At 40.8% G+C, this 288358-nt stretch overlaps 3 protein-coding genes and 3 long non-coding RNA genes across 6 annotated transcripts; 5 read left to right on the top strand and 1 right to left on the bottom strand.

Annotated features, from left to right (window-relative positions):
- Positions 1–48657: 48657 nt before the first annotated feature.
- Positions 48658–76203, top strand: LOC311082185 (acyl-coenzyme A amino acid N-acyltransferase 1-like; the record flags this gene model as incomplete). The annotated part of the gene is made up of 13 exons (XM_084112924.1): positions 48658–48710; positions 49513–49733; positions 49875–49950; positions 58383–58585; positions 64487–64586; positions 64725–64915; positions 65553–65716; positions 72404–72523; positions 72818–72900; positions 73742–73835; positions 73954–74034; positions 74398–74539; positions 75818–76203. The coding sequence occupies 13 exons, from the start codon at positions 48658–48660 to the stop codon at positions 76201–76203; spliced, it is 1914 nt and encodes a 637-aa protein (XP_083969050.1).
- A 16019-nt stretch (positions 76204–92222) lies between these two features.
- On the top strand, positions 92223–255070 carry LOC311082184 (laminin subunit beta-1-like; the record flags this gene model as incomplete). The annotated part of the gene is made up of 12 exons (XM_084112923.1): positions 92223–92235; positions 94715–94858; positions 94960–95191; positions 97324–97478; positions 97570–97794; positions 98148–98362; positions 98448–98544; positions 100737–101106; positions 106817–107001; positions 107084–107325; positions 108064–108264; positions 254894–255070. 12 exons carry the CDS (start codon positions 92223–92225, stop codon positions 254960–254962), a joined length of 2148 nt encoding a protein of 715 aa, XP_083969049.1. The 3' UTR covers positions 254963–255070.
- On the top strand, positions 102679–106204 carry LOC311081230. The gene is made up of 3 exons (XR_014605837.1): positions 102679–104628; positions 105434–105454; positions 105861–106204. It is a non-coding gene; the product is annotated as an uncharacterized lncRNA (long non-coding RNA).
- On the bottom strand, positions 174536–175081 carry LOC311081228. Its single transcript, XR_014605835.1, has 3 exons — positions 174854–175081; positions 174681–174754; positions 174536–174581 (listed from the first exon to the last, which is right to left on the bottom strand). It is a non-coding gene; the product is annotated as an uncharacterized lncRNA (long non-coding RNA).
- On the top strand, positions 198405–199670 carry LOC311081229. Its single transcript, XR_014605836.1, has 4 exons — positions 198405–198547; positions 198650–198708; positions 198795–198893; positions 199084–199670. It is a non-coding gene; the product is annotated as an uncharacterized lncRNA (long non-coding RNA).
- Positions 255028–278563, top strand: LOC311082183 (peroxisomal succinyl-coenzyme A thioesterase-like). Its single transcript, XM_084112922.1, has 10 exons — positions 255028–255096; positions 258682–258781; positions 258905–259095; positions 260232–260395; positions 262443–262562; positions 262855–262937; positions 263577–263670; positions 263766–263846; positions 268535–268676; positions 278442–278563. Exons 2-10 carry the CDS (start codon positions 258729–258731, stop codon positions 278543–278545), a joined length of 1032 nt encoding a protein of 343 aa, XP_083969048.1. The 5' UTR covers positions 255028–255096; positions 258682–258728; the 3' UTR covers positions 278546–278563.
- Positions 278564–288358: the final 9795 nt, after the last annotated feature.

Here is a 288358-nt window from a genome sequence, read left to right as displayed (position 1 = left end):
ACTCTACACTCAAAAAAGAAAAAAAGTGAACAAAATTATTTTCTCGCGCAGCTTCAAGAAAAGACGACCGACGGCTTGTCCATTCAGTCTCGGAATGACTTCATTCATACCATGTTGAGCGTCGCAGAAGCCACGCCTCCTCACGAAACACACAGGATTTCATTGGATGCATTTGGTGACGCTGACGATGACATCACAGGGGATTCCCCTATGCTGCTGAGGTTGACAGGATAACGCGGTCTGTTTGAAAACCCTTCATCTCTAAAATTTACTAAACTTACTGTGGGATTGTGGCTCGGACTTCATCTCCTGTTTAAGTGCAGAGGAACGACGCTCATTAGCGAACGGAATATTGGATTAATCACAACACATTGCATCTTTGTGGAGTATCAAACACAGCGAGAGGAATATTTTATTTGGATTAACCCTGTTTCATTGGATCTTTTAAGGAAACTCACGTGAGGAATATTTACAGGATTAACCAATGTTTCACGGGATCTTTTTAAGGAGTATCAGACCATTATTCTTCGTGAGGAATATTTATTGGGTGAACACGTTTCGTTGCATCTTTGTGGAGTATCAAACACAGCGAGAGGAATATTTCACTGGGTGAATCAACCGTTTTTGGGGATTTGTCAGGATGTAAACGGTGAACTTCGTAACTATCTTTTAAACACAAGGGAGAATGGAGAAATGCGTCCTGGACAACAGTTAATAACGGTAACATTAACTCTCTTTAAATGAACGTCCGAATGTTATCCAGATTATTAATGGAAAGACATGAAGCATTCAAGAGAAGTTATGCTACATCTCATAATTACTGATTTCTTTTTATTCATTTGATTATTATTTTATATTCATTTGACTGTTATTTTAGCGTTTTCACTTGAAAGTTATGAATATGTGTTATAAATATGTGTAGTTTTTAATGTAGAATACACTATTTTTTATTTCTGTTACGTTTTGTTGTTGTTATTTGTATTACACCTATGGCTGTTGTTATCAGTGGTCATTAGCGAACCCCTTAAGTGTTACCGGCCCGCCGGCGGGCCCACATCTGTTACACATTTAAAACAGTAGCCTAATACCCTATACTCACCTAAACTAATCTCGAAAAATTTTATATAATTTGAAAGCTTACAATCTCTAGTTTTCATATTTGGTGACTGATTTCTTTTTTATTCATTTGATTGTTATAATTTTTTATTCATTTGACTGTTATTGTTATTTTTATTACTGTATCGGTTTGCTATCCGTAGTCATTAGCCAACGATAATATTGTTTATAAATGGTAGTGGTGTTGGAGTATTCGTTTATAGTTTACTAGTATCACATTTTTAAATAAAAAATAAAATAATAAAACCCCTAAAATGTCATCTAAAAGATGTTACACTGATATGCAGTCAGACTCAGATGAAGACGTAGAGCACGTAAGATCAAGGCGTCAGAGTACTAATGAACAATTGCGTCTTTTAATACGTGAACAACTTGGGATTCTAAACACAAGTGAACTATCCACATCCGAAAGATTACAATATATTATAGCCGAACAACGAGCGTGGTTAGAAACACCTGAAGATGATGATGATGATGAAAACGTACAGTCCGGTAATGGGTTTACAAATTATAATCACCAACTCCCTAATATGGGTCTTAGTCAGGACGAAATTCATACGTTGACGACTGAAGGAGGGCGTGTAGGCGAGTTTGTAATAACACCTCGACCACGTTTCAACGGACTAGAAATCCATAGGACACTGAATCTCCGTGAAATAGATACAAACGATTTGGCAGATTTTAATATTCATCTAAACAATATTTTAGATGAGATTGTGCATTTTTCTCAATTGACGGCAGGTGATACGGGCTATATAAATATAGCACTAACTGGTTCTAGCTTACCCACATCTATAAATACAGTATTAACGCCTGAGAGCAACCACGACGCATCATTATTCATTGATCAAATTGAACGTGCTGCACAAAGCAACAGAGATGTGTCAGCAGATAACTCTTTATCTCTAAGAGTTTCGGTAGCTATGGACCACCAGGGAGGGGGAAGACCACATAGGAAAATTACAGACATTGCCATCAGTGAATCTATAAAACGAAATAAAATGCATCTATTTTGTCCGGTGAATATATCCGATAATATGTGCCTTAGTTATTGTCTGGCATATTTTTTGAACCCGGCATTCACAGATCAAGAGCTGCAAAAACCAGCAAAAGAAATACACACAGCCTGTGGTTTTATGCCGTATGATAAAATAGGGTTTCATGATCTGAATATTTTCGAAAAAGAATTAGGAGTAAAAATTGTGGTTTTTTACAGGGATTGTTCAGGGAAACTGCAGGTCTACAAAAACACAGATGAAATTCATCCAAAGACTGTGCTTTTATATATTCATGAAGAGCATTATTATTTCATCAAAAATTTGAAAGGTTTCTTAGGCACAAGTTACGCGTGTGAATTTTGTCTCAAGGGTCATAATGACAAGAGACTCCATAAATGCAAATATGTGTGTAATATTTGTAACACATCCGAATGCCGCACACATACGACATCCTATAGACAATGTCCAGACTGTCTCAGGTACTGCAGAAACAACTTTTGCTACGAAACACATAAACAAGAGCGCACATCTACCGAGAAATCACAGTGTGATACAATTAAATACTGCACTAAATGTCACAATGTTTATAGGGTTGCAAGATCTGGTGATAAAATCAAACCGCACAAGTGCTCTCCAGAGTGCTGTGTACATTGCAACGAGATTTTGACAAGTGAAGGTACTCACGAATGTTACATCCAACCTCTAAAGTCTGTAACAAATGATGAAAAATACATTTATTATGACTTTGAGACAATGTATCAGAATGATAAACATGTGGCTAATTTTGTATGTGCAATGACACAGACAGGCGAGACGTTTGAAGCCGGAGGAACAGATTGTGTGGCGCGTCTGATTAAACACTTCAGACGCCCAAAATACAACGATTACACATTCATAGCTCATAATGCATCAGGATTTGATTCCTACATCCTGTTAGAGTATCTTACCAGCGAAGGAATAAGTCCAAAGATTATTATGCAGGGATGTAGAATATTACATATGTATGACGCGGCGTTTAGACAGCGATTTATAGACAGTTTTCAATTTATCCCTTTTTCACTAGGCAAGGTACCGGCAGCGTTAAACCTAAGCGTGAGCGAAAAGGGATTTTTCCCCCATCATTTCAACAGATTGGAGAATGCAAATTATGTGGGTCCCTATCCGGCAAAAGAGTTTTACGGTTATGAGACAATGAGTGAAACCGAGCGTATCAGATTCGATACATGGTACACGGGTGTGTCAGGCAGTGTCTTTGACTTTAAAAAGGAGCTAGCTTTTTACTGTCGGAATGACGTGGTTATCTTACGACAGGCGTGTATAAAATATCGTGAAGAATTCCTCGAATGTACGAACATTGATCCGTTTAAATCTGTGACATTGGCAGGAACATGCATGAAAGTATTCAAAACTAATTTTTTGAGTCGAGATACAGTGGCACTTACACATAGTCACGCGTATGTTAATCAACACAAGACGTTTTCAAACGCATCCATTCAATGGCTCGAATATATTAAAAATAGCCAAAACATTGATGTACAGCATGCCTTAAACCACGGAGAGCAAGCCTTCGGACCTTATCATGTTGATGGGTATTATGAGTCTGGTGATGGGACGAAGACAGCCTTGGAATTCTTGGGTTGTTTTTACCATGGACACAACTGCAGATATAAGGCAGAAGAAATTCGGCCTTTATCAAAAGTGTCTTTTGGTACTCTCAGAAGGCAGTCGGATGAAAAGATAGAAACACTTCGTAAAGTGTACTCCTTACGAGTGATTACTATCTGGGAATGTGAATGGGATCTAGCAAAACAAACAGATCCTGATGTCATGCGGTTCATGTCATCTTACGAGGCACCTGAGAGGCTGAGACCTCGGGATGCATTATTTGGTGGACGCACAAATGCGTATAAATTGTACCACAAAACAGGTGATGATGAACGAGTGGATTATTATGATTTCACATCGCTATACCCGTTCGTTCAGTCAAGTAAAACGTATCCTATCGGCCATCCTAAAATTATCTTCAAGGACTTTGAAGGGATAGAGAATTATTTTGGTCTCGTCAAAGTGACAGTGCTACCACCACGTAAGCTATTTCACCCTGTTCTACCTTACAGATGCTCAGGTAAATTAATGTTCCCTTTGTGCAGGACTTGTGCAGAGAATCAGATTCAGGACCCTCAATGCAGCCACACAGAGGTTGAGAGATGTATTACAGCTACATGGGTCAGCGTTGAATTACATCGAGCTATTCAGCACGGTTATCAGGTGGTTAAAATTCACGAGGTGTGGCATTTTCCACAAAGCTCTGACAGTCTGTTTACCGATTATGTCAAAACATTCCTAAAATCCAAACAGGAGGCATCCGGCTTTCCCTCGGATGTAGTGACAGAGGATGATAAACAAGTGTACGTTGACGATTATCTCGATAAGCAGGGCGTTCAGCTAGACATCACTAAAATAATGCATAATTCGGCAAAAAGATCCATAAGTAAACTAATTTTGAATACTTTATGGGGCCGTTTCTCTTTGCGTACCCATTTGCATACCACAGAGCTTTTGACAGAGCCTGAAGAATTCACACAATGTCTTTTTGGCAGTACTGGTCGGATTATAAAACACTTTTCGTTTGTATCTGATTCAGTGGCTTTGATTCAGTGGTCATATGCAGAACGTGACCCGTGCCCCACACGGGACGTTAACGTTTTTATTGGTGCTTTCACCACTGCTTACGCACGACTCGAGTTGTATAATCTTTTGGACAAATTAGGCGAACGTGTGATTTATGCCGATACAGACAGCGTGATCTTTGTATCAAAAAACGGCGAATGGATGCCTGAAACAGGTTCTTATCTCGGACAGCTCACGAGCGAATTAGTTCCAGATGATTTCATAACAGAGTATGCCTCGTCAGGACCAAAATCTTATGGGTATCAGACAGCAAAAGGCTATACGTGTCTCAAAGCGAAGGGTATTACACTCAATGCAGAGAATGCACAAATAGTCACATTGCATAGTCTGATAGGGCTAGTGCGTGCCTATGTGGAATCACGTGACACGATGCAGCTGTTCCCCCGCACAGAGACCATTACACGTAATAAGAGGGGATTCACATTGCACAATAGATCAATCGTGAAAAGTTTCAGACTTGTGTACAATAAGCGAGTACTCCAACCAGATTATACTACCTTACCTTACGGGTTTTAACAATATTTTGAAAATGTGTGAAACAGATGTTTTTGACTGCAGAATGCGGCACCCATTCTCGGCTGTCGTTGCTGGTCCAAGTAATAGTGGGAAGACTTTTTTTGTGAAGACTCTAATGTATAATTCAGACAAAATGTGTTCTGTCAAATTTGACAATTTTGTGTATGTGTATACATCCTGGCAGCCAATGTATGATCAAATGTTACATGCTTTTGATATTAAATTCATTGAAGGCATACCACAGAAATTGGATGATGACTCATTATTCCCTCCTGGTAAAAGATCGCTCCTTATCTTGGACGATGTTATGAGTCAAGCTGCTTCTAACGGAGAAGTCGAGAAGATTTTTACACAATACATACATCACAATAAGATTAGCTGTTTGCTATTAATACAGAATCTGTTTTTCCAGGGTAAATCTACCAGAACAATAGGTCTTAATACAAATTATTTAATAATATTTAAAAACCCTCGTGATAAGCAGCAGATTGGTATTTTGGGACGGCAGATGTACCCAGGGAATACAAAGTTTTTTATCGAAGCGTACCAGGATGCAACTGAACGTCCTTACAGCTACTTGTTAATAGATTATAAACCACAGACCCCTGAAAAATTTCGGCTCAGAACGGATTTACTGTCAGACTATCCGGTGGTGTACATCCAGAAGTAACAATGAGCACGAGGCTTTCCAGAAATCTCTACCTCTTAAAGTTATTATACAAGAGCTCACCCAAGCAGCGACGTGTTATTCTGCAATCTTCACCCGACGAGTTAATATTGGCTCTATGTGAAGTGGCTCTCAATATTATTCATGGGAAGATTCCTCTAACTGCGAAACAGCACGGGACTTTAAAAAGAAGGAAAAAAGAGATAAAATACGTTGCTAATAAAAAGATAAATATCGCAAGAAAAAGACGTATGATTAATCAAAAAGGGGGTTTTCTGCTTCCCCTTCTCAGTGTAGCGCTTCCTTTCCTATCTAGTCTAATAACTAGAAATTGAATCTAAAGAGAAAAATGCAGCATGCCGAGAAACTGTATCAACATCAGCTGGATAGACTAAGGACTGGACCGCTTCGTGAAAATATTCATACGGTTGTGGAGAATGACTTGGATTCATCTATTAGAGATATACTGCAGAGGCATGATTTGAACACTTACGAAAAATCCAAGCTCTACACTAATGTTTTACAACGATTCTTAAGTGTGGTAAAACACGGTGATATGGAAAGTAACACTCTAACTCTTACATTACCGGAACACGAGACACCACCCCCCTCCCACACCCCCGATCTTAGGAATGATGACGTCAGTGATGACCCAATCCTCTCAGAAGTTTTAACCAATATTCCTCAGAAAAGGTTAAAAAATGTAAAATATATTATGGATAAAATGTCGAAAGCCAAACACGTGTCTTCATGGACAGTTGATGGAGAATTTGTTTATAAAGGAAGAATCATTCCAGGGTCCCATATATTTGATCTGGTAAAAAGTCTAACTTCACCGCAGACGATACATGACAATCGTCGCCCTGTAGGGTGGTATGACTTTCTGGATGCATTTGTGGCATTAAAGATTCCTCATTCGACTGTAACCAATCATAATGTAAGACGGATGATTGAATCGTTTAAAAGAAAAACACACGCGGATGACTTTGGTACTGTACCTACTAAGTCTTTGAAAAAACGACACACACACACACACACACACGATTCTGATGAAAATGTATTTAACCCAGCCAGTGTAGATGAAAAAGAATGGATGGATTTTTAACAATTATATGTAATGGGATACCTATGTTTTTTTTGTTGTTGTTGGTTGTTGTTTTTTTTTTTACAAAATATTATCATGTGTGAGAATTTGTATGTTATTGTACAGCATGTTGTTTATAACATTTATGTGTTATTGTTTTTGATGTCAAATAAAAGAAAACAAATTTATTCATCTGTTTACGAGTCGTTTATTAGTTACACAGGAATTAATAAGACTGGAACATTTTACCAGACTGTACACACTGGATACATTTAAATCTTTTACTACCACAGACCAGGGGTTTCAATTTTTTCACGAAAAGAGACACCATAGTATCATTTCTTAATAGATTATCGTTATGGTAAAAATTCATTATATCTTCATACTCAACACCCCGTGAAATATGATACAGAAAAAATACACAATGTTGTCCACAGGTGACTGATGTAAAATCTTGGACTTGTCTGGTAGAATGATGAACTCGTGTAGAATTGTTTTTTAGAAAGTCGAGAATGGATGGAGGAAATAAATCTGAATCCGGAGGATTCCCAAAGCTGTCAAAAAAGCATCCGACCCCGTTTCGATCCATATACATAGCTAACCAGTGGCGTCCCGGTTCGTCCGATCGATCCGTATTACAAATTAATAGAGCCGGGAGATCTGTCAGCGGTTCTTTTGGAAAATGATCGCTAGCGAGTACTCCTAAAAAATTTATATTACACGCGATGTTATCCATAATTTCCGTTAACTCCACAGTGTTCATTTCAAACTCTTCAGTAGTGTTCTGCCAACACCTGTCTTCGATTTGATATTTCAAGTAGAGAATCGTAGATGGCATAAATTAAAATGTTTACTGTGTTTTGTAGAGGCTCTCTAAAACGGGCTTCTAACCTAATATTTCCTGACCTAATTAGCGAAACATGCTGCGAACACTCTTCATCCGGAGTAAGGTTATAGGCAAACAGTGTGTAGCCGTTGAGAAAATCTTCCCTGTCTATGGCCAAGGACTGGTTCTTCAGATGTCTCCCCGTGGCGGTAACCAGTTGATAATATTCTCGTACTGCATTTCCTAAATTAAATTGTGGCTGAAAAGGACGATTTGGGACATGTCCACCGTCTGAGGTGAGATTTAAATATTCAAGATTAAAATGTTTAAACGCGAATGGGTTTTTATCGTATGCGCCAGTAAAAGCATCATTATCCGTCATTGCTATAATGATGGATTTTGGTAAAGTCCCCAGGAACAGATTTTCATGGTTTGAGACGCGTGCTCCTGCTGGTATAGAAAAGTTTTTCACACATACCCTGTCAAAAGGATACTTGGCTGTGGCCGACAGTAAAGCTTGAGCGTGCCCCAAGCGGAGGGAGGGTGAAACTGACACCCTCTTGATAAAGAGAGAAGCGGAGATTATTTTTACTTTGTAATCGATCGCGTCCCCGCGCATAAGACAGAATTCGTCTTTTGCTCTAGTTAAACGAATACGAATATCTACGCCGTTCAATAGTAATTTCGGCTGAAAGAATATGTCGCTGTGTATTGGAGCCAATAGCTCCACAACGTTACTCCCGTCTGTAAACGCAGCTCTTTTTGTTAAACCTGCATTAGCACCAGCTGGGTCTGTAGAATCCATATGACCAGCTGTATCTTTGTAAAACAACCCGGCTGAAAAGTTATTCTCTAGGGTATCTTTTCCATAATTAATAAGCATTTCCAGAATGCACCTGTATGGATACGTGCTGGATGACTGTGACACTAGTCGATCTCCTAGGGACACGTCCACCTGCGAGAAAATGCAGGCTCCAGGATAGTTAATCAAAGACACCGGAGCTCCTTGTGGTACGTCATCTCCGTTTGGCAGAGTTATTTTCACACGGGTATATAACAATGTGTTATTCAGATCTGTGTAATCTTCACCAGTCCCTGCGATGAAAAATTCAATCGGGGAAGCATCATTAATCGCTGACACGGGTGGGATTTCCACATAAGTGTTTTTCTCAATAGCTGTTTGCGTTAAAGGAAGTGTAAAAATATCCAGTTCGGATTTGATACATTCGTCTGACATTGCATGAATCAGCGACATGATTTAGAAGATAGTGTTGCTTCGTCTTTTCAAACTTGTAGATCTTTTGAGACGTTTCGTCCGGCTTCTTCGTCTGCTTTTTGCAACTGGGTGTTTCTTAGTGACGCGTCTAGTCTTCTTTATACCGTGACCACGCCCCCTCCTCATACGGGTCCCAGGTGGCTTTAACCCTCTGCGCATGACCATAAGACCGTGACCGCTCTGTCCCTCAGTGTTATCATTATTATTAAATGACTTTGACAAGGCACTGGTGACTACATCACTTACTATATTTTTTGCCGCAGCTTTTATGTGTGGCTTTGCTATACTGAAACCCCTTCTAAGAAACGGGATTGCCATACGATATAACCCCCGAAAGAGACCCCCGATCCCTGATGCAAAACCGGCACCATACATAACACCGCTTCCGGCATAGCCCGGCATCCCATGTCCTGTTTGGGCCTGGTAATATGATATGTAGCGGTGGGGGTCTTCTTGGTAGGGATTGAGATAAGCCATTTTTAAAACAAATGTTTTCTCACTGGTCTAAAGTGCAGCTTTGTCACAACTTTTCCGTAGGTGAATCGCACGTCTTTATTCTGGTCGTCTTTAATTTCGATCCCAATGTCTGAGATGTTGTTTTTATTTAGACGAACGTAATGAGACTTGTCGTACCTGACACTGACTGCTTTGTTAGTGGTCGGTTCAATATGTATCGTCTCTAATAATGGAACATACGCGTCACCGACTGCTTGATATTCTATTATATCTATGTATACAAATAGAGTGTAAAATCCTCCACTTATATCGGCCTGGTATGGTGCGTATGTGCTCACGTCCTCGTGTTCATCCGTACTGCCTACATTTTCAATAGGAACACCGGGTTTTAATCCTAGAATGATGGCGAGCTTTCCGTAAAACGTTAGCGATGCTCTCTGAGCTGCTTTCAGAAATATCTTATTTCTTATATGATCGTAGCCTAGCTGCACCCGTGGTGGAAGGGTTGCGTTTATTTCCTTGAGTAATACTGAAATATCCTCAAAATAGCCATGTTTTATATTATTATGATTCGTAGATATTTTTAGGGCTTTCCGGAAAGTTTGAATATTAAGATCCCCACGCACTTTGCTACGTTCATCGATGTTCAAACATTGATCGCATTCAATAATAAAAGCAGCGTCTTCCTCGTTGAAAGTGTGCCAAGTTTTTGGGTAGTGAAACTCAACCAACGCCACTTCCCATAATCCTTTTAAATGTATAGCTCTTGCCAATCTAGTTCTGTAATTAGATATGCGATTCTCGGGGTAAACATTTGCAGATGCATTGCACGGGAGCGTGACGTAGAACCCCTCCTCCTCAGACATGTTAGATGTTTTTGGATAAATTACATCGTCTGTGGCTTTCGCTACGGTTTTAAGGGAGATTGTAGATCAATCACCTGTTTTTCAGGAATCCAACTATTGAATTTTGATGGCCATCCAAACCATTTCACCAAAACGTACATGGCTTTTCCGCGTCGTTGTTTATCCAAAATTTTTTCGACCTTAAACGATTTATCATCACTCACAATAATTTTTTGGAGTTCTTGCTCATAAAAACAACCATCTACTAATTCACCATCATAGTCCTGTATCCTGTATACGACTGGATTTCGGGGTATACACGCACTTATAGTAAAGTATTCTTCAGTATAATTCTGTTCATAGCCTTTGGCAAATATATTCCGGACTTTAGATACCCTGACGATATCTCCAACGGCAAATTTAAAGACTGGTGTCTCTTTACGCATTTTTCCGTATAAATTATTAAACACCACAGTTTCATTTTCTTTATTCACGTCCAACGGTCGCATTTTTATGGACTTGTGATAACTAGAATTATACGCCTCTGTCAGATCTTGCAATATATCACAGTAGCGTTTGGAATTCACCGCTGTTAGATACCTCCACATTCGTCCTTTTAAAGTTCTATTAAATCTTTCGACTACACTCGCTTTTAAATCACTTGCTGTTGCAAAATGGTGTATGTTATATTTTTTTGTCAACTGTTGAAAATGCTTATTGAAAAACTCTGTACCCTTATCTGTCTGCAACTTTACAGGCACACGTCCTTCTCTCAAAATAGACAAAAAAGCTTTAACTACTTCCGGCCCCGTTTTATTTTTCAGTACCCTTGTCCACGCGTACTTGCTAAACACGTCTATAACGGTAATTATAAACTTGATATTGTCGTTCTCTTTCGAGTATACAGACATATCAACTAAATCTGCTTGGAACTGCTGGTCTTTCCCATACACCACTACGCGGTTCCGCTTATAATTTATTGGTGCAGTTCGATGGAGAGTGTATGTGTCCTGGCTAGCGAGCCATTTGGACACTTCATTATCAGATAATCTTACACCGTATTCCTGTAACACAGCCTGTTTTAATCTGTCTTTACCCCCAAAAGCACCAGAATTCGCTGGGTCGTAATAGATTTTTTTCATTAGTTCTGCCATGTCAACGCTATGAGATTTCGGTCATAATGAATCGAGTTGCAAATTTGTTCAGTATTTATTTATTTTTTCACAATATAAAAGTCACAAACATTTTTTTATTTCACAATATAAAAGTCACAAACATTTTTATTTTACAATATAAACGTTACAAAAACATTTCCAAACAACAAAAATGATTTTTTTTTTCTTTTATTAGAATGTAAGAAGTAGAAAGTTACAAACATGTATAATGTAAATTATATCACACAAACAAAAAAATAAAATTTCACAGACATTTCATAATTCTTCTCCATAATGTATTCGACTAAAAAATCAATAATATTACATACATCCGGGTTTTCGTTACTTAACAAACTGCAGACATCAGTTACATACGTACAAATACACAATATATTTCCTATTCTAAGAGAGTTCTGGTCGTCAGACATTAGATTGAGAATGTTTTTGATAACCACAGAGGGTGTGCTCTCACAGGTTACAGACATGTTTATCATATGATTCCATTCATCCGATAATCCCCGCACGCCATTCATTAATTCCATTAGTCGTTTTTCATCCGGAGTTATGTTGGTATTTGTAGTCCAATTATTCTGGATAATCTTGTGGAGCAGGTTAGATATTCCACATTTAACACGTGATTTAAAGAAATATTTTGTAATCCAAGAGGTAGAGCAGAAGTTTCCCATTTTCACACTAGGGTAATCTCAGGGTTTTCAGATGTGGCGAGTTTCCATTGGTCCACGGCCGAGTAAATTATCTCCTCGCAAGATTCGTCAATGAGCTTGTCCCTGATTGAGGTCAGTTGTTCCACTATGTACATCTCATCTCTGAGCTCGTATAAAATTGCCTCAACAACCCCCAGAATCCTCTGTAGATTTGGTCTGCCTCCGTACTGACTCAAGGCCTGAGCTAATATGTTTTTTAACTCAGGTGTGAGGAGTTTCAGTCTGATCTCTTCAAAACATCCATAAAAATAATATGCAGTAGGTTCGAACAAGCAGCTGTGTCTTGTTTGAGAAGGATGGTCAACGGCACAGCCGTCGCAATTCTTTTTCATCCGTTTATCGATCAAAAATTCCAAAATGACAGCCAAAATAGCCTTGATAATCCGGTGACCTGTGTCCCCGAGACATCCGTCCACCTCATCCTTGGTTGTGCCATGGGCCTCGGCGACTGCAACAGGTGTTGCAACTCCATAGCTTGTGAGGAACGCCAGATTGTGATATCCGAGATCTGTACAAAATTTATTTAGCCATTCGATGCTTTTCTGCGGATATCCATTTGCTGCATCCGGTAATCCATTTGCTGCAGCCAGTAATCCAGTTGGTACGTATCCGTCAGTAGTTCCCAGGGGTTGGAATGATGATGATGAAGAAGAGTCAGTTCCTTGAGACATGATGCGTGAATGAGGTAAGCTTTTCAAGAGGAGTGTGTTTTAATGTTTGTAGATCGTAGGCGGGGCTATATGAACACCCCTCCTCCTGTCCTGTGCGAAGCGTGTGAACTGTTTGTCGTCTTTTCCCACGGCTCTTCACCACCTGACGTGGGAGTGTCTTGGTGTGGGAGGAGTCTAGGGGCGGAGCCTGCGTCTGGGTCCTGTGCATTGGTAGCTATTGTCAGTCTTGACTCTTTTCTCCCGTGTTCGGACGTGTTTTATTGAGCTCCCAGGAGATTACTTTACACAAGGGAATATTTTTACACATCTTTAAACTTTGGAGATCACTGAGTTGGATAACCTTTGTTCTTCTTTCAACAAACGGAATTGTAAAAACGTAAGTCAGTTTTTAAAATGTACGCATGTGTTTATGCGTTTGATGTGTTTTAATATTTGTTTAATGTCTTAATACTAATACATTTTGATAGCTTTAAGAAAATGCAATTTAAACTTTTTCATTAATGTTTAACATTTTACAAATGTATTTTAACGTTATATGTTTTATACACCATTAAACACTGTAATTGTGAAAGTACAACTTTTCTTCAAATGTATTAGAAAATAGAACTATTTGCATGATATAATTTTAATACATGTTGTTTTAACGTTTTAATGTGGATCGTGGGAAAAATTCCATGGTCACATGACCTGTCCAGAAGTGGGTGGGGTGGGGGTGTTTGTAGGGAAGGGTACCGTGGGAAAAATCCCACGGTCACGTGACTTGTCCGGAGGTGGGAGGGATGGGGGTAGAAGGGGGTGGGGCAAGCGTGGGAATATTCCCACGGTCAAAAAGGGGGCGGGGCTTAAGGGCCATAAATCACTCAAAGTGACATATGTAGCCCTTTAACCTCTCTTATGATCCTTAAACACATGAGTCCATGCAATCTATAGTCTAACTCATGCATTTTAAGATAATAAGATAATACAACTGATTATGAATACTAATAAAGAATAATACAGATACATAATATTAAATAATGAAATGATTTTAAAATATTAAATTTTAGTCTTCACCAACAGTGGTTGTACACCATTTTTATCGATATGTTTTAAGGGGAAATAGATCTGAGTATAATCCGCATATAGATGAAAGGATACTCCATATTTATTAAAATGGAAGCTAAAGGTAGCATACAGGGAAAACTCAGGAGGATTGATCTCTGTGGGACTCCAAAATGAAGAGGTATACTAGAGGAGGACTGATGACCAATTAGAACACTGAACCATCTGATGGTGAGATATGAAATTGAACCACTGTAAGACTGTGCTGTAATGGCTGGACGGAGAAAAAGAAAACAGAGAACCCAAGAGCAGATCAGTTCAATCTGTATTTATTGGACAAAAAAATCGAAGTAAAAGGAAACAATATTTAATTAGGCAGCCGAGCCACTGAGCAAGAGGGGAAGATATGATGACGTAGTCCAAGGACAGCAATGGGTAGACAGTCCAACGAGGAAACAATGCAAGAGGGCAAGACAGGAGAGTGGTCAAGAGGCAGGCAGGGTCAGAACCAGCAAATTACACAGTCTAAGGAGCAGAGCAGAGCAGAGAATAATCCAAATACAGGCAAATGTCCTATAACAGAGGCAAATCCAAAAAGGGGATGGGGAAAACTGAGCTGCAGGGCTGGACAGGACTAGGAGAAACAAAACAGGATCAAAAATGTAGCGACAATGACTGACATGCGGTCACATGCTGTTCAAATTAGTAAATCCTGGTCTCCAAACACATCCTTCGTTGTCTCCTTAGACAACAGTCTGTTCATGGTGCCTCTAAGTCTACCATGAACAGTCAAAATTGCATCTTTGTGGCTCCCCAGAGGGACATTTGAGTCACAAAAGGAGCCCTGTTTTTGAAGAATCCCCTCTAAAACCCCCATGCCTTTGAATCACGTGACAAGACTCGAGACATTTCAGATACTCCACACACACACACACACACACACACACACACACACACACACACACACACACACACACACACACACACACACACACACACACACAACATCCTTTGGGTGCAACTTCATATAGAAATATGGCTCTTGAATGTATACCTTCCGATATGTATGTGTGATTAGTTTTGCTTTATAATAGAGGTGTGGTTTGCTAGAGTATAGTTTTGAATTCTGAAGGTTCATTGACAGAAAATCCCTCAATAGTGTCTTGTAACTCGACCTGGTCATAAACTTTTATGACTCCAAAGCTGCAGCTCGTCCAGTTCCTCTGCACGCCAACATTCCAGACATTTCCACACATGTGATCCAATAACAATGTTTTTGATATGTATTTTTATGTGTGTATAATTGGCCAGATAATGTCTGAGGTATCTATGCAACGTTATTATGTTAATCAAATTCACTATGCTAGTGATTATGAGGAAATTATGTAACCCTGTATTTCTTTCATGCAAAAACGTCATTCGAGGTGTCAATGTAATGGGAAAAACTTGTCGGATTCGAATCTTGACTGCAAAGTACAATAATATGCATTTATTCCAGGAAATACCATATTTCTAAATATGAATGTTATTTTTCGATCTCTCACATGAAAGTCAAAGTAGGCGTTTTCTTCACAAACAAAGAAACTTTTCCCGCTTCAGAAAAGAAGATCTGATTTGCTGTTGTCACAAAACAGGGCGTAAACAGATGTCTTTAAAAAGCAAGAGACCCTGTTTCCTCTCGCTCTCCTCCTCTCGCTCTGACCTTTCTCTTCTCCCCGGCGCAGCGCTTCTCCAAGGAACATCTGAAGAAGGCCCTAGCCTTCTCTATCGAACGAACACATGTTCGAGTCGTAGCTGCGTCCTTTGCAACCAAGCTTTGCAACCTCTCCCGTCCCGGGAGACGAATCTGAACTTTCTCGGTAACGTTACATTCAGTGAGCTTTTTAAACTTCCCGCGACACCGGAAGACGCAGCAGAAACAGGACACCGTCCGCGCTTTCCTGCCTCTCAGCATCACCCGAACAGAAGACAAACTTGCAAGTATATTAATTTATAAAAAGCTGTTCCAGGTGTCTCGTGAACTTAGGTTTCTGTATGTAATAATTACTAGCTTTTCCTTTCACTCTATTTCTTTCTTTCTTTTATTTCATTTCATTTTATTCTGATCACGTATTTTCTTGTTTGGTTAAATGTTTATGTGTTTATTGTTTGCATTTTTACGTACGTTTATATTTGTAGCTCATATAATCTTTAGTTTACATTTATTAAAATCCATTTATACTTTTAACTGTCTCTGTGTTTGAAAACCCACCTTATAAGTCAATGAAACCAAAGATCTAAGCTACAAAGCTCGTTATTATAGACTACATGGAGTAGTTTTAATTAATAAACTCAGAAAGTTTGATGTTCGTGGCCAGAAGATAAAACTTTCTTGGAGTTTGTAAAGGGATACCCCCCCTTCTTAACTGTAATAATCTTACATTTATTCGCTGGACGAATAAATGATGATCAGACCAGTTACAGAACAAGGTAATCTCGATAATTGATAAAATAAATGTACATGCGACTTATGAATTATGACCATGAGTTATAATTATTAATATTTCCAAAATTCCCTATATTCTTGAGCTAATTCACATTTACCCCGAGTCGTATTTGCTGCAAAAACTTAACAAGTCAAAATAGAACAATACTTGTGGAGAGTGACAGAAAAACACTCTGGCAGAGAAGGCAGATAAAGAAGGAATCTAATAGTGTGAGAAATCAAACGAGAGGAGAACCAGGTGAGAGAGGTGTGCAAGCGTGCTCATTACAATGTGGCGCAGCGGTGGTTGCCATGGAAACAAAGTGCGGGAAAATTAACAAACGGAGAAACGGGTGAGAGATTGGTGCGCAGTAGCGCTGATTAGAAATGCAGCACAGCTGTGGTGTTGTGGAAATATACAGGGAAACATAACCAAGAGACAAAGCAGGAAGAGCAATGATCAAACCTGAGTCCTGACATGCACCACCAAGGCCCACAGAAATCTCCAAGCATCTCAACAGGACCTCATGGTCGACCAGATAAAATGTAGCACTCAGATCTAATAAAACTAAAGCCACTGATTTCCCGCAGTACTGTGTAAAGCTTTACAACCAGACTGAAATGTTTCATGAAGAGAATTTACAGCCAAATAAGATTGTAAATGAGTCAGTATAACTCTCTCAAGAATCTACTAGTAGTTAATTCATCATTTATAAAGCATTAATAAGCAGTTTATAACTACAGCTATAAATGCTTTTTTCTTGATTTATAAGCATATCTATAATGTTTAATAATTGTATTTTCATACTTTATTAATGATCAACTCAACTTATATTTTCTTACTTGTATACTACTTTTAAATACACCTACTGTGAAAAAATTAAATAAAAAATAATATATGTATATATATATATATATATATATATATATATATATATATATATATATATATATATATATATATATATATATATATATCTGAGCCTCTCAGGTTGTTTATGCCCTTATCGAATCCTGATTGGACATTGGAGCATTACATTGATCTATCGTTACAGCTGAGCAGCTCTCCATTAATTGTGGGAAACGCTGAGGATGAAGGCAGCCCTCCCGCAGTATCCACGCTCAGCTCACCAGCACATCTGAGTCCAGTGTTCCCAGCATCTGCCCTGATACGACCACAAAGGTCGTACTTTCTGTCTGCTCTGACACAGCCACAGAGGTCGTCCAAGGACTCTCTATCTTCTCTGACATGACCATGGAGGTCGTCCCTTGAACTCTCTGTCTGTTCGGTCACGGTCACAGAGACAGTCTATGAATCTTAAAGTCCAATGGGGATCATCAGTCCTTTCTACCCTGCTGTGGTGGTCTTCTGCTCCACCGTGGGGGTCTTCAGTCCGATCTACTCAGCTGTGATGGTCATCTGCTTCGCCATTGTGGTCTCCAGCTCTGTTGAGATGGTCTTCAGTCCCATCAGCTCCCCGATCCGCCTCAGTCTCCAGTCCTCCTTCCACTCCACCGGTCTGGCCCTACATCCCTCCCCCTCCCCATTAATAAAAAAAAATCCTAACAAAATGCAAACAAAAACTACCCCGAGGGGGAAAACAAGACAGACTTGACTTTACTTGACTTCACTAGACTTGACTTGGAAACACACAGGAGAAACATACAAGGGTAGAAATAGGCTATGATGGCGAACCAGCACAGGACTGCAAACACAAGGATAATAAAAAGGGAGCAAACAAGGCAGGTAATGAGGGAGGACAGGTGGGGCAAATGTAGCAATAATCAGGTAACAAGATGGGGGGGTTTGGACAATCGACAGGAGAACACATGGCACAAGGAAACACACAAGCCATGTGCTCACAACAAACATGACTAAAACAAGCACATGGCCAGTAAAACAAATCACAAGCCATGTGCTCACACAAAACGAGACATGAACACGTAGCTAATGAGAACACTCATAAGCCACTTGTTCACACAAAACATGACAACAAGAAAGCACACAGCCAGTGTAAGACACAAGCTGCGTGCTGTACATTACAAGACAAAACCCGACATGAAAGCACGCGGCCGATGTAAACATGAACCGCGTGCTACACAGAACACAACAACACACGCGGACAGAAGAGCTTACGGCCTGAGCAAATTCGAAACCGCATGCTCACATGACAAGACAGAGCAACAGAATACAGAATACAAACACGCGGAGAATGAATGTCTGAATCCCGACACAGAACCAAAGCCAAACTACACTCTAAAAGTGTTCTTTAAAGGTTCTTTACACGTAGTAACAGTTCTATTTAGAACTGTATCTTCCTGAAGAACCATTCATATGCTGAAATGGTTCTTTGTGTTAGAGTTTAGGGTTCTTTATTCCTGCTTTTTTGTTTTTCAAATCTGTAACTGTCAAAGCCTCCCCTGATTTTCTGGAGCTCAGCTATTCGACTACAGTTACTACACAGACTGTCAACATACTCTCAACAGTTATTAAAATGTCTATGAATTAAAACTTAAAAAATTGTAACAATCATTTCCTTAACAATCATGTATTTTTCTCATTTTAGTTTAACAGAACATGTAGTGTGAGCAGCTCTGTTCAGTTTAGGATACTCATCTTCTCTTCTCCACAAAGTAAGTAACAGAGATATGGAATTTATGATCCATATTGTTTGATTTTTTTTAATTGTGACTTTATTAGAAAAGTGAAATCATAATCAACCACCCCTTTAATGTAATCCGCATGAAACCAATGAAGGGTAAATTTTTCCCATCTGAGCTTGTTATTTTTAGTGTGGGGACACCCACGTGCTGCACAAGCTATTCATACGGTATCGTGAAGCACGTGAATCTGTAAACACCCCATTACCTCAATAAACAAAGTAATAACCCTTGTGCATCATTTTAAAGAAGTTTTAAAAAAAGTCCACATTGGACAAAAATGTCAGTGTTTAAAAATTTAATTTTCAGTCTTAAAAATTTTAAGCTTAGAAGTACAGACTTACATTTGGTCTCATTTTAAAGAAGACCCTTAGCAGATTATTGTAAAAGTAAAACCAAAAAAAAGTTATATAAGCTTAAGTTTATGAAAATGATTTATGAACATTATTTTATTTACAATTTATATTCAAAGCCATAAATCTAAACAAGTTGTGTTCCAAATTTGAGGTTGATATCTGTAAGAAAAAATGAAGTGGACGTCGAAGATCTCAAAAATGAAGTTTATTACAGCATAGCAGTGGCAAGGTACACAAAGCACCTTGGATTCAGCGGAGTCAAACAGAATGAATCTCATCCTCTCAGCTCAAACATTTATCCTCTATTTCGTTTGTCTTCCCCCTCTACATGTAAATGAAGCTCTGTTTTTAAGTGTAATTTAAGAATAACAGATTCGTCTTCCCTCTCAACATGAGGCTGAAACTCTGTCTTAAATGTAAATTGAGGATCTTTCCTCTGTGCCCACATCTTTGATGTTCTGTGAAGTCAGAACAGCAAAAGGTTAAGGTGATAAAATTTATCTGAAGTGGATCTTCTGTTAAAACAAAACGGTCAAATGTTTAAGGTGACGAGCTATTTGAAGTCCTTGTAATCAAGATGGTTGTTGGTTGCCCTCTGTGATACTATTTACATATTACTGAGATTAGATGTAATTGTCTCTATATGATAATTAAGCTCTTTCAAGTGAAGGAACATTTTGATATATATATAGGAGTGGAAGTTATTGGGAACAGAACATAATTTCTTATAGATCTCAAAAAATGAGCTTTCAGTAAGATTTAGTTTGGGCGCAGTACCGCATTTTTCCCATTGGATGCCAGCAAAACTCCACTGATGCACACAGTGGTTGAATTTGTTATTTGCAGTATATAGAGTTTTTCTATAAAGCCACTGAGTTTTTCTCTCTTAATTTCTCAAATATTACAAACACACACACATAGGTTTTTTTTTATTACACACATACAAACCACACTCAGACATCCATAGCAACACACCCGCACAATTATTGCTGCATAATTTATCCAATTGGCTCTATAATATGCCATAGCAGAAAACAGGAATAAAGCAAGTATTTGCTTTATAGTCCAAAACTGAAAAAATGCCACCATCTGGTAAAATATAGTAAAAATTCATTGAAAAAAAAATTAGATTTTTTTTTATTACAACAATTTTGAATTCAATTGCCAACAGAATTAAAGCCTCTTAACAAAGATTGCATCATTTTATAGTTAAATGGCCCTGGGATTAAAAATTGCAGTTTTAATGGCTTTCAATGCGGACATTTTTGTCCAAAAGGCGCTGAGAGGAAATATTTTGTGTACATAGTGCAAAATAGATTTTTTAAAGGAAATGGGGGTGAAATAGTAAAATTCCAATAAAAATACACACCTGTGCCGAATTGTATGCAGTTAGCATAAACACAGGCAAAGTGATCAAAAAAACTAAACTGAAAAAGACAAAAATGTCCATAAGGATGCACAAGGGTTAAGCTTCTTCAGGTTCCTCTACTTTTCAACAGGGGACTGACGTGAGGGAGTTTGCCCTGAGGTTCAACACGGCAGCAGAAGGATTAGGGATGAATGATGCGGCTCTCAAGGACTTATTTAACTATGCCCTTGATGAACCCATACATTTTTGGAGGATGAGGAGGCTGGAACATCTGACGTTTGGGGAATTCTTAAATTCCCTGGAGTGTCCAGGGAATCCTCCAGCCAGAGAGGTTTCAATCTCCCCAGAGGTGGCCGTGGGAGCTGTAGTTTCCCCGGAGGTAGCGGGGATTGCTGCAGTTTTCCCAGAGATGGTTACTCCCACACTGCCTCGCAAGCGCAGGAGGAGGAGGAGTCCGGGGCCTTCAAGTCAGGTGGTCCAGGAGGATCCGACTTTAGGTGTTTCGAGCCCGGGGGTCCAGGAGGACCCGACTTCGGGGGTCTCAAGTCTGGTGGTCCAGGAGGACCCGACTTTGGCGGTCCCAAGCCCGATTGTCCTAGAGCTGTCCACTCTCCCTGTCGCGGCCCCAGTGGTGGCCGAAGAGGCTGCAGTATCGCCATGCTCTCGTAAATGGAGGAGGAGGAAGGCTTCCTCCGTCCCACAAGGCCTGGAGGCCATGCCCAAGCTCCTTGCCCTGCCGGCACCGCCCAAGTTCCTAGCCCTAGTGGCACCACCCAAGCTCCTTTCTCTGCCGACGCCGCCCAAGCTCCTAGTCCTGCCGGCTCCGCCCAAGCTCATGGCACTGCCGGCACCACCCAAGCTCCTTGCTCTGTTGGCTGCCCAAGCTCCTTGCCCTGCTGGCCCTGCCCATGTTACCTGTCAAGCCTGAATCTCTTCACGTCAGGCCTGCCGAGCCTGAGCTTGTTCATGTCAGGCCTGCAGAGCCAGGGACTGTTATCGTCATGCCTGCCAAGCCAGAGACTGTTCACACCAGGTCTTCGGACAAGATGGCCGTCCCCACGCCAGTGTCTTCGGACAAGATGAACGCCTCTGCCTCTGAGGTGTCGGATCCACCCTGGCCCCCTGAACCGTCAGATTCGCCCTGGCCGCCTGCACAGCCTGCTCCGCCCTAGCCGCCTGCACAGCCTGCTCCGCCTGCTCCGCCTGCTCTGCCCTGGCCGTCTGCTCCGCCCGGGACGCCTGCCAAGCCTGCTCTGCCCTTGACACCTGCTCAGCCTGCTCCACCCTGGACTCATGCTCCGCCCTGGACGCCTACCCGGCCTGCTCCGCCCTGGACGCCTGCTCAACCTACACCACCCTGGCCCGCAGCCAGGAATCCTGACCCGCCTGAGTCTCCCTGGCTCAACCCTCCTGTCCCTCCCTGGTCACTCAAGACTTTCTGGTCTGCTATGCGGGCACTGACTTGGCTGGCTTCCCTCCCTCCCTTCTTTGTCTTTGTGTTTTGATCTGCCTGTCTTGTCTGTTGTTGTGCTTCGGTCTTGTATTGTCATGTTCCTGTATTGTTTTGGTGTCCATCGTTAGGGATGTGGGGTAGTGTCAGGATTCTGACACTTCTGTCTGGTTTATATCTTGGTTTGGTGACAGAGCTCTGACACTCCCGGTTTGTCATGTGTTTGTGTATAGTCTGGTTTGTTGTGAGCACATGGCTTGTCATGTATTTCCTTGTGCCATGTGCTCTCCTGTTAATTGTCTAGCCCCTCCCATCTTGTTACCTGATTATTGATTAATTTGCCCCACCTGTTTTCCTCGTTACCCTTTGCTTCCCTATTTATGCTGAGTCCCAATTCGCCTACTTATACTACGACCTAAAAGTATGTACTTTTTTTGTGAGGAAAAAGTACATACTTTTGAGTGTGTAGCAAAAGAGTATGCACGTTCTGGGACATACTTCGATGACGTCATGCAACGTGAACTTGAACGTGGTTGCCTAGTTACGCACACCTTGACTGTTAACAAAACATTTTACATTTCATTCATTCTTAGCCTATATGTCCAATATAATTTTATTTACTATTCCCATCTTTTTTTCCACAATACATTTACATTGTGTTTTACCAAATTGAGGAGTGAAGCAGGGCGCCGTCGTAGATCAACCAAACGCAGGTCGTTTGTGAAGCGGCTGGTTCTGACCTGGTTCTGACGTTCATGTGCAAATGTGTGTAACGAAAGCTACTTATTTTCGGAGTTAAAATATTTAAAGTTTATAGTGTAACTATTGTTTAACGTATTTTATACTTAATCTTATACTTATGTATAATACTTAAAAATACCCCGATGAAAATTAACCATGCTTTTACTATAGTAAAAGTGTAGTAACCATGTTTATTTGGTTGGACTGATAAAGTTAACATTTGTACAGCCACAGTATTACTACAAATAAGTCAGACAGAAACATCAAAATACCGGTAAATACATAAAAAAGACACTTGCATGACACTGTATTAGAGCCTTTTTATTTATTGTTTTGTAGCCTGCAATGAGGCGCTGAGTATTTTCATCGGACCCTACAAGATAAACACGGTACTTTTTTGGCACAACATAAACCCATTAATATTACGAGACAATAAAATATAACTTTATTTAGGGTTAAACATTTGAATTCTTACACTTAAAAACTGAGGGCGCATCTCCGCTGCTGCACCCGACTGCCAGGTTTACATCACCACCATCACCGCAAAGCTCCTCCCTCCCGCACGCAATGGGTTGTGGGCAATATTAGCCGTTAGAGTGTGCATTGATCTGCACTTCGAATTCTAACCGGAAATAGTAGACCATCCGGGTATCTTTGGAACACTCATTTCAACATACTACGATTTGGGACGTACTAATTCTAGTTTCGCATACTATTTAGGACGGATAGTATGCGAATTGGGACTCAGCATTAGTCTCCCTGCGTTTGCAGTCCTGTGCTGGTTCGTTATCTATGTTCCCTCATGTTTCCTGTTCCTGCCAGATGCCTGTCTTGTTTTCCCCCAGGGGGAGTTTTTGTTTGTATTTTTTTTATTACTTAATAAATGTCCTTATTCCTGCACTTGAATCCTCGCTTCACTGCCATTCCGTGACAATATTTACACACTTATTTTTGTTATCTATACTGAGTTACTGAAACCTCTCATGAGATGTGTGTACAGAGGAGAGCATCTCTCAAACTTTATTATGTGACAGACATCTAGTTGTCCTCTGCAATTCTATTCATACAGGATAACAAAAATGCTAGTGGACAGAACTTGAGTTTTATTACACATCTTTAAACATATTTTTAAAGAAATATCTTGATAATTGGTTGGTATGGATTTTGTTGGCATGACAAACATTTAATAGAGCCTATTAAGTGCAAGAATTTATATTAAAATCTATATTATTTGATGGAAATAATGTGAGTTAATCTTCAAAAATAAAAGGGGAATTTGACAATAATAAGAGGATTAAGCCAACAAAGTAGCTCCTCACCAATTGCAGATTTAACTAAAATATAGTTAGGGAGTTGATAATCTGTATTGTCAAATATTAGAAATAAAAGTATATATATATAAGGGATGCACCGTTACCACTTTTTTCAGAGACGAGTCCAACATACATAGCCTACACACACATTGTGGCCCCCTCATTTTAACATGGGACCCCCCCAAAAAAATTATTCTGGCTATGCCACTGGCTTGCAGAAGAGCAGAGCGCAGATGGAAAAAGGATAAGCTACAATTAGTGTCCTATGCGACAGTCTTTAATTTCTTAGATAATAGTCCTAGGACCCTGTTTATTATCTTAAATTCTGTTTTTAATCCTATAGGCAATGTCTACAGTATTTTACTGAATCTGTCAATGGGTGTGAACATTTCTTGAGATTCTTCATGGATAAAATAGCAGCAATTAGTTAGACTATTTCACCTTCAATTGTTGATCCTGCTGATCCTCTGATGCCACCAAGTTCTTAAATTATTTTGAGCCAACTACTATGCCTTATTTAATGGATATAGTTGCCAAGCTGAAGCCTACCACTTCTTCTCTTGGCATTTTTCCTACCCATTTTTTTAAAACAGATATTCGATAGTGTTGGGACATGGGTCCTATCAACTGTAAACAAAAGCCTTCTCTCTGGTTCTGTTACAGCTCATTGTAAACATGCCATGGTGAGTAAATGCCAAATTTGTACACTGCTGTTTTATTTCATTTTAGACCTATTTTAAATGTACCTTTTATAGCTAAGATCCTAGAGAAAGCTGTATTATTACATATACAGTTTCATGGGGATGCGAACAGCATCCATATTTCATATTCTCACATCCTCATATTTCTAAGAAGTACATAAAAAAAGTAGACTGAAAGTACACTTTCCTTTTTTTTTGTTTAAAATAAGTATACTAATAGCACAATCTGCAATCTAGCACAATTCTCAATCTGTCACACTCTGATTGCTGCTTGTTTGCTGAGCACCCATTTCTTCTTTCCTTTGATTGGTCTGCTATTTAGTCTCATCTGTTTCATTGCAAGATTATTTTCTCATGTCTGCTCATGCTTCCTATTCACTCTAGTCCAGAGGTTTTTAATCCTGTTCTTTTGGACCCACTTGGGGACCTGAGCCAGGAGAGGAGTGGTGAGTAAAAAGGTCCGTGCTAGTTTCTCATTCTAGTAATTGGAGCGACAGGATAAAAGCCACTGAGTAACTGGGGAAGGTGAGAGAAAACTTGGTGAACTCATGTCTGTGTGTGTCTCTGTGGAGAACAAAGCCAAAGGAACTGGGTCAGTATTTGTTTTGTTGAGAGAACTGTTGGAAAAAAAGGACACATCTGTCTTTTCCTTGCCCTGAAGAACTGTCACAACAAGTTTCACTGCAGTAACGAGTTTCACTGCAGCATTTTTTAATTCTAAACTTCTGTATATGGCACGTGTTACAGCATTAAAACAAATAAACGGTGTGAGCAACCTGATATCCTTAAGGTAAGTCATTTGATTTGTATAAATGTACTGTTGAACACATTTCATCTTAGAGTTAAACCCACTAAATACTATCATACAACTTTAACTCATAGATTTGTTTTAATGTTTTTTACCTACGGTAAAGGCCATGGCTACCTTTTACCATCTAATTTTTGCACATGTAATTGTATATGACAGTTTCTAAATGGACACTGTAACACAATGATCAGAGTCTGATATCTAAAACACCTGATCAGAGTTGTATATGGCACCATTTACATTCAATTGATCCGAATGGCATCCACATTGTTTTGTGATAATATTACCCTCATACCAGATTTGGAGGTGGCATGTCACCACATTGCCGTTAATAGATTAAACTATAATCATACGGAAGATAAATTACATAAAGTAGAGATGTGGGAAGCATTTTCTCCTTTATTTAATGGTTAATAGTTATTTAAAGGTTATTTTCTGACGCAAGTCCTGACATTGAAATTTGTTTACATTTTTCATATTTTTGCATAATTATCTCTTGAACTTCAGCAAACAAGTAATACTGCTTAACCCAGTTGTAAACTAAATAAGGTTGGATTTATTAGATATTGTCAGCCTGACACTTAAATCTGAGAAAAATAATTCAAATGCTTTTGGAATAGTATTCTCTCATCCATATTCCTTATAAACTAAATTAAGGTAAACCAGAAGTAACTTTCAGATTGGTGGTATTTTCAAATGTTTCTTTGGGTGGAAGTGAAAAAAAGGCAAGTTTATAGTAACCATGACTGTTTCAATCTCTCCTGTAATCTCTGTATAGGACTGTGAGCACTCAGAAGAGGACATGTCCACTATTCTCTGTCCATCCCAGTCGAGGGCTGGTGGATGAGAAGTTTCGGATTGTTGTAACAAATTTACCACCAAGTCAAAAGGAGACACTACACTCTCTACTTCAAACAGAGGATAAGGACTTCTGGGAGGCGTTTGGACACTACATCAGTGATGAACACGGAACAGTTACAGGTGCATGGTAGTCTAAATGCATGACTTACAAAAGTTACAATGGTAACCAAAGTTTCACTGGAATACTATGTGTAGTGGGACCTTAAGAGGAGAAAACTATCTACATATGCAAGACTACGCCACCCTGTTAACCAGGGAAATATTAATACTAGTGAATTTAACCACCTATGAGGGACACACAGGAGCGTGGTTTTCGAAAGGAGGGCCGGAGATGTGGATACAAAAAAATACAAAAGTTTTATTTAAGTAGTCAACAACAATCTTAAAAGACAACATTAAAAGACTGGGTCAACATTCATCATTCACGACTCTAACGAAACCAAAAAGGAGGCCAAGGCTTAACAATGGCAGGTACATTATTTTAGTGAGCACAAGGCTCCTATAATCACTCTTACCACCCTGTGCACAGGTATCAACACACGCACTCCAATAAGGTCAAGCATGAACGCACAGCACTCCGTGACAAAACCTCCACCACCGCACGTGAGGGCCTACTAGCGGCCTGCCTTGAAGCCTCGGCTCCTGTAACGAAAGCAAAATTACCACACTGGTCTTAACATAGGACAAATTATAACATTTAAATTAATAAACCAGAAAATCATGAAACAATACTACAATGATGAGGTTCAGGATTGGCACCAAAGCTGGGTGTATGTTCACCTCACTATCCTTCTAACCGCACCCATAAAGCAAAAAAAAAAAAAGCACTGCAAGACAACTTCACAAAACAAGCACAATAAAGAATACAAGTAAGCAAAACAACATTCATAAAGGAATGCACTAAAAAAATAAGTAAAATAAATATACCAAAAACAAATAAAGCAAATTACAAACAAATTGAAGGACTAGTTGAAGAAAAACAAAACAAAAAAAAACAGCGATCACAAGAACAAATGCTGGAGAGCAGGTGTCACACAAAACACATAGATCAAGCGCGCACGTGTTGACAAGAAAGTTTGTCACAGGAGAAAATCCGGATACAAAGCAGCAGCGTCAAACAGCGTTGCCCCGCAGGCCTCGCCGAACAGTCTATTCCTCCTTCATTTCATAACCAGTCGCACATCCACATCACACACACACAGAAGGATAGTAGTTCTTATGCTATACCATGTGTCAAAATGATTGATGGCTTCCGGTTGACCTTGACCTTCCGGTCGCCCTTCCGGCCTATATTGTTATGGATTGACATATTGACCCTACCTATCCCTTCGATCATGTGATTTTGACAGGTTGCCCTTCCGGTGTCTTTCCGGCATATGTTGTTATGGTTTGCCCTATTGACCTTGCTAGTCTTTGATCATGTGGTTTTGACAGAAAGTTTTGCCCTATTTGAACCTTTTTATCCCTAGATCATGTGATTTTGATGGGTGTTTGTATGACAGAAAGTTTGAAGTTGGTGTCAGGTTTAGTTATATGGGTTTCTGTCTGGGTATATGTTGTCACAGGCGCTCCCTCCCACCCTTTGCATGTGAGCTCTGACATCTGAAATGTGCTGTTTGGTCACTGTGATGTTGCTGATGGTTTTGAAGGCGCTGTTATATATATATATATATATATATATATATATATATATATATATAGGATATGTGTCAGCATATCCTCCGCATTCCAGAGCATTGTGGACCCCTTTGGAAAAGTGAGAAGAAAAAGACTGTTTTTCCTGAATGCCTCATCAGCCAGAGTAGTGTGTGTGTGTGTGTGTGTGTGTGTTTGTCATGGGATTCCCTCTCCCAGCCTTCGCATTTGAGCTCTGACATTTGAAACGTGCTCTTCAGACAGTGTGATTAAACAATGGCATACAAAAAACATTCTATCCTTTAAAATAATTATCGTGCTAATTAAACTAAAGTTGAAAACATACTGTTTTTTAAAAGTATACATGATATGGTTATAAAACAATATCTTGCTAATTTAACTAAAGTTGAAAAACATTCTATTCTTGAAAGTATATAAATTAATTGCTTATAATATATTATAAAATCACAGAGTGGTTCTCTCTTAAAGCACCACCTGACGGTCTCTGACTCCTAGGGTTTATTCAGCGATCAGAATGAGACATTGTGTCAGTGCTAAATTTATTTCAAAGTTTAAATGATATCTTTATAAAATGTTTTCTTTTATTATTTTTTTATTTTTATTAAATTTAATACATTATTAAAAGTCGTAATAATGTTTTTAAATTCAATACATTATTAAAAGTCTTAATAAAAAAGTCTCTCAAACAGAGGCCCCCGTGACACCCCCCCTCCTTCTGCTCCTTCGCATTCCAAAGGTAACAATGAAACTGTGAAGTGTATCTCACACTAACTAAAGTTAAAAAAAACATTCTGTTCTTTATAAGTATATAAATGAAATGGTTATAAAAAATATCTACTGAAACCAATTGTTTTAGATAAACAAAAATAATAAAATCCATCTTACATAAATCATTCTATTCTTTAAAAGTATATAAATTATATAATATAATATAAAATCACAGATTGGTTCTCTCTCTCTCTCTCTCTCTCTCTCTCTCTCTCTCTCTCTCTCTCTCTCTCTCTCTCATTTAAAAGCATAGCCTTAAAAGTTTAAATTAGATCTTTTAAAATTAAAAGACTGTTTAAATTAAATCTTTAAAGTTTGAATACATTTGTATCTTCTATTTATCTTTTAGAAGACTTATGTATGATATAAATGATTTTGCTTAAATTTAACCCATTGTATTATTTTTACTAAACAATGTCTGTTCAAAAAACTTTAGATGGTTAAAAAACGCCTCGGTTACGACTGTAACCTCGGTTCCCTGAAGAGGGAACGAGCGTTGCGTCGAGATTGACGCTATGGGGAACGCTTTGCGTGATGACGTCTTGAAGCACATGTAAAATCAGTCCAATGGTATGGCGGAACGTCAGAGGCGGGTGACGTCACGTACCAGGAAGCTATAAAAGCCGGCCCGAAACAGAAAACGAAAGCTTCGTAAGAGTCTGAAGTCGAGCTGACAGGCATGAAGGAGATATGGCAAGGCGACGCAACGCTCGTTCCCTCTTCAGGGAACCGAGGTTACAGTCGTAACCGAGGCGTTCCCTTTCAAGGGAACTCGCGTTGCGTCGAGATTGACGCTATGGGGAACGTCTATACCAACGCCTCCATAGCTACGAATGTCTGTCCTGTGTGAAATCTGGTGAGCAGCACTAGGAAGACAAAACATGAGACCCTGGAGCAGAGTCTAGATCCAAAGAGTAGAACCTGACGAAAGTGTGCGGTGAGGACCAGCCTGCCGCATCACAGACGTCCTGTAACGATACTCCTGATATTAGGGCCTTAGAGGCCGCCATACTCCTTGTAGAATGGGACCGGACAGCCATAGGAGAAGGCTGCCCAGCCGCCTCATAAGCAAGTGAGATAGCCTCGACCACCCACTTGCTCATCCTTTGCTTAGACACTGGACCTCCCTTGTTAGGAGACCCAAAGCACACAAATAATTCATCACTTTTACGCCACAGGGCAGCTCTGTGGACATAAGCGTCTAATGCCCGAACAGGGCAAAGCAAATTATTAGCCTCCTGGTCAGCATTTTGAAAAGGAGGAGGACAAAAGGCCTGCAGAACAATAGGTCTGACCACATTAGTGGGGACCTTGGGGATATAACCCGGTCTCGGATGAAGAAAAGCTTTAACCATACCCGGAGCAAACTCTAAGCATGACGGAGCAACCGACAATGCTTGCAGATCCCCTATTCTCTTGAGAGAAGAAATAGCAAGAAGGAAAAGAGCTTTCAGAGTTAAAAACTTCTCAGGAACCTCCTCAATGGGCTCAAAGGGGGCCAGGGACAAGCCTTGTCCAAACTCCCTCCATATCAGCTCCACCACCTCGGGGTGGAGCCTCCATTCCCCGGGCCTCGGCCCCTGTCTCGACAGAGTGTCTGCTCCTATATTCTGGACCCCGGGGATGTAAGCTGCCCTGAGTGACAGTAACTTCCCCTGGGACCACAAGAGGATATGGCGTGCCAAGTTGGATAACGGGCGCGAGCGCAAACCCCCTTGGTGGTTGATATAGGCGACTACCGACGTGTTGTCCGTATGTACTAGCACATGGTGTCCCCTGAGATCTGTGATAAAGCTCCTCAGAGCCCGGAAGACAGCTAACATCTCTAGGCGATTGATATGCCAGGAACGATGATGGTCTTCCCACAGACCTTGAGATGAGCGACCCTCCAGGATCGCTCCCCAACCCGTGAGGGAAGCATCCGTCGTTAGCAGTTTGCGACGACAAGGAGCTCCCAACACTGGGCCCTGGGACAGGAACCAAGGTTTCTTCCACATAACCAGGGCACGTAAGCATCGCCGCGTGACCTTGATTGTGCGAAATGGGTTGCCCCTCGGGGAAAACCCCCTGGTCCTGAGCCACCACTGCAGGGGCCTCATGTGCAGTAGTCCAAAAGGTATCACGTTGGAAGCTGCTGCCATGAGACCCAACAGTCTCTGGAACTGTTTGACAGTGAGTAGCTGGCCTAGCTTTACACTTTTCACAGCCGCAAGGATGGACTCTATACGTGGCGGTGACAGGCGCGCCTGCATCGACACTGAATCCCAAACCACGCCTAAGAAAGTGGTCCTCTGGAGTGGAGAAAGCACACTCTTCTTGGCGTTCAGCCGTAACCCCAACTCTCTCATGTGGGCGAGAACAACATCTCGATGTTGAACCGCCAACTGATGCGAATGAGCTAAAATCAACCAATCGTCGATGTAGTTCATGATGCGAATACCCTGGAGGCGCAGGGGCGCCAGAGCTGCATCCATGCATTTGGTGAAAGTGCGAGGTGATAAAGCTAGGCCGAATGGAAGTACTCGATATTGGTATGCTTTGCCCCCGAAAGCAAACCTCAGGAACTTCCAATGACACGGACGGATGGAAATATGGAAATATGCGTCCTTGAGGTCTATCGTGACAAACCAGTCCTCGGACCTGATCTGTGGCACGATCTGTCTCAATGTTAACATTTTGAACTTGAGCTGCATGACTGACTCGTTCAGAACTCGAAGATCTAAAATGGGACGCAATCCCCCGTCCTTTTTCGGAACTATAAAGTACCGGCTGTAAAACCCGGTTTCCCTGTTGGAGGGAGGTACATATTCTATGGCCCCTTTCTCTAACAGAGTGTTTACTTCCTGTTCCATAACCAGAACCTGCTCGGGGCCCACCACTGTGGGCAGGACCCCCATAAACCGAGGTGGGCGTTTCTTGAACTGTATCTGATACCCTTTTTCCACGGTCTGCAGGACCCAACGAGAAACATTTAACAGTAGCTTCCACGCTGTCAAAGATTCTACTAGAGGTACCAGCCTCTCGAGACTGGTTTCTGGATTTTGTTGTTGTTGAGTAGTCAATTCGTCGCCCTGTAACGGCGCACCGGCAGGGAACGACCGAACAGACTGCTCTAACACCCTCCTCGGAGGGGGCGGGCATCCCGAGGCCACTACGTTTCCGGGTGGTCCTTGAGATATGTGCTCGCCGGAGACCGCTGCGCCCTGTAACACCGGAGGCGGCAGGGTTGGCAGAACGGTCCCCTGAGGGTACCGAAGGGAGACGGGCACCGTAGAAAGAGGTGTTGACCGCTGCACTTCGGGGGGGGCTACCCTCATTTGTCCTGAGCCCTCGGACATCAGGACTTTTTCCCAGCAGCCTTCTTGGCGGTAATGACGGTCCGCAGATCCGTTTTACCCCTCGAGGGCTGCTGGGTTTGAGAGCGCCCTCCGTGTCCCCGAGATTTTTGTGGGGGAGCACGGGAGGACACACTCTGCTTTTGAGTGGCACGATGTTCAGCGCTCTTTTTAGAGGAGTGAGGCTGCTCCCGCTCAGCAGCCTCAAAGAATGAACGGCGGGGGAGAAGTTTTTGAAGTGCAACTGCCTGTTTAGAAGCTTCTAGTGATTTAGCAACCGCACTGTTAACAGCATCACCAAACAGACCAACAGTGGAGACCGGAGCATCTAAGAGAACATGCTTTTCTTTATCTTTTATGTCGCTCAGATTGAGCCACAGATGCCTCTCAGTGGCCACCAGGGCTGCCATAGACCGCCCGATTGATTTAGCGGTCTCCTTGGTGGCCCTGAGAGACAGATCTGTGGCTCTGCGTAGTTCAGCCACCGTGTCAGGACCAATTCCCCCGCCCTCCTCTAAATCCCCCAATAATTCAGCTTGATAAGCCTGCATGATGGACATCGTATGCAGACACGCTGCAGCTTGACCAGCGGCTGCATATGATTTATGAACCAGCGATGATGTAAATTTTACTGGTTTAGAGGGAAGTGAGGGAGCCTTCAAGGAAGATGCCGTTGCTGGAGAGAGATAGCTCGCAAGCGTCTCTTCCACCTTCGGCATCTCCCCATAACCATACTCTTTATAATTGTGAATGGAAGAGTAGTGTGATGTCTGTGGTGTGTAAACTCTGTAAGACATAGGTTTCCCCCACGATCTCGACACCTCGGTGTGGAGATCGGGGAAAAACGGAAGGCTTCTGCGCTGAGGCTGTGCACGAGATGGCAGGAAGCGTTCGTCGAGCTTACTTTTCGAACGAACGTCCTGCCTATCCTCTGGCCACTCAATAGATAATCTTTCCACAGCTCTAGTAACAACATCGAGAAGCTCTTCAAACGCATGAGACTGAGGTGGCGAATCCTCAGACTCAGCACCAATACTAACAACGTCCAACTCCTCGGAGCTGGACAATTGCAGTACTGGTGCCTCTATCGGGGGGGAAGAAACCGCAGCGCGTGCTTCCACACCCTGATGAGAGGCACTGGATCTATCAGAAGGTTGCTGAGATAAGGCAGAGCCCGTCTCAACATCCACTGATAGATCCATTTGTGAACCCCAGGTCTGAGATCGACGCCGTGCCTCGGCAGCGGCGGGACCAAAGCCCTGGGGAACATGATCGGGATTGAACCGAGCCAAACGAGATCGGAGCGTACGCAATGGAAGCGCGTCGCAATGCACACAGTCACCACCCTCGAGTGCTGACTGGGCATGCTCCTCTCCCAAACAAACAACACAAAGAGTGTGTGTGTCACCTCCCGTTAAATAACGCGGGCAGGGATGAACACACACTCTAAACTGCTGCTTGCTCGCCATACTGAATATATATATATATATAGACAGACAACACCAAATAACAAGGACAGATTTCAACACAGAGCGCGACTGAAGACTCAGAAAGCTTTCGTTTTCTGTTTCGGGACGGCTTTTATAGCTTCCTGGTACGTGACGTCACCCGCCTCTGACGTTCCGCCACACCATTGGACTGATTTTACATGTGCTTCAAGACGTCATCACGTAAAGCGTTCCCCATAGCGTCAATCTCGACGCAACGCGAGTTCCCTTGAAAGGGAACTGTACTTAGTCGTCTTAAATCTCATTTAATCTAATTTTTTTTCATTTTTGTCCATGCAGGGTTTAAATTTTTATGGTGGGGGCTTTCCATAGCTATAATGAATTTTGTACCATACACCTAAACTAGGTGTACCTAAACCTAAATAAATAATTGAATATCATTTTGTGCACACACACGGTTCTAAAAAATGAACTAATCTCTATTTTAAATTAAATTATTATTATTAATAACATATGTTACTAAAATGTAAACAAAGTTTTAGCTAAATAAATATATAAATAAAAACACCTTACAGCCCCAGATCCTTCAGAGATAAACCACAGTGTGAACTGAAGCTTCAGGAAACAGGGTATCAGACCAGATGAGTCTCGGGGGACAATGTCACAGTAAATCTAGTCTGCTAACGCCTTTTCAGAGTACATCCAGAGTTTATACTAAATTCATTTAAAAGCATAACCTTAAAAGTTTAAATCAAATCTTTAAAGTTTTATGAAAATCATATCTTCTATTTATCTTCTAAGAAGACTTATGTATTACTTTTACTAAACAGCGTCTGTTCAAAAACTTTAGATTTAAAAAAAATTAAATAAAAATAAAGCAAAAAGTATGCTTGGACGTCTTAGATCTTATTTATACAAAAAATTTCAAACAGTATTTTTGTCCATACAACATGTTGTCAAAGTTTGTCACAGTGTTTTGTTGTTGTGTTGTTTTTAAGAAATCCGAGGACTCCACATTGCTCTTATTTAGACTAAGTTGTATCATTTGAAAAATCACCACACAATTTCAGAGACGCGATGTGTGATAAGTAAAGTTGGTCTTGAGCGAATATTTAATTTTACTCGTCTTAATTCAAAGCATGATCTTACTGGTAGCTATGATCTATTACACGTATAAGATCATTTTTACTTGTATCTCCCGAACTATCCTTAATCAGTGCGGAAACATTTCTGAGAATATACTATCGGTTATCTACTCAAAATATATGTAGAGGTTTAAATCTGGTGTTTAAAATCTGTCTGGTGGCCGCATGAACAGTCTTTGGGTAGAGCTATAGCAGGAAGCATGCCCTTTGACCTCCTCAATTTTGTAGGCTTTTTTTCTTTTTTCTTTTGTTAAAGAACCTAAAAGTTAGTCCTCCCAAAAGAATTTCTCCCATCTAGCGGTGAAATTCTATTTTGCATTTAAACGAATAGTGCTCTCTAGCGCCTCGCTTTTTCAAATGCGGTAGCACATCTTCGAGTTTAACTATACATGTTCTACCGTTATGCTGCCTATATAATGATTTACACAGCCAAGCAATACAAAAAAGCTTGTCATTTAGACCGTAACTTTGACTTACCTGTCGAGAAGAAATCAGGCACCCTTTCATTAGCTCTTTCCACCTGGGAAAAGCTATCCCGATATTTATTTACATCCCGATAAATTAAATTTTTGCTTTTTGGCGACGAGGATTCCTTCTCCTGCATAACTATGATCCATCATTATATTGTACCGTGCAGTGCAGCCTTTCAAATGTGCCGGGGGCAGTATCAACACCTCCCATATGGTCTAGCGGTTAGGATTCCTGGTTTTCACCCAGGCGGCCCGGGTTCGACTCCCGGTATGGGAAGACAATTTTTTTTATATTGCCAATAAAATTCAAGTTATTCAAGTTCATCAATAATCATTTTTAGTTATTCATAGTCTTAGAGGCCTACACGAACTGCAGAAACAAGCAGAAGATATGTAAAAACTCATAAATGCTGTTTCAGTACTGAATCATTTTCACAAATACAATTATATTGAATTCAGAAAATTTCACTATGGAATATTTACTTTATCTATCATAATTTCATACAATTTTCCATCACATAATTATGACACATAGTCATAATTTTAATTTCAAATTTTTAAGTCATAATTTCAACTGTTCAAGTCATAATTATTACTTAATTCAGAATTACAATCTTTGTCAATTACGCCTTTTTTAATGTAATACTTCATTAAGTCATAATTTGGTAGTACTATTTTGATGGTCCTTTTGAACGTGCTGTTGACTATAGTAGTGTCGCACCTGCATGTCCACTAACTCGCTTGTGAGAGTCAGAGTGTGTAAAGTAAACTCATTAGTGTTAGTAGAGTATTAGTGGACTGGTAGGGTTAGAATAAGTTGAGATATAGCTGAGTTACTTATAGTCAGTACTAGAATATCTGTTGGGGAGCATCACAATAAAGAGTTAGCAGATATTAAGCACAGTCTATTTTTTCAGATATTTAAATGACAAAATACCATTTTCAACCGATTGAATCTACACATGAGAGGCCTTCAGAAGTCATAACTTCAGGGGTCAACGGTTTAGGCCAGTTGGCGAAAACACTGCGTGTGTAAAAATCAAATACTGTATTACACTTTTCAAAGGATAATCTAGCTTTAGAGTTAGAATAAAAAGTTAAGTCTGACACAAGGCCAATAACTGTTTCTTTTTGTTTTATAAATGTATTTTGCTTATTTCTACAAACATCAACCTGATAAATATGGACTTAATACACGATTAAACAAGATAATCATGCTACCCAATATGTCTGACACAACATTTTTTAGATTTTTTTTAAAAATACAATCAAAAATACAAAATTAAAATATTTGTACAATTTTGACAGTCCTACATAAATGCATGTTGATGACTAAGTTTCAGTCATAGTGCAACCACGCAATGTTAGATTTCTCTAACATTGCGAGGTCTCACTCACAACGCAAAACGTTGTGGTGGCTGATCCAGGCATACCTTTACTAAAATATTATAGAAGTCATTGTACTGTAATTGTAATTTAACCATATTTTATTTACTAATATTATGACTTCATGTTGATTTAAAGTTTTTGGTTGTGATTAACTAATACCTACTAACATCCAGCACAATCTGACCCCAACATCTGACCCCAAATAAACGAGATAATGCAATGCTCACAATCTACACAATACAGTTAGATATTCTCCTACTTAGTATCTTTGGGTGTATCTTTGGGTGTATTTTTACACACCATAGTGATGCAAAGTTCCACACCCTATGGACTAACTTTAAAACTTAATCTTTATACAGGAATCACACATGGCCATGTAAGATTCAAAAGACCAAATCACTAAGAATTTGTGATACATAAATAAATACACAAAAGTTTCCAAATGATGATGCTGGTTTTACTCCACTAGATTTAGTCATCTTGTTGGACTGTATGTGTTTTAGGTGAAGACATTTCTTTGAGAGCCGTTTATAGAAATAAATGACGATTAAGAATTTAAGCGATAGTTTGAGAACTACATTGATTTAGTGCAACTTTCCCTCTTTCTACGAATCACACAAAGTGCATGCTGTTTTACACTGTCACCCCCCTTTTTTGAGTAGACATGAAAATGCACGTCAAACTTAAATGGTTGTAATTAAATAATGCTTTGGATCATAGACGTACAATTGACCCTTCGCTAAGCCACGCCCGAAAACCGCCACTGGCCAATCGTGGCTTAGCAACCGTAACTAGGCGCGGGAGGTCTGGCAAGCTTTCGAGCGAGGGAAACATGCCGAAGCGTTGTGCGTATGGATTGTGCAAATCTGATACCCGGTATCCTAAAAGTTTGGACGGGGTGGTGGATTTTGTTCCCTTCCCGAAACCTAAAACCCAAGGGGAGAAATGCCGGGCGTCGTCTTCATTTATATAGTGCTTTTAACAATGTAGATTGTTCCAAATCAGCTTTACATTGATAATAGGAAATTAAAAGTAAAGTGTTTTGGCTTTATAGCAGCTCTAGAATAAAGTTATTGTTCAGCTCGTGGATCAAGTGTGATTAAAGGCAAGACGGAGGCTCACTGACATAATTTAACGGTACTTAAAAATATATTTCAGCATTTTGTTAATCAACGGCCGCCCTACCCCAATCCGATCGCGACTCTCCTTGTGTTAGTTCTAGTAACGTAAAAGTAAAAGGTAGTTAGTAAAAGGAGGGAACATCAGGGGGCTTGCCGGAGATCTCCAAGGAAAAGGTTGGTATGCAAACTTAATCAGTTCATAACAGTAACGTTAGTCACTTATGTGACTCACGGCGTGTGAGCACTGAGCAGTAGCCTGGCGCACTAAAAATATAAGCGGGAGAATGTTGTCATTGCAAAGTGGTCAGGCTAATGTCTTGTGTTTATTCCATAATACTTATGGATAAGCTGTTTAATTTATAAGTATTAGATTTTCAAATTTCACTCACCCTGCTGTGCACGAACATAGCTGTTCCCATTTGAATGGTCAGCGTATGAGGCGGCTGCTGCTTGCGCTGGGCTGGGACCTATAACTGTTAGGCTTTATAGCTTCAATTTTGATGAAATTATTCTCTAATCGGTTGCATATTATGTCGTGGATATGTCGTCCCTTTTGTCTTGCTCTCTCAGATATTTCACCTGTTCGCCAAAAATGACTAATTATCTCCTTGGGAATGTCTGAAACCGCTGCATACATACTGTAATAGACGTGCCAGGCGCAAAAGTTTGACAGGCGTAGCAACAGTAACTAAGGAGGGCGGGGCTTAGCGAAGGGTCAATTGGTCTTGTTTTAAAGTAGACATTTGGTAGAATTTTGTAGCAGTGAAATAAATTAAGAAAGTGAAACAAAAAAAAGTTATAGAAGTTTGAGTTTATGGAAATATACAATGTAAAAAATGTAATTATTCATATTTTATATAAAATATATATTTTTAAAACCTGGGCGACTCTAAAACTGCACAAAAAAAAAATCAAAAAATCAAAGTAAAAAATCTGAACAATTTGTGTTTCAAAAATTAGGTTGATATCTCAATAAATGAGCTTTCAGTACCAAACTTTTTCACTAGGTGACAACCAGACTCCATTACTGCCCATATAAGGGTGCCTCTATTTCCATATGTGGTTTGAGTGATCTGAACCATTATTTTCATACAATTTATGAAGTAGACATTCTATTCAGAAGTAATATGGGAAGTTTGGCAGATTCTGATATGAATTCAACCTCTAAGAAACACATAAAAAGAACACGTATGCGCGCTATAGCTCGCTGCCACATCACAAATGGTGAATCTATTATTTTTTTCTTTATATTTAAAACATTTTCAGACTCTTTTTCTAAAATAATTGAATGGATGCTATCTTTTGAACTCTTGGCATGAAAACAAACTGAGGTTTCTACCATTCTTTCATGATTTTTTCATCTTAATTGCTATTTCAAAATAAAGGTCTGAACACGCCTTAGGAATATGAAAATATTCTTGTTGCAAATTGATAAATTACGGATCCTCTGTAATTTTATTTTGAAAATCAGTCACCAAATATGAAAACTAGATATTGTAAGCTTTCAAATGATATATAGTTTGTCAAGATTAGTTTAGGGTTAGTATAGGATATTACCGTTTTAAATATGTAAGGATTTGGGCCCCACCGGTGGGTCCCGTGACACTTAACAGGTTAAACTAACCGAATCCCATCTGACTATTGCACCGAGAGGCATATTCATCTAAGCTTGAGGCCTTAAAGGTCCCATTCTTCGTGATCCCATGTTTCAAACTTTAGTTAGTGTGTAATGTTGCTGTTAGAGCATAAATAATATCTGTAAAATTATAAAGCTCAAAGTTCAATGCCAAGCGAGATATTTTATTTAACAGAAGTCGCCTACATCGAACGGCCCGTTTGGACTACATCCCTCTACTTCCTTCTTTAATGACGTCACTAGAACCGTTTTTTGACTAACCTCCGCCCACAGGAATGCTCCCTCAACTCTACCGAAATTCGTTTATGTACTTGCGCACTTCTTATAACTTACTGTGTTTACTCAGCTCTTACGGTGATTTTCTGAAGTAAAACTGACGCTTCATCTTTTGTGTGATGTACAATAAACTTTATTAAACTCATCAGTATATGTTTGATCATCATTCAGACAGCAGACTTGTAGGCTATTAATAAATAATGGATACATACAAGCAGATGACAAATACGTTATAATAACCGTAATTAAACTACTAAACTATACCTGTTTCATCTCTATACAGCACTCTGTAGGCATTATTGTCCGACTCGAAATGAACACCATTACTGAGAGTTTCTGATATTAATATATCAATATATCAATATATCTAACGCTAAACGGTTCTGTATCACTGAATCTCTTAACTGTCTCATTTCATCATTTATCAATGTCAAAGCATTTTCTGTGCTATTAGCAATTGCTAGTACAGTCCAAGCTAACCGATTAATCTTGTTAATTGTTACCGCTGTACCCACCCCTAAGAAAAGTGACCACCCCACATTTGCTTCTGGTGTTGTCCACGGATCAGATAACGTGTACCCTGCATAGTGACTTGGCAATGCCCCATTATATTATAAATATTAACACCTCTTTTCTGTCTACCCACCCCAGTCAATTTATTTGGAAAATACACAGAAGTTCCCACATTCATCAAAGCTGGATAACAACACCTCAGCCACCCCTTCTTAGGCAGTCGATGAAATGCCCTGTCGCCACACACCCATACTGCAGCTGGTGAAGTCTCTCGGCATGTGAAGCTGACTTCTTTGCCGTTGATGGTCGCCGTGCAATTGTCCACTGTTCCGTCCTTTACGTCGATTCTGACCCTGCAGTCAGAACGCCCCACTTTAAACAGTCTTGGTTTATTCAGGCAGACGCACACGTCACCTTGCACGTGTCACTCTCAGAGGTGGAATCGCTATGTTGGTGTGGTTGTACTGCTGAACGTGGTCACAGTTTTCTGCAGTCTGCTTTGTTGGTGTCTTTCCTTTCTCTAAATCAGCAACAGCTCTCAGTACATCAGTCATTTGTTGTGGAATCAGACACTTTGTATCTTTGGCTGTCGCTACGGTCAGTGGGACAGCTTTAAAGGCATGAGACATTTGCAGACAAAGCCAGCAGTTTGTTGATATCCCCAGTTCCTCCTTTTGCAGCACTGCCAGCGCACATGCTTTGTTCTCTTGACACTTTGACATGGCTTTTTTCACCTCAGGATTCGTTTGGTCTTTTCTCGTGTCCTCGTTTCCCAACCAAGCCATATCCTCACCTGTTGCTGGTTCAGGTTCAGGTATCACTTAATTTGACTTAACAGGCGTTCATAAATAGTTCCATAAATTCTATCAGAAATTTTATTTTCATAACATACATTTTTTCTACTACATTTCTTCTCATCTTTCCCTACATGCTAGTTCCTTCTGCATCCTTTTCCTTTCTTTTCGCTCTGCCTCATCTAACCAGTACACGATTGTTTGCTTACAATCCACACACACGTCTCTCACACAACAACCTTTTTGTTTTGTTTTTCACTTCCCTCTTCCATCGAGTCTCTCACTGCTGTCAGCCTAGTGACACTTAACATTCCCTCCCTGGGAAAATCATGGTTCTTGATCAACTTCTTGCATGCATTTTGCCCATAATGTTTCTTCATTTGACAGAAAACCGGTGTACAAAACCGGTCAATTTTACTGTGAGCTGACCCCATAGCGGCTGTCTTTTTCCTCTTACTATCTCTGTGGATTTTCCCAACTGCACGCGCCTAATCTGTCAGACATCTCTTAACAGATCCGATTTCTTAACCCAAAATCGGACGGGGTTAGCACTCTCTAGTGCTTAATTAATTACGGTTTATTCAATATCTTTCTCTGGAATGTGTTCCAGTGATCAATTGTTTTAGTTCCCTTAATTAATTTGAACCGATTCACAAGTACTCAGTCTCAAACTGGAAATATCTTGACCTGCCCTGAGGTCTCAATTTCCCCCCTTGAGAACTTCTTGCACTCGCACCACAGTTATAGTTTTAATCCCAAATACAGCCGTTATGGTTCACCCATTTTTAATCCCCAAAAAGAAAAGAAATTTTAGCTGTCTCTTACCAGAGATGTTCTGTTGCCACTCGGGTTCGTTTTCACTTAATTCCAGTGGTTGCTTCCTCCGGACACCGGCGGAACGGCCCCTCATCCCTCAAAACTGTTCGGGGTAGGGCTGTGACTCTGAGTCCAGGAGGCCAATTCACCGTCCGCTCTCGGGTCCAAAGGGCACATCCAAGGAATCCCACTCTTCTGACACCAAATTGTTGTGGCAAAAATTCTCATTAAACAATCATCACTGCGTAAAAGACACTCTGAATCAAATGATCATTTAAAAAGTATTTTATTCTTGCAAGAATAAGGCCCAGTTGTCCACACAGAAGTCACAAAGTACAATCTGTGAAGCAAGTGCGACAGGGAAGGTTGACAGAGCAGTCTTTTATATCTCTTTCTCAAGGTTTCTGCTTACAAGCTTTCTTATCCATAGATGGGAAGGTTTCTTAGCTAGTAATCTGATTTTATGCTGAGTTTATGCTGAGCTTACAGTTACAAGCTCCCTGGTCCTAAATTGGACCACCTCTGACCTTAGGGGTCAGAGGTCCTCTGTCAAGCTGTCTCCCCGATGTCTCACTTGTCCATTCAGTGTAGGAACACACATTCGTCAGCAATAGTATCATTTCAGTGTCTTACTGCAAATAAATGAAAATCAATACTGTAAATCAATGAAAATCAAAATTTTCCATTACATGCCTTAGCACAGTTTTTGCTTTAATTTTTTTTTTAAATCTAAAGTTTTTGAACAGACGCTGTTTAGTAAAAATAATACCTTAGGTTAAATTTAAGCAAAATCATTTGGAAGTCTTCTAAGAAAATACGATTTTAATAAAACTTTAAAGATTTGATTTAAACAGCCTTTTAATTTTAAAAGATCTAATTTAAACTTTTAAGGTTATGCTTTTAAATGAATTTAGTATGAATAAAACTCTGGATTTAGTACGCTCTGGAGCGCAGAGTAGCTTTACTGTGACATTGTCCCCCGAGGCTCATCTGGTCTGTAACTCCTCCATCTCTGTGAGGGTCTGTGCCCGGATGCATAAAGCACCTTAAGTTCTCTTACGAGAGGTCTCTCGTACTGCGTTTGTAAAAACGCAATGGGGAAAAACTCTTTTCCACAAAATACTGAAGCCAAAAAATTATCCTATAATTTTGCATTGTTGTAAGGCGCGTTGCAGCAGCACACAGCCAAAGGCGAGACGGCTCGCTCACTCATTGGCTGCTCTGCAGCAACTGCATTAGCCTATCGAGCGAGGTCTGAGTTGACGTCAGACCAATGAGGGCCTCCGTGCCACTTCCCGCCGAAACGGGTGTGGCCTAGCCTTATAAAAGGAGCTCGAAAAGGCTGATTCACTGATTTTTCAACTCTTCACGGAATCACGGAAGAAGCCGCGCCGTCTGAGAAAGCACTTCAGCGGGACGAGCCACTCAGAAGCTGCTGGCCCACGCCGCCTTCGACTGCCGTTCCAGCTGCGCTATCCGGCGCATATATCCTTCTTAAAGCCTTCTTTACTGTTCTTTGTGTGTGTGTTCGCCCTGCGACACGCACTACTAAAAGAGCTAGCGTCTTTCTAAAGATGCCTTCCTGCGGCTCGTGCCGAGCCCCACTCAGCGAGGGAGACCGCCATGTCATCTGCGTCTCCTGCCTGGGTGAAGATCATGCAGCGCTCGCCCGAATAACTTCCCGATGCACAGCGGCCACGGTCTGCCGCCGCTTCATTCAAGGAAGATGATTATAAAGCCGCGTCGGGGGAGGATGACACGTGTTCTCTGCTAGCCTCGGGCAGCGAGGATTGGGCGAGCTCTGAGGATCTCGCGCCTCCTGCTCGTAAACCTGGCAAGAGAGCTAACATCGAGAGGGAACTGATGCGCGTACTCACGTTGGCCGCGGCGAGCCTCGGCCTCGAGTGGTCTGCTCCGGAACTCCCTTCTCATACCCGGCTGGATGGTTGCTTCCTTCCTGGTCAGCGCTCTTCGCCTGAGTCCAAGCCCGCTCCATTTCTTCCTGAGCTTCATGAAGATGTTGCGAAAGCTTGGGGCGCTCCCCTCTCAGTACGAACCCGTTCGTCTGTGTCACCAGCATTCGCCACTCTGGACGATGCTAAAAACAGAGGCTACCACTCACTTCCGCCGGTGGAACAGGCGATAGCAACCCATCTTTGCCCGCCCTCTGATACTTCCAGATACTGGATACAGCCGCGCTGTCCGCTCTACGCTTTTCCCCCTGTCTCTCTCCTGTCTCAGGTGATAGAACGGATCAGGGAAACAAAATGTTCAGTACTGCTTGTAGCACCGTTCTGGAGGAACCAACCATGGTACCCAGTTCTGATGCAGTTAGCAGACACTGCCCCTTGGCCAGTGCCATTGAGGAGGGACCTCCTCTCTCAGGCCAGGGGTTCGATTTGGCATCCTCACCCGGAGTTGTGGTCCCTCCACGTGTGGGCGCTCAACGGGTACCCGCTGACCTCTCAGTGGGAGTGCTAAATACTATCACTCAGGCTAGGGCTCCGTCTACCAGACGGCTCTATGCCTCGAAGTGGTCGGTGTTCTCCAGCTGGTGCACAGCTCGGGGTTTTTCACCCTTCGACTGTGGGGTGACGGAGGTTCTCTCCTTCCTACAGGAGCTGTTGGATAAGGGCAGAGCCCCTTCCACGCTCAAAGTCTATGTGGCGGCTATCGCGGCGTTCTCTAAGACAACGCTCGGTCAGTCGTTGGGAAGAAACGATTTAGTCATCCGCTTCCTCAGGGGAGCTAGGAGGCTTAATCCTCCCAGACCTCCCTCGGTCCCTATGTGGGACCTCTCTACTGTTTTGGAAGCCATGAAAGGTGATCCTTTCGAGCCTATCCAAACGATTAGCCTCAAACATCTGTCTTTCAAGACAGTGTTTTTGCTGGCTCTCGCTTCAGTGAAGCGCGTGGGTGACCTGCACGCGCTCTCGGTGAGCGCGGCGTGCTTAGAGTTCGGGCCAAGTGACTCCAGAGTCATACTCAAACCTAGGCACGGTTACGTTCCAAAATCCCTCAACACGCCGTTTCGGGCTCAGGTCATTTCCCTGTCTGCCCTGCCGGTGTCGGGCGAGGAAGGGGACGCAAGCTCTCTTTGCCCAGTTAGAGCTCTAAGAGCTTATGTGTCTCGCTCGTCTGTTTTCAGACAGACTGAGCAGCTATTGAAACAGACTATATCCAGGTGGATAGTTGATGCCATAGCGCTGACGTACACCGCCAAGGGCTCACAGTGCCCATTGGGTGTTAGAGCACACTCCACGAGAGGCGTCGCCTCTTCGTGGGCTTGGTCTAGTGGGATTTCCTTACAGGACATATGTATGGCGGCAGGTTGGGCCTCGCCGTCTACATTTATAAGGTTTTATAACCTTGAGGTTCCCGCCTTGCAGGCTAAGCTATTGTTGGTTTGAGCGAATCAGTTCTCTCTGATCCAGACGCTGAGATCGAAAGCACTGCGCGCTGCCGACTGTTATACTGAATGGGCAGTATTGCGTAAGACCCACATTTCCGCATTAGTTCAGGCTCTCCGCCTTGTCTATGTGATGTCATATATTGCGTCTGTGACGCTGCTATATATGGATAGAGGGATTCCCCATCCTCTCTCCCGGGCTCTCTGTGAGTCCCTATGGTGATTGTGCACTCTGTATCCTGGACTTCGCTTCCAGTTTTAGTGGTGTTGATCCCTGCATGCACGAAGAGGAGAGATCCCCTGATATGATTGTAAAGCGCTTTGGGTGTACAGTAGTACATATGAAAGCGCTATATAAATGCCTCATTCTATTCTATTCTATTCTATTCATGCACGGCGTCTTACAATGGGTCCCCATTGCGTTTTTACAAACGCAGTACGAGAGACCTCTTGTAAGAGAACCGAGGTCACGTTAGTAACCGAGTACGTTTTTCCCTTAAGTATGATACTTAAGGGGCGATTTCCCCTTACCTAAGAGAATAACTTAAGGGTGTTGCATATAATCTCTTAAACGGTTCTCTTAGGTAAGTGAAACATTTAAGTGTTTCACGACAGCGATCCTGGATTCACGTTATAAAAGTCTGTTGTTGGCATAGATAGGCAAAACACTAACACTAGCAATTTCGCAGTTTCATCAAATAAAGTAGGCTAGGATATCGGAATGGATAAAGAAAACAACAAAAAAGAAAGCCTAATTGGACAGAGGAGGAGAAATGCATTCTTCTTGACAAATATGGTAAAAAAAATTTTTTTTTGAAAAGCAAACTAAATCTCAATGTAACTGCGGGAACTTGACCGTTGCGTTTAAATGACGGGAAAGAGCCCCCACAACCCGGTGAACCACTCTGCTGACAGACGATTTATGCACGTGGAAAACATTTCCCACTACCGTCTGAAAACTCCCAGTTGCAAAAAAAACGCAGTGCTATAAGCAGTTGTAACACCGCAGATGAAGAGTGGTTGCGATGTGTGACATGGTCAAGGTTGCCGTTACTAGAAACAAGGTTCTAGCTTGTTAGTGATGTCAAATATTGCACGTCGATCAAATCGGTATTCTTGCAACAATTTTTCATCGCTAAGCTGGTCCAAAGGGTTCTCCCTATCCCTAAAAATTCTTCTTGGCACATAATGATCTTCAGCTGGTTCCATAAATTCAGCCATGTTGTCTTATTTTTGTCCGCGTTACTCTTAAGGTTACGATTTCCAAACCTTAAGTTATACTTAGGGAAATGACCGTTAAGGGGTTTTATGCAACACTTAACGCTTTTTAAGGGATTACTTAAGTGACAAAAAAAGCATTTAAGGGAAATTCTAAGTGTTTATGACGTTTCACTTAAAGAAACCCTTAAGTAACACTTACGTTTTTTTTTCTGCAACACCCTTAGGTTTAAGGGAAACATAAGGGCGAACTTAAGGGAAAATTACACTTAAGGTGCTTTATGCAACCGGGCACTGGAACATTCATTGCACAGTGTGGTTTATCACTGGGAGGGTCTGGGATTGTTTTGTTCATGACAACTTAAACTATTTGCTTTTTGGATCGTTTTTTATCTTTGCATAAACAACTACTTCTTCAGTGCTCTGAAAATGTAAGGTGTTTATATATATATATATATATATATATATATATATATATATAATTTATTTATATATTCATTCATAGCTAAAACTATGTTTACTTTAATATATTTTAGTAACATTTGTTATTATTCATTGATTATATATTTTATTTATAATAATTTCATTTAAAAATAGAGATTAGTTAATTTTATAGAACCGACTGTGTGTGTGTGCGTGTGTGTGCGCGCAAAACAGCTTAGAAATTATATTAAATTATGAATTTTTTTATTTTATTTTTTTGAAAATGTAAAAATGTAGTTTTCTGCGATGGTCGTGTTTAGACGTAGGGGGTAGAATATGCAGTTACAATACAAAAAATCATTATGGCCATGGAAAGGAACTTCTTTCTCTGAAGATGCTGCGCTGATCAGAAGGACCTTATAAGCAGCCTATCAATGGGGACAGCCTGAGGCTTCACAGTTTCTAAATGTTTTCATTGTTGCTCTCTCTCTCTCTCTCTGAAGATATGTGGTGATTTTTCTTACAGATACAACTCAACGATATATTGAACATTTCACATGTGTGAGATGACTTGTGACACTTTAAATTTCGAATTATTTTACAGACCCCTGATAAATAAAAAATACACTTTAAGTTCAAGTCAGGTTTTTCCACAGACCATCGATGTAGAATATTTGTTTTTATTAAGACTTTAAATAATTAATTTAATTTAAAACATCTTTTATTTTTAAAATATATAATTTAAACGTTTAACTATAAATAACTTTTAAGATTATACTTTGAAATAAATTTAGCAATAACAAAACATTCACAATGTCTCATCCTGATCATTGAACACACCCCTCTGACTCAGAGACTGACAGACGGTGCTGTGAGAGGCGCTTCAGGAAAAAACGCAGGATCTTTTGTATTACAACTTTAAACTCGTTGCATTTTTGTAAACCCATTCATACATTGTATGGACATCTATGTGTTAGGAGCTACTTCTTCAACTCTCTAAAAATGTAAGATGATTTTATTTTTATTTGTGTTTATCTAAAACTAAAATAATTGGATCAGTAAATTTAGAAAGATTTTTATTTTTAAATTGAACGATATAATCATTTAATTTATATTATTTTAAAGAACAGAATGTTTTTCAACTTTAGTTAGTGTGAAATATACGTCATTATTAGAAAACCTATTTTTCTCACTTCCACTGTCCCCAGCAATCCCTTCTGCTCTGGAATGCGAAGGGTGGGAGGGAGCTCCATGCTTCTGCCTGCATGTGCCAACCTGATATCAAAAATAACCCTCATGACTTCCATTATATCGTATCAAAGTTCAAATATAAATCAATGGATGCCTTATACTCACGAGGTCATAGACATATTATGCAATTATCCTATTATCCAATTATTCCTATTATCCAATTATTCCTATTACACACAAGGTCAAAGGCGAAACCGGTATGGAGAGGTCAAGGTCATCTCTAGGTCAAGGTCATGTCAAGGTCATCACAAGGTCAGGGGGCGTGGCAAGGTCAAGAGGTCAACCCATCAATCATCATTAAGTATAGGGCCATCAATCATTTTGACAGTTGCAGGGGCATAACATTACTGAGCTGCAAGGCGAAGCTCTCGATTTACTGGTTGATCTACGTTCCTACTCTCACCTATGGTCATGAGCTGGTCTCACCTATGGTCATGACCGAAAGGACAAGATCCCGGATACAGGCGGCCGAAATGAGCTTTCTCCGCAGGGTGGCTGGGCGCTCCCTTAGAGATAGGGTGAGGAGCTCGGTCAGTCGGGAGGATCTCAGAGTAAAGCCGCTGCTCCTCCACATCGAGAGGAGCCAGCTAAGGTAGCTCGGGCATCTGTTCCAGATGCCTCCTGAACGCCTTCCCAGGGAGGTGTTCCGGGCTCGTCCCACTGGGAGGAGACCCAGGGAAGACCTAGGACACGCTGGGGGGATTATGTCTCCCGGCTGGCCTGGGAATGCCTCGGTATTCCCCCAGAAGAGCTGGAGGAAGTGTCTAGGGAGAGGGAAGTCTGGGCATCTCTGCTTAGACTGCTGCCCCCACGACCCGACCCCGGATAAGCGGAAGAATTTGGCCTTGGCAGACTCCCTTTGCACGTTGGCTCCACCTGGGTCAAACATCGCGTCGCCTCTGCTGCGGGCCATCCACTGCTCTCTGGTCCTCCACCACCCCTTCGGCTGCAACTTTCTCCTCCCTACCTCAGGCTCCACCTCCGCCCTCGGTCGCTCCAACTCAGCCTCAGACCTCTAGACCCCCACCTCGCTCTCGGGTGGTTGTCGCTGCAGCTCTGTCATCTTTGTCATCTCTCCACCACCTCGGCTCATCGGCTGCACGGTGGGCTCCAACCTTGCCGTCATTGTCTCCAGTCATCCTCTTGGAGGCCCTCACCAGCATTCCTCCATTGCTACTCGCTTCATCACTGCTGTGGCCTGGATGAAGAACTATCATCCCCTGCTCAAGGTCATCCCTTGGCTCACTCCACCATCATCACCACCCTGGAGGTCACGTTAGTTTAGACTCGCTATGTTTCGTCATCGTCTGCCTTCGTCACTCATTTGTTTTCACAGAGACTTATTATGTTCAGCTGTGCACTCATCAATCACCCTCATTATAACCTGTAAATATGTTCAGTTTTGTTTCAATTCAGTGTCCGGTGTCGTCAGTGTGGCGAACAGGACGAGGCTGAGGGCCGTGGGTGGCGTGAATGCTAATGAGCGACACCTGTGAGACGCACCGCTCTTGTATCTCTCACGGAGGAGCGGAAGCATAAAAGGAGGAGCGACGACAGTGGAGATCGAGAGAGGCCAGGCCTGGATTTTATTTTGTGTTTTTTATGTTTTATTATGTGACAGCAGTCGTCCATGAGGGGCTGCTGTCTTTTACTTTTACTTGATTTATGTTATGTCATTAAAGTCTTTGAATGTTCGCTGGTTCCCGCCTCCTTCTTCCCACAACATTGAACCTCGTTACAGTCAGTTTTGGATGTGTTGTGTTTGATCTGTTTTGTAGAATACTGTTTGATTGATTAAACGTTAACTGATTGCCTTCATCATCGTCTTTGTGCTCGTTACTATAACCACCACCGTGACAATAATAGCCTATATAAATTACCTATCATTTTATTTTATTTCCCTTAAATTCTCAAAGTTACAATTAACTGCAAATCAATGTTTGTAATGAAATATATACTGCTTTTTCAAACAAAACATTTATTCAAACAAACATAATAAAAGTAAATCCAGGCAAAACTGATCAATCTAGACACAGGCAAGGAAGGCAAACAAAACTGACAATAAGCGCACACACGTAACATCCATAGAAGGACAACACCAGACAAGGACCATGAGAAACACTGGGGTATACATACACAAAGGGAGATTGGCAAACAACACACACCCTGGAAGAATCAATTAACTAATTAACAAGAAAAACTACAAAGGACTACAAAACATGCCGCAAAACAGTAAATAACATAAAAGTTCACACAAGACAATGACAATATACTAAATCCATAAAAAACTAAATATTTCATTTCAGGGATGTGCAAATTAAATAAGTTTAAACATGTCACATCTGCACTGTCCTGTCTAAGGCCTCTTGACCAGTTAGATAACTAAGTAACTAAGTAACTAAATTACTTTTTACAAGAACCAGCTATAAATTAATAAGTATATAAATATATAAATCAATAAACTGTAATATTGCTTTATTGTTCTAGTGACTATCTTTAATCAAATTGTCATGTTAGTCATATCATGTCTGCTGAGGTAACTTCCTTTATTTTAAAAATTCATTGTCCACAAAAGTTGTATGTGCATTTCTTGTTGTTTATTATAGGTTTGATTACTGAGAAAATAAACTGTTAGAAAAGGTAATGCACACTTAATGAAACAACTTTGGCTGACAAACAAACAGAAGGCAATGTCTAAATACCATGTACTCCCAAGCAAGCCACACTGAGGCCTTTAAAAGTCTGTCCTGCAGAGGGTGCATATCTCAAGAAAACAAAGATTAACATAAATTATCTTTCAAATAAGGCAAATAAATGACTCCTACAATTCTGTACAGCTGGTGCTGATATATGACAGCTATGTTTCACATTTCGTTTTACAGCGACCAGTTACCCCACATTTACAGGATGGTTCATTGGATCTCTTACCATTATAATTTGAAGAAGTAACCACTTTTGTATAAGCGGCCCAAGCTCGAACCTGATTTCTGTCAGCCTCCACTTTTCTCCCTAGCATTTTCTGCCATTTCTGTATACTATCCTGTGTTTGTGAAGTGTGTTAGTGTGTTTCATGCCCTTTAAGATATATGCCAGTCCCACACCGAGTATCTCCCCTACAGACGATTCATGCCAATCCCCCATTGGAAAGGTGGCAGCTGATATTACTGAACATCCTGTGACACCATCAGGAAATAAATATGTCCTCGTTCTCCAAAACTATTTCACTAAGTACAGTGAGGAAAATAAGTATTTGAACACCCTGCTATTTTGCAAGTTCTCCCACTTGGAAATCATGGAGGGGTCTGAAATTGTCATCGTAGGTGCATGTCCACTGTGAGAGACATAATCTAAAAAAAAAAATCCAGAAATCACAATATATGATTTTTTAACTATTTATTTGTATGATACAGCTGCAAATAAGTATTTGAACACCTGTCTATCAGCTAGAATTCTGACCCTCAAAGACCTGTTAGTCTGCCTTTAAAATGTCCACCTCCACTCCATTTATTACCCTAAATTAGATGCACCTGTTTGAGGTCGTTAGCTGCATAAAGACACCTGTCCACCCCATACAATCAGTAAGAATCCAACTACTAACATGGCCAAGACCAAAGAGCTGTCCAAAGACACTAGAGACAAAATTGTACACCTCCACAAGGCTGGAAAGGGCTACGGGGAAATTGCCAAGCAGCCTTGGTGAAAAAAGGTCCACTGTTGGAGCAATCATTAGAAAATGGAAGAAGCTAAACATGACTGTCAATCTCCCTCAGACTGGGGCTCCATGCAAGATCTCACCTTGTGGGGTTTCAATGATCCTAAGAAAGGTGAGAAATCAGCCCAGAACTACACGGGAGGAGCTGGTCAATGACTTGAAAAGAGCTGGGACCACCGTTTCCAAGGTTACTGTTGGTAATACACTAAGATGTCATGGTTTGAAATCATGCATGGCACGGAAGTTTCCCCTGCTTAAACCAGCACATGTCAAGGCCCGTCTTAAGTTTGCCAATGACCATTTGGATGATCCAGAGGAGTCATGGGAGAAAGTCATGTGGTCAGATGAGACCAAAATAGAACTTTTTGGTCATAATTCCACTAAACGTGTTTGGAGAAAGAAGAATGATGAGTACCATCCCAAGAACACCATCCCTACTGTGAAGCATGGGGGTGGTAGCATCATGCTTTGGGGGTGTTTTTCTGCACATGGGACAGGGCGACTGCACTGTATTAAGGAGAGGATGACCATGTATTGAAAGATTTTGGGGAACAACCTCCTTCCCTCAGTTAGAGCATTGAAGATGGGTCGAGGCTGGGTCTTCCAACATGACAATGACCCGAAGCACACAGCCAGGATAACCAAGGAGTGGCTCTGTAAGAAGCATATCAAGGTTCTGGCGTGGCCTAGCCAGTCTCCAGACCTAAACCCAATAGAGAATCTTGGGAGGGAGCTCAAACTCCGTGTTTCTCAGCGACAGCCCAGAAACCTGACTGATCTAGAGAAGATCTGTGTGGAGGAGTGGGCCAAAATCCCTCCTGCAGTGTGTGCAAACCTGGTGAAAAACTACAGGAAACGTTTGACCTCTGTAATTGCAAACAAAGGCTACTGTACCAAATATTAACATTGATTTTCTCAGGTGTTCAAATACTTATTTGCAGCTGTATCATACAAATAAATAGTTAAAAAATCATACATTGTGATTTCTGGATTTTTTTTTTGATTATGTCTCTCACAGTGGACATGCACCTACGATGACAATTTCAGACCCCTCCATGATTTCTAAGTGGGAGAACTTGCAAAATAGCAGGGTGTTCAAATATTTATTTTCCTCACTGTATGTAAAACGGTACCCTATGAAAGATCAGAGAGCTGTAATGGAACAGTATGTCACAGAGCATGATGTTCCCTGGATGCCATCAAACAGATCAAGGCTGCCAGTTTTAGGCAGGTCTAATAAAGGAGTTGTGTTCCAAGTTGGGTGCCACCAGAATTAGGGCTCCTTGTCATCCTGAGGGAAATGGTTTCATTGAAAGATTCAATTGCAAAATTTACTTTTACATTGTGTTTGAAACTGTGTGAAAAATTTAACGTGTGTTGTGGGCGTGTGTACACAACAATCCGATAATGGTAAAAATCCACCCACTCCTTTTTTTATATTCCCCATGACTCATAAACTGTCTCAAAATGAGTAATTTGCTATTTATATACACTGTGACGTAACAGTGTAACAGTCATGTTAGCTTAGATCAGCAAAAAGCTCAATATGACAAAAAGACCAAATAGCACCTCATACAGAATGGGAAACTTGGTTTGGTTGAATGATCCTACTCATTCCCGATGTAAACTGGCCCCACGCTGGAAATAACCCTACATTGTAACACGAACTGTTCAGCCTACTGATGGTTAGCATTGGGTTCAAATCCACCTTATTCGAGTCTGAGTCGAGTCCGAGTTTTTAACCAATAATCTGAGTCAAGTCAGAGTCCAAAAAGGGCAGAGTCCAACTAAAAATGTACATTAAGTCAATGGGCCCTATCTTGCACCCAGCGCAATTGACTTTGTATACTGACGCATATATCATTCCTATTTCTCACCCGCACACAGCAGACTTTTCCCTCCACAGACGCACGCCAGTAAACTTGTGAATGAACTTGCGCTCCCGGGGGCGGTGCAGCGCAAAGAGGAGGAGTGTTTCGGCGCAAACGTTCCCTGATGCTATTTTGCAGGTTTAGAAAATAATTCCGCCACTGACCAGGAAAAACCTAGTCTAAAGTCAGTGGCGCGTTGCGCATGTTATTCATATGCTATTTTAAGGGTGCATGCTTGGCCATAATCAGTGTAGCGTGTGCACAACGCACATGCACTTTGATTCTCTAATTTACACAGAAACAGCAGTTTTCATTTTTGCAAATCATACATTATTACAAGGGAAAATATTAACACACGAGGGAAATCATTGTTGTGTCCATGAAGATGTGAAAAATAGGCATAAATCTAGCTTACACATTTCCCCAAATTATTATACGCCTGTTTAACCGAAGCTAATTTGGGTGGGTTTCTCCCATCCACAATGTCACTTCTCTGTGTTGTCTCCTCTGCCAAGTCTCCTCGGCTGTGAAGCGCTCCTGGCGTGCACCTGGCAAATCCACCGTTATAATAGCAAACCGCCATGGAACAAGCATGCCTGCTCTTAAAGGGATACTCCACCGTTTTTTCATATTAAACTATGTTATTCCCTTAACTAAGTTGATTCCAGTTCACTCCAGTTCAGGAGTGACTTTTTACTGCGCAGAGTCGAAGTGCTCCCAACTTCAAGTGCTATTCCGCCATACATTATAGTTATCCTTTTTACCTGCTTAGAAAAGTGCCACGTTTTATTTTGTGTCACCATACTTGGTCGTGTAACTACTCGTGTAACTGTATTTAAATAGGGAAAACGTGGAGGTGTTTGGTCGCTTCTAACTTCATCTCTGTTTGGTTCCTAATGAATGAACTAGGCTAAGATAAGTGCTATCAAAGTGTCGCCGCGCGCATGAGCGATTGAGTGCACGCACTGAGACGAGAGAGGTATGTATCAACTCGTCTTAGTTAAGGGAATAACATAGTTTAATATGAAAAAACGGTGGAGTATCCCTTTAAAGGGAATGTGAGATGTCGCTCTGATTGGTTTATTTCACGTTACGCCCAAACCACACCTATGAATAATGAAGCTACCTCAGACCAACCCATTTTAGATTTGCGTCGGGCGCAAGAGTCATTTATCCCGTCGGTATAATAGCAACAGCGCCCAAGACCCGCCCACAAAGTTACTTGCGTTTCGCGCTTGATACTTGCATTTCAGATCGTTAAAATAGGGCCCATTATCTTGGGCTTGTTTTAAACATTTTTTTTGTTTGTTTTTTTGTTTCGTTTCACGTCATCTCATTAATCCTTTCTGAGCAAATTAAAAGTCACCATGTAATGGAAGTTATGGCCTACTTGACTTCTGTATTGGGACATATTTCTGAGTGAAACCACTTTTCTAATGTGAAAAACTATAGAGCGGGACTTGATTCAGGAGGATTTCGCTGCGTTTGCGGAGTGGGTGCTGGTGAACTGCAGATCTTTGTTTGAGGAGCTGTACAGTGTAAGACTGGAAAAACTGGAAGAACTGGAAGAGAGAGCTACTCTCTGAGAGAACAAAGGAAATTAACATTTGAACTCTATGGTTTAATGTGAATAATTATCATTGAGTATTATACATGTTTGGTATCACTTAAAATGTCTCAGTGCGACTGGTACAAGGTCTCATTCTCAAATAAGTAAAACAAAAGATAATAAGGTTTTTAAGAGTTTAGAGATAACTGGCACACAAAGGAAGGTGGGTCAAATGGTCTCCTACCCTCAAAAGGTGTCAACTCTGAATGTAAATTCCCATTGTTAGCCGATGTTTCCATGTGAAAGAAGTTTCTGTCTATATAATGAAATGCAACAAGAGGATCAGCGCGATTCTGTACCTCAAATCAGCCCGTGAATGCTGAGAGCCGCCGGGACTCTCAGCATCATGTATTTCCTATCTCTTCTCTTTATTCCAGAGCATTTGATGTTTTGTATTGATTATCTTTGAATTGATGATGTCATTGGCATGATACATTTATATAATTGTAATAATACATAATAAATTGTAAACATTTGATTTTATTATAACGGACTCATTATTTACAGTAAAGAGTTAAAAGGAATAGTCAAACATTCGCTCACATTTAATGATGCACAGATATCATTAAAACCTTTTCATTTATGGAGTCAGATGAAATAACGAGAAAATACATATGAGAAAATGTATTTCATTTAATCAAAATACTTTGCCACGAGAAAAGACAGTAACGCGCAGAGACCTTCCCTGCTGACCGGATGCCTCCACTGGGCCTATTGAGCGTGGGCTTACAACAGTATACTGTACAGTAACAGCTGTACAGTATTTTCACAATTTAATATTTTCAAATGCATTCAGTCTAATTAGAACATAGAAAAAGATGGTGCCGTTGTCCATCTGTTTCCGTTGATTAGTCTGCTATTTAGTCTCCTCTGAACTAATTAACAAGAAAAACTACAAAGGACTAAAAAACATGCTGCAAAACAGGAAATAACATAAAAGTTTGCACAAGACAGGTGTCACGACAATATACTACATCCATACAAAACAAAGAAAACTGAAACAGAATGTCTACGTTATAATTAGGATGCATTTCAAAATATTTAATTTCAGGGATGTGCAAATAAAAGAAGTTTAATCATGTCACGTCAGCACTGTCCTGTCTAAGGCCTCTTGACCAGTTAGATAGTAACTAAGTAACTATATTACATTTTACAAAAAACAACTATAAATGAATATGTATATAAATATATAAATCAATACATTTTAACATTGATTCACTGTATACTTTTGTATAAGCAGCCCAAGCTCGAACCTGACTTCTGTCAGCCTCCACTTTTCTCCCTAGCATTTTCTGTCATTTCTGTATAATATTCTGTGTTTGTGAAGTGTGTTAGTGTGTTTCATGCCAGTTAAGATATATGCCAGTCCCACACTGAGTATCTCCCCTACAGACTATTCATGCCAATCACCCATTGGAAATGTGGCAGCTGATATTACAGAACATCCTGTGACACCATCAGGAAATAAATATGTCCTCGTTCTCCAAAACTATTTCACTAAGTATGTAAAATTGTACCCTATGAAAGATCAGAGAGCTGTAACGGAACAGTATGTCACAGAGCATGTGACATGTCAACTAATGCTAGCTAGTCCAGTGGTTTTCAATCTTGTTCTTTTGGACCCACTTGGGGACCTGAGCCAAGAGAGGAGTGGTGAGTAAGAAGGTCAGTGCAGCATGATTATTGCCAGTTTCTCATTCCAGTAATTGGCTTGGAGCGACAGGATAAAAGCAACCGGGCAAGGTGCGAGAGAACTTGGTGAACTCGTGTCTGTGTGCATCTCTGTGGAGAACAAAGCCAAAGGAACTGTTAGATTGAAGGGTCAGTGTTTGTTTTGTTGAGAGAACTGTTGGAAAAAAGTACACCTGTCTTCTCCTTGCCCTGAAGAACTGTCACAACAATTATGAGGAGTTTCACTGCAGCATTTTTTAATTCTAAACTTCTGTATATGGCACGTGTGACAGCATTAAAACAAATAAACTGTGTGAGCAACCTGATATCCTTAAGGTAAGTCATTTGATTTGTATAAATTCACTGTTGAACACATTTCATCTTAGAGTTAAACCCACTAAATACTATCATACAACTTTAACTCATAGAATTTTTTTAAGGGTTTTAACCTATGGTAAAGGCCATGGCTACCATTTAACATCTAATTTTTGCACATATAATTGTATATGACAGTTTCTAAATGGACACTCTAACACAGTGATCATAGTCTGATATCTAAAACACCTATGATCAGAGTATATGGCACCATTTATATCCAATTGATCCGAATGGCATCCACATTGTTTTGTGATCAGATTACTCCCAAAACACATTTGGAGGTGGCATGTGACCAAATTGCCGTTAATAGATCCATACCATAATCATGCAGAAGATAAATTACATAAAGTAGAGATGTGGGAAGCATGTTCTTATCATTTTTCATATTTTTGCATAATTATCTCTTGAACTTCAGCAAACAAGTAATACTGCTTAATGCAGTTAAGGTTGGATTTATTAGGTGTTGTTAGCCTGACACCTAAACCTGAGATAAAGAATTCAAATCCTTTTGGAATAGTATTCTCCGGCTATCATCCATATTCCTTATAAACACAAGCTAAATTAAGGTGAACCAGAAGGAACTTTCAGATTGGTGGTATTTTCAGATGTTTCTTTGGGTGGAAGTGAAAAAAAAGTTTATAGTAACCATGACTGTTTCAATCTCTCCTGTAATCTCTGTATAGGACTGTGAGCACTCAGAAGAGGACATGTCCACTACTCTCTGTCCATCCCAGTCGAGGGCTGGTGGATGAGAAGTTTCAGATTGCTGTAACAAATTTACCACCAAGTCAAAAGGTGACACTACACTCTCTACTTCAAACAGAAGATAAGGACTTCTGGGAGGCATTTGGACACTACATCAGTGATGAACACGGAACAGTTACAGGTGCATGGTAGTCTAATGTCTAATGCATGACTTACAAAAGTTACAATGGTAACCACAGTTTCACTGGAATACTATGATTACGACAGTTATTGTTACTGTTAGAATGAAAAGGTGTAGATGACACATAGCTCAAATCTCTATTACTTTGAGTTACTGAAACCTCTCATGACACGTGTACAGAGCAGAGCATCTCTCACACTGGCTGTTTCTCAATTCCAAGAACACAGATAACAAACTTGCATTCTCGTGGAGACCAGTCCTGCCAGGCAACCTTGAAATAACAAACTCGGAAGGATGCTGGGACACAAAATGCATCCTTGTGAGAATTGAGATGTGATGCTATCTTGTTGCTCAACTGACCTTCCCAGCATATTATAAGTAGAGAATAATGCACAATTAATACAACATAACACAAACAAATGTCAAAACCTAAAATTAACTGTGTTTGCATCCTGAGCTGCCCACGCTCTTCTTTTTTTTCACCTTCTCCCCTTTTCCACAGCGGCCATCCATAGATTTCTCTCCCAGTTTTTTTGCGGTATGTCGCTTTCCAAATCTGCCGCTTCTTTGGGAGACAGCCTATCACGGGCCTGCCTGGCCGTGCATGGTGCACTGATCGCCATGAAAGACCTTCACCCGTTCTGCGTGGTCTGCTTGGGCTTCAAGGATGCAGAAGAGGTTTTGGAGAACCCGGAGAATTGCAGCCATTGCCTTATGCTGCTGAAGAAACTCCTGTTGCCACGACACAATGCGTCGAGTGCGGCCTTTCTGACTCGGATGGGGGACACGGTGACGAGGATGTGATTCCGGGGGCTTCCCGGGGCGCAACGTCCCTCAACCGGACTGACCAGCCCAATCCTGCATTCCTCGAAGATGACATCTTCGCGGGAAACCTCCCGTTTGTCGATGAACCAGCCGTTCCCGCGTGGGCTTTCTCGGGGTCTCAGAAGGCGAGAAGGCCATCCCGCCCTCTGGTGTTCCCCAGGCTAACGCTCCCGCTGCCCTACCCCAGTCCATCCTCCTGGACTTGTGTGAGCGAGCGGCTGCTCCCCTCAACATTAAGTGGCCGGCTCCACAGGGCGCCACCGACCAGGAAAGGGACATTTACGATGGGAAGCTGCTGCGACCCTCTCCTGGCCCAAGGAAACAACTCTTCCACGTCCTCCCAGCATGCGCAAAGCACATGAGGAACAACTGGACCGACCCGCTCGATTTAAAACACGGTCTCGCGGGCCTCGAGGTAAAGGACATGGTGGCTCTCGGCATGGGTGATCCCCCGCCGTCAAGCCTTCTATCGCCAGGCACCATAACCACTCCCAGGGCGGGCTGCTCTAGTTTTGCACAACAAGATTGACCACTTTTCTGCTTTAGTGCACCAGGCCGCTTACAAGTCCTCGGCCAAGCTCAAGTGGCCAAGGAGCTTGGTCCACCACAATCACCAGCATGCCCAGTTCTGATGGTTGCTAGCCCCAAGCTTTATGTACCTTCCCGTCCTGTAATTCCTGCACCAGAGACATTTTACAACATGTCCGCCACAACATAAACCTCAGACAAGATGCCCGCTATGCCTGTGTCTTCAGACAAGATGGCCACTACGCCTGTGTCTTCAAACAAGATGGCCACCATGTCAGAGCCTCTTCCCATCATGGCTGCCACTCAAGAGCCTCTTCACAACATGGCCGGCATACCAGAGCCTCAACTTTCACAGATGTTTTGCCAGAATCTCCAGCCATCATGAACGGCTCGTTAGAGTCTTCAGCCATCATGGACATCACATCTGTGTTCCCGGTTGTCATGAGCACCGCACATGAAGACATTAAGGCTTTCCCTAGGCAGTTTAGACTGGCTTCAAGTCTGGAGGACACACTACAGACGTCAGCAGTAATGTCAAACCTGGGGATCTCTAAGGAGATCCCACTGTCTACTAGGGGTGTGAACCTAGAAAAGGAAAATCTGTCAAATAAATGTTGGTTTAAAGAAATGTTCATTTAAAAGCAGCGCTCATTAATCAGTGTATTATGTTACCATTAAAGATGCGCGCATCAACCATCGCCGAGTCCGCTGCTGAAGGTGATGATCATCCATTTATAATTACGCGTAAACAACACAGAATACTTCAGAATAAATCAGAGAAAATGATTGGGGTGGGTGGATGATTTGTTTTTGGCTGCGGATTCGGGTGACGTTTGAGCTTACTCTAAAGCAGTCAGACTCTGCCAGGCATTAACAGCTCGGGGAAAACGTCTAACGTGGTTTATCAAGTTAGTGGTATTACCTCCTGCATATTCTATTTGTGTGTGACATGAGTGCACACAGCAACACCTGTCTTCTGCAGGTCGTGCTTACCAGGTTGTTTATAAAAGCCGAAATGTGCCCAGATGTAGGTTTTTAAAGTAGTTGGAGCATTTTTTATTTTCTCGCACTTGTGTCTCACCTCCCTCTGCCATTGTATGCTACCGCGACAAAGCACGTACGCGACAAATGACATCAGAAAAGCATCAGTACATTATAATCGGTTATGGTCTATTACTGAACCGATACCGAATCGTCCTCATCTGCATCGCGATGCATCGTAGAAACGATTAATTTCGACACCCCTACTGTCTACTATACTCCCTGTTACAACGATAGCTATTTGGTGTATTTGGGCCATGCACTGCGCTTCAGTTGAAGAGTCTACTCCAGAGCCTGATCCAGCCCATGAGTTCGCTTCAAAGTCCACCTCAGTCCATGAGTCCAGTCCCAGAACCCAGCCTTGTAACCTATGAATGTAACGACCATGGAGGTCACCCCTGAGTTCCCTGTCTGCCCTGATATGACCACAGAGGTCGTCCCTGAGTTCCCTGTTGAGACCACAGAGGTTGTACCAGATCTTCCTGTCTGCCTCGACACAACCGCAGAGGTTGTACATGAATTGCCCGGCCTGCTCCACCCTGGCTGCCTGCTCCGCCCTGGCTGCCTGCTTTGCCTCTGTCCGCAGGCCCTCTTCCGCTTCATGGACCTGGCCCTCCATCCCGCCCCCTGTTCCACCTCCACTTTGCCTCCCTCCTGGACTTTTCTAGCCATGATAAGAGTGTCCGGAAGCCGCTCCTTAGGAGGGGGGCTATGTAACGATCACCAGTGAGAGTGCCCGTGATTACCACCAGAAGGCACTCCATCCCAGACTATTACCACACTATCAAAGACTCCATTTTCCATAGTTCTTTGCCCTGGTTCAACAGCCATGATTGTTTTTAGGTGTTCGTAATTACACTTATTAGCCCTGTCTATATAAGCCTATTTCATTCTTTCCCTCACTGCAAAGTTTTGTATGTTATTGCTCTGCATTTCTGAGCGTTTTCTCTGGTTTCATGTGTCTCAGTTTTTGGACTCTCTGCCTGCCTTTGGATTACATGTTTGCCTTTGTTCCCAGCTTTGTGTGTGTGTTTGTATGTTTGGACTGCCTGCCTGTGTTTTGACCTGCTGCCAGTACAATGGACTATGTGTATGGATTATCCCTTTAATAAAAGCTGCGTTTGGATCTCCAACCTTTTGAGTCTCGGAGCAGTTCATAACAGTCACAGTACATTGGATCCATGCAGCTCTTAAAGTAACAGCAGCCTAATAAACCTGCTGCTGTCTTTGTTTTAAAGGTGCCTTGTAATGTCCGCCAAAAAATCAATTCATACTACACATTCCATACCAGATGGGGGCAGTATACCTCCAGAAAGTGAGTTGGTCTACTCTAGAGTAACAACCGAGAAACGCCAGTCTCTATGCTCCGCCCCTACCTTCACAGTGATTTTGAAATATTCAATTCAATTCAATTCAAATTTATTTGTATAGCGCTTTTCACAATACATATTGTTTCAAAGCAGCTTTACAGAAAGTGCATTTCAGAAATGTACATAGAAAAATACAGTTAGTTAATCATGTATTAATTTAGGGCATAAACATATCGCCAGCGTCGAGTCGTCTCTTCACAGGCTTCGAGTCGTCTCTGCACGGGTGTTGGGGCATCTGTAGTTTCAATGGGAGGCTGGATACAAACTGGAGCTGACGATCTGTATTTACCTTGGGACTAGCGTCCCGAGATAACAACAGAAATGCAGATGGGAAATAATTAGCGTAGCTGCTGTTCATAATATTAATGCATTCAATCTGATTCAACTGTAGTAGGCTATAAAAGGTAAAATATGACATCTTCAAGCTACTCCCCTTCACCTTTACCAGTGAATATGTTCATATTCGTTTTGTTCATATTACATTTTTATTGTTAGTTTGAATTACATTAATTTGACAGACAGCATTCGCTGATGTTGACCAAGCTAGCGCCAACATAACCAGAGCTGCCAACTTTCACGCATTCACCGTGAGACACGCACAATTTACACTTTTCACACGCTCTCATGTTACACGACAGATCCCTAGCGCACGTGAACCGATCATCTCTACTAATAGTAAAAAAACACGAACACTGTTGAAAGATACAGTAGACTAGGCTACGACTTACCAAAATGTATTCCTCATACATAATATCGACCAATCAGTGTTTTTTATCAGCGTGAAGAGGTCAATAACATAGCTGGAGAACAATTATGTCAGATTTACCTCAGGAAAGCCATTTAATAAACATAATATAGGTCACGTAGTTGGCAAGAAAAAAAAAGCTATAGAGATTGTGCTATATCTGTGTACTATATTACAATACTATATTTATGTACGTTATATATACGTTTATCGAACAGCCTTCGATACATTTCTATGTTATAACTTCCCGAAAAAACTACACAAACATATGAAACAAACTTCTAACGAAATACTAACAGCATCTTACTTACCAATCCAAAAGAAATGTTGCAAGTTCGGAGTCGAACCTCATTTCTTTCATGTCCATTAGTTGTCTGGTTCTGTTCCTTTTTTTATCAGATTTTATTTGAATGTAGTAGTGGGCTGTACTTTCCACACGATTGACATCAGGTTCAAGTACGCCCACAAGCCGTGCGAGTTATTCGTGTATTGCATGTTTGGCTGGTGGTTATGTTGCCCGCATACCGCCTCCCATGGCCGAAACTGGTATTACGACACCTGTCGGGCCGTGGCTAGTAATGCTAATGCTAATTCAGGTTGATATCTCTGCAGCACTATAACTTGTCATTTTTTTAATTACATCATTGCCCTTATTTCTTCTCATTCTTTTGATGCGTGTAGCTGATTTTTTTGGATATTTTTAACTCAATTCTGACACATGGCACCTTTAATGTGAATCAAACAACAAGGGACAACGAAAAAAATACCATGGTAACACTTTACAATAAGGTTCATTAGTTAACATTAGTTAATTTATTAACTAACATGAACTAACTCTGAGCAATACATTTGTTACAGTATTTATTAATCTTTGTTAATGTTAGTTAATAAAAATACAACTGTTCATTGTTATTTCATGTTAGTTCACAATGCATTAACTTATATGTTAACAAATACAACCTTTGATTTTAATAATGTATTAATAAATGTTGAAATTAATATTAACTAAGATTAACAAATGCTGTTGAATTATTGTTCATTCTTAGTTCATGTTTTCAAAGGTAGTTAACTTATGAACCTTATTGTAAAGTGTTACCAAAATCACTTACTGCTCTTGACTGAATAACTTATGTAATTTTAATAAGGATGAATCAATATTTAATTTATATGGTGTTTGGGCATGGCCAGTGGCCTACCAAACCATCCACAATGTTTGCGTCTGCATTAAAGCATAATACCCTGATCTAGTGAAACAAAAAACCCATTGATATTCACTTAGCATAACTGCTCACCCAACTAATGTGTATTTTTTTTTTCATCATCAGTATATTTTCTACAATGATCAAGACAATAATTACATGATGTGGATATGCCCTATTATATATACCTTAGGGACGGAAGATGAAAGTTTGGGAGGCACTTATGAAGGAACAGAGCCAATGGGGTTGCTGTGGAGCATGAGACCCGTACCAGGAAGTCAACAAGGACTCAGGTAGATTAGACTATAACAATATTGTGTGCTTTTTATTACTTATTACTTAGAATTTATTAAGTTTAAATTCAGGTTTCCTTTTTATTTGAGGGGTTTGACACTCTCTTTTGTTACCTAACTACATACCCTTTACTCCAGAATACGCAAGAGGGATGTTCTTACTCCGATGGTAGTTCACATTTCAGTATACAGTGGGCATCTATCTCAAGGCTTCAGCCAGAAACCACCCCTGGCAACGAGTGTCATAGAGCGCTGGCATGTAGCACCAGGTGTGAAAAGGATAAACATCAGGGAGGAAGAAGTACACGGAACACTATTCCTTCCTCCAGGTACACACACACACACACACACACACACACACACACACACACAAACTCACACACACATTAAATAACAGATTTCTAATCACTCATAACTATTTAAGTTCAGTTTGGCATTGGTTCATATTCTCTGGTATTTCCAGGTGTCAATAGCCGCGTTTCCATTACCCTTCAAATTGCGCAAATTAATATTGCGGATTGAAAATACGCCCAGGAATAATGTAATCTAAAAGGGAGGGAGAAACACCCAGAAACACCTCATATGTGCCGCTCACAAGTATAATAAGGGTCGTTCCTTACCATTAATGCTTGGAAAACACACATACTTTTCATCTCCTTCAATTAATAATAATGGCCAGTGCAGTGGCTGGGATATAGTACATAAACCTACCAACGTCCGTTGCCATGGTTTTTGGAATGATTTTTCTTATTGCGAGAGGAAAAAATTAAGTTTTAGTCGCATAACATTGGTTACTGGAAACGGCGTCATTTCGCAATAGTTTTTTGTCGACATTTAGAAGAAGAAAAAATCGCAAAAGTTTTGCGCAAACCTGTAATGGAAACGTGCCTAATATCTATTAGATCTTTTGTTAAAGAAGTCATGATAATTACTTGTGTGTAAAAATTTCTTGCTGTGTGTTTCTAGGCCCTGGGCCATACCCAGGAGTGCTGGACTTGTGGGGAGCAGGTGGTGGTTTGGTCGAATATCGCTCTGCCCTGCTTGCATCTCATGGCTTTGCATCCATGGCACTTGATTACTTCGCTCCAAAAGAGCTGAGATTGCAAGATGTTGATATGTCTTACTTTGAGGTAATTTAGAACTTTTAACAGTCTCCTAATGTGGATCAACCTTGGCATTACATGTGATGTGATCTGGCATTATAAGTTGCCTGTGTTTCCAGAGGAAGAAGCTCAAAAGAAATTCTTGGTCATCAAAGCAAATGTGATAATATTTGGTACTCACTGATTAGCCACAAAATTGTACACAAAAGGTTAAGTCAGTGACATTGATTGATTATATCATTACTGTAACAATGAGGCAGGAACGAAGCAGAGAGAGAATCCACATGCAAGCACTACTTTAGTAAAACAAACAGGTAATCCAGGACAAACAACAGAATATGGAACTCAGGACAGGAACAAGGAAAAGTTAACAGCAAACAGCTACAACGACCGACAAACAACAACTGAAGCACAGAGGTTTAAATACACAGGAAAACAAGCTAAACGAGCTAACAAGGGAGTGGGGCTAATTAGAAACACCTGGAGAGGCTAATAAACAAGAAAAACTACAAAGGACTACAAAACATGGCACAGAACAGGAAATAACAAAAGTCCACACAAGGAGAACACAAGACAGGAATCATGACATAGCCCCCCACTTAAGGAGCGGATTCCAGACGCTCCTCAGGAAAACAGTCCAGGAGGGTGGTGGAGCGGAGGCGGACCCGGGGGCGGGATGGAGGGCCAGGCCCGTGGAGCGGAAGAGGGCCTGGAGACTGCGGTAGGATGGGAGGCCAGGGCGGAGCAGGCAGTGCGGGCGGCCAGGGCCAACCAGACAGTTCGGGTGGTCAGGGCCGACCAGACATTTCCGGAGGCCATGGCGGTGCGGCCTCCATGGTCCTATCAATTTTTTTTCTTGAGGACAGCTATGGGATTCTGCTCAGGATCAGGCACCGACCCGGGAACAGGAAGCGTGGCGGCAGCCATCTTTGCTGAGGGCTCAGGTTCAGGCGTGGCGGCGGCCATCTTGTCCGGAGACACTGGCTCGGCGGCGGCCATCTTGTCCGGAGACACTGGCTCGGCGGCGGCCATCTTGTCCGGAGACACTGGATCGCCAGACATGACGTGAACAGACTCTGGATCGGCAGACGTGACGTGAACAGTCTCTGGATCGGCAGACGTGACGTGAACAGTCTCTGGATCGGCAGACGTGACGTGAACAGACTCTGGATCGGCAGACGTGACGTGAACAGTCTCTGGATCGGCAGACATGACGAGAAACAGTCTCTGGATCGGCAGACGTGACATGAACAGACTCTGGATCGGCAGACGTGACGTGAAGCGTCTCTGGATCGTTAGACGTGACGTGAACAGTCTCTGGATCGGCAGACGTGACGTGAAGCGTCTCTGGCTCGGCAGACGTGACGTGAAGCGTCTCTGGCTCGGCAGACGTGACATGAAGCGTGTCTGGCTCGGCAGACGTGACGTGAGGCATCTCTGGCTCGGCAGACGTGACGTGAAGCATCTCTGGCTCGGCAGACGTGACGTGAAGCATCTCTGGCTCTGCAGACGTGACGTGAAGCATCTCTGGCTCGGCAGACGTGACGTGAAGCGTCTCTGGCTCGGCAGAACTGAGTGCGCTTGAGCAGGCTGTCACTGGACATCCGGTGATAGACAGGGATGAGCTTCTGACCCACCTCCCGTGATAAAAAGGTCCCTGTGTGAAGACTATGGCTCTCTGGATTTTTTCCATTCTCCTCTGCTCTCCTGTACCAACACCAGGATGGATTACACCTAGTGTGTGTAGGACTTTCATCACTAGACATGGTGTGGAGGAGACCTGCCCATATTTCTGCCTTTATTTGATCCAGTGACCCTTAATTATTTAGAATAGCCCCCCTGTAATAATTCTGCAAGGCTTTACATTTCTTGGCAGTGAGCTTACCCTGACCTTTGCCCCCTAACTTACGTTCAGCACTCAGTTTCCTAAGTGCTGTGTCCATACGCTTGTGAGCGTGATTTATGCACTCAAGCTTAACAATTTCATGTCCAGGGTATGGGTTGAGTGCAACCACCTCCTTGAATGCTGCACTGTCCCCATCTGACAGCATTTCTGTGTAGCGCAGCTGATGCTGAGACACAGACCTGGCCCACAGCCTCCTGCTCCATGGCCTTACTTGACCCTGAGGAATTTTTTGCACAGTCTACATGAGGCTAGATGTAAGACAAGAGATGGAACGTTTCCCATTACTGCAAAAATAAGTTTTTCCATTCTGGGAAAAAGTATCTTCACTAAGAGATTTACATCTTGGAAAAATAGCCAAAAGAATAAAACTTCCCAAAGTTAACTGGAAGTTCTCCTAGGAGAGGGGACAGCAGCTCCACTGAGAGCTAAATATCTGTCTGCCTGAGGGACTCACAACCACTTTAGGATCCCACAATTACATATTTGTACAGATAGTAATTATATTATATAAAAACTGAAAAGTGTTGTCTAATGTAATTGTTTTGTATATATAGTGTGTAAAGTATAGTATATATGTTACACCTATATATTTAATATATGACATGTAGCTATGAATTTCTGTAAACTGCTTTGACACACACAGAGAGAGAGAGAGAGAGAGAGAGAGAGAGAGAGAGAGAGAGAGAGAGAGAGAGAGAGAGAGATTTTCTATACCTGTTACTGTCATTTGGTGTCTCTGATACGTTTTAACATGAAGACCAGAAATCCCCAACACTTTGCTGATTTTTTTTAGAGCTGCATATCCCAAGCATAACTCATGAGCTAACAGCACCATTTGCACATTCACATCAAACGCCACATCGTTCCTGGATGCGTCTTGAAGACACGTAGATGTATAGACACTTTGCCTGTACCTATCTTCTTTGCAGAGACTGCACTCTAGTACTAAACTACTAAAAAACCCATGATTCTTCGGATCAATGTTAACTTTCCCTGCACAATTAGGACAAATTAAACCACCGATCAGTTCATTCAAACGCGCTACATGGACTATCAGCCACTGCTGTGTGGCGCTTTGATTACCTCCGCTGTCTGAACACTCCTGTTTTCCAAACGACAGTTTACGCATCGACGCACTATGTGATGGCATTTCATCATCTTCTGTCTTCGTTGGTAATCCCTTGTGTCTTCTAGCTAATGACAACTGTTTTCGTTTTTTCGGAGAGAATTTTACACGCATATCTTTCGACATTTTGAACTACCGGCGCGGAAATGTCAGAAAGCGTCACGTGACGATTCTGAATGAATCACGTTGTCAGAAATTGGCATCAGCCAATGAGATTGCGCATTTCAAGTTAAATCACCCATTTTACTTTCATGATTGGTTGCTGATCAACAGGAAATTACCAAATTTGGATCCTACAGCATTGCAAAGGAAAGAGAGAGCTTTCCAGCGGTATATGTGATGACAGAGAGCAGAGAGCGATCGCGGAGCAGCGTGATGATGAACGCCAACTTTTGTTGAATTTAGACGAAATTAACAGACGCAAACAGACAAAGTGTAGTAAAAAAAAAGAAAGTTTACTTTTTTCAGTCTGAAAGAAGACATGTTATTGAAGACATATAGCCCAAAATCTCAAAATTGACCAGTGCAAAAAAAACAATGTTTTTGCCTGCCGTGTCTCGCCTTAAGGACATCAGGCGAGGTGAGAACCAAACAATGCCTTCGTGATCTCTATTGGTGGCCAGAGATGGATGCTCAAGTTAATGTTGGTGTTCGTTCCTGCCACATGTGTCAGCTCAATGACAAAACTGTCAAGTCACACCCTGCTCCTCTCCAACCAGTGCTGCTGGCTGTAGATATATTTGGGCCATTTGACACTGCTGCATCCGACTGCAGGTTTGCAATGACTTTAACTGATTATTACAGCAAATGGCCTGAGATCTCCTTTACTCACACTGTCATAATGGATTCTGTGGTTTCATTTCTGTCATCAGTCTTCAGCCGCCATAGAAAACCATTGAGTATTGTTACTGATAACGGTGTTCAGTTTACATCTGCTGCTTTTGTTGCTTTTCTGGAAGGAAGGAATATTCATCATCATTGTTCCTCTCTTTACTTCCCGGCAGCTAATGGTGCTGTAGAGACGTTAAATCGTGTGCTCAAACACAACTAGCCATCCAGTAGTGATGTATGTCTCGAGACCGGTCTCGCTGTCTCAGACCAACATAGTGGTCGGGGGATTTAGCAATACAATACTACAATATCCACGACGACACAACGTTCGATAATGCAACATTATTATCCGCAACGGAACGGATTGAAGCGCGCGTCCGAGTGCTGACAGTGCGGCGTGTGCTCGAGCCACACGAGAAAACACTGTATCCGCGGCCACTGATCGCAGCGGCAACGAGCACTTTGATCACTTGGTTTAAAAAACACATATCAGTAACATGATGGGTTTTAACTTCATTCAGGAGTCATTCATTTTGGGTAACTGCACAACTGACAGATGACTTTGAGCGCACCGCCAACGGTGTGTGTGTGTGTGTGTGTGTGTGTGTGTAACCATAGCGACAAAATGACCAACTTTCGGATCCCGCACTTAAGCCTATAATTTCGTTTTTAAAAATGTAATTAAGTATTTAAAAGTTGCAGAATGGGTTCATTTGGAGTCTGAGACTCCGAAATCGGCAGAGATAGGCAGGCTTTTGCTTAGATGAATTTGTGTCTTTGATATCTGTGTGTGTGTGTGTGTGTGTGTGTGTGTATGTTGTGTTGTTGGTGTTAGACTAAATAAATGGTCTTTTAAATATCATCTGCATATCTCCGTTGTGTTGACTAAACATTAGGCCTAATCCAAGTTTATAATTGTGTATCTTTAATTTGATGTTATACGTTTTCATCTACACATTAATTATAATTTCAATTGGTTACATATTTCTCATTCTTTAGACAGTTGTTGGAGGAGCAAGATGGTGTTGGAGGTGTTTGATGTTTTTTCAGATGAACCAGTCAGTACCAGTCATGTCAGTCCTCAACAGTACACAAAAGTTAAGGGAGTCTCAATCCTCTAATAGTGCAGTAACAGCCGTCATGCAATTGCTACACATAGTTGAACTCACCCAATCTGCAAAAACATTTACAGTGAGCTCACAGTCACACACATGACATGGTCTGTCTCTGTATTGTTCTGCCTGTGTAGTTGAAGTAATACCATCTAATATGCATTGAATGTAAACTGCGGCTGAACCCTATGCTGCTGTTCTTGAATTCATACAAGTTATTGCTTAGCTTCAACACTAGTCTGTTTTTTTCCCCTCCGGTCTCGACTTGGTCTCGGTCTTGGTCTCGACTTGGTCTTGGTCTTGACTTGGTCTGTCTTGGTCTTGGTCTTGGTCTTGTCTTGGTCTCGATACCCTCTGGTCTTGGTAGTGTCTTGGTCTTGGTTTAGGCGGTCTTGACTACAAGTCTACCATCCAGCTACATCAGCCATGGAAACCTGTGGTAACTGACTTCTTGTAGGTGTCAACCATGCTGCAACTAGTACTTCACCCTTTCAGCTTCTCTATGGCTGGCAAATGTGCACAAATCTGTCTATTTAGTCATCTGCTCCTGTGCACACACCAACTAACATGAATGTTAGCCAAAGGGTTACACGACTGCAAAACAAAATGAAAAAGTACATTGATGCTAAGCAGAGTGCTTACACTCCTTGTTTCCAGGAGGGGGAACACTATACACAATTGTCTCCACAGATGCTTATGACTATGGTGTGGGAGCCATGCATTCTTAGGTCAGCAAAGAACTGTGGCCTTTATGGCACTGAACAAATAGCCATAAAGTGAGGGTACGGAACCCCTTGCATGTTCCTAAGGGACACAAAGTTTACTGATCCTCTCACGGTTGCCAAAAAAATGGGACTGGGTACGTTTTTAGTGATGGAAAGACACAGAATGCTTCCCATCTCACTGCATTTCCAGGCACACCAACAACTCTCGCTGAGAACACTCACTAGTCACTACACACACACTTATACCACTAGACCCAAACGTTATGTTCAGAAGCCTAGGTGGTTAAATGACTATGTTACTAAAATCTGATGTTCTTAAAAAAGGGTGAATTATATTGTTGACTACTATTTTGTAAAGGAAGCCAGAACTGTCGAAGTGTTGTTCTGACGTAATGTGTGTAAGAAAAGAAGTGAAAGAGTAAACAAGATGGATGCCGTTTGTTTCTCCTGTCTCGTCCGCTTTATTGGTTAATAACTCATGACAGATATAACAGAGTTGTTTTCCCATAAAGGAGTTGTTATACTGCCAAATTTCACTCTATGCCAACTCCACTCTATGCCAACTCCAAATTCTGTGTAAAGTTTGTCATGACTGGCTTTTAATCCATGAAAGGATGGAGATCCCACATTGGACAAATGCTGGAAAACGATTTAAATTAAAAAAATGTCAGGAAAAAAAGCCTTGTGTGCAGCACTCTGACATATGCCCACAAGGCTATTGCTCTGACCTGGGGTGACCCGAGTTAAAGTCCTGGCTTATGGTCCCATTCCCTTCTCTCCTCTCCAATTGTTTCCTGTCTCTCACTGAACTATCCTATCAAAGGCAGAAAGTTAAAATATATTCATATATAAAAAATTTCTCTAAGTGGTGGAACAAACCTCCAACCTTCACCCAAAAATCAGAATCCATTGGGTTTGAGTATATATGCAAACCTAAGTTGGGTTGTGTGGTGAAAGGTTGATTAATCTTTACAGATGTGTGTGTTTATATTTGTGTGTACATATTTCCTGTAGAAAGCATACCAGATCCTGAAGAATCATCCAGTGGTACAGATGGATCACCTGGCTGTGCTTGGGCTGTCTTTTGGAAGTATAATCACACTCAGTATTGTGGCCTACTCTGATGTCATCAAGGTTTGCTTGGCCTACACCAGTGGTCTCCAACCTTGTTCCTGGAGAACAACTGTCCTGCAGACATCAGTTTCAACCCTGCTCCGACACATCTGACTGTAATTTTCAAGTAACCCTGAACACTGTGATTAGCTGGTTCAGGTGTGTTTGATTGGGGATAAATCTGAACACTGCAGGACAGTAGCTCTGCAGGAGAACGGTTGGAGACCCACACACATGAATCTACATTTTTAATGCAGATATATTTTTCTTGAATTACATTGGTATGTTGATCAGTCTCTATTTATTGTCTTTTAGCCCCAGTGCTCTGTGTGTATTAACGGAAGTCACCTGATTCCTTTTGACAAAAACCTCCTTGAACTCATTGAGGAGATGAAAAAGTGAGACACAGAAAACAGAAAATATGTTATGGTGTCATAAAGTGTTTTGTAATTTTTGTTATTCAATGTGGGCCAAAAAATTGAGCACTTAATTCACACTTAAAAGTGTAAGAACTTGACAAGTACTGCATCTCTGTCATTGGCTTTCATAGAACCACAATTACATTCATAACTGGCATTTTATTTTATGCCTCCTGACTGTCAGTGAGGCTTTTGGATGACCACATACCAGCATAGGAAAGAGTGAAAGATACACGTCCATCAGGAAAGAAAACTATACTTGGGAGAACTGCAGGAACAAAAACTGTATATGACGCTTAAGAAATTCTGTAGAAACTAGTTAAAGTGGATGGGGATGACCAGGTAGCCTGGGTGGGACCCACACTTTGTGTGTGTGTGTGTGTGTGTGTGTGTGTGCACGTACAGAGTGGTTGGTAAAATTCCGGTCGAGAGTCTCCATTCACAGTTTTCGTTGCTCCCTGCTCTTTGAGCACAAGATAATATGCGTAAATAAATGTAATATGGTTATATAAGATGTGTATTTTAACCTTTGGCAACCTTTGGAAAGTTTGTGTAAGTACATTTTGAGCATAGTACCGATGTCCATTTATAAAACTTATTTTTGTAAAACACTTTTTCTTTCAAATAAATGCCAATTTGGTCAATTTAAATTTTTTAGGTTTGACTTAAGTGTTCAAATTTATTTTGGGGCCACAGTATGATAATACAATGTGAACTGAAATAATTGTAATAATTTGCTAAATTTTTAAACAACAGTAATATTGAGTAAATTTGTTCAATGTAAATATTCTACTAATAATAAGCACTAAAATGATTCCAGGAATGTAGATAAACTACGTGTGAATGAGGAAAACCAGGTAATTCACAGAGATGTTATCTTAACGACTCCCCCAGACCCACCAGTCAAAGTAGATGTGAGTATATGTTGATATTATGGATATGTTGATATATATATATATATATATATATTTTTTTTTTTTTTTTTTTTTTTTGTGTGATGTCAATTGTCTGTTTTTATTTAAATGCACACAGGTTGGGAGAATAAAGTGTCCACTTCTGTTGGTGACTGCTGGTGATGATCAGGCTTTTCCTGCAGTTGAATCTGCTGAAGATGTGAGTTACATTTCTTATGTATTATATTGTCTGCTGTTAAGATAATAACTGTCTGAAACTGTTGTAGTAACTTTTTGAAACTGTTTTCAAATGGCCTAAATTTGGATAACATGCGAAAAAGTTTTTTGAAGGTTAAAACAACGGAAATGTTGTTTTTGAAAATTATCAAAAATGGCTGGCTGGCAACTTTAAAAAAAAAATGCTGGCAGGGAAAGAGTAAAAAATAAAAGGCATTTCAAACCCCTTTTGTACCCTTTATGTAATGGTAAATGAAACAATTTAATAACTATTAATTTATTAAAAAGCTTTAATTCAAATTGTCTGACATGATTTGGATCCCTGATATTTACCTTTTAAACCCAGATGGAGATGATGATGGGGAAAGCAGGAAATCGGCACTTGTTGGAAGTCCTGACGTATCCCGGGTCTGGTCATCTAATTGAACCACCGTGCTCACCTCACTTTCGTGCAACTTACTTCAACCTACAGTTGACAAAACAGAAAGGTATACTGTATGCATGCATAATCAATTGTCTAATTTCATATTAATGCCAGTTCTAGATTTTATTTGTGATTGTGTGTGTGTGTGTTTTACATCTGTTTTACATGTTGTTGTTGCTGCAGTTGTCATTCTTTGGGGTGGACAAACCCAATCACATGCGTATGCACAAGAGGATGCATGGAATAAGATATTGGCATTTCTGCAGGAGCACCTCTACTTCAATTAAACACTGCATTATAGAAAAACATCTAGCTGTGTCATATCGGCTGAGTAAATTAATTTTGAGTTAACCCCTTTACATCTAACAGTTTTAAATCTCTAGTTTTTTTTTATTTTATTGATGACATGATGATATATGTTCTTATGATGGCCAGCTTAAGGAGAAATGGTTTTGAATTTTATTTAATTTTCAAATGAGTTTGTGGAGAGATGCTTTTCTTTAAAGATTTTATGCTTTTGTTTATGTACACTTTCTTCCATGTACTGACCAAGATGAACAATAAGTTCAAGCTACTGTGTTACCAAGCTACCAAGTGTTTAAGCTACTGTGTCCATTTAACAAAAGATTGAATGTATTTAGGGCTTCAAAACTAATCGATAAACATTATTAATAATAAAATGTATTAATTGTTTAATAATAAAAATAATAAATACAATAGATTATTAAAATAATAAACAACATTTAGCCAGCCACATCGCTTTACAGTCGTGTAGCGAGTTCAGGGCCGTCGCTAGCGGAGTGAAAGGTATTGAAGATTCTAAGGGCCCCCGCAATTTAGATATATATATATATTATCATATATAGGCTACACAAAAATATATAGGCTTTCAAAAATACAATTAGTTTGCATAGCATTGCATTTGCTGTGTATTGACCAAGTTCATAAAACAATGTTTATGTTGGTAACAATATGTATACGTAGATGCCACATTCTACTGCTCCAGACACGTCAATGCATCTGCCATCTTGGAACGGTCTCAACATCGGTAAGGAAAAATGTGGCTCATGTCCTCCGCTCCGAAGTGATGAATTAACTGAATTAAGTGTCTGTAGAAGCTGTTCTTCCAGCTCACAGCGAGTCAGGAGTAAATCTGATGCATGCCATTTCAGAAACGTTGTGCATCCAGCCGCTACTTCCTCGTGCCAAAGAAGGATGGCGGCCTCAGGCCCATCCTCGATCTCAGACATCTGAACCGCGCCCTTATGAAGCGGCCGTTCAAGATGTTAACATTGAAACAAATCCTCTTGCAAGTGTGCACGGGGGATTGTTTTTTTCTCAGTGGATCTGAAATATGCCTACTTTCATATCCAGATAGCCTCCCATCTTAGACCGTTCTTGAGATTCGCGTTCGTAGGGGTGACTTACCAGTATACAGTCCTTCCATTCGGACTGGCTCTGCGCACTTTTACAAAGTACATGGATATGGCCCTCTTCCTCCTGAGACAGAAGGGAGTGAGCATTCTGAATTACCTCGACAACTGGCTCGTATTAGCCCAGTCTGAGGCCAAGCTAGACACTCACAGATCCTTACTTCTCAGCCATTTGGAATGCCTGGGACTCAGGATCAACGATGCCAAGAGCTCACTGTCTTCCAGCCAACGGATCTCGTTCCTGGGAGCAGTTCTCGATTCAGCCCAAATGCAGGCCACGCTCACGCCAGAGTGAGCTCTGGGGATCCAACAGCTTGTGGTGTCTTTCAAGGTCTTTTTTACCCCCCCTACAGTACTGGCTGAAACCCTGTGTTCCATCCCACACTTGGGGCCCTATCTTGCACCCAGCGCAATTGACTTTGTACAGCGACGCATGTATCATTCCTATTTTGCACCCGCGCAAAGCGCGTTTTTCCCTCCACAGAAGCACGTCGCTAAACTAGGGAATGAACTTGCGCTCATTGGGCGGTTCAGCGCAAAAAAGTAGGTGTGTTCCGGCGCAAACGTTCCTTCATGCTATTTTGCAGGTTTAGAAAACAATTGCGCCACTAACCAGGAAAAAATTGTTTAAAGTCAGTGGCGCGTTGCGCATGTTATTCATATGCTATTTTAAGGGCGCATGCTTGGCCATAATCAATGAAGCGTGTGCACAACGCGCATACACTTTGATTCTCTCATCTACACAGAAGCAGCAGTTTTCATTTTTGCAAATCATACATTATTACGATAGATAGATAGATAGATAGATAGATAGATAGATAGACAGACAATTTATTATAAAAGCATACATCTAGCTTACACATTTACCCAAATTATCATACGCCTTTTTAACCGAAGTTAATTTGGGTGGGTTTCTCCATCCCCAACCTCCCTGACGAGAGCGTTGCTCTCCTCGGCTGTGAACCGCTCCTGGCGCGCGCCTGGCAAATCCGCCGTTTTGATAGGAATCCGCTTTAGAACAAACGCGCCTGCTCTTAAAGGGAATGTGAGATGACGCTCTGATTGGTTTATTTCACGTTACGCCCAAACCACACCTATGAATAATGAAGCTGCTTCAGACCAACCCATTTTAGATTTGCGCCTGGCGCAAGAGTCATTTATCCCGCCGGGAAACTAGCAACAGCGCCAAGACCCGCCCACAAAGTCACTTGCGCTTTGCGCTTTGACACTTGCGTTTCAGATCGTTAAAATAGGGCCCTTGGTGTCACGGATGCCTGAGGAAGGACCTTCTTTCCTAAGCGAAATGAATTATCTGGAACCCCAACCAGAGTCTCGACAGAAGCCTATGGACCTCTCTGCGAGGGTCCTAAACACTATTTCTGAGGCTAGAGCCCCATCCACTAGATGCCTCTACGCCCTTAAGTGGTCTGTTTTCAACGGCTGGAGCGCAGCCTGGAGGGAAGACCCGATGTCCTGTGACATTTCACTGGTACTGTCTTTCTTTCAATAGCTGCTGGACAAGGGTTGCACCCCTTCCACGCTCAAGGTCTATGTGGCAGCCATAGCAGCATGCACCTGTGACCGGCCAGTCCGTAGGCAGGAACAACCTGGTTTTTCACTTTCTGAAGGGGTCCAGAAGGCTAAACCCGTCTCACCCCCTCACGGTTCCTACATGGGACCTGTTTGCGCTTCTTTCTGAACTGCAGCCCCTTTCGCTTAAGACCGCCCTCCTACTAGCCCTACCATTAGTCAAGCGAGTGGGTGACTTGCAAGCGCTCTTTGTGAGTGCTTCTTGACTTAAGTTTGGGCCTAACAACTGGAAAGTTGTCCTCAATCCAAGACATGGCTACGTACCTAAGGTGCTCTCTACTCTGTTCAGAGTACAGGTCATTACTCTCTCTGCTCTTCCCCCCTCTGAGGGTGAGCAGGAGTTGCAATTATTCTGCCCTTTTCTGCCCTGGACTTAAGATTATATTGAGCACTCTGCCAAGTTTGGGCAGTCTGAGCAGCTCTTTGTGTGCTTCGGAGGCCACACCAAAGGGCATCTGGTCATGAAGACTTTCTCACTGATTTTCTTCTGCAGAGGTGGTCATTCACCATAGATAGGCACATTCCACAACGAGTAGTACGCTGGGCTTGGTTACAATAAAAACTGTGTTTGGACTAACAAGGAAGTTTTTAGTTCTGAAACTTAGAGGATTTCTTATATTATGAGGACCTCTTATATGATCTCTCAGTTCATGACCCCATTCCTTAACCTGCCTTCATCTTTTGTATTATGTTAATGATGAACTAAATCCTATGAAAATCATCTGCTGAAGTCTATTGCAGATTTAGATATTCATACATGCTTATAACTACAGTTGTAAATGCACAATCAACTTGCTCTTGAGTGTTGACAGACCAGCTTTGACCGTTCCAGTATGGTGGATGGCTTGCATATAGCAGCCCATGGAAACAGTCGCTAATGAAGCATCTATGTATATATATTTATATATATAAATAAATATATATATATATATAGGTAACAATGTCAGTCTCTAAACCAATTACTATTTTGGTGTATTTGCATATGAATAGCCTATAGCCAAGTCATAATACTTTACCTTATCAGATATGAATCGCAATCGTTATGACTACTGTCAGCATTGTCAAAGTTTTGAAATGTTATTTTAAAACAATTGTTTTCAAAAAGTTAAAACAACAGCCCCATTTAAAGGGGTCATATAATGCCATTTTTGTACAAGCTAATATGATTCTTAAGGGTCTAAATTAAACGTTTGTAATACTTTGTAATACTTTAATTAAAAATTCTCATGTATTGTAAGAATACGCTCATTTTACCTGGTCAAAAACAGCTCTGTTTTCAGCACGCTGTTTAAGTGCATGTGTCTTTAAATGATAATGAGCTTTGCTCACCCCGCCCCTCTGTTCTGTGCGTACTGCGTACACAGTTTTAATAACACAATAACCATAACGCGTTGTTCATTATAAACGTGGGATTATGAATTATATTGAGAACGTCGTGCATAGAAAACATGCCGTAATGTACCCTGAGTGTAAACAGCCGCATTCATCATGAAGCGTGCAGCAAGCAATTTGCAAAGTTTAATATAAATATTAATATAAAGGTTAATAAAACGTTACACTCACTTCAGTTATTCTGGAGGTGCAGCAGGATAGTTGGTACCGATCCTTTTTTCAGGAGCAGCTTCTTAGCAAAACCAGCTTTATAACGTTACTGAGCCTCCTTTGTAAAGCAGTCTGGTGTGTGAAATGATTCGCGCAAACATGAAAGCATTGACGTTGATCGTGGGGAATATTCCCTTCGAAAACAAACTCAGCCACTGTGTCTTCAGCGGTTCGGATTTAGGAACATCAAAATGACTGCTGTGTTCCTTATTGCACCCAAGAACAGAACACCACAATCGCTTAGACACGCCATTCTGCTCATAGACAGTGCTCCAGCATATCAACAATGACCGCGCCGGTCCGCGCGGACTATGATTGACAGCTCGCTCACGAGCGAGGGCGGGTCTGTGTTGAAACGCTGCTGTCAATCAACAATCGTGGGAGGGGCGTCCGACCGTGTGACGTCACAAGATCGAACGGCTTGATTTGAGATGGGGGAAAACATATAAGAATTGAATTACAAAGTATTACAAACGTTTAATTTAGACCCTTAAGAATATTTTTTACAGTCTATGGGGAAAACATATAAGAAGATTTAAAAAACCACTGGATGGATTTTTATCATTTTATGATGGTTGTGTACAGGCACTGCCAACACACATTTCAGTACAATCAACTTGTAAAAGTGCATGTACCATTATATGACCCCTTTAAACTACTTACCTGCCCTTAAAGAGATTCACCCAAAAAGGAAAATTCTCTCATCATTTACCCTCATACCAATCCCTGATGTATATGATTTTCTTTCTTCAGATAATCTTTATGAGTCCAAATAATGCAAATAAGTGAATGGGTGCTGCTTAGGTGACGCTTTAAATGGTTGGTTTTTCATGTGGATTTTCCAGCAACAAATGAGCGGCATTATTTGGGATTATATGGACTAAAATTATGTTCCTAAAATCTTCTTTTGTGTTTATCTGAAGAGAGTAAGTCATATACATTGTGGATGCCATGAAGGTGATTAAATTATGAGAGAATTTTCATTTTTGGATGAACAATCCCTAAAGTTGTTCATCTACAAAATGTGCCTTTAAATATGCAAATTCAGTATTTTCAAAAGTAAAATGAGTTGTGTGTTACACTAATGATGATTTTAAAGGGTTAGTTCACCCAAAAATGAAAATTCTGTGAGTAATTACTCACCCTCATGTTGTTCCAACCCCGTAAGACTTTCGTTCATCTTAGGAACACAAATTAAGATATTTTTATTGAAATCTGAGAGCTGTCTCACTCCTCCATAGGCTTCTATGTTATTTAAAACATCCCCGAAAGTCTTACGGGGTTGGAACAACATGAGGGTGAGTAATTACTGACAGAATTTTCATTTTTGAACTAACCCTTTAATGATTTATGTGACACAAAGGATGTAATGTGCAGGTGGTCTTGTGATACACTTGCTATACCCATAAAATAATTGTATTTTTTGAGAGCAGTACCTGTAAATGCACTATAGTATGAGGTGTCAATGTAATAACATTTTGAAAATGTAATAAAATGAACAAATGATGAATGAATTTGTGTGTTCCTTCTACCTCATACCAGTTAATGGTGTCTGTGCTTTTGTTTGTTTGTTTGGAAGCCAGTGATTATAGTTTATAAAGTTATAAATATGGATATTTTTCCTACAAAAATGCATCACTTCACTTCAGAAGGCCTTTTTAACCCCTTGGAGTCGTATGGATTACTTTTATGATGGATGGATGGGATGGATGTGCTTTTTTGGGCTTCAAAATCTAAGGTACCATTCACTCCGATTATAGAGCTTGGAAGAGCCAGGATATTTTTTAATATAGCCTAACTCCGATTGTGTTTGGCTGAAAGAAAAGTCATATACACCTAGGATGGCTTGAGGGTGAGAAATTATGGGATAATTTTCATTTCTGGGTGAACTAACCTGTAATGAGTTGCCACTGATAATAAGAATAAGCAAGTTTAGATCACATACAAACAGAGTCCATGCAGACGGATGTACATGCAAACAAATGTCTTTATTACTTGTGCTTCATTAAACATGGTCTCAAAACTTCTTGTGGCCTTTCCTTGTTCACACATACACACAAAACCATACCTTGTAAACACTGCATAAGATTAAAACCCACTTTGTATGCTACTCTGCAGTGCGGTCAAAAACTGTGTGCTTCCCAATTACCTACTCACACACTTGTTGCTCAGGTGCTCTAATTATACTCACAGTGCCACTCAGTGGACAACAACAATTCCAAGACTAATAATGTCATGTTACGTGACAACTGTGTTGCTAAGCAATGATTAAATGGCCTGAAAAGGAAACTGGAAAGAAACAAAGGGTTTCATGAGAAGTACTCTCATTTTCTTGTTTATGTTGTACTTAAAGGTTATGCAGAGAAGGTACCATCTCACCAACTAGATAGTGTGGATTGCAAAGTTTGGTACATTCCTCAACACGGGGTGTTTCATCCTAAGGGATCATGTCCTGTTCTGTCCTGTTCGACTGTGGAGCAGCATATAAAGGAACATCACTAAATAGTCAATTGTTGTAAGGCCCTAACCTTACCAATTCTTTGGTGTACTGATGAGATTCAGGCAAGAACCAGTAGCCTTCATGGCTGACATTGAAGCAATGTTCCATCAAGTTAAAGTGGCTGAGGAAGAGGTAGATTTTCTTTGTTTCTTATGGTGGCCAGATGGAGAATTGACTAGAGAGCCCATTACATTTAGGACAGTTCATCTTTTCGGAGTCGTGTCTTCTCCAAGCTGTGCTTGTTACGCCTTGAAACAGACCGCAAAGGACAATCAAGTAGACTTTCCAGAAAGGCAGAGGTAACTGAAACCATCAACAATAACTTTTTTGTAGATGCCTGTCTGAAGAGTGTCACTGAGGAAGTGGCCATCTCTATGGTTAAAAATCTCACTGTTCTCTGTCAAAAGGACAGAGCAATAGTGAGATCTAACAAAATGGATCAGCAACAGTCGTAAAATGTTGCAGTCAGTTTCTGAGGAACACTGAGTTTAGAATATACAGTAGCTAGATCTGGATCGAGACAAATTGCCTGTTGAAAGAGCTTTAGGTCTTTAGTGGAGTGTAGAAGCCGACACCTTTAAATTCAAGATTTCCTGTCACAGTGTCTGGTTTGAGTTCCCTGGGTCACCACTAGATGTCCTCCTTCCCCATGGTGTCCGTCACATTCTGAACTACATTCCCCCAGATCCTTGTTTCTTCATTGCACTCAGCTGTCCCTTGTCACTAATCATTGCACTCAGCCAATTCCCCATTAGCATTGTCATTTCCCTGTGTATATAACCCTGTCTGTTTTAGTATGTGTCACGGAGTCCTTGTATTTATCACGCCACTTCTGTGTTCTGTTTCCTGCCTGTTCTTGTTTGTGACTTGTTTTGGATTGCCTTATCGGATTTTAACCCATGCCTGGACTTGACCACTGATACGGATTTCCCTAATAAATACTTACTGCAATTGGATCTTATCCCTTGTTTCCTGTGTGTGGATCATGACATTTCCTTGAAAAATCAACCAAGTAATAGGAGAGGCATTTTATCGGTGGTAAGCTCTGTTTATGTTCCCTTGGGTTTTTTAGCAGTGCTTATTCTGCCAGCTAAAGTACTTTTACAGGAGTTGTGCAGACAGAACTTCCATTACTTCTCAGAATGGAAACGTTTGAAAGTTGCGGTTGCCTGGTATTTGAAACTGCAGAAACTTCTGATGGAGCCGAGTTGTAAACGAAAGGAGCTATCTTAGGAGCAGATTGATAGTGTTGCTGTAGATGTAAAATTACAGAAGTTTTAAAGCATCTCTGGGAGGAAAGAGGAAGTTCCAAGAGGAAATTGCTGAGCGCAAGGATAGAAATGTTGGCGTTAAAAGAAAAAGCTCTGTCTATAGTTTGGAAACTGTGTTGTGTGATGGAATGTTGCTCGTGGGATGAAGACTTGGTAAGTCAGCTATAAACGACTGAAATAAAACTGACCCTCGTTATCTAAAGATCAGCATGTTTCACATCTTGTGCTTTGAGACATTCATGAACAGTTGGGTCATTGTGGCAGAAATCAGATGCTTTCTGATTGCAAACGGCAACCCTGTTGCAAGAAAAATAATCAGTGTGATTATACAGAAATGTGTCATCTGTAGACGTTATAAGGGGACGTTGGGTGAACAGAAGATGGCAGACCTTCCACTGGAAAGGATCACCCCTGACCTGCCACCTTTTACTAACATTGGCGTTGACTTTTTAGGGCCCATTGAAGTGAAAAAAGGATAGAGTAAAGTGAATCGCTATTAGGGGTGTAAAGCCCGGGACACACCAAGCCGATGGTCGGCCGTCGGGCAGTTTTTGTGCGTTGGCCAACTAAGTTTTCACAGTGTGTTCTGCACGGTTCCGCACAGTCGGCTGAAATTGGTCCTCGTCTGCTTTTTTCCCGCTGATTCGACATGTTGAATCGGTGTCGGGCCCTCGGTGAGAGAGAGAACTCTGATTGGCTGTTCAGCTTAGTAACCGAGTCAGTGCACAAGAATAATAACAAAACAAAACAGTGAGCAAAGAAGTCAAAACGGTACAGATAGAAGGCTGTTCTAATGTTACGTCATCTTACCTGATTGTTCCTTGGCGAATATTTCAATATTAACATGAGCGGAGTGGAATAAAGAAAGTGTTTAGATTGATATTCAAAACGGTAAGCACGCACTGCTTTGTTTATGGTTTGTGTATCTGCAGCCTGCAGCGTCATTTTCCCTTTTTGAATGACGAATATAGATGAATATATCTGCAGAAATAGACAGTTGTCTCATTTACACGCAGGCGCAGAACGCACATTCTAGCTGACAGTCGGCTGTAGTTCTCTCCGTGTGTTCAAGTGCAGCTTTTTTCCCCCGATGCTGGCGACGCGAGGCGCCAACACTGTCGGCTTTCATCCAACTTTTTTATCAGTCGGCTCTCCACCCATTTTCATCCGCTAGTTCTTTGCTGTTGGTTTGGTGTGTCCCGGGCTTAACGATACCCTCGTCACGATTCGATACATATCACAATACGATATTATTGCGATACTCCAAGACATTTGGTAAAAGGTTAACAAAAAATGTACTGTTGATTAAAATGCTAAATTTGGTGTTACATTGAAAATAAATAGGCTTGGACTTGGTGCTGGAAACCCAATGCACAGGACAATGGTGACACCAGAATAAAAATATTCATGATTCTGCTGAAAATACAGAATTATATCAGACAAATATACTTGCACACTGTCACTGATTAGATATATTTAAAATAATGTAGGCCACTTTTTACTGGTGAGATAAGATAAGATTAGACTGTGAGTATAATTAGAGCACCCGAGCAACAAGTGTGTGCATTGGTAATAAGGAAGCACAGAGTTTTTGACTTTTGTAATGACTTTCCAAAGCCGTTGATAATAAGCAAGTTTAGAACGTGTACAAATAGAGTCCATGCAGACGGATGTAGATGCAAACAAATGTCTTTCTTTATTACTTGTGCTCCATTAAATATGGTCTCAAAACTTCTTGTTGCCTTTCCTTGTTCACACGTACACACAAAACCATACCTTGTAAACACTGCATTGCACCTTGCATGCTACTCTGAAGTGCAGTCAAAAACTGTGTGCTTCCCAATTACCAACTCACACACTTGTTGCTCAGGTGCTCTAATTATACTATGTCACAGCGCCTCTCAGTGGACAACAAAAACTTTGCAATAGAACAAATGTCTCCTACATAAATTACCCTTTATCACAGATTTTTGCTGCTTCTTTTTTTTAAAAATAAAATAAAGACAACTTAAGCTGACCTAGTAGCTAGCTATTAAACATGAAATATTCCTTTAAGCAATTAATTTTTATACATTACATTTTTTTTAAAGTCACCCAAGTATTTTGTCCACCTGCACTGCACAATACCTTTCCCAAGCAAGCACTACTCAAACAAAAAATAGCGCAATTGAGCGGGTATTATGGAGGCAGATTAGTCTCAAATATAAATCACGCAAAAAACATGATTCACAAATGCGTAGACAATTTCACATGCATGAAACCTAATTCACGTACACACAAAAAAAAATCCACGTGCGTGAAAAAAAAAATATATATTCACAAAAAGCAATTCACATGCGCAAAATAAAATTATATACTAATAAAATACATTTCACAAATGCAAAACACAATTCGTAGATATACAACTGTGCACAAAAACCTTTGAATGTTTAAAATGTACGAGTGTATCCTTGCATTTGAATGTGCAAATCGTCATTCACGTACGAATCGCCTTAGATATGCGTGTGTGTGTTTTTGAGACTTTCCTGGCAGCATAACACTCGTAACACAGAGCAGTCGTACTCTTTAGCCAATCAGATTTAAGCTTATCAATCGACCAATAAGTATCACGTGAGGGCGGGCCTACCTGCATGTTACGTCATCAGCTTTCGACCAGTTCATGGCTGAGCAGAGGTAAGTGCAGTTAATCGTTCATTTCTGTGTTAACTGAAGTTAAAGAAGTTTGAGATCAGTTGAAGCAATAGTTTATGAACTATTAACTGATGTAAGCAAGTGTTGTTGTAATCAGATGTCCCATATCGTGTCAAAAATGAAGAAGAATGATGCTTGTTTTGTTGTATTTTAGCTGAAGGTACAGACAGCTCTCACAGCTACAATCACGCTAATGATTGCAAAACAATCATCTGTGGTCAATACCCATCGAGATTGTTCTTTAAATAGTGAATAGACCTATTTTAATGAGCAGCCAGTGTTTTTTTTTTTTTGCCATTTGTGTATGATGTTAAATTATTATTAACACTTGTTTCCCTGCATTTTTCAGGATTACTCACCTTTGGTGTGACATCTGGATAGCAGTCACAAACATCTTAATTCATGTTGTTTCTTTATTCTCTTTTATACTTTTTTTTTTTTTGTATTTATGTCTTAATTGGTAACACTTTATTAAAACGTTTCATTAGTTAACATGAACTAATAATGAACTGCACGTGAACAGCCTTTATTATTTTTTGTTAATGTTAACATTTACTAATACTTCATTAAAATCTTGTTAACATTAGTTAATGCACTGTAAACTAACAATGAACAGCTGTATTTTTAACTAACGTTAACAAAGATTAACAAACACAGCAACAAATGTATTGCTCATGGTTATTTAATACATGAACTAATGTTAACTTAGTTATTGTACCTTATTGTAGAGTGTTACCAATAAATTCAACATGCATTTCCTTATGCTGTATTGTAATCTCAAGGTTTTTAAATAAGGTTTTTTATTGTCATCTTAAGGTCTCACAGGACAATATTGTGAAGCATTAATTTTACTTTGCCTAGTAAAATAGGCAAATCTGATTTTATGCTGATAAGACAAATGTACTTATCATAGAGAGGCAATTAAGATTATGCGACTAAGATTACTCAGTAAACTCTATTCAAATACCATCACTTAATTTCCCACATCCTCTGTCTGCACCTCTTGTACTATAGGGTTTTAGTACTTTAAATATCAGGACAAAATCTTATATGTCCTAACAGAGAGGTCTACTGATGACCGGACTGAACACAATTCATTTTTTAACTTTTCACTTGATGTATTGCACTTATATTTATATACTTATAAAGCAAAGTAGACTCTGACTGGATCTCACAACTCTGGAAGAGACATATATTTCTCTGTACTGAATATTGTGCTTCACACTTAAGACTGTCAGTTCATGATCTTCATATGTAACAGGAACATTAATCATGATCAAGTCATTTTATATATTTTATTCCCAAAGGATTCGGAAACTTTCAAATTAATAAAACATGTACATCAAATTGAACTATGTCTGAATCTCTTAATTCTGACAAGAACATTTAATAATGCATGCATAGCAAGGCTTTATTCCAAAAGCGTGTTCATATAGTCCGCAGGAGACAAATTAATACAGTAACAATGCATCACTTTCAACCACTTGTTGAAACAACTGTTCGTCACATAAAGCTATCATATGAATAAATAACGATATTAATATAACGGACGAGTCGTATTAGATCACTTTTATGATACTTTTGTGATTTTTTTTTTGTCTTTTATTATTATTATTTTTTGCGTGACAGCCCCCAGTAGGCTAATGTTACTCATTCACTTTCATTACATCGACAAGAAGAGTCTCCATTAGGCTACATATTCAAAAATGTCCCTTTGTCTTCCACGGAAAGTAAACTTAAGGATTTGCACATGAAGGTGAGTAAATGATGGCAGAATTATCATTTTTGGAAAAACTAGTCCTTTAAAATGCATTTCAAGGCTGAGATTAGCCTACCGGTATGCATCGTCTGCAGAGCTAACGTTAACGTTACTTACACAAAATAAATCTAAAGCGCATGTGACGAAGACAATATCTTTATGAACTTCAGAAAACTATTTATTAGATTTAGGTAGGTATTAACTAACAGACAGACAGACAGTTATATTCAAAACAACCCCAAATCTTACTAACTTACCATGATAAAGTGCATTTAAACAGATCCAACAATAAAATGAAGACAACATTATCTGTCGATATCTGTCTGTATAATGTTGGCCACTGAGAGTATAATGGAAATATAATTAACCACAAACCAACATGAGACTTCAAGTCTTTTAAATAAATGATTCTCTTCGCTCTTCTTTTGGTATAGAATAAAATACCAGTTCAGGGTTCCCCTTTCGGCTGTTGTTGCAGCCAACTGCACAACATATTGCAGGCATTAGTACTGAGACCGTCGGTCGCAAAGATGGCGGCGCAAAGCTACAGTGACGTCATGTGAATCGAATGAATAGTCACAAACCTGTATTCTGAATCTGAAGCTGCAGACAAGTAGACACAAATGTGTAAAATGCCATTCACAGAAATACAACGACAGACACAAACTTGTAATATATATTTTGCGTTTAATCTTACATTCACATTCGCGGTACTACCTCAATTAGGCACTTGCAACTTCTCAAATCTGTCACTGCAATTTCAAATTTCGCGCCTAACTTGTGCACTTGAAACTCAGAGGCGGTGAGAGACAGTGTTGCCAGATTGGAAATGTCAAAGTATCGTACCAGAAGCTCAAAATTATCGTATTTGGAAGAAAATTATCGTACACGAGTCAAACCTGTACACAATACAGCATAGAAATGACAGACAGTCAAGAAATCTACAACGAACCCCCCCCCCCCCCCCTCCCTCCCTCCCTCCCTCCCTTCTCTCTCACCGCCTCTGAGTTTCAAGTGCACAAGTTAGTTTTGCACCTGATATATCGCGAAAAGAGTAGCAAAAGTCAAGGCGCGAAATTTGAAATTGCAGTGACAGATTTGAGAAGTTGCAAGTGCCTAATTGAGGTAGTACCGCGAATGTGAATGTAAGATTAAACGCAAAATATATATTGTATTTCTGTGAATGGCATTTTACACATTTGTGTCTACTTGTCTGCAGCTTCAGATTCAGAATACAGGTTTGTGACTATTGTATGCGAGTGCAAATTTCAACATTCAACTTCAGATTTTTATTTTACAGGTTTTCACATTGGAGCTGTGAGTGTAAATGTTCATGTACAAGTACCAATATTTATTGTACAAGTTCTCAAATTCACATCTTGCTCTCGAGTTTTGCTACTGATTTATCTTATAGTTAACGACAGAGCAGAACGTGCAGCGCAAACACATTGAACATTGAACCGAACATTGAGCAGAGAGCGCAGCGCGCAGACACACACACACACACACACACACACATGGAACGGAGAGTGACAGATTTATGACAGTGACAGATTTGAGAAGTTGCAAGTGCCTAATTGAGGTAGTACCGCGAATGTGAATGTAAGATTAAACGCAAAATATATATTACAAGTTTGTGTCTGTCGTTGTATTTCTGTGAATGGCATTTTACACATTTGTGTAAAACATTCAACTTCAGATTTTTATTTTACAGGTTTTCACATTGGAGCTGTGAGTGTAAATGTTCATGTACAAGTACCAATATTTATTGTACAAGTTCTCAAATTCACATCTACGTGCTCTCGAGTTTTGCTACTGATTTACCTTCATAGTCCTTAGACATAACAACTTTCATCTTGCGGCAACACAAAGATCTATCTGCGAGGGATCCAAAACTAAGTCTACCTTTGTTTTGCAATAGTCTAAGTGAGAAATCGGTGTTTATACAAGTGCGGTTGATGCAAAAGTTATAAAGCTGTGCCTTTGGTGCGGCCATTTCACACTCGACAAGATGATAAAAATAAAAGTTCATGTTCATGGTGATCTTGTAGTTTTGCTTTCTTTCTAGAGATTTTGATGTGTAGGGAGACAGACACAGGTTATAGTCACCTAGTAGAAATCAGGAGAATGTTTGCAATACTGCATGATGTTTGTGATATGTCAGATGTATGAAAATTGGTACCAACTGGTTGAATACAGTAAAAAGTAAATATTTTACCCCAAGGCTTGGTGATGACAGGGTATTTGAATAAAAATTATGATTTTAGAATATTATGACAGTGGGTTCAAAAATGGATATTTTAATGGGTTTCAATGGGGACAATTTTGTCCTTAATGCACTGAATGGGTTTTTTATTTTAATCTGATGTAGCACAAAAAATAAAAATGCACCAACAATTTTTTTGCTGCTAATCTTTTACATATTCAAGACTGTGATAATCCAAAGCCAAGATTTTCAATTTGCATTTACTATATGGAAAATAATTAGATTTTTGTGTTTTTTCCTCTTATAAAATTGAGGGTACCGTCACCAAAACTGGAATTTAAAGGGTTAAAATCCTGAAATTAAATAAATATGTGGTATGTATGATGAGGACTGATGCTGGTTAAAATATTGAACTCAGTCAAAGTGGAAAAAAATAATAATATATAATAGTTTTATGGCAATGTTTAGAGTGGACATTTTTGTCCCTTAATGCACTGAATGGGTTTTTTTTATTTTAATCTGATGTAGCACAAAAAATAAAAATGCACCAAAATTTTTTTTGCTGCTAATCTTTTACATATTCAAGACTGTGATAATCCAAAGCCAAGGTTTTCAATTTGCATTTACTATATGGAAAATAATTACATTTTTGTGTTTTTTCCTCTTATAAAAATTGAGGGTACCGTCACCAAAACTGGAATTTAAAGGGTTAAAATCCTGAAATTAAATGAATATGTGGTATGTATGATGAGGACTGATGCTGGTTAAAATATTGAACTCAGTCAAAGTGGAAAAAAATAATAATATATAATAGTTTTATGGCAGTGTTTAGAGTGGACATTTTTGTCCCTTAACGCACTCAACGGTGTCAAATATATAATGCAGCCCAAGGGTTAAGGCATGAAGATTTTCAAGGAAAAACATATAAATATGTATATCAAATATGAGTTTTAAAGGATAAAATGATTGACTGCAGGGGGACTTTAAAACTAAGCATGAAATAGTCTAATTAGCCTGAGAAGGCATTGCTTGATTAGGCAGCAAAGCTTTTGGTCGCAGTCATTATATTGCTATTTAGTTCGATGATACTGGTGGTGCAGAAATTGCACACTATAATTTTAAAAGTACATTCTTTATCATCAAAAGCAAGTGCATACTTTTTGTCCTTAGCACAAGGTTGCCAATCAAGCATATTTTAGCTGCCTGTCTGATTAAAACCCAATTGTCTCTCAATTATTTATCACTGGCAGCAGGGCCGGCGCTAGCCATTTGGGTGCCCTAAGCACAAATGCTTGGCGGTGCCCCGCTAAATAAAATAAATGCAAATAAATAATTTTACATTAACAATGGCACCAAACATGAAAAGAAATAAATTATATAAAGGTTAAAATATAAATACCAAATACCACCACAATTACTAAAAACACAGATTTGGAACTGAACAATGTAAACACAGAAAGTTAAAAGTGCAAAGGTCTGATGAGGCACAATATAATAATTCTGTACATAATTTGACAACTCTGTGAATATGAAAATATACAAACACTGAGATTGTGTTTTTTTTTTCTTATTGCAGTTTCAAAGTTTTTAAAATAAAAGACTCAACATGCAGGGCTAAAAGCCCCGGATCTTTTGCACTACTAGCGACGCCCCTGGACATGCCCCCACCACTATTTTCTAAGGTCGATATTGTCCCCACCACTTTTGAAACATCTCGCGGCACGAATGTACCAATACAAACAAACAAAACATCTCCAGTTAACCAGCAGAGCATTCATTTCATTCGTTTTTTAAATAAGAGGCGATCTAGCGCTGAAATGTGTTGTTTTTTTAAATCAACTGATCAAAGTGCTCGTTGCCGCTGCGATCAGTGGCGCGGATACTATGTTTGTTTCTGGCTCGCGCACAGCCTTCACTCAGACGCGCGTTTCAATCCGTTGTGGAGACTCTCTATTCGTTCCGGTGAAATTAGAAAACAAAAAGCACAAAAAAGTGTCCCTGCCTGATATACAACCACTGAAAAACATAATCGGTTTTGATGAGAAAAAAAAAAGAAAAAAAACTATATGAGTGCGGATTAGAACTCAGAACCTCTGACACGCTTGGCAAAAATTCTACCCCTGGACCACTTAAATAGAGCTCGGGCGTAGACGTTATAGAATGATGCATTGTGGGTAACGGCGGCCATTTTAGAGGCAACGCAGAAGCGTTCGGAATAAAGTAATAGCAGAGAATGTCTAATATGGCGAGAAGTTTCACTCTCAGTACACTTCCGGCTTTTGAACTGGTTGCAGTTCCACTCTGATTCCATATGAGGGCGCTCACAGGACGAGTGCAGAATGAATGGAGGTCTATGGCGCTATACCAATAAAAATCCACTTTTCTCAGGATATAATTTTTTTTCTAGTAATTTGAATGTTGTATTCGAAAGGAGATGCAAATAAATTACACATTGCTGGGTGTTAGATTTTTTTGAGTCACTTATTTGCTTTAAAAACTCTTTTAAAGTGTCAATGACGTCATACACATCGTACGACCAGATACTGCTTCACGGCAATCCTTCACTCACTCTGGTGCGTTCGCGCTCTGCACTTTCTTTTCACTCGAGGCATCGACAACACAGCTGACACAGGTAAACACACGTGCTAGAAGAGTTTTTGTTTTGTTTGTTTCTGGTCCCGCTGCGGATGGCACTATGCCATCAAGCGGTATCTCTGGTCGTAATCAGTCCTTCACTGACCAATCAGCGTTCATTAGCAGAATGCTAGCGTGTTATGGGCAACAACAACTCAACCTGTAAGAAATCAAAAGGACATAAGTACTCGTTTATTCAACTTTCGACCTAAAACCCATGTTGAACTTGCAAAATCTACAATCAGATCTGAGATTTCTCAACGGCAATCGGGTGAGAGAGACAAATTTAGCCGTCTAGCCCCATTGACTCCCATTCATTTTGCACTCATGGCGATCGCCCCCAGTGGAACTCTGGTGGTACTACAACCAAAATTCGGTACAATAGAGCTTAATAGGGAGTGGGCAGGCTCTCCGTAGACGGGCTCTGGTAATAGAGTAGCCCAGGGGTTCCCAAACTTTTCCATGCCAAGGCCCCCCAAATACCACTAGGTTCTGGCCAAGGCCCCCCGTATTGAACCCATCGACAATACTATGGCACGGCACATGTAGAAATAAATAAATAAAACATCTAGGTGAACATCAGATTATGTGATGGTGTTTGATACCAGCCAATCAGAAAGATGAGATGCACCGATTACAATTTTCAAGGCAGATTCCGATTTTTCATTGAGTTTGACCTGCCGATACAGATTTTAGCCGATTCTGATTTCATTTTTTCTAACCACTTTACAGCACACACAAATATTTATTTTATATATATATATATATATATATATATATATATATATATAATAAAACACCACTTTTACCCAAACTGGTTAATAAAAACAAGTTTAAATGGATACATTCTCTATAAATATTTTTGTCTTCATTTTATTTTCTGACATAGCCTACTCCTTGTTAAAACACACTATACATGCAAATTATGTGCATTTTTTTGAGTGAAATCATATTTATTTTGTCCATCAAAAGTGTGCTTTCACTTTAACTGAGCGTGAGCAGCGCTACAAAAATAGACTTGGCGTCGAAACTGCTGCTCATGCGACGCTCCTGCTTGACGCTCACGCGCTGCTCCAGCTCGCGGTGTGAATGCACTCACTGAACATGCACGCCGAAAAAAATTCGCGCTGCTCACGCGCCGCTCGCGGTCTGAAACGGCCGTAATTCACAAGGTTGCCTACATGTGCGTTCTGTGTGCATGTGTGATGTTGATGTTGCGCGATGTTATTCATGCGGCGCCCGAGTGCATTTGAATCGGCATATGTCAGACTGAAAATCACTGAAAATCGGCCAATTCTTGTCACTAGCCGATCAATCAGATATCAGATAGGCTATGCAACAAATTATTATAATGTTTTTTCATAACAATACTCATATTAGCAAATATTTATTTTTAACGTTTTTTAACTTTTTTTTTTCCAACTTGCTGCGGCCCCCCTGGCGCCCCCTGCGGCCCCCACTTTGAAAACCCCTGGCGTAGCCGACCGGTCTCCAACAATCGTTCGCACCGTGAACCAAGCATCAGTGGTGACACACACACACACTTGTCAGATTCTGTGAGCTACGAAGCTTGTCTATGTGGGTTTGTTACACTTCAGGAGTTATTTATTATACGTGCAATAATCCACTGTTTTCGTCCGGTTGGCGACCAGCGGCGACCCAAGCCATATAGGGAAAACTAATATGATTTATGAGGCGTTTGCCCTGTCGATCATGAGACCGATTACAGCAGTTCACAATACAGCAATACTGAACCATTTTCCAAAAAATAACCTAAATTAATGACCAAATGATCAACGTTACCTACTGCCTACTATACGCTACTATACAGTACATCTACTTCCGTACCGTGATTCCCACAATGCATTGCGGCGTGACGCAACGATCCCGAGCTCTATACACGCTTAATTTCGTCGGATCAACATATAATAGGCCTCATTGAACGACCACTTAAACCCAATCAATGTACTAGCCTATTTAAATCGATTGCTGGACATCGTAGTGTTATATCTGTTTTATGATTAAGCATTGTGTTCCCCCCCGCACCCGCAGTGTCCCACCCACTTTTTAAAACAAAGTTACGCCACTGCATACACGCAAGGGCTACAAAACTAACATTTTTATTTAAAACATTGTCTTACATGCAAGCGACGCGCGACTCGGCGCGAGCATCATCCCGCTGTCTCTTCTTTTTTCTTTTTCCCGCCCCCGACTCTTGGTGCTTTTCGACGCGATGTCTGAGGTCGGTGTCTGCCAAATTTGACATTGATTGAGGCATAATCGAACAGACCACTGGGAGGTGGGGAGGGGGGGCACCAGAGGGAGACTGGCACAGGAGATTCACCTTTTTCTCGACTAATTTGGTCTAGGCCTATATTACTTTTGTATTGCTTTTGTATATTAACATGCTTTAGACATATTTTATTTGTTAAATACTAGTAGCCTATTGTGATGATTTTTCACGACCCAGATTTTTTGGTGCCCCCACAAGCACTTGGTGCCCTACGCGCAGTGCGTGATGTGCGTGTGCGGAGCGCCGGCCCTGACTGGCAGAGTGTAAGTGTGACCCACGAGGTTCTCTGAGCACAGTGTGTGACGTTAACGGTGGGCAGTGTCAGTGTCGGCCCAATGTTTCAGGGAGGAACTGCGACGCCTGTGCCCCGGCCACCTACCAGTTTGGACCTTCGGGATGTAGACGTTAGTGAACACTACACATATGCACAACAACACAACACCAACATATCCATTTAGCATAGAATAACATTAACGCCGTATCTCTCCGTTCACTTTCTCATCAGCGTGTGACTGCAACCCGCTGGGCTCTCAGAATCTTTTCTGCCACCCCACCACGGGCCAGTGTTTATGTGTGCCAGGGGCATATGGGCGCCAGTGTGGCAACTGTAAGCCCAACCACTGGGGCTTCCCTCACTGCAACCCCTGCTCCTGTAACGGGAACAGCGAACAGTGCCACCCGCTTACAGGCGAATGTCTGAACTGCAGGGATCACACCACAGGCCACAAATGTGAGAGGTAAGAGAGGATAACAGGTTTGATACATATTATTTTGCATAGGACTTCACCATGGGCTAATGTGCTCTAATTCTTGAGTAATTAAAAAATAAAAACACTTGTGTTTGTCACGGTTTGGGTTTTGTTTTTGTCCCTGGTTCTTGTCATGTGATTCTGTTTGTCATGTGATCCTGCCATGTATCTTGTCATTGGTTAATCGTCTGATTATTATTCACAGGTGTCCCTTGTCTTGTCGTTAGTCTTGTGTATTTAAGCCCTCATGTTTGCCCTGTGTCTTTGTCTAGTATTGAATGTTTCTAGCTGTGATTATGCCATGTCCAGGTTCTTGTTTTGAGTTACCAGTTTACAGCCTTTGTTTGATTTTGTTTATTATAATTAAAGTTGCATTTGGGTCCGCTCCATCTTGCCTTCAGAGGATTCATTCGTTACAGAATACTAGACCAAAATATGGACCCAGTAACTAAACTCTGCTCTATCTTCCAGGATGGCCACCCCATAGAGGACTATGTGGGTGAGTTTGTGGCTTGTTGCCACCTGGCCCCGCTGGACGACAGGGAACTTAAAGATTGTTTTTGGATGGGACTGGATCAGGATGTGAGTCTTTATTTGCCTGAGGTTGACCCGAGATGGACTCTAGCTCAATATATAGATTTTGTTTTGCTATTTTGTTGGTCTCCCTTCACAGTGGGCGAAGCTGAGCCCACTCAGCCCGTCAGCTCTGTCGAGCCCAGTAAACTAGAGCTCCGTAACCACCCTGGATCAGACGCTGGGATCATCTGGCCCAGAGCCCGCAAGCTGGTGTCGAATAGCGCCGATCTGTCGTCAAAAATGTTCGACCCAGCCCTTATGTCTGTCAGGGGGGGCCTTCAAGTATGCTACTCCAGCTGAACCAGAGTCAGTCACCAGCACTAGCGACCCTGCACTTCACGTCAGTCCTGCCGAGCCAGAGCTTCACGTCAGTCCTGCTGAGCCGTCCAGTCCAGAGCTTCCTTCACCGCTGGTCCCGTCCAGCACAGAGCCTTCACCGCTGGTCCCGTCCAGCACAGAGCTTTCACCGCTGGTCCCGTCCAGCACAGAGCCTTCGCCGCTGGTCCCGTCCAGCTCAGAGCCCTCTTCGCCGCTGGTTCCGCCCAGTTCAGAGCCCTCTTTGCCGCTGGTCCTGTCCAGCTCAACGCCCTCTTCACAGCTGGTCCTGTCCAGCTCAGAGCCCTCTTCACAGCTGGTCCTGTCCAGCTCAGAGCCCTCTTCGCCGCTGGTCCTGCCCAGCACAGAACCCTCTTCGCCGCTGGTCCTGCCCAGCTCAAAGTCCTCTTCGCCACTGGTCCTGCCCAGCTCAAAGCCCTCTTCATCGCTGGCTCAGGACTCCATACTACGGAGCCTCCCCAAGAAAATTTTGGGGGAGGGCAATACGCCTCTGGACCAGTCCGTTTCGCCAGGGCCATCCGAAGGGTCGTCTCCGCCATGGCCACCCGATGGTTCGTCTCCGCCGTGGCCGCCCGAGGGGTCTTCTCCGCCGTGGCCGCCCGAGGGGTCTTCTCCGCCATGGCCACCTGAAGGGTTGTCTCCACCCGGGTCGCCTGCACAGCCTGCCCCGCCCTGGTCGCCTGCACAGCCTGATCCGCCCTGGCCTCCAGTCCTGCTACAGTCTCCAGGCCCTCTGCTGCTCCACGGGCCTGGCCCTCCATCCCGCCCCCGAGACCGCCTCCGCTTCACCGCCCTCCTGAACTTTTTTGTTGTTGTTTTTATGGGCGTCAGGAGCCGCCCATAGGGGGGGGGCTATGTCACGGTTTGGGTTTTGTTTTTGTTCCTGGTTCTTGTCATGTGATTCTGTTTGTCATGTGATCCTGCCATGTATCTTGTCATTGGTTAATCGTCTGATTATTATTCACAGGTGTCCCTTGTCTTGTCGTTAGTCTTGTGTATTTAAGCCCTCATGTTTGCCCTGTGTCTTTGTCTAGTATTGAATGTTTCTAGCTGTGATTATGCCATGTCCAGGTTCTTGTTTTGAGTTACCAGTTTACAGCCTTTGTTTGATTTTGTTTATTATAATTAAAGTTGCATTTGGGTCCGCTCCATCTTGCCTTCAGAGGATTCATTCGTTACAGTGTTTTTCTTGAAACCCTCTGTTCCAGGTGTGAAAGTGGTTATCACCGTAATGCATTGTTGGAGCCGTGTCGCCCTTGTATGTGCCCTAGCGGACCTGGAAGCGGAATGCAGTTCGCTGAGAGCTGTTACCAAAACCCCAACTCTTTCCAAATGGTCTGTGTCTGCAGCTCAGGCTACAAAGGTAAATGCATCAGTTGGAGAAATGAACAAAATAGAAACAATTTCTTAAATGTCTCACATAAAACACTTCTCACTCCAACTCCACGTTCTAGGACCTAAGTGTGAGGAATGTGCCTCTGGTTATCATGGTAACCCTCAGGTACCAGGAGGACGGTGCAACCCATGTCAGTGTAACGGAAATATTAACATGCAGGACCCCGAATCATGCGACACCCGCACTGGTGCCTGTCTCAAATGCCTGTTTCACACCGATGGCAATGCGTGCCAGCACTGTAGACGTGGTTACTATGGAGACGCCCGTACACAGAAGTGCAGGAGTGAGTATGCAGTGTAAACAAGCGCATTACTGCACTCCATCTGATTGGCTGCATGTATGCGCATGCAGTGTGTATTTGTCCTTTCCTCCATTACGTCCTTTCTTCTGTGAAATACAAAAGAAGGTCTTTTTGAAGAACGTTTTTGTCCATACAATGAAAGTCAATGGGGTCCAAACAACATTGGACTCCACTGACTTGAGATATTCTTCATAATATTTTTGCTTGTGTTCCACTGAAGAAATTTAAATTTTCAACCTAATTGAAAGTTTAGCAATATAGTTATACACTTCATGTATGCATGTTTTTTTTCTTCAAATATCCGCAAGGCCTTTTTTGTATCGTTTTGTACTCAGGATGTATGTGCCATCTTGTGGGAAGTTCCAGGCACAGCTGTGTTGATGGCCTGTGTGAGTGTGACAGGGTTAGCGGGCAGTGCCCATGCCTGCCTGGTGTGGAGGGTCAGACCTGTGACTGTTGTGCCCCCAACACATGGAACATCAACAGTGGCAAAGGATGCCAACCTTGCCAGTGCCACCCAGACCACTCCTACAGTTCCTCCTGCGACTTGGTATAAACACAAACACCTACATTTATCACACCAAGTTCATGACAAAATCAGTCATAAATCAAGTTTAATTATCCACTTGTCTCAGCTGTCAGGTCAGTGTTCCTGTAAGGCTGGTTTTGGAGGCAGGACATGTGAGGAGTGCAGGGAACTGTTCTGGGGAAATCCTGAGGTCCAGTGCCACGGTGAGTTTGCACTGCGTCATCGAAACTGTCCCACGCCGTGGGTCATGTGAGTGGAGTCCGAATACTGCTGCACTAATATTTGTGCAACACTCCCCAGACAGCAACATAGTGTCAGCCCACATCTGGCCCACATCTGGTACTTTTGGATTCCACGTGTACCAGATGTGGGCCGGATCTGGGCCGACACCATATTGCTGTCACATTTTTATCCTCAATTTCGTGGCGCACGTGTACGTCCTAAATAGCAGAGTTTTCTTCAGAACAATGCTGAAAAGTGAATGGATGGAAAAACCTAGATGAAAATAAATATCCCAAAATACGGAAAAATAAAATCCCTAAGAGCTACAACTTTCCTTTTCATTTCTATTTTGATTCTGTTTCTCAGGAAATGTTTTCTTGAACACATTAAATGGAAACGATGCTTTATTCGCAAATAGATTTTTTGTGATATTGCGATAAATTAAATCTGCAACTTAAATTTCTCATGCATTTGTTAACATGACCTGAATGCCAAGTGGAGATTTCTGACCAGACTTGACCAATTTGTCATGTAGCAATGATGAAAAGTTGTGCATTATAGATTTTTTGAAAGATAGTTTCTTTTGAAAATTAAGATTTTGTTCTCTTGAACAAACTAAATGGAAATGCTGATTTATTCACAAATTGTTTGAAGTGAAGATGTCAGACCAGATTTAACCAGTTAATAAATTTAACAAAAAATGGCACATGAAGAGCAGAATCAATACCCAATCTATACCTGATATCTGTATAAAAAAAGAAAAAAAAAAAAATGAGAGCAGTGTAAATACGGCCTAGAACACATTAACCACACACAAATAAACTAACACAGGGAAATAACACTCTACCAATGCTGATTTGCACCTCTACTCAGCTAACGTGTTTACCTTATTTTCGAGAATTCCAGAAAGTCTTCATGCTCTGATATTATTTCAGAGAAATCCCTGATATCTTGGCCCGCAGTTGATTTTCTTGTGATTTAGTTCTATTTAATGTATTCCTTATTCTTCCATCTGCTTTACTCATATACATGATAGCATCCAAAGACTCGGATGAAATCCTCCAATACAAGGTTAAAATGTTACCAGACAATGTTTCTGTGGTATGCTGACAAAGTTTCCCTTTTGAGATTCGGCTGCTACAAACAAACACTCGCACACAGCGCAAATAAACTCCCGGAATGTTTGGAAACTGGTTGGAAAGTATATACAAAAGTGTATATTTCTGCCAGTGTGATTTATGCAATTCTCTCTGAAATTCTTCAGAGACCCAGAGTTTATTTGAATAAGGGTCTGCTGTTACTTTAAACATAAGTGTGTGAGATTGTTCTTGTTGAACTAGAAACCAAAACAAACTCTATCTCTCTTTATCTCTTTCCCTGCTTTTAATCTTTCTGGTGCTTACGCACTTATGTGAAACATCATACGCTTCAAGTGAATTTGAATGGTTTGGGAATAAAAACTGCGTCTACATGCACAATCTTCGCTTCGGTCAAATAAACACCTTAATCTGTGTTCTTTTGGCAGAGGGACAGATTAGACGAAACCTGAAATACACCTAAAATTGAATGTTTATGTTTCGAGGTCAAGAGCCAAGAAGATTCCAGTATAGAGATAAACAAGCTCTAATCATCCCAAAAAGAAAAAAAATCCAACTTTTAAACTTGCCATGATGTTCCAAAGGAATCCTCTGAACACAACTCTTATGAATTAAACACAAGGTCACATTTCATCCAAATGACAAGCAGGAAGAGAATATAAAATTATGTTCTGCATAAAGAAAATAAAAGTCATTTTAGATCCATTAAGATTCTTTTTGCATTGTGACATTATTGTCTTAAACACATTTACTAATGAGTTTATTCTCAGTGACAACTCTTATCAGATTTGCATTACTGTACACAATTTCAAAATATAATTATAAGTAAAAAAACAAAATCAGTTTCCAATTTAATTATTAAAATATATATTTCTTGAATATATAAGCTGTTTTTTTCCACCTAGTATATCATGCGTGGGAATAAACAGATGTTTTCTCACACATTCCAGCACACACACACACGCATACAAGAATTCACTGTCCCTTCCAGCACCCACATCCAAGATATTAAATCATATGAAGAATTTTGGCACCATTTCATTTTTTAAAATCAATTGTGCATGTTTGTGTTCCAGCATGTGACTGTGACCCACAAGGCATTGCCACTCAGCAGTGTAATAAGATGTCTGGCGAGTGTGTGTGCGTAGAGGGCGTGGCCGGGCGAAGGTGTGACTCGTGTGGGCGTGGCTACGTTGGGACCTTTCCTGATTGCGAGGCGTGTCATCAGTGTTTTCACGAATGGGATGTAAATGTGGGAGAGCTGACCAATCACACGCAGAGGCTGGTGAACACAGTAGAGGATATGAAAGAGACGGGCGTGGCCACGCCCTATAAAGACATCATATCGAGTCTGGAGGATGAAACCAGACAGCTCAGAGAGATACTGGAAGACGACAAGGTTCAACAAGCTCTCACAAACACACAGAGGATGCTGCAGCAAGCTAAGTATGTATAACATATCCACATGCATATCACTCCATTGTTTTCCTTTTTATATACTCTCTTTTAAAGTGAATTTATTCATCCTCATGTCATTCCAAACGCATATGATTTTCTTTCTTCTCTGAAGTAGAGTGCAACAGTCTGGTTGCAGAAGTTAAAATCCCATTCTTTTTCTCCATAAGGAAATTGATTTTTACAGATTTTACAACATTAAAGACAGTTTTAAAATCTTTATGGGAAAAAAACTTCTGATATTAACTTCACTGGAAAAAGTGGGCCACTGTTGCGCTCTATATGCATCTCTGTAAAGGAGTTGTTTTGTTGAATGTTCACGCTGCTCTTTTCCATACAGTGAAAGTATTTATGGTGACAGCATCATAAAAGCCATCATCATAGGTCACATATACAACATTATAAAAAAATATTGTCAGATACAAATATTTTTAGCCAAAAATGAAGGCTTGAGGGTTTAACCTGGACCACCTTGTAGTGCTGTGACAGTGTGAAGAAATTACAACAAAAAATATTATTAAAGAATATTATTCTAATATTAATTGTATTATTAGTAACAGTTATATATATAATTTATTTAATCAATATTTTATTTATTTAAATAATATTTTAATTAATTATTATTTATTGCTATTTTAATTATTTAATCTACATTTTTCATAATTAGCCTGCATGTCTGACATTTAAAAAAAATAGTCTTGAAATCTGCTTTTTTTACACTTCTTCTAGCAAGAATGCAATAATGTATCTTATGTAAACAACTACCAAGATTGGGGTTAGGTAAACCCAAAACCAATCAGACATCCCACCAACTAGTTGGTTTTAAAAATACATATAAAGCTGCATATACTTAAAGGGACACTTCACCCATTTGCATTAAGCTTTGCATTGTTAGAAACCCAGTCATACTATTGAATGGTCGTGCAACACTCTCTCATTTTCCCCTGAGACGGGAGAAATCCGTTATTTACCTCTTACACTTCCTCCTACAATGACGCAAAAATCGTCATTTTGCGTCATTGTAGGAGGAAGTGTAAGAGGGGGGGATTTCTGTTGAGACTACAAGCACTAGTTCCTCATCTTTCCCAGGGGGCAGGAACCGCTCACGCAACAGACCTATTACAGATCAGTGGGTGGGACTTTACTCTCTGAAACTGAAAGCAATATCCTCCATCTTGTTTGAAGCTAAGCTAACAGATGCTGTGGAGACAGATGTAAAGTTATGACAATAGCGGAGGAGAGTGCTCAATATGATATAGAGGAAGAGGATTTCGGAAGTCTGATGCTTGAATCAGGTGTTTGTGGCTACCTTTACAAGCCGGATTATAGCGAAGAGCAGCCGAGGCAGAAGACCTGCCTGCCACGGACGAGGAGCCCGGACTGGCTCGAGTTAGGGCGGACTGGTGGCGCCGGTGATCTCACTATGCAACTCATAGACTGTCAGATGCAACTACGAACACAGAGATAGAGTCCGTCTGCGGCAAAGAATTTCAACGATGACAATTTCTCCTGGACGAAATCTCTGAATCAGACGAGGACACGGACGTTTGTGTTGTGAAATGAAGCTAGCGCAAGTTCTGCCAGGAAGACTCAATCGTTCGCGTCATTAATTACCTCCTCATCTATCCAATTATATCACTTACTGTAGCTTAAAAGGGCAGCGCTTACACATGTCTGAGTTCGCAGATGCTGTCACTCCAGTAACTCAACTGCTAGCGACAGTAGCCGACCAAACATGTCTCAGGATAACCAATCCATTTGTGACTACTCAGATTCAGACGATTTCGTTCAGCCATCCCCTTCTGCTACACGCCGGAGTACCCGAATTCAATGCCGCACCTCTTCGTGGGCGAGCTGCTCTTCTGAACTCATATTAAACGCTCTCGAGGACGCCGGCATCCCTGCTAGCGAAGGAATTTCTAGAGAAGATCTTCTGCTCTTGGCCCAGAACACACTGGGCAATCCTCCTGCATCTACTTCTCCACATCCAGACGCCGCCACAACCTCTGCTCAACCGAAAAAAGCCAGCAGAAAAAGATCTGCAAAATCTACACCTCGTTCAGCTAAAAGGACATCATTACCGGATCAAGAGATATCTCCTTCTCAAATCGCCGACCCACCCGATACTAATCTGCTGCTCCTTTCCGCAGTTCAAAACCTATCCCAAACGGTCAAAGGATTACAGTCCAAGATGACAGATTTTGAAAACTCTCTCTTCAACCCTGACAGCAGCCCAGATCCCGCTACAACTCGGCCCTCTTTCTCCGGTAATATTTCAGCAAGCTTACCTTCTACATCGACCTCTCTGCCCGCTCCTCTTCTCAGGATCCAGCCGTCATTCCAAAACGTCTCAGCTTCACCGGCTTCTCCCAGTTTTAATCTCTCCTCATCTACACCAGCTCAAGCTTTCGGTAGGCGTTTCGTTCCTCCCGCCGCCGCTACAGTCTCTCCACATCTCAGGTCAAATATTATCCAAGACCTTCAGACGGCTCTGCCCCGCAGCCAACAAGGATCCAACACCCTGCCCTCCCCTGTCAGCCACAACGTTATACTAGAAGATTTGCTTTGCTCAGCCAGACTTTACATGTCTAAAGGCGTTGCTCCATCGACTCTCAAAGCTTATACTTCTGCCTGGTATTCGTTTTCAATGTTTTGTTTAGCCTTTCAACTTCCTTTATTCCCTATTTTGATTTCGACAGTTTGCTCCTTTCTCGCGTTTAATTTCGACAAACGAAATTTAAAAATCTCTTCCATTCGTAGATTACTCGCAGGTGTTCAATTCTACGCCAAATATTATAACCCCGATTCTCCTAGCCTATTCACCGCTACTCCTATTCGCCTCATGCTCAAAGGTATGGCTAAAACTTCTATCGTGTCCCCTGACAAAAGGCTGCCTTTGACGTTACCTTTAATTCATAGGTTAATCATTGCAGTTCGCAACGGCCTCTTTTCCAAATATATCAACACTCTGCTAGAAGCTGTATTTCTTACAGCTTTCTACGGCTTTATGCGTCCAGGAGAATTTACTTCACCAACCAATACATTCGATCCAGCACGCGGTCTTTCCTTTTCAGACTTACAATTCTTTCCTAATTTTTTCACACTCTTTCTTAAACATTCCAAGAATGACTCTAAAGGCTCTGGCATTACTTTAACTATCTCTAAAATCAGTAGCGATTTCTGCCCCTTCTCCTCAATGACTAAATTCCTAAAAATCCGTCTCAGACATTCTGCTAGTTCTCCCCTCTTCATTCTACCCAACGGAGCACCTCTCTCTCAAAACCGGTTCAAGTTCCATCTCAACTCCGTTCTCAAAAGCTGCAGCTTATCTCCTTCTCAATTCACCGGACATTCCTTCAGAATTGGAGCTGCCACTACAGCAGCCGAGCGCGGCATCTCTACAGCAGCTATCAAAATCTTGGGCAGGTGGTCCTCCTCGGCTTTCGAGTCCTACATAAGACCAGATTTAAAATCCATCCTCGAAGCCCAGCAAGCTCTCCAGTCTTGATCTAGGTAAATTCCTATTTATCTACTGGTGGTGGTGTTTTTGCCAAAGCAGATTGGCATTCTATGATCGTATGGCTAGCTACTAAACCAAGATGGCCGTGGGTTTCACGTCTGTTTAAACAGTTGTTACATGTTATGGTTTCAAGTGGCTGCGGCCCAAGTGTACTACCAAGTGGCTGTGGCCCACGTGTTCTATCAAAGGACGGCCTGCGGCCTATGTGTCCTCTCAAAAGATGGCCTGCGGCCTACGTGCTCTATCAAAGGACGGCCTGCGGCCTATGTGTCCTCTCAAAAGATGGCCTGCGGCCTATGTGTTCCATCAAGGACGGGCTGCGGCCATGTGTTCTATTAAAGGACGGCTGTGGCCATGTGTCCTATCAAAAGATGGCCTGTGGCCCATGTGTTTTATCAAAAGATGGCCTGTGGCCCATGCGTTTTATCAAAAGACGGCCTGTGGCCCATGTGTCCTATCAAAAGATGGCCTGTGGCCCATGTGTCCTATCAAAAGATGGCCTGTGGCCCATGTGTTCTTTCAAAAGATGGCCTGTGGCCCATGTGTTCTATCAAAAGACGGCTCGTGCTCATAGGTCCATCTAAAGGCGGTTCTGTTTTATGCGTGCAACCAAGGATACCAGCAGCATATGTCCATGTATCTCGAAAGTTGATATATATTTTCTTATTATAAATAAAATAATATGTTAGAACCACGACGGCAGTGGCTTATTCGATATAATCAAGGATGGTACTCGTCTAAATCTAATGTTTTTTTGTTTTTTTTTCTCTCTCTCTCTTCCTTTCTTATCTATGTTAGGAACTTCAGGATTCACGGCCGGTGAGTTAATTAAAAAATATATGTATATATAAAAAAAAAAAAAAAAAAAAAAAAAACTTTTTTTGGGGGGGTGGGCCCCGTTCCGGCGGATCCTTAATTCCACCTATCTTTGGGGGTGAGCGGCGCCCCCGCCTTCGTCTTCAGGCGGGACTCGCAGATTCAGTACCCTCTGAATGCGAGTTATGAACGGGGCCTACGCCAAAGAACCTGATTGCTTGCTGAGCTCCTAAATAAATGTTATTGTTACAGTATTAATTCTCCCGAGTCTTTCTGGTAGAAATGAAGCTAGCGCAAGTTCTGCCAGGAAGACTCAATCGTTCGCGTCATTAATTACCTCCTCATCTATCCAATTATATCACTTACTGTAGCTTAAAAGGGCAGCGCTTACACATGTCTGAGTTCGCAGATGCTGTCACTCCAGTACCTCCATCCTCCCCGCCTCCACCAAGATGGGATCTTTCCTCCAACTCCTCTACTCAACCAAGCTGGGTCCTCCCTCTATCAACCCCAACACCATCAGTCAGGCTATCCCTTCCATCCTGAAGACTTCAGATGTCTTTTCCTCCATCCACCCCACCACCACCAGATGGCCCCTTTCCTTACTCCGCCGGGGGGTGAGCGGCGCCCCCGCCTTCGTCTTCAGGCGGGACTCGCAGATTCAGTACCCTCTGAATGCGAGTTATGAACGGGGCCTACGCCAAAGAACCTGATTGCTTGCTGAGCTCCTAAATAAATGTTATTGTTACAGTATTAATTCTCCCGAGTCTTTCTGGTAGAACTATCCTAGTTTCGCACCGCATATGTTCTGACTGAACATCCAGGTACCATGCAATAATTCACCTTTTCGAAAGAAATACAAACGAGGAGTAATGCACTAATGAGTTCGCCAACTAACTAGACATTTCGTGTGAATGTGAAATTAATTTCAAGCTCTGGTGGTAGCTAGCCTTGTAGACGGAAGAGTGATTTCTCTTATAGGCAGATATGCGCTTTCTGGATTAGTGGGAGTGGCTTGCGGAGCTGTGCAATGTGGTGCATTGTGGGAGTTGTTGTCTTTCATACAAATGCGTCCTGAAGTTATTTTTTGTCTTTCCTCGGTCACAAAGGCACCAAATTCAAAATTTATTTTACATATCGACTACATATATGACCCACTTTAAATAAAAAACAATGTTCAAATGGGTGAAATGCCCCTTTAAAATTAACACACCATTCATATTCATTCCAACAACAACAACAACAAAACAACAACAGTGTGAATGGAAAATGGAGTCCCAGTCACAAACTTCTTTCAAGACCAGGGACAGTTCTTTTTCACACTGTTTACTTTAATACACTTGGATTTCTTTCTCCTGATCTTAGTGAGACAGCATCAGTTCTGAGAAAGTCTATGGACCGATTTGAAACAGATCTGGAGAAAGTATCTGCTGACCATCAGGAGGCCTTGGAGAACCTGGAAATTCTGACCAAAGAGGCCCAAAACCTACAAGAGATCTCCTCTGACAAACAGCGGCGGGTTCTGAACATAAAAAATTCAGACGCCAGAGGTGAGTCAGGCACACAAACATACTGGTTTAAATTCAACACATGCATGGTGTGTCAGAAGTGTGTGTTGATCATCTCCCGTAGGTGCGGCTGACAGCATCAGAGAGTATTACAGGGAATCTGGCGGGGCGGAGCTTCGTGTCAATCAAGCCGTCTCTGACTCGAGAAGTACGGTCAATGAGTCTGCCTGGCTGAGGAAAGCTGCAGAAGCCAAGCTAGACGCCACAGAGAGAGAGTTTAACCTCAAACATCAGCTGCATATACAGAGGCTGGACAAAATCGGATCTGAACTGGACTCCACAGAACTTTCACGATTAAACCGTCAGGTAAATAAATGACGTTTTTAAAAAATGAGTAGTCAGTTGGTTATTTGAATGGCTAATCAGTTGGTTAAAGGGATATTTCACCGCTGGAAAGATGAACGTGTATTTAAATTGGGTCATTTATGTAGTAGAAATGTGAAATTATTTTAGAAGTTGGTGCCTTCTAGACTGAGAAAAGACAGAAAATGTATTTTTGGCTCATGTGGATGAAAGACAACAACTCCCAGAATGCACTTGCTTCGCTGCCCTACGAGGACACTCCCAAGCCACACCTACCGGTTACAGAGGGCAGTATCGGAAGAAATGATGCAACTAGGCTACTAGTTGACTCAAAACTGAAAAGACGCCGTTTTATCGTGAGATCCCCCTATGGGCGGGTTGAAAACATGCGGAACGAGCTCCTACGACTGGCTGTAGTCTCTCGCCTCTGGACAAAAAAGCCTCCGATGACACTAAATTACGATTTTTGCGTCATCAGAGTTTTTTTTCAGACACACAATACAGAAATCTCTCATCTCAGGGGGACATGAGGGAGGGAAGCACGGTCATTCGAAAATACTACCCGGTTTCTACTGATACAAAGCTTAATGCTAATCGGTGAAGTATCCCTTTTAGCCAGTGGTTCTCTTAAACACAGCCTGAGAAATATTAGAAAAAATCCAAACAATGTGCTCATTATTTTAATGTATTAAAGCTATATTCTCCTGGGTTATAATATCAGATGTGTAAATGTGTGTGTAGGTGTGCGGAGGGGTGTCAGTTCTTGATGGTTGCGGTGACTGTGGTGGTCTAGGCTGTGTGAGCGAGGATGGCGTGACCCAGTGTGGTGGAGAAGGATGCGAGACTATTGTGACCCAATCTCAAGAGGCCTTGAAGAAAGCCAAAAACTTAGACCAAGAGGTCCTGCACGCTTTAAGAGAGGTGGACAAGCTAAACAAGATGGTAGGTATTCACAACAATATTAATTATCCTAACTTACTCATTTATTTAAATTCATGTAGCCTACACATTATCATTCAAAAGTTTGGGGTCAGTAAGAATTTTTATTTTTATTTGCAAGAAATTTGTATTTTTATTCAGCAAAGACACATTAAATTGATCAAAAGTGACAATAAAGGCTTTTACATCATTGCAAAAAAATCTGTTTCAAATAAATGCTGTTCTTTAGAAACTTATATTCATCAAATAATCCTGAAATAAATGTATCTTGGTTTTCACAAAAATATTAAGTAGCACAGCTGTTTTCAACATTGATTATAGTAAGAAATGTTTCTTGAGCAGCAAATAATCATATCAGAATGATTTCTGAAGGATCATGTGACACTGAAGACTGGAGTAATGATGCTGAAAATTCAGCTTTGCGTCACAGGAGTAAAATGGTTAAATATATTCAAATAGAAAACAGTTATATTAAAATGTAATCATATTTATTTTGCAATATTAGTGTTTTTACTGTATTTTTAATTAATTTAATGCAGCATTGGTGAGTTTTTTTAAAACATAAAAAAATATTTAAAAATATATATATATTTGCATGTTGGACTCCAGCAGGGCTGCCCTTTGTCGCCGGTTCTGTTCATAATTTTTATGGACAGAATTTCTAGGCGCAGCCAGGGGCCGGAGGGGGTCAGGTTTGGGGACCACACGTTTTCATCTCTGCTCTTTGCGGATGATGTTGTCGTGTTGGCCTCATCAAACCAGGACCTCCAGCATGCGCTGGGACGGTTTGCAGCCGAGTGTGAAGCGGCTGGGATGAAAATCAGCACCTCCAAATCCGAGGCCATGGTTCTCAGTCGGAAAAGGGTGGTTTGCCCGCTTCAGGTTGGTGGAGAGCTCCTGCCTCAAGTGGAGGAGTTCAAGTATCTTGGGGTCTTGTTCACGAGTGAGGGAAGGATGGAACGGGAGATTGACAGGCGGATCGGTGCAGCTTCTGCAGTAATGCGGTCCCTGTACCGGTCTGTCGTGGTGAAGAAGGAGCTGAGCCGCAAGGCGAAGCTCTCGATTTACCGGTCAATCTACGTTCCTACTCTCACCTATGGTCATGAGCTGTGGGTCATGACCAAAAGGACAAGATCCCGGATACAAGCGGCCGAAATGAGCTTTCTCCGTAGGGTGGCTGGGCGATCCCTTAGAGATAGGGTGAGAAGCTCGGTCACTCGGGAGGAGCTCAGAGTAGAGCCGCTGCTCCTCCACATCGAGAGGGGTCAGTTGAGGTGGCTCGGGCATCTTTTCCGGATGCCTCCTGGACGCCTTCCCGGGAAGGTGTTCCGGGCATGTCCCACCGGGAGGAGACCCCGGGGAAGACCTAGGACACGCTGGAGAGACTATGTCTCCCGGCTGGCCTGGGAACGCCTCGGTGTCCCCCCGGAAGAGCTGGAGGAAGTGTCTAGGGAGAGGGAAGTCTGGGCATCCCTGCTTAGACTGCTGCCCCCGCGACCCGGTCCCGGATAAGCGGTAGAAGATGGATGGATGGATGGATGGATGACAAACATTTAATAGAGCCTATTAAGTGCAAGAATTTATATTAAAATCTATATTATTTGATGGAAATAATGTGAGTGAATCTTCAAAAATAAAAGGGGAATTTGACAATAATAAGAGGATTAAGCCAACAAAGTAGCTCCTCACCAATTGCAGATTTAACTAAAATATAGTTAGGGAGTTGATAATCTGTATTGTCAAATACTAGAAATAAAAGTATATATATATAAGGGATGCACCGGTACCACTTTTTTCAGAGACGAGTCCAACATACATAGCCTACACACACATTGTGGCCCCCTATTTTAACATGGGACCCCCCCAACAAAAATTATTCTGGCTATGCCACTGGCTTGCAGAAGAGCAGAGCGCAGATGGAAAAAGGATAAGCTACAATTAGTGTCCTATGCGACAGTCTTTAATTTCTTAGATAATAGTCCTAGGACCCTGTTTATTATCTTAAATTCTGTTTTTAATCCTATAGGCAATGTCTACAGAATTTTACTGAATCTGTCAATGGGTGTGAACATTTCTTGAGATTCTTCATGGATAAAATAGCAGCAATTAGTTAGACTATTTCACCTTCAATTGTTGATCCTGCTGATCCTCTGATGCCACCAAGTTCTTAAATTATTTTGAGCCAACTACTATGCCTTATTTAATGGATATAGTTGCCAAGCTGAAGCCTACCACTTCTTCTCTTGGCATTTTTCCTACCCATTTTTTTAAAACAGATATTCGATAGTGTTGGGACATGGGTCCTATCAACTGTAAACAAAAGCCTTCTCTCTGGTTCTGTTACAGCTCATTGTAAACATGCCATGGTGAGTAAATGCCAAATTTGTACACTGCTGTTTTATTTCATTTTAGACCTATTTTAAATGTACCTTTTATAGCTAAGATCCTAGAGAAAGCTGTATTATTACATATACAGTTTCATGGGGATGCGAACAGCATCCATATTTCATATTCTCACATCCTCATATTTCTAAGAAGTACATAAAAAAGTAGACTGAAAGTACACTTTCCTTTTTTTAGTTTAAAATAAGTATACTAATAGCACAATCTGCAATCTAGCACAATTCTCAATCTGTCACACTCTGATTGCTGCTTGTTTGCTGAGCACCCATTTCTTCTTTCCTTTGATTGGTCTGCTATTTAGTCTCATCTGTTTCATTGCAAGATTATTTTCTCATGTCTGCTCATGCTTCCTATTCACTCTAGTCCAGAGGTTTTTAATCCTGTTCTTTTGGACCCACTTGGGGACCTGAGCCAGGAGACTTACATTAAAGGGGTGGTTGATTATGATTTCACTTTTCTAATAAAGTCACAATTAAAAAAAAATCAAACAATATGGATCATAAATTCCATATCTCTGTTACTTACTTTGTGGAGAAGAGAAGATGAGTATCCTAAACTGAACAGAGCTGCTCACACTACATGTTCTGTTAAACTAAAATGAGAAAAATACATGATTGTTAGGAAATGATTGTGATTGATTTATAGACATTTTAATAACTGTTGAGGGTATGTTGACAGTCTGTGTAGTAACTGTAGTCGAATAGCTGAGCTCCAGAAAATCAGAGGAGGCTTTGACAGTTACAGATTTGAAAAAACAAAAAAGCAGGAATAAAGAACCCTAAACTCTAACACAAAGAGCCATTTCAGCATATGAATGGTTCTTCAGGAAGATACAGTTCTAAATAGAACTGTTACTACGTGTAAAGAACCTTTAAAGAACACTTTTAGAGTGTAGTTTGGCTTTGGTTCTGTGTCGGGATTCAGACATTCATTCTCCGCGTGTTTGTATTCTGTATTCTGTTGCTCTGTCTTGTCATGTGAGCATGCGGTTTCGAATTTGCTCAGGCCGTAAGCTCTTCTGTCCGCGTGTGTTGTTGTGTTCTGTGTAGCACGCGGTTCATGTTTACATCGGCCGCGTGCTTTCATGTCGGGTTTTGTCTTGTAATGTACAGCACGCAGCTTGTGTCTTACACTGGCTATGTGCTTTCTTGTTGTCATGTTTTGTGTGAACAAGTGGCTTATGAGTGTTCTCATTAGCTACGTGTTCATGTCTCCTTTTGTGTGAGCACATGGCTTGTGATTTGTTTTACTGGCCATGTGCTTGTTTTAGTCATGTTTGTTGTGAGCACATGGCTTGTGTGTTTCATTGTGCCATGTGTTCTCCTGTTGATTGTCCAAACCCCCCCATCTTGTTACCTGATTATTGCTACATTTGCCCCACCTGTCCTCCCTCATTACCTGCCTTGTTTGCTCCCTTTTTATTATCCTTGTGTTTGCAGTCCTGTGCTGGTTCGCCATCGTAGCCTATTTCTACCCTTGTATGTTTCTCCTGTGTGTTTCCAAGTCAAGTCTAGTGAAGTCAAGTAAAGTCAAGTCTGTCTTGTTTTCCCCCTCGGGGTAGTTTTTGTTTGCATTTTGTTAGGATTTTTTTTTTATTAATGGGGAGGGGGAGGGATGTAGGGCCAGACCGGTGGAGTGGAAGGAGGACTGGAGACTGAGGCGGATCGGGGAGCTGATGGGACTGAAGACCATCTCAACAGAGCTGGAGACCACAATGGCGAAGCAGATGACGATCACAGCTGAGTAGATCGGACTGAAGACCCCCACGGTGGAGCAGAAGACCACCACAGCAGGGTAGAAAGGACTGATGATCCCCATTGGACTTTAAGATTCATAGACTGTCTCTGTGACCGTGACCGAACAGACAGAGAGTTCAAGGGACGACCTCCATGGTCGTGTCAGAGAAGATAGAGAGTCCTTGGACGACCTCTGTGGCTGTGTCAGAGCAGACAGAAAGTACGACCTTTGTGGTCGTATCAGGGCAGATGCTGGGAACACTGGACTCAGATGTGCTGGTGAGCTGAGCGTGGATACTGCGGGAGGGCTGCCTTCATCCTCAGCGTTTCCCACAATTAATGGAGAGCTGCTCAGCTGTAACGCTAGATCAATGTAATGCTCCAATGTCCAATCAGGATTCGATAAGGGCATAAACAAGCTGAGAGACTCATATATATATATATATATATATATATATATATATATATATATATATATATATATATATATACAGTGAGGAAAATAAGTATTTGAACACCCTGCTATTTTGCAAGTTCTCCCACTTGGAAATCATGGAGGGGTCTGAAATTGTCATCGTAGGTGCATGTCCACTGTGAGAGACATAATCTATTAAAAAAAATCCAGAAATCACAATATATGATTTTTTAACTATTTATTTGTATGATACAGCTGCAAATAAGTATTTGAACACCTGTCTATCAGCTAGAATTCTGACCCTCAAAGACCTGTTAGTCTGCCTTCAAAATGTCCACCTCCACTCCATTTATTATCCTAAATTAGATGCACCTGTTTGAGGTCGTTAGCTGCATAAAGACACCTGTCCACCCCATACAATCAGTAAGAATCCAACTACTAACATGGCCAAGACCAAAGAGCTGTCCAAAGACACTAGAGACAAAATTGTACACCTCCACAAGGCTGGAAAGGGCTACGGGGAAATTGCCAAGCAGCTTGGTGAAAAAAGGTCCACTGTTGGAGCAATCATTAGAAAATGGAAGAAGCTAAACATGACTGTCAATCTCCCTCGGACTGGGGCTCCATGCAAGATCTCACCTCGTGGGGTCTCAATGATCCTAAGAAAGGTGAGAAATCAGCCCAGAACTACACGGGAGGAGCTGGTCAATGACCTGAAAAGAGCTGGGACCACCGTTTCCAAGGTTACTGTTGGTAATACACTAAGACGTCATGGTTTGAAATCATGCATGGCACGGAAGGTTCCCCTGCTTAAACCAGCACATGTCAAGGCCCGTCTTAAGTTTGCCAATGACCATTTGGATGATCCAGAGGAGTCATGGGAGAAAGTCATGTGGTCAGATGAGACCAAAATAGAACTTTTTGGTCATAATTCCACTAAACGTGTTTGGAGGAAGAAGAATGATGAGTACCATCCCAAGAACACCATCCCTACTGTGAAGCATGGGGGTGGTAGCATCATGCTTTGGGGGTGTTTTTCTGCACATGGGACAGGGCGACTGCACTGTATTAAGGAGAGGATGACCGGGGCCATGTATTGCGAGATTTTGGGGAACAATGTCCTTCCCTCAGTTAGAGCATTGAAGATGGGTCGAGGCTGGGTCTTCCAACATGACAATGACCCGAAGCACACAACCAGGATAACCAAGGAGTGGCTCTGTAAGAAGCATATCAAGGTTCTGGCATGGCCTAGCCAGTCTCCAGACCTAAACCCAATAGAGAATCTTTGGAGGGAGCTCAAACTCCGTGTTTCACAGCGACAGCCCAGAAACCTGACTGATCTAGAGAAGATCTGTGTGGAGGAGTGGGCCAAAATCCCTCCTGCAGTGTGTGCAAACCTGGTGAAAAACTACAGGAAACATTTGACCTCTGTAATTGCAAACAAAGGCTACTGTACCAAATATTAACATTGATTTTCTCAGGTGTTCAAATACTTATTTGCAGCTGTATCATACAAATAAATAGTTAAAAAATCATACATTGTGATTTCTGGATTTTTTTTTTTTTTAGATTATGTCTCTCAGAGTGGACATGCACCTACGATGACAATGTCAGACTCCTCCATGATTTCTAAGTGGGAGAACTTGCAAAATAGCAGGGTGTTCAAATACTTATTTTCCTCACTGTATATATATATATATATATATATACATATATTATTTTTTATTTTATTTTTTTCACAGTAGATGTATTTAAAAGTAGTATACAAGTAAGAAAATATAAGTTGAGTTGATCATTAATAAAGTATGAAAATACAATTATTAAACATTATAGATATGCTTATAAATCAAGAAAAAAGCATTTATAGCTGTAGTTATAAACTGCTTATTAATGCTTTATAAATGATGAATTAACTACTAGTAGATTCTTGAGAGAGTTATACTGACTCATTTACAATCTTATTTGGCTATAAATTCTCTTCATGAAACATTTCAGTCTGGTTGTAAAGCTTTACACAGTACTGCGGGAAATCAGTGGCTTTAGTTTTATTAGATCTGAGTGCTACATTTTATCTAGTCGACCATGAGGTCCTGTTGAGATGCCTGGAGATATCTGTGGGCCTTGGTGGTGCATGTCAGGACTCAGGTTTGATCATTGCTCTTCCTGCTTTGTCTCTTGGTTATGTTTCCCTGTATATTTCCACAACACCACAGCTGTGCTGCATTTCTAATCAGTGCTACTGCGCACCAATCTCTCACCCGTTTCTCCGTTTGTTAATTTTCCCGCACTTTGTTTCCATGGCAACCACCGCTGCGCCACATTGTAATTAGCACGCTTGCACACCTCTCTCACCTGGTTCTCCTCTCGTTTGATTTCTCACACTATTAGATTCCTTCTTTATCTGCCTTCTCTGCCAGAGTGTTTTTCTGTCACTCTCCAGCTTCACAAGTATTGTTCTATTTTGACTTGTTAAGTTTTTGATCCTGTTTTGTTTCTCCTAGTCCTGTCCAGCCCTGCAGCTCAGTTTTCCCCATCCCCTTTTTGGATTTGCCTCTGTTATAGGACATTTGCCTGTATTTGGATTATTCTCTGCTCTGCTCTGCTCCTTGGACTGTGTCATTTGCTGGTTCTGACCCTGCCTGCCTCTTGACCATTCTCCTGTCTTGCCCTCTTGCATTGTTTCCTCGTTGGACTGTCTACCCATTGCTGTCCTTGGACTACGTCATCATATCTTCCCCTCTTGCTCAGTGGCTTGGCTGCCTAATTAAATATTGTTTCCTTTTACTTCGATTTTTTTGTCCAATAAATACAGATTGAACTGATCTGCTCTTGGGTTCTCTGTTTTCTTTTTCTCCGTCCAGCCATTACAGCACAGTCTTACAGCGGTTCAATTTCATATCTGACCATCAGATGGTTCAGTGTTCTAATTGGTCATCAGTCCTCCTCTAGTATACCTCTTCATTTTGGAGTCCCACAGAGATCAATCCTCCTGAGTTTTCCCTGTACATGCTACCTTTAGCTTCCATTTTAATAAATATGGAGTATCCTTTCATCTATATTGCGGATTATACTCAGATCTATTTCCCCTTAAAACATATCGATAAAAATGGTGTACAACCACTGTTGGTGAAGTCTAAAATTGAATATTTTAAAATCATTTCATTATTTAATATTATGTATCTGTATTATTATTCTTTATTAGTATTCATAATCAGTTGTATTATCTTATTATCTTAAAATGCATGAGTTAGACTATAGATTGCATGGACTCATGTGTTTAAGGATCATATTTTAGACACAAGGAAGGGAGCTGGGAGAGTTATATATTTTGCTTAGAGGTATGTGTGCAATGCAACGTTCACTGAGCAGAGATGTTCCAATGATGATGATACATTAAATGTGTACAATTGCCATGCTCTTTACAAGGAAAGGAATGTTTCAACTGATGCAGATGTACCACTAATGTATACACAGATGGATAGTGGATTGTACCAAATTTCATCTTTTAATATAATTTCATTATTTAATATTATGTATCTGTATTATTATTATTTATTAGTATTCATAATCAGTTGTATTATCTCATGAAGTTTAAAATGCATGAGTTAGACTATAGATTGGATCATATTTTAGACACAAGGAAGGGAGCTGGGAGAGTTCTATATTTTGCTTAGAGGTATGTGTGCAATGCAACGTTCACTGAGGAGAGATGTTCCAATGATGATGATACATTAAATGTGTACAATTGGCATGCTCTTTACAAGGAATGTTTCAACTGATGCAAATGTACCACTAATGTATATACAGAGGGATAGTGGATTGTACCATGTGTAAGCATGAGGTATACGTTCCATTTTTGAACATAAGCAACATGTTTTTCTACCTTACAAGGAAGTTGAAAGTCGCTCAGTGGTGCATATAAGCTCAATCTTACTGTACTACGGCAGAGAAACATCGGGAACACATAGACCTGGCACGAATACATCTTCTCAAGTTTCTCTCCTATGCTGACGAATTAAGATTTTTCTTGGCAAGATAACTGGTGTCCGGTTCCGTGAATCAAATAATAACGGGGAAAAAGGCTTAATTCCAAGTCTGCAGTTGGCCTGTTTAAAAGAACTCAAGCTAAAAGTAATTTTCTAAATTTAAATAAAAATAAAACTGAAATAATTCTATTTGGGCCTAAGGAAAACTGTGTTTTTGATGTTGACCGTGGCTCTCTTGCCCCATATGAAACTCAATGTGCTAGAAATCTGGGGATTCTGTTTGATCACAACCTAAAATTTGATAAATAGATCAGTTTCTGTTAAAGAAACGCCAACTCTGTCTAAAGTCTTTTATCCCAGAGTAACTTTCAAACAATGATTCATGCTTTTGTTAACAACTTGTCTGGATTATTATAATTCACTTTATTATGGTGTCTCCCAATCTTTCCTCTCCCGTCTACAGCTAGTGCAAAACGCAGCTGCTAGACTCCTCACCAGCTAGTATGAGCCAGTAATTCCTATTTTATCTGCACTGCACGAGCTACCTATTAAATTTAGAATTTATTTAAAATACATGTTTATAAAGCCCTCAACAATTTGCCCCCTTAGTACCTGACTAATCTGCTCTGTCCATACACTCCTTCTAGAAATCTGAGATCCAGTGATCACTGTCTACTCATCGTGCCTAGGTCTAGACTTAAACAATGAGGCGATTGTGCTTTTGAGATTGCAGGTCCAAAACTTTAGAACAGTCTACCTCTTCACATCAGTTTAGCTCCCTCTATTTCCGCCTTCAAATCTGCTCTAAAGACTTACTTATTCTCTCAGGCTGTCATGCTATAAAATTGTGTGTTCCTTAATTTTTGTAGTTTTATCTTTCTATTGCTTAGTCTTAGTCTTGTGTGACAAGGCTGACAAGGTCACACTTTCTCTGGTCTGCTGTCAATCCCTCAATTCACTGGGTGAGCGTGAAGCTCAACTACCAGCTCCGCACCAGTGGACACACCGTTAGGCGCCACAGCTGCTGTGAATCTGCTTACCTGAAACCCTCCGTAACTGACACAGATTTTAAGAAAATTACAGTCGTTTGGCAAATAAATAAATGACGGACAGTTGTATACGTCTTACCAACATTTTCTTATGTAAGCTTTAGTTTACACCTCCAATTAGGGTGACCACCATCAAACAAACCAAATGTGGAACGATTATAAGTTTGTGTGGGACAATCTGGGACATGTTACCAACATTAAAACATAACCTGAACCTGTTATATAATGTTTCTAACTTAATAGCCTTTCAGCTGATAAAAGTTATTTGTTCTTTAGTCCCTTCCAGAAAACACCATTACATCACAATGTAACATAACATGTCTTTATTTTACATGTCATTTAAATTCAACATCACTGAGCCCAAAGGCAGCAGGCATCATGCAGATAACATTTTTTGAAACAGTTCTAACCAAGTCCAACTAAAATCCAACAAAATAAACAGTGAACAAATAAAATATAAAACAACATGAAATTTGTTGCTTTCTTAAAAAGGCAAAAGAACGCATGCATGTTTTCTATGATAATTAAAAACTAATAGACTGATGAAAATGCAGGACATTTTCTCAAAATGCGACGTGCGAGACAAGGGGTGAAAATGCTGTGCGGTACAATGCAAAGCGGGACTGGTGGTCACCCTACCTCCAATGACAAGGGAATTTTTTGTAATTTATAGTGTTTATTAATTAGCCATTTGTGTCCACAAACTCATTATCTCAAATGGACTGGGTTAATTTATTCATTCATAGTCTTAAAAGTTAGTCATCTAAATTTTTTTCTTCAAGACTGGACTTTACTTTTTAAATTCAGTTACATAAAAAGGTAGATAATTCTAATTTGAATGGGAAAAGAAGGTTGAAGCTAAACTCTGCGGGGCTGTAGCCCTCCAAGAACTGAATCTGACACCCCTGATCTAAGGTCAGTGTCAGTCCACATGGAAGAAACAAACAAAACCATAAAATCTTTAAAGAAAAGCATCTCTCCACTAGGGCTGCACGATTAATCGAAAGTAAACCGGACGCGATTTGGCAAAGTCTGTGATTATTTTATGCGCCGCTTGTCAATGCAGCACGGCTCTGTTATCAGCAGTAAATACTCAGTGGCAAAAGCCAGAGGGCGCTCTCACGCAGACACGCCAAATATGCCCCGCAGAAGTAGACAATGCAGATCAATCCATCAAATCCCACTGGTCCCGCATACTACCTATGTAGCTGAATAATCAGAAGATTGAAACGCTTTGATTGATTAAACATAACTAATAAAAACATAACTGCTTTATTCTGTGTAAGAATCCACATCTTTTAACAGAAGGATGCTCAACTGTCGTTATGAAGTGAGTTTGGAGTAAAAACATGTTATTAAATGATTTATGATTTTATTAAATCGGTTTAAGTGCGATTTCATGTTAATTGCGATTAATCGTGCAGGCCTCAAAAAGAAAAGAAAAGAAAAGAAAAGAAAAGAAAAGAAAAGAAAAGAAAAGAAAAGAAAAAACAGAACCTTTTCTTCATTCTCAAGCTGGCCACCAGTAGAACATCTATCATCATGTCATCAATTAAAAACACCATACATATTTAAAACTGTTAAATGTAAAGAGGTCAAACTTCAGCTGAAATGACACAGCTAAAGCTTTTTCTTTAATGCAGTATTGAATTGAAGTAGAGGTGCTTAGACAGAAATGCTAATGTCTTGTTCCATGCGTCCTCTTGTGCGTATGCGTGTGGTTTGGTTTGTCCACCCCATAGCATGACAACTGCAGAAACAACATCAAAGTACATTTAGATGTAAAACACACACACACACAATCACAAATAATATCTATAATTGGCATCAAGCCTATATAAAATAAAATAAAAACTGATGAAATGAGACAGTAAAGCATACCTTTCTGATTTATCAACTGTAGGTTGAATTTAGTTGCACAGAAGTGAGGTGAGTATGGCGGTTCAATGAGATGACCAGCCCCGGGATATGTCAGGACTTCCAACAAGTGCCGATTTCCTGCTTTCTCCATCATCATCTCAATCTGGGTTTAAAAGGTAAATATCAGTGATCTAAATCATGTCAGACAATTTGAATCCTGGGTGAAATGCATTTTTATATCAGATTGTAGAGGCTTAGTTTCATTTTACTGCACAGTTATGTTTTCTGGAGGTGTACAGGAATTTGTATTTTCTATGACATTGAAGAGGTTTATTTTTAAGTAATAAAGTATTTTTAAGTATACAGTTGTACAGTTTAATTTTTTGCATCTTGAAATACACATTTCTATGTTCTGTATCACTCTGTGTTGTGTTTGTTTCCTTTCTGTTTAGAAGATAACTGAGTCTTTTAATCTCCTTCGTAAAAGCTTTACGAGGCATAAATAGTCTTTAGATGAGCACACAAAAATAGTTAAATGACAACTATAAAATGCTTTATAACTACCTGAATTATTCATGATGTTACGTAATGCTCTGAGACAAGAAGGTTGAGATCCAAATGCAGCTTTTAATAATGGGGTAATCCAGACACGTAATCCAATGTACAGGCAAAAGGTCAAAACACAGGTAGGCAGTCCAAACAAACAAAACACACAAGGTTGGTAACTGTAACGGTCACCAACTGGAGTGCCCTTGAAAGCCACCAGAGGGTACTCCACACCAGACTATCTTGTTCACTCACAGACTACATCTCCCATCATTCTCTGCCTGGACTCATCAGCACTCATTATCACATTCACCTGTAACTCATTATCTTGTTTAGTTCACCCCATCACTCACTGTGAAGTTTTGTATGTTGTTGCACTGCACTTCTGAGCATTTTCCCTGGTTTTCTTGTCTCTTGGTTTTTTGGATTTCTTGCCTGTCCCGTGGATTACTCTTGTGCCTCTGACCCCTGCCTGTTTTGTTTTGTTTTGTTTTGTTTTGTTTGGACTGTCTTCCTGTGCTTGACCCTCTGCTTGTTGGATTACGATTCTGGATAACTCCTTTAATAAAAGCTGCTTTTGGATCCTCTACCCTCGTGTCTCGGAGCAGTTCGTAATAGAAAACTTCGCCAAACATGGATCCAGCAGTGAGACTCATGCGTCTCAGCCAAGATGACCGCCCTATTGAGAGGTATGTGGAGGAGTTTTGTGAGCTCTGCCAGGAGGTGGACCTTAATGAGGGTGTCTTAAAGGACATGTTCCATTATGGGCTTACGGACATTATAGATTACCTCATCCCTGATAACACCCCTCAATGGACCTTAAGTCAATATATTGACATCGCCCTTCGTATAAGTGCCAGGTGCTTTACTTTGGGCGTTGTGGATGAGGGGTCCCACAATCTCACAGCATCCTCTCAGCCTGAGCTTCTCCACGTCAGCCCTGCCGAGCCTGGGTTCCACGTCAGTCCTGCCTAGCCTGCGCTCCACGTCAGTCCTGCCGAGCCAGAGCTTCACGTCAGTCCTGCCGAGCCAGAGCTTCACGACGTCACGTCTGTCGATCCAGAGACTGTTCACGTCACGTCTGCCGATCCAGAGACTGTTTACGTCACGCCCGCCGAGCCAGTGTCTCCGGACAAGATGGTCTCCGCCGAGCCAGTGTCTCCAGACAAGATGGCCGCCGCTGAGCCAGTGTCTCCGGACAAGATGGCCGCTGACACGCCTGAACCTGAGCCCTCAGCAGAGATGGCCACTGCCGCTGTGTCTGTTCCTGTCCCTGAGCCGGTGTCTGTTCTTGTCCCTGAGCCGGTGTCTGTCCCTGTCCCTGAGCCGGTGTCTGTCCCTGTCCCTGAGCCGGTGTCTGTTCCTGAGCCGGTGTCCGCTCCTGTTCCTGAGGCATGGCCGCCTGAGCCGGTTCCTGTGCCATGGTCGCCTGAAGGGTCGTCTCCTCCCTGGTCGCCTGCACAGCCTGCTCCGCCCTGGTCGCCTGCACTGACAGCTCCGCCCTGGTCGTCTGCACTGCCAGCTCTGCCCTGGTCGCCTGCACTGCCTGCTCCGCCCTGGTCGCCTGCACTGCCTACTCCGCCCTGGCCTCCCGTCTTGCCGCAGTCTCCAGGTCCTCTTCCGCTCCATGGGCCTGGTCCTCCATCCCGCCCCCGGGTTTTTTTTGGGTTTTTTTGAGCGTCTGGAAGCCGCTCCTTTGAGGGGGGGCTATGTAATGGTCACCAGCTGGAGTGCCCTTGAAAGCCACCAGAGGGCACTCCACACCAGACTATCTTGTTCACTCACAGACTACATCTCCCATCATTCTCTGCCTGGACTCATCAGCACTCATTATCACATTCACCTGTAACTCATTATCTTGTTTAGTTCACCCCATATAGCCTGGTTCACCCCATCACTCACTGCAAAGTTTTGTATGTTGTTGCACTGCACTTCTGAGCGTTTTCCCTGGTTTTCTTGTCTCTTGGTTTTTTGGATTTCTTGCCTGTCCCGTGGATTACTCTTGTGCCTCTGACCCCTGCCTGTTTTGTTTGTTTGTTTGTTTGTTTGGACTGTCTTCCTGTGCTTGACCCTCTGCTTGTTGGATTACGATTCTGGATAACCCCTTTAATAAAAGCTGCTTTTGGATCCTCTACCCTCGTGTCTCGGAGCAGTTCATAACAGTAACAAGGCAAACGGGTAATCCAAAGGCAGACAGAGAGTCTAAAAAACAAAATACATGAAACTAGAGAAATGCTCAGAAATGCTCAGCGCAACAACATACAGGTGAATGTAATCATGGCTGATTTGTCTGTGCAAAGGATTATGGGAAATGTAGTTTGTGGATGTGTGGGGATTGTCCGGGTTGGAGTGCCCTGTGATGGTTATCTCAGGGCACTCCAACCCGGACAATCCCCACACATGTTGCACTTTCTAAATGATCTTATGGACCACTGAAAACTCCTAAACAACTGGTTTGTAAATAATGTAATACTTCATTTAGAAATGATAAATTGTTTATTAATAAAGTATGAAAATACAATATGATATGCTTATACATGAAGCATAAAGCATTGGGAGTTATTTATAAACTGCTTACTAATGTCTAATAATGAAGGGACAATGCTTTATAAATGACAAATTAACTATTTACTAATGCTTATAGCTAATGATTCATAGCATGCAGTTATGTAAAGTGTTACGAAGTTCGGTAGTTTAACCTTTATTCTGTTTTATGGACTTTTAGGTTTTGTTTTTTTTTTTTTTTTTGTGGTTTTTCAGCATGTTTTTGTTTGTTTTCAAAGATACCGTCTTGATTACTAACATAACCTCGGTTCCCTAGTATTGCGTAAGTTAGCTTATGCTATGGGAAAACTCCTTTTCTCGAGAATATTGAAGCCAAATCTTTAAAACGCAGTGCAGCTGCACAGCATACACAGATGAACGGCGAGAGCGGTCATTGGCTGTGCTCCGGCAACTGCACGAACCTATGGCGAGGTGGTTCAGACGCGCAAACCAATCAAGGCACTTTGCGCCCTGGCACGTCAGAGCCTGCCAGAAATTCTCCGCCTAGGACCTTAGGTTTAATCGACTGAAGCGATCCCCTGATCAAAGCACAAAGCACGGCGGGTTACGCAATACTTGTTCCCTCATCTCAGGGAACCGAGGTTACGTTAGTAACCGAGACGTTTCCTTTCGAGAGGTCTCTCGTATTGCGTAACTTAGCTTACGTTATGGGAACCCCCTTCAAAACGCTGTGCGTGCTTAACTTCGCTCCATACGGTAGGCTGAGGCAAGATGCCTGAGGCTGTGAAAGAGTAAAGTATGAACCCAATAAGCCAGTCAGTGACGGGCTTCATAAGGGAAAAAAACAAGGTAGGGTTGGGCGATGTCCCCTAAATTGGCAGTTGACGATGTTTACAGTAAAACATCGCGATGGATGATGATATCGTGGGGTGGGGTTAATTTATAATATTATTATTAAAAACATGCTTTTTTTTCAATAAAATGTCAACAGTAGTAATTATATAAGGTCCATAGACAACTAAAAACAAACATATATTCAGCAAACAATAAATAAGTTGCAATATGGAATTAATTGTGCAGGGCTTTCACCGTGAGGTTGAGTTACCAACTGATGAGCATAAATCCTCTTCGTGTGCAGGTGAGAGAGAGAGAGAGAGAGAATGCGCAACAGTAGCCTACTGACATCTACTGTGTTTACGGGAATATTCGACTTGGCAGTTTTATATATTTCTGTGTTTATTTGGCCGTTTAGGCGTACAACCGAAGACAAAGGCTACTATGCTTGTCCGTGTTGCGCTCGGAGCGCGTGCACAGCATCCTGTCAGTGTAATTCAGTTCTCTTTTGCGACTTATCACGCTTTTAATATTTCTTTTCAATATAAAGCACATCCTGCTCTTTTCTTTCTCATTCATTTATGTTTTGTTATTAATAAATTTAAACAGAATCGTCAATTGAAATCTGCGCGGATTATCAAAAATACGACACATTTAGGACATATGGGTCTCTGTGGCAAAAGTGAAAGTAGCCTACCAGCAGCCAGCGGGTGAAATGTTTCGAAATGTCTCTTTGCACAGCAAAGCACCCGTTTCAATAAAAGGATATATTAAAGTTTATATAGCCTAGGCTACTTTTACATTTTCACTGCTGTTCTTGAATCCCAGTGCAGGAGCTGGAGGTTACCACAGAAACGTAAGTGGTTAGTTGATTGTTGTGGTGACTCGTGACACTCGCGAACAGCACTGAACACGCACTTTTGCCGGTACAACTCTAAATTTTATTATTATCATAAACTTTTCATTAACTTCGGTAGGCTGTACAACAAGGGGATTGTAATTGGCTGGTTTTTCTGCAGAGAGCCGATCTCTGTTGATGTGTCTTATTTTTTTATCGATCGTTTGTTGGTAAAAGGTGAGAGACCTTGCGAGCCACATCATTTTTGCCAAAGAGCCAGGTGTGGCTCGTGAGCCACTGGTTCCCAACCACTGGTGTACACGAATCAATAGATTAAATTAGCCTACGTGACCATTTCATGAACTGCCATGAGACTGGGCTGGTCTGACAGGGTGGCGGGCATGGCATCACAATGGTGGCTCTCCATCGTGATGTCGGTCAGCCATCACGATGGACGATGATATCGTCCATCGGCACAACCCTAAAACAAGGAATGGGCCTAATGAGGGCCAAAGTCTTATAATGTATATAATATATATATGAGAACCGTAGTTCGGGTTAAAACAGGACCGGATATGTATCGGGCCCAAGTTTTAGGGGGTTTGTGCTTACACATTTTATATTGAAAGTACCCTTGACTGCAAAGCGGGAACTTGTAGGTTATAAAACCTGATAAATGTGGACGGCGAGGCCTAGCCGGCTGCCGTACAGATATCTTCAATGGGTATTCCACTTGACCAAGCCCAAGACGAGGCCATGCCTCTCGTGGAATGAACTCTGACGCCTAAGGGGTAACAAAGGCCCTTAGACTCATAAGCCAGCGCTATAGCATCAACTGTCCAGCGTGATAATCTCTGCTTTGAGACAGCGAGCCCCTTGGTGCGGCCGCCAAAGCACACAAAAAGCTGTTCTGTCTGAATGAGGCGGAACGCTCTAGATAAACACTGAGAGCCCTGACGGGACAGAGTATATTTGGGTCTCTTTCGTCTTCTGGTGAGGAAAGAGCTGCTAGGGAAATAACCTGTGCTCTGAATGGAGTCGAGAGCACTTTAGGAATATAACCATGCCTTGGCTTAAGGATGGCTCTGGAGTCATTAGGCCCAAACTCAAGGCAGGACGCGCTCGCTGACAGCGCATGTAAATCGCCCACTCTCTTTACGGAGTGCTAGTAAAAGAGCGGTCTTGAGCGAGAGGTGCTTCAGGTCTGCAGACTGAAGCGGCTAAAATGGGGCACCCTTCAATGCTTCCAGGACCATGGAGAGGTCCCAGATAGGCACAGAGGGGGGGTCGCAGAGGGTTCAGTCTCCTTGCCCCTTTAAGGAAGCAGATGACGCGGTTGTTTCTTCCTAGTGATTGTCCGGCCACAAGAGCGCGGGATGCTGTTATGGCCGCCACATATACTTTGAGCATGGAGGGGGTGCGACCCGCGTTCATGAGCTCTTGTAAAAAGGCGAGCATACTTGGTACTTCGCAAGAGTAGGGGTCCAGGCTCCGTGCTGCGCGCCAGCCAGAGAGCACCCCCCATTTCTGGTTTTCAGCACCCTATCCAGGAGACACCCGGGTAGCCGTTGAGGGGCCATACATAAAGGGCCCACAAGTCGGGACGGGGATGCCAGATTTTCCCGTTCGCCTGCGTGAGGAGATCTCTCCTCAGCGGAATTGGCCATGGGGCTGTTTTCAGCAGTTGTGTCAACTCGGAGAACCATAACTGGGTCTTCCAGAGAGGGGCTATTAGTAGCACTGCACACTTGCTTTCCCTGATCCGTTCGATGACCTGTGGTAGCATCGTGACAGGAGGAAATGCATATAGCGGATGGCTCGGCCATTCGTGGGCAAGCGCGTCCCTGTTCTTTGAGAAAAACGTTGGCCAACAAGCGTTGTCTTCTGAGGCGAAGAGGTCGACCTCTGCCTCGCCAAAGATGCTCCATATTAGCTGAATTGTTTGAGGGTGGAGAGACCATTCCCCTGGGGGAACTTTGTCTCTGGACAGCATATTCGCACCCTGGTTCAGAATGCCTGGCACATGCGCTGCCCTCAGCGAGCGCAGGTTGTGCTGAGCCCATAGAATGAGACTCCTTGAGAGGCCATGGCGTGCAGGTTGTTCGACCTGAGACCGCCCTGTCGATTTTTGTAAGACACCACTGCCATGTTGTCCGTTCGAACCAGGACGTGGTAACCTTTTAGATACGTGAGAAAAGCTTTCAGTGATAGAGCGACCGCTCTCATCTCTAGACAGTTTAAATGTAGGCGCTTCTCCGGGCTTGACCATAGGACAGACGGGCCTGCCCTCATAGAGGGCCCCCCAACCTAGGTTGGAGGCATCTGTCGAGATCTTCTGTCAAGATTTTCTCCTCGAAACCACACTCAAACTCACGCCAGACTGGTACCAGTCGGTCGCTTTCCAGGGAGCTAGGGCTTTGATGCAGCTGTTACTCGCTCTAATTAGTAAGTGGCCAGATCGCCATGCGTGAGCTTGTATACGGGGTTTTAGCCAGTGCTGGAGAGGACGCATGTGCAGTAGTCCTAGCTGGAGTACCGGTGATGCTGAGGCCATGAGACCCAACATCCTCTGAAATCTTTTGAGAGGAGTGCGAGCGCCCGCTCTGAATGATGACGCTAAGTGTTGAATGGAGAGTGAGCGCTCTGGTGTAAGGCGCGCTTTCATTCGTATAGAGTCTTTCACTATACCCAGGAAAGAAATATTCTGTCTGGGAGACAGTGTACTATTGGAAATGTTGATCCTGAGACCCAGACATTCTAGATGGCTAAGGAGCCAGGATCTGTAAGTTTTCAACTGTGCCTCTGATTGAGCTATAACCAGCCAATCGTCCAGGTAGTTTAACACTCGCACTTCCCGCTGTCTCAGGGGGGTAAGTGCTGCATCCATACACTTCGTAAATGTACGAGGTGCTAGCGATAGGCCGAACGTTAGTACTGTGTACTGGTAAGCCTGCCTCTCGAAGTCGAATCTCAGAAATGGCCTGTGATGAGGCGATATTTGGATGTGAAAATAAGCATCTCTCAGATCCACTGAGAAAAACAAATCCCACAGGCGAATTTGCGCGGGGATTTGCTTGGTTGTCAGCATTCTGAACGGACACGTCATCAGCGCCTTGTTCAGGTGTCTGAGATCTAGGATGGGCCGGAGGCCGCCATCCTTCTACGGAATGAGGAAGTAGCGACTGTAAAAGCCTGACTCGCTTTGTGAGGGGGAAACTGGTTCGACAGCTCCCTTTTTTCAACAGTTTGAGCACCTCGGTGTGAAGAACGTGTGCAACGTCCTTTCTCACTTTCGTTTCGCCCACGGCTGAAAAGCGCGGAGGTCTGCGGGCAAACTGTAGCGAGTAGCCTCGTTTTATTATGTTCAACACCCATTCTGATATACCGGGGATAGCCTCCCAGGCCTTGGCCCGCATAGCTAGGGGTTGAATGAAGACTGGAGACGGGCCGCTGTGAGATAGGGACCCGGCCGTCCAGCCGTCTTGAGCTTTTAATGCTGTGTGAACAGCGCTCATGTGCGGGGGTGCGCGCTTTACAGTGGGCACACCAATTATCACGTCTCCAACGTGAGCTAGAGGGAAAACTTATGTGGGAACAGTTTTTATGTGTAGAGGTGCGTACTTTACAGTGGGCACACAATCTACATTTATTGTCTCTTCCGTACTGGCTGGGGAGAGAGTTCATACAGTGTTGGCAGTGTTTGTGTGTAGGGGTGCATACTTCACAGTAGGCACACATGCTACATCTATTAAACTTCCAGCGTGAGCTGGGGGAAAGTTTGAAACTGTGGGAACAGTGCTTGTGTGTAGGGGAGCATACATCACAGTAGGCACATGCACTACGTTTATTAAACTTCCAGCATAAGCAGGGGTAAAGTTTGAAACTGTGGGAACAGTGCTTGTGTGTAGGGGTGCGTACTTTGTCGTGGGCATGTGACCTACATATGACACAGACAGAAAAGAGCTCTTTTTGTGCTTTATTTGCTTCGCCATAAAAATGGAGTTTGTTTGCAGGTGAGCGTGTTTTGTAACAGGCCCATTGACTGCAATATAGGCATTTCCAGCCACCTGAGAAGAGGGGACTAGGGAATGTCGATTTCGTGGCTTGCAGGGCCAGGTCTGTGGCGCTGCGCAGGTCCCTGAAAGCCTCCGGTTCAGGCCCAGACTCATCCATCGAATGGAGAAGTTTAGCCTGAAACACCTGGAGGACAGCCATGGTGTGAAGCGCCGAAGCAGCTCGGCTGAAGTGGTGCGGCAGTAGACCCCGAAGCCGCCGCCAGGCGCCGCCATTTGCGCCATTTAGAATTTCAGCCGCCGCCAGCCAATAATTTCGTAAGCCAAATTGAGCCGCCATCTGATAAAGTTTGGCTGAGCTGGCTAGAATTATTTGCATCAAATAATAATTCTATCACATAGAGACATACACACACGAAATATATAAACAATACACGAGATCTATTTTCCCACTGGATTCATAACAGCACAGTCTTGTGCTCGTTGCTACGATACACAGACTCACAGTGAATTGACGACCAATTAAAATTGCTCGTTTTCCGTACAGAAGAAGCGATGCATTTATTTCTCGCACTGAGGTGAAATGGCGGAAAGAAGCAAGCAAGGTAATTTTGATCTCACTTCTCACATACTTTCCTAATTCCTACTTACTTTTTTTTTTTTAACTTAGGCCTACCCAGACTTTTGTTAAATCTTCAGAGCACGGTTGCACAAACACCTGAATCAAAGATTGATGTTATGAACCAAATATTCTGGAACAGAGAGATTTATAGCACTGAACGTGATATTACTGCAGTAACAAACCACTGTTTCTAATTCACGACGCATGCTTCAGTGTACATTGAAGTGAAATGTGCAAAACTTTGTCTAAAATAATACTGATAACAGTGTGTGTTTATATTAAGGCGAGACACGGCAGGCAAAAACATCGTTTTTTTTTTTACTGGTCAATTTTGAGATTTTTGGATATTTGTCTCCAATAACATGTCTTCTTTCAGACTTGAAAAAAAAGACTTTCAGAGTGAAAAAAAGTCCGAAATACACATTTAGGTCTTTATTTTACTACACTTCGTCTGTTTGCGTCTGTAGATTTCTCATAAATTCAACAAAAGTTTGCGTTCTTAATCAACATACTTCTCCGCGATCTCTGCCGTCACCCTCTCATCACATGCACCTTTAGGAAGCTCTTTCTCTCTTCTGTAGAATCCTGTTGGATCCAAATATGGTCATTTCCTTTTTATCAGCAACCAATCGTGAAAGTAAAAATCATCTGTAGACATGAAGTGGCAGCTTCAGCCATTTGCAGCTATGAAAAGTTTGGCGGCTGCAGCAGCCATTTAGGTTTTGGCTGAGCCGGCTAGCCAGCCAATAACTTCATCAGCCAGCTATTATTCTCAAAACAAATGGCTTCGGGCTCTATGCGGCAGGGCTTTGACGGATGTGACACTTTGGCCTTCCATCCAGCAGCGGTGGGCGGGCAGAGGTGAGCGGCCACCACTTCCTCCAGGGGAGGAATCGCCTCGTAGCCTTTCTCTGTCGCGCCGTCCACGGAGGAGAGCGTCGAGGAAAAGGAAGGCTTTAAGTGCACTGAGTGCGGTGCTTTCCACAACTTAGTCAGTTCGTCATGTACTTCTGGGAATAAGGGGGCGGGTCTCTGCTGAAGGGCCTGCCGGCGCCCCTGCAGGAACCACTCATCCAGCCTGCTGTGTGTGTCTTCGACGGCCCTGGTCAGCACACGGAGAATCTTTGCATCAAAGCCCGTTCTCGCACTGGCTTGTGTTGACGGTGCGGGGCCGGAAGCGGAGCCCGCCCACTCGGCACAGTCGGATGAGTGATCGCCCGTCTCCGTCCGCTCTGGCATCCTTTGTGAATGGCGCTTTTTTTTGCGCGGCTCAAGCAAAGGGAGAGAGAGAGCGGGAAAGGCGGGGTCGTCTTCGGCGAAAACGGCAAGTCGAGCCCTCAGAGTGGGGAGATCCATCGTGTCGCACTCAGGGCAGCCGCCCTTGGCGAGTGCAGCTTCTGGTCACGGCCCAGGCAGGAAGCGCAGAGGATGTGACGGTCTCCACCAACGAGAGGGCCTCTGCACAAGGCGCAGTTGGTGCGAGGCATTTGAAACAACGCCCACGAAATTTCTCTTTTAGAAAAGTGTGACGCGACGGCGAACACACAACGTAAAAGGATATGGCGCTCCGGATGGCACCGCAGAACAGCGGGCTGAAGGCGGCGAAGGAAGCCGGCGTCCTCATGTCTGCGAAGCAGCTGCTATTCTGCTGAACGCTCTTTGACGGCGGCGAGAAGGCTTCTATTCCAGAGATCAGCGAAGTGGTGATTCGCTGAAGGAGATAAAATCTGAGGTCCTAGGCAGAGCATGGACGCTTTTATAGCTGTAGACCATGCCCATTCTGGCGGGCTCTGACGTCATTTGTCTCTTCTCAATTATTTTTAGTTAGATGTTATTCTCCTGTGTTACTGTATTTTGTTATCATGTGCTCCTGCATGTTTACTATTTAGTTTTTTTGTTCAATAATGTGACTGGTGTGTATAGATCCTGCCTCAACTACTTTTTCTTGCTGTAACCAACTGTGACAGAAGAACAGACCTAAAAAAAATGGATAAAGCAGCACCCTTCATAGCCATTGCCTGTGAAAATCTCCCTTTATAGGCATACTCTGCCCAGTTCTGTGTGTTGGCCCAGTGTTCCGGTCTGGATGATGGACAATGGACAACAAACCAGAGCCCACCGCAGACCCTAAACCTGCTCAGTCTCACCAGGTATGTGAGCTGGAATCTCTGTTCATCTCTGAGGAAGTGTTGGTAGAGTTTGAAGGCATTGAGTGGAGTCCCGCCTATCCTACCTCCACTGTGGTTGTGCTGTACTACTTCCACAAGGAATTGTACGATGATCTGGATGAAATCATTCCCTAAAATCTCCAATCCCTGCTTTTCCCGTCCAGCCTCAATTCTCATTTGCCACCCCTGGTTCCACCCAGCTGTAAGTCTCCTTCGTCACGGATGTTCCCACCCAGCCTCCCACTTCCTCCTCCTCTGTTAATGTCATTCTGTTTCTCGGCCCCACCTCCACTGCATCCCTTCAGTCCCTCAGCTCCTTCAGTGGCTCCATCCAACTGCTCAGCTCCACCTTGGTCCGTCATCCCTCAAGATACCTTGTCCTGCTTGCTCTTTGTTTCCCGTGCTTCCTTTTTTATTTCTATAAGTCAGGATAATATATAAGAAATGTAACTCACTTCTTCAGCAGATTCAACTGCAGGAACAGCCTGATCATCACCAGCATTCACCAACAGAAGTGGACACTTTATCCTCCCAACCTGCATGCATTTCAAAAACAGAAAACTGATATTACAAGAAAAGAAAATGAATAAAAACAAGCAAAACAGTCTATATGTATCAACATATTTATATCAACATATACTCACATCTACTTTGACTGGTGGGTTTGGGGGAGTTGAAAATATATCTCTGTGAATTACTTGGTTTTCCTTATTCACATATAGTTTATCTATATTCCTGGAATAAAAAATTGTGTGCTTATCATTAGTAAAATATTAACAATGACCATATTTACTAAATATTATTGTTATTTAGTAGTGCGAACTAAAATGGCAAATAACTAGAATTATTTAAGTTCATATTATTTCATCATACAGGTGCCCCATAATGTATCTGAACACTTAAGTCAAACTTAAAAAAATAATATTGTATTTGATAACATTGTCATTCATTTTAAAGAAAAAATGTTTTGCAATAATACACTTTATTTTATTTTTTTAAACAGACATTGGCCCTGTGCTCAAAATATTTACACACACAAACTTTCTGGTTGTCAAAGGTTAAAATATACATCTTTAAAACACTGATTATGCTGATAGCATCCCTGTAGTGTCCATCCAAGATAAAGTGTCTCATTCCCCTTCTCAGGTAACCATGGTTACTGTCGTAACCTGAAACATTTTCAAATAACCCTGAAGGACTTGATTAGTCTGATCAGATGCTTTTAGCTCGGGTTGAAGCTAAACTCTGCAGAGCTGCGGCCCTCCAAGAATAGAGTTTTACACTGCTGTTCTAGTAGCCCCACAGTTGCCAGCTAGGCCTTGGTTTGCCTTACTTTACTTATTTCTGAGGGGGACCGCTTGTCCTCTTTCTGATAGAACAGATGTTCTTTTTATCAGTTGGGTTGAAAAGTGTGACACCTTCATCCAGAAATACATCTCTGTCCATGCAGTCTCACCTGAAGCTAGATTTTTTTTCTGGTCTCATTTGTGGCCCACATTTCATCTAAAATTCTGTCTTCAGTTTAGAGAGCTTTGATGGTAAAATCAAATAAAATTAATATTTGTTTGGTTTTTTAAACAAAAAACAGCTGTTTTAACAGGGATGTGTAAACATTTTATATCCATTGTAGTTCTATGAGAGAATCTGTTCACTATACATATCAACTATGACACATGGTTGGTGCACCACATTCAAAGTGCGTGGCAACTCTCATTTGGGGAAGAGGGCAAATTTACATAACTTTAAGGTAGTGGATAGTTACATATATCATTAAGGGGAATTACATAACATCACATTTAGTTTTTGGGACTGCAGTTCTCCCAAGTACGTTTCTTTCCTGATGGACGGGCATCTTTCCTCTAAACTATGCTGGTATGTGGTAATTCAAAAGCCTTACTGTCACTGACCACACCAAACACCAAAACATATTTTCTGCGATTTCTCGGTCTCACTTTTTCATATCCTCGAAGAGTTCAAAGAGGGATTTATCAAAAGGAATCAGGTGACTTCCATTGACACACACACAGCACTGGGGCTAAAAGACAATAAAAAGAGACCAAAATAACCATGTAAAATGTAAATAAATAAATAAACTGCATTCAAAGTGTACAATTATGTGTGTGGGTCACCAACCCTTCACCTGCAGAGCTACTGTCCTACAGTCTTCAGATTTAACCCCAATCAAACACACCTGAACAAGCCAATCAAGGTGTTCAGGGTTACTCAAAATTTACATGCAGATGTGTTGGAGTAGGGTTGTAACTGAAGTCTGCAGGATGATTGTTCTCCAGGAGGAGGGTAAGAGACCCCTGGTGTAGACCATGAAGCAAACCTTGATGACCTTGGAATAGGCCACAATACTGAGTGTGATTATACTTCCAAAAGACAGCCCAAGCACAGCCAGGCGATCCTTCTGTATCATTTGATGATTCTCCAGGATCTGGTATGCTTTCTACAGGAAACATACAAACATAAAAGCACACATCTGTAAAGACTATTATACGGTTCACCGCACAACCCAATGTTGGGTGAGGATTTGCATGCACTCAAACCCACATTGCTTTTTGGGTGAAGGTTGGGGATTTGTACTACCACTGAGAGGCAGTGTTTATATATAAATATTTTGAACTTCCTGCCTTTACAGTGGAGAAAATAATTATTTGATCCCCTGCTGATTTCGTAAGATTGCCCACTTACAAAGAAATGAAGGGTCAATCATTATTATGGTAGGTTTATTTTAATGGATAGAGACAGAAAATCCAGAAAAAAAAACACACATTATATATACTGTAGGTTATAAATTGATTTGCATTTCAGTGAGTGAAATAAATATTTGATCCCCAAGCAAAACATAATTTAGTACTTGGTGGAGAAACCCTTGTTGGCAACAGTGTTGTGCAAGTTACTTCCAAACTGTAATACATTATACATTACTTGTTACTGTTATTTAAAAGTAATTCTTTACCTTACAATATTACTGTCTCAGAATTGTAATGCGTTACATTACTCCTGTATTACTTTTTAGTTACTTTCACCAAAATAACTACAGAAGTAGAATTTAACATTCTAAAATGACTAGGGCTGTAAAGATATGTGATATGAAACCACGACACTCAGATCCACAAACCTGTGTCACGGTGCGCGGTGTGAGAAGGCAGCTTCCCCTTCCAATTCCCAGAGTTATCCTTCCCGTCCAGATCCAAAGCTACCACATCTTTAAATTACTATTAGTATTATTTGATATTAACATTATAAAATACGGACCTACACCACAAAACTAGTTGAGAATAAATTCTTTAAAATTGAGCAATTCCAGCGTGGACCTGACATTTGCTGTAAAAACGTGAAATATAAATTCTCCGAAAATGCATTTAATACCAATTTATTGAAACGACTGTTTATATATCCATAGGCTACTCCCTTAATAAAGGAGACCAGATATTAGAAAAAGATTAATCTACACACATGCATTTTATATTTAATATGAGGGAAATAGACATGCGTGCATGCGTGACACAAAAAAATCTTTAACTTTTAGGTAGCAAAATATTTTTTAGCAATTCTGTGAATTACGCTAAGCAAACCAAAATTAATACTAGCCTACCCACCGGATGAAGAAGGGTTGGCTCTCTACAGAACATAATATATTGATTTTATTTTATTTTATTTTTCGTGTGCGCATTTTTGAGGAAAAAACAATGGTCGTGTCAGTTCTCAGTTACGGACGTGAGCGCTCTGAAAGCGGCACTAAAAGACTGCTTTAAAACTTTCACAGAGACCTCAAACAGAAAGCACAAAGCCTTTCTTTAAAGTGAATTTCGTTTTGTATTAATTGTATCTTAATTTTAATTAATGTTTCATTGATTCATCAAATATAGTAGACGAGATAATCAGGGCACGGAGGCGCCCGCGCGTGAATTGAAGCGCGTCTCATAAATGAACCGAAACTCAGAGTCTACTTGCCTCACAGTCAGACATGTCTACTTTTAAACAGAACAATTCAAAACGAAAGAAAACATACTGCTCTCTGGTTAGAAAGAAAACACAGAACAAACAGAGTAATGCGCATACGTCCATCCCGCGAATGTACAGTCTTCTTCTACCATATTCTCATTATTAGCCGCTTTTCCACTGGCCAGCGCGATCACAGAGACCGAAATCATGCCTCGCGGCACTCCTGCTAAACCTGTCCTACACACGCTTTTACTGGACTATGTCACACAATACAAAGGTACACCAGCAAGAGGGAGATGAATGAAATAAATCGCCATACAAATATATCAGAAGCTGTCATTTAGTCGTTATTTACAAACTTGGACACCACACGTGGCTATTGACTGACCACGAACATGTATTAACTTAGGCATTTTTCATTCATTAATGTCTCGCGGTCTGGCTGTTTTCTCCCCCGTTTTTTTTTTTTTTTTTGAACAATTAAATTTTGGGCTAAAAGTGTGTTGTAACGCAAACGTTACTGAACATGTACCGAGTAAAATATTACTTAAAATTGATTAGTAATGCCTTACACTACTGCGTTACAACAAAAAGTAATAAGTTACTGTAATACATTACTTTTGTAACGCGTTACTCCCAACACTGGTTGGCAAGCACAGAGGTAAGACATTTCTTGTAGTTGGTCACCAGGTTTGCACACATCTCAGGAGGGATTTTGGTCCATTCCTCTTTACAGATCCTCTCTAAATCCTTAAGGTTTCTTGACTGTTGCTTTGCAACTCAAAGTTTCAGCTCCCTCCACAGATTTTCTATAGGATTAAGGTCTGGAGACTGGCTAGGCCACTCCAAGACCTTAATGTGTTTCTTCTTGAGCCACTCCTTTGTTGCCTTGGCGGTATGTATGTTTCTCGGGGTCATAGTCCGCATTTCTCTTCGTCCAAACACGACAAGTTGAGTTGATGCCAAAGAGCTCAATTTTGGTCTCATCTGACCACAGCACTTTCTCCTAAGCCTTCTCTGAATCATTAGATGTTCATTGGCAAACTTTAGACGGGCTTGTACATGTGCCTTCTTGAGCAGGGGGACCTTGCGGGCGCTGCAGGATTTCAATCCATTGCGGTGTAGTGTGTTACCAATGGTTTGCTTGGTGAAGGTCCCAACTGCCTTGAGATCATTAACAAGCTCCTCCTGTGTAGTTCTGGGCTGATCCCTCACCTTTCTTATGATCAGCCTTACCCCATGAGGTGAGATCTTGCATGGAGCTCCAGACCGAGGGCGACTGATGGTTATTTTGTATTTCTTCCATTTCCGAATAATGGCACCAACAGTTGTTTCCTTCACACCAAGCTTCTTGCTGATGGTCTTTTCATCCATCAAATGCTAATCAATTTATAACCTTTATATAATGTGTTTTTTTTCTGTATTTTTTTGGTTAATATTCTGTCTCTATCCGTTAAAATAAACCTACCATAAAAATTATAGACCCTTCATTTCTTTGTAAGTGGGCAAAATTACAAATCAGGGGGATCAAATAATTATTTTTTCCACTGTATTTGATAAGAAAGTTCAGTGAGAGACAGGAAGATGAGGGAGAAGGGAATGGGACCAGAAACTTGGCTGTATAAAAACTCCTTTATAGGAAAACAACTCCATTTACACTGATCAGCCACAAAATCATTAAAGCCACCCTAGGTCCCCCTCATGCTATCAAAACAGCTCTGATGCATTGAGGCATGAACTCCACAAGACTTCTGAATGTGTCCTGTGGTATCTGGCACTAAGATATTAGCAGCAGATCCTTTAAAGTCATGTAAGTTACGAGGTGAGGCCTTAATGGATTGGATCTGTTGGTCCAGCACATCCCATAGATTCTCCGTCTATTGAGATATAGGTAATTTGGAGTCTATGACAACACCTTGAACTCTTTGTCATGTTCCTCAAACCATTGCTGAACAATTTTTTTTTCAGTGTGGCAGGTTCAACCAGTTACTGTATATGTAGGTGGTACCAGTGATGTAGTGGTGCCTGGAGAAGTGGGTATACTCTTAATTTATGCCCCCAATATTTTTTTAAGCATCCCAGCAAAGGATGAATGCTGTGTGTTATAAACAGTGACATGTAATACTTGCATATTAGTTCACCCCAAAATGGGCCAGTAGTATTTACACATTATCACTTAACTTTTGCTGCTTGACTTCACAGATAAAGGATCATTATGAAATTAATATTAGCCACAGAAAAGGGGCAGTTTTTGCTATTAATACTGGCTTTTAATTATTTATTAATACAAAATAATTATGAATTTTGAGTGACTATTCCTTAGTCCATCCACATATGAAAATTGGATAACTATTCAAGGGATCACTGCATCACTGTCTTTACTGGGTGCAGGGGCATACGCAGGGTTTTATAAATGCCGAGGTCCCAAAAATTATCTTGCTAGGGATTTTTTGAATATAGATTTTCCTGATCTCGACATGTGCATTTTAAGGTGTTTTGAAGGCCAAAAAAAAAAAAAGGACAACAGTAGCTTTAAAAGCATGTCAGTGGGCAGTAGCATGAAGTATTTTATCAGATATTTTTAAACATGAGAATCAGTTTAAATGTCGCAATGAATGATCCACACTACAAAATGGAAATTCAGAATGTTTATGCTTATTGTTGACAGTACACAATCACATATTCTAAACGGGAATGGTCTTAAATAAGAAATGATTCATGGATTATTTTGCATAGATGTTACATTTCAAACAAATGCCAATGCAATCCTGCTGTGTCTAGAGGCATACGAGCAATTAGTATGAGCATCAAAGATCAGTTTCAGCTACTTTCTTTCCTAAATTAATCAATGTTTTTGGACTAATCCGTTCATTTAATCAATGGTTCAACTGCTCATTCATAAAGACAGTCACTTGTCACCACCTTCTGGCTTAATGATGCAAGTTGTGCAAACACAGACAAGCGGAGTGATACAAACAGTGATACACAGTCTCAGTGCTGATACTGGGGAAATATTCTAACACATTCGAGGTAACGTTATACAAATACATTTATACATTATATAATAATGGCAAAATATATTTAATAGGGTGCTTGTGTTGTTAAATTGAGCTTATAGTTTCCAGTGTCTTTGAAACTGATTATTTCTGTCGGTCATTTAAAACTTCTATCGAAAAACAGCTGTTTGACCCCTCGCTGTCAATATGATACAAATATTGTAGGTTTAGAGTATAGGTTTAGTGTAAGAGGAGAGAACAATCATTTTTTTCCAGAATAAAAATCAGTTTAGCTACTTGTATGATCGTTAACTGAAGCGTGAAGCGTCGCTTTGGGATTCGCGCTCGGCTCGCACTTCTGTGAACATAAATCCCGCTTGCTTTGATTGGTCTCAAACATTTTGACATTGACGAGCGGGTGTTTGAGTGCTGAAGCAGCTCAAATGAGAAGGTCGGTTATCGTCGCGATGGGCGAATCATTGCAGCACCAAATTAATGTTAATATTAGGCAATTATTTCACAACTTTCATTATAGGCTATAGGCTACACTCAAAAACATTACCGAGGTCCGGACCTCGGGGACCTCAATGGTGTGTACGGCCCAGTCTGGGTGTTTTCACACCCACATCAGAGGGGGTTTAGGAGTGGGTATACGCAATGCCAACTGAACAAGAAGTGGGTATACGCCATATACCTGCGTATACCCTGCACTACACCACTGGGTGGTACATGTCAAAGTAACATCCACATGAATGCCAGGACCCAAGGTTTCCAAACAGAACACTGCCCAGAGCATAACACTGCCTTCTTCCCATTGTGCATCTTGCTACCATCTCTTTCCAGTTCACAAGTTGTCCTTCATTGCACTACTTTTGTCACTGGTATCTGGGTGAAGAAGGCTGCAATGAAGCAGATAGGTGGATACAGCAAATTTCTTTAATGAGCAGAACAAAAACAAAGAAAATCTGGTAAATGTGAAATATCCACATGGTATTGGCACACAACAGCTTAACATAAGTCAAGAAAATTGCTAAAATTGCTAAATTGCTAACCAAGGAAACAAACAAGGACATCATGAAGAAAGCAATTAATTACCAGGTTTTCAGGAAAACCAGAACAAAATATGAGACACATGAACAACATGGCAAAATAGGGTGAAGTGAATTTCAAAACAAATGTCCCAGAACACAAACTAGTCATGACAATTTTTGATAGGTACTGACCCCTGCATCCCGGAAATACCATACAAAACGTGCTTGTCATATGTTCCCTTAGTCTTGGTTGGACTTTTATGTTACTTGCTGTCCTGAGTGCCATCATGGCCACCATGCCAGAGTCCCCACCCATCATGGCCGCCATGCCAAGAGTCCCCAGCCATCATGGCTGCCACGCCAAGAGTCTCCAGCCATCATGGCCACCACACCTGAGTCCTCAGCCATCATGCCTGCCACCAGATCCGTCGGGGTGGATGAGACTAGTATCCTGCATGGCAGATCCAACGCTGATGTCGGCATGAGCAGCCAGCATCCCACGTCCAGCGCTCTCAAACCCGCTGGCCTGTATTACCCTCAAGCCCTCCAACCCCTGCACTGTCTGTCCCAGAGGTTGATTTATTGACCACAGTGCTCTCTGTGACATTGACAGCCATTTTCTGTGTTTGGGCTACACAGATCTTTCCTGGTTCCCCCAAGCGGCAACATCCGCTATGGCAACGGAAGCCATCTCTGAACTCTCTGTGTCCCCTGACGGCTTTGCTATGGCCACAGAGGCCGACCCTGAACTTCCTGTCTGCTCTTTAACAACCACAGAGATCATCCCTAAACTCCCTGCCTGCCCCGTTATGGCCATGGAGGTCATTTCTGAACTCATTGTGTCCCCTGACAGCTCCGTTATGGCCAAGGAGGCCAGCCCTAAACTTCCTGTTTGTCCTGAAACAACCACAGAGGTATTCTCTGCCTGCCCTGTTACAACCACGGAGGCTAGTACTGAACTCCCAGACTGTTTCGTCTCAGCCAGAGAGGCCATTCTAAGTTCTCCAGTCTCTCGGCTCCCCAGAAGTGGTCTTCAGCGCCGCCTGCTCCGTCATGGTGGCCTTCTGCTACGCCCTTGGTGGATTTCTGCTCTGCCGTGGTGGCCACCAGCTCCGCCTGCTCCATCATGGTGGTCACCAGCTCTGTCTGCTCTGCAGTGGTGGTCATCAGTCCTAGCTGCACTGCTGTGGTGGTCATCTGCTCCGCCGTGGGAATCTTCAGTTTCATCTGATTCGCTGTGGTGGTCTCCACCACTGCCGCCATGGCTACCTACTCTGCCTTAGCCACCTTCTCTACCCTGGCAAATTGCTCTGCCTGCTCGACCTTGGCCATCCGCTCTGCATCTGTCCCCTGGCCCTCTTCCTCTCCACAGAACTGGCCCGCCATCCCTCCCCCTGGTTTGACTCTGCTCCACCACCCACCTGGATTTTTGTTTTGGGGTGGAGTGACATTACCTAGTCCTCTAGTCATCACTATTTGGCCCATGTAAAAAGCACTTTTCGTTTGGACATTTTTCCTGCTTCCAAGACATGAAATTCAAGAACTCCCTGCTGGGGGGAAAAAGCAGCTGATCAACTGGTTTTAGCTGGTTGATTAGCTGGTCTCCTTGACCATCTAAACAGCCTGACCATCTAAAGAAGTGACTCAAATCCCTCTGGCTGGTTTTAGCTGGGGGTTTTTTTTTTCAAAAGGGCTGACCATTCAATTGCTACCTAATATATCCCAAATATTTAATACCATTGTAATGATATAATCAATGTTCAATTGACATCATCGGTCAGGTAATGTTGTGGCTAATCAGTGTGTATTAGGCAAATAACAATGCCAGATCACATTAAATCTAATGTCAAGGTTGGCCCACATTGGGAGACTATCAAAAGTTCTAAATTACCTCAAAGTAAGAAAAATCAACATCCTGCCATCTCCGCTCTTTTGGACCAAAGTAATCAAGTGCCATGGATGCAAAGCCATGAGATGCAAGCAGGGCAGAGCGGTATTCGATCAAACCACCACCTGCTCCCCACAAGTCCAGCACTCCTGGGTATGGCCCAGGGCCTAAAAAACACATAGCAATTTTTACACACAAGCAATTTTCATGACTTCTTTGACAAAATATCTAATAGATATTAACTCCTAAAGAGACCAGAAAATGTAGTACTTTATTATAATGCTTGGTCATAAGTCATTTTTAAGTTATCAGTTAATGCTGATCATAATCATTTACAAAACATTACTATATGTTCATAAATGATTAATAAGTGATATGCTAAAATTTTCTGAATGTTTGGTTAATTCAGTTATAAGTAATTTATGATTTTAGTTAATGATGAACTAATCCTTTACAAAACATGATTATACATTCATAAATGATTAATACGTGTTATGCTAATGATTTACAAATGAGCTGTAAGTTATCTTTAAAATTAAATCATGAAATAATCAAACAGATCATTAGTAGATGGTTAATAAGTTATTAGTTGATGTATTATTAATCATGTGTCACAGAAGACCCTTCCAGTCAGCACTTAAATTGCAGTACAAACTACTAATTGTACAACACCTGTTATGTGTAAATCATTTACAAATCTAATCTAAACCTAATCTAAAGTGTAAACTATTATACTTGGTGGAATATACTACAAGATATACTACAAATGATGTGTATATGTATACAAGTCATTTACAACACTTTCTGCATTCCCTATCTAAATTGTAAAGTATTCATCACATCTAAATGTGTTTCATATCCTTTATAGAACTTCATGTTACAAGTTATGTGTAACTTTAGAAATGAAGAAATGTTTTTTTTTTAAAAATCCATTTTTGAATGTATAGTCATGTTTGTATTAAATCATTAACCAATAGCTTATAAATTACTTATAACTGAACATTTTTATTCCCCATGAGAGAAATTATGTGTTTTGAAAATGTAAAAATGCAGAAAGTTTCATGTGATGGTTAAGTTTAGGGGATGGAATATACAGTTTGTACAATATAAATACTATAATGTCTATGGAAAGTCCTCATAAAACATGGAAACCCAATGTGTGTGTGTGTGTGTGTGTGTGTGTGTACCTGGAGGTAGGAATAGTGTTCCTTGTACTTCTTCCTCCCTGATGTTCACCCTTTTCACACCTGGAGCTACATGCCAGCGCTCTATGACATTCGTTGCCAGGGGTGTTTTCTGGCTGAAGCCTTGAGATAGATGCCCACTGTATACAGAAATCTGAACTAACGTCACTGATAGGACATCCCTCTTACGTATCCTGGAGTAAAGAGTATGAAGTTAGGTAACAAAAGAGAGTGCCAAACTCCTCAAATAAAAAAGAAACCTGAATTTAATTTTATCAATAAAAAGCACACATTATCATATTGTTCTAGTCTAATCTACCTGAGTCCTTGTTGACCTCCTTGTACATGTCTCATGCTCCACAGCAACCCCATTGGCTCTTTTCCTTCATAAGTGCCTCCCAAACTTTCAGAATTGGTCCCTAAAGTAAATATAATAATAATAATAATAATTCATTACATTTATATAGTTTACATTTATATATATACATTGTAAAACAAAACACTATTAATTCACCAATCAGGCCAGAGATTAGCAAATGATTCAGTCATAATTCCCAATCATTTCTCTCTCTCCCCCCTGTCACTCACGTGACGTGTAACAAGGAGGCAGACCTAAACAGATTAGTCAGTTTAACATTACTTGGTGGATTTGGAGAGGCAATTTTCACACAAGAGAAAAAAAAATTAACACCAGTATGGAAAATCCTGGTGGCAACGGTGAGAGTGACGATGGAACAATATTGGTACTGAAAAAAGGAGCACATTGCACCGTTTGGAATCTTTTCAGATTTAAACCTGACGATGATGCACAAGGAGTCGCAGCACAGCAAGGTAACTCCACCAACCACTACAACCGCCTCAAAAGCCACCACAAAATACAGTAAGAGTTAGCCATGAAGGACAAGGGGGCCATACCTAAAAATACCAGCCTCCAGACCACACAGCGGCACAAAGATATAACAAACTTATCACTTAACTAAAGACATTGCTCCAATCAACACCATTGAAAACGAGGGATTTATGGCAATGATAAAGACTATAGACAAGCGTTACTCTCTGCCCTCTCGCAACTTTTTCATCCGTTGCATTGCCAGGTCTATTATACACCCAGTGTCGAATGACAGTCGAGAAAGAACTGCAAAATGTGCAAAACTTCGCAGCAACAGCAAACCTATGGTCAACCTAAACTATGGAGTCGTATTTAAGCCTGACAGTGCATTTCATAACAAGTGACTTCAAGATGAAAAGCCGCTGTCTACAGAGAGCGTTCTTCCCCGCTGATCACACTGGCGAGGAGCTAGCACAGGGAGAAAAGGAGAGTCTCAACTCATGGGGTGATTCTCAATATCCCTCCTCCTCTCCTCTGTCCTCCATCCTATGACCCGGAAACCGATCGAGCTCAGCCATCTTGAAGGACATCTCAATTCTCTAATTGCATCACAAGGAGGCGAGGATCGAGGAGTGAGGAGTGAGGAGGCTTCCAGAGGAGTTATGAGCGAGAAGTGCGGAAGTGTTTTATCGACTAAACGTGACGCACGTTGTGACGGGGTGGAAGAATCACGCGACAAGGAGAGCTCAAATGAATACCCCGGAGGGTGGATTTATTAACAAGTGGTTGGTGAAGAGTGAAGAGTGGCTTGCTGAGGTGGTGCGGTGCTCTCTGTGAGAGATTTCCTCTGTGAGAGAGTCGGTGCTGTGCTTGTGTCAGGTCTAGCTCGGTCACACACTGGTTTCTGGAAAGAACAAGAGACGACACGTTAGTTCTCAGCATTCAAGACGCCAGTCTTGCCATTATCCAGCCTCATGCTGCTTATATGGCCGTGGGGAAATTGGTGACAGGTGTGGCCGATCAAGCCATGACGAGCGAGTGCAGGTGTTTTGCGTCTTTCTCCAGGGCAACGCTGATGAGTGCTCGGGACGCTCGTCACACCCCCGCTGGAGGCTCCGGCTCGGTGGCGGATGATGAAGCAGAAGTCCTGGAGCGCGAGGAACCACCATGTCACCCTGGCGTTGGTGTCCTTGGCCCTGGCCATCCATTGAAGGGGCGCGTGGTCCGTGAGGAGGGTGAACTTACGGCCGAGCAGGTAATAACGCAGCTCCAGGACTGCCCACTTTATGGCCAGAGCCTCTTTCTCGACCGTGGCGTAGTTCCTCTCGGCTTTCGTCAGCTTCCTGCTAATAAACAAAACAGGATGTTCCTCACCCTCCGTGACTTGGGACAGGACGGCTCCCAACCCTGTCTTGGACGCATCCGTCTGCAGCAGAAAGGGGCAGCCGAAATTGGGGGCGTGCAGGACCGGTTCCTCCGTCAGGGCACACTTGATTCGCTGGAATGCCTCTTCTGTCTCTGGACTCCAGGCGATGCGCTCAGGCTGCCCCTTTCTGGTTAGGTCTGTCAGGGGGGCGGCTAAAGAGGAGAAGTTGAAAGCCCGTACCCGAGTCTTCGTTCCGGGTCTTGGGGCGGCGCGGACGGCCTCCACCTTTTTCTCCTGCGGCTTAATGAGGCCCCGTCCAACCTGGAAGCCCAGGTACTTTGCCTCAAAGAGGGCCAGGTGACATTTGCGAGGGTTGGCGGTGAGTCCAGCCCTTCGAAGATCCGTAAGCACCCTCCGCAGACGGTCTAGGTGGTCCTCCCAATGCTCCGAATGGATGACTACATCATCAATGTACGCTGCTGCGTACTGCTGGTGCAGCCGAAGGACGATGTCCATAAGCCTCTGGAACGTGGCCGGTGCCCCGTGAAGGCCGAAGGGAAGGGTCCGCTATTGCCAGTGGCCAGTTGGGGTCGAAAAAGCCGGTTTTCGGTTTGGCAATTTCGGAGAGTGGTACCTGCCAATAGCCCTTTGTCAGGTCCAAAGTGGAAATATACCGGGCCCTTCCCAGGCAGTCTAGGAGTTCATCCACCCGGGGCATTGGGTATCCGTCGAACTCCGAGACTTCGTTGAGGCGGCGAAAGTCATTGCAGAAGCGGAGGGTGCCATCTGGCTTCGGGACCAGGACGATCGGGCTGGACCATGGGCTGCGTGATGGTTCGATCACCCCCAACTTCAGCATCTGCTGAATTTCCTCCTCGATAGCCTGCCGACGAGCCTCTGGAATACGGTAGGGCCGTTGCTTTACGATGACCCGCGGCAGTGTTATAATGTCGTGTTGAACCAGACTGGTTTGCCCGGGGGCTGTAGAGAACACATCCGAGAACTGACCAATCAGGTGTTGCAGCTCAGTCTTTTGTGCCGCCGACAGACCGGGGTTGGTATCAACCAGAACGGGCTCGACAGTGGCAAGGGCTACGGTCTGTTCTCTGGTCCCCACCCACCTCTTCAGCAGGTTTACGTGGTATAGCTGCTCAGGGCTCCGTCTCCCAGGTTGTCGTACTCGGTACGTTAAAGGTCCCACTTTCTCTACCACTGTATACGGCCCCTGCCAAGTGGCCAGGAACTTACAGGCTGCGGTGGGGACTAACACCATAACCCGGTCGCCCGTTTGGAATTCTCGAGGCTGAGCTGTACGGTTATAGTGGCGCTGTTGAGCCTGCTGGGCTTTTGCCAAATGTTCCCGGACTAATGGCATGATGCGGTCGACCCGTTGTCTCATCTCGACGACATGCTTGATTAGGGACCGGTGTGGGGTGGGCTGCTGGTGTTCCCACGCCTCTTTCACAACATCGAGCAGCCCTCGAGGTTGTCGTCCGAAGAGGAGCTCGAAGGGCGTAAAGCCTGTGGACGCTTGGGGGACCTCCCGTATACCAAATAGGACGTAGGGCAACATCTGGTCCCAGTCCCGTTTATCTTCGGCTGCCACCCGTCGCAGCATTTGCTTGAGGGTCTGGTTGAAACGTTTGACGAGTCCGTCCGTTTGAGGGTGGTATACTGTCGTCCGCAGTCGCTTTACCCGGAGTAGGCGGCAGAGATCAGCCATTAGCCGGGACATGAACGGTGTTCCCTGATCAGTCAAGATCTGAACAGCAGAAAGAGCTTGTGGGCGATATTCTTCGCGGTGGCTTTCCGGAGAGGGATTGCTTCGGGGGTAGCGAGTGGCGTAGTCGACCACGACGAGGATGTGTTCGTGTCCCCGGGCCGACTTTGGCAACGGCCCTACCAGATCCATCCCGATGCGCTCGAAGGGCACCTCTATGATGGGCAGCGGTATGAGTGGTGTGGGGGGAGATGACTTGGGTGATGTCTTCTGGCAGACTGGACAGGCTTGACAGAAGCGCTTCACTTCGGCCTCCAGGCCGGGCCAGTGGAACCGGTCTCGAATGCGTTGGGTGGTATTTGCTGTGCCGAGGTGTCCTGCCAATGGATGAGAGTGCGCCAACTACAGGATCGTCTCCGTCTTCGAGCGCGGAAATACTAGCAGCTTTTTTTCCTCCCCCTTCCGCTGGGCGACACAATAGAGCAGGCCATTCTCCACAACGATGTGGGGGTAGGATGGGGCTTTGGCCGTGTGTCTTTTCCGTTCATCACACAGACCTGTGTCCAGCAGTGTTTCAACCGCTCATCCTCCCGCTGAGCGCAGCCAAAGGAGCCCCCTCCCGAAACCTGTTGGTAGATATCATAGAAGAGATTAGTGGAATGGGAAGGGGACTCACCATCTCTCCCACTGTCGGAGGCCAAGAGAACGGGGCGGCGGCGGGACCTCTTCGCTGGGCGCCGACCACGGCTACCCCCACTGGGTTTGACATGTTGTGTGGCGTCGTTGAGCAGGGCTTCGAAGCCCAGCCAGTCTCGGCCCAGCAAGACAGTTACGGGCAAATCTTTAATGAGCCCGACTTCCATGGTCCAGGATCCCGGAGCTGCGGAGATAGTGACGCGCCGAGCGGGCACCTGTCGTGTGTCCCCATGCACGCAGGTGATTGGCAACACTGTCTTGGTCTCGCTGCGTGGGGGCAGAATTTCCGCCCTGACGAGGCTGACGGCGCTGCCCGAATCGAGGACCACTTTGAATGGCCGGCCGTTGATCTTGATCTCGGCCTCTGGGGCTCCTCTGGGGATCTCGTGGTGCACCGCACATCCTGCCAACCAAGCCCGAGCTTTGGGAGAAGAGGGCGCTGTTGGCATGGACTCATCTTGTGGCTCGGGGGGCGCCGCTCACATACTCAAAGTTGACAGGAAACTGATGTGCGACAAAATAAAATACACTGTGCACATCAGAATTGAGAATGTGATCCCTGTTGTCATGATTGTGTATGGATGCACTGCAAATGAGCATGATTGTAATTTGCAGGCTGTTTTAATGACAGCCTTAACCCTCTGAGGTCGGCAATCACGCCGGCGTGATCTGCTCGCTTTTTTCCTTATCAGTTGAATTGAGACCCGAAATACTCTTTTGACTTTGATTTTACAAACAAGTTTCATACATCAATCGATTCTGTTAAATGTGTATTATTTTTGTGTATACTCACAATAAAAATAAAGTGTTGTGCTTTTTGCCAAATAAAGAAAAATAAACACAAAGCGAGTTCTGCCTTCTCTCTGTCAGTGTAGTCCATTCTGAAACGCGTCCGAAAATGAACAATAACTCAGCGAATACTCAGTCAGTCAGGCATACAGACACACAGGCATGAAGCTTGAATTCTCTTCTTTTAAATGAAGTAATTTATATAAAAAACAAATATTCTCAGTTCATGTAATCTGTAAGAAAAGAGCGAGATGTCAGTCGTTCTCATCTCATCTAATTACTTGTAATGTGACTCCGCCCTCGGAGAGCGCGCGCTATTCAAACGCAAATGGCTGAGGCAATCCACGCAAACCTGTGAACGCCCCCATATCAGCTCGGGAAAACACAAGTTTATTAAGATCATTACTTGTTTACACCGTCTCGCAGCGCTGTGAGGAATAATAATAATGTAAAATACCTCAGAAGTGCGGGTATTTCGAGGAGCAAGGATCCGACTGAGCTAAGGAATACTGTAGTAAGTTTTTTTCCCTTTGTCAAGTGATTCGCGTTTCTGTGTGAATGAATGAATGGCAGAGATGCGCGCTGTTTACCACAGCTCGCACACTCACGTTTCTGTGTGAATGAATGATGATGTTTTAGCAAACTGTATTGCTATACTGAGATGAGTAAAAATCGACTGAAATATGTTGAAATAAAATGTAGGCTATTTGTATAAGCAACGTATTAAACTGCAAATTAACATTTATATGCCCTAATATTTCATAAAAACGTTACAGTCAGGCGAAATATGAAAGACAACATTTTGTTGACTAGATTTGGGTACAGTTTTTACTGTAGAATATACTGCCACATCAAATAAGCTTTTGTTTAGCAATTTCTGCTCATATGTTATATATATATACTGTGTATGTATGTATGTATGTATGTATATATATGTATATATGAGAGCGTATGTATGTATATATATATATATCGTCGCTGTCGGGCGGAATCCTCGTATCTCCAAAACCATTATTTTTCAGGAAATTAAAAAAACTGCATATTTTTTGAGTTATTAAACATTGTGTCGTTAAAGTTGGTATTATAACTTATATTTCTATCATATACTGTTGTATACCAACATTAACACAACATTTCCGCAAAATCATGTTTAATCGGAGATACGAGCTTTATGACTTGGGAGCAGGGAGATACGAGGTTACGCTGTCATTGATTAGAACGGTACAGACACAGACGTCGCTGCTGCCGGCAGTGTTCATCAAAGTCTGCGGTCGCGTTGAGCCTTTTGACAAGAGATAAGGCTTTAAGAACTATTCATATCTAATGATTGTGGTTGCATACATCTTCCTAAACTCCATTTTAAACGTTTAAGAGATATGAGTGCGCAATACCAAAATAGGCTGTCTAAAATAGGCGGAAATTAATCTGCACGCGAACAAAGTCGGCGGTCGCGCTGAGCCTTTTGACAAGAGAAAAGGCTTCAATAGTTAACCAAAGCTAACGACTGTGGTTACATATATCTTCCTAAACTCCATTTTAAAGGTTTAAGAGCTATAAGTGAAGCAGAACAAAAAATGATGAGCTGACTAACGTTAGCTGTCTAATAATAGGTGGAAATTTGCCTAATCTGCACGCAAACTTACCTTCGTGGCTCACGGGCTTCCTTCTGCACCGAAGCATTACAGCTATCGATTTTTAACAAAACAAGCCTACTCAAATGTATCTAACCTAACTATTTTCACTCGTTATTGTCTAAAAAACAGACAGAGCTATGCAATGATAGGCTTACTGGCGCCAGTAGACAGACCCTTTTTCTCCCATAAATAAAAACCTTGCTACTAGGGGTATTTTACATGCACAGTGCCAACTTCAAGTCAGTAAAATAATAATAAAAACAATAATTTAATGCTGGTATCCAAAACATTTATTTCAATTCAAGTATTATATTAGATACATTTTAAAACAATGCACACGTATAATAAGCCTAGTAATAATAAGCCTATAATACGTAGACATTTAAAATACATCAATAACTGATATCATAGTTTAACACAGATAAAATCAGAGTTAAGGCTTGCTTTACGTGTTGCTCGACGAGGATTTCTTATCGTTGCAACGTTCAATCCTGAGGAGACAAAATGCCGGATTATGCCACGTAAACTCCTGCCGCGGAGTGAAGAAGAGGTGGAGTTACGAGGATTCTCAGATAGTTGAAGTGTCCAATGGAGTTACGAGATTTGCTCTCAAGCTATTTTCAACACTTTAGATTGGTTAAAAATTTGTAAAAATAACAGAACCACGTGGGGACTGACCAATAGCATCGATTTGTGAAAAAATATGAAATTGACCAAATTTGGACATACGAGGTTTCCGCCCGACAGCGACGATATATATATATATATACTATTTTTGTCAAAAATAAAGTCATCAACTAAGATGTTAGCTGTTCCAGGGTTGGCTATATTCAAACTAATGAATACATAATAAAATGTAGGCCTATAATAATTTTTTTTACAAAGAAAGAGTACACTTGAAATATTGTTGAAATTGTAATTATTGTTGTAATTGTAACCTTTTTAATAAAATAGTAAAAGATATTTACAAGATAGATATAAGCAAAATCTTAAATGGTCAATATAAGTCTTCTTCTAAATATATCTTTTGTCCTTGCATTGTGGCTCAGTCAGTGTCACACCTGAATGAATGGCTCATTATGCAGAGTGGGTGGGACATTGTATTCTAAGGTGTAAACCACTCCTCGTTCACGCCCCCCTCGCATATTGGCTTTCCAAGCAAAACCTGTCTTACCCAATTTAAATCAATATATTGTTTTATGTGAACGATAAAGCAAGACTATTTTCACATAATTTTGAAGCCAGAACTCGTAGCAACAACATCCATTAGTCAAAAGTCTTATTGACACATATTTATTATGAGTTTTGTGGTCTTATTTCAGCAACTTTCATTTTTATTTTTTTCAATAACCACGCATAAACATTATTCTCTTAAAAATACAAACATCTACATACACAATGCTTACATATTATGGTAGCCCTGTTTGTGCTATATAGAGTGAATTTACACCTTTACCATTAACATGTTTATAAATAACTGAAAAAAGCACAAATGTCAGGGCATGTCAAAACATCCCAAGGGCCCCAAAAACACCCTAGACCCCAGAGGGTTAAGTTGAATTGAGCGAAATGCAAGTTTGGTTGCAATAGCCTTCAATATTTGGGACACACTATTTCTGATTGCTACTTGCCAAAAACAGTACCATTCTGGCTATTCTAAAAGCACCCACCCCCACAGAACCTTCAAAATTGCACAAATTTTTAGGACTGATGTCCTGGTACTTGCGTTTCATGTCAAACTATTCTTAGGAGGTCGAGCCAGTGAGTGCATGCTGAAAAACAGTTGGCATTTTCAGCTGGACTGATGCCTCGGACAATGGAATAGGGGCTGTGCTAACATAGATTTATGCTTATGGTTCTAAGCGTACTGTCGCATTTGCTTCGGCATTGTGGAGAAAGAGTCCCTAGCCTGCATTTGGGCTGTGGAGCAGTAGCGAACATGTTTGTGGGTCTTGTGGTTCATGCTTAAAATGGACCATGATGCTCTAACTGCCCTGTCAGTAAAACTGTCAAATATTTGTGAATTCCAGTTTAACTATGAATAACTTCATGTCTTTAAAAAAATAATTATTTGGGCCTGTCTGACATTAGATCTTGATATGTGTCCAACCTTACATCATCCAAGTTTCTCAGAATGCTGATTTTATTTTTATTTTTTTCATTTACAACAAAATTCGGCTCTGAACAGATTTCTGATTTCAGTTTCCAACCAAATTCAAGATCAACAGCATTTTCATTGTGCTTTATGAATAGGACTGCACAGGACAACTCTATGTGTGTAACATCATGTGTGAGTGATGCTTTGCTCTGTACACGCAAGTCTCAGGAGATTTGAGCTGTGTGTCATCTACACCTTTTAGTAACAATAACTGTCATAACAATAGATAACAAAAAATGTCCCGGGTTACGTATGTAACCCTAGTTCCCCGAAGGGACGGACGCTGCGTGTAATCGCAGTGGGAACGCCTCCAGCGTAGTGCGTCTGAAGCATGAATGAAATCAGTCAATGGAGAGAATGAGCGTCACAGCGAGTGACGTCATCGACCAGGAAACTATAAAGCACCCCAGAATCATAAGCACGCCAGCTTCTGATGTTACTGAAGTAAGCGAACCAAGGGGGTGCCGGGAGTATGGCAGGACACGCAGCGTCCGTCCCTTCAGGGAACTAGGGTTACATATGTAACCCGGGACGTTCCCCTTCAGGGACTATCACTGTGTGTAATCGCAGTGGGAACGCAATACCCACGTCCCCATACGAACAAGTCCCCGCCGTGTGTGATTTAGGAGACACAAGCCGATGAGAGAACCTGAGCCCCAGGAGTGGAGCTAAAATCAAGAGAATAAAATCTGACAAAAGTGTGCGGTGAGGACCAGCCTGCCGCATCACAAATGTCTTGAAGAGAAGCCCCTGAAAGAAGAGCTTTAGAGGCAGCCATGCTCCTGGTAGAATGGGCCCGTACAGCCAACGGTGAAGGCTGACTGGCCGAAACGTAAGCAAGTGAGATGGCCTCGACCACCCACTTGCTCATCCTTTGCTTAGATGCAGGACACCCCTTGTTAGGTGACCCGAAACAGACAAACAATTGTTCCGATTTCCTCCACAGGGCAGCTCTGTAGACATAAGCATCTAAAGCCCTAACAGGGCACAGCAAATTAAGTTTCTCCTGGTCTGACATCAAAAAAGGCGGAGGACAGAAAGCCTGCAGTACAATAGGTCTAACAGAAGTAGTTGGTACCTTAGGAACATAACATGGTCTCGGATGGAGAAAGGCCTTAGCCATACCAGGAGCAAATTCCATGCACGAGGGAGCCACCGAAAGTGCTTGAATATCTCCTATTCTTTTTAGAGATGAGATAGCGAGAAGAAGGATAGTCTTGAGTGTAAGAAACTTTCCCGAAACTTCCTCAATGGGCTCGAAAGGAGCTAGGGAGAGACCTTCTAAAACAATGGCCAGGTCCCAAGTTGGTATCAGCCTCAAGGTGCCACGAAGGAAGCGAGATATAAGTGGGTGTCTCCCGAGGGAACCTCCACTCGAAGGAGCATGGTAAGCAGCAAAGGCTGCCACGTACACCTTCAGTGTGGAGTGGGATAACCCCGTGGAGAGACGGTCCTGCAGGAATTCCAGCACTGTACCAACCGGGCAGTTAACTGGGTCCTGCTGGCGCTCTCCACACCAAGAGGTGAAAAGTTTCCACCTCACGGCATATAACTTCCTCGTGGCGGGAGCTCTGGATTGGAGGATGGTCTCAACGACAGTGAATATGACGCATCACAACACTACGGAGTGCGAGGCGTGTCATGAGAGTCACCTACAACCTTAAAGTAGGATATATATATATTTGCATTTGAATACAGTTATGAACGTTTATTTTTTATTATTGTTTGTTAAAACTGCATCTTCTTTCAGCTGAAAAAAAATATATATTTTTTTTTTGTGAAAACCAAATCTTTTGTTTGTGAAAGAGCCATGCATTAAAAGTCAGGCACTTAAGCTACATTATGATTTGCTGTATGTCTGCTATTTATTTTAAAATAAATAAAAGTTAACTATCTATAATTGCATAGCATCATATTACATTGAATCGCATCGTGCTAAATCGCATCGAAATCGTAATAGTAGTGAATCATATCGCATCACATCGGTAGCTGCTTATATGTATCTTTAATGTATCGTATCGTTGGCTATGCATCGAGATGCGTATCGTATCGAGGAGGTGAGATGCCCATCCCTAGTTCTGAGCCACCACTGTAGCGGTCTCATGTGTAAGAGGCCAAAAGGTATCACGTTGGACACAGCTGCCATGAGACCTAACAGTTTCTGGAACTGTTTCACAGTGAATGACTGGCCTAGCTTGACCTGATCTACTGCGGCGAGAATCAAAGCAATACGAGCAGATGACAATTGTGCCTGCATCGTCATTGAATCCCACACTACACCGAGAAAAGTGGTTCTCTGTAATGGAGAAAGCAAACTCTTCTTGGCGTTGAGCCTCAACCCCAATCTCTTGATGTGAGCAAGAACGACATCTCGATGCCGAAACGCCTGTTTCCGATTGAGCTAGAATTAACCAATCGTCGATATAATTCAGAATGCGGATGCCCTGCAGCCTTAGAGGGGCTATAGCTGCATCCATACACTTCGTGAACGTTCGGGGAGACAATGCTAGGCCGAATGGAAGAACCCGATATTGGTACGCTTCGCCCCCGAAAGCGAACCTCAGGAACTTCCTGTGTTGAGGGAGGATATTTACATGGAAGTAAGCGTCTTTTAGATCTATCGTGACAAACCAGTCCTCGGATCTGATTTGTGACACGATCTGTTTGAGAGTGAGCATCTTGAATTTGAGCTTCCCTACAGTGCGATTTAAGAGACGCAGATCTAAAATGGGATGCAACCCCCCGTCTTTCTTTGGAACGATGAAGTACCGGCTGTAATATCCTAACTCCCTGCTGGGGGGAGGAACCCGCTCTATAGCTCCTTTTAGCAGCAGAGTTTTTACCTCCTGTTCCAATACCAGAGCCTGCTCGGAGCCCACCACTGTGGGTAGAACCCCTCTGAACCGAGGTGGACGCGTTCTGAACTGAATAGCGTACCCGTTTTCTATTGTGTGCAGGACCCACTGAGATACATTGGGAAGAATTTTCCATTCCGCCAGAAACTCTACTAAGAGAACAAGCCTCTCGAGGCTGGCCTCTGGTTGAATATCCCGAGTGACAGAAAAATCGTGGGATTTCATGTGTTGCGTGATATGTCTGCGCCCAAGTAGCAGTGCTTCGCCTAAGTAGCCGTGCTTCGCCTGTGCTTCCCCATAATATAGTCCCAAGTCAATATCTGCCTAAGAAATCACATAGTGTTAATCTGCATCGCTATTTGTACTCGTTGTGAATACGCAGGCCACAAGAAGTAATTACGTGGGGTTTTTTTTTATTTTTTTTATCACTTTTACTCAGGACATGCTAGCTGGCAACAAAGGATTCCATTCATTGTGCTAAGCTAAGCTAGCGCCGACCCTGTCAAACTAAAACAATGCATGCACTGAGACAAAAATGCATTTACCCACCTATCTAAATGTATGAAAGAATGTGAATAAGCCCTATTTCAAAAAACGGTGGAGTGTTCCTTTAAAAGAACTACTCGGCGGCTGAGGCTGCCCTCGCCCAGCAGCCCCAGGAATTTTTACTTTGAGGGGAATACATTTCTGAAACGCTGCTGATTGTCTTTTTTCTTCCTGGAACCTCTCAGTAACAGAATGTAAAGCATCACCAAATAAACCCACAGGAGATACAGGGGCGTCTCACAGAACAGATTTCTCTTTTTCTTGCATTTTGCTTTGATTTAACCATAAATGCCTCTCTGTGGCTGCCATAGAGCGACCAATTGATCTGGCCGTCTGCCTGGTGGCTCGAAGAGCGAAATCAGCTGTCTGTCTGAGCTCATTGATCGTCTCAGCAGAAATTTCCCCCTGCTTGCTAGCTTCCTTAAGCAGGTCAGCCTGATAAGCTTGCATAATAGCCATCGTATGCAAGCACGCAGCTGCCTGCCCCGCCGCCGAATAAGCCTTCCCCACCAGCGCTGATGTATTTTTTAAAAGTCTGGTGGGGAGAGCCGGTGCTTTCAGCGATGATGCCGATTCGGGAGAGAGATAGCTCGCGAGCGTCTCCTCCGCCCTCGGCATCGTCACATAACCACTATATTTAGCTCCCATAATTTTTGAATAAACATTGGAAGTGTGTGTGTAAATTCTTGCTGACATTGGTTTAACCCAGGTCTTCGTCACCTCGGTGTGAAGATCAGGGAAAAAAGGCAAACACCGGCGAGAGGGCTGAGTGCATGAGGGCAAAAATCTATCATCAAGTTTGCTTTAATATGAGACTCCTGCCTATCAGATGGCCACTCAATGCTGAGCTTCTCAACAGCACGGGAAAGCACATTCACAAGCTCATCATCGGGCGGAGACTGGAATGACGAGTCTCCAGCCTCCTCTGATCCGAAGCTTTCAACATCCAGCTCCTCAGAACTGGATAGCTGAAGCTCCGGAACAATATGTGCCTCAACCCGAGGAGAAGTAGCAGCGAACCGCGCTTCCACAGCCGGGATAGAGGCACTGGATCTCTCCGGTGAAGGCTGAGATAGGGCGGGGCCCGTCTCACACCCCTCGGTGAGATCCATTTGCGATCCCCACGACATGCGCCTCCGCTCTGCCTCAACAGAAGCGGGACCAGAGCCGCGGGGAGCGCGCAGCGAACCGCCCTCCTCGAAGAGCGATCTGCGAGAGCGCAAGGTCCTCATAGGAAGACGCTCGCAATGCTCACAATCAGCCCCCTCGAGAGCTGACTGGGCATGCTGCACTCCCAAACAAGCCACACATAGTTGATGCGAATCCCCGCCTGTGATGTATCTAGTACAGGGGGGAACGCATCTCCTATAATGAGACTCGCTCGTCATTTTCTTTTGGCTCATTTTTTGGTTTTTTAATATATATAGAGATATATATAGTGAAAACTCCTGCCAGGGACAGACAAACACTAAATAGACAGTTCAAACACACACAGATCGCTGCTGAAGTAACAGAAGCTGGCGTGCTTATGATTCTGGGGTGCTTTATAGTTTCCTGGTCGATGACGTGACGCTCATTCTCTCCATTGACTGATTTCATTCATGCTTCAGACGCACTACGCTGGAGGCGTTCCCACTGCGATTACACGCAGCGGTAGTCCCTGAAGGGGAACAGATTTTGTCGTGACCAAGAAATTCAGTGAAACTGTGGTTACTATTGTAATTAAAAAAGTCATGCATTACTACACTGTACTACGCACCTGTAACTGTTCCATGCTCATTACTGATGTAGTGTCCAAATGCTTCCCAGATGCTATTGTCCTCTGATTTTAGTAGAGAGTGTAGTGTCACCATTTGACTTGGTGGTAAATTTGTTACAACAATTTGAAACATCTCATCCACCAGCCCTCGACTGGGATGGACAGAGAGTAGTGGACATGTCCTCTTCTGAGTGCTCACAGTCCTGTACAGAGATTACAGGAGAGACATGAAAAGTGATTCGACAGTCATGGTTACTACAACCTGGTTTTGTATGGAAAAGAACATTTTCTAAATATTGTGTTTTTTATGTTTCTTTGAAAATAACGGCAATATGCAATATCTCCACCTATGGTTGCTTCTCCATTCTCTTCTTTCTGGATAGCACTGTTTTGTCCTATTTTTGCAATATCTGTCTTGTCTTTGTATAGGGACCCAAGAATAGACTTTTGTCCACTGTAGTGGACATTATTTTTTAGTGAATTTCTCTGACATCATACATGTCACATGACACAACCTGGGTGTCCTGTAAAGAGCACATTCAGGACTTTTCAGAGATACCAAATGTTTGGAGGTTTCACCATGAAAACAACTACTCCTTGGTCTTTAAAAATGTCTGAAATTAATTTAGTGATCAAATGTAGCATTCTTATGGAAATATGATAATATATTGTAATTATAATTTAAATTGGACTACTTTTCAAATTGTATTTCATAAAACAACATCTCAGGCAGAGGTGGACAGTAACAAAGTATATTTACTTGAGTACTGTACTTAAGTACACTTTTTGAGCATCTATACTTTACTTGAGTATTATCTTTTCTGGAAACTTTTTACTTTAACTTCACTACATTTGAAAGACAAATATCATACTTTTTACTCCACTACATTTCTGTCAAGGTCCTTGAGTAGAAAGTAGTAACGTCAGTCAGGGGATGATTTTGGTTTGGAAATGAAAGTCGGGTTGACATCAAAACCCGACATCAGATTTGCATCAAAACCCAACATCAGATTTACGCCAGAACCCGACGTCAGATTTACGCCAGAACCCGACATCAGATTTACGCCAGAACCCAACGTCAGATTTACGCCAGACGTAACGTCGGACAGACGTTGGATTTTGGTTGGAAATGAAAGTCGGTTTGACGTCAAAGCCAGGAAAACTAAGCCAAGGGCACTATTTGAGGGAACAGCCAATTGGGTGTCCGAAACTATTGTAGACGTTATCGAGTGCACTTATTCAATCCCACTACTGGAACTGTGTTCTAGAAATAAATGTGATATTGAGGCAGGCATAGATTCTGAGGCATACGGTACTGTAAGTATTACATTCAACAATGCAACAATAATAAAACAATGCATTGACATTTACTTTTTACTTTTGATAGTTAAGTACTTTTAAAAACAAGTACTTCTGTACTTTAACTTAAGTAAGAATCGGTATTTACAACTTTTACTTGTAATGGAGTAATATTTGACCAGTAGTATCTGTACTTTCACTCAAGTAAGGAAGTTGTGTACTTTGTCCACCTCTGATCTCAGGAAAATGTTAAGGGGTTTCAAATAAAAAAAATTACTTTGTTACAGAACAGGGCGTTGATTTCAAACGTGTCCACTGTAGAGGACATCAGGACTTAAATCATGTTTATCAGGCATTTTGTGAGACACAACAAGTGAATATGGAAATAAATTATACATCAATATTCCTATGAAATATTAGATATTATTACTCCAATTAATGCCAATTATTACTCCAATTATTACACTTCTTTTTTCATTAAATGTAAAAACACATTAATGTGCAAATTAGATACAGTGTATAGATACATTGCATTGAATGGGAATATTAATTTATGGCCATTTTACCCACATATTGCATAAAGTAAAATGGTGTATCAATTCATTCTGTTATTTCTTTCATAACATAGTTGAGAATAATCTTTGCACAAATTTTGGTTGAAAAAATCCTGAAACCCCAAAATTTATTGGTGATTGAAAAAAAATCCCATTGTTTTTGCCTATACATATAATTTCATGTCATTTTATTTTTTAAACAACTTAGTCCTGGTGTCCACTACAGAGGACATATCATAACGTATGAATAAAATATTATTTTTCAAAAATGTTTTTTTTTTTTACCATTTGTTTATTGTGCTCTAAACAGTGTGATGACATGGAAAAAAGCTAAATTCACAAAACTTTTTTTTTCTGGGTCTCAGGAGGATAGGATGGTATGTTGCAGTTTATCAGTATTTTGCATTGACATGTTTTTACACTTCAACACACCTGGCTGCTTCTCAAAGCATTTTAATCTCAGGTTTACTGTAGGTGTCAGGCTGACAATACCTAATACATACAACCTTATTTAGTTTCCAACTGGGTTAAGCAGTATTACTTGTCTGCTGAAGATCAAGAGACAATTATCCAAAAACGTCAGGACTTATGTAAGAAAATAACTGTATTTAAACAACTGAGGAGCACCTGCTTCCCACATTTACTATACATTTTATGTATTTCTCTTCTGCATAATTATGGTTGCCATTCAGATCAATCAAATGTAAACAACTCCATATACTCTGATAATTTCAGGTGTTTTAGATTTCAGACTCTGATCATTGTGTTACACTGTGCATTTAGAAACAAAATTCAACATTGAATTTATGTAAATCAAATGACTTACCTTAAGGAAATCAGGTTGCTCACACAGTTTACTTGTTTAAATGCTGTCACGCATGTCATATGCAGAAGTTTATAGTTAAAAAATGCTGCAGTAAAACTCCTCATAATGTTGTGACAGTTCTCCAGGGCAGGAAAGAGAAAAGTTTGTTTCTCAACAAAACAAACACTGATGCTTCAATATAACAGTTCCTTTGCCTTTATTCTCCACAAAGACCTCTCTCACCTTTTCCAGTTACTCAGCATCTTTTATCCTGTCTCTCCATGACAGTTAATGGAATGGGAAACAGGTGTTAATCATGCTGCACATGACATGTGATAACTGACCACTCCTCTCCTGGCTCAGGTCTGATGAAGACACTGTGTGCTCAAAACGTCACCTTTGTGAAAGTCTGTCAATAAATTTCTATATTTGTAGCCGTGGTGTGCCAAGTTTATACTTTTATAATTCAACAATACATTACACTTACAAAATGTATACATTTGTAATAGCATGTAATATAGGCTACAGTAAATTAGATATATTTAGTTTAAGAACAATAAAAATAAAATAAAAAGCAAAGTCAAGTCACCTTTATTTTTATATAGCGCTTTTTACAATACAGATTGTTTCAAAGCATCTTTACAGTGATAACAGGAAAATAACGTAATATGAAAAATAATCATATGATTATGATTCAGGCAGTATTACAGGTCAGAAGTCAGATTGGATCAGAACATTCAGAATATTTATCAGAGAGATAAACAGAGAGACGTAGATATACATGTAGATGCCATTCTTCTTATGATGTAACAAGTACATCGGGTGTTATAGGAAGTGTTCCCAGTTATGGCTAGTTTATGCAGCCTAACAATCATTTAACTGATTTGAATAAAATAAATGTATAATGTTCTATGCCAGGTTAAAGAAATCCGTTTGTAAGTAATCTAATCAACAAGATTTTTAAATTTATACGATGTTTAATAGGGAGCTAATGCTCTGTTGACAGAACCAGGCTAATATGGTCATACTTCCTGGTTCTAGTAAGAACTCTAGCTACAGCGTTTTGGACCAGTGCTAGAGCATTACAATAATCTAGCCTTAAGGTCATGAACACATGAACTAACTGTTCCACATTTATCATTGAGGGCATGGATATACTGAACTTACAGTGCCCTCCACAATTATTGGCACCCCTGTTTAAGATGTGGTCGTGGACTTCTAAAAATTCTCCTTTTTTTTTAAACAACATAGAACCCAAATGCAAAAAAAGAGAAAAATCCAACCTTTCATTTAAGTACATTACTTTGGTGGTAAAAAAAAAATCACACATTTAGAAAAAAAAAAACCCTGGAAATCATGTGTCCCACAATTATTGGCACCCCTAACAATTCCGCTGAAAAATGTAATTGATTTTTTTTTAAATATATTTTTCTGTAGCTGCTAAAGTTGGTCAGGGTATCTAGGAACTTTTAATTTGTAATTCATGACTTCCTGTTTCCCTGGGGTATAAATATGACGTGACACAGAGGCCTAATTCTCTTACCCATTTGTCAACATGGCAAAGACAAGAGAACACACCATTCAAGTAAGGCAGATGTGTGTCGACCTTCATAAGTCAGGCAATGGCTACAAGAAAATAGCCACTCGCCTTAACTTGCCCGTATCTACAGTCAGAGGAATCATTAAGAAGTTTAAAACAACTGGAACAGTGACAAACAAGGCTGGAAGAGGTCCCAAGTTTATCTTGCCACAACGCATAGTGAGGAGGATGGTAAGAGAAGTAAAAAAAAAGTCCTAAGCTCACTGTCACAGAATTGCATCAAAGAGTGGCATCTTGGGGTCACAAAGTCTCCAAAACAACCATCAGACGCTCTCTACATGCCAACAAGCTGTTTGGGAGGCATGCAAGGAAAAAGCCTTTTCTCACTAACACTCACAAACGTAAACGTCTGGAGTTTGCTAAGCGGCACTGGGACTTCAACTGGGATTGTGTGCTTTGGTCAGATGAGACTAAGATTGAGCTTTTTGGCAGCAAACACTCTAAGTGGGTCTGGCGTAAAACAAAAGATGAGTATGCCGAAAAGCACCTCATGCCCACCGTGAAGTATGGTGGAGGATCTGTGATGCTGTGGGCCTGTTTCTCTTCCAAAGGCCCTGGGAACCTTGTTAGGGTGCATGGCATTATGAACGCTTTGAACTACCAGGACATTTTAAATAAAAACCTGATGGCCTCTGCCAGAAAGCTGAAGATGGGTCGTCATTGGGTCTTTCAGCAGGATAATGATCCAAAACATGTGGCAAAATCTACACAAAAATGGTTCAGCAGTCACAAACTCAAGGTCCTCCCATGGCCATCTCAGTCCCCAGACCTCAACCCAATCGAAAACCTGTGGGGCGAGCTAAAGAGGAGAGTGCATAAGAGAGGACCCAGGACACTGGATGATCTAGAAAGATTGTGCAAAGAAGAATGGTCAAAGATCATCTATCTCTGTGTTCTCCAATCTTGTGAAATGTTATAGGAGGAGATTAAGTGCTGTCTTGTTGGCAAAAGGGGGTTGTACAAAGTATTAACATCAGAGGTGCCAATAATTGGGACACATGATTTCAAGTTTTTTTTTTCTAAATGTGTGTTTTGTTTTGTTTTACCACCAAAGTAATGTACTTAAATGAAAGGTTGGATTTTTCTCTTTTTTGCATTTGGGTTCTATGTTGTTTAAAAAAAAGGAGAATTTTTAGAAGTCCTCGACCACATCTTAAACGGGTGCCAATAATTATGGAGGGCACTGTATATACTGAATCAATATTGAACTTGTGATCGATATGACAGCTCTTCATTTACTGCGACAAACTGATAATGGTCAGATAAGTATGATTTCAACAATGTCAATGCAATTCCACTGATGTCAACAACCACGGTCAGATGATAAGAGCAAATCATTTGTAACTCTAATGAGAGCAGTCTCAGTACTATGGCACTGTCTAAATCCTGACTGGAAATCCTCGCAGATACCATTTTTTTTTAAAAGGAACATAGTTGTAAGGATACTGCCCTTTCTAGTATTTTTGACAGAAAGGGTATATATGAGATCGGCCTGTAATTGACTAATTCTCTCAAGTTGTGTTTTTTTAATAAGAGGTTAAATAATAGCCAGCTTAAAAGTTTTCTTTACATATCTTAATGACAAAGATGAATTAATGATTTTAAGAAGAGTATGTACAGTATGACCTCTGGAAGCATCTCTTTCAGTCGATTAGTCGGTATAAGGTCTACGGTATAGTCTCATACATGTTGTTGATTTAGATGATTAAAAGAGTTAAGACAATTCTTCCTCTCCTATAGCAACAAATAAATGTTTTTTTTTCCTCAGGGACACTACAATGCACTGTCTCATGCGATACTGTATGCTTGCATAGCTATAATTTTCTTCCTAATATTATAGATCTTGCAAGTAAAGTTCATAAAGTCATTACTACTGTGCGGCTTGGAAACATCAGAAGTTGAAGCTTTATTTCTTCTTAATTTAGCCACTTTATCAAATAAATACCTAGGGTTGTGTTTGTTTTCTTCTAAGAGAGTCAAAAAAATAAGCAGATCTAGCAGATTTTAAGGCCTTTCTGTACACAATAATGCGAAAAACCTCTAGTTTTGTTTTCTTCCAGCTATGTTTCATTTTTCTGGATGCTCTCTTAAGTGCCGAGAGTGCTATGGACTATAGAGTGGACTATTTTCTTTCATATTTAAGCGCAAAGGAGCAACTGTGTCTAAAGTGCTGGGAAAAATAGTTTCTGTTGCAACATCGAGTTCTTCTAAGCTATCTGGGATACTGAGGAGATGAAACTGATCAGGAAGATTATTTATAAAGAAATATTTAGTGGAAGAAGTGATAGTTCTAGCATTTGTAACAGGGAGTTGGCTTTGTAGCCTTGGCTAAATGAAGTATATACGAGACTAGATAATGATCTGAGATGTCATCGCTCTGCGGCAGAATTTCAACGGCATCAACATTGATTCCATGTGACAATATAAGATCTAGAGCAGGGGTGCCCAATCCTGCTCCTGCCGATCGACTGTCCTGCACAGTTCATCTCCAACCCTAATCAAACACACCTGAAGCAACCAATTAACGTCTTCAGGATCACTTGAAAATTAAAGGCAGGTGTGTTTGATTAGGGTTGGAGATGAACTGTGTAGGACAGTCGATCGGCAGGAGCAGGATTGGGCACCCCTGATCTAGAGCAGGGTTCACCAATCTCGGTCCTGGAGGGCCGCTGTCCTGCAGAGTTTAGCTCCAACCAGCTCCAACACACCTGTTTGAAAGTGTCTAGTATGCCTAGTGAGACCTTGATTAGCTGGTTCAGGTGTGTTTAATTGGGGTTGGAGCTAAACTCTGCAGGACAGCGGCCCTCCAGGACCGAGATTGGTGAACCCTGATCTAGAGTATGATTACAATGAGTGGGTCCTGACAAGTGTTGTAATTCTCCAATGGAAACTCCAATAGAGTGTCTCTTAATGCCAGTGTCTATAAAAGCGTCGTTTTCATTGTCAACATGGATATTAAAATCACCAACAATTAGGACTTTATCTGCAGCCAGTACTAACTCTGATAGAAAATCAGCAAATTCTTTTATAAAGTCTGTGTGGTGCCCTGTATACAATAACCAGCACAAATGTCAAATGGGATTTATCATTTATACTAGATAGTGTTACATTAAGCACCAACACTTCAAAATAACTATATTTGAAACTAGACTTCTCAGTAATACTGAAGATATTACTATAAATTACAGCAACTGTAATTTGCCTTTGCCCTTTGCCTTTCAGACGAGGCTCATGTTTATAACAATATTCTTGTGGGGTGGACTCATTTTAAAGTAATATAATCATTTTAGCCAGGTTTCTGTCAAACACAGCACATCTAGGTGATGATCTATGCTTTATCTATGCACATGCTTTATCATTTGTTCATCTGTATTATATCTGTTCTTTATTTGTTGAACATAAATTCAATTGTATCCTCTAAATGGGTTTGGGAGTTTTTTGTATTAAAGTGTAAATTGCAGGTTACATTTTTCACGAAGATAATGCAATGTGCTTATTAAACATAAAGATAAGAACTGCCCACCATTGTTTTGTATGTTTTTTATACCAAAATGCTGAAAATAATATGACAAGTTAGTACTTTTTACAGTGGTTTTAAGCACTCCCCCTCCCTTCCACTAGGCTGGGCGTGACGTCATGAGAGGGACTCCAAGCCTAGAGTTACCGTTAGTCTAACGGCAAGTAGGCTAGCAGTTATATTGGAGACCTAGCTAGCAAAAATGGTTAACTATTGTGTTTGTGCGGGATGTACGAATACATCAAAAACAGGGCAGAGGCTCCACAAGTTCCCCAAGAAAAAACAGCTGATTTGTGCCTGGGTGAGGTTTGTGGCTACGAAGCGGGCAGATTTTACTTCTGCCTCTGTGACAAAGTCAGCAGTCATATGCGGCGAACACTTCACTGCTTTAGACTATGACCCTGGAGACATGCGTTGGTTCAGTATGGGTTTTAAACGCCGGGTATGACTTATTTCCGATGCAATTCGATGCAGTACCTACGTGCAATTCCTAATGGACAACCTGTCTGTATGCCTGTATTGCCTAGGGATATGGATAGGGATACAGTAGAAAAGTTGTTTATATGTTGTTTGTATGTTTTTTTAGATTCAGAAGTGATGAATGAAATAACTCAATTGTAAACGTACTCGTGTGTGCTGGCTTCAAGAGGACCGTGATCCTGCCTGAAATGAGAGTAAGCTATTCGCAAAACAAACAGTGTTCAGGCAGCATGCGTCAAAACCAGGATGCTGCGTGAGGCACCACGTCAGATCTGCCGGTCGCGGGTCGAGCTGCTCCACTAAACTCCAAAACACGTTCACCTCACGGCAGCACATACTCTCCACTGCTGATTCCATTGGGTGGCATAGCCCACACAAACACCTGTCAAACACAGCGATAGGGGCATCGATCTCTCTTTTTCTTTCTGACAATGACCATCGCTAATTAGTTGCGTTTTACCACAGGCAATATCGCGTTCTGTCAGCAGATGCCGGCTACTCCCTCTTATGACTTCATCACCCAGTTACTGTAAAAAACATGCTACCTTTGAAGAAACCCCAATACATGTTATTTTAACGCATTTTAAGACAGAAATGTTTAAATATATACATATTGAGCACTTTAATTTACACATTAATTAGTTGTGGTGGTTAACCTGCAATTTACACTTTAACTAATTAGGGGAACAGAAACTGTCTCTATGTGATGATATCTAGGTGAAAGAGTCTCTGGGCCCTATTTTAACGATCTGAAACGCAAGTATCAAGCGTGAAACGCAAGTAACTTTGTGGGAGGGTCTTGGGCGATGTTGCTATTATACCGGCGGGATAAATGACTCTTGCGCCCGATGCAAATCTAAAATGGGTTGGTCTGAAGTAGCTTCATTATTCATAGGTGTGGTTTGGGCGTAACGTGAAATAAACCAGTCAGAGCGACATCTCACATTCCCTTTAAGAGCAGGCGCGCTTGTTCCATGGCGGATTGCTATTATAACGGCGGATTTGCCAGGTGCACGCCAGGAGCGGTTCACATCCGAGGAGACCGATGTTCTCATCAGGGTCGTAAAACACAGAGAAGTGACATTGTATGGGGATGGGAGAAACCCACACAAATTAGCTTCGGTTAAACAGGCGTATAAAAATTTGGGTAAATGTGTAAGCTAGATTTATGCCTATTTTTTCACATCTTCATGGACACAACAATGATTTCCCTCGTGTGTTAATATTTTTCCTTGTAATAATGTATGGTTTTCTAAAAATGAGAACTGCTGCGTCTGTGTGTAGATGAGAACCGCCCCTGGGAGTGCAAATGCATTTCCTAGCTTACCGTCGTGCGTCTGTGGAGGGAAAAGTCCGCTGTGCGCGGGTGCAAAATAGGAATGATACATGCGTCTGTGTACAAAGTCAATTGCGCTGGGTGCAAGTTAGGGCCCTCTATGTTTTTGGATTTATCTGACTTCTGTGACGTGAGACAGCTAGCAGACAGTCGGTTTAGCCAATCATTCTGCTTTCTGACATGTGCCCCAGTTAGTCAAGGTTAAACTCTAAGACTATTTGCCATATTACTAGAGAGAAGAGCGGCACCGTCCCAGGAGGGATAAATACCATCTCTTTTTAACAGGTAGGGTGACCAGACGTCCCGAAATCTAAGCTGTTGTCCCGAATCGCGAATCCGGCCCTAATTGTCCCGAAAACTATACTAAAGCAAAATCTTGAGTAGTTATTGTCTGATAAAGCATTAAATCTGTCCGTGGAGGTTGAGTCGTCCTGCAGCCAGCCCCCGCTGGCTGCTCATTGGCTGCAGCATTTTTTTTGAAGTTCTACAAAGATACCATAGGCGCGAATTTAGATATGCATTGATAAGCTAATCGTTTATTATAGGCTATGTAGTCTAATTTCATAGTACAGCTCACTCAGGGGAAAATCTAAGCTAACAGAGCAGATTCCTGTTGTGAGAATGTCTCAGCTACTTGATATACAATCCATTAGATTGTGATTTCAGAAAATGCGACAAACTTATTTTAATACACTGTTTATAATTTATGGGGAATATAAAAAAGTAGTGGGTAGATTTTTACCATAGGGTGGTTCACGAGTTCACACTTATTTCACACAAATAATCAGATCAGAGTAAAGTAGTATGCTTATTTTGCATGCTGTCCGAGGGGAGGGCTCCGAGCTTGGAATTTGGCCCAAACCCAGAGTAGCCTACTCCCCCCGTATTTCTGGTTAGGAAGTAACCAGGTGAGTGTGGAGATGGGGTGGTGGAGAGATGCTAAAAACTGTCAAGGAACATAAGTGTGTCGACTGTGTATATATAGGCCTCCACATATGCTGATTGGGTAGACATGTTGATTACTGATTGCTGACTGCTGTTTGGAATTACTTGATGATTGGATAGATTATTTGAACGTGTTCTCCCGAACTTTGTAAATAAAACATAATTTGTGTACACACACTCCCGACACATTTATGTTCAAACACTAGGTAAAAGTGAATTTAACTGGTCCTTCAGGGTGCGAAAGGATCTCCCTCAGGATGAGAAGTCCTAATTTTGGTAGTCTCATGTAGCCAGAACTTCAGACTGACGGCAGAGGGTCTGGACTCTATCGCAGCTTTTACTGGCCAAGGACCGCCCAAGATGACGTTTGACTGACATGTAACACAATCAATCACTGTTTTTTTTCCGCATCATGTTTAAGGGCGTGACAATATAATGTCGATGTCTCTACAATAACAGACCAGCGTGCATCTAATAAATTATTCATTCAAGGACTTTGCGCAAGTTTACTGCATCAATGGAGCCACAAACTTCACATACTTGTGAAATTCCAATGTTAAGTTGATCCTGGTAAGCGCTCATTGTCACAGTTGTAAACACAACAGCTTTTCTTCTTCCACAAGAGGTTTTGGCGTCAAGAGGACACATGCGTCTCCCGGACATCCTGTAGAATTCAACCAATCAGACTTTGAAACTCCTGAAGTGTTTCCAGAAAAGTATTCCATATGCATCAGCCAACGGTCTGTGGGCATGACATCTGAGGCTGAGACTATAATTTCGGTGACACACAACACCCAACACAACTCCTTGATTAGATCTGCCTAAAACCGACGGCCCTGATTCCTATGAAGGCATTCAGGAACACCATGCTCTGTGACATACTGTTCCGTTACAGCTATCTGATCTTTCATGGTGAAATAGTCTTGGAGAACAAGGACATAGTTATGGCCTGAGGGTGTCATAGGAAATTCTGTAATATTAGCTTTCATCTTTTCAAAAGGGTGACTGGCATGAATAGTCTGTAGTAGAGCTACTCGATGTGGGACTGACATAGATTTTGACAGGCATGAAGCACACTAATACACTTAAACGGGATAGCAGGATTTGAAATTAACACCCGCCAACCCACCAAATTAACTAAAATCAACTGTGGCGGGTAACGCTGTCAAATCACTAGCGAATTTGGCAGATTACTTATTATGTTTACTCACTTTGCTGGGGAAGTTCGTGTAAGCCAAATCTGCGCAGATTAAAAAGCATTTGATTAACAGAAAAGACATTGTTATTTTCCAACATCATTTTTTTTTATATGTTCTTTTTCCTGTATTGGTCTGTCCACCTAAAACACATTTTTGCTGATGAGGATGAAAGAGGAAGGAAAGGGATGGCTGGATGAGAGGATTTTGTTTGAATAAGAAATTAATGTATGAAATTCAAATTTGTATACACACACACACACACACACATATATATATATATATATATATATATATATACAAAGTTGAAATTGGGAGACAGGGAGTGTGTGTGCTGGAAGAGTCAGAGATATGGATGTGTATGCAGTGTATGATGTTTCCACCGAAGCATATGTTGACTTAAGGATTGGGTATACATTTCATGTTAATTAGAAACCATATGTTCCTCTCTGACCATATAAAACTCAACCTACTTGTCCAGAGGAACAGAGAAGGCTGGAGAAAGCTGGATATGTGAACATCTCTTCAGTTAACAGTCTTTCTCTCCCATGCTGACACATACGGCAAAATAACTGGTGTCCGGTCCCATGAATTAAACAACAATGGGAAAAAGCTTAATTTCGATACTTGAGCTTTTCTCATGAGCTTATGGGCTGTCATGTAGTCAACTAAATAAATAAATAAATGTGTGAGTTGACATTGTAAGACGTGGGGTTTAGCTGCCCGAGGATTTACAGTGAGGAAAATAAGTATTTGAACACCCTGCTATTTTGCAAGTTCTCCCACTTGGAAATCATGGAGGGGTCTGAAATTGTCATCGTAGGTGCATGTCCACTGTGAGAGACATAATCTAAAAAAAAAAATCCAGAAATCACAATATATGATTTTTTAACTATTTATTTGTATGATACAGCTGAAAATAAGTATTTGAACACCTGTCTATCAGCTAGAATTCTGACCCTCAAAGACCTGTTAGTCTGCCTTTAAAATGTCCACCTCCACTCCATTTATTATCCTAAATTAGATGCACCTGTTTGAGGTCGTTAGCTGCATAAAGACACCTGTCCACCCCATACAATCAGTAAGAATCCAACTACTAACATGGCAAAGACCAAAGAGCTGTCCAAAGACACTAGAGACAAAATTGTACACCTCCACAAGGCTGGAAAGGGCTACGGGGAAATTGCCAAGCAGCTTGGTGAAAAAAGGTCCACTGTTGGAGCTAGGGATGTGCCGGTATAAAATTTTCATGCTGCGATTAATTGATTGAGCTTTTATCACGGTATACGGTATTATCACGATATTTTAATTGCTCAAGAGAAATGAATGGATTGGGAGGGGATGTAGAAAAAAAAAAAAAACTTGCATCACAATAGGTGTAATTGTGATTGTCAAAACATTTGGTAACTAAACAGAATTTTACACAATTTTCACGATTTCAATTCAATTCTTGGGATTTAATTTCAATCTTGATTCAATATTGACTCTTTGGATAAATATTAGGTAGGCTACAGTAGATAGCCTACATGTTAATTTTTCTCAAGAAAAAATATATCTCACATAATGTTGTAAACATACAGAGAGCCCTGTCAGCTGGTATTATTAAAGGTTAAAAATTAACAAATTAAATTAAATAATATAATTTGGTTTTCATTAAAATAACAATTATGACACAAATATAATACAAATGTAATGTGCATATATTTAGCAAAATACTCCTCTCTATAGCTATTTTTTCTAGTCAACTAAAGTGTTGGTCATTAAATGGCTTTCCTGAGGTAAATGTAACGTTCTGTGACATAATTGTTCACCTGCAGTTTTATTGACCTCTTTTCGTGGTTGAAAAACACTGATTGATCGATATTATGTATGAGGCATATATACCTTTCGGTAAGTTGTACTGTATCTTTAAATAAAAAGTAACAGATGATCGGTTTACTTGAACTGAGGCACTACAGCGATCGGTCACGTCACATTTACAAGCGCCAAAACGGTATTTATTGTCTGAATTTCGTAATAAAATGGACAGAACCTGAGAGCTGAGAATTTTTTTCATATCAAAAGTAACCTGCTCTGTCTAGTCTGTCGGTCTCCGTGTTCTCTTTGCTCCGTGATTTTTCTCTGCGTGAGAAAATGGATGTGTGGCGCGAGAGCGTGTGAAAAGTGTACGTTAAATTGCGCGAGTCTCATGCTGAAGTTGGCAGCCCTGCTTTTAGAAGGGGGATAAATCCTTTATTTTACTGTCTATGGATAAATCGTCGGCAGCGTTCCTCCTTCCGCCATGCTTCTTCTCCATGTGAGGATTGTTTACATTAGTGCGCACTGCGCTGCACGCACACAGGGCTTCTACATGTGGGGATTGTTTACATCAGAGTGCGCACGTGTTTCGCGCAGTATATGCAGTGTTTAAGCGGTTGATGGAAAATAAGCTAATGCGCGTTCTATAAATATAAATTCTGATCTATTATTTTTCACGGTATTTTGAAGTGCCCGCGATAACAATATCGTGCATATTCATTTCCACGATTTATCGCATTACCGAATACCGGCACATGTCTAGTTGGAGCAATCATTAGAAAATGGAAGAAGCTAAACATGACTGTCAATCTCCCTCGGACTGGGGCTCCATGCAAGATCTCACCTCGTGGGGTCTCAATGATCCTAAGAAAGGTGAGAAATCAGCCCAGAACTACACGGGAGGAGCTGGTCAATGACCTGAAAAGAGCTGGGACCACCGTTTCCAAGGTTACTGTTGGTAATACACTAAGACGTCATGGTTTGAAATCATGCATGGCACGGAAGGTTCCCCTGCTTAAACCAGCACATGTCAAGGCCCGTCTTAAGTTTGCCAATGACCATTTGGATGATCCAGAGGAGTCATGGGAGAAAGTCATGTGGTCAGATGAGACCAAAATAGAACTTTTTGGTCATAATTCCACTAAACGTGTTTGGAGGAAGAAGAATGATGAGTACCATCCCAAGAACACCATCCCTACTGTGAAGCATGGGGGTGGTAGCATCATGCTTTGGGGGTGTTTTTCTGCACATGGGACAGGGCAACTGCACTGTATTAAGGAGAGGATGACCGGGGCCATGTATTGCGAGATTTTGGGGAACAACCTCCTTCCCTCAGTTAGAGCATTGAAGATGGGTTGAGGCTGGGTCTTCCAACATGACAATGACCCGAAGCACACAGCCAGGATAGCCAAGGAGTGGCTCTGTAAGAAGCATATCAAGGTTCTGGCGTGGCCTAGCCAGTCTCCAGACCTAAACCCAATAGAGAATCTTTGGAGGGAGCTCAAACTCCGTGTTTCTCAGCGACAGCCCAGAAACCTGACTGATCTAGAGATCTGATCTGTGTGGAGGAGTGGGCCAAAATCCCTCCTGCAGTGTGTGCAAACCTGGTGAAAAACTACAGGAAACGTTTGACCTCTGTAATTGCAAACAAAGGCTACTGTACCAAATATTAACATTGATTTTCTCAGGTGTTCAAATACTTATTTGCAGCTGTATCATACAAATAAATAGTTAAAAAATCATACATTGTGATTTCTGGATTATTATTTTTTGATTATGTCTCTCAGTGCACAGCAAAATCAGCAGTGCTAATTCAACACCTATAGAGTTAAATTCAACACTTTAAAAGTGTCTATATTGGTCCACACTAGATCGAGTTAAAACTACACTTTTCAAAGTGTTAAATATGATAGAGTTGCAGCAACTCTCTAAATAGTTAACTTTTAACACTAGTCAACACTGGTTAGTGTTGAATTTACCCAACACCAGTGCGTAGTGTCAAAATTTAACACCAAATGTGTGTTTTTCTTTCAACACTACCGAGTTGTTGCCATATTAACACTACATAGGATGTAAAGTTTAACATAAAATGCAACTCTTGTAGAATTGATCTGTATTGATTTGTAATACTATTGGGAATCAATTTATACATTTCAGGAGTGTTAAATTTGACTCAAAATGAGTTTGTATTTATGAGATTTGCTTTTTGACAAAAGGAATCTTTTCAGAAATAAAAGCAAAGCATTTAACCTATTGATAACATTGAATGCACATCAAAACAATCCAGAAAGTTAAAATGTAACCTTAGTCTGGGATCATAGTAGAATTCTGTTCATTGTAAAGTTAAAAATAAAGGCAAAATGCAAACAGTTGTTTTAACAAACTAGTTTTTATTAACGAACAAGTCCCTTTACATCATACATCATAGGTTAACTTTTAAAATAAATGAAGGCAAAATATAGCCATTTCTGTCATCAGAATTATGTGAAAGCTGCTCATCAAATGGTCTGTCTAATACTTCAAGTCCTGTACATGTCAGTGAATGTAAGTCCTGTGTCAGTGAAGTTGAGTCAATACCTTCGACTTTGCAACAGTACAGTAACAACATTCAACAGATGAAAAACAGTTGCAGGATATGAGTGGATCAGTTGTGTCCAGTTGCTAACAGTACAGTTCAGTGCATAGTTGTTTCACAGAGCAGGAAAGGCTATGCAGATCCAACTTTCTCAAAATCCTGGAGTGCTGGTTCCCTAGACAACACAAAACCAGACCATTTACAATTAATACTATTTGTGTTTTATAAATACAGCAAGTTTATGGTGGAAAAAGTTCAATCATCTTAGACTTTCGTGACTAAAACAATAAACTATTTTGGTTAGATTAAGACTTGAATTTACTGATTTCCAAGTAAATTAAAGACTTAATTCATCCAAAAATGTAAATTCCGTCATTAATTATTCACCCTTATGTTGTTCCAAACCAGTAAGAGTTTTGCTCATCTTCGAAACACTTAAGATATTTTTGATAAAATCTAAGAGATTTCTGTCCCTTCATCGACAGCCTATTCAACTATCACTTCCAAAGCCACAGAGAGGTATAAAGGAAATCATAAGTAATCAATGTGAGTCAAGTGATTTAACCTCAATTTTTTAATGAAGCAACAAGAGTGCTTTGTTTGCACGAAAAAACAACAACAAAAAAACTCAACTTTATTTACAAATTATTAATCTTCGATGCACGCTCACTTAACAACGCATGTTGGAAATTAATATTTTATAAATTAAGTCGTAAATGTTTTGTTGCTGCAAACACAGCACTTGCGTAGTTTAATAAAATGTATGTTAAACCACTGGAGTCGCATGGAGTACTTTAATGAAGTAGCTTTACACCTTTCTGGGGCTTGAACGTGGTATTTGCGTGGACTGTCAATGGAGGGACAGGAAGCTCTCAGATTTCATTAAAAATATCCTCATTTGTGTTGTGAAGATGAAAGAAAGTCTTACATGTTTGGAACGAGATGAGGGTAAGTAATGACATAATTTCCATTTGTAGGTGAACTAACCCTTTAGGAATAAATTTAGACACGCACCTTAAGAAATCTCACTAAATAGTCAGCTGACGGAAGAATCTTTGTTCCCTTCTTGTGGCTTTGTGATGTTGGAGGCAGGTGATGGGCAGAGATTTCCCAATCAGTTGAGTCTAAAATTAAAAAGCAAGAAAACATCTACCTGTCAAATCATGAAAACAATTGGTTTGAAAACTAATTTTATTTAAGTAAAATGAAAAAAGGGGGAAAAAAATACTATTGTAAAGTAATTTGACTGGACAAATTCAAAATGAGTGTTATGAAACACAAAAAATCTAGTTATACCAAATAGCAACAAAGCTATGATTATTTTTTATGTTTATGCACATTATCTCATATGTTATCTGTAAAATCTGACCCTCACCAGGTTCTAGTCTGTAACTTACAGCCTTTAAAGACCAAGCCTGGTTAGCCATTTGGTGCAGCATGGAAATGGTCCTAGCAAACACAAATAGCAAAATCAATACATTTAAACATTAAAGAATCCAAACATCAACCAAAATTGAATCTGATAAATACATTTTCATAAACATTTAACGTTAATCTTAAAGAATTATAACTTACTTACACATTCTAAGAAAAAAAATTTCAGTTAACGTTAGGTTTCAGTTAAGATAGGTGTGCTGGCAAACGAAAGTAAAAGATAGTTTGAGGATAAATACATTATGATATTTGCACATCACAAATATTGTCATAAAACAAAATAACATTATAAAATACGTATTGTAAATGAGTTAAAACACTTACTCTGTGTTTTCACCGTTAAAAGCAAACTCCGTGTCTGCACTGTCACGAGTCAAAGAAGATGCAGGGCATAACGTTAGTCTGTGAGAAAGGTTTAGGCACGCACATCACATAAATATCGTTATAAAATAATATAATGCCATGAAATACATGTTGTAAATTAGGTTAAAAAACCCTTACTTTCGGTGTTGTTCCTGTTAACGTTACAAGCAAATCTCCTCGTCGTCAGCTCCGTATTGAGTCAAAGATGTCTCCTTTGAGAAAGGTTTCGGCTCGTTTAAGCACGCAGAGCATTTAAATTTCTCTATCAATATGTTATAAAATACATATTGTAAATTAGATAAAACACTTACTTTTGTCGTTTCTCTGTTTAAAAGCAACCTCATCCTGGTCTGCTCCGCATCGCGCGTCAACGAAAATGCCTTTCTGAGAACGGTTTAGCCGTTCACAGCACATAAATATTGTAATAAAACAATATAATGTAATAAAATGCATATATAAATGCGATAAAACACTTAATATCTGCGTTTTCCCTCCTCGTATGCCTTGCATCGCGAGTCAAAGAAAATGGCGTCTGTGGAGAAAAGTTTCAGGTCGTTTCGTCGCGCCCAGCGCGTAAATGTCCCGGATGTAACTAATAACACTCTCTCGGTGTAAATTTAGTAACTCTACGTATTTTCACCAGCCAGAGTTTGCGGTTTACACTAGCAGTGTTAATCCCTTGAAATTCAACACCAGAAAATTAACTCTTTACTCTAAGAGTCCTTAACACCAGGATTTCAACACTGGAGATTTTGCTGTGTGGACATGCACCTACGATGACAATTTCAGACCCCTCCATGATTTCTAAGTGGGAGAACTTCCAAAATAGCAGGGTGTTCAAATACTTATTTTCCTCACTGTATTTCAAAAAGACAATGGACTTGAAATATTGATGGATAATAACTTTTATTGAGCCGAGTGTTAGAACTGCGGAGGGGAGCAACGCTACTCTGTGCCCGGACACTCTCTTGTCATTTTTTCCTGCATTCCAGCTTCACAACACATAATCCTCTCTCTCCGAAGACTCAACACCAAAATAAAAGTACTTAACAAAAGTATGTAGAAATAGAATGCAATGAACATTAAACACAAATTCTTTCTGTGTGCAATGTACAGAAAGTAACAATATCATTAATAAACCAGAAAAAGCAATGTGCATATTAGTGGTGTTTTTTAAGTTTTGTAATTAACGGAATGGGCCTCATTCATGAAACACGAGCAGAACAAATTTTTGTGTAAATCGTTCGTAAAGCGAACGTCGCTCTGACATAAATTATAGGTTTCACAAAAATATTATTTATTTTTATTTATTATTTATTGTATTTTAAAAATGTTAGTTGGTACGACAGAAATTTACACCTGCTCCCTACCACGTGTAAATGGTGCGTAAAACATTTGAACCTTTCTGTTCTAATTTAGGCAAACTGATGACATTGCATTTTGATGCACTATGTACCCTAATAATATTTCACGAGTTGATTTGCCCTGTCTTTTTTTTTTTTTACTGTAGGCAGCACTTGTCACTGTCTCTTTTTACCCAGCTGTCCAATCACAGTGGAGGAGGGGCAGGACAAATACTACACCAACCAATTATCCAACATGTACAACAACTGAACAACAGTGGAGAAGTTAAAATAGCTGGTTACTTCATTTTTATATTCAGTAATGTTCTTTAAAATGAGATGCTAATAACACATTACTGCCATGGATATTCTTTATCATAGAAAACAAAGTATCTAAAGCCGGGTGCACGCTGTGCGATTTAAAAGACCCCTTAACGATTTGTGGTGTAACCCAGGTCAAAATTGACGTTCTCAAAGACCCGCCCTTTATAGTTACTGTTGCTATGTCCGACAAGCCAGTCTGTTCTCATGCCCCACCATTTTTTCACACAGTGAAAAATACATCACAGAGCAGAGAGTACACTGACAACACGCTGACAGACAGGACAGACCAGGTTACTTTTGATATGAAACAAAGTCTCACCTTTCAAATTTTCTCATTTTTAAAAGAAATTTTAACAATAAATACCGTTTTGTGGCTTTTTAATGTGTCTGACAGATCGCTGTAGAGCCTCAGTTAAAGCTGCTTGTGAACCGATCATCTCTTCCTTGTTAATTTATAGCATCGAATAAACATGAATGAACATAAGAAGGAATGTTGTTTTAACCGCGGAAAGACGTCAGTACACACAGTTTTTTTTCAAGTTCAAATCCTCCAAGAATTACCTACTAACTCTCCTGACTGTTTTGTCGGACAAAAATGGCGGATTCGGCGGATGGCGTATTATGATTTGTCAGATCGCCTGTCAATCAAACTCCCTGCGAAGGATCAATTGGGAGATGCATGAAAATGAGTTGCACAAGGACAGCTCAGAGATAATAGGAACACTGTACAATTGGAACACTGGAACTGTGGGACCTTATGAATACCATCAGTATTCAGATCATTGTCTCATCACCATCTGCCGGTACCAGGTGGATTGCATTGGCAATGCCATCTTTGCTGCAGAAATTGACCCTTCGCAGGGAGTTTGATTGACAGTGTTGTGGCTGCATGTATTGTAGTTCTGAAGACTTCACAAATGCTAAATAAGCAGAGTAATATAATTTATGAAAATGATTTGTTATGCATTGAGTAACAAAAGTGCTCAAATAGTATTTTTCACCTAGTTGATTTAATATAGCCTAATGATATAGCCTATTGAGTTTAAAAGTCATACAAATTGTCTATGATGTTTATGGCACTGTTTGTATAAACAGGTCAGAGTTTTTTGAGATTCTGGAATAAGCTGTGATCCTGAGATGGTGAGCCTCCCAGCTGAAAAGTCCTAAAAGAGACAAGACATCCTGCGATTCGATGAGTGATCAGTGCCTTATCTGATGTCACAAGTGGAATTCATCCTTAGTGGTATTTCTCAGCAATTACCTCAACACTGAGAATCGTACAGAACTGATTTTACACTTACAGACATTTTTGCACTACACCATACCAAGAGACTTTAACATTTGTTGCGTTCATCGTTGGATTCAAAGGACTATTTGTTTTGCACACAAACACACAATTGTTCCATGGACTGAGAACGTCTCCAGTTACTATTGTAACATCAGTTCCCTGAGAGGCGGGAATGAGACATTACGTCAGCGTGACGTTTATGGGAACTCCTCTCTTCTCCACTTTTGCTGAAATCTTATGGGCTAACGCCAGCTGGGGACAGCTGGCCAATTGACGCAAAGCATGCAAATACTGACAGGTTCGCGGGCAGTATAAAATGCATGGGTGTGACAATTACGTCAGAATCACGACTGAAAGCTATAGCTGATCAAACTGCGAGCACGGCGGCTAAAGTAATGTCTCGTTCCCGCCTCTCAGGGAACCAAGGTTACGATAGTAACCAGAGACGTTCCCTTTTCAAGGCACTAACTTCAACATTATGTCAGCGTGACAAAATTTGCATATCCCAACGCAATGAAAGTGAAGACTGCACTGATCAGGGCTGACACAAAAACAATAAGCACTCAAGTATGAGAGTTAAAAAGTGTCGACGGCGTTTGCGGTGACAGCTGCATCAACCTTAATAGCCATAAACACAGAGTTAACACAGAGTTAGCAACATAATGGTAACTACTGCATAGCTGATTATAACAGTTTTTATAATACATGAGTAAAAACTCAACTCACTGAAAGCACTTGTGGCGCTACAGACAGTGTAAAACCTGGCGAATGTGTTCTGAGAAGACCAGTCAGCAGCAAGACATCCTGGATAGACATACCTCTAGACCAGGCCCACAAGGAGGCGGTCGCCCTTGTTGAATGAGCCCTGATGTTAAGGGGACAATCTTTCCCCTGGCATTCGTAAGCCAATGCAATAGCGTCCACAATCCAGTGAGATATTCTCTGTTTTGAAACAGCACGTCCCTTAGTACATCCACCAATGCACACGAACAGCTGGTCCGACTGACGAAAAGCAGCCGAGCGATTCACATACATCCGCAAAGCCCTGACAGGGCAAACAGCGCTCTGAGCGTTAGGCCATGTGTCCACCCAAGCGTTTTTAGCCAGCTGAAAACGCAAGGTGCTCTGCCGAAAACGCCTAGCTATGGGCGCTTGAGAGCATTTTAGCAGCGCATCATTTTTTTCAGTTGAGACACTTTGCTTGTTATGATATGGAATATCCGTGAAAGTGTTACTAGTATCTCATTTAACACATATTTTGTTTCTGTGTTGATTCTATATTAAAATGTTGATACAATGTAACGTATTTTCTCTGGCTCTTGTTTTAAATTATTTTGTTCCGTTATTATGCTTGTTGTTGTCATCTGTTGACGTTGTACAAGCAGAACGTGGCGGTTGGTCGGTGTGGTATTAGTTCCGCCCCTCCTCCACTGTGATTGGACGGTTGGGTAAAAAGTGACAGTGATGAGTGCTGCGTTTTACCCAAAGTTGAACATTCTTCAACTCTCAGTGACCTGTAAAAAATGCTGAGCCCTCAGCGCTTCAGCGTGAAAAAAACGCTCAGCGCTTTGTTACGCTCATGGCGTTTAAAAATTGTGGCGCTACCATTGAAAACAATTGTAAAAATACGCCGCGTGAAAAAACGCTTCGGTGGACACACGGCCTTAGCGCCACGCAAGGCTTACGACTCGGCAGACAAGGCGGGCAGGGAAACAACCTGTGCTCTGGTTTCGGCCAGAGAGTGACGCTGCAGTCGCCAGGTCTGAAACAGATGCAATCGTCGTTCACCGAGAACGTGTGTAGGTCTCCAATGCGCTTCGCCGAGGCGAGAGCAAGAAGTAAGGCCGTCTTCAGGGAAAGCTCCTTAACCCTCTGGGGTCTGAGGTGTTTTTGGGGTCCTTGAGATGTTCTGACATGCCCTGACATTTGTGCTTTTTTCAGTTGCTTATAAACATATTAATGGCAAAGGTGTAATTACACTCTATTTAGCCTAGAGTTTTTTCTTCAAAATGATCTGAAAATCATCCTGCCTAATCATTCACATAAAACAATACATTGATTTAAATTTTGCAAGACACTTTCTGTTTGGAAAGGCAATATGCGAGTGGGCGTCAACGATCCAACACCATCATGCATATTGAGTAGTTCACACCTGAGGAGACAATGGGGCCCGCATACTTAATGAGCCATTCATTCAGGTGTGTCACTGAGCCACAGGAAAGAATGCAAGAGCAATATATATATATATATGGTTCACAGTTGGAAGCATCTCAATTTTTTTTATTTTTCCACAAATTGTGCTTGCAAATTGTATAATATCCAATGAAAACATGTCTAGTAATTGTGCAGTTAATTCTCATACTGTATTTTCAGTTTTGTAATATGTATCCTCTCCCCAAATTTGTCAATAATAAAACACAATAAAAATTATTTAAAGAAAAAGCTTATATTACCTTTTAAAATTTGTTTACATCTACCTTGTAAATGTATATTTTTTATTAAAAAGGTTACAATTACAACAACAATTCAAGTGTAATCTTTCTTTGTAAAAACTAAAGTATACATTTTATCATACATATTTCAAAGTTAAGGATTCATTACTTTGAATATAGCCTAGGCTACATTGGAACAAACACTATAACATATTATTTGATGACTTTATTTTTGACAAAACATACTATATTTAACATATGAGCAAAAATTGGCAAACAAAAGCTTATTTGAGGTGGCAGATATTTTACAGTAAAAATGTATAATCTATCCAAAACTAGTCAACGAAATGTTGTCTTTCATACGTCTGTAACATAGGTCTTTCATTATTATTATAAGGAATATAAATGTTAATTTGCAGTTTAATACGTTGCTTATACAAATACATTTTATTTCAACATATTTCAGTCGATTTTTACTCATCTCAGTATAGCAATACAGTTTGCTAAAAGCGGATCATTCATTCACACAGAAACGCGATTCAAATTTAAACTGTCTTTTTGCGAGTTGTGGTAAACAGCGCGTATCTCTGCCGTTCATTCATTCACACACAGAAATTCACGCAATTCACTTGAGAATGAAAAAAACTTACTACAGTATTCCATTCGTTGCTCCTCGAAATACCAGCACTTCTGAGGTACATTTTCCATTATTATTATTATTACAATAGTATTATTCCTCACAGCGCTGCGAGACGGTGTAAACAAGTACAATGATCTGAATAAACTTGATGTATTTTCTCGAGCTGATATGGGAGCGTTCACAGTTTGCATGGATTGCCTCATTCATTTGCATTTGAATAGCGCGCACTCTCCGTGGGCGGGGTCACATTAAAACATAATGAGCTGAGATGAGAACGACTGACATCTCTCTCTTTTCATACAGATTACATAAACAGAGAATATTTGTTTTTTTATACAAAAAGACTTCATTTAAAAGAAGACAATTCAAGCTTCATGCCTGTGTGTCTGTATGCCTGTTTGACTGAGTATTCGCTGAGTTATGGTTCATTTTCGGACGCGTTTCAGAATTGACTTCACTGACAGAGAGAAAGCAGAACTCGCATCATGTTTATTTTTCTTTATTTGGCAAAAAGCACAACACTTTGCTTTTATTGTGAGTATACACAAAAATAATACACACTTAACAGGATCGATTGATGTATGAAACTTGTTTGTAAAATCAAAGTCAACAGAGTATTTTGAGTCTCGTTTCACGCCGGCGTGATTGTCGACCCCAGGGGGTTAACCGCAATCGAAGCTAGGGGCTTGAATGGTGGTAGAGATAGAGCCCTCAAAACTAGAGCTAGATCCCACAGTGGCAAGGAGGGCGGCCGTGAAGGACACAATCCCCTCGCCCCCCAGGGAAATACCAGAGCGTGCTTACGGATCGATTGCCTGTCAACCCAGGAACAAAGAGCAGCAATAGCGGCCACATACACCTTCAGCGTGGATGGCAAACTCCCGCTATCCATTCTGTGCAGTAGAAAGCGCGAAACATCCGACATCCCCGGGTCAATATCGATGTCCTGGCACCATTTTGCAAAAACTCCCCATTTCAGAGCGTAGAGGCGCCTGGTAGAAGGCACGCGCGCCTCCGCAAGTGTGCTCAGCACTCGTGACTGCAGAGTGTCCCATTCATTTAAGGTCCCCACAGTGGCCACACATGAAGGTTCCACAGCTCGGGGCTGGGGTGCCATATCGTGCCGTTCGCCTGAGACAGCAGGTCCTTCCTGAGGGGGATTTTCCATGGAGGAGCCACCATTAACTCTCTCAGGTCCATGAACCAGGGCTGATTCGGCCAGTTCGGGGCCACGAGGATCACTGATGCTCTCTCCTCCCTGATTTTGCACAACACCATAGGCTGGCCAATCTTCGCTGGAGGGAACGGGTAAAGCCTGGTTTCCGGCCAACGCGATGTCAGAGCATCTCCCGTCAGCGGGGAGTGAGGTAGGGAGAAGAACGTCTGACAGTGTGTGTTCTCGCTTGTGGCAAACAGATCCACTTCTGCCCTCCCAAATCGATCCCAAATCATTTGGACTGACCCAGGGTGCAGCCTCCACTCTCCACTTAAGGAATCCCGTTCCTCGAAACTGGGAGACTGGGATGTTATGGTCTCTCCGCTCTTTTGGAGAGAGTGTCAGTCTGCCCACAACAGGACACTCGCTGCCTGTTTGAACAGAGCTCTGGAGCGTACGCCACACTGGCGATTTATGTACGAAACCACAGACGTGTTGTCGGTTCGAATCAGTACATGTTGCTGCTCCAATTTTGACAGAAAGGCTTCCAGGGCTAAGGACACTGCCTTTAATTCCAAACGGTTTATGTGCCACTCTCTCTGTGACTCGGACCACAGGCCTGAGGCAGGCATGCCCAAGCACACTGCTCCCCAGCCTGAGGTTGACGCGTCCGTCGAGACCACGGTGCGTTGCGTCACTATACCCAAAGGAACTCCTAGGTTCTATCCGGGTTGCTCGACGGTCTCAGAGTGCAGACGCAACTATGAGTGACCGTAATGCGCTTGTGGCCTGAAGACCACGCCCTCGGCGGAACTCGAGTTTTCAGCCAAAACTGCAGCGGATATGCAGTAGGCCAAGATAGCACACTGAAGAAGCCACCGCCATCAGTCCCAGAAGCCTGGGATTGTCTCTATGCGCTCTTGAGAGACATGGGCTTGCATCGCCATCGAGTCCAAACATACTCTCAGATATTGTTATAGTCCAACTCGGTATAAACATGCTCCTCTGCACATTCACATGCAGTCCCAGCGTATCCAGATGGTGAAACAGTGTTTCCACGTGACTGATTAGCACATCTCTTGAGTGGGCTAAAATTAGCTTATCGTCCAGATAATTCAGGATGCAAAGCTCAGGAAGCGCCGGTGGTGCATCGCTATTTGAATATGAAAGTACGCGTCCTTTAAATCCACTGGCGGCTCGCGGCAGGCTTTGTGTAATGTTGGCACTTTCGCGCCCTTGAGAGGCCATTATAGTTATGGGCTGTGACTCTGCGCTGCTCTGGGGCAGGGTGAGTGACACAGTGTTGGGTGCAAGAGGGAGAAAAAGCTCTTTTTGTGAAGGGATACATGTTTTTATTGTGGAACTCACACAAACAGAAACAGTATTTACACACACACACACGCTTGGGGGTGGGGCCTCCAGCGCGCTCTCTCTTCCTCTTGACCGCTCCGTTAGGAAGATGGCTTGGTAGCCGAGGATGGCACGCTGACTCTTTCGTGGCGCGGGCTTCCCCTCTGACCCTGACGTTTCTTCCCAGACCCCGGCCACTGCTGGTTTTGCCCGGAACGAGCACCTGGTTCGGGGCGGGGCACCACGGCGGGCTGTCCAGCCGGTCCTTGAGAGTGGCGAGGTGCCGAGGAAGAGCGGGATCTCGACGGTGGTTGGAGTGAGCAACGGGGCATAATGTGGCTCATTGCTTTGGCGCGCTTTTGCGTCTCGGAAAAGCTCACGCCCGCGAAGCTGACAGCATCGAAATCCTTGCCTTCGGGCGGGTGAGGGTCCACCAGCGGCTCGCTAGTGGCAGTGGGCCTCATCCCCACTGTAGCTCAAGCCATTTCACTTCTGGCTCTGAGGGCGAGCACTGGAAGCTCGGTGCAGTGGGCACAGGTGGCATCCGTAAGTGCCGCCTCGGCGTGGGCGAGCCCCAGGCAGGCAGGTGAAGGTCGGGCGGGTCGATGGGGCCCACACAAATCTGGCATGTAATGTTAGCAGCCATCGGATGCAGAGAAGAAAAAGGTGATTAGTCCTCTATGTTCAACTTCCACGATGACTTAGCATGAAGAAAGAGTTTCTGACATAATTGTTGCGCCCATGCATTTTATATTGCCCACGAACCTGTCAGTATTTGCATGCTTCGCGTCAATTTGCCAGCTGTCCCAGCTGGCGATAGCCCATAAGATTTCAGCAAAAGTGGAGAAGGGAGGATAGGGTTAGGTTTAGGGTTAGGGTTGACGTAATGTTGAAGTTACCGCCTCGAAAGGGAACTGTTTATCTACAGTGAATTACTGTAAGTCTTTGTATTATTTTCTGTTAAATTATTATTTTTCTTGAAGTAATGTTATTTTCCTGGAAAGTAAAAGGAAACCATCTTGGTAAAAGTCATTTTCCTGGTCTGTCTGTTTTTTGTGTTAATGTGATTTACCTCATTTTTGCCCTCTGTAGCGAACCTAGAGTTCTGGTCCATAGCGTGTATCCTGACGTACAGATGATACACACAGAAAAGGAGTTGCTATGGTGCACTACATAGCGCTACCTGTTACAGTTGCTTGTCAGACTGTACAAACATAATCATTGCTGTATGCCATGTCACACTGCAAGATATCAGTTGTCATTAATGTCAGACTGTACAACAATCAAGATGCGTTAAAAACGGACGCATCGCAAGAAAAGTTGTCTGGAGTTTCACATCATCAATCAATGACACGTTCGGTGACAGTGAGCTGCATTACACGCAGGAATGAAATGATGGCTGCAAGGAAATCTCTAACGTTAATTTTGGTCATGGCTTGAAAACCGAAGACAATTTGATGGTCGCCGTAGAAACAGTCACACTGCAGGACTGTGAATCAAATCTTCTGACACTGCCAGAATTTCGTGGGAGGTAAAATTTTATCGCAACGGTCATTAATTGGCTGTCGGTGAACATGTCAAACTAACGATTAAAGACTTAAGATTTTAGCTTAGGATCAGAGGAAACTTTTAGGATTTGCAAAATTAGTCTCAGACGGCCAAATCATGTCCGAAATCGCAGTGTCCACCTGGCTTAAGCTGGAAAAACGCTGCGCTTGCAAAGTGCTTTAAAGTACCAGCTGTACGTTTTCAGAAGAGCACCACGCATTTTTTAGCTGGCTAAAAATGCTTTGGTGGACACACAATAATTGCCTATTTATTTATATACTGGCCTATATTATGGCCTATATACTTGTAATAAGAGTCCACTGGAGGCAAGTGTAAAGGAGAACCCAAGTGCAGTTTATTTTAACAAAAACAAAACATGAAACAAAAACATGGCGTGGCATGAAAACAAAAGCATGAACATGAACTTTGCACAACAGCAGACTACAGGAAACAATACTTGACAAAGACACATGGCAAACATGAGGGCTTAAATACACAGACTAATGACAAAACAAGGGACACCTGTGAACAATGATCAGACAATTAACCAATGACAAGACATGGCAGGATCACATGACAAACAGGGAATCACATGACAGACATGGAAACAAGACATGACACAGAAACATGACAAGAACAAACCCAAAACGTGACAGAATCCCCCCCCCTAAGGGTGGCTCCCGACACCCAAACAAAAGAAAAAAAGGCTGGTGGAGCGGTGGCGGTCTTGGGGGAAGGATGGTGGGCCAGGCCCGTGCAGGGGGACAGGACATGGGACGTGGCATGGCGTGGACGGGCCTGGGTCGTGGCATGGCGTGGGCGGACCTGGGCTGTGGCAAGGCGTGGGCGGACCTGGGCCGTGGCAAGGCGTGGGCGGACCTGGGCCGTGGCATAGCGTGGGCGGATCCGGTGTGGTGAATAATCGGGTCCGGCTGAAGAAATGGGTCCGGGCGTAGGACCCAAGCAATCCGATTGGCTCAAAGCCGGTTTTATGGGTAATCGCTTTAGTGCCTGGTTACAAATCATACAAAATCACTTTATTATAGAAGACGTTTGTACTACATTATAACGAATCATTAATGTATTTAATGTATTTTAAATTATACGGTTCATATACTAGTATTTAACCGAAGCTATAGATTGTGAAATTAAACATTTCTCGTTGGTAGTGTTTTTTAGTTAGCTTAGATAATAGCATAGCATACAGCTAACGTTATCCGATGATCGTGCGTGCTATGAGCTTTTCCTGAGCTTATACTGCACTGATACTGCCTTACCATATTAACAGCCATTCGTAATGCAATTATAATTATGTAATTATTTTTTTTACACTTTTATTTATTAAAATATTCTTAAAATAATGCTTATTTGTGTATATTACTATTTTTCGTATTAACAGTTTAGACATTTAAATAAATTACAGAATGCTAGCTATGTTTTGTGGGTATAAATATTAAATATAACATATTAAATCTAGCCTTGACTAAAGAACAGTATAATAAAATTATGGAATCACAATTTTTAATGTAATTAATCAAACCCCTTAATTCATATAATAATCTTTTATTTGAAAGAAATAACATTTTTAAAGTATGTTTTGTGACAAAGTTATTTGTTATTAAGCAATGGGGCATAAAATGCTTTTTTATTGCAAGCATGTCATTTGTGTACTAATGCATATGATTTATGTCATAATTAATTCTTAATACAGAACATCATACAACACAATAACATTTAATGTAATAAAATTAGAGAACCAAAACTTATATAAAAATGTAATTAAATTACACAATACAATACATAATGAATTCTGAAACTGAATTATGAGATGTAATATATTACATTTTTATTAACACAAAACTACAAGCAAAATGCACATCGTTTTAGGACATTTATAGAGTTTTTTTAAAATACACAACAATACAAAGCAGCTTTAAACAAACATACTCTAGTATGTCTTTACTTTCCTAAACACTTTTGTGATAGTCCTCTGGCTATACATTGTGACTATAGATTGGCTATAGATTTAAAAACAATTAATGTTGAGTTAGCTGTGTTAAAATATTTAATGAACTGTAAGGTTAAAGTTTTTTGAGAGCTAATGAGACAAATAGATGCAGTGTATTTTGCTGTATGAAAAGTCAAATCTTTAGTTTGAAGTAAATTCATGTTGTATGTGCAGTTAATTCTTTGTGGAACCATCCTAAGGCCTAGATGATGGAGTCAGTCAATTTCCCCTTTAGATGGTGCGGTCGTGACCTGGTAGGTGAGGAGGCTGGACTAGGTGTCATGGACTGACTTGAGGGAGCTCTGCAAAAACACACAAACAACACGTCACATGCAACTGTACACTTGCAGTCTTTAGTGCTGTGGAACATCACTCACTGTTTTTGCTTTGATATGCAAACTCAAAGGTGCAACGCAGCAGCAGACGCAGTTAGCTCGTTGAACCTGGGTGTCATGGATGGACTGACTTGAGGGAACTCTGCAAAAACACACAAACAACACGTCACATGCAACAGTACACTTGCAGTCTTTAGTGCTGTGGAACATCACTCACTGTTTTTGCTTTGATATGCAAACTCAAAGGTGCAATGCAGCAGCAGAAGCAGTTAGCTCGTTGAACCTGGGTGTCATGGATGGACTGACTTTAGGGAACTCTGCAAAAACACACAAACAACACGTCACATGCAACTGTACACTTGCAGTCTTTAGTGCTGTGGAACATCACTCACTGTTTTTGCTTTGATATGCAAACTCAAAGGTGCAACGCAGCAGCAGACGCAGTTAGCCCGTTGAACCTGGGATGTTGTGACATTAAAAGGCCATTTTAATGACACACTCCACAAGATAAGATATATCAGCCCAAAAGTGACTGAAACCCTCCGTTCGTCTCAGTATTATAAGGCTGATCTGTACAACAAAAGATAAAAAAAGTAATTACTTAATGTTAGTTTAATGAGTTAGTTAACCAAAACATAAAAATCAGCCATCAGTTTCTCCCAACATATTATCAAATGATACCAGGGTGAGAAAATGTGTTTTTTTGGTGATATAAAAAATTTGAGTACTTATTTGTACCAACACGATCCCATAAAATGCTTACCTCAGGAATCAATTCACACATTAAAAGGTCAAAATGTTCAAGTTTTTTGTCCTTCTTTTGCTCAAACACAATGTTGTCAATGTGTCCTAAAAGTTCCTCAGCATGTGCTGACAAGGCTGGATGAAAGCTCTTAATATTTCGTATAGCAAACAATATCTAGCCATTTTAAATTTTGTAAAGTCTTATATGTACCTGAATTTCAGCATCACTGACAAGAGAACAAATTCCTTTTTTTTCCACCTCCTCGACTGTCCTAAATTTAAAAAATCATCGATTTACTTGATTTATTAAACTTTTAAGTTGATTTATATGAATGAGGACACTCATTTTACACATACCTTTTATATGTCATATGCTGAACAGCATATGCTGCCAGTGATTCTCAGATGTCAAAGATCTTCTCCCTGTATCACCTCGTTTTTCATAGAGGCCCATTTGTCCCTCACCTCCATTTCTGCCATCTAATGCAATAAACACAGTTGTTAAACTAATGTAGATAAAAATAAAATAAATAAATAAAAGCATTTTTTAACTTACTGTACAAACCAAAACCCCACAGTTGTCAAATTTGGCCGTACTCGTAGCCCAGCCTCCCTCATAGTCACACCATTGACTAACACATGGGCAACTAGAGTGGCTTGAATTTCATCTGAGACTGCTTGTCTTCTTGCCCTTGCCCTTGCCCTTCCTCCTCCTCATTCTTATCCCTCTTCCTTCATGTCTTTCTGGATCCATTGTTCCAAAACGCAAAAAAAAATGATCTGGGCCCTTTTATATATCTATTGAAGGATCTGATTGATGTGTGTTAAACTCCTAGTGTTTCCACCTGGGTAATTGTGTGCTAACTGAGCTGAAGCTGTGCTGACTTGAGTGAACAATATTGAATGCTAGTGCTTTCTAAATGACAACATGGTCTAAGCATGGTCTAATTGGCGTTATGGTTTTGAAATTTTAGTTCAAAAGCCTGGTTATAGTGATTAAGCAATCGAGAAAAACTGTAAACAAAAAAGATGGAAAGGTTAAAGGGGCTTGGTTGTGTTTTTGTTTTGTAAATCATATTCTTTAATGCAAACACTATTTATTGCATTCTTCTTTTTCATTACTTTAAGGGCTTTTATATAAGACCTAAACTCATTAAGAAGTTTACTCATTTACAACTCTTCTCATTTATAACTCATTTATAAGTAAAGTAATATATTACAAGTAACATGCATTACATAATACAAGACACATACATTATAATCACATTACATTATAATAATACCAAATACATTTAATTACAGTAAAAAAAAATTATGACATTTACATATAATGACCCAACTGTGATAGGACTCATTAGATATTGCTTGATGCTGCAATATTTGTTTTACCTACAAGAGTCTCCTAGGACAGAAGGAATGGGTGGATATTCCGGAGCAACTTGGCATTTCTGACTGACCATTTGCCATCTTGGTTTGGAGGGGAAAAAAAAATTGAAACACAACGGCTTGCCACTTGGTTTAAATTTATATAGGATGATGCACCAGGGTGGGTCCACTGAAGAGGATGATGTGCAACTATGCCATCAAAACCCGTGCAAATTTAAGATTTTTTTTTATAGCTGTCCACTGTAGTGACCACTATGCATGAAAGGGTTAATTGTTATAGAAAAGAATATGTATCTTTTCTCTATATTTTATTTTCAATGATTTAACAAATGAATGCCATACATTCATTTGTCTGTATTTTGAGTTTCTTTTATGATGTTAGTACAGCTGCAGGGTGTGTGTGACTTCAGAGGTGAGAGAATTCCTGTTCTGTGGAGGGGTCAAGGGGGGGTCCCTTCTGTTCCTTGTGCTGTGGTGGGTGACAAGAGATAACACTATAAAAATGCTGGCCAACCTCTGCTCTGAGGCTCACTCTGCCTGCAGCTGAACTGTGGGTAGACTGGGAATATTTCTTGCAAGAAATCAATATCTTTTAAGGACAATTTGAATCCTGATGTCTCTTATGCCTGATGCTGTTTTGTTAGTTATTGTTTTGCCTTAACATTAATCCATATAAAACAGCGCTTAATCTTGCAAAGTACGTTTTGGTGTTACTGCTATCATTACGTTAGTAATTCATTAAGTTAACTATAAAGTGTCGCTATGTTGTGAGAAGGTATTCCTTTGCAGAGATCCTAACCCTAACTAAGCATTTAACAAACAGAAAAAAGTTGTGACATCTCATTGCTAGATGTTCTCCAGTCCTAAAAGTAAAACAAAAACACAAACAATCTGCATTTAAAAGATCTTTTAGAAAGTCATGGTCTCTTTTGGGCCTTTGTCAGTGATGCTTGATTTCTTTCAAGACAACATAGGCTACTCTGAATTACTTCCCATCCCATACATGAAAAAAAAATACATGCTGTGTTGGTGATATCATAATTATATATATATATATATATATATATATATATATATATATATATATATATATATATATATATATATATATATATATATAAAGTATTCTTACATAGGCTATATAAAATAAAATGACACAACCCTGTCTCTTTTTGTTAAATTTTAGTTTTATTGATCAATAATAGCAACTATGAAAGTATAAGTAGCCATAGTTATAAAACTAAACTTTGCCCTCAGCTAAAACGATTTGCAAGGGAACAAATTAATGATATCAAAGATCGTCCGTTAGACATAGCCTACACAAGACGAATTATATATATCTCATGTTTAACCACTCCACTAGACTAAGCGGCAAAACGTCAGCAGCTTCTTAAGAAAAATTCTTAGAAATGTGGGAACATAGGGCCGTGGGAACATAGGGCTGACCTCAACGCAGCATGAGGGTGAGGGCGAGAGAGAGAAAGAATGCCTGCGTGTGCGAGTGCGAGTGAGCGAGCGAGCGAGCGAGGTCTGCGGTCTTGGCCACTAGTTGATTTACTTGTTTTTGTGTAGGTAATACGTTGTCAAATATGTTTAAACTTAAATAAACTACCTATACAAGTTACAGTGCACATTTAATTACCGAAGCTGTGATTCTGGAGGACAGTTTTCGTAAAGGTCCATTTTACTCATAAATTACTCTTTGCTCATATATTTACGAAAGTTTCATGAATGAGCCCCATATGTATTTATTTTAGCCCGTATGTATTTCACATAAGACAAACAAGGACTTCAGCAAAAGTTAGCAAAGGATTGATAATTTTTATAATTTTTTTACTTCACAACATAGTCTTTGAATCTTGCAGGTAATTTGACAGGCTTGCGACCTAACAATCTAGAGTCCAGAACAGCATGTGGAGACATAGCAGTAGGACGCCACTTTTGAGGTTACGGTGTCTATGTCTTCAGGCTGTGTGACGGTCAAGCTGTCCAGGGAGTTTTGAGTTATCGCAGGGGAATGAAGGCATTCAGGAACACCATGCTATGTGACATTTTGTTCCATTAGAGCTCTCTGATCTTTCATAGGGTACAATTTCACATACTTAGTGAAATAGTCTTAGAGAACGAGGACATATTTATGGCCTGATGGTGTCACAGGAAGTTCAGTAATGTCAGCTACCATCTTTTCAAAAGGATGACTGGTATGAATAGTCTGTAGGAGAGCTACTCGATGTGTTACTGGCATAGATCTGGACTGGCAGGAAACACACTTTCACCAACTTAGCAAGCGCAACTTCAGCAGAACGATTCACAGTGGTAGGTTGTAAGCTCAAACATGGTTGGGTGGGTAATGGACATAGGCCAGTAAGAGCTGTGTGTGTAAACCTCACTTCCCTGAACTCAAGAGGCACTCTAGCAACTGATGTTAGAGGGTAAACCTCAGGATTTGAACAGTCAATAGCAAATACTTTAACAAAAATAAATAAATAAATAAATAAATAAATACTTACAGGCTCTGATTCAGAAGCGCCAGATTGCCCTTGCAAAGGTTGAATTGCCCCTTTTTTGTTTTTAGAAACAGCCTTTGTGCACAGCCAGCCTTGTACCTACTCTCCCAGGTTCAGGAAACTGTTCTAAGAAAAAGGCGCTGCACACGCACACAAACATTTGGGTTGTGCTTTTATGGAACAGTGTCGTAAACAAATCTTAATTCCTAATTGTGTCCACTTTCAGAAGGCCAAATAAAGTGCTCTTGCTTTCGCATATAAAAACACAGCGTTTCCATGACATGGCGGCGACAACTCTACTAACTGATCCACGCCTTCTTTCTTTGCATATGCATTTGGACAACATTATGCAAATATTTCCACATACTGACATAGGTTTGTGGGGGAGAATTCGATCGAGGTGTTTTAGCGAGGTCTGGATCTGCCTTCTCTTTTAGATAGAATAAATCTTTCTGTGGGAGACTTTGAGCCTTGTAACTTTGTAACAGATCCCTGGTTGTCAGTGTAGTGAGGCCAATAGTGGCATCTTTCCTGACATCTGGTTGTAGTATTAATCACATTTTCCAAACTGGCATAGGATAATGTACCAAAATGCCTGACTTCCACCGCAATCTATGACTTATATTCTTCATCTCTGCTATCACCCTCACTGCTTCTATACTCCTTGACCTTCAACTTCTTCCTTTCTTACTCCAACCTTAATTTCTGATGCACTGTCATCACTATCATCAATACTTTCTGAAAAAAAGGTACAGCTTTTTCTCTCTGTCTTCTATGAAACTTACTAACATCAACATAAAACACAGTCAAAAAGGCTATTATACTACCTGCCAGAACTGAACAATAGTGGCAGAAAATATGTATCCCTTAAAACAGAAAAAAGGTTCTTTATATGCCATTGCCTACATTTTAAATGGATGTCTGCCAATAGGCCTAATGCCGAGTTCAGACTGCACGATTTTAGCCCCGATTTTGGCTCGCCGACAGGTTTTGAGAAATCGCCGACAAATCGATGCTCGTTCACGCGAGTGACAATCACGCAGTGTGAAAGAGCAAAGACGTGATCTGAGAGAATCGCTGATGAGTCGCCGACGCCCGTGAGATATTTGGCATGCTAAATATCTGGACCTGTCGGCGATTCAAAATCCTGCTGTGTGAAAAGTGTTCTGACTGAAAACTACATCGGTGATGACCGACAGCCAATGAGAGAGCAAGATACAGAGCAGCGGGGAGTTCGGGGAGGAGTTATAGACCAGAATATCAGTATTTTAATAGATATATTTACAATTATATCAAACAGAAACAAAGCACAAACATTTGCTTGACCAGCAGCAACAGCAGCACATTGCAAAATTATTTATTTACCCCCAACTCTCTTTGCAGAACACACAGTCCTTGCTCCCCTTGTCTTCCCAGCCATTTCTTCATGCATAATGTTTTTCTTTTTCTCCTTTTCGCTGCAAATCAGTGCACAGACAATTTGGATCGCAAGCTTCTTGCAGGCTATCATTTTTAATAACAATTTCAGTCTACGCACGCAGGATTTTGCGCTATTTCCTTATCACTTCTCGCGTGTGTTTGGTTGTGAAACGTAGTTTGCGGACCAGACAGAAGTTATCGGCGATTCTTCCTCCTGAAAGTCATGCAGTGTGAAACCTCCTGTCGCCGATGCATCGTGCAGTGTGAACACACCAGCAACTGAATGTTACCCCAGATAGTCACGCAGTGTGAAAAGAACAGTGACCCGACTACTTTGAAAATCGTGCAGCCTGAACTGGGCTTAAAACATCACATATATGATTATTGTGACAGAGACTGGGACTCCAGGTTAATAAGATTCTGACTGAGTAGCAAGATATGAATTTAATTGTGATTCTGTGAGAATTCACAGATTCAGTATCTCTTTTTTAATCTTCCCCTTAACATTTAAAGGAATCAACATGCAGTGGCGTGCACAGACCTCCTCAGGGGCAAGGGCGGAAGGACCAAAAAAGAAAAAAAAAGAAGAGCTCCTTGTTTTTTTGTGTTTTTTTATCCTTTATTTCCTTGGCATTCTATGAAAAGATGTTGATACAATTAGAATGTATAACACATCAAGCAAAAATAGGGAAATTATGATAATAAAACTAAATATTAGTTACTTTACCAAACAAAACAGTGAGAATTAAGAAGGTAATTATGAGGAATTCATGTTTAGTTGTGTTGATGTTGTAAATTGCATGTATGTATTATATGCATTAAAGTGTAAACTATCATGAAACCAGTAACACTTTACCTATGGAAGCCCGTTTCCACCACGTTGAGTAAAAAAAAAAAATTCTTTAAGTCATAATAATGAGAAACTTTCTCATAATAATGACTTAACATCTCACAATAATGAGAAACTTTCTCATAATAATGAGAAACTTTCTCATAATAATGACTTAACATCTCATAATAATGAGAAACTTTCTCATAATAATGAGAAACTTTCTCATAATAATGACTTAACATCTCAAAATAATGAGAAACTTTCTCGTAATAATGACTTAACATCTCGTAATAATGAGAAACTTTCTCGAAATAATGACTTAACATCTCGTAATAATGAGAAACTTTCTCTTAATAATGAATTAACATCTCGTAATAATGAGACACTTTCTCGTAATAATGACTTAACATCTCGTAATAATGAGAAACTTTCTCGAAATGACTTAACATCTCGTAATAATGAGAAACTTTCTCGTAATAATGACTTAACATCTCGTAATAATGAGAAACTTTCTCGAAATAATGACTTAACATCTCGTAATAATGAGAAACTTTCTCGAAATAATGACTTAACATCTCGTAATAATGAGAAACTTTCTCGAAATAATGACTTAACATCTCATAATAATGAGAAACTTTCTCGTAATAATGACTTATTTTCTCGCACTTCTACGCATGCGCAAAGCAGGGGAGCAGAAGGGCGTGCCACGCTATAGCGACATCCCCTGGTCAAAGCCGTGTAAATGCATCACAGCAAATGGCACGCTCTGCAGTGAATAACATTAATGATTGATAAATGATCAGTATATGAGACGGGCTTCCATACTAGATAGTCTTTTATTCATTTGTAATATTCATTTGTATTTTTGTGTATGAACAAGTAGCAACACAGAAGGGTGATCCATGGATTTCAAATAGATGGAGGAATGATAAGACAGCACACCTTTCCAAATCTGTTTAAGAACGCTTCATCTGGAGATCTGTGTAAGGGTCCGTTCATACAGAACGCGCTTTTTCATTGCTTTTCTAGGCATACGCGCACTAGACGGACGTTGTGCTCGCTCTTCTGCAGCGTCTCGCGCATGACACGGCGTTCTAAAAATGCGGCGCTCATTGAAAAGAAGTTCATCTTTTAAAAACACGTCTCGACCTTGCGTTTTCCCCCATTCAACTGCCCACTTATGTTTAAATGTCCCCAAAGTCATAACATCTTAAAGGTGATTTCTGTCTTCCAGATGAACCTGCACATCAAATATCCTAGAAGCATCTGCAAAATACGTGTTATATTAACACACATATGTGTTACACTTAAACTTGACGAATAAATGTAATATTCCAACTTTAATCTGATTTAAACAAGCAGGCGTCCTTCGTTACCATGGTAACCGTCCTGCTTCTGCATTCCACTTTCACACCTTATCGTGCGCATGGAAAAGTATGGAAGATATAGGCCTACTGATGATGTTATTTAATGATACTACAGATTGCACTTAGTAGATCAAACTGACTTTAATGAAAACAACTGTTTTGCAGAGCGTGCCATGTTTGCTGTGATGCATTTACACGGCTTTGACCAGCGGATGTCGCTAGTGTGGCACGCCCTTCTGCTCCGCTGCTTTGCGCATGCGTAGAAGTGCGAGAAAATAAGTCATTATTACGAGAAAGTTTCTCATTATTATGAGATGTTAAGTCATTATTTCGAGAAAGTTTCTCATTATTATGAGATGTTAAGTCATTATTTCGAGAAAGTTTCTCATTATTTCGAGATGTTAAGTCATTATTTCGAGAAAGTTTCTCATTATTACGAGATGCTAAGTCATTATTACGAGAAAGTTTGTCATTATTACGAGATGTTAAGTCATTATTTCGAGAAAGTTTCTCATTATTACGAGATGTTAAGTCATTATTTCGAGAAAGTTTCTCATTATTACGAGATGTTAAGCCATTATTTCGAGAAAGTTTCTCATTATTACGAGATGTTTAGTCATTATTTCGAGAAAGTTTCTCATTATTACGAGATGTTAAGTCATTATTTCGAGAAAGTTTCTCATTATTACGAGATGTTAAGTCATTATTATGAGAAAGTTTCTCATTATTACGAGATGTTAAGTCATTATTTCGAGAAAGTTTCTCATTATTACGAGATGTTAAGTCATTATTATGAGAAAGTTTCTCATTATTACGAGATGTTAAGTCATTATTATGAGAAAGTTTTTCATTATTACGAGATGTTTAAGTCATAATTACGAGAAAGTTTCTCATTATTATGAGATGTTAAGTCATTATTATGAGAAAGTTTCTCATTATTACGAGATGTTAAGTCATTATTACGAGAAAGTTTCTCATTATTACGAGATGTTAAGTCATTATTACGAGAAAGTTTCTCATTATTATGAGAAAGTTTCTCATTATTATGAGATGTTAAGTCATTATTATGAGAAAGTTTCTCATTATTATGACTTAAAGAATCTTTTTTTTTTTACTCAACGTGGCGGAAACGGGCTTCCATACTTTACAATAAGGTTTCATTAGTTAAATTTGTTAACATGAACTAATAATGAACTGCACTTCTACAGCATTTATTAATCTTAGTTAATATAAATTTCAGCATTTACTAAAACATTAAAATCAAAAGTTGTATTTGTTAACTTTAGTTAATGCACTGATTGTGACATAACATGAACATACAATTTACAGGTGTATTATTTTTAACAAATACAACAAATGTGTTTCTCATGGTTAGTTCATGTTAATACATGCATAATAAACAAATTAACCTAATTGTAAAGTGTTACTATGAAATCAAAGATATAAATTCCTTACAATTTAGAGTTGGACATGGACTTAAGATTATATTTCACTAGATGTATTTCCCCAAGCTAATAACACTTGCTATGGCCTTGGATAAAAATGAATAACATTGTTAAACTCAGAATGCGGCTGAAATCGAGTTATACTTTTATTTTAGCGTAACTCGCATGCTACCGCAACTTTAACAGTAGAATGGTTGGATAAATGTAACTTTTCCCTATTAGCTTAATGTTACCTGCTGCTCCAGTAGTTTGAAGACTCCCGGCGAATTGCTGCGTACATTGTGCTGCAAAGGAAACTCCGCCTACTATTTCACCTCTGTCAAATGCTTCTGCCAAAAAAAATATTTATATAATATTTTTTTGTATTATTATTGTTAGTGGCAATAGTGTATAATTGTATTGTTATCTATTATAATATTAATAATTATTATTATTTACAATTATCAGAGAGGGGCACAATACATTTATCTTACCCAGCCAGCAGTTTGTGGTGTTTCGGTTGGCACAATTTGCAACACATTTGCCAGGAGTCATTCTTGATGCTTACTATCTCAAACATTTCTCTCAGATAAGGCCAAGGATGATTGGGAATGTCTTGCTGCTTGTCTGCCGAATCTCTGGGATCTCCATTTTCTTAATTTTCATTGTCGCCGTCCATACTACTACACTCTTATAAGGAATGTGTAGAAAAATTACACAAATTATGTGTAACACTCTAATTTACACATTTTGTGTCAATATTAACTAAAACTGTGTATAAAAAAATAATCTATTTTACACATATCCATGTGTAGTTTAAAGTTTACACAACTTGGGTATTTACTCAAAGCATTTAACACAATATGAGTAGACTGATGTGCTTACACACTTTAATGTGTTATTTTTTATAACGCGACCGTTATTTAAATTAGCTAGTCGAACTGAACCAACCAATAAGGTGACTTTTGAGTGAACATAATCCAGTTCCAGTCAGTTCAGTAACGTTAGTAGATATAAGTCTGTTAACGACAGCAACTATTTTGTTTTTACTATATTGTTGAAAATAAAACATGTATACCTTATCACTTCGTTATCGACTACTCCTCGCGTCAAAACTGTTCGTGAAAACCACCTCTTTACCAGGGAGGAGATGATTCGCGCCTAATCACGCCGGTGATGCTCAAGGTTCTTGAGGTAAGCTCGCTGTACTTGAATTATAATTTTTTTACTCATGTTCATTTACAAAAACAATATTTCCTGCTACTGTTATTTTAATACTGATTTAAAAGCTAGGTTACGACGAGATTTTGCGGGCAAAGAACTCGACTATTGTCAATACGTTAAAGTTAGCTGAAGCACGGCTAAACCAAGCAGCTTTATGTTGATCAATGCTGCGAATTTGCGTGGAAACCCCGATTCAAAATCGGCATAATTTTTTTCCACTTTCACACGAAATTCCAGATAATGAAGAGACCTTTATTAATAAATGGATTTTACACGCAAAATTTCGCCAAGCAATGGTAAACGTGACCGCACCTAGATTGTAACTTAGTGCTAACTTTACTCGATTTACAATACACAAAATGTTATCTGTAAGGGTGTTTTAAAAATCGTCTACTCTTTATTAATTTGATTAACGTTACGTATAAAATGTAGTCGTAGTAACTTAGTGGATTTGAAAGTTTGCTGAAATGATTAGCAATATGTCTAAGTGCTCTTGAGCCAGTGATGTGCAGGCTAGGTAACTGTTAGCATACAATAACTTACATGTGCTAACTTTATATCAAATAAGTGACCTTTGCATTATGTCTAATATTTATTACACAGCAAATGAACCAATCAGAAGATGGACCATTTTCCACCGACCACCGTGTTCAGTCTCACCAGATTTAATTTATTCAGGTAAGCATTGCAGTAAAACTCACTAAATCATTAATTCATATCAAATCAAGCATTCTAAACAACTTAAGTTTTTATTTTTGCATTCTTTTGATCTATTATTAGGCCAAGGAGTCCGACCTGACCAGGAAGGTGCCTAATAAGCATAGCCTATCAGCGCACAGGTAGGTTAACTACTGAGGGAAAGAAAAAGATCATCACATGGGGATTTCTTGCATCATGTATCTTACTGTGTATTTGTCTCAAACAGCTGTCCCTTCACTGCAAACAAGCTGAAATTGGCTAGCCTAAATCCCTGATTGCAGTTAAGCCTACGAATCTCAGCATTTTTGGAGAGAATTAAGGAAATGTAAGTATTAAAATTTAATCTGGCATAATTTAGTTTACAGTTCAACTGAAATGTTTGAATGTGCTGACAAAAGAGTGTTACTTACAAATATATATATTCTGAATTATAGTATGATGGAGATTAAAAACAATTTGATGCTTGTGTAATTTTCTCCTCTCTCTCTCTCTCTCCCTATTATATTTTTATATAGTGTTGGAACTGCGATCTTCTCTGAAGAAGAACTGAGCACATTTGTGTTGGTGGACACGTTTGCATCCAGGAAACGGGACTGATGCATATGTCACACTTTTCTGGAAACACTTCAGGAGTTTCAAAGTCGCGATCTGATTGGTTGAATTCTACAGGATGTTCGGGAGATGTGAGTGTCGTGTTCTTTATCGGTTCGCCTGGAAACAAATGCCGTGACACCAAAACCCCTCGTGGAAGAAGAATGCTATTGTGCTTACAACTGTGACAATGAGCGCTTACCAGGATCAACTAAACGCTGGATTTTCAAAAGTATTTGAAGTTCGCGGCTCCATTGTTGCCGTAAAATTGCTTAACGTTCTTGAATGAATAATTTATTAGATGCAGCCAGTCTGTTATTGTAGGGACATCAAGAAAAGCTTGGTCAAGAAAAGCTGCAATAGAGTCTAGGGATAGGTCTGGCTAAACAAGACTAAGTTCTGAACAGGATAAGTTAATTTAGGTTTAGGTGCATTTATGTATTTTTCCCAAAGGTGAACAAAATGCTTATTCCCAAAGATTGGCTTATTAAAGACTGATTTTATGATCACTTTTACTTCAATGCTGTGAAAAAGATGGAGGAGTACATTGATAATAATAATGAGAACTGTTTCTTGAGCATCAAATCATCGTATAAGAATGATTTCTGAAGGATCATGTGACACTGAAAACTTGGAGTAATGACGCTGAAAATTCAGTTTTGATCACATGAATAAAATAATATTTTTTAAATATATTCAAATAGAAAACAGCTGTTTTACATTGTAATAATATTTCACAATATTAACTGTTTTTACTGTACTTTTGTATCAAATAAAATATTTGGTGAGCATAAGAGATTTCTTTCAAAAACATTAAAATGCTTAATATTTTCTAAACTTGGCCACCAATGTACATCAAGCCAAAAATGTTTTGGAAATAAGTGAAATTATTTTGAAGGTGGGGAAGTGTGTTATGTTACCTAATGAGATTGAGAAAATAACTGTTTTATCCTATGTTGGACATTTCCTTTTTGACTGCTTTAAATTGTATTGTTCTATTCTGGATTGAATTTAATTGTTGATATGTCAGTCATTATAATAAATAAGATAATCAACCACAGACTTTATTTTGTCAAATGCTTATTTTGTTTAGGATTTAGGATTTTAGATACCTTTCTTAACACAGTGTGTGTAACCAAGGATAGCACATAATGTGTTAATGTTACACATGTTTACACATCTTTTACACATATTTTACACATCTTTATGTTAACCTTTCTGACACATTTAGTGTGTTAAACTCATTAACACAGTGAATGAGTTGAAATTAACACAAATCTAGTAGTCCTGGAGCTCACCCACAGATGTGTTAAAATTTAACACAGGTTGTGTCATTTTTGACACATTCTTTCTAAGAGTGTATGTGCTAACGTTACCACCATTTATGGAAGTAAAATAATGCCAAATGTTTTTGAAACAAAAAAGCCATTTTAATGCATTGTATTTTTAACAACATGGTTGAATATTTAAGCTGTGAATATTTCCATTATTAAAAATTCAATAATCCATTTTATTTCACTTTGCAAATTCGCTTCCCCTAATTCAGTGGTTCAAATTCAACAGTAAATTCAACATTGACATCCAGGAACTGCAGGAAAAGCAGTAGATTGCCGAGCATACTCTCCATCTGCTGTTAGTCGACCTCACCAGCAGGGGGTTCAAGTGCGTATTGTTGACGAAGACCAGAGCAACAGTTAGAGGAAGCAAGCCATTCATTCATAAAATGAAAATGATTATCTGGGTCAGTATATATGCGGAAAAGATGATAAAGACAAAAAAGCTGTGTTTATGTTTCATTCAATAACTTCATTGTTACTTTCCCTGTGTAGCCTACATGTTATCAGCTTTCTCTACCATGAACGGGATTAAATCGGTTTCCCCTTAATACCTCATCATACTCAAGGATTCCCCTTCCGTCGGGACAAAACGCTATATATAAGTATGCCTACATGTACTGCATTAGATTAAACTGGGAAGAGTCATAGCACTTGTATATTGTTGTCCTCTGTTAGTTTAACTGTAAGTCGCTTTGGATAAAAGCGTCTGCTAAATGACTAAATGTAGCCTAAATTGGCTTGACATTGGACATTCGCACATTTAGGGACCGTCTCTAAAGTTGCATACAACATTGGCATACACGTTTCTAATCTAACTTCAATAGCAAACTTCAATTTATTTGAATAAATATCAAAAATCTAAAGGGTGCGCATTATGCCTGACACCTACGTGAACACTTTACAGTTGGTTTTGTGACTGTAAGTCGTTCTAGTCAAATGCTATAGAGGGTTTTCACTACACGTCATCAATCCGGAAGTCGGCCATTTTGGAGGCACTGAATGTAAACAATGCCACTGAACTGAACGGACTTGCAAATCTGGCTGATTATTGCTGCTGAAAAATGGTTGTGTTTTGGTCTGTACTAATCGGTCGCACAGAGAAAAAACATTTTGAGTTCTATAGACTGGCGAAAGTTAAAGAGAAGAGTGCAAAAAACTGATGAAAGATGGCGTTTGTGGTTGATAGAGGCACAGCATCAGCCACATGTGTAAATGAAGCGTTGACTATGGCTAAAATGTTGACGTAAAGTAGTTAACTATGGCTACATTCACACTGTCAGTCCAAATCCGATTATCTTTGTATCCAATTGGAATATGATCTAAAATGATGTCCACACTGTGTATCGAAAAATTCCACGATCGGCTATTTATACACTCCTGAGAGACTATCAGACAGACATTTGTATTCTTAACTCATATAATGTGGTGTTTAAAAGGTTAAAACTTACTTTTAGAAATAGTTAAATAAATTTCATCTTATTTCACATATCTGTTATTTTATATGCTTTTAAATTTGTCTATGCTATTTCTTAATTTCATTCACCCGTTTTTATTCTCCCCACAGACATTATGGAAGCTGCATCGTCATCTGAAAAACAAATCCATGACATATTTCTTCATGTTCATAATTTCACCATTCTGTGAACATTATCCACCAATAATAAAAACATCCCTGCAAAAAAACATTCACTTCCATTTCACCAATCTGTGGAAATTATCCGCCACTAATAATAAAAACATCCCTGCAAAAAAAAAAACCCAAAAAAACATTCACTTCCTTGTCACACCAAGCGGATTACAGTCAAAAACACATCTGAAAAACAAATCCATGACAGATTTCTTCATGTTCATAATTTCACCAAATCAAAACTTTGAACACGAGACTCTGGTTATAAATTAATCCCTGCACATTGCCTATATTAACTGTAAGTATTTCATACATCTTCATGTCCTACAATCCAAACTATCCGTTCAAATCTAGTTTTTACTTTTTACATGTGTAATGTGTTTTTTCTGTTTTACAGGCGTCAGTGTGTTAGCGTTCCTCTGTCCAACATTTTTAAGGTTTTTGATAAAAAAATTTGGCCACTATCATTATTATAGTTAACAAAAAAAGTGTAAATTTGCTTTAGTTATTAACACCTGTATTTGCACAATTCACAGCCTTCTCGAACATTTCACACAGTGAAAAACATCATGAGAATAGTGTAGCAACAATGACATCTGCTTTTCGCATTAAGTGGATCATGTGATGGCAAAACACATCGTCTTTGTCCTTGCTGGTTAATAATTGCCCCACGAGGACCAATTTGCCAGCGCCAGTTTGGCTGGTACCCCCATGACCTTCCCCCCCAACTTTACAACCTCGTGACATTCCACACATCCACGCACACACACACACACACACACACTCGTGGACTTTCAAACAGAAACCCACCACAGGAAAAGACTTTTCACCAATAAAGTCTTAAATGTACTAAATATATCCCTTTTTATGTTAAGAGGTGTGTGTAAACCATAGGAAAGCATATATGTCCTATTGTAACATTAATAGAACTAAAATGCCTATACTAATGCATAATAATGTATCTGTGCATTGCTACAACGTCTATATTCTATTTTTGATATCTCTGTAATCCTCTCCATCTAACGGAGTCGAATCTTGACTGCAAAGTACAATAATATGCATTTGTTCCAGGAAATATCATATTTCTAAATATGATCCTTTCCCTCATAAAACACATGGTCAACGGAGGCATGTTCTTTTCTTTACACAAAGAGAATTTTTCCCGCCTCAGATAAGAAGATCTGATTCGCTGTCGTTCCAAAGAGAAGGCGTAAACAGAGGTCTGTTAAAAGGCAGAAACCCCCTCATCTCGCTCTCTGATCCCTGCTCTCTTCTCTCTCATCCCTGATCTGTCGCCCTTCCTCCTCCACGCGCAACACGGCTCCATCGCAACCCGCTGAACAGGCCTTGCCTTGGCCTCTGGGACGCATACCTCCGTGTCATGTAGAGCTGCCCTGCCGTCTTCTGCAACTAAGATATCTTTGCCTCTTCCCTCCCGGGAGACGAATCTGAACTTTCTCGGTAACGTTACATTCAGTGAGCCTTTCAAGCTTCCCGCGGCACCGGAAGACGCAGCAGAAACAGGATTGACACCGTCCACGCTGTCCTGCCTCAGCCTCACCAGAAAGAGCACAGAAACTCGCAAGTACATTATCTGATAAAAGCTGTTTCCAGGTGTCTCGTGAACCTAGGTTTCTGTATGTAATAATTACTAGCTTTTCCCTTCTCTCTATTTCTTTCTTTCTTTCATTTCATTTTATTCTGATCACGTATTTTCTTGTTTGGTTAAATGTGTGTTTGTGTTTATTGTTTGTATTTTTATGTACGTTTGTATTTGTAGCTCATATAATCTCTAGTTTTACATTTATTAAAATCCATGAATATTTTAACTGTCTCTGTGTTTGAAAGCCCGCTTTTATAAAGTCAATGAAACAAAAGATCTAGCTACAAGCTCGATATATATAGACTACATTGAGTAGTTTTAATTAATAAACTCAGAAAGTTTGATGTTCGTGGCCAGAACATAAAACTTTCTCGGAGTTTGTAAATACCCCTTCTTAACTGTGATCTTACATTTATTCGCTGGACGAATAACTGATGATCAGACCAGTTACAGAACAAGGTAATCTCGATAATTGATAAAATAAATGTACATGCGACTTATGAATTATGACCATGAGTCATAATTATTAATATTTCCAAAATTCCCTATATTCTTGAGCTAATTCACATTAACCCAAAGTCGTATTTGTTACAATAGTGAGTGATATCATCATAGGAATAGAGTTAAATAAATCTGTCAGCCTCTTTATGCTAATTGGGTACAAAAAAGTCCAAGCTTTCACTGCAGAGTCAACACAGCAGTACCGGTGTAACTAATAACATTAACCAGTCTCCAGAAAAACGCAGAGTTTTTTTGTGATTTTTGTGTTGCGGGCAAAAATCCTTGATTATGCGGCACGTTTTTCTTAAAAAATGTGATGGAATATGCGGGATATTTATGCAATTTTATGCGATGAAATTGCAGGGATTATGAAATCATGCAAGCCCCTTCAAATCATGCAAATCATGTGTGTGTGTGTGTGTGTGTGTGTGTGTGTGTGTGTGTGTGTGTGTGTGTGTGTGTGTGTGTGTGCGCATGCGCAGCTGTTGCTGTTGTCATGTTAACATTGTCAGCCTTGAATATCTTGTACAACTCTGAATATAGCACGCTTAGTTAAGGGTGTGTGTGACACGTTTACTGCCACAGAAACGCAGTGACTGCACTCTGGTACTCTTTTAAATACTTAGATCTCTGCAGCCTTCCGGCCCAATAATAGGAGGATTAACTAAACTACAAACTAACCAGCTGCAGGGTGGTAATTAACTGCACGTAACAGTTAGCATGGGTTTTATTTTAGTTGGATATTGAATGACAAAATCACAGGTATGCCATTCCACATCATATTGACACCTATGTCTTCCTACAGATGGCGTTGGGAACCTCGCCCTGAGGCAGCTGCCAGCCTTGCTTCCACCTACAACTTTGCCAACTTTTGAGCAACCTTGAATTTGTTTACTTGAATTTGTTCACCTGTTGACTGTTGGCCTGTTGAATGTTCAGCCACTATATTGTTGATATTAATTAATGTAATATAATATTTTTTTTCAAAGATTCCATTATGTTGTTTTGTTTTTGTATTGTTTAAGTGTTTATTGCATAATATATGCATAAATCTAGCATTTATTCTGTTCTAGGTTTGTAGTTTAACAGTTTTATAGCTATGTGTTCATTTTACCCAGCATTTGGGTACACTATATAAAAAATATGTAGTTGAATCAACCCAGAATTGTAATTAATTTGACCCAGCATTTGGGTACACTATATAACAAATATGTAGTTGAATCAACTCAGAATTGTATTTAATTTGACCCAACATTTGGGTAGAATATTTAACTAATCTGTTGGGTTAAAAATTACCAACCCATCTTGCTGGGTCAAATTAACTACTGTTGGTCTGGTGCAATATTGATCCAGCGGTTGGGTTATAAAACAACCCAAGTTGGGTTATTTTTAACCCATCATTTTTCTGTGTGAATCTATAAAAGTGATACAAGATCACATACTGTAGAAATGAAATACACACTGGTTCACGAACCGTTGAAATTTATAATAATTTCGAAACAGCTATGATGCGCAACGAAGGCCCGTTTACTGAAATCCCGTGACTTTAGCAGTCTGATACACGCTCAGAATCACTGATTTGAGACAAATGATTCACACTGGTTTCAGAGCTTCACAATGCAATGCATGTCGCATAGGCGGTTTAAACTGCTCCGTCCTCTCTCTCTCTCTCTCTCTCTCTCTCTCTCTCTCTCTCTCTCTCTCTCTCTCGACCCCCTCCCTTTTGGTTTCACTTTTTAGTTGAAATCCAGATACCTTGGGTTCTATTTGTGTTTCTTTTATTTCGACTTAAGTCTACCCCTATTTTATTTTGTGTATTTACACCTGTTGAGCCTGAATATTCCTATTCAGTTAAGTTGAATTTAATTAAATTTGGAATTTTTTGTCAACTCACTGTGGCAAGCCCCCTCTGAACCTCCCAGAGGTCAGCAGAGGATTGAGCTTGTAGCCAGAGAAGGAACTAATGTGAATAGAGAAACACTCAAACTATAGGTTGGTAAAGATGTTAAGTGGGGTGTAGAGAACCATTCTCTTGCTTTGTTTTGATGTGGTGTTAAACTAAGCAAATGCCGGATGGCGGAACTACTTGAGTAGTTGATATGCTACACCTCCTGTCAAAAAATGATTGATTGACAGGTGCCACGCCCCTTCCGGTGACATGTACCTGTCCCTTTTGGCATAGGATCAAAGAAGATCAGATGAGATCAAAGAGATCAAAGGGGTTTTGAAGTTTTTTTGACAGCTAGTTTTGACCTATTGACCCTCCTAACCCTTGATCATGTAGTTATTGACAGCTAGTTTGGGGTTTTGAAGTCTTTTGATGCCTTTTGATATTGACAGAAAGTGTTTTAATAATTACGTCATGGCTATGACAGACATTTGATATTGACAGAAGGTTTTGAAGACACTGTGATTAAATAATTATGTCATGGTATCTGACAGAAAGTCTGATTGTTTGATGCCTATTGAAGCCTTTTGAACATGACAGTTAGTGTCTGTGTTTTTGAAGACAGTTATAATAATTATGTCATGACAGCTAGTTTCGGGTTTTGATGCCTTTTGAAGCCTTTTGAACATTACAGTTAGTGTGTGTTTTGGAAGTTGGTATCACAGGATTCTCCTCCCTACATATCCCTTAGCTTATCCGGGCTGTACTGTGAAAACTGATAAGGAAAAAACTGTGGAAGTTTATCTCACACAAACGTTGAAAAGACATTCTGTTCTTTAAAACAATATAAATCAGGGATGTCCAATCCTGCTCCTGGAGGGCCACTGTCCTGCAGAGTTTAGCTCCAACCCCAATTAAACACACCTGAACCAGATAATCAAGGTCTTACTAGGCATTCTAGAAACTTCCAGGTAGGTGTGTTGAGGCAGGCTAGAGCTAAACTCTGCAGGACAGTGGCCCTCCAGGACTGAGTTTGGACACCCCTGATATAAATGAAATGTTTATAAAATAGCTTACTAAAACCTCACAGCAAAAGTTTAAATAAAATGAGAGTCACAAAAAATTGCAATGAGTCTCTCAAAGCACCGTCTCAAAACATAGGGAGTGCGCGCATCTGTGTGTGTGTGTGTGTGTGTGTGTGGACATCAGAGGAGATGTGACCATCTGTGTGTGTGTGTGTCATGGGATTCCCCTCCCACCCTTTTGAGCTCTGACATCTGAAACGTACTGTTCAGACGCTGTGATTAAACAATTTCATACAAAAAAACATTCTATCCTTTAAAAGAATAAAAATGATTATAAATAATATAAAATAAAGATCTTACTAAAACCTCACACAAAAAGTTGAAATAAATGTAGAACTATCCAGTTTAAGGTGCTAGGTTCTGTTACATACTTGGTAAAAGTGTTTGGGAAATTGAAAGAGACATGTAAACCAGCTCATCGGTTCGGAATTGCAACAACCAGAGTTAAATGATGAACCGTCTCAGAAAGATGTAATTAACAAGGATGTGTTAAAAACAAGGGCTCATGTTTTTTTTGTTTTTTTTTGTGTGGTTTGAAATGATAAAATTGTGACTTCCAGATTTCAGGGGAGGAGTGTTGTGTATTAACATTTGTATTTGAATACTATTAATTTGTATTTGAGTTGACTTTTGATCTTGTTTGTTATTGGCTGTGAGAGCAACAGTGTTTGTGATTGGCTGTGAGAGCTCCCGATAAAAAGGAGCGCGCCTTCAAGAGTAAAACAGTCTACCAGAGCACTTGAAGTGTAGTGTTTGAGTTCCTAACTGAAAAGTCTTTTGGTTAATCAGCAAATAAAATAATCAAAATCAAGACTATTCGTCATCGTATTTGTTGCTCTAGTAAATACATGACAGATATCATCTTGGATGTGTCATTTGATCTCGGATGTAATAAGCAACGTACGAAGAACGGGCCCCTGATCTTCTTTGATTTACTTTGTTTCTGAAAGTGTGGGCATGGTTGTGTGCCCTGTTATTGTTTGCTTGCTGTCTCTCTTTCTCTCTCTACTCTCTCTCAGGCCTAATCATCAGCACCTGGAACTCGTTTGTGAGTGTGCCTGAGACGGAGAGTATAACCCCTCATTATTTTGGGCCTTGCTCCCCCTGAGGCATTGCTCCCTAGTTACCTATGATTTGTTTTTACTTTGGTATTGGTTTTGTAAATAAAATCCTTTCTTTATTATATATCATCTGGTGTTGTCTTCACTCTGGGACAGAGGATTGAATTGTGTTCTTGCCTTTTCTCTTAAAGGAGCTGTATGTAGTTTTCAGCGACCTCTAGCGGTGATGTTTCAGATTGCAACCAATAAGTTTACAAGCGCGTGCTCTTACGCGTGCTCGAATTTATGAGCGAGCACTGTGGGTACCGGCCAGACTGAGACGCGTCACGCAACACACTGGAGAAAGCATCCCACAACATGCTGGAAACTCAGGTAAACTCCCACTGCAACGTTACAATAATAGGCTACTTTTATCAGCTTGACGTTGAACTAATGCTCCATGCTCGTAATGTTACCATGATAAGTATGGAACCCTATCAACCGTGTCGAATTTTGCCACTGCAAGCACTAACTTCACATTTTCTTCAGGAAATGTACATTCTAGGTTTGTAGATAAGGTTTCTCACTATGATTCAAATGCCCTGCCGATGTTGATCCGTGTTTTTTACCCGAAGTTCATCCGATTCACATCTGGCCTTTAATAGGAGCTTCAGCAGAAATTTTTTTTTTTTTTTTTTTTATCAATATGTGGAGTTTGTGTTGGAGTCTGTGTTTTGCTGGGCGCAGGTCGTTTCTTAGTGTTATCAGACATGTCATAAGTTGCATAAGTCATAAGTCCATGTCATAAGTTGCAGTGTCGTCGCTGTTGAGTGCAAAGTCAGTAGGCTAGACGAGTCGAGAGGCTCGGGAGCGCGCATGCAGGTGACGTCACTGGCGGTAAATCCGACCCGGGACCTTCACATAAAAATAAGAATACTTGCTTTCAGAGGTAATAGCAAAACCCGCAAAGTGGATAATTTTAATGTGAGATTACAACCCCTTCACACACAGGCAATAAAAAAAGGATTCGTTTTGATAAAAAAGCTACATACAGCACCTTTAACGCTTAACATTCACCCGCCAGTGTCCTGAGAGCCTCTGCAGCCACAGAGGAAAAGGTTTAAGACAAACCCTGAAACGGCACATGAAGTGATACTCAAAAATCTCAAGCGAATGGGCAGAAACATCCCTGCCTTTACACCAGAGCTTGCAGGAGACCACAACGTCCCTGCCAATCTACGAGACATTGATTTTCACCTGCAGTCTTCGACCGGTGTGACACACCAAAATAAACTCCATCTGCTCTGGATCACATCCAGCCCAGAGTGGCACTGCATTCTGGCTTTGGCTATGGCACTACCAGCGGCTGGAACAAGCCATCATAACAGGATTCTCAGACTAAGAGTCTGAATGCAGACTGGGCACTGCCCCAGACACCAAACAGACCTAAAAGTGTCTGTGCTACTACCACAGACTCTGAACGAGCTCACCTTGGAGCTTGTAACGAACCTGTGACAGAGGATGACACCAGCTTTTTTCAACTTTTTTTTCCCCTCCAAAACCAGTTAGTCACCATCTGGCCACCCCACGCAATGCCCACTCAACGATGTGTGACCTGACGCAGAAGGCCTTTAACACACAAGGCCTCGTCAGAAAGGGTGCCTAAGACCCCATTGACTCTGAACTGCAAACAAACCAGAAGGCACCCCGCATGATCACAATGCAAGCCTCTGCTGCAAAGTTCCTAGTCGGCATAGAACATACAACTTTTAAAGTAGATGAAAATGTGTGCTCAAAAAGAAGCAGGAAGCTGCATTAGTAAAATTAGAATTTTACTGATTTAAAGAAAATCTTGAATGCATGTGTAAGCCTCACATGCCAACAGACTATGCACTGCTTTTTGAAACATACAGACATTTGCCACCTGCTGGTTGAAATTGGCACTGCTGCATATTCGTTTCCATTACAATGACTTGTTACAGGAAATACTAACCTCAAATAGGGCATTCATCACCCTGATGCCAGATAGTAAGCAAACCACCTGAGCTGAGTAAACTAACATGACCTAGCGCCACTTCGTTTAAACTACTATTATCCTAGAAGTGTACATTTGATCATTCTGATCCAAATAGGACACAACATGTGATACGCATTTTGATCACTAGTTGCTGGCTTGTTTAAATGCAGGTAAAACGATAGCTGGATTTGACATCTCCACTAAAAGTAAAAAAGTCTTAGATTTTTAACTGGTATCGGTAATTTCAGCATTAAAGCGTACGGATACGTATTGGAGGAGTGTGACACCAGCCGGTCTCCTAGTGAAACGTCCACCTTTGAGAAAATACAGGCTCCAGGATAATTAACAAGCGAAACCGGAGCACCTTGTGGCGGATCAGACCCATCTGGCAGAGTTATTTTAACGCGAGTATATAATAATGTGTTATTCAGATCAGTGTAATCTTCACCAGTCCCTGCAATGAAAAACTCAATCGGAGAAGCATCATTAATCGCTGACACGGGTGGGATTTCCACATAAGTGTTTTTCTCAATAGCTTTTTGTGTTAAAGGAAGGGTAAAAATATCCAGTTCGGATTTAATACATTCGTCTGACATTGCATGAATCAATGACATGATTTAGAATATCGTGTTGCTTCGTCTTTTCAAACTTGTAGATCTTTTGAGACGTTTCGTGTGCCTTCTTCGTTTGCTTTTTGCAACTGGGCGTTTCTTAGTGACACGTCTAGTCTTCTTTATACCATGACCACGCCCCCTCCTCATACGGGTCCCAGGTGGTCTTAACCCTCTGCGCATGACCATAAGACCGTGACCGCTCTGTCCCTCTGTGTCATTATTATTATTAAATGACTTTGACAAGGCACTGGTAACTACATCACTTACTATATTTTTTGCCGCAGCTTTTATGTGTGGCTTTGCTATACTGAAACCCCTTCTTAGAAACGGGATTGCCATACGATATAATCCGCGAAAAAGACCCCCAATCCCTGACGCAAAACCGGAACCGTACATAACCCCGCTTCCGGCATAGCCAGGCATCCCGTATCCGGTTTGAGCCTGTCCTGTTTGAGCTTGATAATATGATATGTAACGGTGGGGGTCATCCTGGTATGGTGTGAGATAAGCCATTTTTAAAACAAATGTTTTCTCACTGGTCTAAAGTGCAGCTTCGTCACAACTTTGCCGTAGGTGAATCGTACGTCTTTATTATCGTCCCCTTTAATCTCGATCCCGATATCTGATATGTCGTTTTTATTAAGACGGACGTAATGAGACTTGTTGTACCTGACACTCACTGCTTTGTTACTGGTAGGTTCAATGTGGACAGTCTCTAATAAGGGAACATATGCGTCACCCACTGCTTGATATTCTATTATATCTATGTATACAAATAGAGTGTAAAATCCTCCGCTTATATCAGCCTGGTGTGGTGCGTATGTGCACGCGTCTTCGTGTTCATCCGAACTGTTTAGATTTTCTATAGGAACACCGGGTTTTAATCCTAGAATAACGGCTAGCTTTCCATAAAACGTTAGCGATGCTCTCTGATTTGTTTTCAGAAATATCTTATTCTTTATATTATCGTACCTGAGCTGCACCCGCGGTGGAAGAGTTGCGTTTATTTCCTTGAGTAATACTGAAATATCCTCAAAATAGCCATATTTTATATTATTATGATTCGTAGATATTTTTAGGGCTTTCCGGAAAGTTTCAATATTAAGATCCCCTCGCACTTTGCTACGTTCATTGTCGTTCAAACATTGTTCGCATTCAGTAATAAAAGCACCGTCTTCCTCGTTGAAAGTATGCCAAGTTTTTGGATAGTGGAACTCGACCAGAGCCACCTCCCATAATCCTTTTAAATGTATTGCTCTTGCCAGTCTAGTTCTGTAATTAGATATCCGATTTTCGGGGTAGACATGGCCTGATGCATTACACGGCAGCGTGACGTAGAACCCCTCCTCCTCAGACATGTTTTTGTATAAATGAGAACGTGAGCGACTCTCCTAGGGTTTTAAAGGAGAGTGGAGATCAATCACCTGTTTTTCAGGAATCCAGCTATTGAATTTTGATAGCCATCCAAACCATTTTACCAAAACGTACATGGCTTTTCCGCGTCGCTTTTTATCGAGAATTTTTTCGACCTTAAACGATTTATCATCGCTCACAATAATTTTTTGGAGTTCTTTTTCGTAAAAAAAGCCCTGTATTATCTCTCCATCATAGTCCTGTAACTTGTACATCGCTACTTCCCTGTGTATACAAGATGCTATAGTAAAATATTCTTCGGTATAGTTCTGTTCATAGCCTTTGGCAAATATATTCCGGTCTTTAGATACCCTGACCACGTCCCCCACTGAGAATTTAAAGACGGGTGTCTTTTTACGCATTTTCCCGTATAAATTGTTGAATACCACGGATTCGTTTTCTTTATTTACGTCCAACGGTCGCATTTTTATCGACTTGTGATAACTGGAGTTATAACCCTCTGTCAAATCTTGCAGAATATCACAGTAGCGTCTGGAATTTATCGATGTAAGATACCTCCACATTCGTCCTTTTAAAGTTTTATTAAACCTTTCGACTACACTCGCTTTTAATTCAGAAGCTGTTGAAAAATGTGTTATATTATATTTTTTCATCATCTGCTGAAAAGGCCTGTTGAAAAACTCTGCACCCTTATCTGTCTGTAGCTTGATGGGTACACGTCCCTCTTTCAAAACTGACAAAAAAGCTTTAGTTACTTCGGACGATGATTTATTTTGCAGCACCCTTGTCCATGCGTATTTTGAGAAAATATCAATAATAGTTAAAATATATTTAATATTGTCGTTCTCTTTTGCGTATGCGGACATATCGACTAAATCAGCCTGGAACTGTTGGTCTTTCCCATACACCACTACGCGGTTCCGTTTATAATGTATTGGCGCAGTCCGATGGAGAGTGTATGTGTCCTGACTAGCGAGCCAATTACACACTTCATTATCAGACAGTCTAACACCGTGTTGTTCTAATACAGTTTGTTTTAATCTATCTTTACCCCCAAAAGCTCCAGAGCTCGCTGGGTCATAGTATATCTTTTTCATTAGTTCTGCCATGTCAACGCTATGAGATTTCATTCATAATGATTCGAGTTGCAAATTTGTTCAGTATTTATTTATTTTTTATTTATTTTTTCACAATATAAAAGTCACAAACATTTTTTTTTATTTCACAACATAAAAGTTACAAAACATTTTTATTTCACAACATAAAAGTTACAAAACATTTTTATTTTACAATATAACGTTACAAAAAAAACATTTCCAAACAACAAAAATGATTTTATTAGAAAGTAAGAAGTAGAAAGTTACAAACATGTATAATGTGAATTATATCACACAAACAAGAAATAAAATTTCACAGACATTTCAAAATTCTTCTCCAAAATGTATTCGACTAGAAAATCAATAATATTACATACATCAGGGTTTTCGTTACTTAACAAACTGCAGACATCAGTTACATACGTACAAATACACAATATATTTCCTATTCTAAAAAGAGAGTTCTGATCGTTAGACATTAGATCGATAATGTTTTTGATAACAGCAGAGGGTATGTTGTCGGAGGTGACAGACATGTTTATCATATGATTCCATTCGTCCGATAATCCCCTCACGACATTCATTAAATCCATTAGCCGTTTTTCATCCGAAGTTATGGCGGTATTTGTATTCCAATTATTCCGGATAATCTTGTGGAGTAGGTTAGATATTCCAGATTTAACACGTGATTTAAAGAAATATTTTGTAATCCATGAGGTAGAGCAGAAGTTTCCCATTTTCAAACCTGTGTGATCTCCGGATCTTCAGATACGGCAAGTTTCCATTTATCCACAGCCGTGTAAATTATTTCCTCGCATGATTCGTCGATTAATTTCTCACGGATTAAAGATAATTGTTCCACTATGTACATTTCATCTTTGAGGCCGTATAAAATTGCCTCAACAGCTCCCTCGATCCTCTGGAGATGAGGTCTGCCTCCGTACTGACTCAAGGCCTGAGCCAATATGTTTTTTAGCTCCGGGGTGAGAAGTTTCAGGCTGATTTCTTCAAAACATCCGTAAAAATAATATGCAGAAGGTTCAAACAAGCAACTGTGTCTTGTCTGAGATGGATGGTCCAACGTGCAGCCAATGCAATCTTTCTTCATTTGTTTGTCGACCAAAATTTCCAGAATGACAGCCAAAATAGCTTTGATAATCCGGTGACCTGTATCCCCGAGACAGCCATCCGTCTCATCGTTTGTTGTGTCTGGGGTCTCGCTCACGGGGCCAGGTGTTGAAACTCCGTAGTTTCTGAGGAAAGCCAGATTGTGATATCCAAGTTCAGTACAGAATGTATTTATCCAATCGATGCTTTTCTGAGGTAATCCAATTGTCAAAATCGGTAATCCGTCTGTTCCAGCCGGTAATCCATCAGTAGTTCCAAGCAGTTGAGATGATGAAGAAGAGTCACTTCCTTGAGACATGATGCGTGAATGAGGTAAGCTTTCAAGAGGCTGCCTTTTAATGCTTGTACAGAGTGGGTGGGGAAATAAATACACCACGCCTACTCGGGATTTCCCACTCCGGGTGGAAAAGCTTCACTTTAATGTTTGTGTAGCGTTCATACGCACTGGTCCACTGGAAAAGCTGGTTGAACTTGGAAAAAATATTTTCCATAACAGCTAGATCTTTCCATTGGAACATGAATTTGAGATCATATAATTTTAAATGGTCTTTTTCAGATACCGGCCACGAGTATTCTGCGTTCTTTCCAAAATCACTGCACAGGATGTAAACGTAGTCGTCTGGATGTTTATTTATCTGGTCCGCCAAAATTCGGTATCTTGTACCCATGGTTAATCCAACCCACTCACCAATATAAAGAGGCATGTCCAAACCGTCTTGCAAATCTCGCCATACTTTTGAATAGAATAAAATCCAATCCCTTTCAGTGAATTTTAAAGAAGGATCATCCGTGGAATTTGTGGTGAATCGCTCGTCGTTATCCACGTTAAAAAATCTGACTTCTCTGTTGATTTTGTCATAATCATATGTACACGCACGTCCTTCGGACAAGCGAAAACTATATTTCACAGAATCTTCCGGCTCGTGAAGCAATTGCGTTAAGCATGGCCCGTGCGTTCCTCGTTTTTTTCGTGGAGCTAAAGTCAGATCCTCGAGAGCATCGGTAATCCCTCTCTCTGGAGTTTTCGGGGGTACAGCCGTTGCCATTGTAGATGATCTGATTTGTAAAAATCACTAGTAGTATTTCACTGTAAGTTTGAGCTCCTTTTTAAACACTAGGGCCTACCTTTCATACTGTGACATGGTGTGGGAGGGAGGGAGGGAGGGAGGGAGGGAGGGAGGGAGGGAGGGAGAATCCCACGAGTGTGACGTCATTTTAGAGATGCCCTTAAATCGAAATTGACCTCTCAGCTTTGAGAGGGGTGTGTTAGGGGGTGTGGTCTCTTCGACCCGTTGCATCGGTTTTCTATGGCCATTTACGTCCGGATGGCAAACCGAACGGTCACTTTTTCTATTTGGGAGCGGATAGGAGCTGTGGGGATTTCCCAGGGTGACATCTGTTGTGGGTGGGGGTAGGGGTGGGGGTTTGTGTTTGTCTCTCTGTAGGGGTCACAGAACTTCACTCCTGTCAAACCTTCGGACTGCATGGACGTTCTTCACTCTGCTCCAGAACGAGGAAACACTCATGTATCTTTAAACTCTGAGTTTTTAACAATTGGGTATGTAAAAACGTAAGGTTTTTTAAACTAGATTGTGTTTTATGTAAAAGTTTTACAAAATACTGTGTGAAAGTTAAATATATCTTTAAACTCTGAGTTTTTAACAATTGGGTATGTAAAGACACAAGGCTTTTTAACAATGTTTGTGTTTTATGTAAAAGTTTTACAAAATACTGTGTGAAAATTAAATGCTTACAAATCAACATTTTAAAAATGATCTTTTTGTAAATGAAAAAAAACTTGTTTTAATGTTTTAACATCTTGAAATAACACTAACTCATTTTTTAATAACTCTTTTTAGAGAAAAATGCAATTTAAACTTATTTCATTGATGTTTTAAAAGTGATTAATGTACATATGTCTTCTTTAATAAAAACACTGATCTCATCTCTGACTATGTCTTTATTTCTTAAAAAGTTTTAATATACACCGTTTAGAACTACTGAACATGGGAAATTTTCCCACGCTTCAGATGTTCAACCCATAAGGAGGCGTGGCACGAGTACGATTTTCCCAGGGTGTACGTACATCCCATAAGTGGGAGGAGCTAGCGTGGGAAATTCCCACGGTCAAAGGGGGCGGGGCTTAGAGGGCCATAAATCACTCAAAAGTGACACATTGTGTCCCTCTATACTCTCTCTCAAATAAAACAATGTAATTACACAGATTTCCTACAGTTACCTTTCCTTTTACATGCTTTTCAAGTGAGTTAGCATTGTTTAGTCCACGGACATTCACAGACACGTTACCTCATAGAAAATCCTCCGTTGCTTTGAGGATTACCCATAATCCTTCGTCATTACTAGCGTTCGCTGCAGGTACAACTTTATGACAGCAGGTTTCACAATAATCCCATTTAGTAGGATTTAACCTTAACCTTTTTAACTATGTTACATACACCCCCCTGAAATGCTGCTAAATTGAGGCACACAAAAAAAACTTCTTTTTTTTTCATTAGATACCAAACAGTTGTTTCGTACTAGGAGCATAATGCGTTTCAAGTCATTTAGAAACTTCCCACCTGGGATTAAGTCAGTAAGGGAGTGGCCAAGCCCCATACCAACAAAGACACAAAAGATGCTGTGTACACCTCTCATATTCTAAACATTGCTCAATAGCAGATTCTTGTCAAATACCACAGATAAACTAGTGTGAAAACTCTTAAGACATATACATACACAAGCAATCTATCCAGAAAACATGTTCCTCACAAAAGAAAACAAAGAATCAACTGTTGAAGCTGAGTCGTCTACAACCTGTTCATTCATTTCACAAATGAGTCGAGCAGGGGGCTTAACAGGTCTACCTGCCCTAGTGCAGAGTGGAGGTGGCTGTTTGCAAACTACGTGGTCCTGTGCGAATGCACCTGGCTGTGCGTCACTTGCATGTTCAGGGGAGGGGACACAATGAGCTCTTTCCACTGAGGGCGGGGAAGGTCCTACCTCAGACACCACACATTCTGTAGAGGGTCCAGGGGAAAGTGATTGCTCAGCAGATATTGATGAAACAGGGGTTTGCAAAATCTCACTCACAGCATGTGGGACCACAGTTACTTCAGTCTCTGAGAGAGAGGCACTCACAGCTACAACAGGTGAGCAATTGGGATGGCTGGCTGTAGCATCCTCATCATTAGCCTCATCCATTTGCAGTAACCACTCAAGTGTCTTTGTCTCACTGTCCTGCACGTCAACAGGAACCACGGGGTCACTTCGTCCACTTTCATTATCTGATGAGCAGCTTGACTACAAAGCAGCTTGACTACAAGGGGAGACCCTTTTGCTTTGCGGTTGTAGTTCTTTGCCTGTCGAGCCTGCTCTGTCCGACTGTTTTACAGGCAATGCGTGCAGCTTCAGACAGGTCACGTTTAAAGTTAGAGACAAACTCACGGTGGCTAACTACAGCATCACTGGGGAGGGTGTGCTGGAACAAAACATAAACAGGCAGACGTGGAATCCTCCCAAACATGAGAAAGAAGGATGCAAAACCTGTTGTCTCATGCTCAGTGCAATTGTAGCAGAATGTCAGCATCTGAAGCATTTGTGGCCACCTGACTTTGGAATGGGGAGGCAGGGCCCTTATCATGTTCCCAAGAGTCCTGTTGTATCGCTCGACAACTCCATTTCCCATAGGATGGTATGGGGTGGTATGCGATTTCTGGATACCAGCCATCTGCAGGAGCTCTTTAATGAGTCGGCTCTCAAAATTGGCTCCCTGGTCTGAATGGATGTGTTTTGGGTAACCATATATGCAAAAGAAGTCATTCCACAGATGACGGGCAACCTGCTTTGCTGACTGATTCTTACAGGGGAATGCATGTGACAGCTTCGAAAAGTGATCCGTAACAACCAAAACATCCACACACTTCTTGTCCGACTGCTCAGCAGTCCAAAAGTCGATACACACAAGTTCCATCGGTGCTTCCAAGAGGAGCACGGTCATTGGGCTCTGGGGTCTTCCCAACCACACAGCGAAAGCAGTTCCTCACATGACTGATGATGTCATGTTCCATCCCTATCCAAAAGAACCTCTGCCTGGCGAGAGAGAGTGTGCGAGCCTGTCCCTGATGACCAGCTGAATCGTGGAGGCCGGAGAGAACCTGGGCCTTGAGGGAGTCTGGAACAACAAACTGGTGGATTGCCATGCTCATTTGCCTGTCTTTCTTTACCTTGTACAACAACCCGTTTTTGATGGAGAGCTTGGCCCAGTGTCTCAACATTTTCATCACTCCACGAGACTCACTGGCACGTTCACGTCTAGTGGGCCTCCTGTGACGTTGGATGTAAAAGAGAACCCTGCCCAAGACATCATCCTGTTCTTGAAGATTAACTAGTTCACTCCTTGGTAGGGAGGCATTCTGGTCGACACTGACAAGCTGAGGAATAGCTGGCCCCGTGCCTCTCACTCGGCTAACACCTCCAGAGTCATGCGCCTCTAGCACAGCTGAGACATCCTGCAGGGAGAGGGACCCCTGAGGGGGGGGCGGGGTGACAACAGCATCATCTATGAACTGATCAACAACTAACTGGCAGTTAGCAGCAGTATATCTAAATGCATCTTGTACTGTCTCATCCACCATTCCACCCACTTGGTTCAGCAACGAGGCATAAGGTTCACTGACAAGACGGTGGCCTATGCATGACTGGACAAATGGCTCCCTACTTAGTGCGTCTGCAACCACATTCTTTGGGCCAGGGACATAGCGCAGATCAAAACTGTATGCTGCGAGCTTTGAAACCCATCTCTGTTCACATGCATCTAATCTAGGCTTAGTCAAGATATATGTTAGCGGATTATTATCCGTCCAGACAGCCAGTCCTTTCAGCCAGTGGCTAAACTTGTCGCAGACCACCCATTTAAGAGCGAGAAACTCCAGCCGATGTGCTGGATAGTTCAGCTGGGAGTGCGATAGAGTCTTGCTGGTGAATGCCACTGGTCTGGCAACATCACCATCAGGAGGCAACTGTGAGAGGACGGCTCCTAGGCCATCAAAGGAGGCATCAACAGCAAGGATGAATGGTGCATTAAAATCTGGATGGGCCAAGGTCACACTACACACACGCTCATGTTTCAAAGCTTTGAATGCTTCCCTGCACTCAACAGTCCAGTCAGCTGGAGACAGTCTAACATGGCCTCTCTTGAATTTTGGTTTATGGCCTCTCCCTCTTTTGTGTGGTGATAGCAGGCTCGGCCACAAGGCTGAACAGTGGCTTAGCTTTAGCAGAACATCCCTCGATGAAATGGTGGTAGTAGAGAACCATTCCCAAGAAAGATCTGATTTTCTTAGCACTTGGTGTCTCCATATCAGATTCCATCAGATCGGCTTCCTGCACATCACTTATAGCTTGCACTTTACTCGGGTCTGTCTTAACACCATCTCCACATATGATGTGTCCCAAGAACTTAACAGACCGGCAAAGGAAGTAGCACTTCTTAGGTGAGAGCTTCAAGTTGTTGGCAGCAAGACGTGAGAAAACCATCTGCAGACGCTCAAGTGCAATCTGTTAAGATGGCGCATAGACCATCAGGTCATCCAGATAACATAACAGGCTTGTAAAGTTCTCATCACCAAAGATGGACATCATCATTCGCATAAAGGTTGCAGGACTGTTTGTCAGGCCCTGGGGCATCCTATTATATTCATGGAGGTCAAATGGGGAGGAAAACGCTGTGTACCTTTTGTCGTCTTCATGCATTCTGACGTTGTAGAACCCTGACGTGAGGTCCATCGTTGAGAAGAACACATTGCCACCAAGTGCAGCGAGGGCATCTGTCTGATGAGGCAAGGGATGTGTGTCTTTCACTGTTCTTGCATTCAACCACCTGAAGTCATTACAGATGCGAAGATCACCACTTGGCTTGACAACCAGGACAAGAGGAGATGAATACTCGCTCTGAGACTTACGGATTATCCCCAATTCCTCCATTTCATTTAGAGCAGTCCGAAGCTTATCATAATGGCATGGTGGACCCCGTCTGTATGGAAGTCTGAAGGGCTTGTCATCCACTAGGCGGATTCTGTGTACAAAATCTGTTGCCTCACCGCAGTCCATTTTGTGCCTCGAAAAGATGGACTGCTCAATGATCTGCAGCAGTTTATCCTTCCACTCAGGGGAGACTTCACAAGAAGAGAGGTTCAAATCCTGCAAGCCCATGTCAGTCAAAATTTGTGATATTTCATCCTCAGACCTAGGTGCAGGTGATGAGCTCTGTGTGAACTGTGCACTGGATTGGATGTGATCGGGAAAGTCCTGCACAGAAAGACAGGGTGACACATCTGCAACTTTTGCTTTCTTTTTAAGGGTGAGTGGCTTTTCAGTAGGATTTACTATTTTGACTGGAACCCAGCCATCTCCCCATAATGAGGTGACAACTCTCCCCACTAGAATTTGAGCAGGTCTGGCTTTGGACTGAGCGGGTTCGATGATGACTGTACTTCCCACTGCAGAAACATCAGATGCAGGGATTTTAGCCCACACCAAATGTTCAGACATCTGTTGTAGTGTGACACATCTCTTGAGCTTTGCCGTGCCAATTTTAAGCGGGATATCAATTGGGGCAAGTTATCAGCCTGGGCACTACTTACTGGGGACGTGATATTTTGGCTCCCAACAGTGTCTTTCATCTGTGAAATGAGCCACTTGATGGCATTACTGCCAAGGATCATGTCATCGGTTTGGCCTGGCACCACTAGAACAGGAATTATCACCTTATAGCCATAAACTGATGCAGTGAGGTCATACATGGCGGAAGGTGTGACCAGATGACCCCCACAACCAACAATAACAAAGTCCTCAGCAGTTTTTTCTTCAATGTTAGGAATAGACTGTAAAAGTTTTGTGTTGGCTGTTTCACTTAGAGTGCACGCCATAGAGCCACTATCCACCAGTGCTCTACAGTATCAGTATCATCAGTCCTATTGCTGTGATTTATAGTATAGTATAGTATTATAGTAGTATTTGCGCAACCCAATACATCCAACCCCCCCAGTTAGTCAGGAACCAACCTACCCAACTGCTATCCACAAATTCAGGCTCTCTCACAGCTTTTCTCATGTGTTCAATTACATTTGTGATGTTATCGCTGTAATCAGGAATATTGAAACAACAAGACATTCCCAGCATTTTACAAACCTCACCCTTTTCAGCTGTCAATATATCTAACGCTAAACGATTCTGTATCACTGCATCTCTTAACTGTCTCATTTCAACATTTATCAATGTCAAAGCATTTTCTGTGCTATTAGCAATTGCTAGTACAGTCCAAGCTAACCGATTAATCTTGTTAATTGTTACCGCTGTACCCACCCCTAAGAAAAGTGACCACCCCACATTTGCTTCTGGTGTTGTCCACGGATCAGATAACGTGTACCCTGCATAGTGACTTGGCAATGCCCCAGGCAAAATATTAAAACCTCTTTTCTGTCTACCCACCCCAGTCAATTTATTTGGTAAATACACAGAAGTTCCCACATTCATCAAAGCTGCATAACAACACCCCAGCCACCCCTTCTTAGGCAGTCGATGAAATGCCCTGTCACCACACACCCATACTGCAGCTGGTGAAGTCTCTCGGCATGTGAAGCTGACTTCTTTGCCGCTGATGGTCGCCGTGCAATTGTCCACTGTTCCATCCTTTACGTCGATTCTGACCCTGCAGTCAGAATGCCCCACTTTAAACAGTCTTGGTTTATTCAGGCAGACGCACACGTCACCTTGCACGTGTCACTCTCAGAGGTGGAATCGCTATGTTGGTGTGGTTGTACTGCTGAACGTGGTCACAGTTTTCTGCAGTCTGCTTTGTTGGTGTCTTTCCTTTCTCTAAATCAGCAACAGCTCTCAGTACATCAGTCATTTGTTGTGGAATCAGACACTTTGTATCTTTGGCTGTCGCTACGGTCAGTGGGACAGCTTTAAAGGCATGAGACATTTGCAGACAAAGCCAGCAGTTTGTTGATATCCCCAGTTCCTCCTTTTGCAGCACTGCCAGCGCACAGGCTTTGTTCCCTTGACACTTTGACATGGCTTTTTTCACCTCAGGATTCGTTTGGTCTTTTCTCGTGTCCTCGTTTCCCAACCAAGCCATATCCTCACCTGTTGCTGGTTCAAGTTCAGGTATCACTTAATTTGACTTAACAGGCGTTCATAAATAGTTCCATAAATTCTATCAGAAATTTTATTTTCATAACATACATTTTTTCTACTACATTTCTTCTCATCTTTCCCTACATGCTAGTTCCTTCTGCATCCTTTTCCTTTCTTTTTGCTCTGCCTCATCTAACCAGTACACGATTGTTTGCTTACAATCCACACACACGTCTCTCACACAACAACCTTTTTGTTTTGTTTTTCACTTCCCTCTTCCATCGAGTCTCTCACTGCTGTCAGCCTAGTGACACTTAACATTCCCTCCCTGGGAAAATCATGGTTCTTGATCAACTTCTTGCATGCATTTTGCCTTCAGTTTCTTCATTTGACAGAAAACCGGTGTACAAAACCGGTCAATTTTACTGTGAGCTGACCCCATAGCGGCTGTCTTTTTCCTCTTACTATCTCTGTGGATTTTCCCAACTGCGCGCGCCTAATCTGTCAGACATCTCTTAACAGATCCGATTTCTTAACCCAAAATCGGACGGGGTTAGCACTCTCTAGTGCTTAATTAATTACGGTTTATTCAATATCTTTCTCTGGAATGTGTTCCAGTGATCAATTTTTAGTTCCCTTAATTAATTTGAACCGATTCACAAGTACACAGTCTCAAACTGGAAATATCTTGACCTGCCCTGAGATTCTCAATTTCCCCCCTTGAGAACTTCTTGCACTCGCACCACAGTTATAGTTTTAATCACAAATACAGCCGTTATGGTTCACCCATTTTTAATCCCCAAAAAGAAAAGAAATTTTTAGCTGTCTCTTACCAGAGATGTTCTGTTGCCACTCGGATTCGTTTTCACTTAATTCCAGTGGTTGCTTCCTCCGGACACCGGCGGAACGGCCCCTCGTCCCTCAAAACTGTTCGGGGTAGGGCTGTGACTCTGAGTCCAGGAGGCCAATTCACCGTCCGCTCTCGGGTCCAAAGGGCACATCCAAGGAATCCCACTCTTCTGACACCAAATTGTTGTGGCAAAAATTCTCATTAAACAATCATCACTGCGTAAAAGACACTCTGAATCAAATTATCATTTAAAAAGTATTTTATTCTTGCAAGAATAAGGCCCAGTTGTCCACACAGAAGTCACAAAGTACAATCTGTGAAGCAAGTGCGACAGGGAAGGTTGACAGAGCAGTCTTTTATATCTCTTTCTCAAGGTTTCTGCTTACAGGCTTTCTTATCCATAGATGGGAAGGTTTCTTAGCTAGTAATCTGATTTTATGCTGAGTTTATGCTGAGCTTACAGTTACAAGCTCCCTGGTCCTAAATCGGACCACCTCTGACCTTAGGGGTCAGAGGTCCTCTGTCAAGCTGTCTCCCCGATGTCTCACTTGTCCATTCAGTGTAGGAACACACATTCGTCAGCAATAGTATCATTTCAATGTCTTACTGCAAATAAATGAAAATCAATACTGTAAATCAATGAAAATCAAAATTTTCCATTACACGCCTTAGCACAGTTTTTGCTTTAATTTTTTTTTTTAAATCTAAAGTTTTTGAACAGACGCTGTTTAGTAAAAATAATACCTTAGGTTAAATTTAAGCAAAATCATTTGGAAGTCTTCTAAGAAGATACGATTTTAATAAAACTTTAAAGATTTGATTTAAACAGCCTTTTAATTTTAAAAGATCTAATTTAAACTTTTAAGGTTATGCTTTTAAATGAATTTAGTATGAATAAAACTCTGGATTTAGTACGCTCTGGAGCGCAGAGTAGCTTTACTGTGACATTGTCCCCTGAGGCTCATCTGGTCTGTAACTCCTCCATCTCTGTGAGGGTCTGTGCCCGGTTGCATAAAGCACCTTAAGTTTTTCCCTTAAGTATGATACTTAAGGGGCGATTTCCCCTTACCTAAGAGAATAACTTAAGGGTCTTGCATATAATCTCTTAAACGGTTCTCTTAGGTAAGTGAAACATTTAAGTGTTTCACGACAGCGATCCTGGATTCACGTTATAAAAGTCTGTTGTTGGCATAGATAGGCAAAACACTAACACTAGCAATTTTGCAGTTTCATCAAATAAAGTAGGCTAGGATATCGGAATGGATAAAGAAAACAACAAAAAAGAAAGCCTAATTGGACAGAGGAGGAGAAATGCATTCTTCTTGATGAATATGGTAAAAAAAAAATTTTTTTGAAAAGCAAACTAAATCCCAATGTAACTGCGGGAACTTGACCGTTGCGTTTAAATGACGGGAAAGAGCCCCCACAACCCGGTGAACCACTCTGCTGACAGACGATTTATGCACGTGGAAAACATCTCCCACTACCGTCTGAAAACTCCCAGTTGCAAAAAAAACGCAGTGCTATAAGCAGTTGTAACACCGCAGATAAAGAGTGGTTGCGATGTGTGACATGGTCAAGGTCGCCGTCTAGTTTGTTAGCGATGTCAAATATTGCACGTCGATCAAATCGGTATTCTTGCAACAATTTTTCATCGCTAAGCTGGTCCAAAGGGTTCTCCCTATCCCTAAAAATTCTTCTTGGCACATAATGATCTTCAGCTGGTTCCATAAATTCAGCCATGTTGTCTTATTTTTGTCCGCGTTACTCTTAAGGTTACGATTTCCAAACCTTAAGTTATACTTAGGGAAATGACCGTTAAGGGGTTTTATGCAACACTTAACGCTTTTTAAGGGATTACTTAAGTGACAAAAAAAGCATTTAAGGGAAATTCTAAGTGTTTATGACGTTTCACTTAAAGAAACCCTTAAGTAACACATAAGGTTTTTTTTCTGCAACACCCTTAGGTTTAAGGGAAACATAAGGGCGAACTTAAGGGAAAATTACACTTAAGGTGCTTTATGCAACCGGGCACTGGAACATTCATTTCACACTGTGGTTTATCACTGGGAGGGTCTGGGATTGTTTTGTTCATGACAACTTAAACTATTTGCTTTTTGGATCGTTTTTTATCTTTGCATAAACAACTACTTCTTCAGTGCTCTGAAAATGTAAGGTGTTTATATATATATACAGGGCCGTGCACAGACCTTTTGAGGGGCATGTGCTGAAACTGAAAAAGGGCCCCCCCCCCCCCCCCTTTTTATATCAAGATTATTTAGTAAGCCTACATAAAAGGAAGAAATGGTCACATCTTCATGACAAATTCAATAACACAAAATAATAGTCTCAAAAGCTTTAGATTTATTCACGATTAATAACAACCATAATAATAATATAGATAATATAGATAAACAGGGTTTTAAGGGCTTCTTTAAACCTAATTACAACAGCAACCTTCTGTGAGCCATGTGTGAAAAGCATTTCTGAAGGATCACGTGACACTGAAGAGCACTGAACTGGAGTAATGATGCTGAAAATTCAGCTTTGATCACATAAATAAATTACATTTTAAAATATATTCAAATAGAAAACAGTTATTTTAAATTGTAAAAATATTTCAAGATATTACTGTTTTTGCTGTATTTTGGATCAAATAAATGAAGCCTTGGAATGAATTAAATCATGAATTACATTCTGCATGATAAAATATAAAGATTTCACAGTGATCTTCTGTAATGTTTTTTTTTTAGTTACTACTACAACATTACTGTAGTAAAACCATGTTTTACTACATTTTATACATGTGAGGACGAGCGGAGAGTATAGAATTATTATATAGTGCATATTAACAGCCTTGAATTAACCATAATTTAATATTATTACCATAACATGATTAGCCTAAATGTTAATAAATTAAGTGTATCAGCAATCATAAATCAAAGAAGAAATTTCTTAGAAATATATGTTACCTAGGTGACGAGGATCACTCGTCGCTTTGTGTAAGTTCCAGTGCGAAACAGCGGGGGCGCACCTGTTATGATTTTCCGATGGTAAAAACAAATTATATGTTGTTGTATTACTTATCAATATATAGTTTTTGACCAGCAAATGTGTTGTAGCTATATAGGCGGGGCGCTCAGTTTTTCCTGTTGTAAAATACATTTGGCCAAAATCACATTTTATAAAAGATGAAATGCTACTGTATGCACGCACAGGCTATTTAACGTTAAGTGTAGGCTATGTATTGGCTATGACTAGATAGCAAATGCTAGCCTAGACCTCTCTCTCAGGCGACGTCCCACATGTCTCAGTCAGTGAGTCAGACATCAATAAATAAAATATGAGCCTTTATAGACATAGTGTTTAGTAGTACTTATTCAAACAACACGATATTTATTTACCCTTCGCAAAACTTTGTTCAGCTGCTGTCTACTGTGCGGCTGCTGCGGAACTTCAGTTGATTCAGTGAATAGAGGGGGCGGAGTTATCAGCTTACTGACAGCTTGAGGATCGAATAAGATTTACACAAGCTCCTTTTAAGAACTTTCATTGGCTAAATATTTGTAAAACAGACAGACAGACGTAAAGGGTGACCAATAGCATTGATTTAAAAAAAAAAAACACCACCAAAAAAGGGCACTTCGGAGTGTAAGGGCAAAAAGGGCATGTGCTCTGCACAGGTTGAGCCCTACCTGTGCACGTGCCTGTATATATATATATATATATATATATATATATATAATTTATTTATATATTCATTCATAGCTAAAACTATGTTTACTTTAATATATTTTAGTAACATTTGTTATTATTCATTGATTATATATTTTATTTATAATAATTTAATTTAAAAATAGAGATTAATTTTATAGAACCGACTGTGTGCGCGTGTGTGTTTGCGCACAAAACAGCTTAGAAATTATATTAAATTATGAATTTTTTTATTTTATTTTTTTGAAAATGTAGTTTTCTGCAATGGTCGTGTTTAGGTGTAGGGGGTAGAATATGCAGTTACAGTACAAAAAAATCATTATGGCCATGGAAAGGAACTTCTTTCTCTGAAGATGCTGCGCTGATCAGAAGGACCTTATAAGCAGCCTATCAATGGGGACAGCCTGAGGCTTCACAGTTTCTAAATGTTTTCATTGTTGCTCTCTCTCTGAAGATATGTGGTGATTTCTTACAGATACAACTCAACGATATATTGAACATTTCACATGTGTGAGATGACTTGTGACACTTTAAATTTCGAATTATTTTACATACCCCTGATAAATAAAAAAATACACTTTAAGTTCAAGTGAGGTTTTTCCACAGACCATCTGTTATGATGGTGCAAGGAGATGAACCCAAATGCAGACAGTATGCAAGTGAACTACGTTTATTACAGAAAAACAGGGAAAACAAAACCCACGAGGGGGCAAAACAAGACAAGATCGACTATATAAGACTAACAAGACTTGACGAAGACTAAGACAGAAAACTGAACAATAAACTAACAGCTAAGACAGGAACAAACTCTTCACAAGACTTTCAACAGGTTACTCACGAATGAATCTTCACAAAGAATGACAGCTTGTATCATGTAACAAGTAACAATGAACCAGCACAGGACAGCAAACACAAGGGGATTAAATAGGGAGAAACTAATGATAACAACAGGTGACACAGATTAATTAATAAAGACTAAACAAGGGGGCGGGGTTACGTGACGAGACAACGCAAGCACACAGCCCAAACAAATGGCCATGTGCTTACACATAAAACATGGGTCTGTCATGATCCTGCCTCAAGACCAGGGAAAATTAAAGACTAGATGGCAGGATCATGACAGAACCCCCACCTTAAGGAGCGGCTACCAGACGCTCCCCAAGGGGACACTAAACACGGGACATGACGGACTGAGACAAGGACACAAACCAACAAAACATGACAAATAACAATAAAGGCATACATGAATAAACAATAACAGGGTTGGGGTGAAAAATCAAAAACAATAAACAAGGCAAAGGAGGTGGAGGAAACACACAGTTCTTAGGGGGCAGTCCAGGGTGAACGGGTGGACAAGGGGTCTTGGGTTGACGGGACAATGGCTGATGGCGAGGGGTCCGGGCAGACTTGGATGGGGACACATGAGGAAAAGTCTTGGGGGAAACAGTCCGGGGTTTAGTGGAGACAGGGGTGACCGGGGAAACAGACTGGAATACTGCATTAGTGGCAGCAGCAACAGACTCAGGCACAGAGGAAACAGAGGAAGACGAAACAGGACTCCTGACGGGGGACAAGGCAGGCGAAGGCGCAGGACACAAGACAGGGGGTGAATCAGACGATAGTGGAGCTGGAACAGGGACAGAGATCTCGGAAGACGATCTGGAATCGACGCTTCTCACTTCAAATTCAGTTGAGGCGTCGAAGGCAGCCGACTGGGGATCGGCGCTGGGGATCGGCGCTTACGGCAGCTAACTGGGGTACGGCGCTCACTGTGGCAGATTCGGGTATGGTGCTCTCAGCAACTGGTTTCGAAACTGCGCTCACTGTGGCTGGCTTAGGAACAGCGCTCTCAGTAGCTGGCTTCAGATCGGTGCTCTCTGGAGCATTAGGAACAGGGACTGGGGACAAAACAGGACTGACTGGGACATCAAGAATTCTGGCAAGATGGGATAAATATTCGGACAGGGTTCTGGCAGCGATGATGACTGGCATCTCCTGGCGAGCCGATACGGACTCTATCACAGCCTTTGCAGCGGAATCGGCCGCTGCTTTCTCTTCAGCAGACATGACTGAAGACTCAGAGACGACATTCACGGTACAAGTCTCTGGAATGGATCTCCCTAACACCGACTGGGAAACAGCGCATGCAGTAGTGGGCTCTGAGACAGCGCCTGGGACAGCGCTTGCAGCAGCAGGCTCTGGGACAGCGCCTGGGACAGCGCTTGCAGTAGCAGGCTCTGGGACAGCGCTTGCAGTGGTGGGCTCTGGGACAGCGCTTGCAGAAGCGGGCTCTGGGACAGCGCCTTTGACTTCAGCGGCAGGTTGGAGAGCCATCGCGGACTCAAGAGGAGGTAGAGACGGAGAACCAGAAGCTCCCCTCCTCCTCTTCCTCCTGGGTCGTGGAGCGGAGACGGTAGCCAGACTGGTGACAGGAGAGGGAGGTGAAGCAGGAACCGTTACAGGAACTGGGGAGCTCAGCGCAGGCAAGGAGGACTCCGGGCAGGAAGACTCCGATGCTGACTCCCACGACGGGTGCCTTCCACGCTTACCATGAAGATTGATGGACGTGGAAGGTGTCTCAGGAGTCGCGGCGGGACTGGGTTGGTCCCCATGTGTAGCGACGGCTAGCAGACGACCCTCAGGGATCACAGGAAGTGAAGCGGGAGAAGAAGACCTTGTAGTACTCTGCAGCTCCCTCCGAGACAGACTCTCCACCATACTGTGGAACGGGCGGCTGATCAGTCCTTTTCGTTCGGAGAGAGGGGGAGGGACGTTGAGACCCGCAATGAGGTAGCTATTGACCAGGACGTCCTTTTTCAGGAGAAACCTCCTTTCTTCTACGACCTGGGCGTACTTCCTCAGGGTCAGCTTACCCTGAGGAGGGAAAGGAAGCTTGCCCTCCTGGCTGTCGGCGATGACTGACTGCCACCACTGTTCAGGGTCTGATGGCTGCAGAATAGGGAAAACAGGCAAGTCAGCTGGGTTGCTTATTCGGTGGTGCTCCGAGTGACATGGAAACGGGGAAGACATTCTGTCTGCTGGGCTCCTTGTTGGCTGGTTCATTCTGTTATGATGGTGCAAGGAGATGAACCCAAATGCAGACAGTATGCAAGTGAACTACGTTTATTACAGAAAAACAGGGAAAACAAAACCCACGAGGGGGCAAAACAAGACAAGATCGACTATATAAGACTAACAAGACTTGACAAAGACTAAGACAGAAAACTGAACAATAAACTAACAGCTAAGACAGGAACAAACTCTTCACAAGACTTTCAACAGGTTACTCACGAATGAATCTTCACATAAAGAATGACAGCTTGTATCATGTAACAAGTAACAATGAACCAGCACAGGACAGCAAACACAAGGGGATTAAATAGGGAGAAACTAATGATAACAACAGGTGACACAGATTAATTAATAAAGACTAAACAAGGGGGCGGGGTTACGTGACGAGACAACGCAAGCACACAGCCCAAACAAATGGCCATGTGCTTACACATAAAACATGGGTCTGTCATGATCCTGCCTCAAGACCAGGGAAAATTAAAGACTAGATGGCAGGATCATGACACCATCGATGTAGAATATTTGTTTTTATTAAGACTTTAAATAATTAATTTAATTTAAAACATCTTTTATTTTTAAAATATCTAATTTAAACGTTTAACTATAAATAACTTTTAAGATTATACTTTGAAATAAATTTAGCACTAACAAAACATTCACAATGTCTCATCCTGATCACTGAACACACCCCTCTGACTCAGAGACTGACAGACGGTGCTGTGAGAGGCGCTTCAGGAAAAAACTCAGGATCTTTTGTATTACATCTTTAAACTCGTTGCATTTTTGTAAACCCATTCATACATTGTATGGACATCTATGTGTTAGGAGCTACTTCTTCAACTCTCTAAAAATGTAAGATGATTTTATTTTTATTTGTGTTTATCTAAAACTAAAATAATTGGATCAGTAAATTTAGAAAGATTTTTATTTTTAAATTGAACGATATAATCATTTAATTTATATTATTTTAAAGAACAGAATGTTTTTCAACTTTAGTTAGTGTGAAATATACGTCATTATTAGAAAACCTATTTTTCTCACTTCCACTGTCCCCAGCAATCCCTTCTGCTCTGGAATGCGAAGGGTGGGAGGGAGCTCCATGCTTCTACCTGCATGTGCCAACCTGATATCAAAAATAACCCTCATGACTTCCATTATATCGTATCAAAGTTCAAATATAAATCAATGGATGCCTTATACTCACAAGGTCATAGACATATTATGCAATTATCCTATTATCCAATTATTCCTATTACACACAAGGTCAAAGGCGAAACCGGCATGGAGAGGTCAAGGTCATGTCAAGGTCAGGGGGCGTGGCAAGGTCAAGAGGTCAACCCATCAATCATCATTAAGTATAGGGCCATCAATCATTTTGACAGTTGCAGGGGCATAACATTACTGAGCTGCAAGGCAAAGCTCTCGATTTACTGGTTGATCTACGTTCCTACTCTCACCTATGGTCATGAGCTGGTCTCACCTATGGTCATGACCGAAAAGGACAAGATCCCGGATACAGGCGGCCGAAATGAGCTTTCTCCGCAGGGTGGCTGGGCGCTCCCTTAGAGATAGGGTGAGGAGCTCGGTCAGTCGGGAGGATCTCAGAGTAAAGCCGCTGCTCCTCCACATCGAGAGGAGCCAGCTAAGGAAGCTCGGGCATCTGTTCCAGATGCCTCCTGAACGCCTTCCCAGGGAGGTGTTCCGGGCTCGTCCCACTGGGAGGAGACCCAGGGAAGACCTAGGACACGCTGGGGGGATTATGTCTCCCGGCTGGCCTGGGAATGCCTCGGTATTCCCCCAGAAGAGCTGGAGGAAGTGTCTAGGGAGAGGGAAGTCTGGGCATCTCTGCTTAGACTGCTGCCCCCGCGACCCAACCCCGGATAAGCGGAAGAATTTGGCCTTGCCAGACTCCCTTTGCATGTTGGCTCCACCTGGGTCAAACATCGTGTCGCCTCTGCTGCGGGCCATCCACTGCTCTCTGGTCCTCCACCACCCCTTCGGCTGCAACTTTCTCCTCCCTACCTCAGGCTCCACCTCCGCCCTCGGTCGCTCCAACTCGGCCTCAGACCTCTAGACCCCCACCTCACTCTCGGGTGGTTGTCGCTGCAGCTCTGTCATCTTTGTCATCTCTCCACCACCTCGGCTCATCGGCTGCACGTTGGGCTCCAACCTAGCCGTCATTGTCTCCAGTCATCCTCTTGGAGGCCCTCACCAGCATTCCTCCATTGCTCCTCGCTTCATCACTGCTGTGGCCTGGATGAAGAACTATCATCCCCTGCTCAAGGTCGTCCCTTGGCTCACTCCACCATCATCACCACCCTGGAGGTCACGTTAGTTTAGACTCGCTATGTTTCGTCATCGTCTGCCTTCGTCACTCATTTGTTGTCACAGACACTTATTATGTTCAGCTGTGCACTCATCAATCACCCTCATTATAACCTGTAAATATGTTCAGTTTTGTTTCAGTTCAGTGTCCGGTGTCGTCAGTGTGACGAACAGGACGAGGCTGAGGGCCGTGGGTGGCGTGAATGCTAATGAGCGACACCTGTGAGACGCACCGCTCTTGTATCTCTCACGGAGGAGCGGAAGCATAAAAGGAGGAGCGACGACAGTGGAGATCGAGAGAGGCCAGGCCTGGATTTTATTTTGTGTTTTTTATGTTTTATTATGTGACAGCAGTCGTCCATGAGGGGCTGCTGTCTTTTACTTTTACTTGATTTATGTTATGTCATTAAAGTCTTTGAATGTTCGCTGGTTCCCACCTCCTTCTTCCCACAACATTGAACCTCGTTACAGTCAGTTTTGGATGTGTTGTGTTTGATCTGTTTTGTGGAATACTGTTTGATTGATTAAACGTTAACTGATTGCCTTCATCATCGTCTTTGTGCTCGTTACTATAACCACCACCGTGACAATAATAGCCTATATAAATTATCTATCATTTTATTTTATTTCCCTTAAATTCTCAAAGTTACAATTAACTGCAAATCAATGTTTGTAATGAAATATATATTTAATGTGTAAGCAGGGATGAGGCAGAGAGCGCGATGCAGCAAACATTTATTCAAACAAACATAATAAAAGTAAATCCAGGCAAAACTGATCAATCTAGACACAGGCAAGGAAGGCAAACAAAACTGACAATAAGCACACACACGTAACATCCATAGAAGGACAACACCAGACAAGGACCATGAGAAACACTGGGGTATACATACACAAAGGGAGATTGGCAAACAACACACACCCTGGAAGAAAAACTACAAAGGACTACAAAACATGCCGCAAAATAGGAAATAACATAAAAGTTCACACAAGACAGGCATCATGACAATATACTAAATCCATAAAAACCAAAATATTTCATTTCAGGGATGTGCAAATTAAATACGTTTAAACATGTCACATCTGCACTGTCCTGTCTAAGGCCTCTTGACCAGTTAGATAGTAACTAAGTAACTAAATTACTTTTTACAAGAACCAGCTATAAATGAATAAGTATATAAATATATAAATCAATAAACTGTAATATTGCTTTATTGTTCTAGTGACTATCTTTAATCAAATTATCATGTTAGTCATATCATGTCTGCTGAGGTAACTTCCTTTATTTTAAAAATCCATTGTCCACAAAAGTTGTATGTGCATTTCTTGTTGTTTATTATAGGTTTGATTACTGAGAAAATAAACTGTTAGAAAAGGTAATGCACACTTAATGAAACAACTTTGGCTGACAAACAAACAGAAGGCAATGTCTAAAGACCATGTACTCCCAAGCAAGCCACACTGAGGCCTTTAAACGTCTGTCCTGCAGAGGGTGCATATCTCAAGAAAACAAAGATTAACATAAATTATCTTTCAAATAAGGCAAATAAATGACTCCTACAGTTCTGCACAGCTGGTGCTGATATATGACAGCTATGTTTCACATTTCGTTTTACAGCGACCAGTTACCCCACATTTACAGGATGGTTCATTGGATCTCTTACCATTATAATTTGAAGAAGTAACCACTTTTGTATAAGCGGCCCAAGCTCGAACCTGATTTCTGTCAGCCTCCACTTTTCTCCCTAGCATTTTCTGTCATTTCTGTATACTATCCTGTGTTTGTGAAGTGTGTTAGTGTGTTTCATGCCCTTTAAGATATATGCCAGTCCCACACCGAGTATCTCCCCTACAGACGATTCATGCCAATCCCCCATTGGAAAGGTGGCAGCTGATATTACTGAACATCCTGTGACACCATCAGGAAATAAATATGTCCTCGTTCTCCAAAACTATTTCACTAAGTACAGTGAGGAAAATAAGTATTTGAACACCCTGCTATTTTGCAAGTTCTCCCACTTGGAAATCATGGAGGGGTCTGAAATTGTCATCGTAGGTGCATGTCCACTGTGAGAGACATAATCTAAAAAAAAAAATCCAGAAATCACAATATATGATTTTTTAACTATTTATTTGTATGATACAGCTGCAAATAAGTATTTGAACATCTGTCTATCAGCTAGAATTCTGACCCTCAAAGACCTGTTAGTCTGCCTTTAAAATGTCCACCTCCACTCCATTTATTATCCTAAATTAGATGCACCTGTTTGAGGTCGTTAGCTGCATAAAGACACCTGTCCACCCCATACAATCAGTAAGAATCCAACTACTAACATGGCCAAGACCAAAGAGCTGTCCAAAGACACTAGAGACAAAATTGTACACCTCCACAAGGCTGGAAAGGGCTACGGGGAAATTGCCAAGCAGCTTGGTGAAAAAAGGTCCACTGTTGGAGCAATCATTAGAAAATGGAAGAAGCTAAACATGACTGTCAATCTCCCTCGGACTGGGGCTCCATGCAAGATCTCACCTTGTGGGGTCTCAATGATCCTAAGAAAGGTGAGAAATCAGCCCAGAACTACACGGGAGGAGTCTACACTACTCTACACTAACTACACTGGTCAATGACCTGAAAAGAGCTGGGACCACCGTTTCCAAGGTTACTGTTGGTAATACACTAAGATGTCATGGTTTGAAATCATGCATGGCACGGAAGGTTCCCCTGCTTAAACCAGCACATGTCAAGGCCCGTCTTAAGTTTGCCAATGACCATTTGGATGATCCAGAGGAGTCATGGGAGAAAGTCATGTGGTCAGATGAGACCAAAATAGAACTTTTTGGTCATAATTCCACTAAACGTGTTTGGAGAAAGAAGAATGATGAGTACCATCCCAAGAACACCATCCCTACTGTGAAGCATGGGGGTGGTAGCATCATGCTTTGGGGGTGTTTTTCTGCACATGGGACAGGGCGACTGAACTGTATTAAGGAGAGGATAATAATAATAATAATAATTCATTACATTTATATAGCGCTTTTCTTGGCACTCAAAGCGCTTTACATAGAAGGGGGAATCTCCTCAACCACCACCAATGTGCAGCATCCACTTGGATGATGCGACGGCAGCCATATTGCGCCAGAACGCCCACCACACACCAGCTTACTGGTGGAGAGGAGACAGTGATGAAGCCAATCAGTGTATGGGGATGATTAGGAGGCCATGATGGACAGAGGCCACTGGGCAAATTTGGCCAGGATGCCGGGGTTACACCCCTACTCTTTCGAAAGACATCCTGGGATTTTTAATGACCACAGAGAGTCGGGACCTCGGTTTAACGTCTCATCCGAAGGATGACCTTCGGATGAGACCATGTATTGCAAGATTTCGGAGGATGACCATGTATTGCAAGATTTTGGGGAACAACCTCCTTCCCTCAGTTAGAGCATTGAAGATGGGTCGAGGCTGGGTCTTCCAACATGACAATGACCCGAAGCACACAGCCAGGATAACCAAGGAGTGGCTCTGTAAGAAGCATATCAAGGTTCTGGCGTGGCCTAGCCAGTCTCCAGACCTAAACCCAATAGAGAATCTTTGGAGGGAGCTCAAACTCCGTGTTTCTCAGCGACAGCCCAGAAACCTGACTGATCTAGAGAAGATCTGTGTGGAGGAGTGGGCCAAAATCCCTCCTGCAGTGTGTGCAAACCTGGTGAAAAACTACAGGAAACGTTTGACCTCTGTAATTGCAAACAAAGGCTACTGTACCAAATATTAACATTGATTTTCTCAGATGTTCAAATACTTATTTGCAGCTGTATCATACAAATAAATAGTTAAAAAATCATACATTGTGATTTCTGGATTTTTTTTTTTAGATTATGTCTCTCACAGTGGACATGCACCTACGATGACAATTTCAGACCCCTCCATGATTTCTAAGTGGGAGAACTTGCAAAATAGCAGGGTGTTCAAATACTTATTTTCCTCACTGTATGTAAAACGGTACCCTATGAAAGATCAGAGAGCTGTAATGGAACAGTATGTCACAGAGCATGATGTTCCCTGGATGCCATCAAACAGATCAAGGCTGCCAGTTTTAGGCAGATCTAATAAAGGAGTTGTGTTCCAAGTTGGGTGCCACCAGAATTAGGGCTCCTTGTCATCCTGAGGGAAATGGTTTCATTGAAAGATTCAATTGCAAAATTTACTTTTACATTGTGTTTGAAACTGTGAAATTGTTTTAACCATTTTTTTTGTTTGTTTTTTTGTTTCGTTTCACGTCATCTCATTAATCCTACTGAGCAAATTAAAAGTCACCATGTAATGGAAGTTATGGCCTACTTGACTTCTGTATTGGGACATATTTCTGAGTGAAACCACTTTTCTAATGTGAAAAACTATAGAGCGGGACTTGATTCAGGAGGATTTCGCTGCGTTTGCGGAGTGGGTGCTGGTGAACTGCAGATCTTTGTTTGAGGAGCTGTACAGTGTAAGACTGGAAAAACTGGAAGAACTGGAAGAGAGAGCTACTCTCTGAGAGAACAAAGGAAATTAACATTTGAACTCTATGGTTTAATGTGAATAATTATCATTGAGTATTATACATGTTTGGTATCACTTAAAATGTCTCAGTGCGACTGGTACAAGGTCTCATTCTCAAATAAGTAAAACAAAAGATAATAAGGTTTTTAAGAGTTTAGAGATAACTGGCACACAAAGGAAGGTGGGTCAAATGGTCTCCTACCCTCAAAAGGTGTCAACTCTGAATGTAAATTCCCATTGTTAGCCGATGTTTCCATGTGAAAGAAGTTTCTGTCTATATAATGAAATGCAACATGAGGATCAGCGCGATTCTGTACCTCAAATCAGCCCGTGAATGCTGAGAGCCGCCAGGACTCTCAGCATCATGTATTTCCTATCTCTTCTCTTTATTCCAGAGCATTTGATGTTTTGTATTGATTATCTTTGAATTGATGATGTAATTGGCATGATACATTTATATAATTGTAATAATACATAATAAATTGTAAACATTTGATTTTATTATAACAGACTCATTATTTACAGTAAAGAGTTAAAAGGAATAGTCAAACATTCGCTCACATTTAATGATGCACAGATATCATTAAAACCTTTTCATTTATGGAGTCAGATGAAATAACGAGAAAATACATATGAGAAAATGTATTTCATTTAATCAAAGTACTTTGCCACGAGAAAAGACAGTAATGCGCAGAGACCTTCCCCGCTGACCGGATGCCTCCACTGGGCCTATTGAGCGCGGGCTTACAACAGTATACTGTACAGTAACAGCTGTACAGTATTTTCACAATTTAATATTTTCAAATGCATTCAGTCTAATTAGAACATAGAAAAAGATGGTGCCGTTGTCCATCTGTTTCCGTTGATTAGTCTGCTATTTAGTCTCCTCTGAACTAATTAACAAGAAAAACTACAAAGGACTAAAAAACATGCTGCAAAACAGGAAATAACATAAAAGTTCGCACAAGACAGGTGTCACGACAATATACTACATCCATACAAAACAAAGAAAACTGAAACAGAATGTCTACGTTATAATTAGGATGCATTTCAAAATATTTCATTTCAGGGATGTGCAAATAAAAGAAGTTTAATCATGTCACGTCAGCACTGTCCTGTCTAAGGCCTCTTGACCAGTTAGATAGTAACTAGTAACTAAATTACATTTTACAAAAAACTATAAATGAATATGTATATAAATATATTAATCAATACATTTTAACATTGATTCACTGTATACTTTTGTATAAGCAGCCCAAGCTCGAACCTGACTTCTGTCAGCCTCCACTTTTCTCCCTAGCATTTTCTGTCATTTCTGTATAATATTCTGTGTTTGTGAAGTGTGTTAGTGTGTTTCATGCCAGTTAAGATATATGCCAGTCCCACACTGAGTATCTCCCCTACAGACTATTCATGCCAATCACCCATTGGAAATGTGGCAGCTGATATTACAGAACATCCTGTGACACCATCAGGAAATAAATATGTCCTCGTTCTCCAAAACTATTTCACTAAGTATGTAAAATTGTACCCTATAAAAGATCAGAGAGCTGTAACGGAACAGTATGTCACAGAGCATGTGACATGTCAACTAATGCTAGCTAGTCCAGTGGTTTTCAATCTTGTTCTTTTGGACCCACTTGGGGACCTGAGCCAAGCGAGGAGTGGTGAGTAAGAAGGTCAGTGCAGCATGATTATTGCCAGTTTCTCATTCCAGTAATTGGCTTGGAGCGACAGGATAAAAGCAACCGGGCAAGGTGCGAGAGAACTTGGTGAACTCGTGTCTGTGTGCGTCTCTGTGGAGAACAAAGCCAAAGGAACTGTTAGATTGAAGGGTCAGTGTTTGTTTTGTTGAGAGAACTATTGGAAAAAAGTACACCTGTCTTCTCCTTGCCCTGAAGAACTGTCACAACAATTATGAGGAGTTTCACTGCAGCATTTTTTAATTCTAAACTTCTGTATATGGCACGTGTGACAGCATTAAAACAAATAAACTGTGTAAGCAACCTGATATCCTTAAGGTAAGTCATTTGATTTGTATAAATTCACTGTTGAACACATTTCATCTTAGAGTTAAACACACTGAAGACTAAAATTTCATCTTTTAATATAATTTCATTATTTTATTATTGAATATTATGTATCTGTACTATTATTCTTTATTAATATTCATAATCAGTTGAATTATCTTATAGAGTTATGAGTTTTATGTATATTTATAATCAGTTGCATTATCTTATAGAGTTATGAGTTTTATGTGCATGACAGTTTGAGTGCATGAGAGACTATAGATAGCATGGATGCATGTGAAGATCATATGTCAGAGACGGAGGGAGACAGAGGGATGTATACTGTAACATGTTTTCAACTGATGCAGATGTAAACAACAGAGATAGTTTCTTAATATGGAAGTGAATTGTGCCATGTGTTCGTATGACACACGTTCCATTTTTAAAGCTCAAGCAACATAGTTTGTTACCATGAATGGAAGTCGCTCAGTGATGTATATAAGCTCTGTCTTATTGCACAACTTCAGAGAACGCATAGACCTGGCATGAATGTAACATCTTCTGAAAGTTTCTCTCCTGACATATAAGAATAAAAATTCTTCTTGGCAAGATAACTGGTGTCCGGCCCTGTGAATCTAATAATAAGGGGAAAGACTAAATTTCAAGTCTACAAATTGGCGTCACGACAGGATTGATGTCTTCAGGCCTTTGTTTGATCATTCCAGGTAAGACCTTATTTTATTCTAAATAATGAGTCTGCCTGATGATTAAACAGACTGAAACTGCTTAAAATAACTGTGCTATTTTAACCCATAAAGCTAAGTGGTTTCTTACGTTTGATAATTAATCTGCTATGTCATGTTTATGACATATTTATGACAATTTATGTTGTCTTGGTAATGTCAAGTTGTCATGACAAAGACACTGATAGATTATGATGTATTGGTTTATGTCAAGTTGTCATAACAAAGACATCTCAATGTCATATTTGCATTAAAAATGTCATAATTGAGCGAATGACACTTAATGACAGCCATGTCATGATTATGAAGGTGTCATGTCAGTCTTATGCACACCCCTTCAAGTAGGCTAGCATATATATATATTATTTTTTTTTAAAATGACGGAAATCATTACATTTATTTTCTACGCAAATGGATGAGTGAGTCGATCGCGCGGGCGCGGGCGCGGCCGACAAGTGTTTAGTGAGTGGATTGCACTCCCTCCCTGTTAATTAGTTTGGTCTACTCCATTGCGTATCTTGAAACACGCCCCCTTTCACGTCCTGGAACACACCAAGCCGACGCCGATGAACTAGCGCTGATGAAAGCCGACTGTGTTGTCGCCTCGCGTCGCGGGAAAAAAGCTGCACTTGAACACACCGAGAGAACTACAGCCGTCTGTCAGCTAGAATGCGCGTTCTGCGTCTGCATGTAAATGAGACAACGGTCTATTTCTGCAGATATATTCATATTCATCATTCAAAAAGAGAAACCGACGCTGCCGGCTGCAGATAAGTTACACAAACTGTAAACAAAGCAGTTACCGTTTTGAATATCAGTCCCGCTAAACACTTTCTTTATTCCACTCCGCTCATGTTAATATTGAAATATTTGCCAAGGAACACTCAGGTAACATGACGCGACATTAGAACAGCCTTCTAAGTTCTATCTGTGTCGTTTTGACTTCTTTGCTCGCTGTTTTGCTATTATTATCGTGCACTGACTTGTTCACTAACCAGATAATTATTTTATAATAATTTATATAATTATTATAATTGTCCATGTATGACAAGAGGAAGTAAAGAAAAGGTGGAGCTGAAAGGTTACGTGTTAAAAAAAGCATTAGAGGTAGATGCGGTGAAATGCTTAAAATTAACATGCCTACATTTGGCGCGAAGAGTAGCAGTTCAGCAGGCTCTGATAGCTCTAGCTCCCCCTGACTAGCTGATATTCTATCTTGATAGTTTTATATTAATAATGTTGTGTGTCTTAATGTTCTTCTGTTTGTTTCCCTTTGTTTTACAAATATGACCTAATATATGTTGTTACTTAAAATTAATGTTTAAATAGCATTTATTTTTGTATTGTGTTATATTTTTATTAGGGCTGGGAAAAGATTAATCGCATCCAAAATAAAAGTTTGTGTCTACGTGATATATGTGTGTGTACTGTGTATAATTATTTTGGATATATAAATACACACTTGCATGTATATATTTAAGAAATATTTGTTATTTATATATAAAATATTTAAATTTATATATAATATAAATTATATATAAATATATACAGTATATACATGCAAATATTTCTTAAATATATACATGCATGTAGTACGGTGACGCATTGCTGCCACATACATACTATTTTTTCCACTCAATTGACCCTTCGCAGGGAGCTTGATTGACAGGTGATCTGGCCAATCATACTTCGCCATCCGCCATTTTGTCCGACAAAGCAGTCAGGAGAGTTAGTAGATTAACATAGGAGGATTTGAACTTGAAAAACGGAGTGTACTGACGCCTTTCTGTGGTTAAAACAACATTCCTTTTTGTGTTTGTTCATGTTTATTTGAGGCTATAAATTAACTAGAAGGAAGAGATGATCGGTTCACGAGCAGCTTTAACTGATGCTCTACAGCGATCTGTCACGGCACATTAAAGAGCAACAAAACGGTATTTATTGTTAAAATTTCTTTTTAAAAATGACCAAATTTGAAAGGTGAGACTTTGTTTAATATGTTTAATATCAAACGTAACCGAAAAGTAACCTGCTCTGTCCTGTCTGTCAGCGTGTTGTCAGTCTCCTCTCTACTCCGCGATGTATTTTTCACTGCATGAGAACATGGTGTGGCATGAGAACGGCGTAGCTTGTCGGACATAGCGACAGTAACTAAGGGGGCGGGTCTTTGCGAACGGTCTTATGTCGTTTTAACGACATCTTTTCTCGTAATAACGAGATCTTATGTCGTTAAAACTACATCTTTTTCTCGTAATAACGAGATCTTATGTCGTTAAAACGACATCTTTTTTGCCCTTATAAGGACATGTGTAGTCATATACAAAATATGCCTTTATCCACATAAAATTGACAGCCTATCGCGCCTTTATCACACTTCTACGTTCAAAAAGCTTAAGCAAATAGTAGCAGCCCCCAATCATGCAAAATTAATCAATGAGGCCCTTTTTTTTAAATATATTTTATAGGCCTATAAGTTTTTTTTAATATAATATATTATATATAGCCTAAGATTTATTTTTGTTAATAGGCTATATCTTCATTACCTAGAGATGTAATTAAACAAAAAGTAGTCAAAACACATCTAACAGAACATAGCCTAAGTTGTTTATTTTTTACAACATTGTGTTCTTATTTTGTTTAATTAACGAAATGTCAGTCTTCGTCTTTATAACAGAAGATACAATACAATACAAAAATCTTCAAGATACAGCCATACAATCTTCACATGTAACGGATTGTCACCTTATAAACAGTCCTTTGTGTGGTGGTGGAATAAAGAAATATATGGTTACCGGTATTATCTTAATTTAAACTTTATTTTATTAGTTCATTAACTAATTATGCTAACTCAACTAATTTAATGTAAAGAGCTGGATACTAATTACCAGAGATGGGAGTAAGTCACACATGTGCAAGTCACAAGTAAGTCTCAAGTCTTAACCTTCGAGTCTCAAGCAAGTCCAAGTCAATTTTGTGAAAAGCAAGTCAAGTCAAGTCAAGTCACTGCTTTATGTCAAGCAAGTCAAGTCAAGTCGTAGCTTGGGTCACAAGTCACTGGCAAGTCATACAAACGTTTGATGATTTCACTGAATTTATATATTAAAATAAGTTAAAACTACAGAAGTTGTGGACTATGGTTTTATTTGCAACATTTTTTTTAAATATGCATTTCCACATACAGCTGAGTGGTTACTACAATAAAAATCTAAAAAATAAAAAATAAAAATTTCAAACTACATAGCCTAAAATGTAAATGTAACTGAAATTAGGCCAACATTAAAGCATGAAAAAATAAATATGCCTCAAACATTGCAGAAGACCATTAAAAGGTATTAAACAATTCACAATTCAAGTATAATGGTTCCTATGCCACCAATGGCATTCTTCAAACTGGCATCCCCTTTATACAAGTTATATATTTTTAATTATGAAGTTAAAACCGCCAATAGGTGGCGCCAAATCACCGTCTTAATGTACGAGTCATAGAAGCATTCATTCAACTGATTTGTTCAAAAAGGCAGATTCGTTCTGGAACTAAGCAACTAGGTCACTGAATCACAAATACGCATAACTCTTTCTGTGGCTTGTTTGGAACTATTGTAATTGGAGAAATAGAGCAAAAACAGAGAATATTTGGAATATTATGTCTAAAATGTCACATCACAATATTCACTATTTGTTTGCTGAACTGTTTTATAAAATCATTATCACATTTGCAATCGCGCCAATATTATGGAAATATTTTTTAATATCATATGTTATAATTATAAAAATAACTCATACTAGGGCAATTTTTCCACCACATTTTGAATTTTGGGTGCATTGTATTAATTCTGCTGGCATTTTGCCCCCAACCCCCTGATAACATCTAACCCTGCCTTAAGAGAAACATAAAACACGACAAAACATTAACAGTTTTCTATGTTGTTTTTTGTCATCGGAAAGAACGACATATTTGGCTTTAAAGCATGATTTGAAAGAAATGTGGCAAATGTTATTCAAAACATATGCCATCATTAATTATCATTTGAATATTGAAAACATTAAGCTACATTTGAAAACAAAATTGTGTATAAAGAGGCATGCTGTTTTGACCAATATTCTCTCTAGATTTAAAGATAGCAAACAGGTTAAACAAGCCATAGCTTACTTTTAGACGTGGTGAATGAAGTTCGACTGGTTCGAGGTTGTGATGGTCGTCCGATATCCCTTGCCAGTTATTATGCGTACAGCAAATCTTCTTGTATGAATATGGTCAATTTCTAGTGTTTATATCCAAAAAGAAACGATGCTGGGAGATGTTTTTGTATTTAGCGCGCGCTCACCGCGATGTGTGTTTTTTCTGGGCTTGTGCAGCGTCACGCAATCGCGCAGAATCTGATGACTGGCGTCAATGGTTCCGTTGCTTTCATTTTGTTCATCAATTGATGTTGCGACGATTTATATAAAAATGTATATCAAGTCATTCTCGAGTCATACAGTTCAAGTCAAGTCAAGTCTCGAGTCATTGGATCTCAAGTCAAAGTCAAGTCGAGTCATTTTCTTAATTTAGTCAAGCAAGTCTCAAGTCCTTAAATTTGCGACTCGAGTCTGACTCGAGTCAAGTCATGTGACTCGAGTCCCCCATCTCTGCTAATTACTAATTAAATAATGTCAAATATTAAATGTAGGCTATTGATTAGAGTTGCCATAGACTAAAGGATTTTCTAGACTAGTAGTCATTCATTTAAGCAATTAGGACTAATCACACGTTTATATTAAATCCTGGGTTCATATATGGCTATAGCCTGTATTCCGCGCTCAAGCGCATGCAAAACTTGCCGCAAAGCACTGGCAAAAGTAGGCTAATGATATAATAAATGTGTCTGAAAAAAATAACGAAGCATTGTAATTGTTTATTAATGAACTAGTCTTTTCTAAATCAGTGCGGTTAGGCACCCTGCAAACATATCTCCATACATCTCCACTGTAATGTAGATGCGCCTTTCATACGGACAGGATTACATAATCAGATGGTACCGTATTTGCTTTCGATTGGATTTTTTTCGTTGGTGGACATTTTTTTAAATAAACTTTATATAGTTAGTTATATTTCTCATGTCTGTGAGGCTTGTCTATACACTGTTTTTCAGTTCATTTTGAGACGCGCTCCAATTCACAGATCATGAAAGCGCGCCCTGTTCGTTTTCTTTTATTTTACAAAAGCACAACGTTTTCTTGTTGTTGTGAGTTTACACAAATAAAAGTAGTTGCGACTGATGTATTATTATTTTCTGTATGACCAGAAATGATGGAGTATTTTAAGTTGTTTCCACTGTTGATAGGAAAATGCGAGTGATGGCACCGGCGCATCCATGTCATGCAGTGCGCGCTCCACACTCCGCACAAACACTCGGATATGCGCTTAATAATAGCGAACATTAATCTAGGTTAAAGTTAGAGCGAGCGGCCATGCCAGACTGATATTGATACTGATACTGACATGTTTAACAAATCAAATTCTATTGCATTTTCTTGCGTCAGTTTGAAAAGGGCGGCTGAAACACTTAGCCTATACAGATAAACGCCCAACGCTGGTGTTTTCCTTTAAACAAATTCGTTTAGGCTTTAAAATAAATATTGTTTATGGGCTAATTAATGCCACAATAATTTGTTTATTTTATTGGCTACTTGTATTTTTCATTTTTGTTTTGCATTGAATACCATTTAAAGGATTTGCTGCACTGCAATCCCATCCTCCCATAGAAAGACACGTTAAGAGCCACCTTTATTTTCTTTATAATAAAGGGTTTCTATGGAAGGAAACCGCTTAACGTATAATTAAATGCATTGCGTTCATATTCTGGGCTCATCTGCTTTTCTGTGTGTACAGCATTTGATCTTTATCACTGAAGCTTTTTCTTTATAAGGGTTAATTATTCCATTCCAAAGGACTGTTTATAAGGTGACAATCCGTTATACATCTTGAAGATTTTTGTATTGTATTGTATCTTCTGTTATAAAGACGAAGATTGACATTTCGTTAATTAAACAAAATAAGAACACAATGTTGTAAAAAATAAACAACTTAGGCTATGTTCTGTTAGATGTGTTTTGACTACTTTTTGTTTAATTATATCTCTAGGTAATGAAGATATAGCCTATTAACAAAATAAATCTTATTATATAGCCTAATATATCATATTAAAAAAAAAACTTATAGGCCTATATAAAATATATTTTAAAAAAAGGGCCTCATTGATTAATTTTGCATGATTGGGGGCTGCTACTAAGCTTTTTGAACGTGTGTAAAAGTGTGATAAAGGCGCGATAGGCTGTCAATTTTATGTGGATAAAGGCATATTTTGTACATGACTACACATGTCCTTATAAGGGCAAACAAATATGTCGTTTTAACGACATAGCATCTCATTATTACAAAAAAAAAAATGTCGTTTTAACGACATATGGATCTCGTTATTACGAGAAAAAGATGTTCGTTAAAACAACATAAGATCTCGTTATTACTAGAAAAAGATGTCGTTAAAACGACATAAGATCTCGTTATTACGAGAAAATATGTCGTTTTAACGATATAAGATCTCGTTATTACGAGAAAAGATGTCGTTAAAACGACATAAGATCTCGTTATTACGACATAATTGAGGGGAAAAAATAATATGTATGTGGCAGCAATGCGTCACCGTACATATGTGTGTGTATTTATATATACAAAATAATTATACACAGTACACACGCATATATCACGTAGACACAAACTTTTATTTTGGATGCGATTAATCGCGATTCATCTTTTCCCAGCCCTAATTTTTATGCTATAAGTGGTGTTAAAAATTATTCTGCACATTATTGTGCCAATGTGTTATGATGTGAGATGTGGTGGGCTGCTGTGGGCCAGAAAGTCCAGGGCCACTTTTTGGTCCCAGTCCGCCCCTGCATACAAGTATGAAGGTGCCGTTGTAACTAGTTAGGATCGCAGGCATTTCTGATTTTGACCGTAAAGCTGTTCAAAATAATATTTGAGGATACTATTCTGAGCAAGCTTAAAGGGAAAAGAAAGAGAAAAACGTATCGGAGTCAAAATAAATTAAAAAAAGAAATGAAAGATAACTGAAAATATAAGGGTTAACTTTGTTTTTAACTTTTTATAGTTCTATAGTGTTTAAAGAAGAGAGAGAGAGAGAGCAGGGGTAGCAGTAGCCCCTCTTGAGAATTCATTCTAAACACACACACACACATAGTTGTGAAGCAGACCCATCTTTTGCCTTTGAGTAATCAGAGCAGGTGGAAAGGGAGAGAAGCAGAGGGCCTCCCCTGGAATTTACACACACACGCACATACATACACACACACATACATACATAAATAGCCCTGCTGTTTGGAGCATACAAGACACAGAAGGACAAATAATTTGCAAGATGGCAGGAAGTGGCTGTAGTAGCAGAACAATTTCTGCTTGGTTCCTAGAAAGGAAAAATAAGAAGCAAGCTAAGCTTTTGAAAAAAGGGCTCGATTTTAACGCCCCTATCGATTTGCAATTAAGTTGGTTTGAGTCCCAAAAAGACTCTATAAAGTCAAAAGCATTTCCAATACTGGCAGCGCATTGGATTGTGAAACAGGGTGGAATTTGTTGCGGCATTAATGGTTGCTCAGTCCCACTTGTTGAAGCAATGAAGCCTCAAATTGAAGCGTATAACAAGTTGAACAAAATTATGTCCAATAAATGTTCAGATGAAGAAAATACAACTAATAATGATTCATTTGATCCAGATTGGACAAATATAATAACTGAAGCTGAAAAGAAATATTCACAAGAACCAGTGAAATCCATGACAGTAACGCCTCCTCCTTACAAACCAATTTATCCAGCTTTGCCTGAGCAATATACAAGTTCATCTAAACCTTTGACACAGCTTCAAGCTTTAGGATCAAATGGAGGTCCAGTTGACAAAATGTTTATTGCATCTGCACAAGCAGCTCCAATAATAACAAGATCTAAATCAGCACAGCCAAACAGAGACATGCTGCGATGTACACCAGCTCGTAATTATGGATCTGACTGGGGTGATGAGACCAGGGATGACGATATGATCACAGTTGACAAGATTAGTCCTGAATTTTCTTCACCTGCTGTTAAAAGGGAAGAATTACAATCTGAAATGATGACAGAACAGAGACCATTCACACCAGGAGAACGTCAAGCCATTCTCACAGCCTTGCCTCCTCTGAAGAGACAAGATCCAAACACAGAGTTTTGGAGAGAATTAGACTCTCTGGTTGAAGCACATCAAATGACATTAAAAGACATACACACCATTGTGAAAGCTAAAATCCCAAGAGACAGATGGGAACGCTTGCCAGCTTCGATAACAATAGCCCAATGGATAAATTTGTGGGTTGATGACCAAGGACGACCCCTGGGTCTTTGGCAGGCATTAGATGTGTTTCGAAAAGAAATCCAAGAAATCTTGGGCAGTGGGAAAGTTCCTTTCGCATTAGTGACATTGATTAAGCAAAAGGATGATGAATCTCCAGATGAATATGCTCTGCGTAAGTGGAATGCTCTCTGTGGGCTCTCTGTGCTAAGATGGGCTCTCTGTGCTAAGAAACAACCTGACAGAGATGATGTGCAGTTTCCTGACACACTTGTGGATGGACTTAGAACAAAATACCAACAAGCCTTATCACTTGGAGTCAATCCAGGTGAGACCTTTGACCAAATTATGCAATGGGCTGGCCGCTTAGAGATGGCTACGAGATCAAACAAGGAAGACGGAAACAAGCCAAATCGAAGAGGAGTGGCAACAGCTCAATACAACATGGACATAAAGAAGAGAATGATTTTCTGCACCAACTGTGGAAAGCGTGGCCACTCAACAAAAGATTGTTGGGCTAAAGGAGGTGGAGCAGAAGGTCAAGGTCCATCATTTAGACAGGTCAGTGCGAAGAAACATGATGAAACCTCTCAAGGGAAGACGTGGACTGAAGCACAAGTCCGTCAGCTCATTGAGGGAATCGTGCATCCGCAATAGGAATCAGCGGCCCCCTGTATTAGTAAGAAAAGAGAAAACCGCCTTTTCGTCAATGCATTAATAGGGGGCCACCCATGTGACATTTTGGTCGACACAGGAGCTTCGATTTCAATAACAGATCTGAACCTACCTACAACCGATGAAACTATGGAAGTTGAAGGAGTTGGAGGAGCTATCACTAAATTTCGCAAAAGTATACAAGTTCCTTTGCAAATACATCAAGATGAAGTCTTATGGACATCTTTCTGGGTAGGGCCAAATTCACAAGGAAGCCTTATTGGCATGGACATTCTTCCACTGTTGAACATGATCATATTCACTGACAGTCGTCAAATCGCTACAACAGATGGAATAATACCACATGAAGATCGCACATGTAATTTAACGTATGTTGGTACAGCAAAACCAATTATCAGAGATTGGGGTAAAGATGGTGTGTGGGGTCTTCTGTGCAGTTTATAGCCAGAGGTTTGGGCTAAACACAAATTGGATTGCGGTAAAGCCAACATTGACCCTGTTGTTATTGAGGGACCGATACATGCCCCTCATAAACAATATCCTATCCGACCTGAAGCAAGACAAGCCGTGGAAGAGATAGTGGCAGACTTGGAAGCTGAAGGAATTATCAGACAAACTTCATCAATCACTAATAGCCCTGTCTGGCCTGTTAGGAAAGCGGATAATTCATGGCGATTAACCATCGATTACATAAGACTTAACAGTGTAACACCAAAACCGCATCCTATTGTGGTCAATCCTGCCACCATTTTGAATGATATTCCAGGAAATGCAAGAATATTTACAGTACTAGATGTGCTGTCGGCATTTTGGTCTATAGGCCTACCTATAGACAAAAAATCTCAAGAGAATTTGACCTTTACAGTGGGTGCAAACCAGTATGTCTGGAACCGACTCCCACAAGGTCTCAATCTTTCTCCTGTTGTATTTCATAGAGCCTTGGATCAGTTCTTAACAGAGCGAAAAGCTGAAATTGAGAATTCAGGAAGTGTTTGCCTTCAATACGTGGATGACTTGTTGATTGCAAGCCCAGATGAAAACAGCCATATACAGTATTTGCTCTGAATGTTGTCCTACAAGCCCTTAGGAAAGGAGGATTCAAAGTCAACCCCGACAAAGCACAGCTGGCCAAAACCAAGGTTATCTACTTGGGCCAAGAAATATCTGTCGAGGGAAGGAGAATGACAACAGAGCATGTAGAGGCAATAAGACAACTTCCAAAACCTCTAACCGTTACAGGAATATGGAAGGTGATGAGACTTTTCAACTATTGTCGCCAGTATATACCTGATTTTGCCAGCATCACTAGCCCTCTCATCGACTTGTACAAGGGAGGAAAGCCTGGAGGGGAAAAGATAAACTGGACACCGGAAGCTGAAGAAGCGTTTACTTCTATGAAAGAAAAACTGACATCAGCCCCTGCCTTGGGACTTCCCGATGGACGATTGCCATTTCACTTGTGGACCAGGGTGGGAGATGAGACGTATTCAGCAGTTCTGTGTCAAAAACCAGGTGATAGATACAGACCAGTTGGATACTTTTCCACAAAGATTCCTGTCACTATGATTAGTCAACCACGATGTATACAAGCTCTTGATGGTGCTACGTGGACAGTGGACGCTGTTGAAAATCTGATAGGAGCACAAACTATCATATTACACACTCCACACAGTATAGTGACGTTGTTGAACAACACAAACATCAAACCATAACTGACGCAAGAAGAGCAAAATGGGAAGCAACTTTGTTGAATGAGGATCTGAGAGTGATCCCGTTACCTTGGCAAAGGAAAACAGCAAAGATAATCCTGAGCTTCATCTTCTATCATATCAATTGGAGACAGATGAAGAGAAAGAACAATGGATAAAAGCAGGAGCAAAAGAAGATGATCAAGGTATCTGGAGAACTCCAACAAGACAAGTAGTGATGCCTATTGGAACAAGAAGAGAACTAATGCAGTTGTATCATGGAAAAGTGCATGCTGGAGCAAAAGCAATGAAAGCTCAAATCAGTGAGACATGGTGGTGGCCACGAATGATGAGAGACATTGATGATTACTGTAGAGATGCTTGATATGCCTGAAGGCAAATTTGGGAAAATCTGTAAAGGTGCGAATGTCACATGCACCAAGACCAACAGGTCCATGGACACATCTCCAGATTGATTTCACAGGACCTTTATCACCCAGTGGAGGGTACCAATACATTCTAGTAATCATGGACAGATTTACTAGGTGGGTGGAAGCATTCCCTACGAAAACTTGCACTGCTGAAGCGGCAGCAGGTGTAATGGTGGAAGAAGTTTTTCCTCGCTGGGGTCTTCCATATGAAATTGATTCTGACAATGGAACTCACTTCACTGGAAAACTAATGAAGGAAGCAATGAAATTGATGGGGATCAAACAGAAATTCCACATTCCGTACCATCCAGAAAGTTCGGGAATGGTAGAGAGGATGAATCGATCGTTGAAAACCGCTCTTACCAAAGCCATTCTGCAAACTGGCCAAGGTCGGCATAAGTTATTACCTGCTATTCTGTGGAACTTGAGAGCAACTCCAAACAGAGTAACAGGACTAACTCCTTTTGAGCTGATGACTGGAAGAGCAATGGTTCTACCTCATGATGCCCCGCCACCTGCGGGAACAGGAGGATATTCTACTTTGTTCCAAGAAAAGTTACGACGCTATATTACAATGCTGGACAAAGCTACTAAAGACAATAATAAGAAAGTGAGAGAAGCTCAACAGCAATGGGATGAAAAACACACCACTGCTGATATTCCACACATTCCCGAGTTAGGTAGTTTTGTTATGGTCAAACGTATTGCTAGGAAAGGTTTAGAGCCTAGATGGGAGGGACCATATGAGATACTCTTAACAACTGATACAAGTGTTTGCCTTAAAGGGAAAGGTGTAGGAACAGATAGATGGTATCATTGGTCACAAGTTAAACCTTGCTTAGTGAATGAGCAAAATGATGACGATGGCTTATGGCCTGAGATTGAGCAATGTTCATCCATTAGCTTTAAAGATTGGGAACAAAGAAGTGATGTTAATTATTTCTCTGCTTCCATTTCAGGAATCAATTCCATTGACACTGATTAGAGATGGTTACCAGTTATTCTCGATACCTGCCGACAATGGTATGCTTATTCTTAATTTTACTTGGCATTTACCAAGAAAGCCAAGCTTTATGGACTCCCCGAGTTCAAGAAATCACTCGGAATGCAACTCTGAAAACTGGCCAACATTTTACTCCACCCTTTATTTCCAGATGGGGATTATGGGATTGGGTGCCACATAATGATAAAGACCTTGCTAAATATCGTGAGGGCATCTTTGGCGGATGTAACTTTCACCGTCAATGTTACAAAAGCAGAGTAATTTGGCCTGTGAAAAACGGGGGTTATACTGGTAGTGCTCAAAGAAGAGAAATTTGTTCAAAAGAACAATGTGAGGTTTATAGGGTTAGACCATATAACGTCTACTAATGTTGAAATTAATTTCATTTTGAATCGTACTCACATGCTTACAATATGGGATTCATTGGCTCAAGGGTGTATTTATCCCATAGTGTTGCCATGTGAAGGGTTTCTGAGGGATACTTCCTCGGGGACAACGAGATTCAAGGGAAATTATATACGAGTATTGCATTCAGAAGATGAGAATGAATACTGTGAGACTGAACTAGAAACTGGGGAAATTTGGAAGTTGTTTTTATCTTTCAGTGGAAAAAACAAACAAAGCTAAAACATGCCAAAATACAACTACTGTACCAGTTCATGGTATTTTGTTGGCAAAAGAAACCAAAACCTTGATAAATGAAGCCCATATGATACGACAACGCATTAATTATAACTTGAAATCTCTTCTTACTGTTTTTGATCAGTCTTATTGTGGTAATTTTACACAAATAAGAAGTTGGTTGGAAAAAGAAGTTGAATATTATACCTCTAAAAATCCTCTGAGTAGTAAAAATCGTAAACCTCGAAGTATATGGGGAGATATAGCAGGGGTATTTGGCTCTGTCAATTCAATAAGTAATACTGCTCAAATGAACCAACTAAGCGACTATACTCAGTGGGTGGGAACCATGATGGGGAAAGGACTCACTGAGGCTCTTCAAGGTTCACTGCATATTATAGCAGCGGGTGAGCATCTTAATGATGCTGCAAAAGAATTGGCAGATGCATTAACAAAATCGTCTAATTTTGAGACACATCGTGCGGCATGTTTATTTTTAGCTCAGAATTTAAAGGATCAAATGGTAGAGGATATACAAGTTATTCGAATGGGACAAGTTCCTGAGCGGATAGAAGAATCGTTGTTAGTGGTTTTTGGTAACCAACTTAATTTGACTTCTGCTAAACATGTCCCATTAGTTAAAATTGCCATTAATGAAAATTCTTGTCAGGTTATGGAATGTTACCTTTGATCATGATATGGCCTCAATATGGGAAGCGCAATATTATGACAGTTAGGCAATTCCAATCAATGGGTGTTAGACAAGGAAATTCAGTAATTAGATTAGGAAGAAATGGATATTGGGCTGAAGGTGAACCACCAATGATTTCTACCACAGATTGTTGTGTTGAGGAACATGAGTGGGTAATTTGCTCATGCTCTACAATGTTTAGTCTATCTCTTAATGGATCTGCAGTATGGGAAGTAGTTCCTTTAGATCAAGCCACAGGTGCATGGCAAGTGTCAGAAGCACAGTGGTGTATATTACATGATGGAATAAGTGATAACATGATATATGGAGGGAAGTTGTGTCCAATTCCTCCTGATACATTTTGCCTTGAGATTCTCTATCCTCTTCACTTGGGTGGAATTCATGTTCCACATGTGCAATTGTTGCAGTTAGAGCCACAATGGTGGAATAATGATTTAGTAGAGGAAAGGAATTATGAACTCTTTGAGATGGTTAGAAGAGTTAAAAAGAGTGTAAAAGCAGCTCAAGAGGAAGGAATTCAAGCAATGGGTCATGTTATCGTAGCAAATGGTGTAGCTAAATTAATGTCTGAAAGGAAGCTAACACATATCCTAGGGAAGTTATCATGGTCGGAATGGATAGTTTTGACTATGGTAGGAGTTTTTGTGCTCCTACTATTAATACAACTCATTATATGTGTTAATAGAAGGAAAAGTACCAAACCTGTCAAATTGGTTATTACTAATAAAATGGATGGAACCAAGAATGGAACATACAGCGTGAAATAGGAGATTTTAAACACTACTTACAAAACACAACTCCACAAACAATGAACACTCGTTTACTGATTTTCAACCCCAAGGGATAGGATCTTTTTAACATCAACGTTTGTTTTGGTTTGTTGTTTTGGCCGGGAACTTGAGGAGTTAAGTACTTAACGAGTCAAGGCACCGGCAGAAGAATTATTAGTTTTTATTTTCTTAGATGATTGGGGTTCATTTTAAATGCTTACACATAGACGTTAACATAACACATAGTACACTGGGACATGACATGTGGTTGGGTTCTTTGTTGTGTTTTTGTTTTCTGTTTCTATTCTTCTATCCTTTTCTGTCTATTTTCTTGGTCTACTATTTCTTCTACTCACTATCACTTCTATAGGTTGGCCACCTGGGAATGATGGTGTGGAACTTACGGCCGTAGTTCCAGTGGAGGGAGATGAAGACTAAAATTTCATCTTTTAATATAATTTCATTATTTTATTATTGAATATTATGTATCTGTACTATTATTCTTTATTAATATTCATAATCAGTTGTATTATCTTATAGAGTTATGAGTTTTATGTATATTCATAATCAGTTGTATTATCTTATAGAGTTATGAGTTTTATGTGCATGACAGTATGAGTGCATGAGAGACTATAGATAGCATGGACTTTCAGATTGTTGGTATTTTTTTTAGATGTTTCTTTGGGTGGAAGTGAAAAAAAAGGCAAGTTTATAGTAACCATGACTGTTTCAATCTCTCCTGTAATCTCTGTATAGGACTGTGAGCACTCAGAAGAGGACATGTCCACTACTCTCTGTCCATCCCAGTCGAGGGCTGGTGGATGAGAAGTTTCGGATTGTTGTAACAAATTTACCACCAAGTCAAAAGGTGACACTACACTCTCAACTTCAAACAGAGGATAAGGACTTCTGGGAGGCGTTTGGACACTACATCAGTGATGAACATGGAACAGTTACAGGTGCATGGTAGTCAAATGTCTAAATGCATGACTTACAAAAGTTACAATGGTAACCACAGTTTCACTGGAATACTATGGTTAGGACAGTTATTGTTACTATTAGAATGAAAAGGTGCAGATGACACACAGCTCAAATCGCTATTACTTTGAGTTACTGAAACCTCTCATGACACGTGTTCAGAGCAGAGCATCTCTCACACTGGCTGTTTCTCAATTCCAAGAATGCAAATAACAAACTTACGTTCTCTTACGAGAGTCCTCTCGTACTGCGTTTTTTGTAAAAACGCTACGGGAAAAACTCTTTTTTCACGAAATACTGAAGCAAAAAATTATCCTTAATTTTCCATATATGTAAAGCGCGTTGCAGCAGTACACAGCTATGGCGAGACAGCTTGCTCGCTCATTGGCTGTTCTGCGGCAACTGCATAAGCCTATCGAGCGAGGCCTGAAGTGACGTCAGGCCAATGAGGGCCTGCAACACTCACCCCTAAAAGAGCTGCGTCTTTTTCAAGATGCCTTCTCATGCAGCGCTCGCGCTCGCTGACGGCGAAACGCCTTCACTCCGAGCCAATTGCCTACGGTGACTCTGAGGACTCGCCGGGCATCCTTTCCGAGGCTGGCTAGAAAAGCTACCCTGCCTCTGCACGCGTCATTCACCGGCGAAGGAGAAAAGAGTGTTCTTAGTCCCGCCGTTGGTCGGTCTGACCTCTTTTCTCTCACATTTCTCAGTTCCCTGTTCGGCGACTGGAAATATTATTGCAGCAAGTGAGTCTGTTATAACACGCTTGCCTGCCAGCAAACGCCGAAGAATACATGTTGACGCCGCTTTCAAAAGCCTGTATCCCCCTGTGGCTCAGTGGTGGAATTATAGGTTTTCCGCATGGGAGACCGGAGTTCGAATCCCGGTCTAGCGGCATATATATTTATGCCGCCAATGCTTCGCTCTGTCAGTCCCCTGAAGGCGACTGCAGAGATGCATTTTGCAGCCAGCGAGCGCGTAGTACCCGCTTGCCTGCAACCGAACACCGTTTCTACGGTTCCCGTGCGTCACTGGCGAAAGGAGAATGGAGTGACATTAAGGCTTTCCCTTGGCACTTGAGATGGGCTTCAAGTCTGGAAGGACACACCGCAGACATCGGTGCGAGCAGCTGGCATCTCAGCAGTAATGTCAAACCTGGGGGTCTCTGAGGAGGTCCCACTGTCAACTATACTCCCTGTTACGGCGATGGCTATTTGGTGTGTTTGGGCCGTGGACTGTGCTTCAGTTGAAGAGTCTATTCCAGAGCCTGATCCAGCCCATGAGTTCGCTTCAGAGTCCACCTCAGTCTATAAGTCCACTCCAGAGTCTTTGTTTTAATGTTAATCAAACAACAAAGGACAAAGAAAAAAATCACGGTAACACTTTACAATAAGGTTCATTAGTTAACATTAGTTAATTTATTAACTAACTATGAGCAATACATTTGTTGTTTTTTCATGTTAGTTCACGGTGCATTAACTTATGCTAACAAATACAACTTTTGATTTTAATAACTTATGAATAAATGTTGAAATTAATATTAACTAAGATTAACAAATGCTAAAGAATTATTGTTCATTCTTAGTTCATGTTTACAAAGGTAACTAATGAACCTTATTGTAAAGTGTTACCAAAATCACTTACTGCTCTTGACTGAATAACTTATGTAACTTTAATAAGGATTAATAAATTTTCATTTATACAGTGATTGGGCATGGCCAGTGGCCTACCAAACCATCCACAATGTTTGCGTCTGCATTAAAGTATAATACCCTGATGTAGTGAAACAAGTTACAACACGTGAAACAAAAACCCATCAATATTCACTTACCCTACCTGCTCACCCAGCTCATGTCCATGCAAAAACAAACAAGGAAGAGCTATTGGACAGCACGCTTCAATGCATAAGACCAGACCCCATCTCGAGGCCTCCTTTCGGGTTCCTTCTTAAAAACCCTCTAATTACCTGACTGGACACGCCCTCTTACTGATAACCACTTAACCAGCTACATTCATATAGCACAGGAATTGAAGATTCGATTGGCACATTAATTAACTCAAAAACTTAAAAATACAACTATGACAAAAAGGTTGCTGACCCCTACGTCAGACTATAGCTTATGTACAGTTATATAAATAAGCTATCATTTTATTTTTTCTGTTTAACTTGTATTAGACGGCAGATCCAAATGAGAGAATACTTGATAATATTATTTTTAAAATGAGAGAAATCACTGCCTAATCTGAATTTATTCAGAATGCAGTTCCACTTTTTTGTTTGCAGAACAAAATAAACAGCCTAAAAACCTTTATCTTGCCTTTATGTTAACTTATGAAATCATATAAAATAAACATTAAAACAAGATGCGTAATCAAGAAAAACTATTTTGCAAAAATAAATAAATAAGGATGCAAGATGTTTGACATAAAAAATTAATCTCCGAAGTCGTCGGCATCAATTGCAAATATTGAATGTGTTTAGAAAAACATTTGAGGACGACTGGCAACGGCTGGTTCTTAAATTAAAGGAACTGTATGTAAGATTGTGGCCAAAACTGGTACTGCAATCACTTTCAAATTACTGTAGAGCAGTTTATCCCCTCCCCCTCCCCCCTGACTCGAGGTTGCCAGATAGGCTGCAGGATCCAACAGGAACGTAGGCTGACACGTTTGTAGCTGCAGCTGTGGTAACTAGAGCAGAGCTGGCAACCCGGATGCTGAAACACAACTGACTTCGTGATTGGTAGATAGGTGGAGGGTGGGGCATCAGGCCAAAACACAACATGACAACATCAACATCAGTTGAGGGCTGCAACTATCACTTTTAAATGACAATATCCTGGCCGGACTACTGTTGTCAGTGATATAAGTATTTGAAATGAACATGATTTCTTAATGTCTAGTGACATATCAGGGCCATTTTATGATTAATTGAAATACATTTCTTACATTCAGCTCCTTTAAGATTATAATCTTAAAACACTGCACACTACACAAATTTAAAGACAGACGGTAAACACCAACTGGACCTAACTGGAACAGACCTGCTCTGTTTGGGCATGATCAGTCATCATGACCAAATTGCAGTCGTGTAGTTTGTTCCTGGCTTAAGGTGTTTGAGTCATGTTTCAAACTACATAATTTAAGTAACCTTCACCATCAGCCTCAACCAGGTTGATCAGATTGTCAACCAACCCACTAATTGGACGAGCCAATGGTCATAAATGACTAACAGCTCAAGTAGCTAGAAACTTAGCATGGAAAGCTGGTTTTAGCTGGATCTTCCAGCAGTTTTCCAAACTGTGCAATAAATTAATTCAACTTACTGTACCTTCACAGCAACACTTTCGTATTTATTTGTTTCCATTTATTTGTACAGTGCATTAGAAAACAGTTAGGTAGATGAGGAGGATACCTTGGAAGGAAACATGATTCAGCATGGAACTCCAACTCTTTGGGCTGTCAGATATTTCTACAGATATAGAATTCTACAGTATATTTCTTGAGCGAACAATGATCAAGACATTAAGTACATGATTGGATATGCCCTATTATATATACCTTAGGGACCAAAGATGAAAGTTTGGGAGGCACTTATGAAGGAACAGAGCCAATGGGGTTGCTGTGGAGCATGAGACCCGTACCAGGAAGTCAACAAGGACTCAGGTAGATTAGACTAGAACAATATGATAGTGTGTGCTTTTTATGACCAAGTTTAAATTCAGGTTTCCTTTATTTGAGGGGTTTGACACTCTCTTTTGTTACCTAACTACATACTCTTTACTCCAGAATACGCAAGCAGGATGTTCTTACTCCGACGGTAGTTCACATTTCAGTATACAGTGGGCATCTATCTCAAGGCTTCAGCCAGAAATCACCCCTGGCAACGAGTGTCATAGAGCGCTGGCATGTAGCACCAGGTGTGAAAAGGATAAACATCAGGGAGGAAGAAGTACTAGGAACACTATTCCTACCTCCAGGTACACACACACAAATTAAATAACAGATTTCTAATCACTCATAACTATTTAAGTTAAATTTGGCATTGGTTCATATTCTCTGGTATTTACAGGGGTCAATATAGATCTTTGTTAACACTTTAGAATACTGTTTCTTCATTAATGAATAACTACACAGGAACAAATGAGTAATACACTATTAACATTGTAGTAACTACTATTAACTAACAAAAAATTCTGATTAACGAATTAGTAAGTCATAGCGTTTAGTCGAATGTGGTAGTTCACTATTAGCTAATCAGTAACTACTATTTTTCCTACCTCACTGAAGACTACTAAGAACTACTATATACAGGTTCATAATTAATATTAATAATGCATAATATATAATAAGGTAATGGTAACTCATTAGTAATTAATCAAGTATTACTAAATCCTTCTAAAGGAACTAGTAATAATTTGGATCAGTATTCTAAAGTGAAAAACATGATAAATACCTAATATTGACTGAATTCACTGTAAGTTTTAAAGCTTTTGTAAGGTTTTGGATAGTAATGACTCAAGTGTTACTACATCTTTCTAAAGGAACTACTAGTTATTTGGATCAGTATTCTAAAGTGAAGATCATGGGAACACACTAGTAATGACTAAAGTGTTACCAAATCCATTGGAAGGAATTACTATTCAAAATCTTACAAAAATCTCAAAAGCTTACAATGACTTAAGTCAATTAGGTAGTTATCATGTTTTTCACTTTAGAATACTGATCCAAATAATTAGTAGTTCCTTTAGAATGATTTAGTAATACTTGAGTCATTACTAGTGGGTTACCATTACCTTTTATTATAAATTATGCATTATTCATGTTAATTAAGGACCTGTAGACAGTAGTTCCCTGGGAGGTATGAAAAAAATAGTAGTTATTGATTAGCTAATAATGAACTACTACATTCATCTGAGCGCTATTACTTACTAATTTGTTAATCAGAGTTTCTTGTTAGTTAATAGTAGTTACTAGAATGTTAATAATGCATTACTCGTTTGTTCCTGTGTAATTATTCATTAATAAAGGAACAGTATTCTAAAGTGTTACCAGATCTTTTGTTAAAGAAGTCATAATTACTTTTGTGTAAAAATTACTTGCTGTGTGTTTCTAGGCCCTGGGCCATACCCAGGAGTGCTGGACTTGTGGGGAGCAGGTGGTGGTTTGGTCGAATACCGCTCTGCCCTGCTTGCATCTCATGGCTTTGCATCCATGGCACTTGATTACTTCACTCCAAAAGGATTGAGATGGCAAGATGTTGATATTTCTTACTTTGAGGTAATTTAGAACTTTTGACAGTCTTCTAATGTGGCTCAACCTTGGCATTACATTTGATGTGATCTGGCATTATAAGCTGCCTGTTTTTCCAGAGGGAGAAGCTCAAAGAAATTCTTGGCCATCAAAGCAAATGTGATAATATTAGGTAGTCACTGATTAGCCACAACATTGTACACAAAAGGTTAAGTCAATAACATTGATTATATCATTACAATGCCACCTGTCAAGGGGTGGGATTTATTAGGCAGCAAGTGAATGGTCAGCCCTGCTGAAGAAAAGGTTTTTGTGGACACTTCTTTAGATGGTCAGGCTGGGAGACCAGCTTAAACCAGTTGAGAGCAGCCAACCAGCTTAGGCTAGTTTTAGCTGTTTTTTCAACAGGGAGTTCTTGAATTTCATGTGTTGGAAGCAGGAAAAAATGGGCAAGTGAGAAGATCTGAGAGATTTTTACAAGGGCCAAATAGTGATGATTAGACAAAAACTGACTTTGTTAGTCAAGAAGATGGCTGTTGCTAATGTCTTTCCAAAGTTTTTTTCTTGCCTTGCCTCGGTGAGGCTGCTATGCCGTAAAATGACCTACAAAATTTGAATTTAAATAAATTAATAAAAAATAAAATTAATTACAAATTATTGAAGCTACAGGGGATGCCTGGCCAGACGAAATACAGAGAGCTGTACTGCTTCACTGTATACAACATATAAGGACGCAGAGGAAAAGCCTGAAAGCCTACTTTGCACTGAAAGCCTACTTTATGCCAAAAGCTAACATAGTAGCTGGTAATAGCTGTCAGGCGCCTCACAAGACAAGAATGTGCTTATCTCACAAATACGTAAGAGGCTTTTACTAGAAACAGTAACGTCTGTAATTTATCTTATTACAATTACATCAAGCTCTGTGATCTTGAAATGCGGATATCGCGCGCGTCATATAACCAACAGGAAAACGGTTATCCAAATAACAAAGAAATGTACAACACTCGCGTTACAGTATGTGTAACTTGATGCTGTCTACCTTTACATTAGCACAAGTAACTGCATAGCTGCATAGCTAATGTGACAGCCACATTCTACGTGTAAGAAGCTAACCATAAACAGTAAAGAAACACACTTATATATCATTTGTTGACTTACTTGTCCGAGGTGTGTAGCTGTGTGTACCCTTCGGTGTTCATTTGTACATCCAATTATTGAGCAATTATTATGCTTCGCTCGCTCAAAAGCCATGATATCTCTCGTGGACAAACTAAAATCCTACTTCCTAGCTCATTTTCTCATGGGCGAGAAATATTCTCTGGGCCGCGAAGCAGAGAAAGGGGAGGGAACATTTCTCCTTATAACGTCATAAGGAGGAGATTCAAGATCAGCCCGGTTGAGCTTCCATTTTCTCAAAGGCAGAGAAAAATAGCAAAAGCTCGATTTACTCCGATTAAAATTTCTAGAAACTTATACACTTATACAAACTTATGCGACCATATACAGGCTAGGGGAACTCTTATTAATGTTAAAAAACTCAGAAAGTGGAAATTTCATGTCATGGGTCCTTTAATAACTCATGACAGATATAACAGAGTTGTTTTCCCATAAAGGAGTTTTTAATTTCACTCTATGCCAACTCCAAATTCTGTGTAAAGTTTGTCATGACTGGCTTTTAATCCACGGAAGGATGGAGATCACACATTTGACAAATGCTGGAAAAGGAAAGATTTAAATAAAAAAAATATCAGGAAAAAAAAAAGCCTTGTGTGCAGCACTCAAGGCTATTGCTCTGACCTGGGGTGACCCGAGTTAAAGTCCTGGCTTATGATCCCATTCCCTTCTCTCCTCTCCAATTGTTTCCTGTCTCTCACTGAACTATCCTATCAAAGGCAGAAAGTTAAAATATATTCATATATAAACATTTTCTCTAAGCGGTGGACCAAACCTTCACCCAAAAATCAGAATCCATTGGGTTTGAGTATATGCAAACCTAAGTTGGGTTGTGTGGTGAAAGGTTGATTAATCTTTATAGATGTGTGCATTTATATTTGTGTGTACATATTTCCTGTAGAAAGCATACCAGATCCTGAAGAATCATCCAATGGTACAGATGGATCACCTGGCTGTGCTTGGGCTGTCTTTTGGAAGTATAATCACACTCAGTATTGTGGCCTACTCTGATGTCATCAAGGTTTGCTTGGCCTACACCAGTGGTCTCCAACCTTGCTCCTGGAGAAAAACTGTCCTGCAGACATCAGTTTCAACCCTGCTCCGACACATCTGTCTGTAATTTTCAAGTAACCCTGAACACCGTGATTAGCTGGTTCAGGTGTGTTTGACTGGGGATAAATGAACACTGCAGGACAGTAGCTCTGCGGGAGAACAGTTGGAGACCCACACACATGAATCTACATTTTGAATGCAGATATATTTTTCTTGAATTACATTGGTATGCTGATCAGTCTCTATTTATTGTCTTTTAGCCCCAGTGCTCTGTGTGTATTAACGGAAGTCACCTGATTCCTTTTGACAAAAACCTCTTTGAACTCATTGACAAGCTGAAAAAGTGAGACACAGAAAACAAATATGTATGAAAATATGTTATGGTGTTATAAAGTGTTTTGCAATTTTTGTTATTCAGTGTGGGCCCAAAATTTGAGCACTTAATTCACACTTAAAAGTGTAAGAACTTGACAAGTACTGCATCTCTGTCATTGGCTTTCATAGAATATGTGTGTGTGTGTGTGTGTGTGTGTGTGTGTGTGTGTGTGTGTGTGTGTGTGTGTGTGTGTGTGTGTGTGCGTGCGTGCGTGTACAATGAGTTGTTGGTAAAATTCCGGTGGAGAGTCTCCATTCACAGTTTTCATTGCTCCCTGCTGTATGGGAAAATAAATGTAATATGGTTATATAAGATGTGTATTTTAACCTTTGGCAATCAGAAAGTTTGTGTATGTATATTTTGAGCATAGTACCGATGTCCATTTATAAAACTTATTTTTGTAAAAAACTTTTTCTTTCAAATAAATGCCATATTAGGTCAATTTAAAAATTTTAGGTTTGACTTAAGTGTTCATATTTATTATGGGGCCACAGTATGATAATACAATGTGAACTGAATAAAAATAATAACTATTTTTTTTTTTTTTTTTTTATTTGTTCAATGTAAATATTTTACTAATGATAAGCACTAAAACAATTATTCCAGTAATATAGGTAAACAACGTGTGAATGAGGAAAACCAGGTAATATACAGAGATGTTATCTTAACGACTCCCCCAGACCCATCAGTCAAAGTAGATGTGAGTATATGTTAATATTATGTATATGTTGATATATAGTCTTTCTTTTTTTTTCTTGTAATGTCAATTGTCTGTTTTTATTTAAATGCACACAGGTTGGGAGAATAAAGTGTCCACTTCTGTTGGTGACTGCTGGTGATGATCAGACTTTTCCTTCAGTCGAATCTGCTGAAGATGTGAGTTACATTTCTTATGTATTGTCTGCTGTTAAAGGAGAACTCCGGTAAATTTTTTTGTGAATTTGGAGTGCTGTCAGTACAGAAAACAACGCCAAAAATCGGTGTTGCCTACACCGTGTTATCCTCTTTTTAAAATTTGCACCCTGTTGACTTCAATTGGGCAAGTTTTAAACCTGCTTTTAGCCTCTTAACATCCTTGATGTGTCATTACAAGTGCACAGCCATGTGAGTGATTCCTTCAGAGTGAACGCGGTGAATCTGACTGCAGTAGATGTGAAAGATATGAATAAATTATGCTATTTCAGCCAGCGCTCATACCTGTATTTACATCCTGTTTTCATTTGAAGTCCAAAGTAGTCAATTGTCGAGTTCTCCACTGTTGCTTAGTTACCTATGATCACGCGTGTGAACTCGACAATCGACTACTATGGACTTCGACCGAAAACAGGATGTAAATACAGGTATGAGTGCTGGCTGAATTAACATCACTTTTATTCATATCTTTCACATCTACTGCACAAAAAAATTGACCGGAGTTCACCTTTGAGATAATAACTGTCTGAAACTGTTGTAGTAACTTTTTGAAACTGTTCAAATGGCTTAAAGGGCATATTGCAGGTAAAAAAAAAAATCAAAATGAATATATAACCGTGTATGAAAATATCATATGAAAAGATAATGCAGGATTTAAAATGTTTTAAAACGACATAAGGACTAGGGATCGACCGATATGCATTTTTCAGGGCCGATGCCGATACCGATTATTACAGATCAAGTAGGCCGATAACCGATATTTTGAACCGATATGTGTCTAGTGTAAAAATGAAAATTAATGTCAAAATTAAGAATAAAAAGGCCTCTGACAAAGATTCTCTTTAAATTATTTTAACATATCTTTAATTGTGAGAACTGTTCATAATAACTACATTATTAATAATAACAACAAACATAAAAAGTGGTGACTATTCTGTACGCATGTATGTGTGTGTGTGTGTATATATATACCGTATATATGTGTGTGTGTGTGTGTATGTAAGTTATATTTAGCATTTTATTTGCAGCTAATCACTACACCTGCTTTTGCTTGCATAATGTGAACATTATTCATATGAGTATACCCAGAATTGCATTAAAATCACACACAAACCATATTGTAATAGTGTGTTTTTTTTTCTCTTTATTTTTGATGTGTGAAATGTTTGTTTGACTGTTTATCACGACGATACAAACTAGGAAGTATACAGGACAGCATCATCCAGAAACGTGCAATGTGAGATTATTGACAACTAAACGTTATTTGTCAAATGAGAGAGCGCGGCCGCGGAGATAACTAAATCAGGAATAGGGAGCTCGCGTCGCGGGCGTCAGGGCGTCAGAGCTCGCGCTTGATGCCCTTTCAGCTCTTCAAAATTGCATAATGGTAATTCTGAATCTGTGACAAATTATTTTGCAATCATGTGAGAACAAAGCAATATTTCTCCAAATATGTGCAATTTTTTGACTAAAAGCCCTAACGGAACAGACACTGCTGTTCAGTGAAGTGAACAACACAAAAACCGCAGCAGACGTGAGTGAATTCATTCGTGTTGATAATCTATTCACAATATAACGTTAAGTTGGCCGAATGGTGAGAGAAATAGGTTTTAGTTTCACTAGCACTGATGTGAAGCTCCGTAGCATATCACTGCAATGACGGACATTGACCGGGAATTAACAGTATAATAACTGAACGGGGCTTGTCATCATAAATCGATTATATTTAGGTGTTTTGCAACTTCAGTGTAGTGATTTAATGCAACTTCAGGAACGTTTACTGCTTTCTTACCTTCGAGAGATAACTGATGTGTGTTGATAATTGATCACTGAAGCAAGCAGCTCCTGTTAGCAAGTGCTTTCGGTGTGAGAGTGGAACATTTTCCCAGGCGGGAAGGAAGTCGACCGGAAGTTGAAGTCGGCCGGGTGCCGACATCTTGTAGCAGAACTTCACTTGCGTTAGCATCCCATTGACTCCCATTCATTTTGGCGTCACTTTGACAGCGAATAACTTTACATCTGAGGCGTTTAAAGACTCCATTTGTCCATTATTTATTTCTAAAGATACACGACAATGTATAAAATGCTCCATTACCTTGTAGCTTATGTTATGGACCCGTAGAAGCAGTTTTTGTAAAAGTAGGCTAACGATTGCGTCATAACCACGCGACTCTCTGTCGCACACTAGAGAGATTACCGTATAGACGGGAGGAGAAGCTTGCGGGCAATCGGGGGGACGTGGAGGCAAAATGACAATATAATTAATCAGAATACCTAGCAAAAGTTTCTCCTGCTCCAAGCTTATGGACAGCTCCTACTCACACTCTCCGTCTCTGCAAGATTCGGAAGGGAATGATTCAGATTTCTCTTGGCACAGCTACTAGAAGACAGACGGGTTGCTCACGTGGTCCGTGTAACGCTTTGCTCGGTTTGAGTCTGCGCGTCAGGAAAGGAAGTGCTAAGAAATCGCTGAAAATGGGCTTCACTTGTCTCAATTGAGTTCCAATGGGGTCGCTGTGTCCATTTCTTTTACTGTCTATGCATTTTCCAGCCGCGCCAGCCGTATTGATTGGCCGGACTCGTGACTCCCAACAAATCAAATGGACGATGGGCAGGGCTTAGTCTAGGCCACAGAGCGGTGCGCTCTGACTGAGGTGGCTGGATCAGTGCCAGATCTCGCATTTCAAAATAAAATTGTTTTATCGGCAAATCGTTTTTTAAAATGGCCGATACCGATAACAATAAAAATGCTTAATATCGGCGCCGATAATCGGTCGACCCCTAATAAGGACACCAATTTAGTAGATAAAGTGAGCGTTTCTTTGACTGCTCGTAAAAAACGCTTTTTTTACATCGCGTCATTTTACGTCACATGAGGTAGATGTGTGCTGTGCTCTGCCGCAGCTCAGTGCAGAGTAGGTTGGTATTCAGTAAGAGTGGTCGTGAGTCAGTGTTTTCAGTAGTTTTTGTATTTCAATTTATCATCGTCATGGTAAATTATTGTGTTTGTGGAGCTTGCAAAAACTCCAGCCAGTCAGGACATCGAGTCCACCGGTTTCCTAACAAGAAAAGGGACGGTGCTTGCTATCTTTCGTGCCTGGGCGCGGTTTGTGCAGGTGAAGAGACGGGATTTCTCTTCCGCGTCGGCTTCGGAAAACGAAAACTGAGCTACTCGTTATTGTGTTTGTGTGGACCGTTTATCAGTTTGGACCAGTGCAGCGCGAGCCTGATCAAGCAACACTGTTACTGCGAGATCCAGTAAATAAAGCATTTGAATTCACCACTGAAGTAATAACATCGCTGCAAGATCTAGTGAGAAATATTCACATTTCTCCGTTAATAACGGATCAAACAGCGCTGACGTGGAAACCAGGAATAAACTGTGCAATGAATGAACTGTCCAGTGTCTACAGATCAGGAACATTCACCATGGATTTACTGTTGTAACGGTCACCAGCTGGAGTGCCCTTGAGAGCCACCAGAGGGCACTCCACATCAGACACTCACGTTCACTCTCAGACTACAATTCCCATACTCACTGCCCGGACTCATCATCTCTGATCACTCATCACATTCACCTGTACCTCATTATCACTGATTGCATTCACCTGTGTCCCATCATCCTGTTAGTCTCAGTCTATTTATACCATGTTCATTCATTCACTCACCGCGAAGTCTTGTTGTACTGTTAGTCTGCATTTCCGAGCGGTTTCCCTGGTTTCTTGTCTTTTGGTTTATTTGGATTTCTTGCCCTGTTCCCTGGATTACTCTTTTGCCTCTGGTCCCTGCCTGTTTTGTTTGTTTCTTTGTTGGTTTGTTTGGACTGCCTACCTGTGTTTTGACCTTTTGCCTGTACACTGGATTACGCCTCTGGATTGCCCTCAAATAAAGCTGCATTTGGATCTTACCCTTGTGTCTCGGAGCAGTTCGTGACAACTGTAGTAACACTACTGTCTGCAACCATGGACGTTTGGCAGGAATAGTAGGATAAAATGCTTTCAATTTACATTACGTCGGTTTTATTTTGACATGAATACAATTGCTGCCCTCAAATGTTAAATGTTAATCTGAACTAAAATAAACCTTTGTTTATACTACCAATATTACATTTCATTTTGTCCAAGGAGCTGTTTTCAGCGTCCGAAACGTCTTACGATCCATTATTTCCCTGTTGTTTGAATCGACCGCTCTGCCTCATGCGACGTCACGCCCGCCACACCCATTTTCAGATGCGGAAGTAAGATTTTCTCACAAAAACGACTCCAGAAGCCACTGTAGCGCATTTAGAAGTTTTTTTAAAAAGAAAATCTAGTTCCTACATTATTTTTCTATACATTGACTCATTGGGCCTTCTAACCTGCAATATGCCCTTTAAATTTGGATAACATGCGAAAAAGTTTTTTGAAGGTTAAAACAACGGAAATGTTGTTTTTGAAAATGATCAAAAATGCTGACGCTGACTGGCAACTTTAAAAAAAAATACTGGCAGGGAAAGAGTAAAAAATAAAAGGCATTTCAACCCCCTTTTGTACCCAAGTTTATGTAATGTAATGAAAAAATGTAAAAATGTACTAACTATTAATTTATTAAAAAGCTTTAATTCAAATTGTCTGACATGATTTGGATCCCTGATATTTACCTTTTAAACCCAGATGGAGATGATGATGGAGAAAGCAGGAAATCGGCACTTGTTGGAAGTCCTGACGTATCCCGGGTCTGGTCATCTAATTGAACCACCGTGCTCACCTCACTTTCGTGCAACTATCTTCAACCTACAGTTTACAAAAAAGAAAGGTATACTGTATGCATGCATAATCAATTGTCTAATTTCATAATGCCAAGTAGTATTAACATATACTTTGTGTCAAAATGATGATTTATGACCTGATTTATGACCTGATTTATGACTATGGGTTGTGTGCCCTGTCACTCATATGTGACAAGGAGTCCATGTGTAAGTCATGAGTGACAGGGATCTTGTCAAGGAGTTCCATGTGTAACTTGTGAGTGACAGGGATCTTGTCATAAAAACAGTGTTTCTTTAACAGGATCGGTCAGACTGACGTTTGATAGGCATGTCTATAGCAACAGGATGTTGTGTTTTGACATGTCCTTGTGTGGTGATGTCCGGGCATGTTAAAAGGAGCTTGTCTGGACATAGTCATTGGGGTCTATTGCCCACCATTATCTCTGGTGCTAGTGGTTTTATATATGTTAATGATGATCGCAGAACCTGACCGCGATGTGTTACCTTCAAATCAAGAGGCTTACAGACAGGAATCACAGCCCAATATAGACACTCAACAAATAATCAGAGCGATACAGGACACATTGAATAAACGCATTGATGCAATTGAGAAAAAGAATGATGCTCGCGCACATTCTACAGCTACAGTGCTACAACAGCATGGTATTTGGATTAAGCAACTCATAGCAACACAACAACAGCATGGTATTTCGCTCAAGCAAGTCATAACTGCACAAAGGTTGCATAGTGGATCTGTCCAAAAAGCGGCCGTAGATCAAAGTTTGTCGGTGGATTTGTTAAAGAAGGTCGTGTTCATGGCAAAAAAGAATCACTGGTGAGTTGTCTTTTTCGAGGTTTAGACGAGATGATGGCAGTGTGGTGCCCCTTGATCAATGCAATACCACAGAAACATTGCGCTATTTAATACAGACAATGGATGAAATTAATAGGCCTAGGTCTACAACAGATACATTGCTAGAATTATTAAACATCATGAGCACAATGTCAGATGAAGATCCAGAACCAAATTCTGATTTTGAACATTTTGTGAATACACCACATATAGGGGAGATGTCAGATCCTATTCCAGAACCAAATTTTGATTTTGAACATTTTGTGAATACACCACATATAGGGGAGATGTCAGATCCTATTCCAGAACTAAATTTTGATTTTGAACATTTTGTGAATACCCAGCAGTCAGGAGAAGGGGTGTGTACACAGTCACAACGCACACTCAATCCTGAGGCACCCAACATGGGTCTCACACATGGTGATATAGAATCACTTGTGAGAGATGGTGGCGATGTGAGTGGGTACACAGTACTACCACGACCTCGTTTCAATGGTCTGGAAATTCATAGGCTTATAAATCTACGGGAGATAGCTTCTACAGATTTAGCAACCTACACCACTTTTTTACATGATGCACTTTCTGAAATTGTGTCGTTTTCCAGACTGTTAGGTGGAGATGGTAGTTTAATCAGCATTACCATGAGGGGGGCAAGTTTGACATCAGATGTTAGTACAATTTTGTCAGAGGGCAATGGTTACAGTGTAGATCTTATTTATAGACGAACTTGAAAAAATAATGCAGAGCAACTCTGATGTGCAGTTTGATGAGAGATTGAATTTAAGAGTGACTATAGTGAGAAGTAGACAAGGCGGTGTGTGTATGTTTAATAAAAAAAAAGTTTAAAGAAAGAAATATCTGTTCTTAAGTTTTTTTTTTTTATTTAAAAATATTAAGCATGAGACATGTACATTTCACCCAATTGCACACACTGAATACATTTGAAAACATTTTCATTACATGGTACATGTTTTAGTTTTTTCACAAATGTTGACACATTTTATCATTTTTAATTAAATCATTGGTATACAATTTCAACACATAATCATAATCAAACCCCTTTGACATGTGGTAGAGAAAGAACACACAGTATTGACCACATGTGTCTGATGAAAAATCTTGGACTTGCACAGTGGAATGTTGTACTTCACTAGAATTGAGATTTAAAAAGTCTTTGATAACAGGGTGAAAGCCTTGGTAATCTGGTTTATTACCAAAACTATCGAAAAAACAACCTACGCTATCATCATTTATGTAGATGGCCAGCCAATGTTGGCCTGGGAGTCCTGATGGATCTGTATTGATTAAAACCATTGCTGGTAATGTTCTTAAAGGGGTTTTCGGTAGATAGTCACCAGTGTTTGGAATAACGCCGTTTAAAAGAACGGCGTTAGGTAACGACGTTATTTTTTCAGTAACGGGGTAATCTAACTAATTACTTTTCCCGTCGTTACAACGCCGTTAACATTACTGGACGTTAAATGCGGCGCGTTATGCATTGATTGAATAAACTGTAATCCGAACGCACCCCTGGCTCGCACAGCGAGTGAGGAGGTGGGTTAATAACGAGGTAAGCGATTATGATTGGCTAAGGCAGGGTCATGTGTTTCATGGTAGCCAATCAGAGCCAGTGTTTTTACACACATGCCAGCACACGCGCCACACACACACACACACATACACCAGCTAAACAGAGTCAGGACTCAGGAGCAGTCTATGGTCAGGAGCAATCCGATGAAAAGTTGGCATTTTCAAGGTGAAGATATAAGCACTACTTCAAATTCACTGAGGTCAAAGGCAAGAACTAGGGGTGGAACGGTACATGTATTCGTATTGAACCGAGAGAGAGAGAGAGAGAGAGAGAGAGAGTCGCGGGCGCGATCGAAAAGTTGCAAAGTGTTTACATTTGTGTGTGTGTGTGTGTGAGAGAGAGAGAGAGAGAGAGATAGAGAGAGGCGCGATCGAAAAGTCGCAAAGTGTTTACATTTGTGTGCGTGTGTGTGTGAGGCGCGGACGCGATCGAACAGTGGAAACAAAAACATAATCCGTAATTTTGTTTGTACAGGACATTCAAACTGCAAAGTGTTTAAGTTACTGCTAATCAAAAAATTTTAAGGAAAACAAATATATTCATCTTATATAATGTGCACAGTCAGTGCACTACAAATAAACTGGTTCAATGCCTTTACTTTATTAATAAAACTTTTAAATAAAAAGTTGAGAGAGGTTGATTTAATTTGCAGAGTTAAATGCACTTTATATGGTGTAACTGTTTACTTTTCTTACAAAGATAATGCTTGAAGTGCAGGATAAACCTCTTGCTGTCTGTCGACGTGCAATAAATATCTAAAGTTATGTACAAACACCTGTCTGTTCTACTCATTTCAACTGACTTGTGAAAACTGCTCAAAAAAATCTGCTATAGCAACCTTTTTTTTTTTTTTACAGTAACGCAAATAGTTACTTTCCCTGGTAATGAGTTACTTTTATTATAGAGTAATTCAGTTACTAACTCAGTTACTTTTTGGAACAAGTAGTGAGTAACTATAACTAATTACTTTTTTAAAGTAACGTTCCCAACACTGATAGTCACATGGTAGTACTCCAAGAAAATATGTATTGTACGAAATCTTATCCATGACACTCGTAAGCTGTACGGTGTTCATTTTAACACATTAATAGTAATCAACAAGGACCTGTCGACGATTTGACACTTCAATTATGCTGTCAAATAAAGCATAAACAATTAAGTTAACAGTCTGTGGAAGTGGTTGTCTAAAACGGGCTTCTAGTCTGATATTGCCGCTTTTGATGAGCGATACATGCTGACCACACTCCTCGTCCGGTGTAAAATTGAACGAGTAGAGTGTATAGCCATGCAGAAAATCTTCCCTATCGATACTCAGAGCCTGGTTTTTAAGATGCTTTCCGGAAGCCAGCTCTAACTGGTAAAACTCCCGCACTGCAGAACCATTTTCATATTCAGGCTGCAGAGGCTTCGAGGGGTATTGTTGACCATCCAGATAAATGGCTAAAAATTCTAAATCGTAGTTTTTAAATGCAAAAGGGTTTTTATTATATGCCCCAACAAATGCATCATTATCAACCATCGCTAGAACCAGAGATTTTGGTAATGGCCCTAAGAATAAGTTTTCTTGATTACAGACCCGTGATCCGGCTTGTGCATGACCCAGTCTCACAGCTGGTGACACTGTCACTTTTTTCACAAATAGCGATGCTGTCTGGATGTTCAGTTTGTAGGCTATGTCATTGCTCCTCATTAGACAGAACTCGTCTTTACCTCTAGTCATTCTAATTTTAAGGTCCAATCCATTGAGTAAAAGTTTATCTTGAAAGAAGATGTCACTGTGAACTGGTGCGAGTAGTTCGACCACGTTACTAGCATTGGTGAAGGCTGCTCTCTTTGTCAGGCCACTATTTTCTCCGGCAGGGTCCGACACATCCATATGCCCCGCCTTGTCTTTGTAAAAGAGCCCCGCTGAGAAAAGGGTTTCAAGGGTGTCTTTACCATAATTAGTAAGACACTCTATCATACAGCGGTATGGATATGTGCTAGAACTCTGTGAAATGAGACGATCTCCAAGCGATACGTCCACTTGTGAAAAAATAGTTGCTCCCGGATAGTTAACAAGCCCTACGGGATCTCCATCTCTAATTTCCGTTCCATCGGCATAAGTGATTTTGAGACGCATAAACAACAATGTGTTGTTTAGATCCAAGTAATCCTCCCCATTCCCCGCAATAAAAAATTCCAGAGGGGATGTGTCAGATATCGCTGATAATGGTGGTATTTCTATATAAGTGTTTTTTTCAATAGCGGTTTGTGTCAGTGGTACAGTAAACAGATCCAGTTCGGTTTTTAAACACTCTTCTGACATGTTGTGTAGTAATGCCATGATCTAAAATATTGTTTTAACAGAACTCCTTGATCTTTTTGAAGCACTGCTCTTAGCTGTCTCCTTGCGCTTGCGTTTTACAACTGATGTTTTCTTCGGGGGTCGTTTTGTTTTCTTCTGCTTCTGGCCACTCCTCCGCACTCCTGGAGGCCTAGGTACACTTTTGCGTGCCATCACCATTAACCCGGATCCGTCTTGAGTATCGTGATTGTTATTAAAAGATCGTGATAACGTATTACTAACAACATCACTTAGTATGTTTTTCGCAGCTGATTTAAGATGTGGCTTGGCTATGCTAAATCCTCGTCTTAGTAGTGGTATAGCCATTCTAAAGAGACCCCTAAAAAGTCCGCCCAAACCAGCGCCATACATAACTCCGCCTCCTGCATACCCCGGAAGTCCATTTCCTGCTTGATTCTGGTAATAGGCCACATAACGCATGGGATCAACATTGTGATTGTTGAAATATACCATTTTAATGAAATTTTTTTACTGGCCTAAAGTGTAGTTTAATGCACACTTTCCCGTAAGAAAATGGGACGTGGTGATTTTGATCGTCCTTCACTTCTATAGCAATATCTGTGATGACCGATTTGTTGATAGATGCGTAGTGGGGTTTGTCGTATCGAACACTGACTGTGTTATTGTTATCACCTGTTATTTGTACACACTCCAGGAGTGGTACGAAGGCATCACCTACTGACTGGTATCGGATAATATCTGTGTATATATAAAGAGTATAGAAGCCCCCGTGTATGTCTGCCTGATGCATTGCATATGTTACAACATCCTTTTCAAAATTAGTTTTTCCAGGGTTTGTTTTTTGTCGCATGGAATCTCCTATCGGTACGCCTGGTTTCAACCCTAAAATAATGGCTATTTTTCCATGTAAGGTTATTGAAATGTTAGGTTTTGCTTTCAGAAATACTTTGTTTTTTACAACATCGTAACCGAATGACCCATGAGGGGATAGTAAATCATTTATTACACTAACAAGGGATGGGACCTTGTCGTAATAACCTGTTTTTATCGGTATGCGTAGTCTCGATAATTCGGTCTTCTTCACATCTACACCACGGCGTATGTTGTTAGTGTTTTTTTCATCGTCGACAGTGGTGGGTTCGATGTTTATCTCAAAAATGGCATCTTTGCTGTTAAACGTGTACCAACTTCTAGGATATTCGATTTGAACAAGGCCCACCTCCCATTCTCCTTTTATATTTATAGGGGTAGCCAGCCTTGTTCTATAATTAGAGATTGTATTATCAGGGTATACAGACTGTGAAGCATTGTATGGTAGCGTGACATAAAAACCACCCCCTGCCATGTCTGTTTTTTTATACAACTGCAGACAGTCTGTGCTTGTCCTTTGTTTTTATGGTACCTGTACGTCGACTAATTCTTTCTGATCGATCCATGATGCAAATTTTGCAGGCCATCCGAGCCACTGTACCAGTACTAATGTTTTGCGACCCTTCGTCTTCTTATCCAAAATCTTTTCAACTTTAAATGTCTTGTTTTTACTGACAAATATTTTTTGCAATTCTTCAGCATAAAAAACACTGTTGATAACATCACCATCATAATCACTCAATCTGTAAACAGGGGGGTCTCGTGGAATACACGCTGATACAGTAAAATACTCTTGTGTGTAGTTTTCCTCATACCCTTTTGCAAACGGGCCTCTGACTTTAGAAATTCTAACCACGTCACCAATCTTGTATTTAAATATGGGGTTAACATTGCGAGGTTTGGTATCTCCATATAGGTTATGCAGCACCACAGATTTGTTTTCTTTTCCCACATCAATCGGTCTCATCTTGATGCTTCTGTGATAGCTCACATTGTATCCTTGTGTAATGTCTTGAAGTATGTCGACGTAACGTTTGGAGTTTATAGCTGTTAAATATCTCCACATTCTTCCTTTTAAGGTCCTATTAAACCGCTCGATAACACAAGCCTTTAATTCTGTGTCTGTTGCAAAATGGTTAATATTGTACTTTTTTGTCACGTTTTGAAAGTGTTTGTTAAAAGACTCCTTTCCTTTATCTGTCTGTAACTTCTGTGGTACGTGGCCCTCTTTCAGTATGGATTCAAAAGCTTTAGAGACCTCTACACCACTCTTGTTTTTTAATGCACGTGTCCATGCGTACTTACTAAACAAATCGATGCATGTCAACAGAAAGTGGTTGTTGTCATTTACCTTGGCATATGCAGACATATCTACTAGATCGGCTTGGAACTGCATATCAACACCATAGACAAAAACCAGATTCCTTTTATATTTTTGTGGTGCACTTCTGTGTAGTGTATATGCATCTTCGCCAGCGAGCCAGTCTGTAACTTCCTTATCGGTTAAACAAACCCCCGTCTCTTTTAAAACAGCTTCTTTTAAACGTTTTTTACCTCCTAAAGAACCAGGGTTAGAAGTTGTGTAATAAATCTTTTTCATTTCTTCTGACATATTGACACTTCACGCTCCACAAAAGAATAACACAGATGGTTAAGTGGTTCAGGGTTTTATTTCTTAAACATTAAAAGGATACAAAGATATCATACAGCATCAATGTAGTGTAGAAATTTTATACACATCACCATGTTTTTCTCAAGAATGTAATCAACCAGTGTTTCAACAATTTCGCACACATCAGTCTGATTGTTTCTTGTCAACATGTCTACACATAGATCCGACACATATGTACACAAGCACAATATATCAGCTATTCTAATAAAGCTACCATATTCGGTCATCAGGTCTAAAACTTTTCTGATGGTTACACAAACTGGATCACCAGCATTAACGCATAATCGCATCATATCTGACCATTCATTTGACACATTTCTTACAACAGACATTTGTTTCTTAAGGTTTGTAAAACGTTTGGCATCAACACCACATCTGTTTACAGTCGCCGATACATTGGCACATTCATTAATGTTGTTATACAACAAGTTGGTCATCTCACATCTAATACGTTGTTTAAGTAGACACTTAGCCAGTCTAGTTGTAAAACACGTGTTCCCCATGCTGTTGTCACAAACAGTCGACTTGGACAATACCTTTCCAGCTGTCCACAGCGTCATAGACAATTTGTTCACTGCTGCCGTCCACAACTTTCTCTCTGACTTCGCGAAGCTTCTCCACAATGAAAACCTCGTCACGCAGTTCGTGTAAAATAGCATCCACTGACCCCTGAATCCTGGGGATGTACCCTTAAACCACAACGGCTCAATGCTTGAGCAACGATGTGCTTAAGGTCTGGTCTCACCAGATTACGTGTCAATTCCTCAAAGCAGGAATCAAAGAAATAGGGGTCCGGTTCAAACAAGCAGGAGTGTCTAATTTGACTGGGGTGATCCACTTCACACCCCAAACAGATTTCTTTCAGTTTTTTGTTGATGACATGTTCCAGAAGGACCACAACAGTAGCTTTTATGATTTTGAATCCGTCAGAACGGATACAACTGTCTGTGTCGTCAATTCCTGCTAAGGCCGCAGCTCCAGCTATTGCACCAGTGTTGCCGTATGGAGTTGTAAGGAAGGTCAGGTTGTGATATCCTAGATCCATGCAAGATTTATCCAACCAACTGTTGTCACATGTTTGGGGGTGGGGTTCCAGCGGTGTGGCATTGTCGTCAGGCATCGCAGGGACAGTCTCGGGGGTGTTGCTGTAGCAGTAGACAGGTGTAGATCCTTGAGACATGGTGAATGAATGTAGCGATTGTACCGATCCGAACGCGTTTTTAATGACTGTAATATGTGGGTGGGCTTAAGAGGCGGTCTTCGGGGTTGGTAACGCCCTTCTCAGGGTGAAACAATTGCATCTTTACAGAGCTGTAACGATCATACATGTCACACCATCTAAACATCTTGTCTATGCTTGTAAATATATTGTCAAGCATATGAACATCCTTCCAATGAAACAGAAATTTCATGTCGTAGCACTTGTGATGCTCAGATTCACGAATAGGCCATGCTCGTGCATTGAGCTTTGTCTTGTCGTTGCAGCAAAAAATATAAACACAGTCATCTGGTAGCTTTTTACTATGGTCCCCGACCACACGAAATCTTGTGTTAGGAGTTAAGCCATCCCACTCGGCGACGTATAAGGGATCATCACCACAGTCGTTCAAATCTCTCCAAACGTAGTTGAAAAACAGAAACCAGTCTTTGTCTTGAAAAATCAGACATGGTGTATGCCATGTAAATTCGTCTCCAACATCTGCCGTGTAGAGTTTCACAACACGCAGCACCTTGTCAAACGCATATCTCAGCACGCGTTTACCAGAGATTGAGAAATCACATTTCACATTAGCTATGTCTTCATGAAGAAACTTTGTCAAGCTAACATTTTGCTTTTTCCTAGGTGCAAAAGTCAGTTCCTCTCTCATTTCAACAGGTCCTCTTGTTGGCGAAATACACATGACCTTTCTAGGGGTTTTAGGAGTTCCCGGAGCAGCCATTGTAACAGGATAAGATGCAGAAAGTCTTCTGTGTCTAACACAGCAGCCCCTAACCTTATTTAATCCATGTTGTAGGTAGTGACGTAGGTGTGAAAAGGCATACCAGGGAGGACCATATCATAAAAAAAAAAAACTTCATTGGCATATGGTGAGGTGTGAGTATGTTAAAACGTTCGTAATACAAATTAGATTTACCATATGTCCAGACAAGCTCCTTTTAACATGCCCGGACATCACCACACAAGGACATGTCAAAACACAACATCCTGTTGCTATAGACATGCCTATCAAACGTCAGTCTGACCGATCCTGTTAAAGAAACACTGTTTTTATGACAAGATCCCTGTCACTCACAAGTTACACATGGAACTCCTTGACAAGATCCCTGTCACTCATGACTTACACATGGACTCCTTGTCACATATGAGTGACAGGGCACACAACCCATAGTCATAAATCAGGTCATAAATCATCATTTTGACACAAAGTATATGTTAATACTACTTGCCAGTTCTAGATTTTATTTGTGATTGTGTGTGTGTGTTTTACATCTGTTTTACATGTTGTTGTTGCTGCAGTTGTCATTCTTTGGGGTGGACAAACCCAATCACATGCGTATGCACAAGAGGATGCATGGAATAAGATATTGGCATTTCTGCAGGAGCACCTCTACTTCAATTAAACACTGCATTATAGAAAAAACATCTAGCTGTGCCATATCATGAATGAGTAAATTCATTTTGAGTTAACCCCTTTACATCTAACAGTTTTAAATCTCTAGTTTTTTTTATTGATGACATGATGATATATGTTCTTATGATGGCCATCTTAAGGAGAAATGGTTTTGAATTTTATTTAATTTTCAAATGAGTTTGTGGAGAGATGCTTATCTTTAAAGATTTAATGCTTTTGTTTATGTGCACTTTCTTCCATGTACTGACCAAGATGAACAATAAGCAGCAAGAAGATATGCACAATACATCCCCAAGTGTTTAAGCTAATGTGTCCATTTAACAAAAGATTGAATGTATTTAGGGCTTCAAAACTAATCGATAAAAATTATTAATAATAAAATGTATTAATTGTTTAATAATAAAAAATAATAAATACAATAGATTATTAAAATAATAAACAAAATTTAGCCAGCCACATCACTTTACAGTCGTGTAGCGTGGTCAGGACCGTCGCTAGCGGAGTGAAAGGTATTGAAGATTCTAAGGGCCCCTGTGATTTATATATGAAGAGTTCAGATGCAAAAGCCTCTAAGTGCCATCTGAAATTTTCTTCTAGAATGATCATTTTTATCAAGCTCGTATAAGTTCAATAATTTCACTTAAATGACAATGCAAATTACCTATTAATTGTCATTTAAGTGAAATTGCTTAACTTAAATATACAAGCTGTATAAAAATGATCATTCTAGAAGAAAATTTCAGATGGCACTTAGAGGCTTTTGCATCTGAACTCTTCATATATATATATATATATATATAGGCTACACAAAAATATATAGGCTTTCAACAATACAATTAGTTTGCATAGCATTGCATTTGCTGTGTATTGACCAAGTTCATTAAAACAATGTTTATGTTGGTAATAATATGTACAAGGCTCCAGACTAACTTTTTTTATTAGGAGTACTGTAGGCCCTGACTTAAAATTTTAGGAGAGCAAGCAGAAAATTTAGGGGCACACCTTAAATCACCTTGCAATGCAATTATTCATATTTTCCCCCCACATAACTGTATTACTGGCAAATGCTTTGATAATAAATAGATTTAACGTACAGAAATTACAATGTGCAGTTTTATTTTAAGTTCGCAGGGCTCCAGACTATCATTTGAGGGCAGTAGCACTAAGTTCTACAGAAAGTATTTGGTAGCACTGTGGGATGACAAAGCACTGAGCTTAATTTGAGGTGTATAGATAAAGTTAACTTTAAAGGAGAACTCCGGTCAATTTTAACATTGAGCTAATTTTTTTGTAAATTTGGAGTGCTGTCAATACAGAGAACAACGACAAAATTATCCTCTTTTTAAAATTTGCACCCTGTTGACTTCAATGGGGCAAGTTTTAAACCTACTTTTAGCCTCTTAACATCCTTGATGTGTCATTACAAGTGCACAGCCAATGTGAGTGATTCCTTCAGAGTGAACGCGGTGAATCTGACTGCAGTAGATGTGAAAGATATGAATAAAAATTAAGTTAATTCGGCCAGCGCACATACCTGTATTTACATCCTGTTTTCGGTCGAAGTCCATAGTAGTCGATTGTCGAGTTCACGCGCATAGGTTTAGTTACCTATGATCACGCCTATGAACTCGACAATCGATTACTATGGATTTCGACCGAAAACAGGATGTAAATACAGGTATGTGCGCTGGCCGAATTATTATCATTTTTATTCATATCTTTCACATCTACTGCAGTCAGATTCACCGCGTTCACTCTGAAGGAATCACTCACATTGGCTGTGCACTTGTAATGACACATCAAGGATGTTAAGAGGCTAAAAGTGAGTCCAAAATGCCGCCGCTAGAGTTCTTACTAGATCAAGAAAATATGATCATATAACACCAATTTTATCATCACTACATTGGTTACCTATAAAGTTCCGTATTAATTACAAGGTATTGCTACTGACTTATAAAGCCCTAAACGGCTTAGCTCCAGTCTATTTAACGGATCTTCTATCACCCTATAATCCATTGCGCTCTTTAAGATCACTAAATTCGAGGCTTTTGGTCATACCTAGGATATCCAGATCAACCAAAGGAGGGAGAGCATTTTCACATTTAGCTCCAAAACTCTGGAATAGCCTTCCTGATACTGTTCGTTGCTCAGACTCGCTCTCCCAGTTTAAAACTAGATTAAAGATGCATCTCTTCAGCCAGGCATTCATATAATACTTTTAATCTTACAGTTAAATCCGACCTCTAGTTCATAAACGCCAGAGGAGAACTGGCCCCCGACTGAGCCTGGGTTCTCCCAAAGGTTTTTTTTTCTCCATTAGGTCACCTTGATGGAGTTTTAGGACACCATTAGGTCACCTGAAGGAGTTTTTCGGTTCCTTGCCACTGTTGCCTTTGGCTTGCTCAGTTGGGGATATTTGGGGATATTTAATTTAATTAATCAATCAACAATACTATTGATCAGCATTACCAAACGTGGACGTTCCACTAGAAACAAACATTGATGTATTGTTTTAATTTAATACTGTGAAGCTGCTTTGATACAATCTATGTTGTGAAAAGCGCTATATAAATAAACTTGACTTGACTTGACTTAAAAGCAGGTTTAAAACGTGCCCCATTAAAGTCAACAGGGTGCAAATTTTAAAAAGAGGATAACACGGTTGTAGGCAACACCGATTTTTGTCGTTGTTCTCTGTATTGACAGCACTCCAAATGTAAAAAAAAAAAGAGCTCAGTGTTAAAATTGACCGGAGTTCTCCTTTAATTATTATCATTCATAATGTCTTAATATTAATTCAAAAGCAAAATGAGTGACAAAATAGCTATTAGGGAGTGAAAATAGCACTAACACTATAAAGTGTCCTCTATGTTTACAATGGTAATTTAATTTTTTTTTTTTTTGAGTTTTCCTACTTCTTGAAACTTTTAGTTTTATAGATAGGGACAATCTTTAAAGGATGAACAAAAAATGATTTGGTCAACACATTAAAAATAACATTTAAATATGATATTATAGTTTTCAAGTGCTGGAAAAAGATGTGTAGGCTACTGTTATAACCATATTTACAGTTAGTGTTACTACATTAAATCCATGGTGAATGTTGCTGATCTGTGGACCTAAAGCCTATAACTTGTTCGTTCATGGCACAATGTTTCTCCTGGTTTCCACGTCAGTGCTGTTTGATCTGATATGGTTTATAACAGACTTCTGCATCGAATCTGAATGTTTCTCACTGGAACTTGCAGCAATGTCATTAATTCTGTCACAAACTCAATGGATTTCTTCACTGGATCTCAACGATAACGGTGTTGCGTGATCGAGATCCGCCCGCGACTGGCGAGAGAAGCTCCGCGCTGTCTATTATTGGTTCGAACTATTAAACGGTCTGTGAAGCAGAAATGAGTAGCGCAGTTTTTTCCGCTTTCATTTTGTTTTCATTTATTAACATGTCACTCTATGCTTGAGGCTGAGATTGTGTCTAACTAGCGTATTGCATTTAAACTGCGAAGTGCCTGCACTGTCTGCAAACTTTGTGTTCCCCGCAGTTCTGGTGTAGCGACTGCAACATTCGCAGTTCATTAAGTTCATCTCCTTACAGTACCTCAACCAGTTGAATTCTCTCAGCCAGTCTTCCTGAAAATGGTGGGTTCGGGACTTTATCACCTCACAAACCTCTGACTCTGTATCATTATGCGACTGTGTCTGTGACATTGATATTTGTCTCCGTTAGTCTGTTTCCTTCACACAGACGTTTACGCGCGGTCGCACGCTCGATTATCTCTAGGACCCTCCCCCTCCACACATTAGCCAGTTACAGTGGCCATTCCCTATTCTTCTCACACTCGTCATCATTGGCCTGCTACACATTCCGGATTCATTGACGCGGCCCTTCAACGTTTAACGTTAAAAAAAAATTACTGGTCGCACATGTGCGACTGGATGTAAAATTCAGTCGCACACTCTTAAATTTTGGTCGCAGTCTGGAGCCCTGATGTATACGTAGATGCCAAATTCTACTGCTTCAGACACGTCAACACATCTGTCATCTTGGAACGGTCTCAACATCGGTAAGGAACAATGTGGCTCATGTCCTCCGCTCCGAAGTGATGAATTAACTGGCGAAAGTGTCTGTAGAAGCTGTTCTTCCAGCTCACAGCGAGTCAGGAGTAAATCTGATGCATGCCATTTCAGAAACATTGTGCATCCAGCCGCTACTTCCTCGTGCCAAAGAAGGATGACGGCCTCAGGCCCATCCTTGATCTCAGACATCTGAACCACGCCCTTATGAAGCGGCCGTTCAAGATGTTAACATTGAAACAAATCCTCTGTTTCAAATCCTCTGCAAGTGTGCCCGGGGGATTGTTTTTTTCTCAGTGGATCTGAAAATATGCCTACTTCCATATCCAGACTGTTCACAGACCGTTCTTGAGATTCGCGTTCGAAGGGGACTTACCAGTATGCAGTCCTTCCATTTGGACTGGCTCCGCGCACTTTTGCAAAGTGCAGGGATACGGCCCTCTTCCTCCTGAGACAGAAGGGAGTGTGCATCCTGAATTACCTCGACAACTGGCTCATGTTAGCCCAGCCTGAGGCCAAGCTAGACACTCACAGATCCAAGCTAGACACTCACAGATCCAAGCTAGACACTCACAGATGCTTACTCCTCAGCCATTTGGAATGTCTGGGAGCTCACTGTCTTCCAGCCAACGGATCTCGTTCCAGGGAACAGTTCTCGATTCAGCCTAAATGCAGGCCACGCTCATGCCAGAGTGAGCTCTGGGGATGTCTTTCAAGGTCGGGGCTTTACTCCCCCTACAGTACTGGCTGAAACCCTGTGTTCCATCCCACACTTGGTGTCACAGATGCCTGAGGAAGGACCTTCTTTCCCAAGCGAAATGAATGATCTGGAACCCCAACCAGAGTCTCGACAGAAGCCTATGGACCTCTCTGCGAGGGTCCTAAACACTATTTCTGAGGCTAGAGCCCCATCCACTAGATGCCTCTATGCCCTTAAGTGGTCTGTTTTCAACGGCTGGAGCGCAGCCTGGAGGGAAGACCCGATGTCTTTCTTTCAATAGCTGCTGGACAAGGGTTGCTTCCACGCTCAAGGTCTATGTGGCGGCCATAGCAGCACACACCTGTGACCGGCCAGTCCATAGGCAGGAACAACCTGGATTTTTCACTTTCTGAAGGAGTCCAGAAGGCTAAACCCGTCTCACCCCCTCACGGTTCCTACATGGGACCTGTCTGCGCTTCTTTCCGAACTGCAGTCCCTTTCGCCAGGGCCGTGCACAGGGGGGTGGCCCGGTGGCCAGAGCCACTGCCCCTCTGCCCTCATCGATTGAGGTGCCCCTCTTCCCCACCCCCACCGCTCCGCTCAAAGCATTCCACTGATTCCGCTAATCCGCTCCAGGTTTTCCCGCTCGCTCCGCACTCTGCAGCATCACTCACTGTATGTGTCTCTGCGGCGCTCTTTTGAAACTATGAGTGAACACGACAGTTCACGAAAGCTGTCGCATTAACAGGTAGGCTATGTATGTGAGAAGACAGTGGTTGAATCTGCGAAATTAGTCACTTGTTTTTTTTGTTTTGTTTTTATTTATGTCGGAAATGTTTTGCTCTTGGTCTTCTACTAGTGCTAACAACTTGTACAACAAATCCACGTTCTTAGAATTAATGTTAGCTGCTTGTCTAATCAAATTATTGTACTCTCGATCAGATCTAATACAAATAACTAAATTTTCTGTTGTTGGCACACTTTGTAGACAAAAACACACACAAAACAAGACAATGCCTTCACAAAAAAGAAGACAGAGACAGAGAGAGAAAGAGCGAAGGGAAGCTGCTAAAGGCAGTTCAACTCTGCAAACATGGATTCAAAGCTCCAGCAAGCCAGCAGGTAAATCATCATATAGAACAGTTAGCAGACAGTTTGTCTTTTTAATTCTTGTAAGTATATTTCCCATTATAATCACTTATCTTAGTTGAGACTAACACATCGTAGGCTTAGGCTCTAAGTGAGTTGTATATTAGCATAGTATATAGATTTATGCTGTATGCTAATATGAAATTAAATGTCTATTACTTATTACTCCATTAAAGATGAGGAAGAGGCAGGCTTAGAGAGTGAGGGAGAGCCCATTGAGCATCAGCCAAATCAGACACTTACAGGTAAGTGTTGTTAAATTGACTGACAGTAAAGGATTCTGAATATGCTGGAATTTGATACAAAGAAAGATAGACATTAAATTATTTGAAGAGTAATTATATTACAAGAACATAAATTGAATTAGCACTAAAGCCTAACAATTGTATTTAAAATATGATTGTAACAGGTTTGTTATTCATTTTATATATTAAGATGAAACTGCCTCAGAATCAACTCAACAGAGTAAAAGTGAAGGTCTAGGAACTGAGCCAGAGACAGAAAAAGTTCAGAATGAGAAAGAAAGGCAACACAATGAGACAGAGAGGGAAGAGACAGCCGCAGAACAGGAAGAAATGGAGAGTGAGGCAGCCACAGCCATGTACACAAGGGAGAAAAAGCCTGAAGACTTTGAGTTCTTGCTTCAGTTACAAAATCCATCAGATCCTGCTCATGTGAAGAAATACAATATAACATACAATGTGGCCTTCACAAAATTTTCAAATTCAGTAGGACCCTGTCGTCCAATTTTGCCGTTCCCAAAAAATGAACAAGGACGTTCGTTTCAGGGACAGTGGTATGAAGAACACCCCTGGTTAGAGTATTCTCCTGAGAATGATGCAATGTACTGTTTTAGCTGCAGGCTTTTCATGAATGATGAAAAGTATAAGAGCAGGACAGGTTGGAAGTCAGTGGGGTTAAGTCTGTGGAAGCAAGCTAAAGGAAAAATGAAGGAGCATAGCAGGACAGAGTCACACATGTTAGGCATGATTCGGTGGAATGCCTTTAAAAAAAAAGCATTGGATACAGCATTGGAAAAGGCCGACTTTGAGATGCAAGCAGCCAAAGAAAGAGAAAGGCAAAAAAACAGGGAGATTATCTACAGGCTGATTGATATTATATTGTACTTAGCGAAACAAGGCATGGCATTCAGAGGTGACAATGAAAGCCTCTCAAGTTCAAACAAAGGAAATTTCTTGGAGCTTGTAGAGTTGGTTGGCCAATATGACAGTGTCCTTAAGCTTCATCTTGACAACATCAAAGAAAAACAAGCATCATGTCAAAAACCTCAGGTGTCTCTCCTCTCAAACCGAATACAAAATGACCTAATTAGAGCAATGGCTATTTATGTGAAACAGGAAATACTGAAGGAAGTAAGGGAAGCGTCAATATTTTCAATTTTACTTGATGAGACTACTGATGTATCACACATCGAACAGGTGTGCTTTGTGGTGCGTTATGTACATGACATGACCATAAAGGAGCGCTTCATTCAGCTCTGTGATGTTCAGTCAACAACAGGAGAACAGCTTGAAAACCTAGTAATGAACTTGCTGAAGGAGAACCAGCTGAAAGTTGAGGACATCCATGGTCAGGGTTATGATGGAGCAGCCAACATGAGTGGGCCTTACAAAGGACTACAGTCCAGAATACAAAAGCAAAATGAAAAGGCATTATATGTTCATTGCCATGCTCATTGTTTGAATCTTGTATTAGTGGAGAGTGCAAAGTCAAGCATTCACTTTGTCAGTTTTTTTACAGTAGTGGAAAAACTTTACACCTTCATTGCCAACTCCACAAAACGACATGCAGCTTTTGTTCAAACACAGGAAGCCATGAATCCTGGCCAGCGTGCCCTTGAGCTACAGAAGCTCTCAGACACCCGATGGACCTGCAGGGAAACAGCCCTCAGAACTCTCAGAAAATGCCTCCCTGCAGTTGTGCAATTCCTGGAAGATCTGACCAAGTCTGAGCCACCTGATCTAGCTGCAGGGGACGCACACATGCTGTTGCACAGCATTAACTTTGAATTTATTCTTTGCTTGGAGATAACAACTCCAATATTCATGGAAACAGCAGTTGCTTCAAATGCTCTTCAGCGGCAAGACTTGGACTTGGCAGCAGCATACACTGTTGTAAATGGTGTCATTAGCAGAATGAACACACTGAGGACTGAAGACCAATTCAAAGAAATATTTCACAATGCTACCATCCAAGCAGAGACAAGAGGGATCAATGTGCCTGAAGAGATTCCAGGACAAGCAAGGCGGCGGAAAGTACCAACAAAGTTTAAGTACTGCTCCACATCAGCAACAGAGGACCACCAGCCACAGACTTTAGAGGAGTACTACAGAGGAAGGATGTACTTCACTTTTTTGGATTCCCTGATTCAGGAACTCCACAGGCGATTTCAAGGGAAGGGGAGCACTGACAAAATTGTGATGTCACTGCATTGTTTGATTGAACCATCAAAGTGGAAAGACACAGCAGATGCTGAAGCACTTAATGCTGCCCATACTCTCTGTGAGTTTTACGGATTTCAAGAGGAGGAGGAACAGCTGCGAACTGAGCTTAGAGTTTTCCACTCTTCATTCACATGCTCACAAAAAAGTGCCCATGCAGTTTTGGAAACATTTAAGGAGTTTGATGCTCATGTTGTGTTTCCAACACTTTTTAAACTGCTGAAAATCTTTGCAACACTGCCTGTCTCAACAGCCACTGTTGAACGCTCATTCTCAAAGTTGAAGCTGGTGAAAACTAAACTTCGTAATGCGTGTGGACAAGAACGACTCTCTGATATTCTGCTTCTGGCCATTGAAAAAGACATCCCAATCATAAAAGATGAGGTTATTAAGATCTTTCAAGACATGGTACCAAATAGAAAGGTTCTGCTGTAAAAGGAAAAGATAAAAACCAAAATGTAAATCTGTAAATAGTTTCTTCTGTTATCACCAATGTGTAATTATGATGTTCTATCAAAACATCTACAATAAAGTCTAAAATGTATTTGAGCGTGTGCTGTCTTTTCTTTTAATTGTACATTTTGTAATAACTGGAAAATTTGTGTTAAAGGGATAGTTCACCCAAAAATGAAAATGCTGTCATCATTTACTCTTCCTCAAGTTGTTCCAAACCTGTATGACTTTCTTTCTTCTGCTGTCCACAAAATAAGATATTTTGAACAAAGTCGGTAACCAAACGACTGATGGACCCCATTGACTTCCATAGTAGAAAAAAATATATACTATGGAAGTCAATGGGGACCAGCAACTGTTTAATTACCAACCTTCTTTAAAATATTTTGTGTTCAGCAGAAGAAAGAAAGTCATACAGGTTTGGAACAACTTGAGGAAGAGTAAATGATGACAGCATTTTCATTTTTGGGTGAACTATCCCTTTAACAAGAAACCACCCCCTTAGTGCCCTTTTTTTGGTTTAGGCCACTGCCCCTCAAAATGTCTGTGCACGGCCCTGCCTTTCGCTTAAGACCGCCCTCCTGCTAGCCCTACCATTAGTCAAGCGAGTGGGCGACTTGCAAACGCTCTTTGTGAGTGCTTTTTGACTTAAGTTTGGGCCTAACAACTGGAAAGTTGTCCTCTAGGGCTGAAACGATTAGTCGACATTGTCGACAAATATCTTTGTTGTCGAGTAGTCGTTTGATCTCACGTGACCTAATGTAAGGGCCTGCAATATCGCGCTTGGACCGCTACGGCGCTGTAGCGCTAGAGTGTAATGCAGCCGTTACAAATGCTATTGCGGTAGAAGAAAACACAGCGCGAATTATGACGGAGTGCAAATGAATCCAAACTAGCAAGGTGTGATAAAGTTTCACAAAACTTCAAACCAAGAATACTGTCGTGTGCAATACATGCT

Source organism: Abramis brama (genome assembly GCF_963993115.1).
Source record: "Abramis brama genome assembly, chromosome: 4".
Taxonomy (NCBI): domain Eukaryota; kingdom Metazoa; phylum Chordata; class Actinopteri; order Cypriniformes; family Leuciscidae; genus Abramis; species Abramis brama.
The sequence above is the reverse complement of the archived record's forward strand: the minus strand, read 5'-3'. Positions and strand labels throughout refer to the sequence as shown.

What these genes read in the sequence shown, in the direction of transcription:
- LOC311082183 (XM_084112922.1), top strand. Translation starts at nt 258,729, where the DNA reads ATGGGGTTGCTGTGGAGCATGAGACCCGTACCAGGAAGTCAACAAGGA. An exon ending in CAGTCGAATCTGCTGAAGAT is followed by an intron (nt 263,847 to 268,534) that starts GTGAGTTACATT and finishes TTTTAAACCCAG; the next exon opens with ATGGAGATGATGATGGAGAA. An exon ending in ACAGTTTACAAAAAAGAAAG is followed by an intron (nt 268,677 to 278,441) that starts GTATACTGTATG and finishes TTGTTGCTGCAG; the next exon opens with TTGTCATTCTTTGGGGTGGA.